At 43.1% G+C, this 288,358-nt stretch overlaps 1 protein-coding gene and 1 pseudogene across 5 annotated transcripts; one reads left to right on the forward strand and one right to left on the reverse strand.

Moving 5' to 3' along the window:
- Positions 1 to 16,313: 16,313 nt before the first annotated feature.
- Positions 16,314 to 21,162, forward strand: LOC128097022 (signal peptidase complex subunit 1-like; annotated as a pseudogene).
- Positions 21,163 to 57,391: 36,229 nt separating this feature from the next.
- Znf462 (zinc finger protein 462) lies at positions 57,392 to 198,248 on the reverse strand. Of its 5 annotated transcripts, none has more exons than XM_052715237.1 (13): positions 197,648 to 198,248; positions 137,133 to 137,385; positions 131,056 to 136,664; positions 130,125 to 130,289; positions 127,895 to 127,998; positions 124,654 to 124,772; positions 121,051 to 121,242; positions 92,693 to 92,963; positions 91,130 to 91,266; positions 81,910 to 82,133; positions 68,081 to 68,213; positions 61,679 to 61,802; positions 57,392 to 60,330 (listed from the first exon to the last, which is right to left on the reverse strand). In XM_052715237.1, exons 2-13 carry the CDS (start codon positions 137,350 to 137,352, stop codon positions 60,123 to 60,125), a joined length of 7,506 nt encoding a protein of 2,501 aa, XP_052571197.1. In that variant the 5' UTR covers positions 137,353 to 137,385; positions 197,648 to 198,248; the 3' UTR covers positions 57,392 to 60,122. The 5 variants fall into 5 exon arrangements, with proteins under 5 accessions (XP_052571197.1, XP_052571194.1, XP_052571198.1 ...); XM_052715234.1 differs by lacking the exon at positions 197,648 to 198,248 and adding an exon at positions 194,607 to 194,820; XM_052715238.1 differs by lacking the exon at positions 197,648 to 198,248 and adding an exon at positions 194,607 to 194,816 and having other exon boundaries at positions 133,645 to 136,664.
- Positions 198,249 to 288,358: the final 90,110 nt, after the last annotated feature.

Consider the following 288,358-nt stretch of genomic DNA (forward strand, 5'->3'; position numbering starts at 1 on the left):
AATTGCATAAATTGATACAAGTAAACAATTATCATGACTGGCATAAATTAAGTGTTTAACAAAGGCCATTCATTTCATGATTCTCCCCTCTGGAATATATATGAGTGTGTGCTTAGTATTAGATGTTTTTACTACATTTGGTGGGAGTCTTGGGGGAAATTCTATATATTTATGCTGGACCATGGAAAAATTGAACTGTACTCCTCTTCTGGTAACAGAATACTTCTTTTCTTTACAGAATCATCATTTCTCATGTATGTGGGTTGAATAGGGATGATCCTACCATCACCTTTGGGGTCCTCCAGCATGGGGCTGGTGACATATTGCACGGACTTGTAATATTAAGTGTGATAATGTAATAAGGTACCAACAATGCTGAACACATAATAATGGATCCAAAGCCTCAGGACTCCCCATTGCTGCTGCTTCTGTAACTGAACCTGGAATTCAACAATGGTAAGAGAACCAAGAGTCAGGGATATATTGTCCCACATCATATACTCCTTGACCTCTGCCTGGCCTTTTATTTCCCAGGACAGCCGCCCCTGGTAAATGTTCTAAAGCACACTTTAAATTCTGGTGTGGGGAGCGGGTAAAGACTGAGGGTTAAGTGGGTCGCTCTGAAGCTAACATAGTCTAATTGCCCACATTCCGGTCTTTTCATTATTTCTACCATGTTCTCCATCTTTCCTCTGGGCCTTTGTTCAATCTGTGCCTCCGCCCACAAGCCCCTCCCTCCTCTCCTTCCCCTGTTCAGAGCTTAATTAATTTGAAGCTGCAAAACCAGCTCTTCCTTCTCTCCTCTTCGACCTTCTTCACCCCACTTTATCATCTCAAATGTACAAATTGTTCTTCCCTCAAATCTCCATAATCAGAATTAGCTGACTATAACCCACTTGGGAAAATCCCGCCTTTCCAACGCGCTTTTGTAAACAAATAAAGTTTTATTGGAATGCAGCCATGCCTGCATTGAGAGTGGCTATGTTGAGGCTTTAGAAGCAGAGTTGAGTAATCACAGCAGAGATTTCATGGTCTACGTTGCCTAAATGTTTACTACCTGGTCCTGCACAGACGATGTTTGCCAGCTCCTACTGAAGAGTGTTGGCACTGCTTAGGACATCGCTCAAAATACAGAGGCCTGGGTCACCTCAGGCCCTGGAACCAGGCTTGGTGGGTTAACAGTCTCAGGTGGCTTCCTGTGCTTCTCTGATTTTTTGCTTAGGGCAAGCAAGGAACCCTGAGTCAGTGCCCAGCGTGGGGTGTAAGTAAGGAACTTCTCTGACAGGAGCTGACTGAAAGTGAAAAGAAAAGGCATTGCCTCCCTAGTGTTTCTCAGAGTGTGGCCCCCAGACCCCACCACATCCACATCTCAAAGGCCCACCATATTAGTTACCTTTGCAAAGCTGTTACCAAATACCTAATGCAAACTCCTTAGGGAAGCAATCATTGATCTTGGTTCATGGTTTCATAGGGTCCAGTCCGTAGTTACTTAGTCCCCTGTTCTGGAACAGGACTCCATGGCAGCAGGAGCCTGTGGCAGAGGGCAACCGTCCGTATCACAAAACCAGGAAGCAGAAGCAAGCTCAGAAGTAGGAGAAGAAACTATGTCCTTTAGGACCTGCTTCCTCTAGGGAGGCCCCATCTCCAAGCTGTCACAATGGCTGGGGACCAAGTGTCCAAACAAGGAATCTGTGGGGCACACTTCAGATTCAAACCATCCAAACCAGCTGCTAGAAACATTGTCATGTGCTCAGCCATTGGCGCTTTAATAAGCCCTTCAGGTGACTCAAACATAGGTGGGGTACAGGTGTCCCACACTCAAAGGTTCTTTGCTTTGTTTTAGGATAAGGGTCTAGTTATCAGCACGTAGACATTTTAACCCTCCATTTCTAGCCAGGATCTGTTTTCGATCCTCTAAATTCAAAGAGTGCTCATTGAGCACACAGTAGACCTAGGCACTGAGCTGGGTCTACTGCCACAGCTCCCTTTATATTTTCACAAATAAGACAAGGTCTCTGCTTCTGAAATGTGCAACACGAATCTTAAAAGGTCCTATTAATAAAATCAAACCTGAGGCCAGGTATTGGGGTGAAAGCTGGAAGATCAAAAAAGCAGAACAAGCCACAGCTACCTCACTTCGCCAGTTCCTCAGCTGATCCTGTTTCCTCAGACTGGAAGCTTCTGTGTCCTCATCCAAATGGATCTCATCTGAACTGCTGCTCAAAAGTCTAAAAGCTTAATGAGAGTCTAGTTCCTGGTTTTCATGCCTTATATACCTTTCTGCTTCCTGTCATCACTTCCTGGGATTAAAGGTGTGTGTGTGTGTGTGTGTGTGACCATGCCTGGCTGTTTCCAGTGTGGCTTTGAACTCACAGAGATCCAGATGGATTTCTGCCTCTGGAATGCTAGGATTAAAGGCGTGTGTGCCACCATTTTCTGGCTTCTATATCTAGTGGCTGTTCTGTCTTCTGACCCTAGATAAGTTTATTAGGATGCACAATATATTAGGGGACACAATATAATCACAGAAATGATCACCAACCAATAGAGTAGCAGTAGTGGGAATCAATGAATTCCAGGCAGGCTAATATCTGCAGTGATGGTAGTAGCCTGGAGCCCAAAGGAAGGTGGTAGATTCATTGAGGAGAGTAGGTAGAGTGCCAGAAGGAAGAACTAGTTGAGCTAAGTCTTTGTTTTTGTGTGTAAGTGTTTTTTTGTGTGTGCACAAATGTGAGCAGGTGTGTGTATGTACATGCTTGTGGAGACCAGAGGTTGGTGCCAGGTGTTTTCTTCAATCACTCTTTACATTGTTTTAACTTTTGCACATTTAGAGATTTCTTTTGTTTTATGTAAATGAGTGTTTTGCCTGCATGCGTGTCTGTTTACCGCATGCATGCCTAGTGCCTGCCGAGGTCCCAAGAGAGCAGGAGAGGACTGGCTCCTCTGGACCTGGAGTTGTGGACAGTTGTGAGCACCATGTGGGTGCTGGGATTCGAACTCGGGACAAAACAAGTGCTCTTAACCACTGAGCCATCTCTCCAGCTCCCACACTGTTTTTTGAGACAGAGTCTCTCATTGGCTTGGAACTCACAGATTTGGCTAGACTGGTTGGCCATCAAGGCCAGGGGTCCTCCTTGCGATGCCTCCCTAGCACTGGGCTATACTCATGACACTACACCCAGCTGTTACATGGGTGCTGGTGACTGAACTTGAGTCCTGATGCTTATACAAGCAAACTCTTTACCAAGAGTCATCTCCCCGGTCTTTTTTTTTTTTTTTTTTTTTTTTTTTTTTTTTTTTTTTTTTTTTTTTTTTAAGATAAAACCTTTGGTTGTATCTCTAGGTGGCCTGGAATTCACTATGTAGACACTATGTGTTTGATGTTGTTGCAATGTTCCTGCCTCCCAAGGGCTGGGATTATAGGTATGTGCCACCCCTACTCAGTGAGCTGAGTCTTGAAGATAAGGAAAATGTTCTGGGGAGGGGGGCATTTCAGGTACTGGGTCAAAGGGCAGACCCAAATGAAACTGCTTCATTGGGAAATTCCAAGATGCTTCATGTAGATGAAATATCAGAATTGAAGTGACGAGTGTGGAATCTGAAACTGGGCAGGTAGCCCCAGGAGATGCCTAGCTCACAGGAAAGGCCTCAAAATGTGTACCTGGTGTTTAGTGCACCAAGTCTTTGTGACAAGTTTGCTCAGTATCTAGTCTTGTCTTCAAACCTAGCGGCCAGATGCAAACACCACTCTGGCCAAAGGAAGAAAAGAACTACTTGGCAGAAATTCATGGAAGTACGGAGCCTCCAAGGTCTGTGAAGGGAAGACAGACTCCATCAACTTGACCATAGAAACTCCACACCCACAGTACACAGACAACTGGATGTCCCCCGTCCCCCTCAAAGTAAGCGGCACTATCCACCCCACCTTGCCGAGAGGTTTCTGCCTCAGTGCTCCGCACAGCCGGGCCATGCTGGCAGAGCTGCTCTGTCTTGCAGCCGGGAGCCGGCACACAGCTGCTAAGTTTCTTCCCCCCTCACGTTAAGCTGGAACATTCTGCACTTTTTTTCTCCAACTCTTTCAAAGCAAGTCATTTTCCTCCTTTGGAAGGACGCCCATTGTTCCTGTGACATTAAAGATAGGTCTTCAGTGTTTTCTTTTAAGGCAGCAGTTGGTGGAGTTAAGCTGTATTATGGGGACTAGTCAGGAGGATACAACATTATACAAAGAAATGATGTGAAACAAAAATTGCTCTCTTCAGCCTTCCCAACCTCTCCCGCATGCAGATTTCAAGGCAGTGTTCTGCCGTGGTGGGACTGGTCTAGGGGAGAAATTGGAAGGGAGGGGTGGAATATGTGAGCCTCTTTGAAGCACCCTTCCAGCCGTTGGGGAAGCTGCATGGTTCTGGAATTGGTGATGGATAGTGTGAGAAGGGAGGGAAGCCTGGGTGGCAGGAGATTAGAGAGGAATGGCTTTCTTGCTTTGTTTTTCTTAGGAATTTCTTAGGAAGAGTTACTTCACACTGGGAATTGTGGGATGATGCCTGGCTAAAGAACTCAAGGCCTCTCCTTTCCCACAAAGATCCACACGTTCATTTCCCAGAGACTTTTCCTGACAATGACATGGTTCAACGTTACTACTGAAATGGGGCCCTATCTAAATTCTGAGCAGAGGCTCTAGACATTGCTTACGAAAGACATCATTTCTTTTCTCATTCATTAGTTCAATTTGGCTATGGCCTCTGGTCCCCACTCTCACTAAGTGAGAGAGCTCAGGAAAATCATTTAAATTACTTCATGCCTCCATTTCCTCTTCTGCAAAATGGGAATATGTGTTGGATGTAGGAATGTGACCTTTTGATATTTGACATGATGTTGTCATCTACATAGTCCATGTTTGAGAGTCACACAATTGAGTTATAAAATAAATTACAAAAATATCTTGTAATGGTTCAATGGGTAAAGAGCTTGCCTGGTGAGCTTGATCCCTGGAACCTGTATGAATGTAGAAGGAGGGAACTGACCCCACAAAGTTGTTTTATGGTCTCTTCATGGAAATCGTGGCATGTGCATGCCCCCCATCATGCACACACGTACATACACAATGATAGTAAATAAAATGTTTAAATCTCACAACTACTGAATATTCATGTGCTTGTGTGTGTGTGTGTGTGTGTTGGTACATACACATTAGTACATTATCAGCAGAGGTCAAAAGAGGGAGTCTTCCTTCCTAGAGCTGGAGTTAGAGGGTCCTTCAGAAAACCACCAGGCAATCTTAACTGTTGTGCCATCTCTCCAGTCCCGAATCTCATAATATTTTAAGTAAATTTACAGATTTGTTTTGGGCTGCATTCGTAGCTCACAGGTATCATGTCACCGCTTGGTACGTGTTAAAGTAGAATTTCCTTATACGGCTGTTGTATGTGTTAAATAATACAATGCCTACACTAACTGTGGTTCTCGGCAGCTCACACTCTCTCTAAACGGTTGGTGTTGCTGCTGCTTTCACCGTCGGCAGTCTATGGACATTCACTAAACACCGCTGCTACTCTCCTGGCCTATGAAGAGAGGATGAGGAACAGAACAGGAAGCTCCCGGTGATCTGGGGAGGGACAGAGCAGGTGTGACAGATTGCTGTTGGGAATGAAAGCTGGGAAGAGATGAGCACTGGCTACTAAGCAGATGAAGGAGGAACAGCCAGGCAAAGCCAGTGAGCAGAGGCGAGGTGGCTCCTCTGCTGAATTGGTAGATGCACCCTGCACAAGAAGATGGTGTTGAGTCCCCAAGTCGGCCGGGGGACTTTTTGCCAGAGGAACGAGCCTGTGCCAAGATATCGAAAGCATGAGGCCAGGGGCAGGGGGTGTGGGGAGGGCTATTCAGTGGGGATTGTAGAGGGTGGAGCTGGAAAGTTCTGGCTAGCCCTTGGGGTGTGTTTCAGAGGTAGGTGAACGGCTGTGCAAAGGTTAACTCCTGTAGATTTAGCTTCCCAAGGAAATGCTGATTTGTTGGTTTGCTTGTTTTTGAGATGGTATCATGTAGTCCAGGCTGGCCTCTAATTCATTATTTAACCAATGATGAGCTTGAAGTTCTGATGCTCTTCTCTCCCCCTCTTGAGGGCTGCAATGATTGGCATGCACACCCCCACCATGCCAAGTTTATTTGTTTTTGCAGTGCTGAGGGCTGAACCCAGGGTTTTGTGCAAGCTGGGTAAGTATGCTACGGACTCAGCTGCATATCCAGCCCTTGTTTTTGGTTGTTTGAAACCTGGTCTCGGGCTGTGTTTCAGTCTTCCAAGCTGGCTTTGAACTTGGAGTTATCCTCCTGCCTCAGCTTCTTGGGTCCTAGGTTTTAAAGGGAGTCCTTAGACATTTTCCTGACTCTAGGGGCTACCTTCGTTAGAAAACCTTTCTCTCCCAAAGGAATGCTATGATAAACAAATCCAGGAGTTGATTGACAGGCAGGTGGTGGGGGATATCCAAAGGCACCAATGGCACAGGCTGTCCCTTCTAAGTCCTTTAACTACGGCCTTTGCGGGTCTAAGTCGGCTAACTCCTCTGTCTCCCTCGTTTTCAAGAGACCCTGATCTGTACCTGCAGAACTTTGCAGATGAAGGCCCTCAGCCCTGCTTGACGAATGAACGACTAACAGATTTCTCCATCTCTCTGTGGCTTTCTTCACTTGTTTCCCAGAAGGAGTTGTGAGTTGCTTTCTCGTCTCCCAGATGTCATTTTTGCCTTGGGAGACTGGCTTCGGTGTCTGCAGTTTACGATGATAGAAAACACGAAGGAGGGAGGAAGAAGGAAAGGAGGAAGCTGTCTTCTCCTCTCCATGCTCACCTGGTCAGATTCTTGGCTGCCCAGAGCAGAGGCTGGATTCTTCTCTGCCCAGCCAAGATGGCCTTCTCAGGCACGGGTTCTACCAAACAGGAGGAAAGCTGGGTCCATGCCTAGGCCTCAAGGTCTCTTCCTTTAGTTTCATTCAGTTCTTTTGACCTCTTGGCTTTTAATATGCAGATTCAAAAGAAGAGCCTCAGGAACAAAAATCTCTCCAGTACCATGTAGATTATTCTGGAATTAGGCCACTGCTGTCAATTTTATTTGGTGATTCCAGTTGGGTCTCCAAACTATACCTGTAATTTGGTGTGCTCCGAGTATCTCAGGCTGTCAGAGAAATCCTGTAATTATTTTTCCAGGTGACAAAAAATTTTAAGGAATAGCTAAATAAATGGAGCTAAATTTAGAGTTCTGCCTCTGTACAATGGAATGTGGCAAGAGGCCGGGAAGAGATCTGTGGCTGGAAGAGAGAGAGTCTCACTTCTATCCAAAAGGTGGCAGCAGAAATTACCTCAATTAACTGAACAAGAAGCCAGGCCTCCTCTGCCAGCTCGCCAGGAGCCCTGGCACACACCTTTTCTTCCCTTTTCTGCCAGAATTCCAGGCCACTCTCACCAAGCTGTCCCCAACTCCATCTGCTGCTCCCGTCTGAGGCTGATCCCCAGGCCCTCGTCACCTCTTGCCTCCTCCTCCAGCTCAGCGGTTCAGAAGGAGCAGGGTCAGGAGTTCACACAGCAGAGAAAGCTCAGCCCAGAGCCACCTACCAGGGAGCTCAGAGAGAAGAGGCCAGGGCCTCTGTCAGCCCCTCACCCACTCCACGGACAACGGGGAAGGCTTTCTGCAAACTCACCATCAGATCTCTGGTGAAACGTAAGATCCAATGCTTACAAGCTCTTCATCCAAGTTTTTTTTTTTATTATTATTTCATTTCATTTATTATTATAAGGCCTCATTATGTAGCCCACGCTACCCTGAACTCACCAAGTAGTCCAGGGTAACCTCATGTTTACAATCCTCCTGCCTCAGCCTTCTATGTGCTGAGACTATGGGTATATGCCACCACACCTGGCTCTTTTTTCTAGCCTTTTTTTAAATGTATTCAGTTAATTTTGATTTTTTTGTTGACTTTTTGTTTCTTTTGTTTGTTTGTTTCCTTTGAGACAGTGTCTCACTGCGTAACCCTGTCTAACATTGTCTCTCTATGTAGTCCTGTCTGACTCACGCTCCTGGCAATCTTCCTGAGTGCTGCGATCATGGACATGCACCACCGTGCCCAGCTTCATCCTAGCTTTTTAATGCTGAGTGCTCTATGCTGGATGTCTGTAAGTGACATGGGTAACTCATTGCTCACTGGGGCCTCTAACTTTCTAGGTTTTAGTTTTACAGCCGTGAGCAGAAGACAAGTCTTGGCTGAATTCTGCTAACCTCCTCGTGGAGGTTAACATGATAAATGGCAGACAAATATGCCTGGTTAGACGGCGAGACATGGAGAAAGATTGGGCACGGTAAAGTACCCGAGTCACAGAAGAGGCTGTCCCAGCTTCCAGGAGGGCAGCCAGGGCCAGTCTGGCTGAGGAAAACATAGGAGTCAGCACCTGAAGGAGCCGAGCCAACAGCCCCGGCCTGCGGAGTAGGGTTGGACTGAGGCAGCAGGATAAGTGAAAAGCCCCTGAAATGGGAACTGCTAAGTGGACTCTCATAGACACAGGGTGAATCCTGGAGGAGTATCACAAGAAGGGAGACACATTTTAAAAAATAATTACTGTTTTAATTTCACTGTGGTTGTTTAGACTGGGGATAAGCAAGCTCTATGTGTTTATATTATAGTCACGAGCTAGGCGTAGTTTTTATGTTTTTAAGTGGTTAGGGGGAAAAAAATCAAAAGAAGTCTATTTTGTGACATGTGAAAACTAAATGAAATTCAAATTTCCAAAGTGCTAAATAAAGTTTTATTGGAACAAAGCCATGCTCATTCATTTATATCGCTCCTGTGGCTCCTTTTGTGCTATCATGGAGGAGTTGAATAGTCAGGATAGAGACCATATGGCTGTGAAGACTAAACTATTTACATTTTGGCATTTGACAGAAAATACTTATTAATTCCTGGTTTATGCACTATAAGGAGGGTGGCTATGCCTTAGTTTTGAGGTCGGGAACCCCTTTGGGTGAGTGGGATGTCCCTCATTTCTAGGGGAGGGGCAGAAGTACCAACCCCCTTCAGAGACTTAGGAGATTTAATGAAATAAAGACTCAGTGACACATAGTGAGTGTTCGGTATTTGCAACCCCTATAACGATTATACCTAGGAAAGTATGAAGGCAGGTGGAAGAATGCAACAGACTGGGGGATGCTGATGTCCCCTGGGAAGTCATATGCTGTGGTGGTATTGGAGCCTTTAGGACCTAATTAGATGTAGATAAGAGCATGAGGGTGGAGCTCTTAGAGTATGTGACCCTAAAAAAAAAAAAGACACTAAAGTGTACCCCCCCCCCCCCCGCCTCGCCCCCAATCAAATGAGGATGGAAAGAATTGACAGCCAGGCAGTCATCTGCAAACTAGGAAGTTAGTCCTCACCAGAACCCCACTGACATCTTCATCTTGGACCTTCATCTTCCAGTACTGTGAGAATTGGGTGTCTGTTGTTTAAATCCCTAATCTATGCTAATTTGTTACTGCGCTCTGAGCTGACTAATACAAGAAAAGAACAATTGTCTTTTCCCGGGAAGTTAGAAAAGTGGTCACTTTTAGAGGAGAAATCAACATTTCCCAGGTGAAAAGAGAGGAAAAGACAAAACTCAATGCTCCCGCCAAGCACTGGTGGTGTGAGCGGGCATGTGGTGATTCCGAACGGAAGGGGGTTCTTGTCAGAGTAGCGATGGAGGCTGGAGAGGAAGGAAGCATTTGGTACCACTGAGACTGGAAATGCATGTAGTGAAAGGCCAGGTACCCTGTTCTCGAAGCGACCTCATGCATCGAGTCTTGCCCATTTGATCTTTGAAGTGTTCCACTTCCTATCCACCAAAGTCATTTCAGAACAGAGGGTGAAAAGCCAGCAAATGAGGACACTTGCTATTCTTTCACGGTCACAGGCTAGCTAGGTAGTTCCCAAGCCCCTTCTCCATGGCCGGCAACCTGCTGATCATGGAGACAGTGGAGAGGAGGAAAGACGTGGCCAGTGATATCAGGCTGTGAAGAGGGCTATGCAAAAGAAGGAGATGTCTTTTCAAAGAAGAACACAAGGCCCGAGAAGACAGTACACTCTGACCTAATAAAGGCTCAGTGGCTTTATGCTGCAGACACTGGGAAGGTTTTGAAGGGCTCTAAATATGACATTAATGTTCTCAGACTTGCCTTTAAAAGGATGCCTCTGACTCCTGCGGTTTGGAGGGAGCTGGACTAGAAGAGGCCGCCACAGTGGTTCATGGAGGACGCAGTAGTAGCTTAGACCAAAGAAGTGATTTTGGAAATGAAGAATTGGACTGAGTGAGAAACAGAGTAGAAAGATGAAGGTAAGGAAGTCAGGAGCCAGATCCGGGTATGGAGTTTGAAGATGGTAGAGGTGACAGGCAGGTTAATTTGTGACATTGTATGGATCGTGAGGCTGTTTACTGCCATGGGCAAGAAGAGAGGGCACAGGTCAGGGAGAGAACCAGTGGGTACTCAGCCTTGGATGAGGGATGCTGAGCTGGGGATATAGTTTTGAAGGATCCAACTAACTAGTCTAAAGTTCCAATTGGAGCTAGAAGTCAGGAAGTCATTAGTAAGTGGGTGGCAACATCAAGACACAGATCATTTTGCCCACATGCTGGCCATATTCATGGAATAAAAGTATGTGTCCTAATCAGGGTTTCTATTGCTGTGATGAAACACCATGACCAAAAATCAAGTTGGGGAGGAATGGGTTTTATTGGACTTGTACTTCTGCATTGTAGCCTGTCACTGAAGGAAGTCAGGACAGGAACTCAAACAGTGCAGGAAACTGGAGGCAGGAGCTGATGCAGAGGCCATGGAGGAGTGCTGCTTACTGGCTTGCTCCGCATGGTTTACTCAGACTGTCTTCTTATAGAACCAGGACCACTAGCCCATGGGAAGGCACCATCCTCAATGGGCTGTGCCCTCCCCCATCAATCATTAATTAAGGAAATACCTTATAGCCAGGTCTTTTGCAGGGGATTGTTTTGAGACAGAGTTTTTCCTATGTAACAGCCTTAGCTGTGCTGGCACTCAATTTGTAGTTCAGGCTGGCCTCAAACTCAGAGATCTGCCTGCCTCTGCTTCCTGAGTGCTGGAATTAAAGGCATGCACCCTAATACCCAGCTTACAGTCAGATCTTATGGAAGCATTTTCTCAATTAAGGTTCCCTCCTTTCAGATAACTCTTACGTGTCAAGTTAACATAAGACTAGCCAGTACAGTGTGCATAATATTCTCCCTTTCAAAACACACACACACACACACACACACACACACACACACACACACACACACACACACGAGTGCTTTAACCCCCTATGACTGGCATGTGTCCTCCCCTGATTGTGCAGTTTTATAGGAAGTTGCCAACACAACGAACCATCTGAAGCCTCTAATGAAGCAATTAAAGAATGTGGAAGAAACGATCAATCAACTGTAAACTCTGCAGTGAGAACTGCGTAGAGATAGAGGGTGGATAACTGGCTTACTGCAGTTAAGTCAATGTAACTTGATTCCTTAGTGGAAGCTGCCTGCCCCTTTCACCAGCACACACAAAGAAAAAAAATGCCTCTTACAGACTACTACTGCCACTCACTAATCAGCTCAGAAGCATCATTCTTCCATCATGAGGGAAATGTTCACGTTGGGGAAGTTATTCATGAAGACCTTTTGACCGCGGTGGGGTCTGCCCAGGTAATAGAATTCAGTACTCCTTTCATTTGGTTCTTGAGACTGAACAGCTCTGCTCAAGAGATGTTCAGTCTCTGGCAGTGATGACTGCGTTAAGACTTCTGTTGTGCTGTGGCAGCCCTATGCATGCCGTGCCTGTAACTCTCACAACAAGCTTGCCCAAGTGGGTATTGTTTAGGTTCAACATATAATAAAGAAAGGGAGACCAATCTAAGTCACGTGGTGGGTACCATAGAACGCTGATGTGGCACAGCTGCTTCAAGCCAGATCTGTCTGACATCACAGTGCATCCAAGTGCGTCTACCAACGTGCCCACACCTTTGTCTGAACTCCCTGAGTTCCTCTGTATTCAGCCTTGATCTTTCTATATTCTCTTTCTTTATATTCTCTTCATCTTTGGGCTATCAGAAGATCCTCACTGATGCCACCGTTCGCTGTCCTGGGCTCACACTCTGTACTTATATATTTTTCTTTTTTCTTTTAACTTTATTTAAATAACTTTTTTTTGTTTGTTTTTTTTGTTTGTTTGTTTGTTTTTCGAGACAGGGTTTCTCTGTGTAGCTTTGCGCCTTTTCTGGAACTCACTCTGTAGCCCAGGCTGGCCTCGAACTCACAAAGATCCACCTGCCCCTGCCTCCCGAGTGCTGGGATTAAAGGTGTGCGCCACCACCGTCTGGTTTAAATAACATTTTTTTTCATTTATTTTACATATGGACTGCAGTTCCCCCTCCCTCCTCTCCTACCCCCCACTCTCCACCCCTACCTCCACCCCCGCCACTTCCCATCTACCCTCTCCCCGTCCACCAATCCTCCATCTCTGGAGTAGCTTATATGAGACCTTGCAGAGAGTGACGCTTGATGAGAGTGACTGTACCGTCTTCCTTACTCTCCCCTCTGCGGCACTCCTTCCTGTTTCTCCAGCCTATGCCAGTGTGACACCCTGACAGGCACCTCTCCTCCCTCGAAGCGTTTTCACTTCTCTAAAAGCTCCTGAGGGCCCCAGTCTCCTGACCACACTCAGAGCGGGGTTGTTTTGAAACCACTTGGTTTGGATCGCCAGACACCAGCATGATGCTACACAGAGAAGTCAGTCACGGATGCCAACATTATTTTATTGCTATTCATGAAGGTAGAAACTGCTCCTCGATGATTTGATCTCTTCAGTGCAGTGTGAGGCGTGAGGGTCTCACAGCCATTAGCACCCCCATGTTCATGCGTACGTACAATGCTTCCCTGTTCTCCACCTGGAACCAGAAGACTTGGCCTGTGTACAGGTTCCTCACGGAGCCTTCACTTGTCTTGTTGGGAAAAGTGTTTTCCCAATCACTTGAAAACAGGAAATCTCATGTTTAACAAAAAATAATTAGATGTATTACTTAGCCCCCTTTTTAAGACACAGTCATAGGAAGTACAGGGGCAATTTATTTTTGAAGAGTTTTCATTTGCTGACAAACTGAAGTCCTTCTCTGGACTTCTTTCTCAAGCATACTCCATTTTATTAAAAAGTGAAGACTGATTAGCCCTTAAGACTCTGACCCATCTTCATATTGACTCATCTGGAAATAACAAAGTTCCTGAGTCTCCTTGTCTGATGCAACCATACAAAGCCAATCACAGAGATACTTCTTCTTAAGGGATTTCTTGGTAAGATATTTCACATGCCTTTTAGAGCACTGTTTCTCAGAAATGACTGATTGTATTCTTCAAGTGTTCAATATGAACGGCATTCCTGACTTCCAGTTTTGCCAGTGACTTACCTTTCTCCAGTAGAAATGACTTAAACTTTCCAAAATCAAAATTCCCTCTCCTGTCAGATGAGCCAAGTCCAAATGAAGCCTCTAGGTTGATCTCTCAGCCTTGACTTTCTGCATCAGCACCTTGACCCAGCGCCTGTGGAAAGATCTAAGGATAGGGTAAGAAGAAAAATGCTTTGTGCCCATTTCCCACTCTCCATGCTGGTGCCTTCTCTAGTCCGAACTTACGATGGTTTCATGCATGCTGCCATCTCTGTGAGTTCTATACATGCACATCAACCCTGTTGTGTCTGGAGAACACTGTCTCCCTGGAGTTGTCCACCACGTTTGGCTCTTGGCTCTTATACTCTTTCTGACCCCTCTTCTACATAGATCACAGTTCTGGGAGGAGTTGGGAAAGGGAAAGATTTTTTACCAAAATATATTGTATGAATTTTTTTTTTTTTTTTGGTTTTGTTTTGAGACAGGGTTTCTCTGTATAGCTTTGGTGCCTGTCCTGGATCTCGCTCTGTAGACCAGGCTGGCCTTGAACTCACAGAGATCCACCTGGCTCTGCCTCCCCAGTGCTGGGATTAAAGGCGTGCAGCACCACTGCCCGGCATATGAATTTTTTGAAAGAAATTTTATATTCCAGAAATGGACACAAAAGTAGGCTAGGTCCCAGGTGTGAAGAGCTTTGGAATATCTGCTTTGATAAAAGGAAGAAGTTGGTAGTGCTTTGAAATATGAGAAGTTAGATAGCCTTTGTTTGCTTGTTCATTTCTGACAGGGTTTCTAGTAGCCCAGCCTGGTCTCAAACAAAACTGGTCTTGAACTCTTGACCCTCCTGTTTCCACCTCCCAGGTTCTAGGGTTCCAGGCTTGTGCCATCACACCTAGCTGTAGGTGGCTAATCCTTAAAGCAGAGGTTCTCAAACGTGCATGTGTATGAATGGCACAGGCTATGTGATTAAAAGATGCAACCATGTCAAGGGGATTAAACAGCCACAAAGAATGTCTTGTTCTTTGGTGGGATGGTGAAGGATGCCAGTTCAAATCCTGTTTTATCTGAACCACTGTGTGTGGCTTCCATGTCACCCAGGATTCTTTGAGTAGTGTATCACCATATGAGTCTAGACCAATAGGGATATAAAAGAAATCTACTTGACTTCCATCATCCAGCTATATATCTGTTAGGGATTATACCTAGGCTATAGAAAGAATTCCAAAAATTAAACATCAAACCCCCCTCATCCAAACCAACAAATGGGCAAATGCATTGAGCAGGTAGTTCTCAAAAGAAGACACAAATGACCACTACATATGTGAAGAAATGCTCTACATCACTAGTACAGTGAGATTCCACCTCACCCCAGCCAGAAGAGCTATCATCCGGAAAATGAGTAACAGCAAGTGCTGGTGAGGATGTGGGAAAGAGGAACCATTATCCACTGATGGGACTGTAAACTGATGCAGCTGCTATAGAAACTAGTGTAAAAGTTCCTCACAAAACAAAAAGAAACTACCATGTGGCCCGGGCATAAGTACTCCTGGCTATCTATGCCAAGGAAGCTATGTCAGCATACCGCAGAGATAACTGCGCTCCCAAGCTTATTGTTGCACTATTCACAACAGCTAAGAATGGAACCAGGGCCTAGAGAGATGGCTCAGTGGTTAAGAGCTCTGGCTGCTCTTCGAGAGAATCTGGTTCGATTCCCAGTACCCTCTTGGCAGCTCACAACCATCTGTAACTCCAATTCCAGGGGATCTGATACTTTTTTCTGGCCGCCTTAGGTATTGCACATGTTATGTACAGACATATACGTGCAGGCAAAAGACCTATATACATAAAATAAAAATAACAAATCTTTGGGGGGAAAAAGAAATAGAACCAACCTAGATATCCACAAATAGATGAATGGATTAAAAAAAATCATAGCAAATGTGCGTGTGCATGCACGTGCACGTGCACACACACACACACACACACACACACACACACACACACACACAACCATAAAGTTTTATTCATCCATAGAAAAGAATGAACTTATATTTGCAGGAGAATGGATGGAACTGCAGATCACCATGTTAAGCAAAATAAGCCAGATTCAGACAAATATTATATCTGATATCATATATGGAATCTAGGGTGTGTGTGTGTGTGTGTGTGTGTGTGTGTGTGTGTGTAACAGAACAGCAGAAGTAAGACTGTGAGGGAGGAGGAGTGGAAAGGGTGAGCAAGAAAGAATAATTGGGAGAGAGAAACTTACATATTTTCTCTCATATGCAGAATCTAGCTATAAAACACCCCGTGTGTGTGTGTGTGTGTGTGTGTGTGTGTGTGTGTGTGTGTGTGTGTTTAAAATATGAAAGCAGAAGAGAGACAATCTGGGTAGCCAAAAGGGGACCAGTGAACAGTGGGTAGAGAGGAGGAGCAGGATAGAATACTGGGTGTAGTGACTATGAGCAATGTATAATAATATCTATGCATAAAATTGTCAGAATGAAACCTATTATTTTGTGCTAAAATTAATTTTTAAAACAAAAATATTTTAAAAGATTTTATAATTCTCAAAGCACTGAAAGTTCTAGAAATCATGTAGCTTATAATTCTGTATGGGAATTCTCTCTCCCCCCTCCCTTCCTCCTACCATAAGCATGAATATGTACACACATTTCTTATGTACTGAGCTTGCTGTCCCCTCCTAGTTCCATTATTCCCTCCTCTGAAACACAGGAAATGTCTTCTTCTCAAGTCCATTATGATGGGCCTCTGGAGTCAAGATTGGGGTCCATTTTTGGCTTCAGTGAGGACACCAATCCCCTTTCTCTTAGTACCCTAGCACATGCTTTCACGGAGAGATGCCCTTTGATCTTTTTCTGGCCATGTCCTGTCTTTTGCATCTGTCACTGAGGTCAGTACGATGGTGTGAGCCGGCAGGTAAGTCCTGACCAGGAGACTTCCTTGGAGAATACTGTGATGGGGCTGGGGATCCCCGCCACACACAATAGGACAAAGCACAGATTTTGTTACCTTTTAACAAACCTGAGGGTTTTTATTTCTCCCTCTCCTGCAGGCCCAGAAACTTCTGAACCTCTCTTCTGCTGTTTGCCACATTTTATTGTATTTTGTATCACAGGCCTCACTTCTTGTTACTTCTCCACCCAAGACAGTGGATTTCCAGGTTTCAGAAATAATGTCACACCTTCCTTTGGGTCCCTAGTGCCTGGCATAAAGACCCAGTCATTGTGGATGGAATAAACAAATGAAAGGGAATATATGAAAGAACCCAGAATGGAGTACTTCATTTCTTCAAACATCAAATAGTAGAGTGCACTGACTTTAAACCTTGCAGGATAAACTCCGAGATGTTTAATTCTCATCCTTTCCAGAATTCTCTCTAATGAATGTAACCAACCACATGAGAATGAGAGATCTGCCACAGCACTAGCCACTTGATTTCAAACTGGAAGCCCTAGGCAGGTTCTCTGGAATGCAATTAGTCGGGTGGCGTGTAGACAAGTTAATCCTAACAGCTCATCTTGATGCTTGCACTGTTCCTAGATTCAGACAAAGGTGTTCTTCCCTTTAATCCTCTGTGGCAGGACAGATGGTACTTACAGCCCAACTCAGCATCTGGGAGATGTTTTCCATGCCCAAAATTAAGATGCATGTCCTCCTCTGTGCCCCTCACTTGCAGCTGTGGGACTTAGGTAGTCTTGCCAGGAGCTTATTCGTTGGATGGCCCTCTTGTCCATCAAGGCTGTTACTACAGATGTAGAAAGCATGCAAAAGCAGGAAGTAAAGTTGCAACTGAGCTGAAAACTTCCTGTTATTCTGATGGGATTCCCTCCTGTCTATGAAGGTTTGGGGTTTTTATTTTGAGACACAGCTATGTATACTAGGCTGTCCTCAACTTGAAATGTAGCTTAGGTTGGCCTTGAACTCATGATTCCCCATCTTGACTCCTCAATGCTGAGATCATAGTCATACAGCACCATGCCTATTCTTTTTATTTTTCTATCTAGCTGGCAATTGCTGTGAACCTACTAAGTGCCAATAGATGCTGGTGGAGAACTAGATGATCAGCCTCTGCCCTTGAGCACCTCACAGTCTGAGAATAAGCAAGCAATTCCAATTCACTATGGAAGCGCCCTAAGGAGGGATGCTCTGAGACTCCGATGAGTGCAGAGAGAAGATGGCTCACTAGTTTAGAAGGAGGCCAAAGTAAAACCTCAGTTTTAGAGAGGCCACAGTGTGACCCTCTAGATTAGTACAAAATAGTAACTTTTTTTTATATAATGCATGGTTTTAATACTTCTGCCTATTTGTCTCATTTTATTCCTCTAACTTTGGTGTAGAAATTGTTCTTCCATGTTTAAAGCTCAAGAAGTTATAAGGCTCAGATAGGCTGAAAGATTTGCTCAAGCTTGACAGGGGAGAGCAGGGCTCAGAACGATGACGTCAGATCTCAGGGCTTATTTTAAACGGATTGTGTTTGGGTGGGGCTTTTAGCTACAAGCAGAAGTTAATAACAACAACAAAATGAAACAAAATGCCTTGGAGCACTAGGTTTAGGGTGACTGTAGACAAGGACTCAACTGTTAGCGTGGGTCCAGCTGTTACCCCAGAAGGGTAAAATGTAGCCCTCCATTGACAGTGATCATAAGCCTTGTGCTGCCAGTTGGACTGCAGTCCCAAATACTTCTGGAAACCCAGCAGAGGTCTGCAGATGCAGCTTAGTTGGAAAGTGCTTGTCTACTGTGTACAATACCCTGGACTTGATCCACAGTACCACATCAAACTGAGTGTGGTGGCTATAATCCCAGTACTGAGAGGTAGGGGCAGAAGGATTAGAAGTCGAAGGTCAACACTCAACTAAGTAATGGGTTCAAGGCAAGTATGAGCTACATAAGACTCTCTTTCTTCAGATCAACAAGGGATTTTTTTTTTAGAAGAAAAAACAAGTCAAATGGAGTTTCCCAGATCATCAGAAGGAAAATTCTTAGATTCTCACTCATTCTTGCCTCTTGTCTTAACATCTGTTGGAGTCTGGAGTTTGTGCAATGATGAACCAAATCTCCATCAGATCCTTAAATGCTGGAAGAGCAAGTTCCTAGCATCCTCAGTTGTGTTTCTGGTCCTTGGGTCCAACTTCACAAATGTGTTGTCTCAGGAGTGAGAAGTTGGAAAAGCCAGGGAACATTTACCTCCTCTTACATTATGACTCAGGAGAGCTGATTTCCCTAACAAAGCCGCTATTCACTCTCCTTGCTCAGTTTCTTTTTGTTGGAACTCTCTGGAACCCAGCACAAATACTCAGAACCACTTACTACCCACCCCTGCATTGGGCAGCCTGACTTGAGCTTTATTCTCACCATCATTTGAGAAACAACTTACTTAATTATTGACCAAACTCACTCATTGAGGTTTGTGGTTCAACTTTTTGCTTCGGATAACAGACCAGCCTAGCTCTAGGGATTGGTCACACTGGTCCAGAGATTCTCACTCCTGACCACTGGTTGGTAAAGGAGAGAGAGTCCTTATCCATCTGTGTGGTGAAAAATGGCTTCCTCCACTGATGCGGGGCAGATGCTGGCTATATTCTGAAAAGGGGCTGTGTAGAGAGCAACTTCCTGTATTGGGTCTGTAGTGCTTTTAGGTCAGTGGTTTTCAAGGTGAGGTCCCCTGAGCAGTACCTGAGGGCTCACCCTGAAGATACTGAATCAGATATCCTGGGAGGAGAGCACACCCAACTGTTTTAACGAGTCTTCTGTGGAATTTGGAGGCTGGTAAAAAGCTTAGGAGTAAGGTTGGCCAGACTACATGTTGGGGAATATTATTTTAAGGTGTGTTAGTTATGCTGCATTTGTTTAACTCTGTGAAGCTGTGCTACTGTGCCTGTCTAAAACACCTGATGGTCTAATAAAGAGCTGAATGGCCAACAGCAAGGCAGGAGAAAAGATAGGTGGGGCTGGCAGGCAGAGAGAATTAATATCGGGGACTATGGGGGTCCAGCCCCTCGAAAGTCCCCTCCCAGGGTCTGGGAAGAATCTACAACCAGCTGATAATTAATCTTTGATGAAAAGAAATGAATCTATGTACACGAAACTCCTTACTTCATACACTTTATTATTCTGTGATAGTTCTCTCTCTACACAGCTTCTATTCTGCTCTCATGTCTAGCTCCTTTCTTGCCTGATTTCTCTCTATATTTATCTACTGTCCCCTCTAGGTTCTATCTTAATTCCTTCATCTAGTTCTGTCCCTTCTAGCTTCTCATCTATCTAGTTCTTTCCCCTATCAGCTGCTCTCCCATCTCCTTCTCTCTCATCTGGCTCTTCCTCATCTTGTTCTTCCCCATCTGGCTCTTCCTCAGCTTCCATCTCGTTCCTCTAGTCCTCTCTTCTAGCCCTTCAATCTAGTTCTTCCCCATCTCAGTTTGTTCCTCTCAAGTTCTTACCCATCTAGTTCTTCCACTCTCTTTTCTCTATTCTCTTTTCTTTGCTCTGTCCTGTGCCCTGGAAGTCCCGGTATACAAAGGGAGGGTCCGAGATAAATTGTGTAAAGCTATTACTTAATGTCTACCTCTCCTAGGCGGTGTCTCCTTGTGGAATTTAAGTCAGGAGACTTGCACATGGGCTATTTTCATTGTTATCCTCGGAAGTTGGGTGCCCACCTGGGTGGTGTTTCCTGTAGTCCTTGAAAGTGGCTAAGGGAGATAATCTGATTCCAGAGAAAGCCTTTCCTGAGGCTGTTCTCCAAATACCTGGAATGTGTATGTCCAGAGAGTGATCAGTCCACACTGTTATCCCTTCTTAGGGAAAAGTCAATTCAGAAAACTATGAAGGCACACATGATTTTCATAACAGAATACAGCTGATATATAACATGCCAAGTAACACCAAAAACTCCTTGGGATTTGGCTTCCTCTGGAGGAATTCCCTGATTCCTCCAGGTAGTGACTTTGCCATAACCGGCAGAGTTCTTATGATATATTCCTGTGGCCCGCAGCAAATTAATAGAAGGAGATACCTGAGAGGAGAAAAAGAAAGAGCAAGAGATAAAGGAGTGAGGAAAGAAGGGGCCAGCACCCAGCTACATAACCAGCAACAGAATAAGAAATAAAGGTATACAAAAATAGAGAAAGGTAAAAGTCCAGAGGCAAAAGACAGGTTAATTTAAAGTTAAGTAAAGCTGGCAAGAAACAAGCCAAGTGAAGGCTGGGCATTTATAATTAAGAAATAAGCCTCTGTGTATGATTTATTTGGGAGCTGGGTGGCAGGCTCCCTAAGAAACAAAGAGTAAGAAAAAACCAACAACAGCTACGTTTGGTGTCCCACCCCACAAGCCACACTCCTTAAGAATCAGATACCCCTATTTTACTGTCGATCTTCTCTGCCAATTATCCTGGAACATCCGAGTTCCTGCCCACTCAGATGGAATACAAGGGGCAGAAGATAACTGAACAGAGGTTTCAGGAAATTATTCTTTTTTGGTAATAATTGGGTTTATATACAAGTACATGGCTATCAGTTTGGGTGGATAGTCTACAGAGTTATGGCTGGCTTTGCTTTCTCATATTTGCTGACACTTTCTCCGTGGCCTGTGTATCAACATCCCCTGAAGTGATCACCTGTTCAAGACTCAGGCACAGAAGGCAAGAAATCAGGGGACAGAAAAATGAAGAGACATGCTAAAAATAATTGATTGGCACTTTCACAATTCAGCACTTGCTTTTGTTTCCTGTAAGATAAGCTGGATTGCTTTCATAACCAAAACATGAGCTTAAACCACCGATACTCTTATGGTGCAGCTGTGTAGAGATCTAGCTGTCCTTGTTTTGTTTCTAATCCAGTCATATTTTAACTTATAACTGTTTTGTACCATCTCTTCATAATCTTGTTATGGAGAACAGAAGTATGCAATGCTTCTTTCGGGTGTACATGATGAATAAATACCTCATAACTGCTAGTGTTTTTTTTTCTTTCTCTCTTTCTAATATAGTTTTACAATAGGTTCTCACTATGTAGACTAGGTTGTCTCCAAGCTCAAATTCCTCCTTCTTCAGCCTCCCAAACTGCTGGGATTACAGGCACAAGCTACCACACCTGGCTTGATAGTCCAATTTGTAACGAACAGATTTTCACAATCCAGTATGAATCATTGAACTGTTTTAATTGTGGGTTTTGGTGGTGGTGGTGGTTGTGGTATTTTTTGTTTGTTTGTTTGTTTGGTTTGGTTTTTTGAGATAAGGTCTGTCTACATAGACAGACTATCCTAGAACTTGCTGTGTAGACTGGGCTGGCCTTGAACTCACAGAATTTCACCTGCCTTCGACTCTGGAGTACTGGTATTAAAGGCATGCCCCACCATACCTAGCCCAAATGGTTTTAATTAAAACTCATGATGAAAAAAAAAAAGCTTAGGATCTAGAAAAAGGAGTTATTTATGACATAGTACCAAGTTTTTCATCCTTCATGGATTCAACCACCTTCCAGTGTTCTTCACTGATCATAGATAGGAGCTGGGGGAACTTTATTTAAAACAATGAGCTTACCTAAACCATTTTAACCGGCTCTCCTTTTCAAAAAACACGTCCCAAAGAAAGCTATGCCAGTTGGACACACCAACAACCTCTACACCAGTTTACATCTATTGTCACACTCTACCCATACTGCAGCCTTGAAAGGAAAGTCATTGCCACAATAAAATAGACTCTGAGAGTTAATTTATCTGCCCAGGCCCGCATAACTAGGAGCTCATGACTAAGCTCCAACAGTGCAATGGCACAAGTGGGCAGAATCTAGCAAGAAATCTCCTATGACCCATCCATAATCATTATATCTCAAAGATTATTATTTCTCATAGAATATCTGCTTCGGCTAATCATATCTCTTGCTAAGGATGTATCTTTTTGACTTGGTGAAATTCTTAAGGATTGTTCTTTCTTGAGTAGTCTTTTTATTAATAAATATAACTTCATATAAATCTTCTATTATCCTTGATGGCTTTGTAATGAATATGACCCAAAACGGATGTGCAAGCTTGGTAGCCCATCCTAGGTGCAGAAGGTAGGAAGTTTGTATCAAGAAGCTGGCCGACCGCCCTTGTCAAGTTCAAACACAAATGAAGCCCTTGACCTTCACCAGTTTTTATGAAACAAGTGGCTATTTTTCAGCTGCTGCTAAGCCTTCTCTTTACATTTGTCATATTGCTTCTGATCCCACATACATTTTGTTCCTATTAAATCACTCCCTATTTTTTCTACCTTCCTAACTTAGCTTGATAGCATGGCTATTTTGTTCATGGCTATTTGGTCCCTCAATCTCCAAGACCCACATACATATAGACTCTACTCTTGCCCTGGGTAAATCCACTATTCTCTTTCCTTCTCTTCTACTGCTGAACCACATTACCCCCAAATCAAAGTGCACAGCAGTGCCATGGACTAACTTTATCTCAAATCCATGCCTTCACCAATGCAGGCCCCTGACCCTCCCTATCAAGATGTTCACACCATACTGATTCTTTCCGTGGCTCCTCTCTGTGCTCCAAAACTTCACACACTCACACTCACACACACACACACACACACACACACACACACACACACACACACACACTCACACACACAGGCCAACCACCGCTCTCAGGTCCTACTCGTCTCATGTCTCTTGTGTTCCATGTCACATTGAAAAGAATGACCTCCAGTCATTTCCTCAGCTCTGCCACTGGTGTCCTGAGTGCTGGTCCAGCTTGCCTTTCTTCCTCCCACAGAGCAAGAGATGGTCTTTTCTTTATGCCATGAATAGTCTTTCTAGATCAGCTTAAGACTTTCCTTAAGTGTGTTCAAGGCTTTGTCTCCTCCTCAAGGTTTTGTCTTCTTAATTCTTGCTCAGTTAAACTCCTTCCTGTTTTATAACAGCCTCTGTGTCCCTGCGATTTCCTTTGTTGTGCCGGTGTCTCGAGACCCCCCCCAACCCAGCAAGACCACCATAGAGCCGGTACAAGCCTTTGTGTTATATGATTGGGTGAGAGTGTGTAACCTTTGAATTTACTGGTTGGGGTTTACAGTATCGTTTTTTGGGGCAGGCCTGGACAAGTCCCAGGCTCTGTCCTTGAGCTGCCATGGAGGCTGGCTGGCCTCACACGTTCACATTGACCCATGCACATAGCTCTAAGTTGGTGAGGGATCCCAGACAGTAAACAACTGGCTGAACCTTGAGCAGTCAGAGTACGTGCAGAAAAGGAGCTACTGCAAGGACTATGTCTTTTGTTCATGGCCCTTCCAGAAACTGCTTGCTCAAGTCTCAGGAAACTGAAATTGAGGCCTGATCTCCGAGAGAAGATGAGCAGCCTGTTATGGCGTCTGCTTGATCCTTTCACCTTAACCTCAAAGTAGAAACATGATCAAGTTCCTCGTGTATAAACCTTTCTTGTTGGGTAGGGACCACAGTGGTTGAGTACCTGCCTAGCATGCACAGGGCCCTGGGTTCACTCCCCAGCAACACAAAAATAACAAGGAAAACAAAGTCCCTTCCTCTTCCATTGTCTGCTACACCTCTAAGGAATCATCCGTGGCCACAGATTCCACTTCTTCTTTTCACTGGAACACAGCTTTCTGGTTCTTTCTTCCATCACTCCTCTGTAACTGTTGACTTTCTACAGGCAAAACCATTGGCTTATCCAGAACCTTCCTAGTTTACTTCTTTGCCACATCAGATCTTTTGGAATCCCTTCTTTTCAACTCTCTCCTTTGATATTCCTCATACTGGTCTTTCTCTGTCTCACTCAACTCTTATATCTGTCTTTCAAAGCTGGTGTCTTCCATGACACCCTTTTCTACGTGTTGTTCTTACGCTCACTTTTTCTGAAGAACTTCACCACACCCAGACTGTGATGTGGAGGGGAGGCTTTGCTACCAGAGAACACAACAGAAGGTCCACTCAACAGAGAAGCCCTGAGATAGTTTTCATTGGCTTAAAAGAGCTGCTATTTTCTCATATCTATTTCTCAACTCTATATCCAAAAACCTGATTTTCTGTCAACACAAAAAAGCAAAATTATCTCTTTTAATGTGAACTTGCATAAACTGAGTTAAAAATTATTTTTTTAAATAATAAATCAATTTATTATTTGTAATAAGTAGATATTAAAAAGTTATGTGTTTTATCTTGGGTAAATCATTGAGAGTGGGATATCTGGGTCATTGATTAAATTTGTGTTTGGCTTTATAATAAAACTATTAAATGTTTTCCAAGTGATGGAGTCATTTACATTTTCACCATCAGGATATGAGAATTCTGGTTCCATATCTGTCTTAGTTAGGGTCACTAATGCTATGATGGAACACCATGACCAAAAGCAAGATGGGGAGGTAAGGGTTTATTTTGCTAATACCTCCACGGCAATGTTCACCATCAAAGGAAGTCAGGACAGAAACTCAAGCAGGGCAGGAACCTGGAGGCAGGAACCTGGAGGCAGGAACCTGGGGGCAGGAACCTGGGGGCAGGAGCCTGGGGGCAGGAGCTGATGCTGAGGCCATGGAAGGGTACCACTTACTGGCTTGCTTCCCATGGCTTGCCCAGCTTGCTTTCGTACAGAACCCAGAATCACCGTTTCAGGAATAGCATCACACACAATGGGCTGAGCCCTCCCCCATGGATCACTAAGAAAATACCCTACAGCCAAATCTTAGGGAGCATTTTCTCAGTTGAAGTTCGAAACCTTTCAGATAACTAGCTTGTGTGCAGCTGGCATAAAACTAGGCAGGACAATTGACCCCTCACCAACTTGACACACAAACACATCACTGTTAAGCCATAGCTTTCCTTTATTGCTCATCTCCAGGAACACAATCCCTTCAACATCACAATACAAAACATTCTACAAACTTACAAGTCCCGAAGTCTTTACAAATTCAAACACTAAAATCCAGTCTCTATTAAAATCTAAAATCTCTTTTAAAAATTCAGTCTCTTAATCTCCCTCCTATAACCAGGCAAGGCTTCCAGTGGAGGGATTGGGACACCAACCCAGCCATATAATCTTCAACCTGTTTGAGTTGTCAAAAAGTTTGTCCTGCCTGCAAGATGTGCTGGGGTAAAGGTGGTGCAGAGATTTTGAGACTGGCCAACCAATGACTGCCAGTTTGAGACCCATACCATGAGAGGAAGCTCATCCGTGACACTGCCTGGAGGACCAGGACCCAGAGGTGGGATAGCCCAGAGACCTAGGATAGAACCAAACACGACAGGCAAAAACAAAAAAACTCAATGAAATGATTTCTAATGATATTCTGCTATATTCATAGATTAGTGCCTAGCCCACTGGTCATTAGAGAGGCTTCACCCAGCAGCTGATGGAAACAGATGTAGAGAGCCATAGCCAAACATAAGGCAGAGTTCAGGAAATCCTGCAAAAGAGGGGGAGGAAGGGTTGTAGGAGCCATAGGGGTCAAGGATATCACACACAAAAAAAAACCCCACAGAATCAACTAACCTGGGTTCATAGGGGCTCACAGAGACTGAACTGACAACCAGGGAGTCTGCATGGGCCTGACCTAAGCCTTCTGCATATATGTTACAGTTGTGTATCTTGGTCTTCTTGGGGGACTCCTAACAGTGAGTGGTAGCAGGGGCTGTCTCTGACTCTTTGCCTGCTTTTGTGACCCTTTCCTCCTACTGGGTTGCCTTGTCCAGCCTTAATATGAGAGGAGGTGCCTAGTTTCACTGTGACTTGATAAAACATGGCTGGTTGTTAACCATGGGAGGCCTGCCTTTTTCTGAGGAGAAATGGAGGAGGAGTGGATGGAGGGAGGGGAGGTGGGAGATTGGGGACGTGGGGGTGGAGCTGGGAGGAGAAGAGAGAGGGGAAACTTTGGTCTGGATGTAAAAACAAGCAAACAAACAAATAAAAATTCAGTCTCTTAACTGTGGGCTCTGTAAAAATAAATAAATAAATAAATAAATAAATAAATAAATAAATAAATAAATAAATAAATAAATAAATAGGTAAAATACATCGTTACTTCAAGAGGGAAGAACCAGAGCACAGTCACAATCAAATCAAAGCAAAATCAAACTCCAAAAATGTCAATAAGCCAATGTCAGAGGTCTGGGAGTCACTCAACATCTTCTGGGCTCCTCCAATTGCCTTGGGTCACTTCTCCAGCTCTGTCCTCTGCAACACACACAGCTTGTCTTCTAGGATCCAGCTGGCTCCATTCCACTGCTGCTGCTGTTCTGTTCTCAGTGGCCGTCTCCTGACACTGACATCTCCAAAATGCTGGGGTCTTCTGCTGCAGCTGGGCTGCACTTTCACCAATAGTCTCTTCTAGGCTCGCTTCATGGTGCCAGTCCTCACCTTCTCTGTATGAGTTCTCCAATCCTGGGCCTTCAACTGCCATTAAGGCTGTACCTTTACCAATGGCCTTTCCTGGTTTTTTACAGTGCCAAGCCTCAGCTGTTCCCCATGACCTCATGCCTTTAAAACCAGTACCACCTGGGTGATGCATTACCAAGTCCATCTGCCAGTATAAGGTACAACCTTGGCCACCTCTGGAACACAGCTTCTGTTTGCTGACTCTCAGGAAACACTTCCAGAAGATTTCACCTCAATGAGGCTGGTCTCTTCTTAATCACTGCTGATTTCTCAGGTCCAGCTGACTAGTGTCAAGTATTCCAGCAAAGCAAAGGTTTTACTTGAGCAGTCTGGCATCTTGTTAATCACAGCTGATTCTTCAGCACCAGCTAACCAGAACTACCGATTCTTCACGCAAAAAGCCCAGTAGAGTCTTTGCTTCCTTCTGGAACATCACAAGCCAGGCCCCCATTGTCTGCACTGCTCTCAACATTCTTATCTTCCAAGCTCCTACAGTAGAGCTCACGGAGCTCTAAATACTCAATGAATCTTCTAGCCCCAAGTTTCAAAGTCCTTCCACAATCCTTCCCAAAACATGGTCAGGTCTGTCACAGCAATACCCCATTCCTGGTACCAGCTTGTCTTAGTTAGGGTTACTATTGCTGTGATGAAACAGCATGACCAAAAGCATCATGGGCTTTCTTATGTCAAGTTGGCATAAAACTAGCCAGGACAATATCCATTGCCTCTTATCCGTTGTATGGATTTTAATTATTTTAGTGAATGTGAAATATTATATTAGGAATTTAATTTAAATTTCTGTGACAATTAGAGTTATTGAATATACCATTTTTGTATTTGTTAGTTATATGTGTTTATCCTCTTACTAGCCCTAAACTTAAAATAACTGGAAAAAAATCCATTGGCCAAGGATCGGTATGTCCATTCTATGAACTACAGTCAGCCATGGGAAGGGATGAGGACCAGGTTACAGAGCAGCAAATAACTTCCACAGACAGTAGGGTGAGGGAATGAAGCCAGACGTGAAAGAGCGTAGACCGCGTATATCCACTTAAAGGGAGTTCAAGGTTAGTCAAAACTTACTCATGGAGTAAGAAATCCAGCAAGCGTTGCTCTGAGGGTGACTGGATTGTTAAGGAAGGAGCACAGAAGAATCTTCTCTGGGCCTAGTGTGACAGGTTCGTTGGTAAAGCACTTGCCTTGCGAGTGTGAGAACTTGAGTTTGATCCTCCAGAACCCATGCTTTAAACAACAAAAAGGCTGGAGCTTGTGTTGCAAAATTGTAATTCCAGTTGTAGGGCAACAGAGACAGGCAGAGTCCTAAGGTTCGCTGGCTACCCAACCTAGCCTGCTTAGTGAGTTCCAGCTTAGATGGAACATTCTCTCAAAAAAAAAAAAAGCCCAAAGTGTTCCTCATTTGAGGAACAATAGTTGAGGTTTGTCCTCTGGCTTAACACACACCTACACCTCTGTAAACCTACATGTACATGAACACACACACACACACACACACACACACACACACACACACACAAACATGAATCTTCTGGTTTATGAAGATCTTTGATACTTTTATTATAGCTGTGGGTTGTAAAGGCCCACTCCTTTTTATCAGAATCCACCTAAATATAAGATCTAAGAATGTTCTATAAGTTGTACCTTTTAACGTACCACAATGAAATTATTTTAGAGTTTTTCTTTTTCTTTTTTCTAACTAGTGTCTCTGTCTCTGCAGTCAGCATTACATGGCAAGGCAGGAACTGGGGGCTCATGGAAAGGTTGGAAGCTTGTTAAGTGAGCCTGCAATTAGCACAGAGGGCATAAGGTGACATGCATGTTTAATGGAGTATACTGAGCTAGCTGTGGTGAATTCATCTCTTAATTGGGAGGGCCTGCCCTGAAGGCTTGAAGTCTATAAGCTACAACCTCTTTTTGTCATCGAAAGCATCATAGACCATTTTAAAAAAAATCTACTAGCTTAAAAGGGAAAATGTTGCTTTGTGTCTCACAAGTCTACAAAATTGGTGGTCTTGGCTGTACAATTCTTTCTCTGGTCTTGCTAGAGACAGCCCTGGAGGCTCCGTAGAGTTGGCTTGTCAGTGAGGGCTGAGGGCCCTGTGAATGCTGGGGTGCCTGGGTCCCTTCCTTTCCCCTATCAGGGCTTCTCTTTGCACATGCCTTTCCACAAAGACTCTCCAGAAGTGCGCCCAGATTCCTGACATGGAGGCCCGGGGCTCCTCAGAGCACAGAATTAGAAGCCACTAAGTCTAAGTTTTGTGCCTAGAATGACTTGCTGTCACTTCCTGTACAGTCTCATACTGAAAGAACAGCTCAGCACCAGTCTAGACTAGAGGGAAATGTCCTGGGTGCATTTCTGTTGCTGTGATAAAATACCCTGACAGAAAACAACAGGGGTTATTTCAGCTTTCAGTTCGAAGCAGGAAATTCAAACAACTGGTCACAGCACATCCACAGTCAGTAGCAGAGAGAAATGAAAGCATACATGCTGCTTGTTCGCTGGTGCTCAGTTGAGTCCCTCTACCTTTGTATAGTCAGGACTCCAGGCCTAGGGAATGGTACTGCCCGTAATGGGCTGGTCTTCCCACACCAGCTAACTTAGTTAAGATCATCCCCCCACAAAGATGCCACAAGCCAACCTAACATAGACAATCCCTCCTTACATTTCTCTTCCCAGGTGGTTGTAGTCTGTGTCTTGTTGGCAATTAAAGCTAACCACCACAGGAAGGGCCTAACAAAGTTTGGTTCATTAAAAGCCAGCACTATAACAGAGTACTAGGTATTTTGTACACGTTGATGTTTACAACAGGGAAGAAGTTTCTTTCCATCTGTTTCTCAGACTCTTTTCTTGATATTGCTGGATATTATATTATTTCTGTCTCCACTATCTAGCTGAATAATGTATTCACTGATATATAACAAAACCCTATCTCCCCCTCCTTACCCCAGTACTTGTGATTTAACCGAAACTATCACATATGCTAAGCAAGTGGTCAACTCATGAATTATATCCCATTCCTCTTTCCAAGTTTCTGTTTGCATTTTCAGTGTGTGTGTGTGTGGGGGGGGTGGAGGTGGGGGAGCACCTCACTAAGTTTCTGGTGTCCACCTCACACTGTAGCCCAGGCAGACCTTGACCTTGAAATCCTCCTGCCTCAGCTTTTGGACTGGTGAGATTTACAGGCCGATGTACTTTTCAAAGTGCTAATCTCTCTCTCATTCAGATGAATTTGCATATCTCTCCCAGGAGAATATTCATTTCCAAGTTCTTGATGTAACATCTTTTAGCTTTCAGGTGTTGGCAATTAAGATTTCCAGCTGGGTGGTGGTGGCACACGCCTTTAATCCCAGAACTCTGGAGGCAGAGGCAGGTGGATCTCTGTGAGTTTGAGGCCAGCCTGGGCTACAGAGTGGGTTCCAGGAAAAGGCACAAAGCTACACAGAGAAACCAACAACAACAACAACAACAAAAAAAAACCCCACCACCAAAAAGCAAATAAAAAAAAACAACAACAAAAAAAAAGATTTTAGAGTTTTCCCCCTTGCTATATCCTTGCCTTCCATGTACGGGTTTCAAAACCAGGACAGATGTAAATTCCAGTTGTTCTCATTGGTGCTTTGACAATTACAGATATCTGCAAGGAAGCTATGGTAAGACTGACTTACAGAGCCTGGTGGGGGTGGAGTTCAGAGGTAGAACATTTGCCTGGTACCTGGGGAGCCCAGTGCAGCTCAAGGCCATATAAATACAGTGTGGTAGCAAATGCTTCCAATCCCTGCACTAGTAGGGTGGAGTCAGAAGGGTAAGAAGTTTAAGATCATTCTTTGCTATAGCAAGTTTGAGGCCAGCTGGCTACATGAGATCATGCTTTTAAAGAAAAAAAGACTTTGAGATAATACAAGCTTTTCTTCTGTCCTCTCACACCGACCTCCACCTTCATGCACTGAAAGAACCCTCCACTTGTCTCAGGCAGCCCTCAATGTTCCAAGCTCATTGTCTCATGAAGGAAGGCCACAGACAGACGCAGGAGAACAAAGGCATCCATTCTCAACCTTGAGTCTCAAAGGCACCTTTTCAAAGGCCAGCGAAGGAATACAGGTTGGTATAAAAAGTTTCTTTCAAAAGCTTTGCTTTTTTTTTATGTGTCCAAAGATTAGGAGACACTGAGTGATGCTATAGGAAAGCCAATGTTTACTCTAGTTTCAAGGACTAGGCTGGGGGAGGGGCTAAGGGAAAGCAAGAGAGTTGTAGTAAGTATTTCTGAGTAGGGGCCCAGAACACCATTCAGATTTTCAGGTGGTATTGCAGGCTGGGGTCTCCATTCTGAAATGATGTTGGGGTGAAAATGCTGACTAGCAGTTAATGCTCCAGAAGGGAAGCAGAAGTAAGCAGACCTGGGCAGGGGGAGAGGCCAAACTGTGATGGGAGCTTGACTAAGTGTTGGGAGAAGGGACTCTGGAGTAAGCATGACTCATCAGAATTGTTCTGTCTTGAACAGAATGACTGGAGCCCCATAACCCCACTTCACTCATCCTTGGACATAAGTTGCCTTATGTCCAAGGATGGGCATTAAGAGGTTTTCTATAATGCAATAATAGGTTCCTCTGCCAACACAGTAAGCCAGATCAAGCCAAACTGAAAAAATAAAAGAACAGGTTTATTTGAGCAAAGCAACTCCTGGGTGAGTCCTCCAGCCCCAGAGACTGTTATTCCCTGTAGACAAGGGGTGACGGTATGTCCTCCACAAGCTGGGTTTGTGCCCGAGTATGGTCAAAAACTGATTGACTTAAGCAGGGACTTGGCCTGCTGGCAACTTCAGGGGAGGAGCTGCTGCAGCTGCCAAGAATGCGGAGCTGGGCTTTTTGGTACCTTTTCTTTGTTGGAGATTCTCTGAGAGGGTGGGGTTTGGAGAGAGAGGAATGGGGCTTTCCGGATCAAGCAGGAGTGAGCTGGAGGTTCCAGGGGAAACAGACATGGCCTTGGGAATTGTCATTTTCTGCATCTGGAAAGACTGACAGCTGGGGACCATCTGCTGTTTGTCCTCTTCTCTGCAGCTGGACAACATCTGCGTGCATAAGGACAAAGTTGGACAGTGTGCTTCCAGCTCTGCCTCTCTCTTCCTCCCCTCACTGTGCCAGGCGAAGTAGCACTCCTCAGTCTGGAAGATAACAGAACACTTAACCAGATATTGGAAGCCTGAAGCAAGGGCCTGTGCTGAACTTCTTAAGGGTAGTGACGGGGAAGCACCCAGTGCTGAAGTAGAGAGGAATAGGGGCAAGATACATAAAAGGCTTGAACTAGGAGACCATCATAGGAGAGTCTGGAAGTTTCCTGTGGTGCCAAGAGGGACCTGGAATAGTAGCCAAAGAATAGAACAAGGGCTATGTCTTAGGGTTTCTAGTGCCATGAAGAAACAACATGTCCACAGGAACTCTTATGAAGGAAAACATTTAATTGGGTGGCTCCCTTACAGTTTCAGAGGTTCAGTCCATTATCATCATGGTGGGGAGCAAGGCGGCATGCAGGTGGACATGGTGCTGGAGAAGTAGCTGATGGTTCTGCATCTTGCAAGCAACAGGAAGTCGACTGAGACACTGGGCAGTATCCCGAGCATAAAAAACTTCAAATCGCACCCCTACAGTGACACACTTCCTCCAACAAGGTCATACCCTCTCCAACAAAGCCACACCTCCACAGGCTATTTGGAGTAATTGGTCCCTGGGTTTGATGGTAGGGCAGAGGTCACGTTAGCTTATAAAAGTGGGACGAATGGAAGACTACCTGGAGCCAAGTTCTTAGGTTCCAGCTAGAAGAGATGATGGTGTAGAAACAGGTCTCGTCTACTTTTTCTGTTCAAGGCTAAGTTCATCAGGTTATGCTGAGGCCCACTGCCTCTATCAATCTAAAGCAAGTCTTCCTTAGCAAAGGAAAGGGGCTAGAAAACCAAAACTGACTGAGTTTAAACTTAAAATGACGGAGAAAACTCTAAGTAACTGATTTATCAAGAATTTCATAGATTTGGGCTAGTGAGATGGCTCAGCAGGTAAATATGCTTGCTGAGCCAACCTAATGGGCTGGGTTTGGGCTCTGGATCCCACAATGAAAGGAGAAATCAACCGCTAAAAGATGTCAAACTTTCACATGTATACTGTGGCACACACACACACACACACACACACACACACACACACACACACACACACCATTAAAAGTAAAAAAGAATGCTAGAATCATGAATATTTGAGTTTTCAATCATTAAGCAACATAGAGGCTCTGGATGAATACTAAGTGAAGTTATGAGAAAAGTATTTTGAAAGTGATGTTTTTATTCATTTGCACCATAGATTGAAAATTCATGCTAGAATATAAATATGAAATGATCAAAGGCGTAATTGTGACTTCAGTTGGTAAGAGGAAAAGCTGTGAACCAACCAAAGCACCCAAGCTTGCTCTAGGCCATGCATGCAGCTTCTGAGAATGCTGTCTTCAACGTCCCACTCCAGACAGGACTGTTCCAGCAAATGGACACAGGCACCTGCATGAACAGGAACCCAGGGTTGTTTATTTACACTCTTTTTACAATTGTACTCTCATGTGTCAGGCCTGAAAACACTAACAAGCTACTACTCTGGCTGCAAAAAGCAGAGAAAGTGAAAAGCAGGGAGCAGAAAAGGTCTTAAAAAATCTTGGACAAGAAATACTGGCCTCTTGCACTTTAGGAGACAGCAATGGAGATGGACACCTTCCATGTGAACCTTACAATCTGTACACCTTCACAATCGTCCAGATTCACCTGGAATGATATGGGGAAGGCTAGCAAAGACTTGGGGCTGGATAAAGTGTGCATGAAAAACAAGGGTATGGCCTCTAATTTGGGTTTTAAGCAGCAGGGCAGATGATGGTAGCATTTATTCATATGGGAAAGCTTGCTGAGGGCTAGCAGACAATTTTGTGAGGAAAGGAGAGAAAGCAAGCAGTGTGTGTGTGTGTGTGTGTGTGTGTGTGTGTGTGTGTGTGTGTGTGTACTGAACTTTTGATAGTATTACACATCTATGTGCTCTGGCTTTGTCTCTTTGACGTCCAGGCTGGAGTCTCTGGTGAGGACATGGCAGGAGAAACTCGTTTGAGAATCATGAGCATAAACTTAGCATTCAGAGCCAAGGACTAGGTAAGATCAGTTGTGGAGTTACTGTATGTAGCTGTAAGCAAGTCCAGTGGAGGACGGATTAGGTCTCCAAGGTTATTGCAGGTGGTTGTTCCTTTCTTTACTGCCTCTATTTTCCAAGGTGTTCACAGTGTAGTGTGAGTATATTACTTTTATAATCAGAAAACAAATAAAACCTTAATAAATCTGCTGGTACTCAGAAACGCATCTCGGCAACTTCCCTGCTCCTTTTTCAGGAAAAAAAAAAGCCATTTCACCTGGAATGAGCCTTAAAAATATTAATGCCCTTATTTAATTGAGCATCTTTGAGGCCCTGCTTGCACGCAAATCAGCAAACCCTTCTCTTCCACGGTGCAAATGAGCCACTCACAACCTAACTCGAGTCGTGCTGCTGATTGAACCTGTGCCTAATTAGGTGCTGCTGCTTGAGTTCTGGAGTGTGTAATAACGCTGTTTATTTGTCAGGATTGACAGTGATGACTAAGTTCTTCCTCCCCCTCCTCCCTCAAGGGAAGAAGGAGAGGAAGTGACTCTGGCTGCCATGCCACTAGCCCCGGGTGGGGTGACACAATTGTCCCTATTTAGTAAAAAGTATGACAGGAGCCCACACATCTCAGGGATATTTTCTCAGAAACCCTAGAGAAAGAGTTTCCATAACTTACCTGGGATGACTTTCAGGCAGTGCTAAAGAGCTTCCTGGCCTGGACATGTCTTCATTCAACCAGAATTCACTAGGTCTCTTTGATGTTCCTGAGCCTACACTGGGCAGAGACACAGGTTAATATGACCTTGTGTGTATTCTCAAGGAATGCGCAGTCTAGCAAATCATTTTGGATTCAGTTTGTTAAGGAGTGGGATAAGACAAGTGGGAGGGAGTATTATACAAACACAGAACCACGGAGGGGCGTTTGGTTCAAGATCAAGGCTCCCCGGAACAGGTAACAATGGCTATTGAACTGCTAGGCATAGATCTTCATGTGGATAAACTTATTTCTTCCAACAGCCCACGGAGTAGGTACTATTATTCTTGGTTTATGGGAGGAAAACCCAGGTTCAGAACTGTTACATGTGAGATATTTAAAGGCAAAAAGGGTCAGGCTGTAGTCCAGCTGGTAGAAAGCTTTCTTAGCAAGTATTCCCAGCACCTCATAAACTATGGATGGTGTTAAACATCCATAATCCCAGCTCTTAGGGGGTGGAGACAGGAGGATCAGAGGTTCAAGGCCACCCTCAGCTACACAGGGAGTTTGAAGCCAGCCTGAGTCAGAGACCTTGTCTCAAAAAGAAAAAGAATAAAAATAAAAGCAAAAGGGAATTAGCTAGGATTGGGGTGGAGCAAGTGTTCCAAGCAGTTAGAACAAGATGTGGAAGGCAGAGAAAACGGAGAGAGGTGAAGAGCAGCTGGGGGAACACAGGCCATGGGGGATGGCGTTGAGTGGCAGTTTGGTTAAGTGGGAATCTGGGGAGAGGACCTAGGGAGTGATGTTGGCGAGGGTCTTGAGATGTTGTGAGTCAGAGAATGGTGCCATCTAGGCTGCTGTGTGTGGTCTGGTTAGACTGGAGGAGACAGAGAGGCAGTGATCAGAGCAGCTTTGATACACGGAGTAAAGCCACAGCATGGAGTGAGTGTGGATACAGGCTGACGGATGTGAGGAGGATCTTGTGAACAGGTGGACCTATTAGAGGTGAGAGGCTAGTGTGAGCGAGGAATCAGTCAAGGCTGAAATCTCTCCTTGGTAACTGGATTAATGGTGGTGTTTCCCTGGGACTTCTGGTCCCGGGGGAGGAGTCAGCCTGGTACGGGCAGATGGTACATGGGGTTTGTTTTTTTCAGTGTCTTGAGACTAAATCTCTAGGGAACAAGGGAAAACAATGGCCAAGCAAACCGACAGAAAGAGAGGAATATCCCGAACAGAGGAACCAACCAAGCAGTCAACCAAACAGTGAGCACCTCTTATTCTGCCCTTCCCCCACCAACAGTCTGGAGCTTCAGCATGTTTTATTGAAAACGTAAGGAGGCGGAGACCTTGAAGATGTTCTTATGAAAACAGGATGGGTAAATAGAAACTAATCGTGTAGCACCAGCCTGCCATGTAGTAAATAAATGACATTTTGTGTCTCAGGAAAAACCGGAGTGGAGAGATGGCTCAGTGGTCAGGAGTGCTTGCTGTTCTTGCCAAGGACCAGGGTTTGATTCCCAGCATCTGTATCAGGCAGCTCGCGAGCGCGCGCGCGTGTGCACACACACACACACACACACACACACACACACACACACACACACACACGTAAAATAAATCTATAAAAAATAAACAAAAACTCTAAAGCATGCATTCCAGAGATCTTCCACACATTTATTGCTGATGTGGCCTCATCCACCCCTTTGCTCTATGGAAGGGTTTGTACTAGTTAAAGCTCTCATGGGTGTGGCCAAGTATCTAGCAAAAGCAACTTAAGAAGGGTGGGATTTGATTTGGTTCAGCGTGTGAAGCTGTGACCCATCATGGTGTGGAAGGCATAGCAGCAGTATGAGGCAGACGGCCACATCACACCTGGTCCAGAAGCAGAGAAATGGGTACTGGTGCCTTCTTCTATTTATTCAGTCTGAGATCTCAGCCCATGGAGCGATGCCACCCACGTTTAGGGTGGATCTTCCTACCTCCATTCATCTAATCTCGAAACTCTTTGCAGTCATGCAAGGCTTGTCTCCTCGAGATTCTAGAACCTTTCAAGTTGACAATTACTACTAACCATTGCAGACCATAATTCTTCACACCCATGTGCTCCTTTTCTAAGGACCGGGGGAAGATTTCCGAAGCCCATTCTTTGAGGAAGGATAGGTAGTGCTTTACCTATGACTACCCTATTATAAGGAACAGAAAAGAATGAGCCACAGCATGGGATGTCTTCACGGCTCCATTTCAAGTCAATAGTGGAGCTGGTGTCCAAAGAGACTCAGAAAAATCCCAAGGGCCCCTACTTTCACCTGCTCTCATCACAACCCTGAGAAGCAGGGTGGATACAGGTTAGGGACCACTACAAGGGCACAAAACACAAAACCTGGGCCCTTAACATGATAGTCCTTAGAGATGCTTTCTACTGTCCTATCCTTATGTTTTTTCAATGACTTTATCAAAATAAAATAAAAACAGGTTAGATCAAAAGATAAGAATGTTTACACATGACAGTATGACCTTGTGACTAAACCAAGCTAAGGCTAGTGGAGCTGGAGATGGCCGCACAAATGAGCTCTCATGGCAGAGTGCTCACGCAGCATTCAGGAAGCACAGCATAAAACCTACTGTGGTGGGACACACTCCTGTGAGGAGAACAGAGCAAGAAGAGTAGTTCAGAGTCATCCTCAGCTGCATAGCAAGTTCAAGGTCAGCCAGAGCTACACGAGACTCTGTCTCAACAAGCAGCAACAACCAGAACTAAGTCCAAATCTTCTTCCATAAGATGTCCGTGGTAAGGCTCCGGGATCAGCTCAGATATCAGACAGGCCGTAACTCTTGATCTTTGCTGATTTAAAAGCCTGAAAGTTTTGGAATCGCACAGCTGGACAATACGTTAGTAGTTTCCCACGGGCTTGGCTAAAGAGGAGACCTCTGCTGTGTGGGTTTTGACAACAGTTGCCTAGTTACTTAGCAGAAACTCGAAAGCTGCTTCTACTGAGAACATGGGCTCTTCTTTGGGACCTGTGGGTGAGCAATGGCTACCTGGAGTGAGAGGAAAGGGCTTGTTGTCTCTGTCTTCACATTCTATCTGTCTCCCTCTGCTGCCTTAATCTTTGCGTCAGATTCCACTTGATTCTTCATGAAGGCATATTGATTAGTTTTTAAAAAATGTTTTGTCCAGGCTACAGAGATGACTCTGTGGGTAAAGATGCTTGCTACCATGCCTGGTGGCCTGTTTGATACCTGGAACCCACATGGAAGAAAGAGATATGATTCCTACATGTTGTCCTCTGAAGGAAGTGGCTCTATCTATCTATCTATCTATCTATCTATCTATCTATCTATCTATCTATCTATCTATCTATCTATTTATGGATTTAGACAAGGTCTCACTATGCAGACCAGGCTGGCCTGCTTCTGCCTCCTGAATGCTGGATTAAAGGCATGTGCCATCACTGCCTGGCTTTCACGTTGTCATCTGACCTCTCTGCTAATACCATAGCACACATGCACACACAAACATACATAAATAAATACAAGACAAATTTTGCCTAAGACTATGACAGAGGATTAACTTAGCCTGTGACCTCTAGGAGCTGATACCTTTTCTCTACCGACCTTTGTGCTTTTTCAGCAGCTGTACCACCAGAGGCCTCTCAGCTTTATCACAGTGTGCAAGTCAGAGGGCAGAGGCAGCCGTGTAAGATGTGGAGACATCTGTGTAAGATGCGGAGGCATCTGTGTAAGATGTGGAGACATCTGTGTAAGATGCTGAGACATCTGTGTAAGATGTGGAGACATCTGTGTAAGATGTGGAGGCATCTGTGTAGAATACAGAGGCATCTGTATAAAATACAGAAACATCTGTGTAAAATACAGAGACAGCTGTGTAAGATGCTGAAACATCTGTGTAAGATGATGGCATCAGGAGCAGGAGGAACTCAGCATCTCAGACTGCTCAGTGTATCTATGACTTACACAAGGAAGAAAAACATCTTCCTAACCCATGGCCAACAGAAATGTACCAAACTTCAGTCTGCCCTGAAAGTAACAAGGGTGTCCACTCCCTTCGGAGAGTAGCTTATAGTCCTTCTCTAGACTAACTTGGGGTGAAGCCCCCCCCCCAAGCCTATTCCTGTACGTTCTTTACACTTGATTTAGTCTCATTTCTGTTATCTCCATGCCACACAACTCCATGTGAAATATTAAGGTTAGACAGACCTTGGAAAAGACATGAGGTTCCTTCATTTTTTTTTTTTCTACACCATCATTTCTGATTCGTAAAAAGAATGAAGTGTTAGGGCTTGGTTTAGTTCATAAGACAAGAGCAGCAGACCTATTAAGCAACATCCCATACAGCCAGGAAATGTTCTAGAAGAGATCCAGTATTGCCGACAAAACCTCTAAAAATGTTTTTGCTGGGCAGGACAGGTTTGACTCTGAGCAACAGTGACTGAGAGAAGGTGGAGATGGGAAATGGCCTTATTCCACTGAAATGGAGGACAGGTGTGGTGATTTGAAAGCAAATGGCCCCTGTAGGGAGTGGCACTATCAGGAGATGTGGCCTTGTTGAAGTAGGTGTGGCCTTGTTGGAGGAAGTGTGTCACTGTAGGGCAGGCTTTGAGGTTTCCTTTGCCCAAGCTTCACTCAGTGTGACATACAGTTTACTTCTGTTGCCTGAAAGTTGTAGGACCCTCAGCTACTTCTCCAGCACCATGTCTGCCTGCACACCACCATGTCCCACCATGATAACAATGGACTAAACCTCTAAACTGCAAGTGAGCCACTGTTCTCCTTTATAAGAGTTGCCATGGTCCTGGTGTTTCTTCACAGCAGTAAAAACCCGAACTAAGACAACAAGCTCCTGAAGTGGAGGACATCCTAAGGCATAGGAAGGCACTCTACATCCCTCACTTATCAGAGGTACTTCCAACATCACAAGAATTCCCAGACACACCAAGCAGTGCTCTCAATTTATAATATTCCTTCACCAAATGATGATTAAGCACCTATATAAGGCCAACTCTAATTGCCTAATTAGCAGCTAGTTAGAATTGCCTAAAAAGCAGCTATTGTCTTTTTTCTTAATTTTTTTTATTACTTTCTTATTTATTTTGTGTGTACAGTGTGTTTATGTGCATGATTTTGAGTGTGCCACTGACAGAGGACAACCTGGAGCAGTTGGTTCCGTCTTTCTACCGGGTGAGCCCAGGGGATTAAACTCAGATTACTGGGCTTGGGGTGTAGCTTGAGTTTTCCTGCCTGGCCCACAGTCAGGACAAATCTCTCTCACTGCCAGTCCCACAGCCACTCAGACCCAACCAAGTAAACACAGAGACTTGTATTGGTTACAAACTGTATGGCCGTGGCAGGCTTCTTGCTAACTGTTCTTACAGCTTAAATTAATCCATTTCCATTAATCTATACCTTGCCACATGGCTCATGGCTTACCGGCATCTTTACATGTTGTTTGTCATCATGGCGGCTGGCAGTGTCTCTCTGACTCAGCCTTCCACTTCCCAGCTCTATTCTCCTCCTTGTCCCGCCTATACTTCCTGCCTGGCCACAGGCCAATCAGTGATTTATTTATTGACCAATCAGCAACACATTTGACATACAGACCATCCCACAGCATTGGGGACAAGTGCTTTTCCTCACTGAGCCTTCTATCTCGTGGGCCAGCTCCTTCTTAATGGAACCTGGCTTTTGCCTCCCTGTCCCATTCCTAGTCCAGCTAGAAATCCCAGCTCACAGGAGACAGGCAGATGATGGTCAGTAGTGCTAGGCGCTGTACCTATAGACTGATCTAAACTGACAGAGGCAGGTTTCAGGGACGGCCCCATAGAGTCTTCTTGGCAGACAGGCATTTTCTCTCTTTTAATGTGAACAGCAAAGTAACTAGGGATTCTGCCAAGACGTCAAGGGGAATCAGCTTTAGGGTGCAGATGACATTACTAGTGACCAGAGAAAAAGATCAGCAGGATCCAAGCCATGGATGACCTCATGAATCATTGACCTTTTTATACAGTGTATATAGACTTCTGTTACTCAAAAAATTACATTTAGATTGTAGCGCCAGAAACCGGACAGCAGCCTCCTCCCCTGCTCCCTCGCCAACCATCCCCTGCGGCACCAGTGACTACCAGAACCATATCCCCCACCTCTCCCTGCACAGACTGGGAAAGGGTAAGCCCTGATCTCCCCACTGGATAGCCTAGTTCTCTAGCCCCTAGGCCCCAGAGGCAGATTCCACGCCCCTCTCTCCCAGCCCCTGCAGCCCCAGAGATGGGATCCTCCCCCTGCTCCCTCACCAACCATCCCCTGAGGCACCAGCGACCACCAGAGCCATATGACCCCCCTGCACTGATTAGAAAGAGAGGGACCCAGAGCTCCATCTGTACAAATTAAAGGAAGAAATGGGTAGACGGTAGTGTAAGAACACATTCAACAACATAAAAATCTATATAGTACCACCAGAACCTAGTAATCCTACAACAGCAAGACCTGAACATTCCAGCGCAGATGATCCAGAAGAAAATGACCTTAAATGCAACTTTATGAAGATGATAGAGGCCCTAAGAGAGGAAATGAAAAATTTCCTTAAAGAAATGGAGGCGGGGGGGGGGGGGGGGATGGAGGAAAAGGCAAAGAAAAAATTGGAGGAAATCAATAAATTCCTTAAAGAAAGCCAAGAAAGCCAAGAAAAAAACAATTAAACAGGTGAAGGAAACAATTCAAGACTTAAAGATTGAAATAGAGGCAATAAAGAAAACACAAACTGAGGAATTCAGAAAAAGAAAAATTTGAGTAAATGGACACGAACTACAGAGGCAAGCATAACCAACAGAATACGAGAGACGGAAGAAAGAATCTCAGGAAGAAAGAATTGAAGATACGATAGAGGAAAGAGATTCATCAGTCGAAGAAAATGTTAATTCCAGCCAATTTTTTAAAGCAAAACATCCAGGAAATCTGGGACACCATAAAAAGACCAAACCTAAGAATAATAGGGATAGAAGAAGAAGAATTTCAGCTCAAAGGCACAGAAAATATATTCAACAAAATCATAGAAGAAAACTTCCCCAACCTAAAGAAAGACATGCCTATGAAGATACAAGAAGCGGACAGAACACCAAATAGACTGGACCACAAAAAAAAGTCCCTTTGCCACATAATAGTCAAAACACTAAACATACAGAATAAAGAAAGAATATTAAGAGCAGCAAAGGAAAGAGGTCAAGTAACATATAAAGACAGACCTATAAGAATTACACCAACTTCTCAATGGCAACTCTGAAAGTCAGAAGGTCACACAGACGTTCTACAGATACTAAGAGACCATGGATGCCAGCCCAGACTACTATACCCAGCAAAGCATTCAATCACCATAGATAGATAAAACAAGATATTCCATGACAAAACCAAATTTTTTTTTTTTTTTTTTTTTTTTGGTTTTTCAAGACAGGGTTTCTCTGTGTAGCTTTGCTCCTTTCCTGGAACTCACTTGGCAGTCCAGGCTGGCCTCGAACTCACAGAGATCCACCTGCCTCTGCCTCCCGAGTGCTGGGATTAAAGGCGTGCGCCACCACCGCCCGGCAACAAAACCAAATTTAAATATTACATATCCACAAATCCAGCCCTACAGAAAGTACTAGAAAGAAAATTCCAACCCAAGGAAGTTAGCTGTAACCACCAAAACACAGGCAATAAATAACCTCACACTAGCAAATCCCAAAGGGAAACACGCACAACACTACCACCACCACCACCAAAACCAAAAATAAAAAGAATTAACAATCACTGGTCATTAATATCTCTTAATATCAATGGACTCAATTCACCTATAAAAAGACACAGACTAACTGGGTGGTAGTGGTGCACACCTTTAATCCCAGCACTTGGGAGGCAGAGACAGGAGGATCCCTGTGAGTATGAGGCCAGCCTAGTGTACAGAGCGAGTTCCAGGACAGGCTTTAAAGCTACAGAGAAACCCTGTCTCAAAAAAAAAAAAAAAAAAAAAAAAAGACACAGATTAACTGTGGTGATATGTTAATTGTGCTGAAATGTGATTTTATTTGTATGTTAATAAATAAAGTTTGCCTGGAGATCAGAGGTCAGCGAGCCATAAACAGAAGTCAAGCAGTGGTAGCCCACGCCCTTAATCTGATCACATCGCAGGCAGAGTCTCTGTGTGGTCAAGGACACAGCCAAGCATGGTGACATGAGCCTTTAATCCCAGTACCAACCATAGAGACCTGAAGGTCTGTATAGACAGGCAGTGATGAGGAAGTCATGTGGCTGGGCTTAGAACCAATGAGAAGGCAGAACAGGAAGGGAATAAAAACACAGGTCAGACAGGAAGAAGCTCTCTCTGGGGGAAGCTACTGTCTGGTGGTAAGCTAAGGCTAGTCGTGGCTCTTCTCTGATCTCTTCGACTGTTACCTCTGTATTTGGCTCTGTGTTTCTTATTTAATAAGACTGTTTAGAAATTTGTCTACAACTAACAGAATTGATAGGAAAACAGGATCCATCTTTCTGCTGCATACAAGAAACACACACAAAGACAGACATTACCTCAGAGTAAAGGGTTGGGAAAAGATTTTTCAACCAAATGGACCTAAGGAACAAGCTGGTGTAGCTATCCTTATATCTAACGAAATAGACTTCAAACTAAAATTAATGAAAAGAAATGGAAAAGGACATTTCATATGTATCACAGAAAAATCCATGAAGATGAAGTCTCAAACATCTGTGCCCCAAATACAAGGGCACCTACTTTTGTAAAAGAAACATTACTAAAGCTAAAGTCACATATCAAACTCCGCACACTAATAGTGGGAGATTTCAACACTCCTCTCTCACCTCTGGACAGGTCTGCCAAATAGAAAAATAAGGGAAATAACAGATGCTATGACTCAAATGGACCTAACCGATATCTATAGAACATTTCACCCAAACACAAAAGAATATACATTCTTCTCAGCACCTCATGGAACCTTCTTCAAAACTGACCACATACTCAGTAACAAAACAAATCTCAACAGATACAAAAAATTGGAATAACCCCCTGTATCTTATCGGACCACCATGGTTTAAAGCTAGAATTCAACAACAACACAAAATGCCAAAATCCTACAAACTCATGGAAAATGACCAGTGCTCAAGTGAATCACTACTGGGTCAAGGGAGAAATAAAGAAGGAAATTAAAGACTTCTTAGAATCCAATGAAAATGAAAGCACAACATACCCAAACTTATGGGCCACCATGAAAGCAGTGCTAAGAGGAAAGTTCATAGCACTAAGCATAAAGAAGTTGAAGAAATTTCACACTAGCAACTTAACAGCATATCTGAAAGCTCTAGAACAAAAAGAAACAAACTCACCTAGGAGGAATAGATGCGAGGAAATAATCAAATCGAGGGATGAAAACAATAAAATAGAAATAAAGAGAACAATACAAAGAATCAATGAAACAAAGAATTGGTTCTTTGAGAAAATCAACAAGATAGACAAACCCTTATTCAAACTAACCACCCCCCTGCCAAAAGAAACAGAGAGAGAATATCCAAATTAACAAAATCAGAAATTAAAAGGGTGGCATAATAACAGACTTCATTAAATCATACTTCAAAAACTTGTACTCCACAAAATTGGAAAATCTAAAAGAAATGGACAATTTTCTGGATAGGTACCACATACCAAAATTTAATCAAGATCAGATAAACAATTTAAATAGACCTATAACCCCTAAGCAGTCATCAAAAGTCTCCCAACCAAAAAAAAAAAAAAAAAAAAGCCCAGGGCCAGATGGTTTCAGCACAGAATTCTATCAGAGTTTCAAAGAAGAGCTAATACCAATACTCCTGAAATTGTTCCAAACAATAGAAACAGAAGAAACATTGCCAAATTCTTTTTATGAGGCTACAGTTACCCTGATACCCAAACCACACAAAGATGTAACAGGAGAATTATAGACTAATCTCCCTCATGAACATTGATGCAAAAAAATACTCAATAAAATACTAGCAAACCAAATCCAAGAACACATTAAAAAAAATCATCCACCATGATCAAGTAGGCTTCATCCCAGAGATGCAGAGATGGTTCAACATATAAAAATCAGCCAATGTAATCCACCATATAAACATACTGAAAGAAAAAAACCCACATGATCATCTCATTAGACGCTGAAAAAGCCTTTGACAAAATTCAACACCCCTTCATGATAAAGGTCTTGGAGAGATCAGAGATACAAGGAACATACATAAACTAAATGGCAAGAAACTCAAAGTGATACCACTAAAATCAGGAACAATACAAGGATGTCCACTCTCTCCATCTCCATATCTATTCAATATAGTACTCAAAATTATAGCTAGAGCAATAAGTCAACAAAAGGAGACCAAGGGGATAGAAATTGGGAAGGAAGAAGTCAAACTTTCGCTATTTGCAGATGACATGATAGTATACATAAGTGACCCCAAAAATTCTGCAGCTGATAAACACCTTCATTAATGTGTCAGGATACAGGATTAACTAAAAAAAATTCAGTAGCCCTCCTATATACAAATGATAAGTGGGCTGAGAAAGAAATTAGAGAAGCATCACCCTTTACAATAGCCACAAATAACATAAAATATCTTGGGGTAATTCTAGCCAAACAAGTGAAAGACCTGTATGACAAGAACTTTAAGTCTCTGAAGAAAGAAATTGAAGAAGATATCAGAAAATTGAAAGATCTCCCATGCTCTTGGATAGGTTGGATCAACATGATAAAAATGTCAATCTTACCAAAAGTGATCTACAGATGCAGTGCAATCCCCATCAGAATCTCAATGCAATTTTACACAGACCTTGAAAGAACAATACTCAACTTCATATGGAAAAACAAAAAACCCAGGATATCTAAAACAATCCTTTACAATAAAGGAACTTCTGGAGGCATCACCATCCCTGACTTCAAGCTCTATTATAGAGCTACAGTAATAAAAACAGCTTGGTATTGGCATAAAAACCAACATGTGGACCAATGGAATAGAATTGAAGACCCTGACATTAATCCACACACTTACAACACCTAATTTTTGACAAAGAAGCCAAAATTATACAATGGAAAAAAAGCATCTTCAACATATGGTACTGGCATAACTGGATGTCAATATGTAGAAGATTGCAAATACATCCATATCTGTCATCATGCACAAAACTCAAGTCCAAATGGACCAAAGACCTGTACATAAATTCAGTTACACCAAACCTCATAGAAAAGAAAGTGGGAAGTAGCCTTGAATGCATTGGCACAGGAGACCACATATAACACCAGTAGCACAGACACTGAGAGCAACAATTAATAAATGGGACCTCCTGAAACTGAGAAGCTTCTGTAAGGTGAAGGACACGATTAATAAGACAAAATGGCAGCCTACAGAATGGGAAAAGATCTTTACCAACCCCACATCTGACAGAGGGCTGACCTCCAAAATATATAAAGAACTCAAGAAACTAGACATCAAAATATCAAATAATCCAATTAAAAAACGGAGTGCAGATCTAAACAGAATTCTCATAGAAAAATCTCAAATGGCTGAAAGACATTTAAGGAAGTGTTGAGCATCCTTTGCCATCAGGGAAATGCAAATCAAAACAACTCTGAGATACCATCTACACCTGCCAGAATAGCTAAGATCAAAAACACTGATCACAGCTTATATTGGAGAGGATGTAAAGAAAGGGGAATGCTCCTCTACTGCTGATGGGAATGCAATCTTGTACAGCCACTCTGGAAATCAGTATCATGGTATCTCAAAAAATTGGGAGTCAACCTACCTCAAGATCCAGCAATACCACTCTTGGGCATATACCCAAAAATGCTCAAACACACCACAAGGACATAGCCTCAACTATGTTCATAGCAGCATTATTTGTAATAGCCAGAACCTGGAAACAAGCTAGATGTCCCTCAACTGAAGAATGGATTTTTTAAAATGTGGTACACGTACACAATGGAGTATTACACAGTGGTTAAAAAAAAGCAAAAAAACAATGTCATCATGAAACTTGTAGGCAAATGGATGGAACTAGAAAATATCATCCTGAGTGAAGTAATCCAGACCCAGAAAGACAAACACAGTATGTACTCACTCATAAGTGAATATTAGAGGCAAAGCAAAGGATAACCAGGCTACAACCCACAACCCCAGAGAAGCTAGGTAAAGAGGAGGACACTAAGAGGGACATGCATGGATCGTCCCAGGAAGGGGAGAGGGTTAAGATCTCCTGGGTAAACTGGGAGTGGGGAATAGAGAGAAAGGAATGGGAGGTGGGAACATGAGGTTTCAAGATGGCTGAGTTGGGAGAGAGATGGAGAAGAAGAGCAATGAAAGAGATCACTTGACAGAGTGAACCATTAAGAGGTTAGAGAGAAATCTGGAACTAGGTAAATCTGCAGGAACTCACAAGGATGTCCCCAGCTAAGACTCATAGCAATGGTGGAGAGAGTGTGTGAACTAGCCTTCCCCTGCACTCAGAGTGGTGTCTACCCTAATTGTCATCATAGAACCTACATCAAGTGACTGATGGAAGCAGATGCAGAGACCCCCAGCCAAGCACTTGGCCAAGATCCTGGAGTTCAGTTGAAGAGAGGGAGGAGGGATTATAGGAGCAAGTGGGGTCAGAATCATGGTGGCAAAACTCACAGAGATAGGTGACCCAAGGTATTGGGAGCTCATGGCCTCTGGACTGACAGCTGGGGAGCCTGCATGGGGCCACACTAGGCCTTCTGAATGTGGGTGACAGTTGTGTGGCTTGATGTGTTTGTGGAGCCCCTGGCAATGGGACCAGGACTTATCCCAGGTATACAAACTGGCTTTTTAGAGCCCATTCCCTGTAGTGCAATGCCTTACTCAGCCGTGATGCAGGGGGGAAGGGGTTTGGTTCTGCCCCAACTTGGTATGCTAGCCTGTGTTGACTACCCAAGGTAGGCCTTACCCACTATGAGGAGGGGATAGGGTTGGGATGGGGGAGAGGTGTAGGGGAATGGGAGAAGGGGAGAGGGGGAACAGGGGTTGGTATGCAAAATGAAAAAAATTTAAATAAAAAAGAGCTACAAAAATTACATTTATGTATTTATTATCGTTGTGGGGGCACATAGCATGTTGTGCTTATGAAAGTCAAAGGACAACTTGGGGGAGTCTGTTCTCTTTTTTTGCTATTGTATCCAGGGACATCAGGCTTCACAAGTCCCCATTTCTTTAAATTATGCATTGCCTCATTCTTTAAGCCACACTGAGTTGGGATTCTCTATACTGCAGGGCATAGCATCTTATACACATTGGTGAGTCCCTTTACCAGACACAGTGACAGGCTTGGGACATGTCAGTGAGACACAGTCTTTGCTTCTGGTGGGATAGGCGCACTGGTTAGCAGAACATATAGTTCCATGAAATCAGGCCAAGGATTTCAGTAAGCCCTGAAGGTTACAGGAGCAGTGAGGGAGACCTCATCCAATCACAGGGTGGAGGAGGGATACTTCCTGGAGGAGACGATACATAAGCTTAACCCTGAATGATCAGTGGTGATTTGCTAGAGAAGAATTTGTTTGATCCTGAGAAAGACAGGCTCATATTTAAATTTCAGGATGATTTCTCTTGTAGACTGTGGCGTAGAGAATGTCTTAACCTCAAATGCACATACATATTGGCACCCTGAGGACTTAGGGTCAGATACCTATAATCAATCCCAGCATTTGAGAGGCTCAGCCAGCAGGGTTGTATGTTCAAGGTTAACCTAATCCATAGTGAATGTCTAGACAACCTGAGATATATAGCTAGATTCTGTCTCAAAAACAATAACAATGAGGGGGGGCATGGCAGAGAGAGACAGAAAGACAGATAGAGACAGAGAGACAAAGTTCTCCACGGATAGAGAAACAAGTGCTCCAAGTCATCAAGGAACTAACCACAAAGGCGATGGGGTGGAAGATCAGTTGAATCAACTGAACATGCTTTGGGAAAGGTGTTATGGCAAAGGCGCTGTGGGAATGGTACTATGCTAAATGCCCCACATTTAATTTAAGTTATATAACATGTACACTTGTCCCTCAGCATCTGTTGGGGATTGGTTCTAAGACATCCCATGGATGCTCCAGTGTCCCATACAAATGGGCCGTGTTTATTTGCCACCCACGCATACATCTCTGTCCAGTTTAAGTTCTCTGTCAGTTGCTTGTAATCCCCAATGCTAAGTGACTAGCTTGACTGTGTTATTAAGGACCTAGTGACAAGTACAAAGTGTCTGTGCATGTTCAGCACAGATGCGCATTTCTGTTAAGTGAATGTTTTACCTCCCTGTGGTCAGTTGAATGTATAGCTGCAGAAGCTAAGTATAAAGAAAGCTGACTGTATATGACTACATACTGCTATGCCAATAATACAGATGAAGCAATTGGGATAAGAAGAAGATCAAGTTAATTGCCCAAAGGCATAGAGTAAGTGGAATAGTAAGGATCTGAGTATTATTCACAGTTCACAGTTGTGACATGGTTTCAAAATTCGGCCACCTTAAGTTCCTGCTTACATGCCTTTTCTCCTATCCCATGGTGCCCAAACACCTGGATTATCATCCAAAAGCCCATCAGAGCTGGAGAGCTGGCTTAGTGATTAAGAGCATGTACTGCTTTGAAAGAGGACCTGAGTTAATTTCCCAGCCCTGACTTCTGATGGCTCACAACTGCCTCCAGCTCCAGGGCATCTGTCACCCTCTTCTGGCCTCCTCTGGAAATGCACCCGTGTGCGGAAACCCCACACAGACACAAACATGTTAAAAAGAAAAAGTAAAACCTCTAAAAGGCTCCTCAGAGTAGAGCCCCTTCCCTGGGCCAGTGATTGCAGCCTGGAACCCACTCACCACCCTAGGGAAAGGTTTTTTTTTTTTTTTTTTTGGTACTTGTGCCTTGATTGCCTCTATACTAATTGCTTTTCTCATTGCTGTGGCAAAATACCTGGCTGTGTTTTCAACAGTCCAAGAGTTCGGCCCATAGAACACTACTGCCCACATTTCAAGGTGGGTTTCCTCACCTCAATTAACCGAATCAGGAAAATCCCTCACAGACACACCCAGAGGTTTATTCTGTATGATTCTAGATCAAGTTGACAATCTGCATTAATTATCACAACCCCTGTCCTTCTTCGGTCCCAAGCAGTACTCCCCTTTCTAAAACACTCAGCAGCCTCTAGGCTGATGCTAGACCTGAAAAGGACAGACAAGAGGCAGGGCCACCAACAGCCCGAGGAATGGGGGCCACGAATGAGCTTGGGCCTGTAACTGTAGTCTGTTCACACAGCCTCCTGGAGTGGGCCCTTTCAGCTCCGGGGAAAGGTCAGAACTTCAATCTGATGTTTTCACACATATTAAATGGATTTCAGAAGGACTGTTGCTGCCTGGCTCCTGTCTTTAAACAATGTGGTTAAGCTGCTGTTGCTGTGAGAGGCTGCATTCCTTCTGCATTGTGATGTGGTTTTTGGAAGTCATGCGTGCAGTCAACTAAACCAAACTTAGCTGTTTTGTTAATGAGAGCAAGCTCAAGAGAGAAATGATGAATAGAGTTTGCTTTCCAAGTCTAACTCAGAAAACCAAATAATTAATTAAGTTGGAGGGGAAAGGAAGTGTCCCTTCAGACTCCTGGGATGACTCTGTCCTTTCTTCATTCAGTGGGTGGTGGGGGTAGTGGTGGTGTGTAGAAGGATGGGGTGCAAGGGAAGTTCCCCCATCTCCTCCCACCAACAAAAATACCTTCTAAGTGCTGTTCATGTTCACATTAAGCATGCTGACACAGTCCATTCATGTGTCTCCACCCCTGTGGCAGCTAATTCTGGCTTCTGCCACCCTTCACTTCCAGTCAGTCATCACTCAAGGCATTACTCTGTCCAGGCTCTGTCCATCTCTGAGAAGAAAAGGATTGGTTAAGGAGCCTGTTAGCAGGAGTGCTGGAGTTCAGTGTTCTGGTGTTTTCTTAGGGAGAGCCTGGAATTGCAGACAAAGACATTTTTCATCTACCGAGCTGCATATTTTTACTTAGATATTTAAAAAAGCAATATCAAGCTCGGAGAGTAAATGTAACATTGATGCCAAATCAGATGAGAACTAACACTTGGTATCAACAGGAATATATTTGAATTTAAAAAGGCTAGCTGCATCTGACAGCAATGTGTCTCCGCTTCTGAAAGTCTGGGTTGAGTGGGGGGAGGGGAGAGCAGAGCGTTCCATCATCCGTCCATCCATCCTTTTCTCCCTGAGACGTTATTGAGTTCTGATACGGGGCCAGGTTCTGAGGATGGCAGCTGAGAGACAGACACAAATGAGACAAGAGACATGGTGGAACCGTAGTGGGAGAAGTACTTGGGCTGCTGTAAACCCTGTGTGAGCTGTGACTCGTCAGCAGCTACTGAACCCTTCACTGAGGACCCTAATCTACGAGAACAAGTCAAGAATAGCAGGCACCTCAGATGTTAAGCTCAGGGTGGGCTGGATAGTGATCTGCCCATCCTAAAGATATATTCATCTGGGATCCACATGATTCATTTGGAAAAGGAGTGCTTTCAGGGTGTTGGGAGGGATCTTGGGATGATGTCATTCCTGATTGGGATGGGTTCTGAATCCAATAACTTGTGTTTTTAGAAGAGAAAAAAAGAAGCTCTGGCTATACAACACTTGCCTTAGCATGCCCACTGCCCTGGGTCCCCATCCCTAAGATCATAAGAGCAGGAGAGAGAGAGAGAGAGAGGGCATAGGAACATAGAGGGAGTGATGTAAAGAAAGAAGCAGAGGCTAGAGTCATACATCCATCAATTACAAAACACATCTCTGCCACCAGAAGCTAAGAGGGGCACTGAGCAGAGTTTCCCCAAAAGTCTACAAGAGAACACCTGAACTTTGGATTTCTGGCCTTCCGAACAATGAGAATATTTATATGTGTGTCAACACTGCTATTGTCTTCACCCACCAAGCTTGTGGTCATCTGTGACAGTGTTGCTGACAAAAATGCATACAAGGGCTGTGAATGACAGAATTCTTGAAGCGTGGAGATCTGCTCCTGGAACGGGACCAGTCTTCGTGGAGTGTTTATTAAAACAGGGAAGAGGTGAACGTGAGGGCGAGGCTCTATGCCCTGTGACGTGTGAGGAGATAGGGAAGGCTTCCCATCTGAAGTGACATTTAGGCTAAGTGTTAAAGAGCAGGTGATTCCAGGAGAAAAAGGAGTTGGCACCAAAGCCACACGCAGTGTGAGTTGCCTGACATTTTCAGAGAATGATGACTACAATCCTTAGAGGTGTCACATGAACTCTGATTGAATGGTGCTCTCTACATACTCTAAGCATATGAGACTAGGGAAACCTTTGACATATATATCTAGTTCCTGTCTTTTCTGCACCTGAGGTCAGTAGACAAGGGGTGGGGTGGCAAAGAGATTCTGTGTGTTTCCCTGCAAGTAGGCCCTGTCATATCCCTTGGTGAGCTCTGACCTTTGGTCAGAGTGACAACTAAAGTTGAAGTCTCTGTTCCAAAGGGCTGCAAGAAACCACCAACTCAGCCTCAATCAACACAGAGAATAGAGTCTTCCATTTTAACTGAGCTTTGGGATCTTTTTACTCATAGGGCTCCGTTAACTAAATGGAAGTGAACTTGCCTTGACTTCAGCTAGATATCACTTTGCAGCAGTTAGAACTGCTTCTGTCTAGAAATATCAAACCATACTAAGTGCCAATAGCTTAAATACACATCCTCTGACTCCCCAGCACCACCCCCAGCACACCCACAATACATTTGTAGACCAGCCTCCTTCCATTTACTGACCCATTGAGCATCATTGAGTGGAAACAAATCACTCATGCTCATGTGGTCTCATGATTGCTGCTGCCATCTATTCCAGGAGAAATTCCAGAAAGAAGGAAAAAAGGAAACAAGTGAAAAGGAGTCGGAGTAAATAAAATAATCTGGAGAAAGAGATGGAATCCATAGCCAGAGAGGAAAATATTCTTAGAAAATTTCCCGAGTCCCTTCTCTTACATTTTACTGGTCAGAATTGTGATTGCTGTGGGTTGTCCTTCTGTACGCTAAATGTATGTTGCTCTCATTGGTTGATAATAAAAGCTGCTTTGGCCTATAGCCAGGCAGAATAAGGCTGGGTGGAAAAGCCAAATGAAGATACAGGGAGAAGGAGGGCAGAGTCAGGACAGACGCCCAATAAACAGGATGCTGGAGGACCAGTAAACCACAGACCATGTGGCAGTAAATAGATTAATAGGAATGGATAAATTTAAATGTAAGAGCTAGTTAATAACAAGCCTGAGCCATTGGCCAAACATGTATAATTAATATAAGCCTCTGTGTGATAATTTGGCAAGTGGCTGCTGGGTATTGGGGAGTTGCTGGTGGGACAGAAACTTCTGCTTATGTGTGATGCTTGTTACATATATCTGCAAAAGAAGCTGAAGAAGCCAGGAGTGGTGGTGCATGCCTTTAATCCCAGCACTTGAGACACAGAGACAGTGAGAGCTCTATGAATTCAAGGCCAGCTTGGTCTACAAAACAAGTTTCAGACCAGTCAGGGCTATGAAAACAAAACAAAGCAAGACAAAGAAAAAGAGAAAAGCTGAAAAATATGTTTTCAAAAGCTGGGCATGTCAGGCATGGTTGCTAAACACCTTTAATTCCAGCTCTTAGGAGGCAAAGGAAGCCAGATCTTTGAGTTCAAGGCTAGCCGAGTCTACATAGTGAGTTCCAGGCCAGTTGAAGCAACATATTAAACCTCTGTCTTAAACAAACAAACAACAACAGGACAGCTGAGCACTTAGCCACTCCATGCTGAATGAAAAATGATGAGGCATAGATACTTGAGATTAATTTGACAAACATACTCTTTCTTAAACTTAAACCTGTCAATACCTTGGTTAAACTTCCTTACTGGGTTTACAGTTTTTATTGGTATCTCTACTTCTTCATATTAAAAATTCCCAGCATGATAGTCAGTGCTTTGGTGAGTTAATTCCATGGCCAACTGGCTTTGGGACTCCTTGAGTGGGTCACCCAACACTACTTGTCACTCAGAATAACAGACAGTATTTTGCCCCTTTGTCTGCCTTCAATGTCCCCTCTGATCTCTCTTTCTTCCTGGTGTGTATCCCATACCCATCATTTAAATCCTTATCAGGGGTTCAGCCTCTTTCCTAAGTTCTTCATCCCTGATCCCTGAGATCTTCCTCTGTATTTATCTTATTTATCTGTTTACTATTGTGGGGGCACATGTTGGGTGTCAGAGGACAACTTGTGGTGTGAGTTCAATCCTTCTATCTTTTACGTGGGTTCCAGGACCAAACTCAGGTCATCCGGCTTGGATGATAAGTATGTACCTGCTGAGCCATGTCACTGGCTCCCTTCTTCCTCCTTTCCGAATCATTCTGTTATACATTGCTTTGCAGGCTTTGGTAACAGGGTTTTCAGTTTGCTCCTGAACGCTATAGAATGGGCAAGAATTCTTCCCTTTCTGATGAAGTAGACTTGTGTTGAAGATTCAACTTCTTAGAGACAGATGAATTTGACCGTCTAGCCTCTTTGTTATGAATAAATTCGCTGCGTTGAAATATGTAGAAAGTTTAAAAGATCAATAAAAGCAAGCAAGATGCATGTTAAATCCTGCGTGTTCATCTTAGAAATAAAGCCAGGAAAGGGGGGGGGGGGTTGGAGGTGTGTGGCTCATGCCTTTAATGCCAGCACTTGGGAAGCAGAGGCAGGCAGCTCTCTGAGTTCAAGGCCAGCCTGGGCTACAAAGCAAGTTTCATGAAAGCCAGGACTGTTGCACAAAGAAACCCTGTCTCAAAAAACCAAACCAAACAGAATAATAATAATAATAATAATAATAATAATAATAATAATAATATAGCAAGGTATATGGGTTTAAGTAACCTGCCCAAGAGATAACACAATAAATGGATTAACTGGGGCTTGAGTGCGGGTGACATGAGTTTAAATCCAGTCCTGACCAGTATCCTCTGTTTTGTGTATTCATGGCCTCTACTTCAGTTCCTGCCCTGACTTCCTCCATGATGGACTGTGGTGTGGAAGTGTAAGTAAAACTAGCCCTTTCTTCCCCAACTTGTTTACGGTCGCGATCTTTTGTCGCAGCCATGGAAACTAATCAAGACAACTCTAACTTTCAACTTGGGCAGGCGAGGAAGCTGCTGACAAATGGTAAGTGCATCATTATGTGAAATGTAAAAATTAGTAAGCTTGAATGTGCAATAACTCCTAGGAACTATAGATCATACTTACCCATTCCTATCATCCAATATGCTAAGCAGTTCGAAAAGTTTCAAATTTTGATGACTGTACAGAAACACGAAAATTATTTACATTATGAAGTGAAAAGAATTTTATAAAACTATTCATCATATTTGTTTACTTATTGATTTATTTGTTTTTTTGAGACTGGGTTTCTCTGTGTAGACCTGGGTGTCTTGGAACTCACTCTGTAGACCAGGCTGGCCTTGAACTCAGAGAGCTGCCTGCCTCTGCCTCCCCAGTGGTGGGATTAAAGGTGTGAACTGCCACCACTGGCTATTCATCATATTTGAACCATGGAAGGAGAGACGAACCATGTAAAGGCTAGAAAACATTCCAGGATATGAGTGTGGGAGGGACTGAAGTGACTTTAGTATCCCCTCCCAGCTGACATTTCTTTAAGAACTATAAAATTCATTTATTTATCTATTTATTTATTTAGAGACAAACTATGATTATATATTGAGATACAGTATCATTATATATCCCTGACCAGGCTAGAACTCAATAGATCTACCTGTCTGTGCCTCCTGAGTGCTGGGGATTAAACATCCATATCACCACACCTAGCTAAAAAGAAATTCTTAAGGTTTTATTAATGCTTAAAGCCCTATTCCCCCCCCCCCCCACCAGCTCACGTGTACAAGGCAGGAGTTACTTAATTTTGTTAACTTTATTCCAAAGAGTGATGAGCTGACAGTGGGCAAAATGAGAAAATGGGGGTGGGGACAAGACATAGCGTACAGCACCCTTTGCTTGAGCACAGGACTGAAGGCTCACTCAATAGATGATGCCATTTGCCTTCCTAAACCCAAGGCACTCACTTAGGTGGAGAGAAGAAAACATATTCACTCTCAAGATCAGTATGTAAAGGGCTAGCTGCATCAACACAGAGGCCCAAAGCTTCCTAAGATGAAATGCAGGCTCCAGTAGAACCCAGCACCTTTGATGGAAGCTCCCTTTCCAAATCTCACATTTCCACCCACCTCATTTGTAAGCTGTCGAAAGACCTGAGCCATGTCAGTCTGTCTGTTTGTTATCCAGCACCAACTACCTGCTAAGAAATGTTGTACCAGCACTTGACTGATGGGACCAGCGTCTTGTGTTTGTGAAGAAGACAAGGTGTCCGTGTCTTCTGTTGTTTTGTTTTTCATTGTGGTAAAAGCTCATAGCTCATATTCTTTCTGGACTCAGCGGTAGCCTGGACCAGATGCTTTCCAGCCCCTATGTGGATAGTTGGAGCTGTGACCAGGTCTAGCCCATGAAGTGTGTGTGCTATCACCTGGTCTCAATGCTGCTCTCACAGTGACCCTTGTTTTATGTGCTGTGATGAAAGCATCATCACATCATCATATGAAAAAGCTAGGGTTACAAGAGTGAAGACCACTCCACAGACCTGAATCAGACCCCTACTAAGCCAGAGGGGTAGAGTTTGCCTTGTGGCCCCTACCATGGCCAAGGAATATGCAAATTCCATTCCCTCTATCTAAAACAGAGCAGAAGCATGGGTTAGACATAAACTCAGTTAAAGACACTGTTCATAATTATTGATGGAAGCCACTGGAGAACAGCAGCTTTGCATCAAGGAGGCCAATTGAACGAGAAACTTAATGTGAAGTCCTACAACTCCCGAGGACTCCTGAGAACTTTCTGGTCTCATTTCCATCACACATACAGCCTTGTGATGTCTGATCATCTCATTTCCTAACTCTCTATTGGTGAAGGGCATATAAAGGATTAAGGAAGGGTGAGGCAACCAGGGTGCTAGTGTGACTAATTCCTCCTTTGGCTTATAACAGGGTGGCTCAGAAAACATTAAGGGAATGGTGATAATGTGTGCCTGATACACAGTAAGGTAACTTGTGGCACAGGGTTTGAGGAGGTAAGGGTGACAATCAGGATGTTCCAGAGGCTGTGACTATCATGGGCTCAGAGTTCCTGGATGACGTTTCAGGATTGGCATTTGTTCCGAAGCTTCACTTTGAACCACAGTTTTGTTTTGTTTTGTTTTGTTTTGTTTTTTTTGCAGGGGGGTGTGCACAGGGGTTGGGGTGGGGTTATTGTAGTAATCCTTCTGCATCAGCTTCCCAAATGCTGAGATTTCAGGTGTGAGAGACCACAACCAACTGATTCTCATTGGGTGGAAAACATTCCCCCCATAAGACTTTCATTGGTGTTGCACATCCTGATGCAGGGATGCTGATATTTGAAAACTCCAGCTCACAGCTCACCCTGCTCATCTCTGTTTTCCACATCTGCATAGATTCAGTACGTAGACTGAAAAGTGGTTCTGTCATTCACTGCCAGCTTTCCTGTCTGTAATCACACCCATAAATGACTTACAACAGATGCACATAGACACATGTGAAAAAAATTCTTTATTAATTTCTCACATTTCATTACAAAATGTATGCTGCAAACAACTTGAATAACCTACTTGTGGTTTTTATTTTTATTTTTTTTTTATTTTTTTTTTGTGTTTAAACCCTTGGCTTCAAGGAGTCAGGATCCCTCTGTCTTTCATCAAGTTTCAGGAAACACTGATTATTGGAGTCAATAGGTTATCATTTTGCTATTTATTTTCTTCTCTCAAGCTCTGAAAAAAAATGTCCTCTGTATAAATTAAACAACAAAAAATGTTGTAAATTCTATGTCATTACAGTCAACAGAAACAGAATGCATCCAAAATGTGCGGCCACAAAATATCAGGTATATGTTCGAAAAAGAAAAAAAAATGACATTCTAGCCTTGTTAAAAGGATAATGGTCCCATATTTTTATTAACAGGTTAGGAAAACAAAATCCAACGGATGACAATATTTACATGTTATTTGAAAAATAAAGTAGTGATAAAAGCATGTCACAATTATATTCTTTTTGTCTTTTTCTTTTTTTCCTTTTTTCTTTTGTTGTTTTGTTTGTTTGTTTGTTTTTGGTAACCATCACAAACATCCAATCCAGGTATGAAACTGTTCAGAACATTTGAAATGAGGCCAATCAAAAACAAATAAGGACACAAAAGAATCTTTGTCTAGATATTTCACACTTTCCCCCTTTTCTGCTTCCATATGATGGCCCCCCATTCCTAAAAAAAAAAAATTAAATTAACATCCTACAAATAAAAATTCTTAATAGCAAAACAAAAACAAAAACAAAACAAAACCAAGAACATGCTTTTCAAGTAAGTACTTCACAAATTTGACATCTTTCCATGGATTTTATTTGAAGCTGTGTGGGACACTGTCATCTCAGTAATCCCTCTTCCCTTCTGGCCCGCCCTCCCAACCCATGAACCCTTCCAAGTTAAAACAAAACAAAACAAAAAAACCCCTCAACATCAACAAAACAAAACAAACAAAAAAAAAGAGACATGATAACCAAAGGACTTACATTCGCCCACACACATTCATCGCACATGTGTACATATGCATATGTACACACACATACGCACACTTAAGCTTCAGGAAAGCTCTTCTCTACTTTTTGGAACGAAACCCCTTGTTCACAATCAGAACATACTATAAATGTAGACTTACGTTTAGTCTAAGCTGCTCTCGGGAAAAAAAAGAAGAGAAAAGAAAAGAAAAGAAAAGAAAAGAAAAGAAAAGAAAAGAAAAGAAAGCTAATGTGGGGAAACAGAACAGCGGGAAACAGAACAGCTAGATGGAAAGAAAAAACCACTTCTCCAGGCTCCCTGTAGGATATACTACCTCTTGCCCATGCTCACGAAAGGGATGGCTCCCACAAGAGATGAGAAAGCCTCATCACACACAAGGCAAACAAAACACAGCGTTCACATCACACATGAAAGCCAGCCCCATCGAACAGAAACTGTTGGTGTGAGATGGATGACGTGTTCGTTTGAGAAGAAAGGAAAGGGTGAGAGGACCTCTTTGTCTGGCCCACATGCTGCATAGCTGTGCCGGGAGTTTGGTTCTTTAGTTAAATTAAAAACAACAACAAAAAGGGCAGTTAACCTCTTTGTTATTTCCATGTCTAAAATTATAAAAATTCCTATGCGCACACACACACACACACACACACACACACACACACACACACACACACACAAATCCTCTAACTCTCCCTTGACCTCAAATGAAAACAACAAACACACAAAGAAGAACGTATATGGAAAAGGACCAACTGAATTTTGTGCTGTGTTTGGAACACTCCAATCGAGAGAAAATAAACACGTGGCCAACGAAACCCCACAATCACCTTAAAATTAGTTCACATGAACCTACCAAATTCTAAATTATAGCTGAACACTAATAAACAGCTTACCTGGAGTACAGGGTGACAATTCACACACAGTTATCTAGTAATTAAAGTCTGTTTCTTTTTTTTTTGTTTTGTTTTTTACTAAAATAATTAAAAAAATCACAGTATTTTAAGAAATAAAACCCACGTGGGGATTTTAAGCACAATTTGTGTTCCTTCTTTAAAACTCTTTTTTTTTTTCCCTCCATTCACCATCCTGTCCAGCAGCTCTCTCTACATTTAACCACAAGGGTGACAGGTAGTACAGACAAATGCAGAGATATCCCTTGGTTAAGTCTGAGGTACTAGGAAACAGGTGACTGTTTTATGCAAAGCAGTTTTTTTTTCTGTTCTGTTATTATTATTATTTTTTCTCCCAAAGCGGCTGCAGTTAGGTCTTGAAAAAGCTTAAGGTATTAAAACTAGAAAAACGCACTGAAAGTCGTGCGCCCAGAAAGTTGTTCCCCTAGGAGAAGTCTTCTACTGTCCCCGAGCTTCGGTTTCCACACACTGTCCGAGAGGGTCACGGAGGAGAGCGCCATGCCCGTGGAAGGTACTTCCCAAACCGCAGCAGATGACAACTTCCGTGGTGAAGATCCGGAAGGATGTAGCGACGGGAAAGGAGCCACATATTCCAACCATTTAAATAACTTTAATTTACATACTCACTCACACAGGTACCAGTGCTTTGAAAATAGATTGTTCAGTCCTAAAAGCAGCTTTGTTCTGTCTTCTCTTCTCTGTCCCCTCCCTTCTCAGCCCACGCCGGCCCTCCCACATTTTCATCACGGTTCAAGTAAGGTTTGATAAGAATTTCACCAAACTCTTATTCGTTTTTGGCCTCTGCATTCTCCAGGAGAGATTTGTCGGCAGCTACTACACAGATGGTTACTGTTTCACTCTTTAGGGAAAAGTCTATCCCGATTGGCTCATCGTCTTCCTTGGCCTCTATGGAGGGCAGCTGCAAGCTATCCTCTGCCATCTCTTTTGTGTGGACTTCATCTCTGCTCACTTGGTTGGTATCATGCAATGCCCTGGAAGAGCAAAACAAGCAACAAAAACATTCATAAGCCAGATGCGGTGGCACATGTCTCTAATTCCAGCACTTAAGTAGTGGAGCCGCGTGCATGGGCTTCCAGAGGCAGGTTCAGGTTCAAGGATCGTTCCCCAGGCATCATCATCTTTTTGCTTTTGTTTTGAGTCGGGGTATTCTCACTGGCTAGGCCAGATACAGTAGTCTGGCCAGCTAGTAAGCACAAAGGATCCTTCTGTCTCTGCGCCCCAGAGCTGGCATTACAAACACACACCACCATGCCCATTTGCTTTGGTTTTTGGAGACAGGGTTTCTCTGTGTAACAGCCCTGGCTGTCCTGGAACTCGCTTTGTAGACCAGGCTGGCCTCGACCTCGGAGGTCCCCCTGCCTCCGCCTCCTACTAGCAGTGCTAGGATAAAAGGTGTGCTCGACTATGCCCAGCCACGTCCAACTTTTAACCTGGATTCTGAGCATAGAGCTGAAATCTTCAAGCATTTTCCGAGCGATGGCCTCAGCTGAGCAATCTCCCTGGCCCCTCCCATGCTTTTCCTAACTAAACTAATAAACTCTATCCTTACTTCTCTGATTCTAAAAAAAAAGCATTGGAATTCTATGTGTATATAACTAAATTACCAGTAATTTTCGATTTCTCGTGTAGACCTTTCTAACAATTTGGATCTGCGCTTTGTTGTACTGTGCTTTGATTATGCCATGTTTTGTTTCCGAATTAATATAATATTTTGATATCATCTCCTTCCCTCAGCTATAGTGGGAAAATAGCAAGAACAGCCTCACGCTCAAACTCGTTAGCTGAACTCCAAAGCTTAGGTACTGGCCAATAACGATGAAGACAAAAATCTAAAAACTTTACAGGCCACTCACACAAACTGCAACTTACTTCTCTCTGTCTGGCGGACTAAGGGTTCCTCGCAAAGAGAACAATTTTATGTTCAAAGTGGTTCTTGGTCAGAACCTGACAGGAATGTTCTCATTTGCCTGAGTGGCAGGTGGAATGGAGCTGCATCTCTGAGGTAAGTCAGGGGCACGATCAAGGCCACTCATGGAACGAGCAACAGGGAAGCCAGAAACCCAGACCCAGGCTCACATTCTCTCAGAGAATGCCCTGTAAATGCCAACTACAAGGACACACTACCCTTGAGTCTGGGGGATTTCCTTCATCTGATTTGTGTTGGAGCGGCCATTTTAAAAAGTAAGAGGAGGAGTCTGGCTCCTCTGTCATCACTACCTGTCCTCCGTGCCTGTAAGGTGGCATGGGGCAGGTCTATGTAGTATCAGCCTCCCTCCCACTCTCTCCTTGGGTCAAAGGTCTTCCCAGGGCCTCACTTACATGCCATGTCTCAACACATGTCTTTCCCACTCAGAGCCCTGTGAGAACGACCGTCCACAGAATTCACACGGAAATCGCTTCTCAGTGTTCACACCAGTCCCTCGGTCGGAAAATCTCATCAGCTCTGCAAACAGAAGGAAAGGGCTAGCGTTACCTGTGTGCTTCCAGAATCAACATTCCCTGGGAAACAGCTCCTGACTTACCTGGGAAGCTACACTGTGGGCCGTCACCAGACTTCTCACTGGCTCAGGGTTTCTCTTAAGCACATTTCCCGAAAAGCTTTCATGAATTGTCCTGAGTTCCAGTCACCGAGGCTCCCCGTTTCTCCCTTACGCAATAGCTTCCATCATCAACAACTTTCCTGCCAGAAACGGCTCTTCAGCCTACTCTAAGGTCCCACAGCATTTATTTTCTAATTAACCCATCCCTTCTGCATGTTCTGGGTGAGGGCTTGACAGCTTGGCAGCAACTCAGTGTCTCTCTGAAACAGGTTTATCTTTTCACTAAGAAGAAAATAGAGCACAGAAAGCACCTGACCTGGGTGTACAGTATAGACCAAAGAACTTTTTACTCATTCCAAGTGAGGCTGATGCTTCACAACACGGGCAATACTTTTGCAGGATGCTTAGGAGCCCTGCAAAGAACTGCCCAAGAACAGAGCTCTAGACAACTGTGAGGTGGGGGTGGGGGCCTGTATAAAAGCGTGTCTGGGACACCGAGATGGCTCAGTGGATTCATGCTGCTTGCCACCAGGCTTGATGATCGGAGTTTGTCCCTAGAGCCCACATAATGTGAGAAGAAAACCAGCAACTCCTCCAAGTTGTCCTGAGACCTCTACATGTGCCAGACTCTCTCCCACATGCAATAAATAAATACATGAAATAATTAAAAAAAAAAAAAACAGAAAACAAAAAAACATGTCCCTAGCCAATGACGGATCCTGGTCAGCTGCCCAATATTTATTCCTTAACCAGTGGTATTCACAAATGCAGGGATACACAGACATTTCTGAATGGGTCTGGTGTACACATCAAATATTGACCTAGCTGTTTTATGTGCTCCTGTGATTCTGGCACATGTTAGGGGTCTAATAAATGTGGATTGTTTAGCTAATTGTTTTTAAGCCACACCTCCTGGCAAACTCAAAGATGAGGGCCTGCACTGCCTTTGTGCTGTCCTGAGTCCTCAGCCCATATGTCTTTCATTCGTCCACCGAGAGCCAAGTCCTCGCATTGGTAAGCCATTCTGCAAAAAGGGTGGAGTTTGGGGAAATTGAATCATCTTCATCCCTGATGACTGTGGGTCCCACGGACTAGATGTCACAGGAAGACGTCTCCTAGTCGAAATGCCCCATATTTCATGAAATCTTCAGGACATTAACTGGGGCTCTGTGACGCCTTCATCCTTTTCACAAAAAGCTATGTGAACAAGGCCAGTTTTCACAAAAGACGAGACGTTTTCTCACAAATTAAGAAGATCACCACACAAGCCATTAAAAATAATTGCACAGACTATCTTCCTTGATTCTTTTCACTGGAAATGAGACAGTACCATCTGCTCTGCACATTAATTCCTTAGCAGGGATTATCTTGGGCAAGAAATCAACAGAATGCCTTCCTGACTCCTCCCCGCTGCATAATGAGAGGGGGCAGGGTGGGCAGTGTTCCGCTTGGGTTCCTTTCAATTTCTTCATGCGTGGCTTCTCTCCGAAATTCCCTCTCAGCTTCCCAGGTCGATCTTGCCGAGTGTCTGTGTGGAGTACACTCCCCAGTTCTCTTGTTTGGAAAGGAACTGGGTAGCAGGAAGGCTGTGGATTGCCCCCCCCCCTCCAACCAACGGAAGGCATCTATATGAAAGCCCAAATTATTCACAAGGAGAATCTTGCTCCTTTGCCCTCAGGAAACATGAAGCCAGTCATCTATTGTCTCAGGGGCACATGCTAAGCTTCATCCTCAAAGAAGAGGACATTCTACCTGTCACATCTCAAATCACTCTCCCTCAGCTTGAGAGCTGAGCTAATACCCCCTCCTGCCCTCTGCCAGAAACCAGGATGTCTGGCAAAAACACCCCAGGCTATTGTTGGCTCTGTCTTCTTGGCAAGAATCCACTGAGATGGTGGAAGATTGATTCTAGATTGTTTCAGAGGAGATGGGACAAAGGAAGCCGTTCTTGCAAGGATGGTGGCAGGAAAGGGAGAGTTTAGGCTTGCAGTTCCCAAGGCGCTCAGGTCAGTCTCCCCTACCAACTTGTCCACCTGAGAAGGACTTTTGCTTCATATGGTTAGGTCTTGTGAATGCAGAAATAATTTCCAATGAGAAGCAGAAGCCTCCCCCCCCCCCGCCCCCCAATTCTCTCTGGTTACTAGAGGTCTCATGCTGAGAGCCCATAAGTAAAGAGGGGGGGATGTGCTTGCAACCCTACACATCTCACCGGTTGTGTTTCCTCATGGCCTAGCCTTGTTTTATCTATTTTGGGGGACATCATTGGGGAAACGGAGGACTCTGGCATGCTGATAGTCTCAGAAATAGCTTGTGCTCAGCCTTAGACATGAAGTCACAATACTCAATAAGGAATCTTTTATCTCCTAAAGAGGGACAGCAAGGCCACAGAGTACCAGGAAGAAGAAGGAGCCTTTGTGCCCTTCAGTGAGAAGCACCTCTCCCTTCCTCTCCTTGAGGACATTCAAACAGTGCAGAGATGTTAAGGATTCGTTGTGAAGAACATATTTGTGAAAAGGGTTTTAAAAAAGAAGAGAAAAAAGCCACACTTCTGGAATCACAAGCGTTTCCCTTAGAAGACATGGCATGACCCACAGGTGAGGCAGTTCCGTTTGTGTAGTTTGTCTTTCAGGCTGGCCACAGGCAAGCAGCTTTTGACTAGTTAGCACACCTTGGCAGTCAGACTCTGTTCTCTTTGTTGATTGGAGATTCAAAGGCCAAACTAGATCCCTTGGTTATCACAGTGGATGGGCATGGGTGAGAAACACACCAAAGAAGAAAATGGCCTACGGAAGACACCTGCTCAGGCCAGCCAGATGTTCTGCCATGGACCCTGAGAGTCTAGCCCCAAGGTCAACTCACCCCCAGATTTCATGACTAGGTTCTCATTTGGAAACATATGCAGTGTGAGAGATCTGCCCTAGAGCCAGAAGACTGAGATTCAATGCCCACTGGGTTTATAATTTAGCTATCTACTTTACTTTAGATAGGTCATAAGTTTGTCAGACCTATTATTTATAGGTCCATGCCTTGGTGGTCATGTCATTTAATTACTATTTTTGGCAGTGATGCCGGGGATGGGGGGGTGGTAATCCAAGGCCTCTTACACTACAGCCAAGTTACATCTATCAGCAAGTTACATCTCCAGCCCTCACTTACCTTTATAATATCAAGGTAAGCACAAACCCCAAAGAGCCACAACAATCTAGAGTGAAGAGGATAAAAAGTTCAAAGTCAGGCAGTGGTAGTACACGCCTTTAACCCTAACATCCAGGAGGCAGAGTCAGATGGATCTCTGTGAGTTCAAGGCCAGCCTGGTCTACAGAGCGAGTTCCAGGACAACCAGAGCTACACAGAGAAATCCTGTCTCTAACAACAACAACAACAACAACAACAACAACAACACTACATTCTGTGACTTTAAGATATATTGAAAAACTAAGGTAATTAAAACAGCATGACACCAACCTAAAAATCACATGCACGGACCAATGGGACAGAGGAGAGAGCCCATAAATAAATCACACAGTCACAGTCAATTCATTTTGGAGCAAGTTGACAATATCACATAATGGAGGAAAAGAGAGTCCTGTAAATAATTACGGGACAATTGGGCATCCCAGGCAGAAGAAAGAAACTAGATCTGATCTCCCAGCAAGTAAAAAAACCAACTCAGAATAAGTAAGAGATTGAAATGTAAGCCCTAAAGCCATAAACCCTGCTGGAAGGAAACACAGCGAAATCTTCATGACACTGGTCTGAAAATAATTTTTGTTATTTTTTTACATGACCTCCAAAGCACAAGCAAAAAAAAAAAAAAAAAAAAAAATAGACAAACGGAAGCTAAATCAAGCTGAAAAGTTCCTGAACCTCGGAGACATCAGAATGAAAAGGCAACCCACAGAAGGGGTGTCGACATCTGCAGACTACACATCTGTCACAGGGTCAACATCCCTGATATATGCAGAATTCAAACAAATCAGTCAATACTTGAGTGAACAGTTTCCCCAATTAAGAAATAGACAAAGGTTCTGTGTAAGCATTTCTCAGAAGATATGCAAAGAGACATCAGCTATATAAAGGCACTCCGAGTCACAAAGAGGAGGGAAGTGCAAATTCAAACCTTAGGTACTGCTCCATAGCAGTTAGAGTGCCTATTACCAAAGAGGGAACGCTAACACGTGTTGGCGAAGCTAAGAAAAGAACAACACTGTACACTAGTAGTAAAGTAGGAATATAAATTAGGGTAGCCATTATGGGACACTGCAAATTCCTCAGCAATCTTACTATTCAGTTGACACACAAAGAAAAGGAAGCGAGTGTACCAAAGAGATGTCTGCCCTCCGGCACTACTCACAACAGCAAAGACACAGAGTCCACCTCAGTGGCCATTTGTGTATGAAAGGACACAGAAAATATGACGCACACACCCGTCGGTATACCGTTTATACCATTTCACTCTAAGACAGGAAATCCTGTCATTTGAGACGACATGGATGAGGATTGCACGTTAAAGGAAATAAACCAGGCACAAACGCAAATACTAAATAGTTCCACTCTGTGTGAAACCTCGGTCAAATTCAGTGATGCAGAGAGTGGAATGGATATTTCCAAAGCCCAGGGGTGAGGAGCTGGGGACACATTTGTCAAGATACCAAATTTCAGGTAGACAGGAAGAATGAGTTTAGGAGATCAATTGTATAGCATGATGACTATAATTAATAATACTATTACAGTTTGAAATTGCTCAGTTGATGAAGTTCTTACTTCCCAAGATAAGTATGTGAGGGAAAACTATGTTAACTAATCCATTTAGCCATTCCACAATGTATACCTATTTTAAAACACCATACATACAGTTTTTTTTACTTGTCAACTAAAACCAAAGAAAATACCAAAGTTCAAAATCTGAAGTTTTTAAGTTAAAAAAATTCTCTATATTGACCACCTTAGGAGACAAACACTATTATTATCACTGTCACCATCACTATTATTTGACAGCTGGTGATCTCACAAAGACATAAAGCAAAGTCCTATAGACTGGGGGCCAAGATCTGATGGGGGAACTGCAGAACCCTTCATGCTACAGGAGACTAACGAAGCTCAGTAATGGACACTAACAGGATTTTCCCGTCACAGCAAGCAATGTGTAGCTACAATGCTTTTTCCTCATATTTACAATATCCACGCATGAACTTTTGCTCAGTCTGTAGTAACTCAAGTGACACAACCCAACCTACGTTCTTTCTTACTAATTTTGAGTATGTGTGTAGGTATGTGCACATGAGTGCTGGTACCCACAGAGGCCAGGAGTCTGATCCCATGAAGCTGGAGCTACAGGTGGCTGTGAGCTGCCAGAAATGGGTGCTAGGAACTTAGGTTCCTTCAAGAGTAGCACGCATTCTTAGCTGCTGAGCCCTCCTCTTCCCAGCCCTCCTTCCCCCATCCCAACACACACACACACACACACACACACACACACACACACACACACACACACACACACACCCATAGTATTCAATGTTTAACCAGTAGACAAGGACAACTCTCCAGAACTCCTCCTAAACATGTTATCTGCACCTAAACACATTTGAGTCTTTTTATCTTAGAATAATGGCAGACTGGCAGGGGTTGGAAAAATAGTTCAAAACTCCCACAAAACCTTTGCTGGTGTTTTCTGCATATACAGGGAAGGGTGAGAGACACTGTTTCTCCCTCTTGACAGAGTGGAAATAGAGAAAGGTCCTGCAGGGGACACTTAGAGAGTTCAAGTTCATTGTAGCCTCTCACTGTGACCCTAGCAGCAATCATTCTAAAGGAGTGTGCAATTCCAAGTTCACTCTTGTTCCTCGATAGCCCTACAGCGTCATTCAGCTTGCTCTTTGGCCATCTTCATTTTGAAGGTTCTTCAGAACAGTTTTCCTTGCTAAGAACCATATTTTCTCCCTCTAGCAAACATATATCTATAATTAGGAAGAAAATGTCTGTTTTCCTTGGAGTTTTTATAGCTGGTAATAGTTTGTAAAGACAGGGCCCCTGATGGCGCCTAAGCCAGTCTGTTCTGCTACTTAACCAAGAGGGATCATTCCTTCTGTTCTTCCCACAGCAGCCTCCTGCCTCCCGTCTGTCTCGCTGTGGACGTTCTGGGTGCCATCTGGGACTCAGAGGGCAGGGTGAGACTAACCTCTGTCTTCAGCCTTGCTGCTCACTTCGTCGTCCTTGTCCTCATCATCGCTGCTGGAACTCTCCATCTTCTCCTTCATCTGTTCCAGCTGATCCAAGTTAACCCGTCCAACCAGCTCAAAGTTACGGCTGACCTGAAAAGGGGCCAAGCAGATGATGGAATAATGAACCACAGACTGCTCGGGCTCGCTCTGGAGGAGATGGTTCCAGCATAATTTCCCCCTCTGTCTCTGCGTCTGCATCCAAGACCAAGCAAGCTAGGAGCCTGAGAGGTCCTTTTCCTCACCCTGGCTCTCAGCAACAGATCTGTCCCGGACTCCCCATTCCACAGGGAACAACACCAGAGTTCCTTACCAAACTTGTGAGACACGGGTACAGAAAACAAAGCCCAAAGCTCACAAAACCTACAGCACAGAGTCGACACTGTGTTAAAAGATATGACTATCTTTAACTAGCCAAGCTTCCAATAGTTCTGCATGCAAAGAGGCTCTTACAGGTCTCCTGACCACCAGCAGTGAGAATCAGAACTTTCTTCCATGATCCTGTCCACCCGTGGTTCCAGCCAGGACCACAAGACTTTTGACTCTTAGCTCTAGTTCAAATGGCTACTAGTTTAGCTGCATGTTTGAAACTGACCACAGCCTATTTATGAGACTAGGGTTACCTGCAAAAAACCACGGCTAACTAACCTTAAGAGCTCACTAAATGTGTTAAGTATGGTTCAGTGGGAAACAGCCTTACTGCTCAAATATGAGGACCTGAGTTCTGATCCCCAGCACCCACGTGAAAGCCTGGGTGAGAAGGTCCAGGTTCAGGAGACCCATCTCAAAGTGGAGAGCATGGACACACACAGTGGGTGGTTTTTATTTACCTAAAATGTGGTTAGAATAAAGCGGGACCTGAGCTCAAAGTATCACTCAAAGGAAGCAATAATCCAGACTATAAAGTCTAACGAGCTTTGCTTGCCAGGTCAACAGTAGCACAAAATTCGCCTTCTCTGTTCATCTCCTCGACCTTTGGCAGCTGCACACAGGGAGCTGTAAGGGATGACAGGGAAGGCCGCTAGAACAAGCCAGAGATTAAGGCTCCGTATGAGGTGGGTGCTCCGATCCCCTTGTTGAAGGCCAAGGGAGGGGGATGCCAAGACAAACATGACTCTGTTCCTGCCTCCAGAGGCTCACAGTAGAGTTGACGGATGAAGGCAGACGTCATTAATTAGGTAGGCCGATTCCACAGCTGCCATGGTAGACAGTGTGGCGAGGGCACAAGAGAGGAAAGAGGGCTTACAAGACAATTCCAAATAGTCTCTGGGGCCAGGCTGGGACAAAGATTTGCTGAGCACCACCAATTCCATATGCCTGGCAGATGGGATCGTCATCATTTGCTGTGACAAATGTGAGGGAACTTGACTCAGTACCAGGGCCAACTCAGGGCTGTGATAAGATTTAATACTGCCCTGGCAACTTGGTGTGGAAGATGGGTACATCTGAGGGGAGGCAGAAAACACTTTCATGATAATACACTGGTCTACCTAGGAAAACGGAACCTGTGAAATCAGTTGATTTTGCTCTCTCCTTGCCAGGTCTGGGGTTCCTCCTCGAAGCCCCTAGTTCTCACAAAGCTCATGGCAACAGAAGGAGATCTGTCATTAAACCAAATGCTCTTTTGTCCCTCTCCTGTTTTCATGGATTTCTGATAAACTAGGCTGGTGTATTTTCCTTCCCTAGAAAACTGTTCATGTTTTGGATTCTGCACAGTTTTAAAACAGTATGTGGCATTTCCATGGTAGACGTTCATCCCGGGACAACCCAGGATTTATCTGTCCTGAAGACGGCTATAATCTTCGCAAGGCAATTAAGACTTAAAACTATTTTTTTTTTTGGCGATGTAATGAGAAGATTTCTAAAATTAAAAAATCTTTATAGTGCAGGGTTATTCTAACATTTAAAATCCCCAAACTAGCCATCTAAATGCTAATCTGAACACAGAAGGAAGATGCCTTTCCCCTGTCCTGCTTAGCCCGCCATCACTTCTCTCTGGATCACTGTAAGCCCCATTCCAGAACTGGTTCCACAGCATCCATTCTCCCCTCTTCCTGTATCTGTTCCCTGGTGTGGTCACATTCATCTTTAAGGAAATGGTAGGAGGCTGGGGAAACAGCAAAGTCGGGAAAAAGCTTCCTGTACAAGAGTGAGGAGCGAAGTTGGGGTCCCCAGGACCCATACAAAAAGTTGGGTGTGGCGGTGCACTCTTCAATGCTAGCTCTGAGGACCTGGAGACAGGAAGGTCTGCCAGGACTGACGGGCCAGCCAATGAAGCTGAATGGGTGAGCTCGAGAATTGGTGAGAGTTCCTGTGGAGAGCGATTGAGGAAGACACTCGGTGGCCACCTCTGGGCTCCATACATAAGCATACATAAGAGCCATCTACATACACACATATGTCACAGACACACACATAGAAGATATTAATCTTCGCCCTGAGGACAAAATTCAATTTTTTTTTTTTTTTGCTGTGGTTTACACAACTTCCCCAAGCTGCCCTTGTTGCCATCACCTTACTGACCGGGCTTCCCAGCACATCCCTTTCCTAACCCTGTACTCCCGCGCCTACTGTATCCCTCATACACGATATCTCCGTCGCCCAGCCCAGCCCCATCCCTTCACCAAGAAAGCCTTCTTGTCATTAACTCTGCTGGTTCTCCCTGTCACAGCACCCATACTGGCTCACCTCCTAGGCAGACACCCCATTCTCTGAACAATCCCTCGGCCTCTCCCCCACCGAGCTGCAAACCCTAAGGATAGATTTTCTGTCCTCTTACTGCTCCATCTCCCTGCTGACGCAGGGTCTACATCAGAGTGGGCACTACTCAGATCGCCTGGCTACTGGCTAGCTTCATTTTAATGTCTCCAGTGTCTTCTGCCCTGCATGACATAGTGTTCTGTGACTGAATGTCATCTGTAATCACCTTATCATATTTCATCAAGGGGATATGATCTTCCAATTCCCCTATGTGTTTAACTGGGGTTATGTTATTCCTGGCTTTCGCTCTATTGTAGCAATAAACCTTATTGTATATAAGCCTTTCTTTCATGTGAAGTTTTCATTTCACAACTGAAATTTCCAGATGTGAAGTTAAAGGGTCCAAGTCAAAGGGGGTAGACTTGATTAAGGTTCCAGTGTGTTTCTCAGTTCACTTCTGAGAGGATCAAAGGTCCTCCCTGGACCTGGTGATTGGTGGATAGCTCACTAATGTCTTGATGCCAAGGGTGAATTGAGGGCAATTCACCTCCTCATGCCCCAGGTCCAGAAGCAACCTATGACTATTCTATTTCCATAAAAGGCGATAGCTAAGGGAGAAAGGGCAGGCCTAGGGGCTTTGCATTTAGAACTTGGGTCCTTCCCAGCTTTTTGAAGGTAAAAGAAGTCACATGTGTTCCTTAAACATGCGTTGTTTAGATTATAAAACTGTATGCTGACCCACAGGTTCTGTGAAAGCCACAAGTGAGTGTCCCTAGTGCCTTAGTGCCCAGAGAATGTAGCTATGTATGGGAAACGTGAGACTTGAGGTCCATGAACTGATTGGCAAACACTGACTCCTGAGCTCTGAAACGATGACCCCATGAAACCCCTTCCCCAGCCAATGGCAACTTTCACAGCCTTTATCTTTCCTTTTTTTTTTTTTTTCCGTTTGTTTTGTTTTTTGAGACAGGATTTCTGTATATAACAGCCCTGGCTGTCCTGGAACTTACTCTGTAGACCAGGCTGGCCTCGAACTCACAGAGATCTGTCTGCCTCTTCCTCCAGAGTGCTGGAATTAAAGTTGTGCACTACCAAACCCAGCTATAATCTTTCTTATTTGTTGGTTTTAAACCATTCAGGAGTTGGGGGAGAGGAGGAGAAAGAGATTTAGATCTGTTCTTAGCATGTATCCACCCCCCCCAACAGATTGATTTAATTATGCAACTTATTAAAATTACCAAGTTGAACACGTATTTTCATACTGAGCCCAGATGGGAGCCCAGCCTTACAGAAAAGACTGATGCAGACATGCTTACTGGAGACAGAAAGGAACTTGCCACCCTCACCTTCAGGTGACATCACAGACATCAAGCAGGGAGACTGTCTTATAAAGCAAGTCCACCTTACATTTCCAGAGCTTCAGGGGCAGAGCTCAGCCTCCTGTCTGCTGCACGTATTTATCCTCACCTGAGATACCCAACCAGCATGCGTGTATTACCTACAATTTGCTATCACCATCAGAACAGCCAGAGGGAACTTCCCATTTTAGAAAAAGTAGCAGTAGAGAACAAGGAACCATGGCCCGTTGCTTACATCAGTAATGCCTGGTGGTCGCTAGCCAACGCTGTGATGCTGAGATTGACATACACACAGGCTGAGAAATTTGTTCTGCAAAGGGCCATGGAAGTGACTTTTGTAAGCTTTCCAGACCACAGAGCCTCTGCCACAATGACTAAACTGCTCAAAAGCCACCAGGAACACTATGTGAAGATGCATGCAGCTGTATGCAAACAAACACCTAATTATAGAAAACAAAATAGGAAATCTGTACTGTTTTACTGGCCAGAAAATAGCTTTTGAGTTTTTCAACTATTTAAAAATTTCAAACACTTTCTTGAGTGTTGGGCCATGCAAACTCAAGTGGTGTGCTGGAGTTAGCCCATGGGCCACCCTTTGCTAATCCCTGACTTAGGCACAGTTGCAAGCAGATCTTTGAAAATCAGATGGGGATACAGGAAGGGTAAAAAACAAAGTATTATCTGTAAGATTGCCCACAGGATGATGGTCAGGGATGTAGATTAAAAATGTTGTTGAAGGATCTGAAGGGATGGTTCAGCAGTTAAGCACACTGGCTGCTCTTCCATAGGACCCAGGTTCAATTCCCGGCACCCACAAAGTGGCTCACAGCATCTGTAACTCCAATCTCAGGGGATGCAACACCCTCTTCTAACTTCTGTGGGCACCACGCATGCATTTGGCGCACAGATACACATGCAGCCAAAACAACAGTTTACATAAAAATAAATAAGATAATAACTTATTAAAAAGTATGTTGCATTCTCAGGTAGCAGCGCCTCTGCTAAGAGTTAAAGCAAACGCTTAAAGAGAGGACATTCAGTGTTCATCCAGGTTGTCCTGAATGGCAGGATTCCTTTCCTTTTCCTGGTTGAATAATATTCCACTGGCGTACACAGCACAATTTTCTTCATTTATTCTCACACCAGTGGATACTTATGTGGTTTCTATGTAAAGAATATAATGAATCAGGAGCTTCAGGGTCTCAGGGAGATACTACATCTTCTTCACTTTACATATTCAGAAGAGGAACTGTTGGATCCTACACTGGTCCAACGGACTTCATTCAGTATGCCTGGCAAGTCTCCCACTAAGCTATATCTCCAGTTCTTTTACTGTTTTCTACTTTTCCTATATGAGACAAGGTCTTACTATCATACTAAGCTATCCAGGCTGACCTTGAACTTCCAGGCATCCTGCTTCAACATTCGGAATAGCTGGGGTCACAGGTCTGAGCCAACAGGTCTGGCTCAATTTTTATCTTCTTGAGGAACCTCCTGATTGTTTTCCAAAGTGGCTGGACCAATTTACATTCTTGCCAACAGTACACAAGGATGCTCTTTCCTCCACGTGGTCCACAGCGCCACACTGTGAACCTCAACAATTGATCACTTTATTTGTCAGATATGCCTCAATTAAGTTGGAAGAAAAATAAAATACCCCAGCCAAGAGAAGCAGCTGGACGGTCTGAAAGTTCTTCAGAGACGGGCTGTGAGCTGTGTTGTGCCCTCTGACTTTATGGCTGCTCCTATCAAGCACGAAGCATGCTGGATCGTGACTCTTGGTTTAAGCTAAGTCCTATCTGCTTAGAAATCGTCTAGGGTAGCAAACATGTCTTACTTTGCTGTGCATGGCCAGTGTGGACTGTTCGGTCAGGCATGTTGTTCACACTCAATGAGTGTTATTTAAATTTATTAGTGATGAGATCACAATGTATGAAGAATGCATAACATTTGCATCCCATAAATTTGCTTGCTGGTGTGAGAATAAAATTGGACATTTTCTAAGAGATTAAAAAAATCCTAGTAAATATCTGCTGTACACTCTAAATGTATGCAGTAGTTTTGACATGCATCCCTTTAGCCTTAGATTGCTGGGTACAGAATGGTACAGTCGTCTTCCACATCAGAAGATGAAGCTACAACAGAAAACAAGCACTAGAGTCATGATGTGGGCTCTCTTCTCTTCAGGAGTCATAGGTCAGGCGTTTTCCATTTTAACAAACCACCGGTGAAAGCGCAAAAGCACTCACAGGATGCAGGAAAAAAATGCCCACTAATCCAGGCCAAAAAAAAAAAAAAAAGGGTTGATAACAATGTTGTGTTGTAAACTCTGATGGGCAAGTGGCATGCCTTGAGATGTTTTCTTCAAAACACAAGTTTTGTTAAGAACAGTTACAGACAACAGAGGATCCTGAAATAGTTAGAGGGGTATGGGGCACAGAAGACAAGAGCCAGGTCCACTTTTTTGAAACACCTCATGTTTTTGACGGACTTAACTTGACCAAAGTCCAGATGAAGTCTACTTCTTGGAAACCCTGGTATCTAACTCCAGACACAAGTTCTGAAGAAAGCCAGAAGGATGGCATCCATAGGCTCTGATCTGGCCAGCTGAGCTGTTGCCAATCTTCTGGACCCAAAACACAAAGGCAAAAGATGCTGGCAAGGCCACCAAGTTTTGATAAGTTGAACAGACAGGCTTCTTCAAATTTCATATTTGAAAAGTGATTTCACAGATTCCTTTAGTTGAGTATCTATAGCAGGAGAGGCACTGTTAGATTGTGGAAGGAAATACAGCAATGTGTCTGAAGAGAAGCAAGCTGAAGTGAGAGCATTAGGTTTTTGACTGGGGAAGACAGTGGATACTTTCAAAGGTTATGAGTAAATAATGTCTTCGTCTTGTGTTGACTCGATAAATATTGTCCAAGGCTCTTGGAGGCACACACCTCTGGAAAACAGTCACATTTCTTCCTTGTCTGATTCTGGTTTCTCTGTCTTCTCAACCCCATGAAAGAGACAGATGTCCAGCTGACACATCATAAAGCCAATAGGAGGGAGAGCAGTGTTGAGATCAAGCAAGCCTCCAGAGAGGTCTAGAACCTGTGGATGTCCTCAGAAGCCATGGGACCATTCACTGGTAGTTAGTTTAGAAATTAAATACAATAAAAAAATGTGGCTAATGGTATGTCTGATGGCTTGGAATGAGGAAAGATGTATGGAACTGAGATTCCTTTTATCATTTTATTAAAGAATAAGGCTCAGGGATAAATATTATGAAGTAAATCTGAGAGATCCACAGAGTGACAGAGACACGATCTCGCCCCTCTCCACTCCTTGGAACGAAAAGGCCACACAACCCCTCGGCCCCTCCTCTTCCTCCTCAATGTGTCCTTCTATCTCCCTCTCAGTCGGCCAGGAAACTCTTTGGTCCACTTGGGCCAGCTGAATGTGAACTCAGCTCTCTGAACCGTTTGGACTCTGTTGGTGGTCTCGGAGCAATCAACACAAACAGATCTCCCGCAACACTATAGTTTAAATTTAAACTCAATTTCTGAAACTTGTACTACTGTATATTTCATGAATTCAGAAAACTGAATTAAGAGCCCAGAGCTGGTTGCTGCTTGCTTCTGTTTCTCTCTCTCTCTCTCTCTCTCTCTCTCTCTCTCTCTCTCTCTCTCTCTCTCTCACACACACACACACACACACACACACACACACACACACACACACAGAGTCAAAAACACACATTTCTTAGAGTTCAGTTGCTTGAGGCTCCATTTGTATAAAAAATTAAAACCACTTCAAAGTAAATTCAATTAGTAAATGTATAATGCCTCAATAGACTATCCTAAATGTAATATACTGAGCATGATAATTTTATGAGAAAACCAAGTTAGAAATAATATATTTTTATGTTCCTTTAAGTAGAAAAAAGACTTCAGAATCATAAAGAACATTAAATTAACAAGGTACTGCATATATTTAAAATTTTCTTTTAAAAAGTGTGCTTTTTCTTTTTTTAAATGTGAGAAGTGTAGGGTTTTTTTGTGTTTTTTTAGCAAGACTTAAAGGTTTCTAGAAGTGTTAAGTGTGTTTCATGGGAACTGTGAAGCAGCATCACTGACTAATACTTCGTTGTGCATGTCGGGGGGTTGGGGGGGAGAGGAGAAGGAGGAGAAAATGACAGAGAATAAAACGTGGCCTTCCAGAGGACCTAGGGAGATGAGAAAAAGACAGGGAGTGAGCGGCTGATAAAAACGAAACAGCTGCACTATTTACTTTAGATCCCAGGAGATTACATGTGATTCCTTGCTTGCTGACAGAGAAAGGTCTAGAAGGACAGGATTCTGTTAGTCACCTCTAAAATGAGGGTCCTGATTGTCACCTTCTCTCTTCTGCACTCTGGCTTCTGAGGACAAACATGGCAGCCTACATCAAGTGCACTTGACATTTTGGTCCTTAAATGCAATGATGTATTTGACTTTAAGGACCCTTTCTGCTATTAGCAGCTTTCCGACCATCAGACACATGATACCAGTATCTTTAAAGATCCTCCTCAGGTTTACAGCCTTGGCAGTGAGAACTCAGATGTCCAAGGTTGGAATGTCCAGCTTTGTTTAATAAAATCCTTTGAAGGAAAAGCACATCTTAGAGTGCCTTATAGTTTCTTTTAGGTTTTCTCCTCCATAAAACATCCCCCAAAGTGATTTGTGACAGAATATAAAAAAACAACACACTCAATAGTGTCTTATTGAAAACACGGCAGAAATCCTCAACTCAGATTTTATTGTTGACAGCTTATGCATTAATCTGGTTCTACTGGTCCAACAAGCAGTTTGATAGGAAATAGTACAGAAGTCTAGCAACTACAGGACTTACTCTGTGCTTGAGTTTGGGGATTGGAGTATAACTCACTGACCATCTAATTTATCTATTTTAACTAACAATTCAAAAAAATTTTTTAAAGTAGATTTACTGTTTGTACGACCCTCACCCAAGTCAGCTTAGGAATATTTTCACCTCTGAGACAATTCCTCATATCCTTTATAATCAAACCTTACTTCCAAGATTCAGCCCCAGGCAACTTCTGAGCTACTATCCTGGTGCTACAGTTATGCATTTTCTAGAAACTCACATAAAACAGAAGTCTGGCTTCTGTCCATTTAACATGATCTGAGATCCATCCATGCTATTAAATGTTCGTAATTCCTTCTTTACTCATGAGTAGTTTTCCATTGGACAGACAGTCTGTATTTCATTTATCCATCTGCTTGAAGCCAGTGTGGTGGTTTGAATAAGAATGGCCCCCACAGGCTCACAGACTTAAATGCTTGGTCATTTGGAATGATGCTACTTGGCAGGGATTAGGAGGTGTCCCCTTGTTGGAGTAGGTGTGGCCTTGTTGGAGGAAGTATGTCACTGTGGGTGGGCTTTGAGGTTTTAAGGTCCCAAGCCAGGCCCAGGGTCTCTCTTCCTGCTGCCTGCAGATTCAGATGTAGACCTCAAAGCTACATCTCCAGCACCATATCTGCCTGTGGACTGTCATGTTTCCGAACATGACAATAATGGACTAAACCTGATTGAAAGCAAGCGCCAATTAAGTGCTCTCTTTATAAGAGTGGTTATGGTGTCTCCTCACAGTAATAGAAAATTTAGTAAGAGAGCCAGAGTTGGATTGCTGGGTCTGATGGTAACACGACGATACTTAACATTTCAACAGCCTGCCAAACTGCTCCAAAGTGTCCATATACTTTTACACTCCTACCAGCACCCCATGATATTTTTCATTTTCTCCATATCCTCAACACCTCAACAACATCTTAGTATTGACAGCTTAGTACTGACGGTCTGGCATCGACCACCTCGGTAGATAGTGAAAACAATGTTTTTTTAATCTCTACTTTGCTAGTGGTAGATTGTGTCAAACATCTTTGAATGGACTCATTTACCCATTTGTTTTATCATTTTTTAGAAAAGTATCTATTCAAATCATTAAGATGAATTGAAACAGTTCTTCGTATGTGCTGGTTTCATGGCCTGGTACATGAATACTTGGGCAAATACCTGCTTCGGGTCTGTTTTTCGGCCTCTTTTCTTAATGCCATCTTTTAAAGAGCAAACATCTAATTTTGATGACATTCAGCTTATATTGTTTTTTTCTCTTTATGTCCACAGCTTTGGTGCCTTATCTAAGTATTATTCTGCCACCCAATGTCTCAGAATTTTTTATTTTACTAATGTTTACAGGTTAGCCCTAATATTATGATCAATTTTAACTGATTTCTGTGTAGAGTTATGTAAGGACCAAGGGTTGAAATTTATATATGCAAATCCAATTGTTCCAGAAATGCCTTTGAAAGAACACCATCTCTCTATTGTATTGACATGCTTGGTGGAAATCAATTGACCACATTCACACGGCAGTCTATTGTTAAGACGTTTTCTTCTGCTTCTTTAATCTGTATCTGTTCCTGTGCCAATGCCACACTCTCTTAATTACTGAAGCTTCACTTTAAGTTTTGGAAACAAGAAGAGTTGAGTCCCCCGACTTCACTGTTTCTCTTCAGTTCCTCATGGTGTGGTGATTCCAACCATAAAATTATTTTGTTACTACTTTATATCTGTAATTCTGCTCTTGTTATGAACCATAGCATAAATATCTGATAAACAGGATATCTGATATGTGATCCCTGTGAAAAGGTCATTCACTCCCCAAAGGGGTCACAAGCCACAGATTGAAAACTACTGGCCTAATCCGCAGTCATTTGCATCACCAAATAAATTTTAGGTTCAGTTTATCAATTTTTTTTGTTTTTGTTTTTGTTTTTGTTTTTCGAGACAGGGTTTCTCCGTGTAGCTTTGCGCCTTTCCTGGAACTCACTTGGTAGCCCAGGCTGGCCTCGAACTCACAGAGATCCGCCTGGCTCTGCCTCCCGAGTGCTGGGATTAAAGGCGTGCGCCACCACCACCCGGCCCAGTTTATCAATTTTTATAAAAAAAAAATACTTCCCAAAAGTTTGGACAGAGATTATATTACATCCATAGATCAGTTTAGGAAAAAATGATCAATGCGGAACTAGTTGCCTATTTCTTGAACATGGTATGTATTACAATAATGTAGGTCTTTCGGTTTTCTCGGTGGGACTTGTAGCTCTCAGTAACTGGGGCTTACAGCGCTTAGGTTAATTTCATCCCAAATTAGATTTTATTCCTTTTGATGTTAATACATGTAATTAATCTTTTACAATTTTTGTTTTTAGCATTTAGGAATTTATTTTTGTGTGCCTGTCTTATACCCTCCTACCTCAATAATCTCCTGAGTATTCTAGTAGCTTTTTTTTTTGTAGTTTCATCAGGATTTTGTAGATACTAAGGTTTGCGAATACAAGTTATATTTCTAATTCTCTCAGGCCTTTAATTCCTAGTTTTTGTCTTACAGTCACTAACTTATACATCTGAATCATCAGTGAGTCTCTTGAGCACACTTACAGCCCCATACCTTTTCCATGAATTCTGACACTTGTATACCGTTCACCCTGATGAACAACCATGCTTTCCTAGTGCACAGCACCATTTCCCCTCATCTGAAAATCATCATTTAGGAGGGGAAAATGAATAGAAAATGGGAAAAAGAAAGCACTGCTATCTAACATGAATCTCATAAACTTAAAGACAAAGATGAACACCACTGGGCATGCTCAAAGTGGCAACTCCTCAGCCTTAGGCAGGTACTCATTAGACTTAACACACTTGTCAACCATAAGAAAGGGCAAAATTTAACAACATATCACGACATGGTAAAAATATAACAAGAATTATCTAAAACACAAGATTTCATTACTGATTTTGTACTTCAGACCTTTGAGAGCAGGGTTGCCTTGATGCTCCCTACAATTCTTGCTATACTGGAACATAATTCAGTTCACCAAGAGTCTAAGGAACATAGACTGAGTGCCAACATTCAGGGAGTACAAGGATTTCATCTCCTCTTACCAGGCTTCTGAGCATGTATAATCATCCCCATTGTTAAACCAGAAAACAACCTTAATATTGAAGCAGCTTCCTAATGCATACACAACAAGCAATGGAGCAAAAGTAATTACTCAGGTTTCATTGTTCTAAAAGTTCTAAAATTGGCCCCTCTTTCTGGAGAACCCCACATCCCAGCCCACATTCCCTAGCTCCAGCCTTTAACATACTGCTCAGGAAGCCTCTGGCTCCATTATTTGGTTCAGTTTCTAACATCCCCTGGATATCCTAGTAGCTTAGAAGGCACTGCAACAACTAGGGAAGAATTCCTCTTCCTGACTTGCTCTGTTCCCAGATACCAGCCTGAAGGCTTGAACGCTATAATAAAAAGACGACTGTGCATAAATGATGCGCCCATGAATGACTACAAGAAGCTTGATCTGAAATACAATTGCCCCCGAGTTAGGATGAGAAATGCCCAGGAAGACAGAAGAAGCTTTAAAGGACATGAAAATTTCCAGGAAGGTAACCTTGGCTTTCGTTCTCAGCTTTTACTTCAGGGGCAGTCATGGGCAACCAGAAGTTGTCATCAACCATGAAATTGTGGACCTGAGACAAAGCTCAGGACCCAGCAGAAAAATTCTAGCCCTTACCAAGAAATGATTCAGACTGAAAAGTCTATCATTGGGTTTGGAAGCCTAAGAAAGAGTGGCTGAGTTTCTGCTGAAGAGGACACAGAATGAGAAGAATGGAAGCAGCATCAAAAGGGCTTTTCATTATGTCTTGAGGAAATGCTTAATAGATGTTTTGGATCAGCTAATTAGAAAGGATTTCAATAGGCTATTTCCAAAAGCAAATACTAATCATAACTCCTCCTGTGCTTTGGGCCATATGCAAAACCTGGGTAATCACCTAGAGCCACAGTAAGCCAAATAAACCCTACAGTGAGTAAGATAGCCATCATGTATGGCTCTAATTCTCAGCAAACCCACAGAAGAGAATTTACCCCACAAATCTCTATCACGTGTCCTTCCTAATCCATTAAAAATATCAGTTTCTTACATTGTTCAGATATACATAGTGATGCCTTTGAAAGTCTGTGTAATTAGCAAAACCCTGGGAAGAACTTGCATGACTGAGAGTCAATAGGTTGGCAACTAAGAGCCCACAGCCTGGCACCTTTTGTTGCATAAAGTTTTATTCAAACACTACTGTGTTCATTCACTGATGCACTGTCTGTGGTTGCTTTCTTGTTATAGTAATTGTGGGTTTGAGCAAATTGCCACTGAAATCATAGACGGCCCACAAAGCCCAAACAGAGCTACTGACTGCCCTTTACAGGAAGTCTGCCAACACTGTGATAACATGTTTAAAATAAGACAGAAAAATTTTGGTCGGGATAAAAAACAAAACAAAACAAAAAAACAGGATAAGATATTTTATATATAGTACAAACAAAATTAGATAAAACAAATGAAAGCAAGTATAGAAAAGATGCCCCAAAGTTTTGGATGGTGGAGGTATGAGTGACTCCTTCACCCTACCTATTTTTTTTTAACAAGTCCTACAATGATCATGTATTTCTTTTATTCTAAGAAAATGAAGGTTGACTGTAATTATTAATTGAATGCATCTCCCTACCTTGCACACAGTAGGTATGACTACAGTGACCTATCTTCCCCACACCCTGACCTGTCTCCCCACTGGGGCCCTCCCCACAGGAGTGCTGAGGTGGTGCGGGGAGGCAGGAAGTCCTGGGCGAGTACCTTATGCTCATCCCGAAGGTGAGTGTCCAGTTCCTCCGTGTGCTTGGTCTCATAGTAGCAGAGCTGGCATTTGTAGGGTTTCAGTTCACTGTGCTTTTCTATGTGTTGCTGGAGGCTCTCGTCACTGGAGCAGGTGAAGGTACACTTATCACAGCGGAAAACTACTCCCTGCAAGTATTTTGACAGTTTGGAACGGCACACTTCAATGGGGACAACTCGCTCTTCTGTGGAAACAAATCGAATGGAGAGATGGGCGTTTTTACTGACGGAAAGCAGATGTTCCTTCTTTGGGATATACGAAATGGACCCGTTCAATTCTGATACTTCTGGTGGGTCTTGGCTGCGAACAACACACACATGCACACCGTCCCTCCCTGCCTTCCCCACACGGCACATAAGCCTCTGGCACAACTGGGTACTTCGAAGACCAAATGCTTCTGTGTACTCAATATCAGGAGTGATGTATAAGCAGACGTGGGGCAGGCGGAAAGGTGTTAGATGATTTCCGAATGGAGGTGATGAAGGCAGGTTGGGCATGGAAGTGGCTGCCATCTTTACCAACATTAATAACCACTGACAAAAACCATCATAATGTCCTTGAACAAGTGCAATGATAGCTGGATGCCTTGTGTCTCTGAGGGAAGGAAAAGGATATTAACTGGGCACCTAAGTACCACCACTGTGTTTCGTCTTCTAATGACATCATGGCTGGAGTTACTCCCATTTTCAGAATAAATAAAAGTATGAAACAGCACCCTACTTACATACTTGGGATCAAAGCCAGGGTCTCATACATGCTAGGCATGTGCTCTATCACTGAGGTACATCTCCAATGAGGAACAATCTTTAAAAATGTCCTAAAGTTCACAGTCACTGCAACCAACGGAGCTAAGATGTGAACCCAGGTTGGCCTCACTGCTACTTCTATTCCTGTGTCCCCTTGAAGATGCTCTTAAAGAAGCCCTTCTCGGTCCTGAAGGCAAGGGGATCTCAAATAGAACAGCAAATCTAGAAACCAACCAACCCGTACATTTAGCTTACAAGTGAAATGGCTGTGGGCAGCACTGAGGGGGAGGGGGTAACCCCTTGGGAACCACTGAAGATTTGTGCCACTCTAGAAAAATCTGTAATCCAATTGCCACAAGAGGAAGAAAACTCAGAGCAGGGAAGAGAGGATGTGAGTGCCTTTCCCACTCACACACCAAATGTTGTAGGGCTGGAAATGCATGCGCTTGTGTATTTTGCTCTCTCTCACCCTTGTGTTTAACTGCTCAAATTAAATTTCACACCAGTCTGCCCAGAGTATTGGCACACGTGCCAGATATCCATAACTGGGATAAAATTAAAATCTGTGCTATATATGCAAGAATCAAATATAGCATGTGTTTTCATGCTGAGTCTGGATTTCAGAAGACTCTGGAAGTTTACAAATGGACGCACACAACATATACTTATATTATTTAGAAACAGCAATGTATTATTAAATCAGAAAAGCATGATTTTATTCCCAGAGACTCTGAGTAGCTAGTCTTTTGCACGCCGATGCGACTGCCTCCTCCAGCTTCCCCTTCGTTACCGGCTGCGTTCGGACCCAGGGGAATTTCTCCCACCCAACATCATGTCTCCATCTCAACCACAACATTCTAACTGTGGGGCACTCACTGCCTTGGAGCCCTTGAATGTAGCGCCTCATCGGCCAGCAAAATGCTGGGCAGAGAAAGCGTGGAGGGTGGTGTCTACAACATACTCCCCCGAGATCTAATGCATATGTTATTTTCCCTATACAAAGAATCAGTTGCTTATTTAGAAATATAAATATTTTTAAACTAAAGTATAGCAGACAGCTAAGAAACACATGATTATAAAGTAATCCACACATTTTCTTAGAATAGCAAATGTGTAACAGTCTTCTAAGCCATTCAGTTCCACGGTTTGGTGTAAACGGAGGAGGGAAATGTCTTGGCATAAACTAGTTGGCCTGAAGAAGTCCATGTTAGTATCTGCTACTCCCGTATTCCTGGGTTCCTTGAGAGAAGCCTAGCTGACATCTGAGGGCTAGACAGTTCTCTGTTGTGGGGCACTGTCCCATGGATTGTAGTACTTAGCAGCTTCTATGGTCTTCATCACCAGATTCTTCTAGTATTCATTCCTGTGACACCCCAAAATGTCTACAGGGTAGTGCACCCTTGGGAGGCTGGAAGGATTGACTGAGAGCCACCACTTTGAGCAGTACCAAGCATGAACTACTGTGGCTCCATGTAACGTGGACCTGACTAAGACCGTAAACTGCGGTGTAGGGCCAGAGGGGCAGCAGCCACACAGAGACGAACAGGCACACTGAGGGTGCACTCACGCAAAGGGCTGCCACGACCATTTCTGGCACTTCCTTGAGGCTACAGGCCTCCTGTTCCCTCTCTACTTGTTCCTGATTTATCTTGTCATCTTTACGGCTTCCTCTTCTATTCTTTGGCTCCAGCCTAGCCCATCTGCCCTAGATCTGTCAACCTCCGTGGAGATGAAGAACAGCTGGGCACACTTTTCCGTGTAACAATGCCTTCAATGCCACGGCGACAGCTATTCGGTCACTCAACAGTCTGTTTCCCACAGTCAATTATTGGTTCTCCCAAATCCCCTTCCGATGGATCCCCCTTTCAATTCCTCTACCACATGGGTTAGCACTCCTTGCAGTTTCTAATTTCACAATGCATCATTAAGAATTTTATCCAAAGGTCGAAGCATTCAAAGCCATGCCCTGGAGTTCAAATGCTAATAACAATAATAACTAATACATGACTTCACAATTGATTAAAAGCCTGCTATGAGACAAGCTCTACTAGGTGTTAGTGTCGTATATGGAAATATCAGGTATTATTAGTGTTATCATTTGAAGATGTCTGCATAATCCCCCCAACAATAAACAAATAAGTAAATGTCATTTTAAAAATTACAAAACTTCCCATTTCCAAACTAAGCTGTAAGTTAAAATGAACCAAATCCCTTACTTATATAAATGTGTATTTTCATTACCTGCCAAGCGAGACTAGAACGTTCCAGGTATGGACTGGCTCCTGCCTTGGCTAGAGGAGCTCATATTTCTTTGAGAACTCATGGTTCTATCTTGACTTCACACCCCTCAAAATTACCCTGGGTAAGAAATGGCCTGAATTGTACCCATCGTGACTCAGCTCCCAGGGGCGGTTGCAGACAACACGGTGATGTCACCAGTTCACCACAAGATGGATGGTCAATTTCATCTCCTCCTACCCAACTGGCACTTACTGCTACAGTGAGACCTGAAACCGGACAGTCTGGCCTCCAGAGTGATGAGACAGCGAAACACCTGTGTCCTGAGGAGTAGCAGGAGCAGAGCTGAGCATGCTGCTACGCTGCCAAGGAGCCCAGCAGAAAAGCTGCAGAAATGCAACCACTGAGGGCCATTTCTTAGAAAGAAGCCGCAGGACTGTGGAGCCCAGAGTCACCAGGTAAGAACTCTTCTGGAAAGAGTTCTGCAACACTCTCGAGTTCCCTTCCAAGAACACCCCAAGTCCTAAATGAGGCAGTGAAAAAGCTGGAATTCCTTTACACCCATAGACTTTGTGGGCAAGGCATCAATCCAGACTGAGCCCAAAGACCCACTCACCACTTCTTGTTCAGCAACCAAGAAACAAAGGCCAAAGACAGGAGAAAACTGGCCAATGTCAGCGCACTTGGGAGATGGAGGCGGGAGAGTTCAGAGCTAGCCTGGGCAAGGTACCAAGTTTCAGGTCAGGTTGGGCTCTCTAAGACCTGTGAGAGGGGTGATGAGGAAGAGGAGAAGGAGGAACGTGAGAAGTTGGAGGGATAGGAAGAGAAAAAGGAAAAGAAAAAGACATCATTTTTTTTTAAGCACTCTAAAATAAAGCCACAAATAGATATACGAGCACAAGCAACCAGCTCCTAGTAAGAGCTATTAGGTTTTGACATTAGCACGTTTCTAGAGAGAGCTAGGAACAGTTAATACCTCTATCACGTAAGGATGCTGATGGGAAGGAACGTATAATTTCACTAAATCAAAATAATATTGTCAGTCTGATTGATTTTCTCTCCTAAAACCAGTGACCTGACCAGTTAGGGGAGATGACTTCCATTCAGCATGGCCACCTTCAAGGCTTAGCTTCAGTCAGCATTCATTTATAAAGCAGGAAACAGAGCCTTGAAGTTAACATGCCAACTCAAGAGCAACCACCGTGATCACACAGCCACATAATCAAAACATAAATATTTGTCAAAATGATTTCAGCCCTACAAATTCAAATCTGTGCCCCAATTTTCAGGTTTGCTATAAAGGTACAAGGGACAGTTGGGCAAGCTGTGTACGGGCACCATACTTACAGTGGTTGGACACTGACAGCCACGCAATCATGAAGCTTCACTTACTGTTTACTATGTCTCTTTGCACTAAAGCTCAACTTCCCTCAGGGAACAACTGTTGCCTGGCTCTTCATGGCTGAATTGCCCTATTTCTTAAAACACCAGTAGGTATGCCACAAATCCACTACTCAAATGAAAATCACCCAGAGTCCTACCAAATGAGTTCATGAAACAAACTTCCAAGTTAAATAAACTTTTCAAATCTCACCAGACGTTGACTGATCTACAGCCATAGCTCTTAAAGAAAGGGATAGGTCTAATGATCCCTTGCTTCAACCTTGGCTAAATTCTTACTTAACAAGCGTCTAACTGGCAATCTGGTTTAAAAAGACCTTTCCTGGCTTCCTATCTGTCTACTAAACAAAGGTCAAACTTCTGTATTTGCCTCTAAAGCCTCCAGAACACACTTTCTTCAAGGTCTCTTATTCTCTTCAGGTACCTGGAATAGCCTGATGCCATGCTGCAGATAGATCTTGCCTCCAGTGGCTTCAGTGGTTTATTAATAAATTACCCCCCTCCAAAGCAGTGGTTGACAGTGTCCCTAAAGTTTATGTCCACTTGGAACTACAGAATATGACTATTGGGATAGAGTTTTGGGGTGTAATTAACACGAGCAAGGTCATATTAGATTAGGGCTGGCCTAAAATCCAATATCTGATGTCTTTATATGAGAAATCACAGAAAGAAACACACTGGGAATGAGGCCCTGAGAAGAAGGAGGCAGAAGCTGGATGGATGCCACTGTAAGCTAAGGATACCAAAGAATGCCAAAGAGCTAGGGCATGACAAGGAATCAAAGCTAGAGTCTCACCCAGGATAGGAAAGAGATCTATCACTGACTTGTGGCCCCCATATGCCATCAAGGATGGTTTTCATCAAGTTTTACATGATGCACAGCCCTGCTGATAATTCTAGCCTCTATAACTAGGAGAGAACACCTATTTAAAGCCACTGAATTGGTAGCCAGATATCTCAATGCAGCCCATCTAAGTCTTCCCTATAAAATGCTACCATGGCTCAGTTCGAAAGCCACCTTTGTCCATGACCTATCTCTTTCCTGGGCATAAATAGGACTCCTAGACAACCATTATTCACTGTCTTGGATATGCTCTGAATGTGTTCATCTGTAGGAGGCCAAGTATGGCTTTTCTATACTCCATCATCCACCAACAGCCACACAGAGTGCAGCAAGTAACCAGCAAACAATGAGCGTTGGCTGAACTCATGAATCAGTAGGATGCTCCCTTTGCCGTGGCCAGTCCACATCCTTGATTAGTTCTCATCCAGACTTCCATGGGATGGATTCCTCTCCCCTCCTCTCTTACTTAAATGCATCACTCTGTCCCAACAAAAAGTGACAGCAACTATCCTCGTCGGTAGCAAGTCTGTCTCAGGGCCAGTTCAGAAGTTGTTTTTCTTGCCTTTCATCCGAAGGTTTTTAATTAACTGAGGCCTCAAAAACATCTCATGTTGTGGACCCTAGAGACCAAAGATGTTTATTCATCCAGAGCAGGCAGTGCACAGGTGCAGAAGCCTCATCTTATTACTCTGGGATCAGCCCGTGTTGATCTGCAAGGCAGACATCTGACCGCATCACTGAGATGCCAAGACCAGGTTCTCTCTGATCTGCCTTCAAGTGAAGACGGACACCAGAGCCAGAAGTCAGCAGGTACAGCTGTCTTGGGGCCCTCTGCCACCTGTGGATTGGGGGCCTCACCTTTGACCTCCAGCCCTACAAAGAGATCTGCCCTTAGACCAGCTTTCCCAGCCTCTAGAACACTGAACAGGTGACATGAGCTTCCCAAGGGTAAGAGCGATGCCTGGGAGTTAAAGCAAGTGCCGTGGGTCAAACACACCTGGGTTCCAATCCCAGCCTGTTACCCAAGAGTCCTTGGGCCGTAGGGAAGTTATCCAGCCTTTCTGAACCTGTTTTTGTTGTTTGTCATCAGGGAAACAGTCATATTGACCATGCTGGGGTTGGTGAGTTTACTGTAAAGCACTCAGCAGGGTGCCCATGGCTGAGTAAACACTCACTAACAGCAGCATGGCTCTTGTCCTCACTCCTGATCCTTAGCTGCACATATCGAGACCACATTCCCACCTTGGTGAGGACAATATTCACATATCCAGAAACTCTCTCCCTAGACAAACAGAAGAGACAGTGCCACCAATGATGGGGAATGGTGTGAGACACAAGAACAGAAGACTGGGGCTGATTCTCTGCCTGCTGGATGAGTGACTCTGGCTCAGTTACTTTAGCTCTCTACGACCCTATCGGATAAATTGATACACCCGAAATCCAAAACTTTGCCAGCACCAAGGGGACTGGATAAAGGATATTCAACTGACATCTTATGTAAATATTCCAAAATCTGAATACTTCAGAACTCAGAAACACTTCTGGTCTCTAGCATTTCATATTGTGGAGCATTCAACGTGCACTGTATGTCTGGGCCCAATACACACTGTTGTACCCCTGTCTGTTCACTGCAGAGATTCCTTCCAGACTTTGGTGTCTAGATTGTGGGAAATTGTTTAATAAACACCCCAAAGCCAGCTTTGTTTCCTTCCCTTTCTTGGTAGGCAAAGATCGCAAGGCCAAATCTGCAGGCGTGGCTCACAAGAGATGGAGCTCTTGCACACTCAGGCATCTCCAGACTGCGGCTGAGGTCACCCCTACAGTCAGCTGCACTTTGTACTGGCCTCACTTTCTTTCACAATTGCCTTCATTTCTTCACTTGTTTTTAATGCAACAGCTCAGCGGGAATGACTCTGGGCTACTCTAAATCCTTTGTGAAATGAAGCACAGCTCCAATAAATACACCGAATTAAAAAAGCAGAGAGGGTAGAGACCAGCAAAACCCCCCACAGACTTTCTCAGCTTTGAGCTTCGTATCTACAACACAGGAGGCCATGTGATGCCTCTGCTGCCTATAGTGCTGCTGATGAGGCAACTGGGTGCCGGGAGCTCTTTGTCAAGTGTTCCTGGCCTCCTCACAGAAGCACTCTGCCTCTGTCTTCCTTAACTCTACGCTCCGACAAGGAAAGTCATTGAGTTTGTCAGCCATCAAAGCTCTGATCCCACCGTGCAGCAATATGGGAAATGATTGCAGCCAGTGAGGATTCACCGCAGCCAGCAAGGACTCCCTGTTGATGTGCTCTGGGCACTGGTTCTACTGATGGCCTCCACCCAAGCCAGGATGGGGCACACACTACCAAAACACATGGGCTGGGGGACCGGAAGCCAGGTGACTGAGGCAAAACACCAGACAGGACGCTGAGGGCCAAGAATCCCTGCCTAAATACTGCTGCGCTGCTTTTGCCTGGCTCACAGGTGGTTGGCCTAGCCAGCTACCATCTCTCATCTCATTAGAATGCAATGGAAGGAAGAAACCCACAGCGCACTGTAGGTGTTGTGTCTTCTACGAGATGTTGGCAGATATAAGCACATCACAAGCATGCAGCCTAAAGGTAGTGGTTCTGGAGAATTGGAAGCTACTTTATAAATGTCTCCACCCTGGCAGCTGAGGGACACCAAGGCAGGAAAGTGGATGACACGTGCTGCCTTGGGCATGTGTGGCAGATACTGGAAAGCTTTTCAAGGTTAGAGGTAAAAGAAAAATGATGAGGAAGAAGAGACAGAAAGGAAGGGTAGGAAGCAAGGGATGCAAAGGTGAGCGGACTGAAGAACAGACAAGATTGGCAATGGGGACTCCTTTCTCCACCCACTCGCAGGAGGATCTTTTGGCCAAAATGCGTTATCAACGTGTTTCCTTCCAATACAAAGGACTCCCATTGGCTAATGGTGGTATTTTTTTGTTTGTTTGTTTGTTTGTTTGTGTTTTGAGACAGGGCTTCTCTGTGTCGCTTTGGGCCTTTCCTGGAACTCAGTCTGTAGACCAGGCTGGCCTTGAACTCATAGAGATCCGCCTGCCTCTGCCTTCCGAGTGCTGGGATTAAAGGAGTGCGCCACCACCGCCCGGCTTGGTTAATGGTGTTTTAATCGGCCAAGAGCAAACTTAAAAAAAAAAAAAAGTCCAAGCGGGCCAGTCCATGTCTGTTTATAATCCCAACAACTCCAGGAAGTTGCTGAGGCAGGTGGATTTCAAGTTTAAAGCCAACTGGGCTCCACTGAGATCCTGTTTCAGAAGTGCAAAACAAAGAGTGAAAGGACCCAGCCCCAGCACTCTCAGAAGGATCCCTGCTGATTAGCGGGAATGCACACTCAAGGACCCCCCACTGTGCAGCCACCAGGGAACCCCACCAGCTACTGTCTCACAGAATGATCATGGCTCACAGAGAAGCTATACAGAGTACATCCAAACTAGGATGATCCAGCATTCAATCCATGGGTTTGCTGCCCAGCAGCCCACTTTCGTGCTTTGGAACTCTTTCTCCCTGTCCATTTCAGAGCAAATTTCACTTGGTGCTTGGGAAAGCATCATTTCTGTCTTCGTTTCTCACGCTTTCCTTCCCCAGGCTGGCTTCACACATAGCTAGAATCCCTTGGTAGCAAAGGATTCAGAATGGGAAATTCCTGACCCCCAGAACCCTGATGGAAAGATTCCTGAGACCCCCCTCTCCCCGCCCCCTTCTCCCCCACCCCCGCCTCCCTCCAGGAAGGAATTCTACCAACAGGAATGTATCTTATCCATGGATATCAGTGGTTGTCACAGTGACTCTTGCTGGGAGGAGCAAAGCTCAGGGAAGAGGGCAATACTGCTGTGGTACCCAGGGAACATCCTCAAAATGCTGCAGCATTACCTCCCACCCAGGACTCGAGAGAGAACTGAGCCCATCTGAAGGTTACCTCGGTGCAGCACTATGTGGTCGATCATGTTGCGTTTGTATTTGGTGTGATAGAGGCAGAGAGGACAGCGGAGGTCTTTGGGGCCTTCCTCTGGGACCGCCGAATGCCCAGCTTCCACGTGCATAGTAAAAGCAGATCTAAGAGAGAAGGGACAGAGACCATGACAAACAGTCACTGATGTGTCTCCTGCGGGCACACCTCTCACAGGTGTCCACATTAGGCTCTGCTGCTTGAGAAGCCTCAACTGAAGCTGTTATGTTTGCTGACCACAATCCCCTTGGCCAGTTAACCAACCCATCAATGAACAGAGATACAGCGGCAGCTACTCAGAACCTTTGCTACTTGGCTGGGATCAAGGTTTCGTGTAAAAAGAAATAAATACCCTAAATACTTCATTCTTGAAAATTAGAAATTGCCTGTTATGCCAAGTCTGGTGGAGCATGTCTCTATAAACGGCAGCTGCTCAAAGGGTTGAGGTTGAAGGATCACAAGTTTGAGGCTAATGTGGGCTAAATAATGAGTTCAAGGCCAGCCTGGATAACTTACTGAGAACCTGGATAGATCGCCCAGCACCACACAGACACACAGAAATTACCTATTAACTAATACAAAAACAAAATCCCTCAGAGGACCAGCTCTGTCTCCCATCGGGTATTGGAAGGACTGCCTTCATGAGTCTTCACACCTTCACATGTAAAGCGTGACAACAGGTTGTTCAGGTGTCAGTCATGGTGACTGCGACTAGGTTCCCTCAACTTAGAAGTGCAGCAGCTTGAAAGTAGAGAGGCCCTGCTGCCTCTTCCTCCACCCAAACTTGACAAAACCTTGAATGTCTCATAACAAATGCACGATGGGCAGATAGGATTGCCCAGAGGTCAAGTCTGCTGCCAGGTCTGATGATCTGAGTTCAACCCCAAGACCCACACGATGTTAGGAGAGAACTGACCCCCACAAATGTGGGACCCCGTGTCCTCCTGCGGTCCCACATGTGCATGGTGACATGGGTGTGTACACACACAGATAAATGGATCAATAAATGGTAAGGGTTCCTTTTAAGGAAGGGAGTGGGCAAAGATTCCCCTTTGGCAATCTTCCTCTAATGAGTTCTTTCTCACATTTCCTTAATATATCTACATTTGCTTCAAAAAAACAAAAAATGAGACCTAGAGTTTAAAACACACACACACACACACACACACACACACACACACACACACACACACACACGCGCGCGCGCGCACACGAAAAGAGGATGTTCTCTGAAAGAAAAAACGTGTTCCATTCCATGCACCGGACCAGGGCAGTCCTTTGATCCAATCCCACATTATTTAGAAGCCCATAGGCTCTGATCACTTGTTCTTAGGTAACTCTTGTCCCCCCTTCCACAGGTCCCAAGCAGTCTTTCTGAAACTAGCTTCCTTCTGTGAAGACTGAACCCAACCTTCATTTCACAGAAGAACCTTCCTGGAGCTGCAGGCGGGGAGGTGTAAGGGAAGAGTGTGGTGAGGGCCGGAGCAGGGGCAGCCACTTGAGGTTTGCACAACGGTTCTTCCCGCCACTTACTTAAAGCCCGTGTAAAAGGAGCAGTCTTTGCACTTGAAAAGCTTCTTCCCTCCGTGCTTGTCCCGGTAATGGCGCCTGATGCTCTGGATGTAGCCAGAGGAGAATTCACAGAATTCACAGTGAAGAACAGCTTCCGCCTTCTGGTCCGTGCCAGCGGCAGCAGTCCCAGAAGAGGGCACAGGGCTCACACGGCTGTTGTTTCTTGCCAGGGCAGCTGACTGGTAGTGATTCAACTGCTGTTGAACATCGGGGGGCTCCGAGTAAGAGGAGTCTGTGGAGAGAAAAGGGACAGTGTGACCTGGGCTGCGGAGGACACTGTGTGGGGTGGTGCTTGCTTAGAAGCCCTTCACCTCAGGGTCTCCCCCACCCCCCGCCACCACCTCTGTTAAGACATCATCAACAAAATAGGGTACACCTATTGGGGCTGGCACGGTTGGCATGAGTGTCATGCCAGCACCTTCACACAGCATAGCAGACCTGTCATCCCAGCACTGGGGAAGCGAGGCAGGAGGGTATCTGGGAGCTACTGGCCAGCTAGTCTAGCCACACCCTACCTCAAAAAATCAACGTAGACAGCCACTGAGGAAGACAAGAGATGTTGGCCACTATCCTACACGCGGTGCACACACTTACACACACAGCTCACACCACGAAACTATTACCACAACTAAGTTCATCAACTCACCGCCTTCCTGCCGTGGCTAGCATTCTCTGGTGTGTGGTGGGCACACTTTAGACCTTAGATGACAAGGGGCATCTTCCAGCATTAACTATGGCACCTGCTGCGCACAGACAGCTCCCTCCCCACAGCTGTCTACCTTTCACCTGAAAGTCTCTTGCGGCCAGCATCATCTGGTCAGTCCTGAGTAGTTCTTTAGGGGGAGTAACAACTCTCACCTTCATTATACTATTCAACCCAGAGCTGGGAAGCACAAGTAGAATGACAGATACTTCTTTTGAGTCTGACTTTGAAAGCTCATGGCATTTAAAAATAAAATTCTGAGGTTAAAAGTTTCAAAGAGAAGGAAGAAAGTTGATTTATTTTATTATTTAAGGAAACTGGAGTGTGACAACGGGCTACCACAGGACACCCATCCTCATTGGTGGGATAAATGAACCAGTGCACACAGGCTTCGACAAGGAAAGAGACTAGACCATTCAACAGCCCCCCCACCCCCGTCCCTTGCAGCCCAGATTTCTTCACACCAGCCACATTATTTTTTTTTTTAAATTTGTCTTTAACAGGAATGCTCAGGCACATGGCACTCCCACAAATACAAAAGTGTTTTATGGCTTTGGAGTCAAGAGATTTAAAATTTAAAATATAAAAATCCGATAGTGTTCTCCTGGAAGAGCCGTTTAAAGCTTAGTCAGCATTAAGATGGAGATTTATTCACAAATCCCATTAAAATGAAATTCCAAACAAGTTTCTCTGAAAGGTATTTTTAAGTTTGCAGCTCTGAGGGAAAATGATGGCAGGAACCTTAGCCCCAGGAGCTTTAATGGCAAGTCCTCGTGAAATGGGATGGGCAGGGGTAGGAGAGACACCTTTTCCCAGTACACTCCTTGGGATTCAGTGGTCCCAATTCAACGACACTGTCTCACACTACCTGCAGCTGCTTGTGAAGACTTGGAGGAAGCCTGTGGGGACCACCTTGAAGAATGGCATGAAAACAAAGAATTCTCTCTTCTTCTTTGTAAGCAAAGAGGGGACAGACAGTATACAAGCCTTCTCCCCATCTGATGGACACCTCATTCTACAAAGTTCCCCCAGGTGGGAAATGGACCAGTCTTGTAAAATCTACTATTTGATCAAACCAAGATCAACTATGGTCCCATTGGCCTCTTGGCCAACCTTGAGGGAGCCGCCTCCCTGACTCCAGGGCAGCACACCACACCCCCCCCCCCCCACGCCCATCAAAACGCTAAGATGCCTTTCACTTCTTGTTGCCTTGTCTGTCCTCCAGTGCACATTCCTTAAGATAGAGAGAAGCCCTTTTGTAAACAAACCCGCCAGGCACAAAAACCTAAAACAAAAGGGGAGCGGAGCAATCTACAAGCCTCCCCGGGTTCACCAGCCTGTGTTCATGGGAGACAAAGGAAGAAAGGAAGGACATAACCGGTGCGTTGTCTCAGTTCCTTTATCTCCACTCCTTTATCCTTCTACCTGCTGCTGATGAACCCACCCAGGACCACAATAATGGACTGGCAACTCCCATTCTTTCCTTCAGTAGCAGGGTCGTTTACCATTTCTCAGATTGTGTCTCTGTTTAAGCCCCAAGACCCAGTTACATCTCAACTCAGTGAAGCACCAAACACTCCACTCTCCTGTGTTCCAGCGTGGGGTGAGCACAAGCAGCCAGTGTCCCCAGAAAGTCCTAACCCTCTTGGTAGAGACAGCCCTCCTCTGTCCCCTCAGCGCTGCAGCATAGCTTTCAGAAAGCAACAGGCCACAGCCCATTCTTGCTGAAGGAGGTCTGTTCCCCAATGACAAATCCACCCAGAGAACAAGGAAATGTCCTAAGGAAAGGGTCCGTTTCTTACGAAGTGGTTGAAGCTTCCTCAAGAAAGGGCACACAGCTAGGGAATGTCACAGGTTAGTGTTCATGCAGAGCACATCCCAGACAGCAGGTACCTGACAGCTTCAATCCCTTCTCAGCAAAGCTATAAAGAAATAAATGGATGGCTCCTAGTCAGGCATTGAGGCAGGCTAACCCCTTTCCTCACCTGCCTCTCACTCAAGCAGACTCATGTACCTATCGCTTAGGTACTCCCCCAGAAGGGAGGCAGTCTCCTTTTAGTAAACACACTGCGTTGTGGCTGCTTCTCGACTCTATTGCACATGATACCATCCATCATAAAACAAAAGCAAAACAACAGCAACAAAAGCCACTCAAATTCTAAAATGCAAATTCATATATTATATGAAACTCAAAGAGAAAGATGCAAGAACTCTTGGCGGGACATTTCAAGAAATGAGACTCAACAATGCAAAAGAAATAGCTGCCGCTATCCATGCTCTGAGAGCCTTTTTCCCCCTCCTGCTTAAAACAAGGACTGGTAAACTCACACATGCAAAAACAAATCCCAGTAGCTGCGACACATCTGTAACAGTTCCCAGGGCGGCAACCCACTCTGTGGGACCTTTCAGAGCTTGGCTTTCTCCCAGGTGCTGGCATCCACCCCTTTGTTTGTAAATAACCTAACACTCTGAGCACTGATGTCAAATGCCTGATCTTGAAAAGGCCAGCTTGTTATGCAATAGAAGGGTCCAGTTTGCTCATGAATTTCAGCCCTGAGGCCCAGAGGAGGCTTGTATGTGGAAGCAAGGACAGGCAGACCTCAGAGTTCAAGACTAGCCTGGTCTACATAATGAGTTCCAGGCTAGCCAAGGCTAGGTAGTGAGATTCTGTCTTATAACAATAATGAGATACTAGAAAGACTGTTCTCACACACCACTTTAAAATTCCTCATGCTGAGAGGAGGCTGGAAAGGTACACATTTGCAAATGGTGGGTTAGCACTTGGGAGGAGGCAGGATTCTAGGACAGCTGGAAATTTCAAAGCAGAAAAAGACTGCATTCCAGAGGTACCTTCCCAGCCCTCTCTGGTTTACTGTGTTCCTTAGAGGGCTACTTGGAGATTTCTTGCTAATTCCAGAACCCCTTGAGTGGCTAGCCAGAACTAGGTGTTAATCCTCTCACTTTTAGTTTTTCTCCATCCTCCGAACATTAGCTATTGCAGAAACAACCACAAGAAATTTGCCTTCACAAGAGCAAAGGCAGAAAGGTGAACTTCGCAAGAACAGTGTGCCTGGAAGAAGGAGCCTTTTGACCGATCCATAGTGCTGAACACACATTTGCTAGCATTGTCTTGGGGCCAGGGTATGTTGCTGGCTCTAGGGACTCAAGGCCAAAGAAGTCATGAATGGTATCTTCTAGCAACTCAGATCTGTTACTAAGTGGTTGCAGCGCCCTAAAGAAATGTCTCAGGGGAGGGAGCTGGTGGTTGACTGTTAGGAAAATTCAGACCTTCTTCACATCTCCAAAACTCATTTCACTCACTGAAGCAATAAAGGAGGCAAAGAAAACAAATGGACAGTCTCAGAGAGCTTGTCCACTTGAGAGATAGAGGCCAGAAGTGTAGGAATCAGTGGTGCAGGGGAGGATGGTCCTCTTGCATGCTGAGTGATACAGAATGGTCAAGTCTCAATTTTCTGCAGCTCCAAAAAGAAGCTGGGAGAGAGAGAGACAAGGGTAGCCAGCAGCCACACTCAATTGTATGTGAACTAAGCTTTTAAGACAGACTTGGGAGACAGGCTCGATGATTAGTAGGAATCAAATACCAGGAAAAATAAAGACAAAAGAATCTTAGGTAAGTCCATTTCTGAGGTGGACAGAAGGCAAAGGATTATTCATCAGCAAATATTTACTGACCATCGAGTAAACAGGAGACCTGTTCCGGGACAGTAAGACTTGATCCCTGTCCTCAAGCAACTCATTGTCTCAGAAAGACATAGAAGTGATTGATTACAATATAATGCAAACAACTGGACATTTTACAGAGACATCTGCACAAAGAAGGGAGAGGAAGAGGGACAATCAGCATCATTTAGTGACTGATCGTGGGAGTGAGGGAGATGAAGCAGGGCTGTCGAGAGAATCCCGAGTATCCATTAATAAATATGTCTGGTATTAATTACTGTGCTAATTAATGAGATCACTGAAGACCTGCAGATACTGAATGTTTCATGCGCCCCAGCTCTAGTTTACATCATACATTTAGAGATGAGTAAAGAGAAATTTAAACAACTTCATTCTTACAACGGAAAAAAAAAAGATGATGGGCATGAGAGATGGCTGGGTGACAAGGAGCATATCTTTGCTATAGTCTGCTACAGCAGAGGACCCAAGCTGCTTCTCAGTACCCACATCTGGGAGCTCAAAAACTCCTATCCCTCTAGCTCCAGGAAATCCAACACCCTCTTTTGGCCTCCTCAGGTACCTGCACTCAATTGCACATAACCACACACACACACACACACACACACACACACACACACACACACACCCCACACACAGAGGGGGGTGTAATTAAAAATAAAAACAAGGGGCTTGAGAGGTAGCTCAGCAGTCACGAGCCCTTGCTGTTCTTGCAGAGGTTCGGGTTCATGTCTCAGAACCCACACTGGTAGATAGGTAGCTGACAACCTCCTATAACTCAAGCTCCAGGGGGTCTGCCCCTCTCTTCTGACCTCTGTAGGCACTCAAGCACATATATACATTTAGATACATGAAGACACAGACATATACAAATAAAATGAAATATTAAAAATGAGTCTTTTTAAAAATGAAGATGGGAACAAGGAGAGTGAATCTAAACAGAAAAGCACAAACAATAGAAAGGAGGTGGTATAGATTGTGTAAACAAACCTTTCAAATCTCCAAGTTCAACAACAGTACAAAAACATCAAAGCAGATAAGCATGCTGATGTGCCCTTGCAATCCCACCATCGCTCCGGAGATAAGCATGCTGATGTGCCCTTGTAATCCCACCATCGCTCCGGAGGCAGAATCATGAGGGTCACGACAAGTTGAAGACCAACCTTGTCTACATGCTAAGTTCCAGGCCAGCCAGGATCATATAGCAAGACCTCATTCTAAAAAACCAAAAGGAAGGTTTAATAATAATACATGAATTATAATTCTCTTCAGAAAAGCAGATAATTCATCAGCTAAAGGTTGGTTAATGTAAACATGTGGAGATATCCACAACAGAATGAGGGATAAAAGGGTAAAACTGAGATAAACAGGAACATGGTCACTACCTCTAGCCAAGAAATGATGGAAATGGAGAAAGACTCGCTGATCACGGAAGGAGAAGAGCTAGAGATGTACTGTAGTTGACAGCAGGGAGCTTCTGGCATGGTAGACAGCTTGTATGATACAACCATTTAGAAACTTTGACAAAAGAGCAAAGCAGTCTGAGTATTTATGTGTATGTCAACAATATCCTAGGAATCTGGAGGGAAAAGAATTCTGTTGCACTGGGAAACATAATGCCCCCTTGGGATGATAACACCAGTCCTTCATCTACAGCTCAGAAAGGGGCTCAGGAGATGCCTCAAAACCACTCAATATGCTAGAAACCAGCTATCTCAAATTCTTCCTCTTGCATTTGGAATGTTAGTGCATGGCTCCTGTATTCACTCACATTAGAGGTGTAACCATGTGCTAGACAAAGATCTCACGACCCCCCATCATTGCTGCTCTTCCTCTCCACCCCATACCTTTATACCCATTGATCTCTTGGGTCCTCACATTCCACAATTACAATTCAGCATCCTACCTGCTCCTACTTCCTCCAAGATCTAGACTGAGCATCATACACTATTGAATGATTATGGTACGAGGATGTATCTGATGTGCACACAGCTCTTGAGTCTGGCCCATCCCATGACTCCAGCCTCACTTTCAGCTAGTTTCTGATTCCTTGAACACGCCAAGTATGTCATTGATCTGGTCCTTGGTCAGGCTAAGTTACTTACTGTTGTACTACAAATTGCCACCTGGCCTTCAAAACTCTGTTGGAAAGTTACCTCTTTTGTGAAGAATTTCCCACCAAACCAATGAACTTTTTGTTCAAGTCAACACATACACATCTGCAATTCTCTCCATTATCTCATTATACCTCGTGCTGCATTAAGTCCTCTTAAGCACTGTCAACATACTAGGCCAGACCAAGGCTGCAGACCACAAAAAATCTGCTACAGCCCCATCTTATGGAGGCATTTTCTCAATTGAGGTTTCCACCTTTCAGATAACCAAGTTTGTATTAAGTTGACTAAAAACTAACCAGCCCATTCATGCAATACTTAAAAGGCCTAGAGATTTACTGCATGGCAACATGTAATGTAGCCAATACGATGCTTAGTATTTAAAATTCGGTAAGAAGTTATAAGTTTTGTGCCATGTTGTTCATTTTTTTTTCCAAGACAGGGTTTTACTGTGTAGCCCTGGCTATCCTGGAACTCACTCTATAGACCAGGTGGACTCAGACTCAGAGATCTGCTTGCCTCTGCCTCTGGAGTGCTGGGATTAAAGGTGTGTACTACCACCACCTGGCTCATGCTGTTGTTTTTACAGTAATGTTTCAGTGTGTTTGGACAAGATCATCGGTTAAGTTTACTAAATTATGGTACTTAAGAAAATATTTGCTGGGTTGATTTTTGTGGACAACTATGGCTATTAAGGCAAATAGGTACTGCTTATGCTTAACTACAATGTGATATAAGCTCCACAGGGTCAAGGTTTCTTGGTTAGCCCTGACTTCCCAGGAAGAATTTCAAGAAATGCCTGGAAAAGTACATAAGAAAATGTTTGATAGGCTGAATTTGTGAAGAAAATATGTATAAATGTACATGTACATATACACATATGTGTTACTGAGTGTGATGGTTTGAATAGGAATGGCCCCCATAGGCTCATACATTTGAATGCTGGGTCATTAGGGAGTGTGCTTCTTGACAGGGATTAGGAGGTGTGGCCTTGTTAGAGGAAGTGTGTCACTGGGGGTTAGTTTCGAGGTTTCAAATGCTCAAGCCAGGCTCAGTGGCTCTCTCTTTCTGCCTGTGGATCTGGATATAAAAACATCAGCTCCTTCTCCAGCACCACCGTGTCTGCCTATGTACCAGCATGCTTCCTATCATGCTGATGGTGTCTCACAGCAATAGAACACTGGCTAAGATACTGAGTATGTAGCACAGAGCTGTCAAGAGGATACACGGACTTCAATAAATCTAAGTATTTAAAAAGATTTCTTGCACTCTATATGAGTTCCTTTGTACCTCAATTCTACTCTCCTTCTCAGGATCCTTCCTGTTCAAGAAAACTGGCATGCAAAATTATAATAAAAACTACAGGTGGTCAATATAACCTTCTAATTACTTCTCTTGAAGCTGTCCTGTTTCTATAGGCCATTGCAAAAGAAAAGTGTGTATGAAATGAAGCTTTCAAACACATGCCATCTTAATTCTGGATAGTGTCTGTGGAGGACCTTGAATCTCTAGAGACAGTTACATTATTTTATTTCCTCCTTTTGATTATGTCTTGAGACTCTCCAGGCCAGGGACCCTGGCACCTCCCTGTCTTCTCTCATCAGTGGAGTTCTCTGGCCTGGGTGCAAAAGATTATGATACAATGGCCAGGGGAACAATGGATGCTGGATGACTATATATAGGAATTCTAGGCTTGGTTGTCATGGAAACGAACGGAAAAACAAACACCTAATCCTCAAAATAAAGTCTGAGGCTAAACTTGAAGGAAACAGACTTTGAAAACTTCCTGTCATTCTGATGAGTAAAAACAAAACCTTGAAATATGATCAGGGAGTAGATGAAGGGGAAAAATCACAAACAATATAAAATCTCCTAGTCCTCAAAACTACAGAAGAAGCCAAAACATGGGCATTCTCTCTTTTTGAGATTTATTTGCCATCACATTTCAGGTCTCTGAAAGGGTCTCTCAGAGGCCTAGCTCTGCAGGAACTTCAGGCTGTCACTTTTGGAATCTGGACCCATCTGAGCTAAGTCATCTGATCACACTAAGAAGTTTACTCGTCTTTCTATATCTTTCCACCCACTGGCATCAGCAACCACCAAGTCAATGAGATCAGATAAACCTGATTAATTCATTTTCCTCTTTTTGTCCAGCATAAGCCAACCACCTGGAAAGCTCTTTACAGTCTACTCATGAATCCACTGTTGCTGCTCATTCACGTTCAGGCCATCATGGTTGTTCACTTCAAGCATTCCTCACAGACCTATGTTTCCACTGTTTTTCCCCCTTAGAGTCCTTTTTATTATAAGACATCCACCCCTTACAAGAAAAAGAAAACATCCTTACCCCAGATCTACATGGTTCCCATACTGTATGTAACACCAAACACAAAAGCTTCTCAGGTATTTCAACATGAAATACTCTAATCAATCAAACAGAACGCAATTCAAATTTGCTATCCCCAAGAAGATTCTCCTAGATACATGCTCACTCGATTCTCCTATGGATTTCTTCTACTAGTACTCCTGATGCCATATTGAGATTAACTTATTTAGCCCATACACTCTTTCTTCCTTCCTTCCTTTTTTTTGTTTTGTTTTATGTTTTTTGTTTGTTTGTTTGTTTGAGACAGGGTTTCTCTGTGTAGTCCTGGCTGTCCTGGAACTCTCTATATAGACCAGGCTGGTCTTCTTCTCAGAGATCTGACTGTTTATGCCTGCCAAGTGCTGGGATCAAAGGCATTCACCATCACCACTAGACTCTAGTCCACACTTTCAAAGTGTCCTATGCATCAGGGCATCAATCTCTCTACTACTTCCTAATTTTTTGTAAGTTGACTTCCCTTGGAACTTTGCTCAGGGACTATATTAAAACAAGAGCCCAGCAAACCTGCTGTAAATATCCAGAGTTCAAACCGAAAACATGGCTCTGCAAAACTGAGATTTAAAAGCAAAATCCAGTTGGCCAAATGCCACTCTCATTTTGGATGCCAGTTTAATAGAGCCTTCCCACTGAAACACTGACCTACTTTCACTGAAACAAGCTTAGATCTTAATTACAAGGACAATGGTTTCTATACACTGGAATTTGAATGGAAAGGAATTCAGAATCCACAGCCATTCTAAGAAGCCAAAGGCACTCATTTCTGGCTGTACCTCTGAATCAGCTGTAAGACACTACTGTGAAATAGAGGGTGCAGGAACATCTGGAAGCCATGTGCAGCACTCTCGTCTTCCTTTTATGCAGCCATTGGTAGACACAGATGTTTGTGCGATGCTCAGCTGTGTATAAGTCATGCACACCCATTGAATGCACCATGATGTTAACGCAGTCAACCAAGGCCACTCATATAACAGGGCACTTTGCAACCGATGACAAACCCGGATTGCCTTCAGGCATTTTCATCTGCAGAATATTTTCCACCATCAGGAATGTGCTTTCACTCTAGATAGGTAATATTCACATTGTTCAACTTACACAAGGGCTTATGGTGGCTCAGAAAAGCTGAGATGGCTTCATGTTAGGCAGACAGTCCATGGAGAAACAGCAGCCTAACCTGGGGCGCCTGTGTGGCCCAGTTTTTAAAAAGTGCCCCCCCCCCCCCCCCGCCACAGTCATTAAGATACATTCTTCACTAGATGTTTTTCATAACTCAAAGACTATTCTTTAAAATCCTCCTTGAAACAGGCTGGGAATTGCAGGGAAGCCAATGAATGCAAGGGGAAGGGGCCTTTTCCTAAAATTTTTTTTTCTTTCTTTAAGGAAAATCTGGGTGGCATCTGCCATTGTTAATTGAGAGGTTCTTACAATACCAAATGCATAATTCACCTGTGACTCTTTTGAATTGTGTGATGAGGAAGTAATGTTTCCTGCTGCTCCTTTAGATCCTATAGATGTCTTTATCACACCGAACTAGCCAACACAAAGCCCAGAGTACAAAGCCTCCTTTCTAGAAATGACTTGTCCTCCTCCACAGAGAGCTCCTGAGTAACCTCAGAAGGTATTTAGAGCTCACAGGCCATGGGTGAAATCATGGTGCTTCCTCAAGACCTGCCTTGAGGGGAGATGCCCACGGACTTCAAGGAGCTGGTCACAGTGTATGGAGGGCTGGCTACGGGCCGAGCTGTGTGAGCCAGACAGGAAACCAATGTGGAGATCGCTTAAAAGATTAATCAGGAAGAAAGTGCATCTGGCCTAAGCACATATATTTAGAGACATGTAGTGCTCTGAGGGATGGTATGGAAATCAGGTGAGAAGGGTGATGCCTGATCAAGAACAGGAATGAGCAGCCACACTTCAAAGCACAAAGCTATTCTAAAACCGGCCCCAAGCTGGAATCTCTGAAGCAGCAAACCCAGTGGGTTTCTTACCCTTTATTCCTTTATTTCCACATGTTCTCACTCAGTGGAAGAAAATTCTCGCTCTGGGTTAAGCTATATTTTTAATCACTGTTAAAGCAGTAGGTTCTTCCGCTAGGGTAGCTCCCCCACCCACTTCAGACTCACCCAGAGGAGCACTGCTCAGAGAAGCTGCCTGGGGGGGTGGGGGGAGCGAGTAATGTAAGTCTCCCTGACGCTGGAGGGCTCAGCTAGCAAGACAGAGATTCACTCAGTACTGGCTTTATGTTTAGTGGCTCTGTCTGGTGTGAGTGATAGTCTTTTACGAATCTTCACCGTGACCTTATAGAATTATTGCTTCCCATTTTATAGATGAGAAAATTGAGGGGAGAATAAGAACCAGGCCACATTCCCTCTTTAGAACGTTCTTTTTAAAAGGCTCTCATAGCCCTGGAGAAACTCTCAACCATGCAGACTTCTGGCTGCCCATTTGTCATAGGGAGATAGATGCTAATGCCCAACTTGATGTGGCAACAGTGTGTGAGGGACAGTACCTATTACACAGGTAATGCTTCCACGACTTCTCAGGTCCATCTCAATTAAAGCCCACATCACACACACTTTGCACTGAAGCAGCGTACCCCGCCATTGTTTTTCATGAGTGAGAGCATCCCATCACCTTAAATGGATCACAGGGTTGAATGGAGTGGCAGCCTCTCACACTGCTGATGCTCATAGCTCCCTTTGGCTGGTTTTCTCTGAGCAAAGCTAAATTCATGGCTGCTGCCAGCTGGGTCGCTATGTTGGAAGTAGATATGGTTAAAGTGGGGAGGGGGTCCACTGTGGGACCTGGGTCTAGATCAGAGGCAAGGCTCAACCTAAGAAATACAGACAGAATGGTCACCCTCATTTTGTTAGGTAACAGTGCACCCAGAATGGACACCTATCAGCTTGTTACAAAGGGCTTGTCGGAGCAAATTTAATTCCCAAATTGCAGTGATTTTCCTGTCAAATAGTCTAAGATTCATTTCCTTCTGCTTTTTTCAGACTGGCTTGCAGTTTGAGCAAGGTTCTTGATGTTCCGTTTACAGGTGTGGCCTGTCCTCCCGTAGGTGGATTCCCAGCCACTTTCACTTGCATCTCCTGCTCCACCATTCTGAATGCCACGTTCTCCCTGACGTCTGTGAGGGACAGTGTCACAGACTTCTAGGCCTGCCTGACTTTGGACTTTGGGTTTTACTGTGTGACTGAGGAGGACATCTTGGATTCCCCGGGAACCTGGCTTAGCCTGCCCCGCTTCCCAGGACTGTCGGTCCATCAAACAAGTGGAAGGTCAAGTAAGTCCAGAAGGCCATACAGAAAGAACAACATGGTCACGGGCTAGAGTGTGAGACCTGAATCAAATAGGCAAGTCATAGGCAGTCTGTAGCTCAGTGTGCAAGACTGAAGATATGATGGAGAGTGACCCAGGGGGAAAATGGGGGCCACAGAAGAACTTTCCACACTGACATGGAACTTATTTTGAAAACAAAGATTGCAGTTGCCAAAGGGCTTGAAATGGGGCAGCCTTACATTTTAATCATTTCCAAGTCTAGAGGTTTTACCATAGCGCTGCCCAAACTGATGAGGAAGGCAGCTTGCTTTAAGTGGACTCCCCTTCCCTACTGATGACATAGTCCCACCACAACCCGACTCCATGCTCTGTTAAGTAGAAAGCACTACTGTTTCTCATCTGGATTTTACTAGTATATTGGAACTGTTCATCTGAAACTCAGTCCCTACTGTTTCTGCCATGCACATCTGGAATGGATTACAGGTCTACCCAGGGAGAGGAAAGAAGGCAACTCAGGGGTCTGCCTTTCCTGCTCCCCACATACCCTTCATGTGCAAACAATAAGCACAAGCAGCTCTGTGGTATATTGGCACCCTACAAACAGCATGTGCTCGGCCGCATCCTAGTGGGCAGTTAATAGCCTGGAATCTTTGAAACATTTCTAGATCACTGAGTCCCAGTAACATCCAAAAGGACCCAAAGCTGCATTTTACTCTTTAGTTTTAACATCCATGTGTCAACTCAAGGACACTTAATACCCATGTCCTGGTTTCATTTTTAATTTCATTGAGTGGTCAAAATGTTATTTTGTCAACTAATACCATATTCTTCTGGATTTATTAGGTCTTTAGAAATGGTTTGCTGACTCATAACAAATAAATTATTCTATATTAGTAATTTTAAAGGGTGAATTTTCTTTAATTATGTATATGAGTGTGTATCCATGTGTAAGTGTATGCATGTGAGTGCAGGTGCCCAAGGAGACCAGAAGAGGATGTTGGAATTCCCTGGAGCTAGAGTTAAGGACTGTTGTGAGCTGTCTGAAATGGGTGCTGGGAACAGAACTCAGGTCTTCTGAAAGAGCTGTTCGCACTCTTAACGGATGAGACGTCTTTCCAGTCCCTACATTAACAACTGATAGAGAAAAAACTAACCAGACATCATATTCCAAGAACTCTTGGGTTAGCACGGGGATCACTATACCACATAAGCAGTGAGAATGAAATGAACAACCTGAGGTTGTTATCTGCTTAGGTGAAAAAGTGTGGAGCTCTGGAGATGCGCGTGTGCACGCGCATACACACACACACACACACACACACACACACACACACACACACACACACACACGAGATTTTAGACTGTGATTCAGTGCTTTAAACTTTTGGAATGTGGGACCCAAATAGCTTTTATTTTGCATTTACAGGACATCTCCTTCAGGAAGAGGTGGTCTTATGCCAGATGTTTAGAACAGGAAGATGACAAAACCATTGCCACCAATGAGTTCCCCTCAGGTAATATAATGGGGATAGCAGAATAGGCTCCAAGGAAGGGCTAAGGAAAGGCACAGCACCATGGGATTGGGGAGGAAGAGAATGGACTCCTATCTGAGGCAATCACAGAAGTGCAGGGATGTGAATGTGTCTTTGAAGGATAAGGGGGGTCTGGAGATGGAGAGAAGCATGAAAGGAGGAAGCACAGACAACTGCAAAAGGGTAGCAGGAACGATGCTCCTTCCAATTTGAGGGAAGCAGGAGAATGAACGGCCACCAGAAGAAAGAAGGCTGGAGATGGAGTGGGTTTGGAGAGCCCTGAGTCCAATAGTTTTTAAACAGGCCATAGAGAGCTCTGAAAGGTTCCTGGATAGAGAATGATAGCAGTCCGTCTTGCTGAGAATATACTGAATGGAGGTGGGATGGCGATAGCTTGGGTAAGAGATGAAATGGAAGCGATAGGACAAGGTAGGCCACCAATTGTCTGGCAGCCTGATCCCAGAGCTCTTTTTCCTTTAAACAAAATAAAGGACCAATAAAATGGTCCTACATGGCCAGAAGATGAATTCTTGATGAGTCCCAGAAGTTCAGGAGCAGTTTGGGAAGTGATTGATGTGCTGCATGGTGGAATTTTTGAGGTGAAAGCTGAGTGAATCCTGCAGATGGAGAAAGAGAAGAACAAACAGCAGAGCCTGGGGCTTACTCTGATTGGTCAGAGCCGTCTAGGCAGTGCTGGCAGGGTGAGAGTTGAGTGCATGAGCTTGTGAAGGGCAAGAGCAGAGGAGAACACAGATGGCAGGCCAAGGTGTAAGTTACGGCAGCAGAAGTAGTTGTGAAAACAAGGTCAAGAGAAGCCATTATCCAAGAGGCCAGAGGAGGCCTAAAAGGGACATCAGGACAAAAACCAGGAAGGAGGATTCGCCGCCTGGAAGAAAGATCAGCAGTTTTAAATACCATAGACCAAAAAAAAAAAAAAAAAAAAAAAAAAGAACGAGGCAAGAGCAGAGACCATAGACTTGTTTGTTGGGATGAGTGTGCAAGCTGCTGAAGGAGAGGAAGGAGCAGCAGATGTTTAACGCAAGAACTCAGGGCTATTTCCAGAGAGAAAGGTGCTGGAGGCGGGCCATAGGAGAGCAGTTCAGAAGAGCAGTTCGATAAAATGCTCAAAGGAGAATACAGACTCTAGCAGTTTTAGGCAAGGAAGACTGAGTGGCAAAGAAGCAAGGGAAGCAGTAGGGGTCCCTTGGAGAGATATGGGCGTGGCAGACACCACAATTGCAAGAAAAGACTTCCAGAAGGCCATATTAAAAAATGGCTTTAGTATCTCAAACACCAAGTGCTTTCCTGGGGCTCCTAGCAGTAGCAGTAGCTTTCCTAGATTCTTTAGGAATTTGAACATCAGCAAATGAGGTTCAAGGGAGATACATGGCGGGGCATGGCGGTAGATGCTTTTAATCCCAGCACTCGGGACCTGGTCAAAAAAGTTCCTGTTTCAAGGAACTGCTGTAGAGAAAAGCAATTCCTACTGTCAGTATGAAGGTAATAGATAACAGTTATTAATCAAAATATGCATTGATAGTTGACCATGATACTGGGAATAGGTAGGTCAGTCAGATTGGGACTTCACATCCCATTGGCCCATTAGGGACACTAAATGCTAAAGAGTTTCTCATAGAGCTGGTTCCCATTAAGGCCCAGAGCTCATGTTTATATTACTTGGGTTGTGGCATCAGGACCACTTTCCAAACACTGAGTTATTCTAGATTAGAAGAAAGCAAAGTAAAGAAACTTTATTTCAGATCCTAAGGCAACACATGGGTTTCAGGGGATTCCCCCCTTTTTGATAATCACTATTCTTTGACTGGTGGTAAATTATCATGAATTGCTAACATATTTACCTCTACTGTACATCCTTAATAATATCTAATAATGATTTTGGATATTAGAGCACATCCATTTGATCCCTGGACTGACCTTAGGAAGTGGGCATCATTATTTTACATATTTTAGGAAGAAAAGACTCAGAGAGGATTTAAGGATAATAATGTGTGATACGGAGCTTGGCAGGATACCCACCTCAGAGCATAAATTTCATTACATTGTGAATGGTATTTCCTGGACCAGAGCCTGCAGCAGCCCTCCACATTCCTCCAACTCAGTTATCTGAAGACTAAGTCAATGTGAACTACATGGAGAACTCACCTCAAAGCAATCATTTGTCTAGTTTTCAGTAGTTCTAGTGGAGTGAAAATGATCCTTGCTGCCATTAGCTCAATTGAAAATGAATCCAGTGACACCCTGCAAGCAGTATATCCCATGCCAGTACTGCTGCATCCCTCCAGAATTCCCCTGAAAAGTAACTGTTCCAAGATGGGGCAGAGGACCCATGGAACATTTGGGCACTTTCCTTGAGAATGCCTGGTTGGCATCACAGAAACCAAGAACAAATGTCTGGGGTGGAACTTGGACAGGCTGATGGAATAATCAGATGTCGCAGATCTGTTGCTGTCAATAACCTTCACCTCCCTTCTAGATCCAGGAAGCTCAGGGGTACAATGCAAGCTGCTCCCCATAGTCTGCAAGTCAGCTCTGGGGCACAGCTGGTCTGAACAGTTGGTTTATGTGACATGACAAGCCCCAGGAGTCACCTCCCAAGACTAAGATGACCGAGGGCAAAAGTAACAACCAAAGCTTCTTTCCTGTGTTCTTTTACCTTCTCTGATTTTCAAAAATGATAAATAAATAAAGAATCACTCTGACCTTGCATAGGATCACTACTTTTCTGGCCAACAGTTTTTAGTCTTCTTTCCTAATAGGTAATACATATGTCATCAGCACACCCCCTAGGTATAGGGGGGTTCTGAGTATACTCCCAGAAATCAAAGAATACAAGAGTAGAGCCATGGAATAATGAAGCTCTTCAAAAACAATAGCTACTTTAAAAGAGAAAAAAATCTTTTATTTTGACTATTGAACTTGATCTCTTAAATAATTAATGTTTTCTAGCTGGACGTGGTGACTTACATCTGTAATCCTAGCACTTGTGAGGTTGAGACAAGATTATCATGAGATTGAGACCAGCACAAATGGGATGTGTGTGTGTGTGTGTGTGTGTGTGTGTGTGTGTGTGTGTGTATACATACACACACACACACACACACACACACACATATATAATTTAAACAGTTCAAGGATGATCTTGGCTATAGAATGAAAATCTATCTCAAAAATTAAAAAAAAATCATTAAGACTAACAACAACAACAAAAAACTATTCTTTTCAGGGATACATTATGGAGGTTATAAACCAAAATGCAAAAAAGAATCCTGCAGATGAATTAGGAAAAACTATCTTATTTTGTTGCCATAACAACATATAGAATTCACTAATTTTAATGTGTCTGTAGGGAATTTCATTTACAATTCAACTATCTGCCTGTGGTTTAGTTATAGTCAACATGCTTCTTCTTGTAGACGTGTTGGTGGCATTAGTCTAGCTTGCACACAAGGTAGACGAGAATTCCTTCATCTTTCTTTCTCCGAATTCCTAATTAAAAATTTACCCTTGGGCAAAATTTTAAAACACTGTAAAATCATAATAATAATAAAATCACAACTTACAAGTACACTAATTTGTGATTGCCATAGCTATTAACTATACAGCTGCTCACTCCATTTTCTCTGGGACAAGAAAGGTAGGCAGCAGCTATTTACAGCTTCATTCACTCTACTCCCATCTCCTTTCCAGAAATTACTGTGGCATACTCATGTATACACTGACATTATATAGAGACGAATCTGAAGAATCTCACATTTATTTTTAAAAGTAAATCGGATTTGTGATTAACAAAGATAACCTGGAAAAACAGATTGGAAAAGATTGAGGTTAGAGCCAGAAAGATGAGCTAACATCAGAGGATGATGTCAGCAATGGAAAGGGTCATTCAGGGTTAATATTTAGCAATTGTACTTGCTAGTTTTATGTCAACTTGACATAAGCTAAAGTCATCAGAGAGAAGGGAGCCTCAGCTGAGAAAATGCCTCTAGAAGATCTATAAGATCAGGCTGTGGACAAGCCTCCAGGTTCCAGCCATGCTTGAGTTCCTGTCCTGCCTTCCTTTCCTTGACAAGTTTCTTTGGACATGGTTATTTATCACAGCAATAGTGAACCTGACCAAGGCAGCAAGTTTAAAGCTGGAGGAAGACAAGGGAGCTAGAGAAGCCAATATGCTGGAAAAGTTTCTCTGAATGGCTGACCTTAGGGTCTGCATCAGGTTTGGGGTGTGTGGTAAAGAAAAGCTCCAAGCAGTAGCTACAGAGAATTGGAGTTTATGATGCTGGATGTGGATGGAGTGTTATGGTCAATCCAGCTGCAGATGGGCAATTGGACACAGGCAGGGGAAAGGTAACTCTCCCTACCTGGGGAGACCAGGTTTTGGTTAAGTTACTCCATGACTATGATCTTTTGGAATTCCAGAGTTTGATGGACACAGCTGGATGAGAAAGGAAGGCTGCGAGCCTAGTACCAAGTTCACAGAGGAAGACAAAAGAACACGCTGGAACATAAGAAAAAATACAAATAAAAAGGGAATACCAAACAAAGAGGCACAAATATTCTTGAGCAAAAAAATAAGAGGAATTAAGTCACCGGAGTTACAGAAAGTGGAAGAGCAGATAGAGAGAGATGGTTCAGCAGGTAAGAGCACTTGCCACGTAAACCTGAGTTCAATCCCTGGGATCCACACAACGGAAGGAGAAAACTCACTCCTCCAAGTTTTCCTCTAACGTACACTGTCTCTCTCTCTCTCTCTCTCACACACACACACACACACACAAGAGCACTTGACATGGAAGCCTGAGTTCAATCCCTGGGATCCACACAATGAAGGAGAAAACTCACTCCTCCAAGTTTTCCTCTAACGTGCACTGTCACACACACACACACACACACACAGACACACACAGACACACACACACACACATGCGCGCACACACGCACGTGCATGCGAACTGAAACATGTATGGTGGTGCCAGCGGGGGCAGGAGTTGTAGAAGTTCATTACCGTGGAGGAAGGTGATTGGAGAGATGTGCAGCACTGGAAACCAGCACCTCCTGGGGTACACACAGCCAGATCTGACCAGTGCTTCCAAATCCTACCCAGTTCATGGCAGGTAGCTTCTGAACACTCCGGGGAACTTGTGAAACTCCCCAGGCCTTTTCAGAAGAGAGCTGTTGCTTCCTTCATTGGCCTTCTTTGTCTGTGATTCTTTTTGTAGCTCTAATTCAAGCCAATTTAAGAAATATTTATTGAATGAACTGCCAAGTGCTAGGCCTCTGGAAAAAATAGGAAGCAGTCCTTGACCTCAGATAGCACGCTGTTTGTAGTCAGAGACAGATATGGTAGCTGATAATTAGAGATATTTGGCAAGTCAAGAAATGGAAGTGACTGCAGGGTCAAAAGCTATCAAACATACTTTGTATTTATCCCCCTGGCAAACTTTCACTTCCATCCCATTACTCTCAACAGTCTAGACAGTCTGTAATCTTGATTTTGTCACTTAACTTATAGACCAATTTGCTAGGCTTTAGAATGCATCAAGTTTCAAGAAAATATCAGAGAGATTGGCCCTACTGAAGTATTGGGGGAGGGGTGAATGAGCAACCCCGAAAATGAAATTAACTTTTGACTAGCAAACTTCAAAGGTCTTATATGGTTCTGAGAATTCTGTTCATATATATATATATATATATATATATATATATATATATATACTACACATGTAAAAACAACATTTCTTGTTAGGAAAGGATGCTTTTGACTTGCTTCTCTTTAGAAGTGGATTCTCCTATTTCAAATGTCTATGTATATGTCTCATCAAATGATGGAACACATCAAGTGAGAACAAAATTTCAAAGGGGAAAATTCATTTGCTATGTATGGTTCCAGTTCTTTAAACAGTGATTAAAATAATAAGTTGCTTTTTGTTCTGTTCTTTTGCCTATTCACAGAACAAATGTGGAGATGGTTCCACAGTGCGCTTATACGCTGGGTAGGGAGGGGCTAGTTCATAGGTGACCCCAACATTTCATGCCATGTGTGGCCATGAAACTGGTCTTTAATCATGAGTAGGTGAAAATGTTGCAAACAGAAGGGGGAAATTTTATGTCGCCAAATCAAAAGGATGATGATGACCCATTACTATTTCTCTTAAGATGAATTTTTTAAATTGTATATGTGGGCATCTGTGTGCACATGTGAGCACAAGTATGCTGTGCCCATAGAGGCCAGAAAAGGGTATGGGATCCCTTGGGGCTGATGTTACATGTGGTTGTGAACTATCTGATATGGATATTGGAATCTGAACTCTGGTCCTCTAGAGGAGGAAGAGAGTGATCTTAACCACTGAGCCATCTCTCCAGCCCCCTCCTGACTATCTTTTAATGCATTCTCATTCCTGAAGAGCCAGAGACAGTCTTAGCATAAGCTCCATCTCTTCCATCATGTCCTCTGTGCGCCAATTCCTTCTCCCTCCCATAGCTACGAGCCATTAAAAGCTTGAAATACAACTTCTCACGTCCTATTTCTTAATACTACCTGCATGTCTAGTCACTTAAGCTCTAAACATCAATGAATAATGATACCACACCTCTGGTTTTCCTCGGAAGATTCCAGAACCCCCAAACATGCAAGAAGAGGTGTGCTATACTAGTTAGTCCATAGCACTGCCTACATGTGTAGCTTTGCTGTTAGACCTTGACGAGGCAAAAAAGTAAAGACAACCACATTTAGGTTTTGTGATTTTTTAACTCATCATCTCAGCCCTCAGGACTTCAGTTTCCTTCTTATAAAATCAAATTAATCATCTGTACCTCACATTCGTGAGACATATTAAGGCAGATGATCAATTTAAGGCAATCAGCAGAGTCAAGTCAATAAAAATGATTATTTTTAATCACTTAGAAAGCAAACCAGGAGACATGCAGGATCCTTATAGAAACCACAATGGATGACTTTCCCTCTGGCGCGAAGGGAGAAAATCACCAGCAATGCGAAAAACTAAGAACTAGATTAAGGGTTTGGAAGGGCTGACGTCTTAGTGGCTTTCGCTGTCGTTGTGGTGGAGAACTTGCAGTGCGTGAAAATAAAACATGATGTAAGGGGATTGGCTTGCGAGAGTCATCTAAGAATATTGTGTGTCTCTGAGGAAGCTGGAGAACCTTGAGGTGGAGCAGACTCCCTGGAGCAGTGTGCTGGGACAGGAAACTTAAACTGGGCTCTGCACTCTGCCAAATACCTCCCTGGGCGGAGCCTCCAACAGGATTAGAGCCCTGAGGCCAGAACTGCTTCCTTCCTGGGCCTCAGCAGCAGGGGACAGAGGCCTGCAGAAAATAATTACATCTTCTACCTGAAACCTCACTTCTCAGGCCACCTTTCCTTTTTCTTATCTCTCTGTCTTTGCTGAACCACCACCATCATCACTGGGATTTTTCTTCAGGGTATGATAAAGGATTCTGAATGACTTAAGAAAATGTACACGTTACTACAACATGTACAACAACATGTTTTCCTAGTCACACTATTAAAACTTAGATAACTGAAAAAAAAAAATAGTAGTGGTTTCCAGAACTATTTTTGGTATCTTGTCAATTGTGCACTTAAAAAAATTCTTTTTACAAGCTAGTCTTTCTCAGGACATATCCTTCGCCCCAGCAATGCTGGCCCATATCTTTCCCCCTGAATCACAGTTTATTCCTACTATTCTTCCCAGATTCCATACCTGAGGCTTGAGTAAAATTCTCTCATTAAACAGTCGTATTTGAAATACGGGGGAAGGGACTTCTGGGTCATGTAAGTCTCAGGACAACTTGAAGGGCTTTTGATTAAATAAAATCAAAGTAAAACATCAAGTTTTAGCTCCCATGACAGAAAACTAAAAGTAGGCAATAATATGAAAAGGGATTTTTTTCCTTCCAAAACAGAATAAATATTATTTGAGATGATTGGAGTAATAACTGAATGTATTTTCTACCTAATTTAAAAAAAAAAGGTTTCTTTTAGACCATTGGTTCTCAACCTGTGGGTCATGACCCTTTCAGGGGGTAGGGGGTGTCCAGTGACTCTTTCACAGTGGTCGCCCAAGACCATCAGAAAACATAGATGTTTACATTATGACTCATAACAGTAGCAAAATTACAGTTATGAAGTAGCCATGAAGATAATTCTATGGTTGGGTGTCACCACAACATGAGGAACTGTATTGAAGGGTCACAGAGTTAGGAAGGTTGAGGACCACTGCACACAGCCATTTCCCTTGCGACTCTCCAGAGACTTCCAAGTCTCTATCAGAAGATAGTCTCCAACCAAGACTACCAAAGACAGATGTGGAATTATGCAGCAAACTCCAGTAAACTCAGTGTGGCTTGGAACTAGTCATGAGTGTGTTTGGTAGCAAGTGATTTATATTTCTGATGACCAAATGTCTCTGTTGGCTTGCGGAGAGGGCGATGGGCTAGTTGACTAGGTTCTCAGGACATGGAAAGTCTACATTTGAAATGTTATCTAATTCTTCACACATACAAATGTGGCTGGCTCAAATGTATGCAAATGTATGAAACGGTCAAACAGTTAAAGAACTTTTAAAATCCCAAACCCCAGGCAGGTGGGTTTCCTTGGAAGGGTCTATTGCACGATCAAGTTCAAGATGAGCATCAAGATGGAGGGTCCGTGTGTGCCACTCATGCCAATGCTTGGAACTTATCCTCTGGGGACTGTGGAGTGCAAACTGGAGTCTTTGATACCACTTTGTTTCTCGGGAGCCAACGACTTTGAAGACTTTACACTAGAACTTTCTTTCTTTATAATAAGCATAAAATAAACTCCAGACTGCAGTTTATGAGGAAATTCTAATGTCAAAGAGGGAAGGTTAGTAATGTCTGGTCAGATAATTCTGAGACCAGCTGAACCTATTAAAAATTATAGTCAAGCCATTAAAATTACGTCTTATATTCCATGTGCTATAAACGATGTAAATCTTTGTATCTTACAGTCATTCACTCAAGAGCCTCCATTTCATAACTGTCATTTTTTAGAGAAACCACCACGTTTTTTTTTTTTGCCACCCCCAAGAGAAATCTGATTGCAATTGGAACCTGTGTGGAAGGTCTGACGCCTTTAGCAACTAATTGGATCCTCTCAAAGGTTGAATTTTATGTCTGACCTATTTAGAGATCTGAAAAGCTTCTCCTCAGAAAGCAGGCCTCCCAGATTTCAGTTTTTAGGTGTCAAGTATCACTGCGGTCAAGGTTAAATGAGTTGATAGTTCGGAGATAGCCTCAACACCATTCTCCTTTTGTGCTTATTCACATGTAACACACACATTAGTGTTTGAGGCTTTCCCCAGTGTCTTGCATTTGACACCTTGGAATATTCCATACATTAACCAAGTTGACACAAATGACTATTTTATAGCCATTACATCGTTTCATATTAGCAGCTTGGTGGGACAATCCTTTGAGGAAAATTAAAAGTTCTACTCACCAACAAGTTCTGTTAGGCTGCTTCATTCTATGCAGGATCTTTGAGTCTGGATTTCATTTTTTCCCCAAAACATTGTATGGTCAGAACACAGAAAATAAACCGTCCACTGGAGGGACAACTGTATACACTGACTCCAAGAGGCAGCTCCATTACCTGGCAACTTTCTAGCAATGCCCATCTCTCTCCAGCTCTAGCACACTTCTACTTTCTTGACACACCCCATCTCAACGCTCAGTTTCCCTCCTACACAGATGGGAGCAATGACAATATTTCAAATGCTGCACAAAGGCAAATCTGCTCACTATGACAGGATAGTTGCATCAGAAACTCTCTGTGAGAACCGTCCCCAAGGCTTCATCTTCAAATTGTTGCCTTTTGAACATCTCTCTTAAATGAATATAAACTTAACACTGTGTCACTTAGCTCTGTGGAGTTTAGGTAAGTCCGGGGTCTCAGTACAGTGGACTGAACTGAAAATTAGGAAGCTTCCAAGAAACCAGTTACAAGAATACTGTATTTCCCAGATACCTACCTGACTGTCCCATTTAGAATAGGGACAGAACCAGGGTATATCTATAAGTGCAAATACAGCCTTCAGGTAAGGTACAGAAGCGATAAAAATCAGGGCAGGGCCCAGAGAGTTTAAAAAACATGCTTCACAGGAAGGAAAAGTCATAAACTCATAGAAAGAAGCAATCAAGGAGAGAATCCTCCAGCACCCCTGCGAAGCTCATTCAACAGGTACAGGCAGGGAGGAAGACGTGAGCAGCTGCAGAGACGGGAGGAGACATCAGGATTGGTTAATGAAGGCATTCTATAGTAGAGAAAGAATGACTGAAGTCAGCTTTGAATGATGCAGAGCACTGTGATTTTCAGATATGAGGTGCCTATGGTTCCTCAGGAAGACATGCTTGGTTTAAAAAAATGTTTGTCAAATGCTCTATAACCTCCAGTTTTAAAAAGGCAACTAAAAAAGTTATGATAACAACAACAAAGTCACAGAACAGCCAGGAACAGTAGCAGATGCCCGTGATTCCAGTACTCAGGAAGCTGAGGCAGTCAGATATTTGTGAGTTTGAGGACAGCCTGAGCTATATAGTGGGTTCAAGACTAGCCGGTCTTAAAAAACAAACCAGACAAAACAAACAAATCACATTGGTCCTTACATTTTTCTGTTACCTTAAAAATGACCCAAATCTAAAAAGTTCACATAGCTCATTATATTTTTTTACTAATAATTCACAAAATCAAAGACTTCTCCATTGGAGGGGTATTATGACTAAGAGTTCTTTGTGTTTTCTCAGGGCTGCTACCTAGGTGTCGGGCTGAAGAGCTCACCTCTCTCTCCTCCCTTTCTCTCTCTCTAGTTCATTTTACACTTAGTCTTAGTGACTACTTTTTGATTTAACAGTCTCATGGTAGCTAATTCCTAAAGCAAGCAATGTCATATAGCAGAACTGGATAGACAGAAGAAATCATTTGTTTGCTTGGTTGGTTAGTTTTGGCCAGGGGAAATTCAAGGAGGAAAGAGGCAGGACATGGCTGAATTTCCAATTACATATCCACTGCTCATGTCTTGTGCAGCTTCTCAGGCCTGAGCAAACCTCATGGCTAACCTCCATTGGCCTACTTTCTTTGTTATTGTATAGCTGTGCCTGGACGCATTTCTCTGGCCTGAAAGCGGAGACTTGGAAACAGCCTGATAAAAGCCAGTCCTATATTTTATAAGGCAGGAGAAGGAACACAGTAAACACATCCCTGCGGAACACTTCCCTTTGTTGACAACCTTACTGCCTCCCCTTAATGCATTGTTTTGAATAGTGAGTGAGTGCCATTTCCCATCATCCAACACACAAAACCAATACCACACAGCCGTCGCTTTTCCTCCCAACAACTGATCATGCAAAGTATTTAGAGGATTCATGAAACATGTCAAGACTGACAGCTCAGAGCCCAAGAGCCCTGTGGAAGCTCAGAACAGGTGTGTGGCCAGGCAGCTGGGGTTGAGAGCTGCCCTCTCTACCTCCTACCTCCCAACTTCACTGTCTCAGCTCCACCTCCCTCCCTTCACTGCATCCCTCTGGGTTAGGATTGAGAAGCGCCTAGACAGAACCTCCCCTCTGGACCGTTTCCCTGTGCCAGAAAGAACTGGCTTGTTCTCAAGATAGCAAGCGCTTGCCCACTGCAAAACAGCAGTGAGCATGTCAACTCATTTTACTGTCATCGCGCACGAGGGATTTAGATAGCCAAGGACATACTGGCCATTTCCCGGGGTTTATGGATCTCCACTCCCCTAGGCCTGCAACACATTTTTGGTTCATGTGTTCACAGTGTCCTGGCATCTGCAAGTGTGGGAAACCCTAAATGAGAGCCAATCGCCCCACAGCTTCTCCCTATTAAAATGTGCAATTGGATTTCACATGTGTGTTTCAAACACCATTCAAAGCATGATTTACAGGCTACTGTCTAGCCCCACAGCTGTTTTTCCATCCTCCAGACGGAGCTGTTTCTAGGAATCCACCACGAGCTCCCTGGCAAACAGTCCTCCTAGCGTTAGCGTGGGCCTCCTAAGTCATTCCTGGCCGTGCTAAACAATGTGAGGTCTAACGCGGGGCTTTAGGAGAACACTTATCGAATGCATAAACTATTACTTACTCTTTCCACACAATTATTCCTTCACAAGAGCAGTCTATTTGATGCCTCCTTTCTGTTCACCCCACGTCCTAATCAACTTTTTTTGTCATCACATTAAACTAATCGTGGCTGGCCCTTGGATATGGGTTATTTATATATGTTAAAAACAGTACAGGTCCAAGGAATTTTGTGTGGGTCTCAGCAAATGGTTACCACCTAGAGCTTTTCACAGCAAATGTGTCCTTTCTCCAGACAGAAAACAAAAAGCACCACTGCATATAGGAAATTATCATCCTGCAGCTGTGTGCTACAGTCACTCAATGTCAGACCGCCCTGTTGCTGAGACACCCACCCCTCTCCACAGTCCAGCTTCTAAGACTCTGACACCCCCCTCTCCTCCAAAAATAAATAAATAAAAAGGTTAGGCTTCAGGCTGGGGGCTGTAGTAAGCTCAGATGCACATGCTGATGTGTTCTAAGCATTTCATTTTTGGTGCCTGCGGGCCAGAACAGCCTTGTGTTTATTTAGGGCTTGTCTGTGCCTAGACCAGCTTGTAGCCAGTACAGGTTCAGAGAGTTGGCAGAGCCCAGCTCTTTTTAGCCTAGGTAGAAAAGAGTGAGTAAGTAGTCTACAGGAACCCCTTATCCTGGGACTGAGACCCGGCTGGTGAGGGAGACAAAGGAAGGTTTGATATTGCGTGAAATGTCCCAGGAAAAAGCTTTACTGGGAATAGTATGTAAGTAGATCGGTTTCACCCAAATGGCTGCAGGAGTATAGCTTCCATTTCAGATTAAAAAGAAAAACAATTAATTAAAATTCACATTAATAAAAACCTTACAATTTAGGTCAAATATGATTTTGTCCTCTGGTCACAATATACTGCAGCCTCCACAGGGCCAGAATCTGAGGGTGAGAAGGGTAATTTCTCTACTCCTCCATGTGGACTCTCAACCACTGTAGTCTGGGGACTCCTACTACAGCCACACATAGCACCGACTTCCTTCTGCAGTGTAAGCTACAGTTGTGTGGCTTGTGTGCTCAGTCCCTCAGAGGCAAAAGAAGCCTCCTTGTTAGTCAGAAGCCCTTAGTTCTCGGTGCTGTCTACACTCAGGGCTTTTTAGTTTCTTTGAATTTTGGTCTCAGGGCTTACCTCTCTGTTCTCTCCTACTCACAGACTTCATGAATAAAGATCCTTAATTACTGTTTTGATAACCTGAGAATTAGTCTATGTTGACAAGTTGGACTATCAGAGTCTCGGGTCACCCTGACCTCTCCATTTAAGCCCTCACGTGAATAAGCCCAAATCCACACTTGCCGTAAATGGAATCAGAGACCACAACTATGATCAAAAGATGAAAATCACAAAAATAAAATGGCCACTCACCGACACTTCCTGACATTATAGCAGCCATTTTTACATGCGCACCTTGTCTCATTAATCTCTCCGGACAAACAGCTGAGGCTTGCATATGTCATTATTCAACCTCACATACAGGAATAGAAAATAGGACTGCCTAGGGAAACATGACTGCCAGAGGGAGACTGTTGAAATGCAGGCCTTTGTTCCACTTTCTACCTGCTCAGCTCCTCCCAAGGATGGAATGGCAGATCCTGGGAGAAAGGCCTCCCGAAGCTGGGAGAACCATAGACCACAGCGTATACTGGCTCAGACACACTCCAGGAGGTATCACGCATCAGAGGAGGAGGGAGAAGCTTCAAGCTCTCATCTACTCTCATTTCTCCACTAAGCATCCCGTCCTACAGACATTCTGGGAAAACTGATTGGTCAATCTAGGTTCCATCAAAACAAGAAGTTGCCCCTTCCCTCCCAATGCCATGCCAACTGACTGGCCCCAAGTCAAGACTGCCACTTTGGTCACAGCGCCAGTGAGCGAGCACATCTCTCTACATCTTCCTGCCTGTCTTTTGAAGCTATGACACAAGAGAAGGCAGTTCTAACCCATTTGCCAATTAATGCTTCCTCGACAAACTTCAGTTATAAGAAAACACTGTCACCCCTAATATATCAGGTGACCCACTCTGATATGAGTACCCCATTCATTCGCTTTTCCCTTCTGTTCTGAGCTTCGGTTAGCTTACACAATTGACACTCCATACACCTCACAGAACATTTTCTTACAAAAGAGGATAGTCATAAAAACAACAGATAGTCCATCTTGTATTCCATTCCTGTCTCACTAGAATCCACCATGGGAGAACCCAGCACTGGTGCATCCTACCCAGCATGATGCTTTTGTTATTATTTAATATCCATGGACATTATTACCAGGGCATCATGCAAATGCAGAGTTTGCACCTCTTCCTACTCCAGTATCTAGAGTTTTCGTATCTTTTCCTTCATTTGAACCATCATATTTTCACGTAAGAATTTCCTCTAGGAAAAAAAAACTAATCCCAGCTCACCCCATGGGACATGGTTGATTCCATCTTAAGAACCCATTCTTACCATTCGAGTCTTCCACTTCTTCAGCTGGGGTAGCCTTTTGAGAGGAGTGGTGGGCGTGTGAGGACAGGAGACTGACAATCCGTGGCCGGGGAAGGGTCAGGGCTTTTCCGTGGACCTTGAGAGAGTGTTCCTTCAACTGGCTGATTGTCATGGTGGAAAATGAGCACCAAGAACACTTGTAGGCATGTTCACCTAGAAGGAGATGGTGGTGAGGTAGAGAGGAAAGGTGGGAGTCAGGAGAAAGAGGGCTAGAAAGCAAAACCACACTGTTAATTGGCTCCCTCTAGAGATGCGTTCTAAGGGTGCTTGGTCTAGAAACCCTCCGGGGTCAACTCCCTGCCCATTCTCACAACCACAGGTCCTATGTTAGAAGCCCTGACAAGCTCCATGGTAAAGACATCTGTCCCGTGTGTCTCCTGTTCTGCCTATAACAGGGCAGCTTTGGGATGGTTCCCACCCACTGTGCTACCTAATTCAGAAAGGGGTTCTGCTGAACCACATACCTCCTCATCTGACACATTCGTAGCCATTTTCTCCCCACATATATTTGGGGCTGAGGTTAAGCTCATCATGAAACCCCATTTCCAATCTAACCAACAGTACAAAAATGGAACATTGCTTTAGGAGGGAGAATTATATGTGTGAAGCATAAGTGAGAAGGGGCCCGTGGATATTGTTTTCAGCATTCAATAAGTAATACATTTAAACTGAAATACAGCACAGAAAGCCATGATCAAATTAAGACAAGAGTATGGCTTACCTTTGCTGTAAACCAACTTTCAAGTTCATTACATTTTAAGAATGAAGGCTGTCAGTGAGTTTGTCTGATATCGGACAGATATACACTAGTCTGATCAATCCGGAAATCAATCTCATTTAGAGTAACAACAAAGCAGTTTGGTCCCCAATCTAATAACCCTACCCCTGAGAGTCTCTATTAAGAAAATAGCTTACAAGCCATAACCCTAGCGTTTGAGCTAAAGCAGGAAGGTTGTGAGTTTGAATACAGCCTGGCTACAACAGCAAGATACTGTCACAAAAAAAACCCAATGAGCAAGGAAGGGAGACAAGGAGAAAGGGAGGGAGGAAAGGAGAAAGGAGGGAGGGATACACCCTTAATACAGAGAAAACTTCATTTGGAGATTAGTATTATTTATAAATTGGCAAGGTGGATCAATGGGTAAGGCAGGTGAGGGCAGGGCTCACGACCCAAGTTACAATCCTGGAACCCACATGGTTGAAAGACCTGACTCCTGTAAGAAGTCTTCTGACTTACACTTACACTTACACTTACACACACACACACACACACACACACACACGAAATGGCATACACACAGAAAATATAAATAAACAAACTGAAAAAAATTACTATTTATGCTGGAAAGATAAGGAACAACCTAGATTTTGAAACAAAAGAAAACAATTAGACAAACATAGGTACATCATCTTGATGAACCACCATTAAAATAAATTCTTGAGAACTTGTAATAAAACAGAAAATTAGGGATGAATTGAAACATAAAACATACGTTATACACATTATAATCACAACTGTGGAAAATGATTATAGAGAAAACAGTTGACAGTATCAAATATTAATAGTAGCCTTTATAGAATAGCATTATGGATGACTGAAGAGAGGCCTTTTGTTTTCAGATTTCCTCCAATAAATATGTACTTTTAAAATGTATTTTCTTAAAGGTGGTATGTTGCTGTGTTCCTGAAGCTTAGCTCAAACTCCTTGACTCGGGGGTCCCCTGCTTCAGTTGCCCAAATACAAGAACTATAAATGTGTCCCACTGTTCCTGGATACTTCTAAGTTTATTTTTAAGATTAAATTTAAAAACCAGAAGACATTACTATCCTCATTAATTTTTTAAAGGTTTATTGTTTATTCTTACTTATTTGTCTCTGTGTGTGCCTACATGCATTTATGTGCACCACATGTATCTAAGTGCCCACTGAGGCCAGAGGGTGTTGAATTCCCTAGAATTGGAATTACAAATGTTTGTGAGCCTTGCTATGGTTACTGAGAACCCAGCTCAGGTCCTCTTGAAGAGCAATAAGTGTTCTTAACCACAAAACCATCTCACTAGTCCCTCACAGTAATGTGAGTTTGGTTACATTACTCTTGCTAGGTAGCTATGAGTTCATCTCACAACCTAAGAGTCAAATCCAGATTATCTGCTTGGTCCATCGTACCACTTAGCTCTAAAGCACAACAGAGTGCCAGGCATGAAAACACACACTTGTAATCCCAGAACTGGTGGCTGAGGAAATAGGGCGATTGCAAGTTTGAGACCAGCCTGGGCTAGACAGTGAGTTTAAGGCCAGCCTGAGCTATATAGCAAGACCCTATATATAGACAGCAATAAAAATAAAACAATCAATGGAGAACAGACAAATTGAGAGACATATAGCAAACATATTGCTTTCTCCAAGCCAAGGATCTCTCAGTGGCTCAGAGCCACATCAGTGCCCAAGCTCCCACAGTGTACTGATAGCAGAATTATATTGCTTTTATTTTCTTCTATTTCTTCTCACAAATTATTGAGCACAAGGAGGCTAGGCAGCTAGATCAGCTCTAAGAACATGCACTCAGCTTAGTGCTTTGAAGTTGCAGTATCTGGATTGTTCAGAGACCTTCACCTGGGCCAAAGCATTCACCTAGCCCCCAACCGGTAAAAATGCTTTTTGACAAGGCAGAAGTCAATGAGAAAAGCTCACCAGGAGTCTGTCCCTGCTGAATAATTTACAATCTACATGGAGTATTAAAAAGTAAGATGAACTCTGAAGCTACTGATTCCTTGGACTTTAGAAGTTTCCCAGAGACATAAAAATACTATCAGAAACAAACCTACAGGATCTCCTTGCTCCAGCTCTGATTCCCACTGGGGGCTAGGAGCAGTTGTGTTGCTTAAGCAGTTTCATGGCACTAAAACAGCTCAACAGGTCCAATGCTCATGAAGCAGAGGAAAGATACTGGATATGAGTGGGTGGTAAAAGTGAAGAAGCAGGCTCTGGGCAGCTTCTGCAAGACTGTTCAGAGTAAAGTGCGACAAAAGGCGGAGAGGGAATCACACACACCTACCCTTTTGGAATGCTGTAGGAATGACTACAAGGATGGCTGTCACAGCTTGGTGCACAGCCTGGGACAAATGCCATGCAGTGATAGAAACAGTACCGCTCCTGGACACTTGTGACTCAAGTGAAAAATCATGGCTTCCCTAAGGGCATCTCCTGGGGAACCTCATGCTTCCTGAGTTTTCTGTTAGCTTACATTCTATCCCAGTTGTTAGTAAGAGTTTTTGTTTTTTGTTTTGTTTGTTTCTTTTTTATAATTCTGTGATCAAGCCAAGATAATTCAGAAATTTCTTTTAAAAACAAAAACAGCATACTCTAAGCTAGTGGTGGCATCAGCCGAACGAAACGTTGATGATTACTTTGGTTTTATGAATAAAATTCAATTTTGCATTCTCTTTGAAAGTGAACATGCAACTACCCCAAGGATAAATTATGCTCATTCAAGGAGACTTTAAGTTTCACTCAAGGCCATGAGATAGCCAACTCAAGAGAAGCAGATCACAAACACCAACTCACCAGCATGGGCTTTAAGGATGTGTGTCTTCAGCCGGCTGTTGTAGGAGGACTTGAAAGAACACAGTTTGCAGCGGAACGGTTTGTGGTGTCCGTGATGGGTCTGCATGTGGCGATCCAAGCTGGAGATGGAAGTAAAGGAAGCCAGGATTAACAACCGCAAACCTTTTCCCACTGCCCTTCTAAGCATCAGACTTCTAAGCTGTTTCAAGTCTTCCCCGTTGTTTTCTAAGGACGATGCACGCCATTACCAAAAAATAAATAAAGAGGCCAAGTTCTGAGAGGAATCATAACAGGAGGAGAATCTGGAGGAAGTGACTAAAGGATGTTTTTAGAAGTCCAATGTGGTTGCACGTAATTATAATCCTGGTACTTGGAAGGTAGAAGCAGGAGTTTCAGGAGTTCAAAACCAGCCTTAGCTATATGGCAAGTTCTAGGATAGCTGCATGAAACTAGAGGGGTGGGGGAGACAGAGAGAGAGACAGACAGACAGAGACAGAGACAGGTCATTTTGGATTGAGAGATTGGATTCATAATAACAGGCATAGCAGATCATGTTTTTTTCTCTTCTCACAGCATGGATCCCTGGAAGATGGTAATCCAAATACAGAAGGTTTTTCTGCCCAGCTAGTGAGAGTGCCTACCTAATTCAGAGAGAGACGGGGGAGGGGGAGGGGAGATAGGGGATAGAGGGAGGTTAGAGGTCAGAGAAATCTAGCAAGGGTTTTCTTTTCTCACATCATTAATTCTACTTTCATCAGGAGCAGGAGGGAAAGAAGAGTTCCAAGTGCATGACCTGCTCACACAAGCTGCCTCGTTCCCAGGATCTACACCAATACAGAGCACAGTGCAAGTGTTTCGAAGAAGCAGGAGTCCAGGAAGGGGCAGGCCGCAAAGCCTTTCTTATCAGTACAACCATGGCTGCCACACATCACTCTTCCAGAAGCAGTTTATGAGGACACGACTTCATTAGAATGAACCCCTAGTACTTCTTAATAATTATTAGTCTGAAAAATAATAAATCTAACCAACAAGGTGTGGGATGTTCTCATTTATACCGTACCCTAGAGATCTACGTTCCATTCTCAATGACTCACGTGGAACTGTTACTGCTTACCACTGAAACACGTAATGTTCTTCTGAGCTCCACAGCTGCACTACCAATTGCCTCTGGACAGCTCCCTCTGGATGTCCGTTAGCTAGCCTGTACTCAAGCCCTCAAGCCGCATAATATACAACCCCAGCACACGTTCCCACAAAACCGATTCTCCTCATTTCTGCAAGTGGCCCTGCCATTCTCTCAGCCAACCAGACCCCAATCTGGATGCCGCGTCTCCTTTGCTGTTTGGCCTTTACTGATTCATTCCCGAAACCAATCCCCTAACTTCTTAAACGAGCTCCTATTATTTCTTTTAAATTGATCTCCCTGGCTGAGCTATACAGTCAGACCGCCTGAGACAGAATTCTAGCTACTTACTTATGAGCTTGTAGCCTCAGGAAAACTATTTAATCTCTTTAGGCCTCACTTTTCCCATCTATAATATGGAGATAATAATGGGGCCATAGCTCACAAGGCTGTTTTGTAAATATAAAGAGGTAATAACTGAAGATACTTAAGATAGAGCCTGCTATATCAGCAGATGCAATAATTATTAGTAATTACGAATATGTTACTCCTTCCAGACTCTTCCTTTTGCCAGTACTGTAATTATAATGCACTAATTCCTGGCATCTAAAGACATCCTAATAGGCTGTCTATTTAGGTAGCCAGGAGGTAACTTCTACTATTCCTTTCACATAAGTTAAGGCTTATTTAAACCAGCAGTTAGGCCTCAGGGAGGTTGACAACTTCTTCGCTTTGGGCCCTCTATTTCTCTCTACCCTGACTCCTCAAACTACACTGATTCCACCTTCCCATGGTATGACTTGACTCAATGTCCGTAATCTATAAAACCCTCCTAACTCTCCCGAGCAGAGGGGGCATTGTCCTTTGTTAAATTCCCCTGAAATCTCTGTTTAAAAAGTGTACCTTATTTTGCCCAGTCACTTTTTTGTTGTTATTCTTTTTCATAAGCTAATCATATCCTGCTCATCTTCATATTTTCCCAAGACATAATGCCAGGCATAAGTTATTTTTTTATTCAAAATAACTTATAGGGGGCCTCTGTGTATTATGCAGTGTGGTTTAATACTTAAGGAACTGAGAAGAATAGCAGTTTTAATGCGGCAGTATAGATTAGATGTTAGGCTCTAGATCAGAATAAAAAGTATGTCATCTATTCTACTCTCCAGAGAAGCGTGGCTTCCTCCTGCCTGCCGTAGTTCCGTCTGTACTTTGTCTCCTTGAAGCAAGCAAACCTCACTCATTTTCAGTCACAACAGAAATAAACAGTAAGCTAGCTACCCTCAATATTCTGCCAGTCTTATGAGGAAGAATATTTATGGGACAAAAAGTTGACTCTTCTCAGAACTACCCAGCCCCTGCTTCTCATCGCTCCAAGTTCCCACTTTCAAAGCTGTGGTGAGCAATGGGACAGGGGACATTGCTGCTTCTTAGCCTTCCCAGATTTTTAGCAATTTTTAAGAGAGAGAGAGAGAGAGAGAGAGAAAGAGAGAGAGAGAGAGAGAGAGATTTAGTCGTGTCCTTGCCAAGGCATGCATAAGGAAGTCAGGCCACCACCTGCACAAGTCAGTTCTCCCAACTTCTCCATGTTGAGTCCTAGGAACTGAACTCAGGTTGCCAGGCTTGGCAGGAGGTGCTTTTCCCCACCCCTCCACCTTGCTGGTCCCCAAGCAACCCCTCAGCATCCATAGCCTCGCTACCTTCCAATGACTCTTTAGTCGTGCGGGTTAACAGGACTCATTTGCCCACTTTAACGCCTCAGCTTTCCAAACAAAACTTGACTTCTTCAAATGATACTTAATTTTCGGCTAAATATTTGGTGGCTCTAGCAGTAAAAACGTCTTCCCTTGGGTAAACCATAACAATTCCACAATTTCTCAATTTTTAAATGCCAACACTGGCCATCTAATGTCATCTCATCACTACGGCTCTTAGTCCCATTTTATAGATGACAAGAGTGAGGGTCAAGGTCTCCCTATATTTGGGGACACCTTAGTGCAGGTGGAAGCCGTGAGCTGAGCTTTCATACTCGTCCGAGTGTCTGTCTCCTGCTGTAGTTTATCTGTCTTCCCTAAAACAACTCCTCCCAATACCAAGGACGAACGACCCAGTGACACTTACTTGTGTCTGAAAGCAGAAACAAAGGAGCAATACTGGCAGCTGTACTTGTCCTCGCGGGTGAACATGGCCAGGGCCAGGTGGCTCCTCTCATGAGAACGCAGCCCCTGCATGGACATCAGGACTCGGTCACATTGACTGCAATGGTATCCCCCCGGCCGGGTTTCATCCTCCAACATTCCATCAAGCAAGCAGTGTCCACCATCCACCCGGCCCACCAGGGTGCCGCTGTCGTCTCCGGCGGCTTCCACTCCATCCAGGAACAAGTGGGAAGGGTCTTCAGCCTCCTGCTAAGAGAACCACACACACACACATGCCCCACCAACAAAATAAATATCCACGGTTACTACCCCAGCTTTCTTCTTTTCCCTTCATGCTCCCAAGCTCGTCAGCATTTCCTGTCAGTGTTCTCTCCCCTGCCTCTCCGGCCACGGTAGAGGAAGGGCAAGCTTGGGTGTCATTTCCTTCACAGTAGTGTTGGTTTGGGGGTGACATAATTTGGGAATAGAGAGCCTGAGACATGTGACATGGGCTTTCCCAGTCTGAAGACAGTTCATTCATTACCAGTCTTAGAAAGAAAATTGAAATTGTGATCTCATCTATTCCAAAATAAAGTTGGATTAGGATTATAGCTCTGATAGAAGGAAGGAGGGGAACTAGACGGAGACAGGTGGGGAGGGGAAGGGAAGGGAGTGGGAAAAGCAAGCTCTAGCTGTGGTGGTTTGAATGAGAAGGGCCTCTGTAGGTTCATATTTTTGCATTCTTAGTCCTAATTGATGAACTATTTTGAGAAGGATCAGGTGTGTCCTTGTTAGAGGAGGTGAGTTGCTAGGGATGGGTTTTGATGTTTCAAAAGCTCATGTCAGGCCTAGTCTCTCTCTCTCTCTCTCTCTCTCTCTCTCTCTCTCTCTGCCTGCTGCCTATGGATCAGGATATAAATCTCTGAGCTACTTCTCCAGCACCATGCCTGATGGTACTCCATCACACTCCCCACACCCACCATGATAATGGACTAACCCTATGAAACTATGAGCAAGTCCCCAGTTAAATGTTTTCATGTATAAAAGTTGCTTTGGTGATGGTGTCTCCTCACAGCAGTAGAACAGAAACTAGGACAATAGCCATCTAAGAACTTTGGGCCATTTGGAAATGAAGCTGAGCAGAGATCTTTGCTCCCTGCCTCTATCTTGCAGATAAAGATGCCACTTCCAAATGAAGGTTAATGTGTGATTAATTCCAAAAGTTAAAGAGCAGTCTGAGTCTTACGTTATCAGTTTTTAAAGTAGCTCTTCGGCTAGGAAGCAAGCCTGGGACACTGCAGTAAAGTACAAGCTATGTCCCTTGTCCCTGGGTTGCCAGTGTTCTCATCAAAGACAACGGTTCAGTGTTCAAGAAAAGATAAGCTTTACCTTCAGAGTAAACAGGACACAAAGGTCAAGAAAGAGCAAATAATAAAAATATATTCCAATATCCAGATGGAAAGGGCAGAAACCTGAATTCATTTCTGTGTTCAGAAGTGGGAGGTACCTAACTGCATTCTAGAAGGAATGGTGGAGAATTAGCTATTGAAACAGTAGCTGCTCTTTGGATTATGATATTCAAAACAGATAGTCAAGTAAAGGTGGGGGCAGAGGAAGACACTGGCTTGTATCATATGGAAAGAAGTGTACAGCAGACAAACCAGGTCTTGAACACTTTTAGTTTTATATTTGATCAATGCCCCTTGCACGCCTCGAAGAACCTAGAAAGAAGAAAAAAGCTGATTCTCCTGAACTGTCACATGCTCAGGCAGATGCCATTAGGAGTGAGGCAGTGGGAGGCCCAGAGGACAGGAGCAGAGCTCACTCAACTCCTCCCACGAGCTCTGACAATTCAGTGACAAGGTAGTGACAGTCAGCATGAATAACGTGACCCCAAGCCTCCTACGTGAGAATGTAGGACCATCTTTGCCCACTAAACTGTCCCCCAGAATCAGAAACCAGATCAAAACCAAACCTGTCCCTGAACAGAATGATGCGGAAGGTCCAACCTGCAAAGAAATCAAAACAAGCCAAAGCAAGCCAAGCATAACTCAAGAATGCCCGCATCCCAAGCCACACTCTGCTCGGCGCTTCAAGTAATGGGTTAATAAATAACTCAGATATGTGCATTCACACGCACACTCACATGCACATGCACACGCACACGATGTGCGCACACACACACACAGGCACTTGGACCTTCCCCTTCTCACCTTCACGGCAGCAGACACAGACGAGACGTTGCCATACTGGACATGCTTCCGGAGGTGGTTGCAGATGGCTCGAAGCGTTGGGTGCACTTCCACGCAGAATTTACACTTGTAGCCCACCACTTTCCTCTCCTTGATCTTTGGCACCTCTTCTAAGTGACCAAAAGGCTGGTAAAATACAGTAGTAGCCATCAGTATACCACACCCTCCCTCAGAGGCAGGCATTTTACTCTTACAGTTTACTGGATATTGTATTTTAAAGAGGATTAGCCAGTTAAAAAACAAAGAAGACAGAGGCAAATATTTACATATATCAACTTCATCAGTCATGACACATTGCCTACTAGACGCAGTCTGTGGAACCCAGTTAGGCTCCGGCTGGTGAGGAGAGATTTCTGTGAAGCCCATAGTCACTGCTCCTAAGTTATCTGGCTTTCAGACTAGTTTTGACTACACAAGTGGAATGTTGCACAGCTATTCCTTTAATGAACTTCTTGACTTAAAAAAAAAAAAATCTATTCCTTGAGATGTTAAGGTTCCTGAAACAAACACTGGAGACCAAGCTGTAGCTGAGAAGGGCTAAGGATACCAAGAAACAGCCCCCAAATGCCTTAGGAAAATCAAGTATTGTCGTCTAACTGGGCTTCAGTATACACTCCTTGGCAAGAAGACATACATAGAAACCACCCCAAACCTCCCCTGGGGAGCCATGGGAGGAGTCAGAGGGAGAAGGGGAGGGGAACAGGACCATGGAGTGGGGTGAGTATAGAATGGGAGATAATCAAGCTCGAAATGCTTAATTGACTTATTGAGCTCTCTGGCAAGCTAAGTCACTAGGAAGCCTGCAGCAGTTTTGGCTGGCAACGAAGGAGTGCGTGTGGGCACCAGTGATGAGAGGCCTCCTGGGGGAAGGGAAATCAAAACATATCCTTACCCTCTCTTGTTTGAAATCTGCAAAAGCACCATCTGCATATTTCTGCTTGCTCAAAAGCTGTTTCCTCCTCTCCTGACGTTTGGCACGCTTCTGGAATTCCTCATTGTGAATGTTCAAGTGTGAGGTCAGCTCGGCTGTGCTTTGCAATTTACTATCACAGTGCTTACACTGGAAGGTGGAGTTCTGGAAGCGGGGGCCGCTGCCGAGAATGATGAAGTCCCTCTTGAGGTCCCGGCTGTGGTGGTCTGTGTAATGCATGCACAGCAACTCTGCCGTGCTGAAGGACAGCTTGAAGCATTTGATGCAGCGGAATGGGAGCCACTCGATGTCCTGAGCTTCGCCCTCCACCTCGGCTCTCTCAAAGTTGCTTCTCTCTTCTTCTTCCATCAATGGGGGCTTCTCATGTTCGTCTGCATAGACAGCTGTGAAGTAGCCCCCCAACTTGCTCGCATGTTGCTTCTTTGGAAACACCCCTGGGTGGCGCTTCATATAATGGGACACGATGCCTTTCTTGCTGAAAGATTGGAAAGAACATAAGGAGCACTTTTTCTTCTCCACAGCCCGCCGTAGCTCCTCGCTCAGCTGAGGGGAGTCATCTTTGGGTGGGGATGGGATGATCACCTTGTTGGGTTTGTCACTGATGGTCCTGGAGGCTGCAAGGCAGTGGGTGTAATACGCATCAATGTCGTGGCGCTTCTGGTAGTGGGCTGCCAGTCCCTTGCGGATGGGGTTGGTGTAGGCACACAGGGCACACTTGAAGAGATTGTTCTTGCCCTCGGGCTGGGCACGGACATTATTGTGCTTGATCCGGTAGTGTCTGGCAATGCCCTTCCTCGTGGAACAGAAGTACTTGCAGAGCTGGCACCGGAACACAGTGTGGGAGACCAGATGCGAGGTAGAGAAGTGAGAAGTAGACATGGGATCCTCTCCCACCTCCTCCTCAGTCACTGAGACCTGGGAGGGGCTCACTTCAGTGGTTATCTCAGGTTCGAGGGTGACTGGCAGCTTCGGGGGAGATGGGGAAAAGACATCAAACTCGGGCTGGTTGTGGTACTTCTCATAGTGGATTTTGAGTTTCTCCAGAGTGCCATGTGTATATGGACACAGCTTGCACCGGTAGGCACCATACCCTTGTTTGAAAATCCTACTTGTCTCCTCCACATCATTCTGGGATATGTCAGCAGACTGCTCCACATCATGCACAAAGTCCTCAGCGGTCACCTTGATGGCCGGGTGTCGCTTCTGGTAGTGTGTCAGAACGCCGTGGATGCGAGTGTTGATGTATGGACAATGCCTGCATTTGTAGACGGCGCCCGGGTTGATGTCAATATCCTGTGCAAAATCAGCAGCCTTCACTTTCATGCCAGGATGCTTCTTCCCGTAATGGGTGAGGAGGCCATGCAAGTTGTTGTACTCAGACTGACACACTGTGCACTGGTATGGGGTGGAAGATATAGCAGGGTTAGCTGAAGCCAGATGAATGCTTTTCTCTGGGGAAAGTCTTACATCCTCTGGGCACTCAGCTTCCTGCTCAGGGAGGGGGGTGGGCATACTGTTTTCACAATTCACAGGGCCTAGCAACTCTTCAGGTGCAAGGATGGCCTTGTCCACACCATCTTTCTCCTTGATGATATCCAGCAACACAGATTCATCACCATTCATGGCCCAGGGGTGGAATGCTTGGTAATGATTGGTGATGTCCCAGATGGAGACAGCTTCAAAAACACAGTCCCTACATCGGTATGTTTTGGCTTCAGCTGGCATGGTGAGAGTGGGAGAGGATGGGTCTGGCCCAGCCCAGAGCTTGGTAGCCATGTAGGTATAATCTACATAATGCTCAGGGTGCCTCCTTTGATAATGCAGGAGCAAACCACTGGGCTCCATGTGGGAGTAGATGCACCACTCACAGTGGTAGCCAGCTTCTATTAAGCCATCTAGAAATGCCCACCGCATGATGGACGTGACCGTGGCCTTCAGGGCAGGGTGGTCTTTCTTGATATGCTTCCTCAGTGCATAGAAATAAGGAGAGGTGTACGAGCACTGCCTGCATTTAAGCGCTCGAAGTTTCGTTTTGTCCCGTTCCATACCGGAAGCGGGGAGAAGCACACAGCCGGTGGGCTTCTGGTTTCGGTCACAGAGGCTTCTGATGGTGGCTGTGTGCTGCCTGATGACATCTGCATTGGCCTTGAAGTCCCGGTGCTTCTTCTGATAATGAATGAGGACCCCTTTGACCGTCCGGTTCCCATAATCACAGTGCTGGCAGAAGAACATCTCAGTCTCCGCAGGAGGGCAATCTGTCTCCGAACTGCTCCGGTTCAGTGGCATGGGGGCAGGAGGCCGAGGGGAATCTTGGAGCCCTTCTGTCCCTCTCATCATGGCAGCTGTGGGAGGAGCCTGTCTGATATATTTGGCAGTGACCTTTATTTCTGGGTGTCTTTTCTGGTAGTGAACAAGCACCCCCACAACTGACCGATTGCTGTAGGAGCAGTGTTTGCAGTAGTAAAGCTCAATACTGAGGTCTGGTGGTGGGGGCTGTGGGGGGGGTGGGGAACCCATGTTGGACATTTTGGGAGACAATGGAGCACCCACCTCAAATGATAATTGGGAAAGGGCAGAGCCTCTGTCCACAGACACCATGCGCATGGTTTTCTGGATCCTAAAGTACGAGGCCTTTTCTTCAGGGTGTTTCTTCTGATAGTGAACCAAGACAGAGTGCATGTTGGGGCTTGCAAACGAGCAAACATCACAATCATAAACGACAACGGTGTTGACTGAAGGGTCCTTCTGGTTTTCACATTCTGGAGTAAAGGTCTTGGGAGGAGTATTTTTGTTAAACGTAGCTGGCATACCACCACCACGAGCCACGGGAGTGGATGTTGCCATACTCTTGGGAGCCGAATTCAGAATCTCCCGCAGGGTCTGAGACTCAGCATTCAGCCCTTCCTGCTGCTCCACAACATAGCTTGAAAATATCATGGCGTTGTTGATTTTCACCGTGGGATGCATTCTTTGGTAATGTGGCATCAGGCTTCTAACATTTGGGCTTGTGTAGGAACAAAACCGACATCGGTAGATCAGGTCTGAATGGTCAAAGTTGAGTACATTCATGGCCTCTGGGTGATGTTCACCGTAATGCTGTTGGAGGTCTTCAAAGTTGGTGTAGTCGATGTAGCATTCCAGGCACCTGTACACTGCGCTGTGGTCATTGGGGTCCAAGATATACCTAAAGCTGAACTTAATGTATGGGTGCATTCGCTGATAGTGTGTGCTAACACTCCGGGCAGACTTATTATTAAAGTCACAGTGTTTACAATAATAAAGCCTTCCAGAGTCACCGAAATCCGTATTTTCGTTATTATGTTCCGTCCCATAGATAGGGGGTTGGGTGTTTAGCAGAGCCGCATTGGACACTTGATGATCTTTCATGCTTGTTGAAGAGCCATAATAATCCTCTTCATCTTCAGAAAGCGTGAGTTCAATCTCGGCCCCATTGGTGGCATTGTAATCATGGGTGATACTTCTGTAGTTGGGCTCTTTCTGGGACTCACTGGTGTCTCTGGCCCAAATCTGTTGGGCTGCAAAGGAAGTGGGAACCTCCATGATGGGTTCTGTTGGCTCTTCTTCCCTGTCCAGCTCAACCTCTATCTCTACTTCATTGTCATCCTCTTCCTCCTCCTCATCCTCAACATTGATGATCGCATCTTCCTGCAGTTTGGTTTGGTTGATTTTGCTCTGCAAATTGCTCGCTATCTCGTCAATCCTTGTTCGCTTCTTCACAGGCGATAAATCAAGAGGAAAGTCATTAGCAAGCTTCCTAGAGGCCTTAGCTACAAAGTTATTCTTGGAGGACAACCCAAGAATTGAGGTCTGACTTTTCTTCACAGTGTTGCTGGAAGAGGGGTGGCTCTCTGTCTCGTTTTCCAGTGGTAGGCTTGAGGGCTGCCCCTCGAATTTTGGCAAGTTGTCGCAGAACGAGTGCTTGTGCTGCTGATGGACTCTTAGCCCTTTGAGAGTCATGGTGGAGTAACTACACATGGTGCACTTGTACGGGTGCAAGGGTGGGACCTGGGTGGGCGGCTGTGACTGCTGCGTTGGTGGTGGCTGCGGCTGGGGTGGCACCTGGTGTGGTGACTGCAGCTGCGGCGGCGGCTGCAGCGGCTGTGATGGTGGTGGTGGCGGCGGCGGTGGTGGAGGTGGCTGTGGTGGCTGCTGCTGCTGCAAGGAATCCAACATGACTCCCGACTTCCTGCCATTGATGCTAGAGCTCTCGTAAGATACCATGCCTTCATTCAAAGAGGAAGAAAGGCTTTCACTCTGAGAGTTCACAGCATCCCAATCTGACGTACCCGTGTGACACTGTTTATGAGCCCCAAGTTTTAAGGAGCTCTTACAAGTAAATGGACACTCGTCACATTTGTAGACAGCTGTCTTTCCAGACAAGTGGATGTTTTCTATGTGGCGGGAAATGCTGCGCCGATGCATGGTGAGGAAAGGACAAAAGGGACACTGGAACCTATTCATGAACCTTCTAAATGGAATCCCCTTGGTCTCTAACAGTTTGTTGCCATCAGAGCCCATCAGCTGCTCTGCAGACAGGCCTGATGCCTGGTGATCCATAACACTTAAACCGTTCTCACTGTCTATCTCATTTAATTCCTCGTCAGAACTAGAGTCATTCAGCATGCTGTTAGTGTCCAGGTCAGCAGGCGAATTAGTCATGTCAGACATTCCATAACGGGACCTTTCTGTCAAGTTCACAAGGCCAGAATTATGAGGTGACTTCGGCTTCATCTGAGGGTAAGACATAGAAGAAAACTTGGAAGCTGAAGAGGAATTGGGTCTCATGATGGAGTTGCCGACGGAGCCCCTGAAATTGGAGACATTAGTGTTGGGCATCTCCCGGCTTGCAGCATTCATGGACAGGTAGGGGGACGTGGACGTGGGGCTGGGTTCGTTATTGTTCTGCACTTCCGGTACATTAGTCCCTTCTTGCTGCTGCCTGATACTAGAAAGGATCTTGACCATACTTCGGTGTTTCTTCATCATGTGATCGCACCAGCGTTCTCGGCGGGGGGTCTGGTAGCTGCACCACTCACAACAGAAGTTGCCTCGAGACTTGGTCAAAGGCTTGACCATGGATTCTAAGATGCTGCGCTCCACAACCTCTGCTGGTAGTTCCTTGCAGGGGTCCTGCAAGGACACAGGTGGAACCACAGGGTCTGGCAGTGGGGCAGGAGCAGGTGGTGGCGCGGTGGTCTCCTTCAAACTGTTTTTGTGGTACATCTTCTGATGTTTAATTATCCTTGCCCTCCGAGGTGATTTGTATGTGCAAAACTGGCAAGAAAAGACCTTTCCAAATCCTTCGTGCATCATGATATTATAATTTAAGGATCCTGGGACAGGAGGTCCTGTTGAACTCCCTTCAGCTTGAGCTCCATGGACCTTCCTAGAATGTTCTATGAGGAGATTTTTTGACCTGAAGTAGCGTACGCAGAACTTGCACTGAAAAAATTTGTTGGTTGGTTTGGGATTAGGGGCAATATGCTGACCGTAATATCCTGGACTGTGGCCATAGTAACTTCCGCTCCCCAATGCAGCTGCACTTTGACCTAAAGAGAATATTTAAGAAGAGTAAACTGAGAAAAGTAGGGCAAAAGAGAATATAAAATGCATCCATACAAATCAGCACAACTGCAGTTATTCTTCGCTAATAAGCATCACATTCAACAGGCACGATGACTCAGGATGCAGTCCAGAAGACTATCCACAGAGCACTGATAACGAAGACGTCATAGATAGCTTTAGGTATAGAGTCAAGACAACTTTCATCAACTGTAGGATTTATTCTAGAGCTTTCCAAGATACTTTGTTTTCAAAATTAAAAGTAGGACACACAGGGACGCTAAAAGGATCATCACCTAAGATAACTAAGAGAAAAATGATATCTAAACAGTAAAAATGACTTTCAGGGAGTAAGAAAAGTACAGAAGCCGCACATAAGAACTATGGTAAAAGTAATAATAATAATGAAAGAGCAATTAAGCTTTATCCGACATGTAAGTTTAGTGTAGAATTACCTGATAAATCTTCCGCAATCACAAACTCATCCTTTATAGAAGAAAACTCCACCTCAGTCTGATTACTTGCATTCATGGACCCGGATGGTGGCTCCTCATCATTGTCCTCTGCAACATCAGTGGGCTGCAAGAATGCTGTATGGACATCCTGGATGTGCGCCTTGAGATCTTCATAAGATGGGGCTCGGAAGTCACAGCCATCACACTGAAGTACCTCCATGATCAGGGACTACTCCCCTCTCACATCAGGAACCTGAGGCAGAAGTCAGAACGAAGCCTCGTGAGGAATGCACTCACCACAAACCTTGAGTGGCTATAGCCGCTAATGGAATAAACCCCAACATCAGTACATTTCTCCTGCTCCTCTTTGCCAACTCAAAACACTGGCCAAAGGAAGGCAATCAGATATAATAGAGACAAAGTCCTTGACTTCCTAACTTCAAAGGAAAGAAAATCCAGATAAATGTTTTCTGGTTTGCTAGATCTTCAAATGCCACTTGTCAAGGAAACATTAATACTTCAAAAGTTTGTGCAGCTTTTTGCGTTTCTCCACCACATTCAGAATTCTAGGTGACTTAATGTTGATTCTGATCTCCCCTTGGACCTTTTCTTTTTGAACTAGAATCTTCTCAGAAAGAAAGAGGACATACCCAGAGAAGGGCAAGGAAATTTCCATTTCTTTTATCCACTTCCATATTATTGCATTAGTGTTTTAACACCAAATGGTAATAGGAGTGATTCTTAGAAACAGCTGTGGCTTTTAGTATTGCTTTTATTATCTTAATAACTTTATTGATACTGGGGTTCACATCTTTCTTCCTTTCCCCAAATAGTGTGGCTCTCCCCCATGAGGTAAGTAGTTATTTGCTCTTTTACTACCTACCAATTAAAACCTAACAGCTTCACCAGTCTAATTAGGTCATAAACTATTTCTCCTGAGATTTCCAAGCAACCAACTTCAGAAGACAATCAAGTCTGGTTGAAGAGTGTACTTTGGCACTTTGGTTTGCATTAAGACCACAGAAACTAGTAGCTCTGAGAAGGGGCTTCTGGGGCCAGGGCTTTCCTTTTCCACTCCTTTCACATTTACAAACAGGAAGTGTATCCTTGGATACAAAACAACAACAACAAAATCAACCTGTGAGCCTGGTGTGGAATAAGGCAAAGCATGGTCCCTTTGCCTTATTCTGTAATTCACCGTGTGACTGAAATCTATGGAAAGCTTCATGCTAGCTCCATGGAGAGTCCCACCATGAAGAAGTCAGCATATTGGGAAGGTGTAGTTAGTCCTTCCTATGTTAGTATATATTCCTGAGTGGAGAGACCCAGTTAATGTCTAAATGAATAAGTTAGTTCATGACGTGCATCACAAACCCAACTAAGTCATTGTAATCTAGAACCAAGTGTCTTAAGAATTCCAGTTGCAGCCAAATCTTTTTATGATACAATTTTCTATACCTCTTATAAAAGTCATGTGATTTCTGCTGGAGGAACAAAGTCCAGTAATAATACGTCAGTGGAGTGCAAGGAGCCATGGCATGAGATTTTCTATGAAAGAATGCTTCGGCCGGTAGCCTGCTAAAATAAGTTCTGGCGAAGTCCAGCTCTGGACCGAGCTTTGCAGAGTGAGACAGAGATATTTTACCTCCTCTTCTTTCACCCAGCAATTTATCCTGTTTCAATAAACATTGAACTGGGCACCAGAGTCCTTTCGGCTAACTAAGTCTCAATATTCCAGATACACAAGCTTTTATGTCTGAGCACCAGCCTAAATTGTGTGGAAGAGGTTGCTATCAGCTCTGGATCAAATTACAGCAGTCACTGAGGCCCCACCCCACTTCTCCTTTCGCACAGTCCATTAGACCTGAAAACAAATTTTTCCATGGTGCAGACGACTCCTGCATTTAGAACACTTCACAGAAAAAAAGCAGATCATCCAATGCGCACTCCCCATCCCCCAAGCTTAGTCCTTTCATCTCAGCCAAGCAAGCCACAGCTCTGCTGAATGTGTTTATCACACTTGCAGGAGATAGGAGCTCCTGCGTCACTGAAGCTCTAAGACTCACTAAGCTGCCCTAGTCCTCTGAGCTGGAGGAGCAGCCATTTTAGCTCAGAGCCTCTCCTCCGTGCACAACATGGCTTCTCTTGGATTCTGCTAGGCTGACAATCACAAGTGAAACGCTACAAGGGCAGGCTGGCCTCCTCCTAAGCTCTACTCTTCCCAACAAAGAATTAACTGTTTTCGTTTCTTCCCCGAAAAGCAGCACCTTTCTCCTCCTCAGATGTCATTCACCAAGATCTCCAAAGGTTCTTTTATTCCATGATTGATAGGCTGGTCCGTTAGTCCCAGCAGAATACTGGTTAGATCAGGACGTCCCTGGACCAGATTTAGGGGTGTCCTGGAGAGGGGACCTCCAGAATGCCTTGGTTTCTTGGGAGTCGTCTTTCCACACACAGAAGACATACCATCCGAGGCTGCTAGCCAGATTCCAAAGTCGAATGACCTTTGTTAATCACCAGCCAGTCTGTCTGCATCAGCAGACCCTGCCAAAAGACACACCCTTCAACACAAAGGCTGTAGCTATTCCTTTTCAAAGAGGTTCTGTGAAGGCTCCATTGTGCAGCTCAGAGGAAAACAAAATCCCTTCCCTTCCAAACTTCAAGCCTTTAGAAATAATGCAACAAAGGGCTTTCTGCTGTGTCTCTTTTGGAGACTTTGAGCCTGGTTTGCGGGAAAACATCCACAAAAATGGCCCATGCTTGCACCAGGAGAGCAGAGCACCTTCAGCATTGAGGCAGTCCAACCTAGAGATGAAGTTCGTCTTTCCACACACTCCTCTAATATCTTGGTGTCTTCTGAAGCTGTTATCTATCAAGGATGCTAACTTCATTGGATGCAAACACTAACAGTCTCCTTGTTCTGCTACAAAGGAAATTAAAGGGTTATGAGATCAGAAGGAAAAAAAAAGAGCCACTGATTTGGAAAAAAGAAGAGATGATGAAAGTGATTTTCTAATGGGTTCTAGCTTTAATGTTGTTGCAGTCTTGACCTCAAAAATAGCTCAGAGCCTTAGAAGAGGTTCATCTCCAGGCAGCTCCTACAACCACCAGCAGGTAGAGCTGAGTGGCCTTCAATCTGCTGTCTGCATCAGTACTGAAATGAGGATGTAGCCTCCTTTGAAAGCCATTTTGTCTTTGTGTACACCGCTCTCCTGAAGATGCTGACAGAAGAAGAAAACAGAAACCGCTGGCATGGCCCAACCAATCCAAGTAACTTGATGTATTTATGAGACTGGAGAAGTACACACAGGCAAAAAAGCATGAACGGGAGAAGTAGGAAAGGCTAGCCACCAAGCAAGCTGGACCTGGGGAGGACCCATCCATCCATCCATCCATCAAGATGTATGTTTCGGGAGCACAGTGTAACCCTCTAAGAAGCCAACAACACAGAACAAAAAAGATGACGCCTTAAAGCCTGTCTATCTGACTGTTTCATCAACTCAGAAGAGCAACAGCTGATAGAGACTAACCTAGGTGTCTGCTATAAAACGGTGATTTAAAGTGAAAAGCCTCACTCTCATATTTACCTCATTTAATAACACCCGTGATTATGAGATGAACAATCTTTTTCTCACTTATCAAATCAGCACAATCAAGAGGAGAAGTGGAAGTTTCTGAACTAACTGAAAAGAAATGCTATTTTTAAAGGTCAGGAGGTCAATATATGAACCAAACAGACATCCCCAACTCCCACTACCTGCCCCTTCCAGGGCCATATCTCCTCCAGGCCCCTCAAGGCCAAATACACTTCCTTCAGATAACTCCATCTCTCTCTCTCTCTCTCTCTCTCTCTCTCTCTCTCTCTCTCTCTCTCTCTTTCTTCCTTCCTTCCTTTTCTTTTCTTGGTTTTTAAGACAGGGTTTCTCTGCTTATCTTTGGCCATCCTGGAACTCACGCTGTAGACCAGGCTGGCCGCAAACTCACAGAGCCTGTCTCTGCTTCCCTAGTGCTGGGATTAAAGGTGTGCACCCCCACGCCTGGCTTGATAGCTCTACTTCTAATGCCACAGGTGATAACACCTGTGAAGTGAGTCGACTTCATTCTAAAACAGCCTCCACCTTCAGTGACCGGTTCTCCATACAGGAAACCTTAAACCATCCGAACTCTTCTTCCTCAAACTAGTTTTAACGAATGGCTTCTTCACTCCATACTAAAAGTCTGAGTTCAAAGTGTGATGTTTGGATGAGAAACTCCCAGGTCCATTGTCTATGTTTAGCAATGGCTTGAAGACATACCTAGGAGTGTCCACAGCATAGCACGCTACAGATCTGGAAAACACACACCGGAATGAGGGAAAGGGTGGTGGGGACACATTCTGCACTTTCTCTATCTCGACACTAATCTGCATTGATCCCGTTGCCCACCCACTGGTGCTGAGAACTTCAGGGTCCACTGTGCCCCCGGTTTCCTCCTGGGGACGAGAAAACAGTCAAACCACAGTGTCCCTGTGTATCCTTCCAAGCTCACGTGTCAGTGGAGACGGGAGATGTCCTTGCCGCTTCACAGAGGCTGACACTTTCAACCCTTGTCCAGGTCAGCTTGGTAAACACTACTCTTCTAGCTTGATCGCCAAGAGCATAAGGTGGTCCTCAAGTCAAGGCCCGACTGTCTCCAGGAAGTGACCAAATGAACACACCCAGGCCCTTCCTATCTAATCCTCTCTCTGACCACAGGACTGTAGATCACAAATGAAGCTGTGAAGCCCCACGGCCATGTGATTAAGTAGCAACTAATTATAACCTTCAAAGCCTTGGAGAAACAGATCCAGATATACCAGAAGGTGCTTTTCCTCTGTCCACTCCAGAAACCTACTTTCATTTATAAGACACCGAACTCCCCAGATCTCCTCAGCGACAAGGCTAATGATGGGCTTGAGTTAATACATGCTATTTGTCCTTGCTTTTCTTACTTTCCTCTGAGTGGAAATGTGAATTATTCAAGGAGAAGATGGGTAATAGAATGAATGCATAAATGTTGTAACAGTTGGACCAGAAATACAGAAAAATCAGCAACCTACCCACCACCCTGAAAAACTGTCTATTTCCAGGTCAGAGGCTATTCATACAACGAGGTCAACAGGTTAGGAGATATATTAGGCTGATATTTCTAGTAACAAGCCCAGAACCAAAGAATAAATCAGAAAAGTCAAATACTAACTGACGAACTTGTAAATTCAGAGTTGTTATTCTTGGCAACGAGAGCTGTTTTGTATCGTTATTAATCATGTGCTCCTGCTGTGGCCAAAGTGAAAGTTCTGCTTCTTTAAAAACCATTTAGAGACTCTTTCTCAATAGTACTTAAATGGGAATATGAGGTGGTATCTCCTTCAGAACAGTAGTGAGAGAATGCAGCTACAAACATAGATATAGACTATCCCATTATATAAGCACATATTTTATATGTATATTATATATGTGAGCATGCATTTGTGAACTAGCTCATTTTGTTGGTTTAACTTGATCTCTGTTAGCAAGACCTAGGACAGTCCTGAATCAGTACAACTGGTGTGTGTGCCATTCCCGTGTTAGTTAAGAAAACGACAACAAAGGATTCCAACACCAGGCTCCTTTCATTGATCCCACAGCATTTGGTAGTAGTATAGATCGGGGCTCAGCATGTGGCGTCTTCAAATGTCCTATCAAATGTTTATACGGTTTGCTACATGATCTAAGCAGTTCTGTGTGCTCTTGGCAATTCACCACATTAACGAAAGGTTTAACTTATCAGGGAGGATAAATAATTAAGGAATTCAGAAGGGAGACACAGCTGTTCTTCAAAAACAAATTTTCAGAAGAGAAAAGACTAATTCGCAGTCACATATATAACCCCAAATATGATACTGAATATAAGCAGTAGCAGGAAATACCATGAGGCCAAATCTTGCCAATGCATGTAGCCTCTGTGGTACATGACCAATCTTGTCCATCTGCAGGACCTTGTACACAAACACGTCTAAAGCAAGCAATCTGCAGATTAATAACCCAGTCATCTTCTGGACAAGGATGGCAGTCTCCAAGTTATCTCTTATTTTAGGATTGCTTTGCTGAATAAAGTTTTCAGCATTATAGAGTATGCCAGAGGAATATTTCACAGTAAATACCTGTGGAGGTCATCATTAGAATGAGATGAGCAAATCAGGAGATGTAATTTAAGTAGCTAAAAAATGTCAGCTATGTAAGCAAGAAGTGATTCTGGCTGAGCAACCTGTTACGAAAGCAGGTAGTGAGTATCTTGTACAGAGAGCTACTACAGACCTTGTGGAGAAGTCACGCATTCCTTTGCAATGATAGAAGGCTAATTGAGGCCAACTAGCCAATAGGCAGTCTGCCAACACTCCTAATCTTAGAAAAGGAAGCCTGTGATTTGAACAAGATGATAAAAAGAGAGAAAAGACAAGAAAAGAAAGGAAGGAAACTGGGTGGTGTCTCAGCAGCTTTAGACTTCATTGTCTATGGAGGCAAAACTGTAGTTCACCAGGTAACTCTTAATTCTGAGAAATGTCTGGGCCATTTTCTTGAGATGTGGCTTAGAAACAAAATGAAGATGCCTCTCCCACACTAAAATTCTCAAAATGCAACCAAGAAAGAAAAAAAAAACAAAAACCAGAGCCTGGCTCATCATGTTCTTTCAAATAACGGGAAAATGTTCTTCGTGTCAAGTAAATAAATTAGAAGTGATAAGGCCCGAAGGATTCCCTGAAATGCCATGGGCTCACAGGGAAGGTCTTTGAAAACTTTGAAGCCCTTCTCCCCTCGAATTTCAAACAAGAGAGAACGGATTCCTCTTTCCCAGAGCCAAATCTCACCCAAATGGCAGAGACAGGAAGTCACAGTGTCCTTTATAGACACTTCAGAACGCTGGCTGGGTTTTCTACAGGCACTTTCCACACGACGAGGACTCTCATTATAGAAATTGTAAAATTAAAGGGAAGTTGCAGACACACTGCTGGGTCTCCATTACAGTGTTGATTAAGACACAAAGTAAGCAGAACCTACAGTGAAAGCCATCTTCTACATTAGGAAAGACCCAAAACGAGAATTTCCTCTTTCCTCATGGGCTCGCCAGTCCAACTGGCGTTGGACATTGGATGTGTCTTCACAGCCAAACTACTCCTGGCTTCTAAGACCTAGCCACACACAGTGACATTAACTCTCCATTCGGGTCTCAATGAATGAACCAGAAACCATTCTAATGTGTATCGATCATAACTCAAAGACAACTATGGGGAGTGGTTGCTAAGCTGTGAAGTATTTAAAAAAGATTTGTCTGAGGAATACCGTTTTTCTGGTGAAGGCCCACACTCCCAACCTAATCTCTTGGGAGATTAGTTCTCTTGCTGTTTTTTGCACACACACACACACACACACGCCCGGTTGTACTGATTCAGGACTGTCCTAGGTCTTACTAAACTATCAGAGATCAAGTTAAACCAACAAAATGAGCTAGTTCACAAATGCATACTCACATACATATTTTACACACACACACACACACACACACACACACACACACACACACATGTAAAATTTGGACAAGCTCATGTGTGACATGGATAGAACAGAAGACTACAAATGATAAAGATCACACTTTCTCTTATATGTGGAAACTAAAGTTCATCACAAAGAGACAGAGCCTGAGAAGGGTATTGGGGCGTGGAGGTGGAGAGAGGATGGTGAACGTGTTGAATAGAGTTGCAAAGATAAAGCTTATTTTTTCTAGTGCTAAGGATCAAACATAGGCTCTCATACATGCTCAACACTACTCTTTGAGCAAATTCCAGGCCCTGGGTGGAATGAATTCTAATCTTCATATAGCACTGTGGGATAACTTTAGCTGACAATTTGTTAATCGAAGATTCTCCAATAACTCCAATAACTCCAATAACTAATAGGGAGGATTCCGAATGTCCCCACACAAAGAAATGGCACAGGGGAAGCAACAGATATGCCATTGACCCCAACTGGATCATCAGGAACGTACTGAAGAATCACACTGCACACCCAATAATATGTACAATCACTATGTGTCAATTAAAAACATTAATTTCTTAATTACAAGAAAAACTATTGAAATTAGTTCCTCTCTTTACATGAGAACTGACCTGAATCTACCTGAAAAGGTTAGGCCATGACACAATTACTCTTTCAGACAGGTTTCTTTTTCCAGACAACACTAAGCATGACAAACCATGGCTGCTCAGAGATGTAGGGATGAAAGTGCTAAGCAGCATGCTTTCTGGAAAGGCAAGCCATGGCTGTGTCTACAGGGCCCTCAAACAAGGTTCAGCCCTTATTTATAAGGCATTCTAATGTAGGAATGTCTGTTTTGTTTATATTGATCTTCTCTTGGCTTCTACCATAGCAGAGCCCTTCAGTAGATTGTGTTTCTTCCTTATCAAATTAAGAGCACTCCCCAAAACCCCCCACACAACATACTGTATATTTACATAAGAGGCTGATGGGTACCTAAAAATTGGGATTTGAAAATTTTTGTCCTGTGGGTTTCTTTCTTTCTTTCTTTTTTTTTTTTTTTTTTTTTTTTGAGGAGTCTCAGGCTGGTCTTAAACTCTCTACAGAGCTGAGGATGTGTTTGAACTTTTGACCCTCCTGCCTCTACCTCTCCAGTGCTAGGATTATACTTGTGTACCACCATGTTTGGTTTATGGAACCCAGGACTTTGTGCATGGCAAACAAGCACTCTAACAGCCATTAGGAGATTGTTTTTGACAGCTAAGGAATATTTATTCTCTTACAATTCTCAATATACTTTCAAGTATATTGAGATATATAGAGATCAAGTCGATCTGTCCTGAGAAACTGCTGCCCACCAAGAACTACAGAGAAACTTAGACATTTGCCTGCCAATGCAGCTGTATGGACTTTATGGCCCTGTGGAAACACTACTGTGCTTAGTTACTTGGCCAAGCCCTACATTCCAAAAATCTTTAATGATAAACCCCACTTCTGTCCAAAGAACTTAGATATGCTGTCTTAGTCACTATTGAGTCATTGAAAAGAAAGAAGAAAGAAAGCAAGCGGGTGAGTGAGTGAGCCTGCAGAAATGCCTGTCCCGCCAATTAAAGAATCTGTTCTCAGGTCGCTAAAACCAAAAAGTGACAGGAGTGTGATGTCTCTGCTGCCATCTTTACCTTGAGCAAGTCTTTTGAGGCTCTTACTTTGATCATGTTGCTAAATGAAGAGATTAGATCATGATATTCAACCTTTTTGTACAAGAGACCATTTTACAAGATTTCTTTCTCATATTTGAAAAGCCACTTTGCTGATCGAGTTCATTTGGTTACTTTTTATCATCTTCCTGTGGCTGTCTTTCCATCATTCAGGTCTGCACTCAAAGATTCTGTCTTCCAAGTGTCGTTTCCTGACAACCCCATCTAACATTAGGAACCACCTTCCCCTGTGAGATGCCCTTCACACATGCTCAGTTTCTCTCACGATTCCTTATTTCCTTCATTTCTGCCTTGATCCCCATCTTTCTGCCTCACTAGAACACACACTAAGAACAGAGCTTTTCAAATGGCTTTCTCCTTAATCAGTGAACCAACTGAGAACAGGTCTAAGTCTATTTTGTACATCTCTCTTGTTCACATAGTTATCATCAGTCCTGGGACAGAGTTACTTAGTACAACCAACAGATACACAGCAAGTATAAGTTGAACTGAAATCATGGAATGAAGAAATGAATCAGAGCTTCCAAAAGACAGGAGTCTAACATACCAGAAAAAGACTGGCCATTAGAGTCTGCAAACTCATGTCACCAGCAGTGACCCCAACCAGAGGTGATTCCGCCCTCATCATCTCCAACTTAAGATATCTGACAGTGTCTGCACATAGTTTTAATTACCACAACCCATGGGGTTGCTGCTACCGGCATCTGGTGGGCAGAGTTCAAGGATGCTGTTAACACACCGCAATTTACAAGACAGCACCCAAAAGAAAGAATGGTCTGATTCTCTCTCTCTCTCTCTTTTTTTTTTTTTTCAGAGCTGAGGACCGAACCCAGGGCCTTGAGCTTGCTAGGCAAGCACTCTACCACTGAGCTAAATCCCCAACCTGAATGGTCTGATTCTCAATGTCAGTGTTGAGAGTGGAAACCATTCCACAAGTTATTTCCAGGTTATTTTTAGTATCCCTGTTCAAGTCCTTCCTGGGGTCATGGCTGGTTAGTCTCCAGCAAAAGTAGCTAACAATTTCTGTCCCTGTTTTAAGAAGTATGTCCCTGTGATTCTAACTGATCTTAGCAGTCCTTATGCTAAATGTTGTCAAATTTAGTTCCTTTTTTTTGATTTTGGTAATTTCACTGAAAATCTTCCAAGAAAAATTCAAGATGGAGGTACATGACTATTCCACCCTTCACTAGTGTTAAGATCCGTGCACTGTTGATGATCTGGTTTTGGTAAGGGCAAAAACTGGCAAGTTCTACACTAAGTAACTTTATGGTCTTCAACCAAGATTCTACAGAAAACACAATACAGATTTTCTTCTGTTTGGTGTGTGAACCACCCTTCCCAGGTGATAGGGCACCAGACTACTGAAAAATCTCTCTTCAAAGGACAAATAATTTGTTCCTTTTTGTTCTTATATCCCCAGGGCCCCAGCACAGGTCTGGCTCTGGTTAGTGTGAAGGAGTGACTGTATATACGCCTACTCTCCAGGAGAAAAGTAATGAGTAGTACAAGTTCAAACTAAGGCCACTATGAATGAATGAATGAAGCTAAAGAGTGCCATAGGACACTCCCCACCCCAGCTAAGAAAGCTAATGAAGCCACATGACAGCCATGTGACACATGACTACTGACATACTAAGAATTCCGAGGCTTCTTCCATGGAGAAGAAATCTCCAGTAGCATTGTTCCATCCATGCAAACGTCACACTGCTAAGCTGTCTGAACAGATAGACACCTGTAGCCACTCTAGAGACCATGCGATCACCTTTCCTCCAGAAAACTACTTTATGCTTATCTACAAAGCAGTCTCTGGAAGCCCGAGTAGCATTTCTCCCCCTTACAAATGGAAACTGTGTTTTCAGAAGAGGAAAGTAGAGCACATTTATGTAGGGACAGTTTCTCCTCCTTAGCTAAAGCAATGTATGACTTGAGCCTTCCTGAAGAATCAACTCTAAAAGCTGATCATCTGTAGACTTGCCACGTTTACTGCATGTTATTCAGTTTAGCAACAACTATTCCCACTTCACGTCCACGTTTGTGCCTTTCCAGGTATTCTCAGTAGTAGGATGAGTTTCTTCACCATTACTCTAGTGTCTCCTCTGCTCTGAATTCAGACTCAGGGGAAGAACAGAAAAGGTACAAAAGCTGTTGAGTATTCAAAGGACGTCTTAGGCATGCGAGAGGCGTGTTCATACTTCTGGAAAGCACACTGGGGAGGCTGAAAGTTGCTGACAAAGGTATGAAGTGAGGAAGGAGAGCTGTGGCACTGAATTATCTTTCTTCAGACTCCAAGTTCATGGAATCAGAGCAAGGTTATGGAGGAGCTTGATGCCTGCCAAATCCATCCTGTGAGAAACATCGTTTTGTTTCTTACAGAAAATGTGCTCTGTCAACAAAGTCACTGGTGAGCTTGGCTGAAAGAGCCTTAGGGACAACTGGAAATATTAGGGTCAGATCCATGTAAGATAGAAACAGGAGAGCAGTCAGAAACACCTGGCAAGGAAGGCAGCCTTCCAGGGGTTTAGCCACTGAGAAATTGAGACCAACATACCAAAGCATTGTTGCCAACTCTTGCAAAGTCAAAGTACATGTTTTCATCGCAAACTCACTGCAACATGGAATTAATTCTTTTTCCTTCCTTCCTCCTTTCTTTCTTTGTTTCTTTCTTTCTTTGTTTCGTTTTGTTTTTTGAGACAGGGTTTCTCTGTGTAGCCTTGGATGTCCTGGAACTAGCTCTGTAAACCAGGCTGGCCTCAAACTCAAGAGATCTGCTTGCCTCTGCCTCCTGAGTGCTGGGATTAAAGGTGTGCACCACCACTGCCAGGCAGAATTATTTTTCTATATTGACTAACATATTAACTTATTTTTATCCTTCTTTTTAGTTTAAGTTTTTGTTGTTACTGTGACAGGGTCTGGCTATATGGAGCTCTGAGTGTCCTGGTACTCACTACATAGCCCACACTGACCTCAAATAATAGAAATGATCATTCTGTCACAGCCTCCCAGGTGCTGGGATTGCAGGTGTATCACCAGCCCCACTTACCATTATCCTTTATTCCTTGATCTATGTATATTAATTATTAGGGGACAATATTTTTCAGATTTTTTAAAACGTTAAATACCTCCAGAAATCTAGGAATGATCTTAAACTACAAAAATAATTTTCCACTGGGTGGTTGTGGCTCAGGCCTTTAATCCTAGCACTCAGGAGGCCATGGCAGGCAGTGAGTGGATCTCTGATCCAGCCAGCCTAGTCTACCAAACAAGTTCCAGGACAGCCAGGGCTACACAAAGAAACCCTGTCTCGAAAAACAAAACAACAACAACAAAAATTCCAAAAAAGTCTTTTACAAAAAGGTCCAGTATCAATGATGAGAAGATGCTGAGAAGCCACGCCTGCTCATGTTTTGCCTCTACACAGAATATTTCCACTGGCATTTTGAGGTCCTAAGTAATTCCCAACCTTCAAGGCAATAGTTCTCAAAGGCTGGTCTCAGGAGCACCTTCAGGGACTGAACTAGTTTGGAATTCAAATTCTCAGGTTGCTACCTAGGCTTGAACCAGAAACTCTGTAGGTGAGGATCAACTTCTTACATCTTCAGGGACACTATAAAGCCCAGTTTTAAGAATAAGTTCCATTTTTCTCAGCAATGTGAGGCCCTGAGACCACCAACTAGACCCCAGAGCAATTCCCTTTTCTGTTGCACAGCAATACTGCTTTAGATGCATTTATGGCATTCCTAGTCCCTCCAGGCATAATATGACCTTGCCATCAAAGAGCAGAGACTTGGGGGCGGGGTGACCTGCAGGAACACCTTGGGTCAGGGAAATCCCTAGCCCCAGGCTACTTATGTTCCCCATCACAATAAATTTAGAGAGACAATATAGCAACAGCTGAGTCTATAGAAATGGGAAAGGTTAACATTCCCACCTGGGAAGGGGATTAGATCAGACCCCTCCCAGAAGACCCTACCTGCCATTTCCCTGTGACCTCAAGCTTCACAGGGTTTTAGGAGGTGCTACAAAGGAGGGAGAAGGCTGGCTAAGGGTGCCATTCCAGTGATTCAGGAGACTGAGTCACTCAAGTTTTTGTAAATATCCTTCAGTAAACACAGTGGTTCACCCAGCTGGACTTCTCACTTTGGTTGGTCAATGTCTTTCCCATCTGGAGCAGACATTTCTTTCCATTATCCCAAGAAAGTCACAAGCCAAATGCAATTGACTAAATGAATATTAATTGTACAGCTTTAAAGATCAGATAAGAGGATGAATGTTGGCGACTACTTCACTTCTTTGCAGATCTAGCATCATAAGGGTCAATGAAGCATCTTTTAAGGACAATTTTTATCCTTAAAAAGAATGAATGATATGATGGATGCAGTTCATGGTCTTTACAAACTTCAGAATGGTTCATGACATGATATCCTTGGCATTTCTAAAGTAGAACATGACGACCCTTGTGGGGGAGGGATCAGAGTATTTTTAAGAGTTGACTAAAGCCTCAGGACACTAGATTCTTCCATAAGGGAAGCTTTTGTGATGAATAGGCTATCTCCACAAGACAAGTGGGTTGATTGTTTTACTAACACTGCAATGCAAAGCTAAACTGTCAGTAAGAAACTCCAGAAAACACCAAGGTGTTCAGAAATTCTTCATAAGAAGGGTCTATGCTTTAATCCAGCCAAGAACTTCCGGGGGAGGGGGGTGTTGCTGCCAACGAAAGCTTGGCTAAGGGCTGAAACTTTTAAATCCGAGTTCAGAGACAAATCATTAGCCATACTCTGCCTGAGAACACAACTGGGATCCCTTAGACTGCTGAAGGACTCCAACAGAAAACAAACCATCTAGTCCCAAACTCACACTTACCTGAGAACAGAGCTGGGCTAAAGGAGATTTTACTACCCAGAAAATTTAGGGGTGGGAGAGGGACCCAAAAAAAGTTCTAATGGTTATATCTCAATCAACAAGTTAGGGGAAAATATACTAAGTGAGGGTACAAGGAAGAATTGGCATGGAAAAGACCAATGAACAATCTCTTCAGAAAGAACAGGACACAGAAGAAAATTATATACAGCAATTAACAGAGAGTCGATGGAGGATGAGATCAAAGATGAAGTGATAAGACTTCGGGATGAGATGAAAGGGAGCTGGCACCTGAAGAAAGAAGCTGATGACACCAATAATACCACTGTAGAACTAATAAATATATTATAGTTAGAAGAGGAACAGTCCGCAAACCAAAAACAAAGTTGATGATATGGAAAACAGTCTTCAAAACACTGCAAGAAAGGGACAAGCAGATGAAAGCAGGAGGAAAAGATGACAGATAAGGGCTGAACACAGAGATCCAACATACAGATGAAAGTATTCGGGTAGGCGACAGCACAGCAAAACAGAACCTGCTCAGATCTGGGATAGAAAATAGTTAAAATGACAGAGTGGCTGATGTTCCTGGAAAAAGTAATACAGACTCGTCACAACTGAGACACATTGTGATCAGGATTTCAAAGTGTAAACAAGGAACTCTAATAACTTTGGGAAATACAGGGGAAATGCTCAGTGGCCTTTGTGTTTTTCACTGAGGCGTTTAGCAATGGCCAACAGTGAGTCAGTGTCTACACAGGTTTGAGAAAAAAAATTAAGACCCGCGCAGTCCGTTCCCAACTTAAGTTCCCACCATGTACAAAATCAAAAACTAAAAAAGAAAACAAGAGCATACTCATTAATAACTCTTTTTCAACATGCTACTCAGGGGACTGGAGAGATGGCTCAGAGGTGAACGAGAGTGTACCTCTTACTCTTGCAGGGGCCAGACCTGGATTCCCAGCACCCACACTGGGCTGCACACAACCACATGCAACTTGGGGACCTGATACCTCTGACCTCCTCAGACACCTGCACTCATGTGCACATACCCACACACAGATATACAATTAGAAATGAAAACCTTAAAAAGTACTCAATGATAAAAGGTACGCCCGACCAAAAGAAAGTTCAAAACTCAAGATCTCAAGAGGGAATTCTCAAATTAGTAGAGGGTGTGAGCAATGAATCCACTTACACTTTCAACTACAATTAAATGATTTATAATACTTGCAAACAAAATATGACCTTTAACTGAATGATTATAATAATAAATGACTCCATTATAGTCCCCAAAGTGTATACAAGGTTAAAAAAATAATAAATCCTCAAATATTTTAATAAAATGGCAAGGAGGAGTGAAGAGGGTAACTACATTTAGGTAAATATTCATAACCCATACAGAGTATTATGTAAGTAGGGTATAGTGACGTTAATAAAACTCCCAAAAGGGGCAGGGCTGTGGCTTGGTTGGTAGAGTACTTGCCTAGTACACATGAAACCTTAGGTTTGGTTCCCCACATTGCATAAAATTATGTAATGGCACATTCCTATAACCTCAGTGCTCGAGAATTGGAAACAAGAGAATCAGAAGTTCAAGTTCATTATCCACTATGTAGCAAGTTTGAGGTCAGCCTAGGACAATGAGGCCCTGGCATTAAAAAAAAAAAAAAGTAAAACAAATAAATACATAATTACATGAAACTTCAAATAAAAGTATAAGTGCACTAATTAAAGTTATTGTTCAATTAATAATAAAATAAAAACAATTACATAATTTTCAATTACTTGAGGGAGGAAATCAAAGACAACATAAATGGTGTTGTAAACGCAGAAGACAAATAAGATCCAGTGGAAATATAAACAAGAATGTAGACGATTAATCAAGTTCAAGTGTATGTGTTCTATCAAAATGTGTGAATTGGATCACCTCTCCTCTGGAAAATATCCCAGAGCAGATGAAAAACTACAATTCTAATTGTGTTTTGCTTATAGAAGATATAGACAAATGATATAAAGTTTGAGAGTGATGATATGTATCAAGAAGACACCAAGCAAAATAAAATAAATAGAGCTCCTCGTCAGTATTATTCACGGCTAAATTCAAGACAGAAGCTTTCTGGGTGAGAAAGACAAACTCTTCATAATGTAAGAGCACAATCCACAATGAAGATTTATAATGAATATTTGTGTCCACCTAACAGCACCAAGTAGACACCAAAATAATGGCAACAGATACAAGAAATAGACATAAGCATTTAAAGGACTAAATGGAGAAAGACAGCTAAGGATATAATTAATATCATTAACAAAGTTGAGTTAAAAGATACATTTCAAATTTTAGATCCTAGAAACAGAAAACATACTTTTGTGTTTTTCGAGGATCTGTGAGATATTTGCAGAGGTTTTCAAGTGCCCATGGAGGTTTCTGAAAGTCCTTAATGCCCAAATTGAGAGATAATAAATTACAAATCGAGAAGAGAGTCTATCATTTCTATTTGCAATGCAATAAAGCTAGAGGGAAAAGGAGGCAGATTTCCAAGCACTTGGGGAATTTTTTAAAATATTCTACTGAATAATTTCTCAGATAATCACAAAATCTGAACAGCAGACGATAACTTTTGGAAGGGCACATATCTAAATGTGGAATTTGGAAAGAAAAAAAAAGAGCTACCTAGAGTACTTTTTGTAGTTATATCAAAATTATAAACTGATAAATAACAGGGCTGGGGGTGTGGCTCAGTTGATAGAGTACATGCCTAGGATGTGTGAAGCCCTGGGTTCAACCCCTGGTACCACATAAATGGATTTGGTGGCCTCCACCTGCGTTCTCAGCACCTAGAAAGTAGAGGCAGAAACATCGGGAGTTCAAGATCATCCTTTGCTACATTAAGACCCTGTCTCAAAACATGTCATGAATAAATAAGTAAGAAAGACAAAAAGAAAAAAAAATTCTTAAAGCAAAACCTATTCAATGATCCATACACTTAGCATGCAAAGGAAAAATGGGAAAATCAGGAGTCCAAACAATAACCAGGCATGGTGGTGTATGCTTTTAATCTCTGCACTTGGGCGGCAGAGGCAGGTGAATCTCCGCAAGTCAGAGGCCAGCCAGGGCTACAGAGTGAGACCCTATCTGAAAAGCAAAACAAAACAACAAAAAACAAACACTAACAGGACACAGTAAATGCATTACTTAAACACACATATACACATATAAAGCTATATAAAATTTAATTAAACCAAAGACTAGCCTAATTAACAATAAAAGGGGGTAGAGCAAAACAGAAATACAGAAGATTAAGTTCAGATGGAAAAGGAAGCACATTGTTGCTTTTCAGTTGCAGTGTTTAATTTATGGCAATTTGTTAAGGAATATAATAAAGAATCGTCTAGAAATTCAGAGATGATCTAAATTCACTGACAAAGGGGCAACCCCTGCCCACCTCCCCCGCCCCCACCCAGTGGAAGACTAGTTACCCAGTGGAAGACTAGTTGAAAGCCTTGTCCAACAGGTTTAAGAAGTTTACAGGAAGCGGTAAAGCAAATTCTTTTCAAACTGCCTTGCCTACTGCACAGGATCCTTACCAAAGTCACTCACAAAACCAGGGTAACAGAGAGGAGCCCTCAAAACACAGCTTCAAGTGACAATGACAGCTTGATTAGGACTAGGTGAGGTGGCCCCAGGCCAGTAATCCCAGCACTCCAGAGCCAGAGGTAGGCAGATTTTAGGAGGCTTGAGGCTAGACTCATCCACAAAGTAAATTTCAGGCAGCCAGGGCTCTATCATCTCAAAAAAACAAAACAAAAAGACTGCCACTGTCTCTTCCAAATATTGAGGCAAACATTCAAAATAAGATCTGGGTACCCATTAAAGGACTGCCAGTCCATGATCGAGTGCAGGGCTGTCATAAAGAGGGTGGCGTTTCAATGCAATCAGTCTATCAGTACTATTTGAAATCAAAGGACAAAAAGCAATTTGTTCAATACAGAAAAGGCTGAGGACACTTGATACATTTTAAGGTAAACTCAGCATCATAATTAATAATTAAAATAGAAAAACTCTGAGCTTAAGAATAAAACTTGAAAAATTCAGGCCAAAACCCAAACAAGTACAGGCTATGGTGGCCTATGGCTATAATCCCAAAACTAAGGAAGCAGAAGCAGGAGGATAGGGGGTTTAAGGTCAGGCTCTTGCTAAACACTGATTTTTGAGGTTATTCAGGGCTCCAGGAGATCCATTCTGCAGCAAACAAAAGTAGATGAAAGACACCAGGTAAGAATACACACTGTGTGCTGTGGAAATCCTGAGCAATACATTTGTACTAGAAAACAGACAGAAAGCTGAGTAGTGGGGGAAAAGATTCACTAGGTTCAGTCCCAGGAAATGAGACTTTCATTCTATGAAAGGAGCCGAGGGATTTACTCTTTACAATAAGTAAAATACATTTACAATCCAGGGTCATTTGGTGAGCAGACTGGCCAACTGGGAATTTCAACTCCTTATTTCCAGTCTCTCCTCCAGACACCTCACATTCCTTTGCTTCCTGGGCCTCCCAGTCTCTAATGACTTCATTATCTCAGATAATCTGTACTGAGATTTTACAGTTTTAGCCTTCAGGTCACAGAGATGATTTTCAGTTGATACCTGTTTAACCTGAGTCTCAATCAACAGGTTGCTACAGTCCCTTTAAAGGCCTTCGGTTTCCACGGAAAGAACAGCTACATTCTAGCTCCATCTTAAAGGGAGTTAAGAAGGTGGAAGGAAAACTGGCCAAAGTTCACAGCCTGTTTGTTTGTCCCTTTGTCTAGAACAATGTAAATGAGAATTCTTCTTCAAATTCTCTTTTCACAGCCTCAAATCGGTGTCTCTGAAAATTCACCAAGCAATCCAGATGTTTGCAGAGCTAAGACTGTCTTCCACTCCACACTGCCTGGTTTTGAAAGAGCTGTCTATTTTCCACGGGTCTTTGTCTGAACCTCCAGACACTCCACCTCTCCCTTGTCCACTTCCTGCCATAATGGAAGGTACACTCCCATTTCCCATCTAAGAGTGGTTACCGGACTTGGGCTCCTGTTTCATTACTGCTTCATCTGGAGTTCCCTGATAGTAGATAGAGTTAGAAACCATGGCTTAGATCTCAACTCCATAGCTTATAAACTACTACAAACTTGAAATTCTCCAAACCTCTACTTCTTCTTTACTTATGTGAAGTGACCCATGTATCACGGGGCTGTTGTATGAAATGATCTCGATAATGAACATAAAGCTTTTTGCATCATTCTCTGGCATAAGCAAAGGCTTAATTATAATTGCCATAATTACTATTAATTTTTTTTCTTTTTAAAACAAACTGCTTTGTGCTCCTCGGATTCCAATTCTCTACAGCTGGCTTTTCTAACTGCCAAGGTCAGGAACAACCTTCTTAGGAAGAATGATAGGAAAGTTTAACTTCAAGCCCTTGCTAAACCACTGTTTATACAGTATGTGCCACGGAAGCCCACAGTTTCCTTTAAAGAACTCCCTTCCCTGGACACCTGTAACTCTCCACTCTCCATACTTAGCAGTCCCCCAGCACCATCAGTTTGCATGTATCCTTCAGACTCAATTTAGAGCGTAGCTTCTCAACCTCAGCACTCCCTTGACAGCAGAAGCCAGATCACTACTTCTTTGGAGGGTTCCCAGGGCACTGAGGACATTTAGCATCATTCCAGAGGCTATCTAACCATTAGATGCCAGGAGCATCTATATCTGAATCAGGAATAATAAGCATAATTACTTCTACTGGTCTCCCCAAAGACACCACAAAATGCCCCCTAATAGGGCAAAATAGTTTCCAGTAGAATACCATTTTTTTTTTTTCTACAAAGCCTTTCCTGATACTCCAAAGCTAGGTTAAGACTGCTCCTAGGTGACCCTGAATCTCACAAGCATTTTCCGCACAGCATCATCTGCCTGTCTTCCCCACATGAGCATTATGAGTTCCCTGAAAGCAGCAACTGGAGGTGTTCAACCCCAGCTCTAGCTGCAGCCTAGGGCCTGCATTGTGTTTCTTCATCACGTGGAAATAAATGGAAGCTATAGTTTGATCACAGGTTTAAGGACAAACTTCACTTTTGTCCATAAACTTTGGTTTCAAGGAAACTTTTTCTAAAAGTGCATAAATGTTGGGCAACGCTCCCTGTGTTTTTGTGTGGTGCAGAGTGGGACATGGTGAAGAAGCACAGCTAAGGTCCCATCTGGCCATGAATCAGAGGCCTGGTGGCTGCAGGCTATTTCAGGGCAGATCAGCAAAGCCCTTCTGAAGCCTTGTTCCCTGTCCTCAAGGACATGTCATCTCCCTCTCTCATCTCAATGCAACCTTTGTCTTAAGACTTGAGACACATTTGGCAGTATGGGACTTAATGATATGTTTCCACCTCTGTCCTCCTTTTCTTTAGCCTTGTGCTCATTACTCTGTTCTTCATACTGCTCCTGCCTCTAGCAATGACATTTCAGACAAAGGGTGTCCTCACAAAATCTAACTTTCACTCATAAAACATGACTGTGTTCCAGAAGACTGGTGTATTTGGAGGATGAGAATCATCAGGGCTGGAAAGAACTAATCCCAGTTTATTTCTGTGGAATCACTCAAAAACATGAAGTCCTTAAAAGATTCACATATTAAGAATGAGGTCACTGATAGACAAGGCTCAATGCAGAGTAGGCAAGGCTTTAGTCACCAGAGCAGAGGACCCCAAATATCTAGCTCCTACATTCCAAAATCTTTACTTCTCCTTAAGGAATTTGTAAGCTGGAAAATATAACACATAGTCTTTTACTATTTAAAATACAATAATATATGCTAGCATATAAAGAATCAGAAGACAGGGGCCCCAAGCCCTGAACAGTGAGGTCTTCAGCATGGACTTGCAAAGCACTTTCACTTTGTCTGAATTCCAGCCTCTTTAATGATTGTAGTTTTTTATTAGTGTGTGGGTTTTACAAGCTGGAAAACGTTTTTAAAGTTTAAGTGTTTTCACTAAGAACTAAGAAAACAAGCTAACTCATCTCTCTAAAAAAAAAAAAAAAACCTCCAGGTCCACAAATGGCTAGCCAGCAAGGGAGCCCACATTTCAGAGAATGTGGGTGTGTGTGATCACTCTGGTGCTTAAATACTTTATGAGTTCACACAATAACAAGGTCATGTGACCAAAATGGCACAGCCAAGACTGACCACAGAACACTAATTGTCTATTAGCAGATGGACCAACCTCAATGCTCTGCTAGCAGGCTCCATAAACTTTAACCCACATCAGCTGTACCTCAGAATAGAGACAGGAGGCTGTAGAAGGAGTCCACATTTGAACTTCCGTTTTAATCAATCAGTGGACTCCAATGATCGACCTTCTAGTGCACACTCAACTTTGCTCCATCGTGCATATGGGGGGAGGGGCACAGACTCTTTTCTTCTGGGACCATATTCTTGACCATCTACCTCAAAACTCATAGAAACACCTTAAATGCCTCTCCAGGAAATCTGAGCAGCAACATTACCCTCTGAAGATATGTGGGACAGCAACTGTGCTCACTTCATCCCACAAATGAGATCCTGAGATCAAGGTGGAAAATATGAGATTCAATGAGGTAAAGTCTGGCTTTGAAGCGTCTTGTCATTGTCAAGGTCCACCCCACCTCACATTTAGAAATGGTGAAGAGGGATCTTTGACCTAGAGGCTCTCTGCCTTCATTTAAAAAAAAAAATTTCTAGTTGAGCCCAAGACAATGATTTATTGATCAGCCACTATGTGCCAACACCATTCCCTTATGGAATATTTGTGTGCCTGCCAGAATGATTCTAAGCACAGAAAATTTTTTTAAAAACAGAAGTATGATGAAGGAGACAAAGATTGGTTTAAGGTGTGCCTTTTCTGATACAGAAATTTAAATATAGTGGAGTCAAGACCAACATCTGAAAATTAGCAAATGGAGAATTCTAAGCACTCTAAAATGAAGTATAGGTTATTATGGGTACAGCTTCCTAATACAAAGGCAGAGAGGAAGTTACTGATCTGGGCAACTGGGAAAAGAAACATCATGATGTATGGTAGGAGGGGTGGGTTCGATACCAAATATTCTTGAGACTGGGTACAATAGTATATACCTATAACACCAACAACGGAAAGATTGGAGGTAGGAGAATCAAGGCCAACCTGGGAGTTGAAGCCAGAGTCTAAAAATAACAACAAAAGTAAAAAACCAAACAATACCACCAGCAGAATGTTTTTAAAAGACAAAGATCCTGCTGGGCAGTGGTGGCACATGCCTTTAATCCCAGCACTGGGGAGGCAGAGGCTAGCAGAGGTCTGTGAGTTCGAGGCCAGCCTGGTCTATAGAGAGTTCCAGGACAGCCAGGGCTATGCAGAGAAAGCCTGTCTTGAAAAACAAAACACACAACAACAACGAAGACAGACGATCCTAGCTGGAAGATTAATGGGACCTCATCCTAACTCCTCCTACTGTCTTGACCTCAGGCAAGACACAGCGCTGCTTCTTCACCTGCAGAACAGGACTGCAGAAGATACCATCTACACAGCCTCAAAAGTCAGTCTCCTCTCCCACCCTGTATTTAGAGAGCAACAGGGAACACTTATCAGGCCGGCCTACCTGGAGGAAAGTACTCAATGGAATCTGTGTGCTGGAGATGAAAGGGCAGCCTTCCAGAGGACTTCTGGGAAAAGGGGAAGTGTGGAGACACAAGCAGCCGAGGCACTTGCTGAGATGGGTGTCCAGGGACAAGGTAAAGTAAGTCTGGGCTGGGAAGACGCACCGGGGGTGAAGGAGAAGGGTCAAGCCTACAGGATATTTAGAAAGGAAAATGGACAGACGCCAACACTCGATGAACTCCATCTAATAACCAGGTCACCACTCTCTGACCTGTCCAGAGTAACTAATGAGATGTGGCCGAGCCTGGTTTTTTTTTTTTTAAAACATACGTCAAGCACAGTATGTTCTTTGTGATAGAAGAAAAATTATGCTTTTAACTGCATTTTAAAAGATGGTTTGAAATAGTTCAGACAGATAGTCGAAAGTGCAGCAGCAGCCTGTGAACACTACATACCTATGTATTTCCTATGTAACTAGAGAGCAGAAGAATTAACTACGCCAGCATTGTAAGGTGCACACACACACACACACACACACACACACACACACACACACACACACACTTTTAAAATTTCTAGGAGCCAGAAACAGGTGTAACTATCCAAAAATATTATTTTATTACTCAATATAAAAACATATAAAAATATTTTCTTTTCTTAGTAAGTTTCAAAATTTAGTGTATTTCAGGCTTAGAACAAACACATCCACTCAAACCCGGCACATTTCAAATGTCCAGCAGACATGTGTGGCTCAGGACCACCATAACGGACGTCATAGACTGACAGCCTCGAAGGATCCCATTGAACAAGGTACTTATCCCAGAGTTTTCATGGGTACTCACCTTGCAGTAGTCACCCCAGGCAGCTAAACATCTGGAGGGATTTAAAATGCTAATCTAATCACATCTGGTGATAGACTGTCAGCCCTGGAAAACCTTTCCATTCTCCTTAAGATGATGAGCAATGAGCTACAGATACTTCTATTAAAAAGTGGTATTTTATTTTACGGACATTGAACTATTACTTTTATGCATCCTCTCTGTAATCCAAAGGTTTTTTTCCAAAGTGCAGTGTGTACTATCATTCCTTTGCCTAGCTGGACATTTTGAGAATGTACCCACCCCTATGTCAGTTCGGTTGAAAACAGTCTGTAGCTAACAAAAGCTGCTTGTGGAACTTAGCACCTGGTTTGACTAGCAGCACTCAATGTGGGAGTCACAAGCACAGGCTGCGAGTCCACCTGCCTGAGTTTGGATCCAGTCTTTCCACATAACAATTGCTTAGACTTGTTATTACTGTTATTTGGAGGCAGAGACGGGGAAGAGATGAGACAAACTCTCACTGTGTAAACCTAGTCTTTCTCTGCCTCCTAAGTGCTGAGACTACAGGCATGAGCCTGAATACCTGTCAAATGTCTTGCCTTGATAAGACAGACAACTGCTGTGTGCTTCCATTTCCTCCCCTCTAAAAAGTGGTAAACAGAGTAGTGTTTCACAGGATTGTCCTAAGGATTAAATGAAGTAATATCTGAAAATTCTTTGGACACACAGTCTCATCAATAATTCTTCACCTTTAATTTCATGGGTGTATTAAATTCTCCAGAAATACCAGTGTCACATGTCTCAATCTCAAGCATGTTTCCAGGCAGCTCCGCACAAAGTGCACAAGGGGCCTGCCTTCACATTCCTGCCTTCACATTCCTATTCTGACCCTTAGCACATCCCCAACCTTGTGCAAGCTACTCAACCACTCTGAGCCTCTGCTTTTCCTCAGGCTCTACAGGAGTAAAAGTTCTCATATGCTAACTAAGAATAACACTACCGTTGGGTTATCTGCGAAATATAGGAAGTATTGCATTAGGCAACCAGGATGACAGATAATCTGACCAGTAGAAAGAGTTTCTGAGCTAGGCATGGAAGACGTCCCATGTCAGTTATCCCAGCATTCAGGTGACAGAGGCAAGAGAATGGCTGCAGGCTTGAATTAGCCTGCTGGGCTACATAGTGAGACCACGTGTCCAAAGGAAGGAACAAAAGAAAGTAGGGAGGAAGGAAGGAAGGAAGGAAGGAAGGAAGGAAGGAAGGAAGGAAAACAGTTCCTATCCTCTCCTAGGTGTCAGTACAGAGTAGTAGTTTCTCTTTCATTTCTCCATCTGGGCCCACTTGTTGCTTTAAACACATCAGTTTGGGGGTGACCTGAAGGATACCTTCTGAGTGGAATAAAGGGACAGGGAAACAGTTATGACACTCCTGGCTGTTTCAGTGAGTAATTGTTACCTTACCGAACTATTATCAAGTTCTTAATCACCACTGCAATCCACATAAGCTACAGTGAGCCATGTCAGCTCCCAGCTCCAAGGACTAAGCTAAGGAGCATGGAGATTTCCTCCCATGATGATACACCCTCACAAGGTTAGAGGATGTCCCCTGAATATCCCCAACTTCCTTTAAAAGGTTAGGAAGCATCTGTCTGTCATTTGGAGGTGAGTCATCCATGGTGTCCTGGAAAGGACTGGTCAGAAGACAAAGGGTGGGTCTCCGTGCTGGCATTCAACCAGCTATGTGACTTTGGGGAAGCTATGTGACTTTGAGAAGCCTTGGTTCATGGGGTTGCTGCAGAGTGTGTATTTACATAACGTGTGTCTTGAGAGGACCTGTTCTCATTTACGATGAGACTTGCAAATCAATGTTAGGTATGGATTCATCTAAACCTCACGTCCCTCCTCTCGTGCTTTGGTAGTATATTTTTAGGATTTGGAAGATATAAAGGAATTCTTGCTCCCTATCACCGGTGTCATCCCCTCTCTTCTCGCCCAGCTCCCAAGTCAGTAACTAGAGATCCAGACCTCTGACTCTGAGCAGGAAGAGGATGAGGCCAAGGCAAGAAGCCTGGGGCCAAGATGACTCATGGCTGTGGAATCCATTAGCGGTGGAATGCTCTCTGCCTTTCTCCTCCATGCTAAGTTTCTGGGTTAGCAAGGTGCAGATGACTGATAAATGAAACAGGAACTTTTCTCTACAGATTTAAATTAATTTGTATCTACACACGTACACACACATGTCTGTGCCTCCAGATCCACAGAACACATTCATCTATTAAGCTGTATGAAAATCGAGAGTTGGCTTGTTTGGAAAGAGGATATGTTTGATAAAGTACAGTATATCGTCCAGTTGTTTTCTCCACTGGAGTTAGGTAAATCAAACCCTACAAATCTTCAGATAGGAGTACAATCTTAAGGAAGAGGAGTCAGGGAAAAGAGGGGACCCTTAGATGAGCTTCTGAAAGTCTGCAGGATGGTCAAGATATTGGGTTGTAGTGCTAATGGAAGAACACAGGAGCCATGCAGATTGCCTGAGGAGGTCAATGGTGCTGGAATGTTTTGTTAAAAAAAATGGTCAAAAGCCTAAAGCTAATAAGGTTGCATTACATGCTCATATAGAAAACCACTTAATCTTCTGTCTGGGTTGCTCTTTAGTTAAATGGATGCCAGGATTACAGAACAAGAGGAAAGGACCTCAAAGGGGACATTCCAAATACCTTGTGCCTGGATTTTCTCACACTGCGGTTCCTATTAAAATTCTATTAAACCAGCTGCTAATAATTTTCAAATGGCTCATTAGTTCTACCCATGACCTTGGGCCACTACCAATTTCAAACCTTGTCTTCAAGACTTAATCAACAATCTTGGATGGAGCCCTCTTCTCGAAACAGCCAATGCATTAAGGGAAGACTATAGGCTACACAGAGGTTCTCTGTCAGGTGGGAATTTTTCTAATATGGAACTCAACCTAAAAACTCCAATATTCCCGAAAGGAAAACCAGGAGTTCCTTCACTAGAAAAGGGTAAAAAAAAAAAAAAACAAAACAAAGCTAAATATGTCTCTCTCTTTCTAAAGGAAAAAAATTCTTTTTTCTTTGTTTAACACCGGAGTGTCTAGATGGGTCTTTCAGGACTTCGGAAAATTCTGTTGAATGTGCTTGATCAACAACGGGAATTCATCCAAAGGGAAAAGACAAAAACTTTCCAGGAAAATATACCCTAAACTCCTTCAGAGGAATCTGAGAAAAACGTCTGCTTTTCTATAATGAAGGGCGTGGAAGGCTGAAAAGCTCACAAAAGTGATTTCATTTTCAGACGTGATTTATTAAAGCAACTGAAGACGACTCAGGAAGAAATAATACCATGAGCCGGAGCGCGCCAAGACCAAAAGGAATGTCCTTTAGCTCGGGCTTGGAAGAGAAAATATTGTTCTCTCTCGTGACCATCTTAACTTCAAAAGCAGAAGCAAGAAATGCCAATCTACTCGGAGCTTCTCTGACTCTATGTTTCCATTTTTTTCCACAGACAAGGGAAAAGGTGGCCCATTGTGTGTCCCCGGCAACAGAAAAAGAAAAGAAAAAAAAAATTACTGTTCCTTAACTTTCAGAGGGCACAGATAACTCAGAGGAAACAAAAAAAGAGATGGTCAGAGATTATTTTGAAATTAAACATCAGATTTTTTTCTTTAGATATCAAGAAAATGGGAGAATTCCAGATATGTTCAGAATTTCCAGTGGTAAAAGCAAAGGCCTCGTGGTTTGTGTCTACGGAAAATGCTCTTTCCTGCCTTGACTCCTCTTGTATCTTTCCAGTATTTTCATTCCAGGAAGAGAGCTCTTCTTCAACATGGTGAAAAAAATATCAATCAATCTTCCCTTTTCTAGAAACCCATCCCCTCACTTCTTCAGCCAAATATATTTTCAGTTCCACCTTTGACTTCTTCTTAACTCTCACCAAATTAGCTAAAACTCTTGAGTTCTTGTACTAGTTGTATTCTTTATTAAAAAGAAAAATTTTTTTCTTCTCTCAACTTCAAGGATATACATTCTAAGGATGCCATTTAGTCTTCAAGAACAAAAGTGAGAAAGTTGCTTGGATCGTCTTTGTTCACAGTGCTGGCGCGTTTCCAGGCAGGAGAAGGCGGTAATCTCAAGATAATTGAACAACATAGTCCCTCACTCGCTCCCTACCATGCAATATTGTTCAGCGTGACAGCATGACGCAAGTGACATGAGCTTTGGTGCAGAGGACAAAGGCAGGGAATGACCTCTAGAATCCCTTACCAGAGCATGTGCCCTCTGACCCAGTCACATTTGGCTACCCTAACACATTCACCAGAGCTCTGAAGATAAGCCTGGGTGCATCATTGCGAGTAGGGATCAATTTATTTTTTCTCATCTTAAATGGACTTTAGCTCAACTGCAGAATGTAAATGTAAAAACCTGGAGTCCAGGCATGGTAATTCATGCCTGTAATCTCAGCACTAAGATGGAGGCAGGGGGATTCTCGTAAATTTGAAGCCAACCTGGGCTACAGAGTGAGTTCCAAGCCAGCCAGCAAGGGCTTCAGAGGGAAAGTGTGGCTGAGAAAGAATGGCAGAGAGATGCAAAGATGCTATACCTTTTGAGTCCTTTCGTGTGGTAACCTGGTGTATACCCCAAAAGAATTCTGCAAGATATTTTGGAAAACTGCAAGCCAAGAGGCTAGGTCACCAGTATTCTTGGAAAGAGTACTGCAGATATTATTGCATTTATGTTTGTGGATTTTTTTTTCCTGTCCACATACACAGCAAAATTGAAGAGGGTACACAGCCTTGTCAAAGCCAAGGATGCCATTTTTATATCTTTCACTACCAAAAGAGTAACTTCTATCACCATAGTTTATAAACTTTGGGGCAAATCCTCATCTAAGAATGCTTGAGTTAATCAGTGAGAAAGTCTAACCTGAGAATATTGAGAGCAAATCAGAAAGGTGATGGGAAAATGAGATCAACATGGGAACTCCTTGCAGCCTCAGACATGAATTGTCAAAAAATATGATCATACCCATTGTTAGTCCAGAGACACCATAGTGATCCTACATTTCAGTTACCTGAGCCAAACAAGTCTGAAAGGATAGCCAGGATGTCCAAGCAACTTTATTTGGGGGAGTTGATCACCAGCAATTAAAGATGAGCTAGAAGCCAAAGAAAATCTACTGCAACATACCACTTCTATATGGGCAGAAGGTTACACATGTGGGTGACATCAGACACAGGAACTAGATTATGGGGGCCTGGAAGGCAGACTGCAGGTTTTTCATTTCTGTAGAGCCAACATTTACCACTAACCTGGAAGGCAGAAAATGCTCAACCACCTTTTGGTGGTTGGGGGGCAGGGCATAGCTCAGTGGCAGAGCATCTGCCTGGCATACATCAGGCCCTAGTTTCCAAGTCTGTCATAGACTAAAAAAATAAGAATAAATGAATGAATGAAAGAAAGGAAGGAAGGAAGGAAAAAAGAAAGTGAAAAACAAGCCAGCCTGATGTCTAGCTTTCAGTAACAGGGAAACAGGGTTGCTCTCTTAAACTAACCAAGCAGAAGACAGAAATCTCGACAGCAGATACAAATCGAAGAGCAAGGCAGGGGGACACACAGCCCGACAAAGAGAGTCCTCCAGACTAGCTCCTTTTTAACCAGTCTTCCCTGTACATACATCGTATACCGTGTCCCATCCCTAGTGCGACTTTCCAATCCAAAAGACTGCAGCATCGACAGCCTGAGCTCATTAACGATCCCCACCCTCTGAACTCCCAGGGCACAGGGGAGCAAAAGAGACGCCAGAGCTTTACAAGGTAAATGGGGAGGCAGCAATTTCACAGCCCCCCCCCATTTAAAAGGGGTGGGAAGGAAGGGTGCGTACATGGGGTGGATGTACTGACTTCCACCTTGGTGCCCCATTAGGCCACTATTTTGCAAAACCAGGTGTGTACAATTTGCTTATTAAAGTTCTCACCCTGGGGCAACTGACAGGGCTCATCAGTCCTGGAAGACAAGTGCTGTGACCCCAAGGCAAGTTAAAGCATATCCCGAATATTTTAAGCTAGAAAGAGAATCTTTTTGTTAAAGTGAACAGGAATCATCCACCGAAAACAACTGACTGAGAGGAAAAAGAATTAAGAGTGGTTTGTTCCAGTGTAGTGTAAAAATTATACCTTTATTTTCCAAAACAGGCTCAGGACTAGCGAGAGGTTCCTGAAGGAATGAGAGAAAAAAAAAATCTGGATTCATGAACCTGCAAGAAATAGTTCATCAGAAGACAAAAGCCCTCCAAGGTCTTAGAGCTAACATGTTGTTGCTATTTTGGTTTTCTGAGATAAGTTCTGATTCTATAGCCCAGCCTGAATTGGAACTCACTATGTAGCTCAGGGTAACCCTGAACTCATGGTGGTTCCCACCTTGGCCCCAGAGTTCTGAGATTGTTGGTGTGAGCCACCACACTTAGCTTGAGCCAAAATGCTTAAGCACCAAGGTTCTCAGAAATCTGGGTTAATGCTCTCCTCCTTGGCTGCATGGAGAATGAGAGACATGAAGCAGCCAGCAGAAACAGACCACCACGGCACTGGCCAGGACAGTGGTTCTCAACCTTCCTAAAGCTGCTATCCTTTAATACGGTTCCTCGTGAATACGGTTCCTCGTGCTGTGGCGACCCCCAACCATAAATTATTTTCATTGCTACTTCATAACTGCAATTTTGCTACTGTTGTGAATCATAATGTAAAGACCTGTTTCCTGATGTCCTTAGGTGACCCCTGTGAAAGGGTTGTTTGACTCCCGAAGGGGTCGCGACTCACACGTTGAGAAACGCCAGGGAAACTGCATGATGCTGAAGACACCAAACAAACCAACCAATAGCCCCAGTTTGGTTGCCCGGCCCACCAAGTGGGACAGATGGGTGCCCCTCAGTGGGAAACAACAGTCACTTTTCTGCTATTATCAGCAGCATTCATCTCAAATTCGACATTAACGGATGGCTCTACCTGTGAAATACAGCTCCCTCCCTGCTAAACACTAACCTTATCCAGGCCGAAGTATTATCAGTTAGGACGTAAGAGGATAAGAGGGACAGTTCGGGGGTAGGTGTCCTGGGGGATAAAGTCTACATCTCCAGAACAATGATCACATACCACACATTGTTCTAGAGAACCACAAATCCACAGCATCCCAGACTGCCAGGCACATTGATCCTCTACATCTGTTCTCACAGCAGTTCTCTTTGGAAGTTGGAAAGGATTCCAAATTTATACTTAACGTCTGAGGGTCTGGTTTCAAGAAAATCTCTGACCAAAGACTTTTCCTCATCTAAATTGACCGAATATGGCATCCTGAGGATAGCCCCCAAAGGCTTTCTCAATCCTGGTTGCATTATTATCTACATACAATTTACAGATTCTAGTATGCTGTAAAGCAATCGTCTTCCCTGTGAACTCCTTGATCAACACTTGACTTGTCTCGTTAAAATAAATTAGAAGAAGAGAGAAAGGAAAGAGTGCACAACGTGGGCTTGACTTTGGTCAACGTCCTGAGAGGGTTTATGCAATTCAACAACTTAGTCACCTTGGGCAAATCTCTTCAATGTTTTTGGATTCAAATTCTCTGGCTATAAAAGGAGATAAAATAACCTTCAAGACTCCTTCTGGTTTCAACACCCTGATAACTGGTAGGGAACCTGAGGAAACACCTTGGTGTCTTAGGCAGTGTCCTATTACTGTGAAGAGACACCATGACCCCCACAACTCTTATAAAGGAAACACGTTTCAACGGGGTGGCTTACATTTTCCGAGGTTCAGTCCATTATCATCATGGCAGGGAGCATGGTAGCATCCAGGCAGACATGGTGCTAGCTACAACTTGATATGCAAGCAACAGGAGGCGGACTGTGACACTAGGAGTGACATGAGCACAGGAGAACTCAAAGCCCACCCCCACAGTGACACTACGCCACACCTACTGTAACGAAGCCACGCCTCCTAATAGTGCCGCTCCCTTTGGAGGCCATTTTTCCTTCAAACCACCATACTTGGTGTAGTGAAGTGATGATGAGGCACCAAGGTCTGAGCTCGGTTATATGTTTCTCTAGAACAGAGGTTCTCAACCTTCCTAAGGCTGGGACCCTTTAATACAGTTCCTCATGCTGTGGTGACCCCCAACCATAAAATTATTTAGTTGCTACTTCATAACTGTAATTTTGCTACTGTTATGAATTATAATGCAAATATCTTTTATGGAGGATATCTGATACGCGACTCCCCCCCCCATGGGGGTCATGACCCCCAGGTTGACGAACACTGCTCTAGATGATTCTGATATTTTGAACTGTCTCTCCCTTCCATCTGCAGGAGAGAATTCAGTATCTGGCCTATGAGATCACTTGGTTCAGAGTGACTGACAAACTGGACAGCGTGTAAGAATGGTCTCGAAGAAGACGGAAAGGCAACAGGGAGTTGGGGAATCCTTCAGCAGCAATGTACAAAGCGCTCTTCCTGTTAGCTGATAAAGCCCAGGTGAAGGCTATTCAAACCCCTACTTACCACCCGTTACTCTGGATAAGTCACAGGGATAAACTATTCCCTTGTCTCTGCTTCCCTGTGAAACATTCGCTTTTTTTCATCTTAAAACATTTGGAAACAGGATGTCTCCAAGAACATCAAATGAGAAAGTGTTTAGGGAGTAAATCTGATTTTAAAAGGGACAGCAACTGTGGGGAAGTGCCACCTCCTGTCATTTACCTTCTCCCGCCCACTGCCACATTCTCTGCTTGATCTCCACTCTTTTCCAACAAGCTCAGACAAGGCACAGAATCCTCAAAACGAAGCTCCAGGCAGTCTCCACCGATCAATCAAAACTGGCATGTGAAATAGAAGCTATCTGCCAACACAGTTAGAGTGGACTAACTGCAGGGATCACCAAGGCAGGAAGCTGCAATTCCATTTCAGGTTTGCCTAGCTGACTTCCCTGCACCTTGGACTTTGCACCAATCACTTAAGCCTCTCCAGAGCTCTGTGCAAACTGAAGGGGCTGGGTAAGATGACTTCACGGGTCCAAATACTGAGTTCACATTCACTACAGATGAGAGTAACTCCTTCCCTTTCAACCCTCTCTTTCCCTTCTGCTTTTCATGGCTGACACTGCTGTATATTTGGGGATCAAGGTTTAGAATGTGCTCACAGTCTATGTCTGGATCCTCAAGGCTGCATCCTGGCATTTTATTTTTAAAACCAGGATCCAGTATCATTGCCAACAGGCAGTGGCTTGAAGCTTGAGAGCTGGATACCCTTGAGTCATTATCAACTTTCGAAATGGGCAACGAATTCACACAGCTGAACAGAAACACTTCAAGCTTTAAATTTGGGGATTTACAAAAACAGTGAAGTCAGGAAAGATAAAGTCTAAAGAGAAGAAGCAACTCCAACCACCTTCTTATCTCCCAACTCTCATCTCTTTTTATTAAATCACTAATGTTGAAGAGTTCTTAGGCAGCCTGCCAACCTAAGACCAACAAACCCACTTCTTGGCTAGGTATTGGCTATTATTTAATAAAACAAATAATTCAAGTTTGTTATTTTATTCAAAATATGCATCACACGGTTTTTAGGCTACTTGGTGCATACTTTACCTTTTTCTGGGGAACACAAAGCCTCCGTCTATTTAGATGAGGAAACTTCCAAAGAGCAAATCATTATGAGAACATGCCTCTCTCTGGCACCCTCTCCTTCTCACCAAGTGGTTTACATGAGGCTAGGGAACTGGAGTCCAGGTGGGAACTGGAAGCTCTCAGGCATCGAGTGGACGTCAAGACACCAAGCAATCAACATCAGTCTGATGTGTAGAATGGCCACTTGAAGTTGTCCTGTTCTCAAGTCCCGAGAGTCTCATGGGCTCTGCACCATATGCCTAAGGCATGACCTCATGCAGATTTCGGCTGGGGAATCTGGAATGGGACAGGATCGTTTGCCACAGTGATCTGAGTCACAGCTCAGGAACATGTCAGGGTTAACAAGATCACATGTTCAGCTGCCACTTAAAGCCTTGGAGGCACTTCAACCTCTTAACTTGGGTAAGCATTAGGAGCCTAGTAGGTAGTGTCCAACTCCTCAAAATAACTTTAAACTATACTCCCTTCTTGGAACTTCTAAGCATGCCAAGGACATGAGCATGAGTTCTTGGGCTATGATTACTACCTTTCTGTTACTAAAAATGACTGGTAATCAGATAAATTTCTTCTATAAAGCTCTTCTCAATTGTTTCTCCTCATTCTAAAGCAACATTCTTCTCATCCCCTATGAAACTTTTAACATTAGAGTAATAAGTAAAAAAGAGTCATTCTTTTGATAACACATAGTCCATGGCCAACTCACTGTAACGTAAGTTTGGTATTTTATAATAGAAGCAGTAATCATTTTAGGGTTAGATAATATGTAAAAAAAACAATAATGCCCCTTATTTTTTCAGGAAGCCACTGTCCAGTCTTGTACCTGAGTGATTTCTCTTTGTGTTGAGATGCACAGTATATTCTAGGGAAATATGTTGGCTCCACCCACTGCTTTGGAGCAGAATCTTCATCTTCCACAGTCACCTCTTACCCTTTGGGGCAAGGTTTACTGAGCTGGTCCAGTAAGTCACTCTTTACACTGACCAGCAGGACTGCATATCAGGCATATTACTGGTCCTACATCAGGCTGATCTTGCAGCCAAGGTCACTGATTCACAAATAGGTCAATTAACAGTGGCTTAATGTTAGAGGCAAGAGCTTCAAAGCAGGCCAGGTCTGAAGCTATATGGAGCAAGTCAACAAGTGTACCTCTGTATTAATAAAAAAAGAGTTTTTACTTGGGTAAATCAGTAGCCATTTCTTTGTATTTAGATATTTAGATATTAACATAATGATTTCTCTTTGTTTCTGCTAAATGAATTAAAATGAAAAACGTGCATCTACTTTAATTGATGAAGGCAGATTTTGCTGACTTTGCCTTCATGGTGAGAGGGATGAAATAGGGCAAAGGAAGAAGATGGAAAAGATGGAGCTTGACAATGAATAGCCTGCCACTACATTTCCCAAATGTAAATCATTCATATTCAGTACCCTTAAGGTGCCCTAAAGGTACTAAATTCCTGGGCAAGAAAATATGTAAGCCTATTCTTCCATGGCGCCAGTGACTACCAGCTACAGTCCTTTGCCTGCTTTCTGCATGCAAGCCACTCAAACACTGGCTGCATCTCTCTTCCTCACTGCACAGTGACAATGCAGTCAAGCCAGTGGGACTCTGGCTCTTACACATTCTCTGCTCTCCAGTGGGACTCTGGCTCCTACACATTCTCTGCTCTCCAGTGGGACTCTGGCTCCTACACATTCTCTGCTCCCTGTCTGTACCCAACAAACCTAAAAGCCCAGTTTCAATAAACCTTTCTAGTTCACAGAATAATTCTGAAGATCAACCAAGCTTAAGGATCATAGTTTCATAGTGACTTTTTTTTTTTTTGGTTTTTCGAGACAGGGTTTCTCTGTTTAGCTTTGCGCCTTTTCCTGGAACTCACTTGGTAGCCCAGGCTGGCCTCGAACTCACAGAGATCCGCCTGGCTCTGCCTCCCGAGTGCTGGGACTAAAGGCGTGCGCCACCACCGCCCGGCCAATCATAGTGACTTTTAAAGGGAGATGCTCACCCTTCCCCTGTGCGTGCACACACACACACACACACACACACACACACACACACACACACACACACACACGATTCCTCAGACATTTCTTCACCAGTAATGAAGAAAGCAGAATGACTTGTCCACTACTGCTCAGATATCCCCAGTTGGCAGCCTAGGCCCACAGATTCCTCACATTCTGAAGTTCTTAAAACAAACAACTGTGTGTCTGGTGTAAAGTTTGCTCACCAGCCCCCACAAGCGCTGAGAGCTCCTCTACCATCTCAAAGAAACTAGGGCTGCTGATTTCAGGTACAGTGATGAACAAAAGTCAAAGGAGCCTCAGACTGAGCTCTGGACTCCAGCCAAACTTCAGACAAAAAGATTTACTAATCCCTTGTATACAATATAAAAATAATAACACAAAAACAAAACCACCTGCCATTAGCCAAATCTAATCTAATCCTTCCTTGCAGTTACAATTCTACTCAGAACACTTCAACACTGAACTTGGTCTTGCTTGCACAATAAATGAACTAATGATGCAGGCTTGGGTCCAAGGTACTCTGGGAAAATACACCTCCTTGCAGTGAATTGGGATGAAAAGTGAGGATTAATTTCAGAACTAGCAAACAAGACCACGAGGAGGAAAATCTTTTCATTTCTATCCATGTACCATTCTGCCTTTCCCAGCCTGCCATCAATGTGGTCCCCTGCTTCAGAAAGGCTTTGACTTTCTGTGACTACCCTAGTCTCACTTTAACACATACTTTGTATTAGAATGCGTTCCAGGAAGCATATGGCAAGAGAACTAGGTCAACCATTAACCAAATAACAGGAAACTGCTCTGCAGCGCATACCCTTCAAAAGCTTGCTTAATGAGCTGGCTCTTCAGAATATGTCCTTCAGTCAGGTTGGAACTAACAGGATCCATGGGTTTCTTTAATGCAGCAAGGTCACCTAAGTCCTAGACGGCTTCTGCACATACTAGACTTTCAACCATCTAAACCATTCCATTGAAATGTTCAGGAACTAAAGTTAAAGGTTCAAAGAAGAATGTTTTCTGAATCCACTTGACTGCCCGCAAAGAACGTCCACTATTATCCCGGCTTCTGTGAGCCATTCTTCCAATTCTGTCAAATTGATAGGAGATGCTACATCCTCATCTCTTCTTTCCAGAACATTTCTCTCTGTGTTGCTTCAGCCATCCATACCACCACATACGCCACAATCCACTTAGACTTAGGTCAAACAAAGTCTTAGTTTCATGACAAACTATAAATGAGTTTCATCTAGAATCAACTATGGCCTTGAACAATTTCATATTCTTGAGTATTAACTCTTCTGCTCCAGTATTTGTGAATCAATGCTAGAAATATCTAATTTACTAATGAGCTGAAGGGATCACGCTTAGTAAACCATCATCCTTAAATCAGTATCCTTCTTCAGCTACCAACAACCAGTCTCTTCTTGGCCTCTTTAACCTAGACTACTAACCACACGTTCTGACTTCTGAAATGTTATGTAACACGGATTTGTAGAGTTAGGTGGTTTCCTCTGATGGAGAACTTACATGTCAAGATAAATCTTCACAAACATTTAAAGCTGTCTGTTCTAGTGGAATTTATGTCAGCAATCATGACTAAGAAGAAATGAAGAGATACTTTATTTTGTTCCAGAAATCTAGTTGTCTTCTGAAATGCTTGGTTTGGTTTACTGACCCAACATACACATTTTGAATACATCTATTCTAGACACCAAGGAAGACATCAGGGAAACATCAGAGGTGACCCTGGGAGATCAGCCTGCCTTCCAGTAACTCCTAGTCCAGACCTTTCAGCAACTGATATGAAACACAACTTAACTGTTGGCCATCCAAGTTTATTTTGTCAAATGTTAACTAACTAATGTAGTTTTCTTTATAAAAAGAGTCATCGAGCCTTCAAGGAACACAATCCTAAGGAACAGTACACTGGGCTAGAGGGCAAAGAAAGGGAGATTCTAAGAGACAATAAGGTTGTTAAGTCTTTTGGATCCTGGATGACCACATCTCCCACGTCTATGCTAATCTTGGCCAGTTTCAAGTTTTATTTAAAGGTATAAGTAGCGTATGTAGCAATAGTTAAAAATACAGAAGCCAATCTAAGGAATTTAGTAAATAACTTATAACAGAATGTTTAAGATAATGGAAGCAGAGGTTAAGTTACTATTCTTTCTCTTTCCAGATTTCTCAAGAGTGCACTGGCTATGAAGTCACTCCAGAATAAAAGGCATTGCTCAGCCCTGAAGCCAAGAAGTTAAATGTTGATCAGTCTCACCACCACAGGCTTCAAGGAGTCCCCTGAAGGGGACTTCATGGGCAACTCAAGGGCATTCTAGCCCCAAAGCAGACAGGCACTGTTTAACCTGCTCTGACTACCATTTTATGAAAATTTAAGGAGAGGAAAGGCAATTGCTGTTTTTTATATGCCCACTATATGTCAAGCTCTGCAATAGAGATTTATATTCATGATCTCATTTCTTTCCCCCATAAGAACCTTACAGAGTAGATTTTCTTTTTCCAGATAAGGAAACTGGGGAACAGATACTGAATCATTCACTCAAGGTCAGTCCACTCCTGGCTGCCTCCGAGGCCTAAGATCTTCTCTGTACTGCCCTGCTGCCAAGGTCCTCACAGGGCTCCAGATGCTGAGAGCAAAGGATTCCCTTCTATGTGGTCTTCCTCATGAGAGGTAGTCAAAAGTTCCTCCCTCAAAAGTGTTTCTCAGAGTACCAAACATGGCTGATGTTGGGTACTGATGGTACAAGGTCTGAACTGTTCCTGAGATATGAAACAAGACGAACCCAGTGGGTCCTCCTGCCAATGGCTGTCTTTACTCATCAGCTGGAAAATGCCAAGACCTGCCTAGAATGACGCAGGAAAGGTCACCATGGTGATTCCATACCCCTCCAGCTTGCCACAAAATAACAGCTCAGTGCTGAGACAGGCTGATCCTTGGAAAGCTGCCAACCTTGTTTCATAGGAATCAAAATTCTTCAACTACTTGGATCCATCAACCTGAGTCAAGCTCAAGAGGTGCAGAAAGAAGCTGAGGGTCTAAAGGTTAAAGGACCAAGAATCCGTGGACCCAGTCTACCTGGAAGACGTCATCTTCACTCTGGCCTCTGGGCATTCCACTGCTAAGGAAACAGAATGCTTTCTTTCCCTCATTAGCCTGAAGTTCTGACTGCAGACATTTAAACCTCTGATAAGGCTCACAGTTATAAAAGATCTAACTTTTGCCATTAATAAAAACAGACCGTGACAGGCACACAACTCCATGGATAGATACCAGAATGGCAGGGCTGCTGAAACGTAGAGCTACCGAACAAAGAAACACCAAGTCCATACTTGGGTTGGGAGATGTGGCTAATTTTAGAGACTGATGTTTGACATCAGAAGGGACAGAGCCGGAACTCCTCATTGGCTTAATGCAGCCTTCACACCTCCGTCTAGCCAGCCCCACCTCAATGTCTTCTCACCTGTGTCAGCGAGTGACCAAGTAGCTGAAAGGAAGAATTGGTCCTGATGTTGAGGTTCCCCACAAACTATCTAACCCGCTCCAGTCTCTGAGCCAAAAGAGCCCCACCATTAGTTAACGGACAAAGATGTTCTCATGTAGGAGTCTAGGACAATAGCTTTTGCAATACTTCTACAATGAGTATCTGAGGCAGATATTTATTCCAAAGGGCTGTGAAAATCCTTCTGAGCAGGCAACAGAAGTTGAGAGTGCTCCTGATTACAGACAAGTCTGTCAGCCCCATTCCTAGAGAAGCTCTAGAATATTTCATGCCTTGAATGCACATAAAATACAGCGTTGGACATTATAGGGCTTGCGGATCAGATAGCATGGTGAGTCCACTATTCCAAGAGTCAGTAAGTTACTCTCTCCCCGTCCCAGACAACTGTGCAGTCCACTCACTGTCCGGCAGTGTGTACTCATTCAGTGTCGAGGTTTCAGGCTGGATGGCCTGATGTACTTGCTTATCAGCTTTTAAGTTTAACGGGGGGAAACAATCTACCCCTCAAATTGTAGAAGCTTTCTTTCCAGAAGAACTAGACAGTCCTGATGGCTCTCTCCAGCTACATAGCAATTATGTAATTGCTATGCTTCTGCAGAATCACAGGAACCATTCCACAGCCTTCTTACGGACTACAGCTGCAGCACAATGTTCAAAGATGATTGCAGCCTTTGAATGGATGGCCAGTCTCAAAGCGGAGCACAAAGGGACCTACAATGGAATCCCATCTCAAGCACAAAGATGTTCCTGTCTAATGAAGCCCTCTCTCCTCCTCCCAGTCTGTGCAGCAAACTCTCCCCTCTGCCCGCCCTCCATGAGTGTGGACTGTGGCTGACTGTTGATGCTGACAGGTTCCAAAAGAGGCAGAGACACTGAGGTTTTGCCATGGACCATCCACAAGATAATCATTGAATTCGGAATGTGAAAGCTCCAGAAGAGGACAAGAAGCAAAGGGGGCGGGAAGCATCTCTCTAGGCCTCCTGCACTGGCATGAAATGACTGCTTCCTTTCCTTCTGCCAGCTCCAATCCTTCATGTTGACATTACACATCCTGTACTGGAGATCCACCCCCATGCTGCCGCTTGCCCGGCTGAATTATCTCCTGCGTCACAGCGGTGGTAACAGAACTGCTGGCTCGGCAGACCTGAGAGCACCATTTCAGTGCTTAATGCATTCAGCAACTGGACACATTACCAGTGCAGTCTGGGCGGCTGGTCTGTGCTCCTCTCAGCAGCCATGCAGTACTTGACCTAACCTTCTGCTAACCAGATGGTCTGTTTGCCTCTTGGGACCAAACCATTAAACTTTACTTTATTAAATTCCATCCAAATGTAGGGACAGTTTACAGCAGCGTGTCTGGTTCATCTCCAACAGGGTTGCTAAGATGAAAATGACCTAAAAATAACTGGAAACTCTACTTCACACCAACAGAGAACAAGATCGTTTGGAGTAAATATTTAAATGATCTGCCAGATTAGGAACCACAGCAGTGCTGACTACATAGTTAGTAAATTGTGTTGTACACACACACACACACACACACACACACACAGAGGTAAAGGTAAAGAAATGAATGAATCCATAGTAGAAGAATCCACTACCCACAACCTAAGTCACCCTGCACCATGCCCCAGGCTCCAGGCTGTTTTAATGTGTCTGAAGACACCATGTCCATCATCATCTCTCAATCACCAAAGAAAAAGCTAAACACAACTCTGCTAGAGAGATCCATATTCCCTGAGCTTGACCATCTAGGCACACTGCAGGTGGGCCTGGTACTCAAAAGAGGCTCAAAAAAGGGAGGGGGGGTTATGAATGAGTATATGAGTAGGCATACATTTCTTTAAATGTAACACCTTCCAACGTAACACATCTCATTGCAATGAAGACATTAAATTCTTTCCAACTCCACCATCAACCCACATTGAGGCATGTAAACCAGGCCTCGGATGAATGGCAAGAAGTAAGTCATCTGCACCAGAGTCATTGGGTGGCCACTAATTCATCATTGCAAATGACCTGCACAAGTGGCCACTTACTGCGCACCTGGCAGGGTGCTGGGTGCTTTACATACGTTATACCTTTTAGCTTTCACCAGAGAGAATGGAATTCTCCAAAGATAAGAAACAAACAAGGAGACTAGGAGCCATTAAGATCCTGACCTAGGTTTACAAAACTAGAAAATAAGTGGTAGATAAGGATGTGAATTTAATTCTTCGTTCAAAGCCAACTGCTTTTCTCTATAGTCACAGGTAAGCAAGAATCCCGTAACAGGTAGTTAACTGAATACACGGGAAGACAGTGGCCCTACCCTAAAGACCAAGGCAAGTAGGAAGCCTTTCCATGCTTAACCTCTTAGGTGTGAGGAGTATTTTGAGTTTGAGCACCTACCTTTCCCTCCCATATTTCTCAGGGAATTGAGGGCAACTACATTAACTACTACCACACCCATGACTATATCTCCACTCTTAGGATTCAGTCCACTAACAATCTTTCATCTGGGGCTGGCCAGACTACTCAGTGAGTATAGGTACTTGCTGCAAAGCCTAATGACTAAGTTTGATCTCCAGACCCACACCGTGGAAGAAGAGAACTAAGGGTACATACATACATGCACAACATTAATACATATAAAATGAACAAATCTAAACAAAGTTTTTAAGAAAAAAACAATTCCCCCAAGGTGTGCCCTGATCTATCTTTACACACACACACACACACACACACACACACACACACACACACACACACACACACACGAATGAATGAATGAATGAATGAATGTAAGGAAAAAAATTTTAGTCTCACATTTACAAGAATCTTGGAGATTTCAAATATCAATAACTAAGAACATGACCGTTTTCTCAAGTTGCTCTGGACACAATGTTTAATGGCAACTATAAAGTTTTTAAATATATTTTTATAACTAAAAAAAATCCCACTGACATTTGTCTTTCTGAAAAATCCCAAAATGTTAAAAAAAAAAAAAAAGAAAAGAAAACTTTATAAGTAATTTGCTTTTAAAATAAAAACAAAAAACAAAAAAAAAAAACCAACTGGGTCTCACATAGCCCAGACTGGCCTTGAACTCCTGATTCCCCTGTTATGATTTCCTATACCCTGAGATTATGGGCATGTACTACAACACCTGTGTTGGGAGATTTGCTTTTAAGTGTGAAAAACCACTATGCAGTTTTACCAAAGAAACATTTAGACATTAGTCATTCTTTATCTTTGTCACCAACACTTCCCACCATCACCACCTTGCCACCAATGAATGTTCTATGACCAAAGCAAAGCAGTTAAAGGAAGCTCTCTCTGCAGGGCCCAACCAACACCTACCAGTGTTTCCGACATTTTGAAACATCACCTACAAGTAAGATTCTCTAAAATTAGCCTCCTTGTGGTTGACATCTCAAAGCATCTGATGTTACAGTACGGGGAGACCAAGTAGACCTAGGCTGCTAGAATAAACATTTGCACACAGAAAAGCCAAGGCATCTCTAACCAAGGTTTTAGGGCAGCGCTCAAACTGGCTTGCATGGGCAATACAACAAAGAGGCAACCAACATTTACATAAAACAGCAAGACTAGTATTCCCCTTGCAGTAAGTACCATCTTCATCGAGGGCAAGACATATTTGTCAGAATGTATCAAATAGGAAGGGTAATAACATCTCAGAAGCTCAAAGAACTTCACATTTACAAGCACTGTACCCTTATACCTCTCCAGGAAATAACTCTACCAGGTGTGAGAGGCAGCCTCTCTACCCTGCAGATTCACTCTTGCCAAGAGGAAATGGCATTATTGTTGGTCAGTTTACACCTTCCTACTGAGGCAGGCTTTGTTTGGTAGCTAATGTCTATTAATTTCAGCATTTAGGAGGCGGAGGCAGGGAAGACTGCCCTGAGTTCTAGGCCAGCTTAGGCTACTCAGTGAGAGACCCCATCCAAAGCAACAACAACAACAACAACAACACCATGCCAACTAGACACTTTCACAAGACCTAGAACTGCTGCTGGGTTTCAGAGCAGCAGACCACACCATAGCTGAGTCTCCCTCTGAACAGATGCCAGCACTGCTCAGCAGGGAAGACCCAGCAAGAAACAGGCAAGCTCAGAAAGCGGAGGCTAAAGACTAGACATGGAGAATAGAGGAATGTGGTAGATCCCTGGTAGGTCACCACCTTGGTTTCTCAATCAGTGAGAAGTAATTATCATCTGTCAGTGCTTGCCATAATCCAGCACTCAGGGATGGGAGAGAAGACTCTGTTAAGAACACTGGATGCTCTTGCAGAGGACCTGAGTTCAGTTTCCAGCACCCACATGAGGAGGCTCATGACTACCTCTAATTCCAGTTCCAGAGGATCCAGTCTTGTCTTTTGACCTCCACAGGCACCAAGCAGGCTTACATTCAGGCACTCACACATACACATAAAAATAAACAAGCAAATAAATAACTAAGTCTTTAAAGAGGGAGAAAGCTTGGAGAAGAGTTCTGCCCTTCTCAAAAAAAAAAAAAAAAATTAAAATTAAATAAGTAAACCAAGACTCTCCTACATATATTTTGGGAGCCCTAATGTCAGTTTGACCATTAACAGTACCCTGGGTAGGAAACCATGGGACAGAGAGGGGTAGTGGCTTAGGCAAGAAGCTACAAGGAAGGGACAAATGTCAGCCAGTACTTACAGTCCAATATGCTTGACACACTACACACCACTTGCTTCATGGAGACCCCTGCACATAGAAGGGAACTTTGTAATGCTGATGTTATAGAAATAAATAGTGACAGATATTCATGTTCTGTGTGTGTGTGTGTGTCTCCTAACATACACACGAACGCATGCACACACACACACACACACACACCAGCCCAGTTGCCCACGGTCATTCTTCAGACAGACGAACTAAGGTCTAGCCATGGTGTACAAATTTCAAGTGTACTGCTTCTCTGCATAACTGCACATCCAGAGAGAAAGGCTGCCAAAAAGACAATCTGGCCCAATGATTCAGTTTCACAGACATACCCACTTCTGATAAAGGTTGTTGTTGGTATTCCTAGAAATCGTTGCCTCTGTTTAGGAGATTAAACAGCAAATAAACCTGGGCATGGGGGCACACGTGTGTAATCTCAACACTCAGGAGGTGGAGGCAGGACGAACAAAAGTTCAAAGTCATCCTTGACTATAGAGTTTAAGGCCAACCAGGGTTACAGGAGACCAGGTCTAAAAAACCAAAACAAAACACGGCATACAGCAAACAATAGTCATAGCAATGAAGCTATGAGTTCTTGCTCTCTCTGTCTCAGTCCCGCTATATAAGAGACATACATGCACACATACATATGCATGTCTCTTATGTAGCTCAGGCTGACCTCAAACTTTCTATGTAGCTGAGGATGACCTTGATCCTTGATCTTCCTGCTTCTCCTTCCTCAGCTCAGGGATTTCCAACAAGGGCCACCACACCCAGTTTATACAGTGTAAGTTGGGATCAAACCAAGAGCATTGTGTGTAACGGGCAAGCACTGTCCTGACTGAGTCCCACCCCTAGCTTGCTGTTCTCCTTATACTACAAATACATTGACAATAAGTTTCACAAATTTGGGGGAAAGGGAGGAGTATCTAAAAGGTTCTAAAAAGTAACTAAAAAGTTCCTGTCTAGTGTTCCTCAGACCTTAATGTTGACATGGCATTATTTACAAACAAATAATGCTCTCACTTTTAGATTCTGCCTTATCAAGCACACCATCCCATCAGATGAAGCACATTAAAGCTACTGACAGACTAATAGGCTAAGGAAAAAATTACCTAGCCAATTTTTAAAATTTTTACACTTCAAGAATCTCACCTGCTGGTGTATTTATGGCTTTCTGTCTCATTTGGTGCTTAAAATCTTAAGAATATACTCTTCTGTAGAAGCCCACACAAGTTAAATAGTGTGTGCAGTTGCAGACAAAATAATACTGTCACAGGCCTTTCTACAGAGGAAGGGAAGCGATCATGGGAAGCTTACAGTGGGGAGACATCAGGGATTCACCACCCAGTGCTGCTCCAGGTAAGATCACAAAGCACTTACCTGTGCTGGGGTCAGTTCTGGTAATTGTAGTTGACGTCTAGAAATGGGGTTATGAATATAATTATCGTGAAGCAGCAATTGGGCAATCACAACCTAATTAAGCCCACTGACTAGATTATCTTGTTTTCTCCCTAATAATCACATAACATTTAACACTTGCTAATTTCTGGACCTATGGGTGATGTTCATTCATGACTAACAAGCTCAGCCACTGGTCAGAAAAGGAACACACCAGTACACAGGGCACCAAGTCAAGCACAGAGCAGAGATGGATTTCATGTCAGCCAACATCTGCTCTTGAACACCTCTTTATTCCCTATCCCCATCAAATTACTAATTGGAGGCATGGGGCTAAGGGACTGACTGAACTTTCAAGAGGCTGGAAGGATAAAACTTTTGCTTTCTTGAAAGCACACTGGCTCATGTAATATACACGGTGTGCTTTTTATTTTTTAATGATACAGTTGATTCTGTCTTTGAAAATGTAATTTTCTCTTCTTTTCCTTGCAAATTAATGGCTGATTCCTCTGCCAGGCCTGCATACATAAACTTTATCCATTTACCCACGTCACACGTGTCTCAAGGCCTCCTCTCTCTTGCAGTACCTCTGATATTGAGCATGCTCACAAATTGAACATCTTATGCCCAATTGCCACAGTACCCAGAGATACATTGAACCAATTCACCTTGCTGTCTTCAAAAGCAGTTCCTGAAGGCAGCCTGGGTGGGCACCTCTCCAAGGAATTAAGAAGATAAAAGAAATAGGTTCATTGAAGACTGGTCTTTGAGGTAGGCTGATGTGGGGAACATGGTTTATACTGTGGCTAAGTGAGTAACAATCCCCGTGAATTAGTAATTCTGCTCAAAGAATCGTATGTTTTGGGACTGGAGAGATGGCTCAGCGGTTAAGAGCACTGGCTGTTCTTCCAAAGGACCTGGGTTCAATTCCCAGCACCCACATGGCAGCTTACAACTGTCTGTAACTAAAGTTCCAGAGGATCTGATACCATCACACCAATGCACATAAAATAAAGTTAAGTAAATTTAAAAAAAAAAATAAGAATCCCACACTTTGCTGTAGCACGAATCTTAGAATCTTATTAATAAAATCAAACCTGGAGCCAGGTATTGGGGTGAACGCTGGAAGATCAGAGAAGCAGAACAAGCCACAGCCACCTCACCTTGCCAATTCCTCAGCTGATCCTGTTTCCTCAAACTGTAAGCCTCTGTGTCCTCATCCAAATGGATCTCAGCTGAACTGCTGCTCAAAAGCCTAAAAGCTTAACCAGCTCTAGTTCCTGGTCCTCACGCCTTATATGTTTCTGCTTTCTGCCATCACTTCCTGGGATTAAAGGCTCTTGTTACCATGCCTGGCTGTTTCCAGTGTAGCCTTGAACTCACAGAGATCCAGGCAGATCTCTGCCTCTGGAATGCTAAGATTAAAGGTGTGTGTGCCACCATTTTCTGGCCTCTGTATCTAGTGGCTGTTCTGTTCTCTGACCCCAGATAAGTTTATTAGGGTGCACAATATTTTGGGGAACATAATATCACCACACTTTGCTCTAGTTTACTCTCTTCCATGAATATCTCTTACATCCCCAAGTTCTTTTCTTTCTTTTCTCTTTTGAGACATAGCCCTGGCTGTCCTGGAACTCACTATGTAGACCAGCCTGACCTTAAACTCATAGAGATCCACTTGCCTCTGCATCTCAAAGTTCTTTATCCAAGCAAACAGTAATTTTAGGGTTGAGAATGTAGCTCTGCGGTAAAGTTCTCTACCAGGTGTAAGACTCAACATAGCTACAAAAAAAAAAAAAAAAAGGAAAGGGAAACAATGGTTTGGGTGAGTCTGATAGGTAATTATCCTAATGAGGTGAAAATGGCCTTTTCTTGTGCACTTTAGAAGCAGGGTGTACGCTTTCCCTTCTACAAAAGTTTTGACTATGTATCTGTCTAGGTACCAGAGTTCAGAGGAACAGAGCTGTGGTGACAATGGGGGCCGATGAGACTGCTCAGCCATCAGCATCCAATGGCTCATCTCACAGAACAGCCATGGTCCTGTACACCTAAGGAGTGTACAGACCTCCTCTATCTCTATGAGGACAGTCACTTACTCTGTGAGGGATATCTGCGGTCACCTATAAACAACGCTTCTTTATTGTACGAGAACAGTCCACAAAGAGGCGAACAAGACTGGAACATTCCTTGTGTCTCTATGGTCTAAGCAGAAGGCATGGCGACCACTGAGCAGTGCTGGGAGCCGTAGTGCCCACTTTAAGAGAATCGGCCCCACTTTCCACAAGTGATCATTCACTAACTTTTAAATGTCTGTCTGTGTAGCTTCTGAAAACATTCTTCAGCCTCCAGTCACTAAAGCCAATACAGGGCATCAAGATTTCAAAAAGAGAGGAACACAGCATGTCTGTCTGCCAGTTCAGATCAGGGCTCTTTTCAAAACTCCATCTGCAAGCCAGGCGGTGGTGGTGCACATCTTTAATCCCAGCACTCGGGAGGCCGAGGCAGGTGGATCTCTGTGAGCTACAAAGTAAGTTCCAGAACGGCCAAGGCTACAGAGAGAAACCCTGTTTCAGAAACTAAAAGAAACTCTAATGAGTTTGATACAATTTAAAAATATGTACTCCTCCAAGTGACTCCTACAAGGTCTCCTTTGTAACTCAGAAGACAAAGAGGGTGCTCTTGGTAAAATACTTTCTCAGTTATTGGAATGGGCTGTCTCTTTCCTCTTAACCAATACATTACAATCAATCAACTTTCCATTATGTGCGGATTCCCTTCCACAGCACAAAGACTCCTGGCTACTGGAGGAGACAGACCATCATGAACATAAGCTATTAGCATATAGGTCAGGTCCTATCAGCAGAGAGCCAGGGCTCTGGAGGAAGGCACCTCTCATGTGAACTCTGGCTCCCCTACTTCTTAGCTCATGACCCTGGGCAAATTATCTCCCTAACCCCTGGTTTCTTCCACCACACGGACAGTCCCTGGCTCATACTAAATGTTAAACAAATGTTACCTGGTATTAATATCAGCTATGAGCCCATCCAGGAGGGAAATAGCATTTTGAAGCTTTCTGTGGTACTCCTATGCTAAAACGGAGTTAGCAGAATTTTTTGATGAAGCAGTCATATTTACTCTCTATTGTTTTCACTCAATATTAGGACAGGAAACATCCAACTGACAGCAGAAAGGGGGGAAGCTTTCTGAACTCTGACATTCAAATGAAAACCCTCTCTTCATACTCTCCCCTTCAAGGTACTACTATTAAATACTAATTAACAGTCGTCAGAGACTATTCAAGATGGAAACACAGAAGAGATTCTGGTGGATAAGTGATTATGAGGAAATCTTTACATGATCTCTAGCTGCGGTCTGCCTCAGGGAAGCTTTAGTCTGTAGCCAAGGGTTCATTTTGCCCCAACTGAAGAACCCCTAGAAGAGGCCCACAGTCACCTGAGTTGAATGTCTGTTGTTAATTGTTCATAACACAAAGGGATGATGTAACCAGGGATGAGAATGGCTAAATATCTTGCACCCCAACAGCCTGGTTCTGGATTTTAAAATGCTGGGAGCAGACTGGTCCACCAGCCTGTGCTGACCTTTGGTTCAGACAAATGGTTTAACCCTAAACTGGACACCATGCAGTGATGTGGTGTCCGCTCACTTCCTCTCTGGAATGAGCAGGTCTCTGTTTTTCATTCCTTCTAACACTCAGAGCATAGGCTGAGAAGCGCTATGGCTAACCTTAGAGAGGACTATCACGTTTTCTGCCCATCAATAATGCAGTTATCTGCTACAGTGCTCTACTCTCGGCATTATCCATTTTCCAGGAAAATCTGCATCAAGCCTGCTCAACCAGCTCCCTCAAGTTTCCATCTGTCCTTTATCAAAAAGGCTGCAGCTGTAACCCAGAAGTTACACGAATCATCTTCCATGTCCAATCCTGGTTTTTCCCAATAGGAGCTGACTAAAGAAAGTGTTTCTTAGCCATTGCTCTTCATATTTCACACGCAATGGGTAGCAAGTTACAAGGTCTTTCTCCGTTCACTCTCTTGTTTTTTTTAAGAGCAATGCCTTCCTTCCCAGTGGACAGACCTCTTCTATTTTGACTTGTCAATTATTCCTCTGCCTCACTTCTTTTCCCTTCCCCATCCAAGCGGGCTCTCTCTTTCCCAGCAAATTTTCACCATATAATTACAGTAATGCTTTAGCCTACTTTTCTGTTAGCTTAACAACCCTGTCTATTTTCTACTTGTGCTGATGCTACTGTTTGCTTTTCTGACGGGCTAATCCATGTATCCTTTCAAGGCCTAACTTCCCCTACCATGATAGCAGCTGGAGCTCTAATTCACAGGTGCCTTCCAAAGCTTTTCATTAGCAATAGAAATGAGATGGTTTAGAAACCCATTTCTTAATCTGCAGGTGAGTATTGGAACCTTTGTGCAGCAAACATCTTTCAAGTGTCCCACATTGTGCCACTACACAATTATTTTTCGAGTAATAAGGTACAATGTGATAGGCACACTTGCAGTGTTAACAGGGAGAATGTGCCCTCTGAGGTAACCAGCTTCCACCCCCTTGCCTCTGGCATTTCCAAGCTCAAGAGAGAAGCACTCAGCAGACATGAGAAAACCGGAAGAATGGCTTTGCCTTCTTGCACCTGCATACGGAAGAGAAGAAGGTAAAATCCCAGGGCCTTAGCTTGTGTTCTGGTCCAACTGGCCAGACGAGGGCTTAAGGAGTGAGTTTGGCCTTCCCCAGCTGGGCTCTGTGGCAGATAAGCCTCTCCACAAATCCTGGGCTTAATTACTTCTGACACAGTTGTCCTGCCTGGGCCTCCAGCTCCTTTTATGCGCTAACCAACATGAATCCAAGGTAAGACCCCGCTTTCCAAACCTTGGGCAATGCTCACTTCCCTTTTAAGTGATCCTAAAACATTTAACCAGGACCCACTGGGTCCTGTGAACAGTTTCTCTCTTTTCCTTTCATGGATCCCATTCAAGTCTCCTCAACCGCCTAGCCAATAACTTTCTGAATTACATAGTCTTGTCTTCAACCTTTTTTTTTTTTTTTTTTTTTTTTTCAAGATAGGGTTTCTCTGTAGCTTTGGAGCCTATCCTGGAACTTTCTCTGTAGACTGGCCTTGAACTCACAAAGATCCTCCTGTCTCTGCCTCTTGAGTGCTGGGATTAAAGGCATGTGCTGCCACTGCCACCGCCACCACCCGGCCTCAAGTATTTTTTTTTTTAAAACAAGTAAGAAACCTACCAATCCCTTCCCCCCTTGAGCAGGTTCCACCCTTTAAGTGAAGTTGGGGGTGAGCGTGGATGGGTAGAGCATTAAGCATCTTACTAATAAACCAGAAGAAAGAGCAGTGATCTGAGTCAGCAAACACACAAAAGCAAGGAAATCAATACCAAAACATCCATGGGCTGCCATGAAAAGGAAGCTTCCCTCCAACCCTCCAAGAACAACTCCAGAAAAAAAAAAATGTGTTCAGCTAGGAGTCACAAAAGAATGCTTTGAAGACCTGAAGCAAGCTGCTCCCCAGGAGGGAGGTAACAGTAGCAGCACCTTCTCCTACCATGCCACTCTACCCACCCAGACACCCCAATAATCAACTTGGCATTGGAGTCACACATCTGAAGACTTCATGAATCTTATGGATGCTCCAACTGCTGAGGACCATGGTTCTTAGCAAGAAGATCAGTTTTATGATGGCATGTCCAAGCAGGAATTGTAAATCCAAGTCACCTCTGTTGGACTTCTCCTTTACCAGTTGTACGGTTCAGGGGACAGAAAATTCAGAAGAACTTCCTAGTAAGCTGCAGATTCCATCTAGATTCATAAAAACCAGCTTCCCTGTGTTTGGAAAGTTCTCCTGGGTCTTATAAATCCAGGAGATAGTTCAACTCTAATTATCTTCCTTCCAGTGCCCCCCCATCTAATCTTTTTCTTCTTCCTTCAGCCCTGGCATGCAAACCATGCCGTTTTAACTTCTTTCCTGTTCTCCCAGTTCTTCTGGAACATTTTATTTTCGACAGTCAACTCATTTGGAGGAGTGCCACACTGAGGTTCAACTGTTTACAACATTAACTATGTTTCTGCCAGAAGTCCTGTATCCAGCACTACCTTCTCCAGGCTGCCTCGTAGATTAAGAATTTATGCATTTGTTTGGAAGAAGCTTAGAAAATGTGGAAACTTCCAAACATCACTCTTCTTTCTTACAAAATTGCTCGTGCTTGTCCAAGAGGACAGACATGGAAACTCATCTCACCCTTTCCAAAGTACTCTCCCCAAGTCATGAATGATGACTGCCTGTTTACTGGGAGGTGGGAAACAGCTGTTGATCTTCAAGAGAGAATTAGGATTCAAAAACATACATAGAAGGAGCGTGGGGTTTTTGTGGGGATTTTTTGTTGTTTTTTTTGTTTTGTTTTGTTTTTTTGAATGAGTAGCGAATACTAGAAAACCACCAATTAAGACTACATTTCACCTCTTGACCATTCATCAATATTACAAAATGGCATGTCTGAAAGCAGCCAATTTGAATTTGCACCATGTTGCAAAACAGATCCTCAGAGTCCAATTGTGGACTCTTTTGCAAGTTGCAATAGACCCAGACAAATTTCCAAAGAAGGGCATTTGAAAAGCACTTCTGAGCCCTGGATGGTAGAACAAGAGAGGAAAACAGAAAACTTAAAAGAAAAATACAGCTACCACCCAGTAGCTAATGGTTCACTAACAAAATGGGTCTCTGCTTCCATGAAGGAAGTATGCATAATACCTCAGCCCTGAGTCCCCACATGTTAAACCCAACTACAAACAACAACAGCCAAATTCATGTTCCTGTCCGACAAGGGTAGGACTACAGAGTTTCTCAGAGAGTTCAGGCCCTGAAGAGGGTAGCTGATGAACAGCTACAAGCACCAAACACTGTGGAGGTAGTGGAAAGGGCATCAGGCTGCAGTCATCCAACCCGACCTGTGTTCTAGGCCTGGCTTTGTTACAGCTGAACTTTCTGACCTTATGCAAGTCACTTCATGTCTGTGTGCCAGTTTCCTCTTGGGTAAAATGAGGGTCATTAAGGATATTTGAAATATATTATCTCTTTAAGGTATATAAAAAAAAATCTAGCTTCTAACCTGAAAGTTTTGTCTAGTGATTATTAACTCCTTATTATTCTTCACTTATAATGTAAACATTTGTCAGTTTTTAGTGACTTGGATGTTAGTTTCTACTTGGGAAATAATGGTTTTGACTATCACCCCCCAAACTTTCAGTTTACTCTCCCTGCAGTTCTTTCCTATTCCATAAAATGCTTCTTTTCCTTTCTTTCTTATTATTTTAAGCATCCTTCCCCAAACTAAGACTTGTGCTATTAAAAGAGCTTAGAACTTCCCATTTCCTTGCTAGGGCTAAAATTAAACTGTCCATTCCTTAGGGCCCCACATAACATCTGCCAGATGTCTTGGCATATTACACAAGGAGAGGAATTTTCTTTTAGCATTATCTATTCTCTTCTCTGTTTTCTCATAATCAATTAATAGGTCACCAACACTCAGATAATGTTTCTCTCAAAGCCGTCAACTTCAGAAGCACAGGACTCTCACAAGCTGCTTTCACAAACACAAACACATGTCACCTGGCAAATGTCTTGCTTACTGAATTTCATCCATATCCTCTCCCTTCTTTTCTTTTCCTCTCCCAACCACAAAAGTTCTGGGGATTAAACTTAGGACTCACTCTACCACTGAGCTACAGCCCCACCTTCCTTTGAATTTCTGGAGTTTCCATATAGTTACAGACATGCAGTCATATTCATGCACAATCTTCTGCGGTTGGGATTAGTTGCTTATACGCTTCTTAATCTGTGACTGTGGAATTATGAAATAGCACTTCGGTTCTCCAGCACCTCAGCTCTCAACTTAAAATACTCAACCCAGACTCATCAATTCTCTATTGGGTAACATGATGAACTATAAATCTGAAAGATGCACATACCACAAGGAAGATGAAGGTTACCTTAACTAAAACTCTCATCATCAGGAATAATTAGAGGAAGACTAGGCCCTATTAAACTCCATCACACTTAAAACAAGACTCATTCTCAAAGCAACTTCATCCTTCCTTCTTTCAAGAAAACAGACCACAAGTACTCTAAAACCCATTAGGAAAGCTGGAATTCCCACCTTCTACTGTCTTCCGGCAGACACATTAGGAAAAATGGACATAGATTTTTCTTTTCACCTAAAAGTTGTCTCCAACACAGGGTAGGGGTAAGAGTGAGATAAGGAGGGTCTTCAGGGGGTGAGGTCAATCAATGTATTATATATAAAATCAGTGAGAGAAATATTAGTGAATATGAAGAACCAACAACTATCTCTTGTATGACAAGAATAAGCATGGACTTGATGTCTCAAACCAAAAAAGATCTCTGAGCTTTGATAGCAAAATAGAATGTTCAAGCTGACTTTATTATTATTTTTTATTCCTTTCATGGTGCTTAATCCAAAGTATTTGTGTCAATTCAAGTGTGTAGGTCTAATGCCTTTAAAAATGTTATTGGACTTCTCAAATTGATTAAGTACAAATCACATGGAAGTGTCTTTTAGATTATCAGCTAAAATATATTCTCAAACTCAAAAATGTCTATTAGGTACCTCATTTCCCCCACTCCAGATTCCTTCAACTCTAATACTATCTGAGAAGACACCAAATCATTTGATTTCCAAGCAAAAGCAGTAGTGAGTCAAGCTGTTAGAGTGATTGGCAGGTTTTCATCACCCCCCAACTTCCCCAACCAACACACTAAAACAAATTAATTACTTGCCCCATATTAACAACCATAAAAAAGATATCATGAAAGTTTGTTTCAAGATCAACATATTTATGTTTACATAAACACACAGTTAATTAGATGCAAAATTATCTGATAATTACTTGCCCAAATAGCTATCTACTGCATTTAAACTTCCAAGCTGAACATGTAGCATCATCCATATATGCATTACCAAACTTAAATATAACATGACAACTTAAAAACCAAAGGGATTCAGTCAAAAGATAACATTATAAAATGAAAAAAATGAAAGGTCTTATTCCAGGCAAGAATTTTTTTCTAAGTGCTCTTGGAGACTTCTAGGTCTTTATTAAAGGGGCAAAGATCTGAACATTGTATTTTTAAATGAGCATACACATCCACTGAAAACCATACATCTTCATCTGTACAAACAGGGTTTTACTTCATTGACCATGGACAATTATCAGCTAAAGAGCCATGTATTTCCCTGTCTCCTTTCACACCCCTCAGAAGAACAATAACCCTCAATTAATGACACAACAGTTTGGTTTGAAAAATGTGGCGTTGTCATATACAGCAGTGTGCATTTACTGAGTGACATTGCTACCAGCTACTCCACAGAACATAATTACATCTGGAATCGAAAACCACTTCAATATGCACAAAAACACTGTAGACAGAAGGAACTTTGCATACAAAAATCTGACACATAATGAGAAGGCAAGGAAAGGGCTGGTGTAAAGTGGCTCACCAATGTGTTCCTTATTTCTGTTGAAGCTGGTACCTTTCTGCATTTCTCCTTGGTTGAGAGCAAGGTCCAGTTAGCCCCCTTAGAATCTGTTCATTGGTTCTGAATCTCCTCCGAGTTTTCATCCCACCGTGGAGCCTTCCTCACCTATCTCAATAGTCCATCTAACATTCTCCCAACATCTTCCCTCATCCTCAAGATGGCTACCTGACCTAATGGCAAAGCAACGTCTTCATGGTTGGCTTTTGTAAATTTCTAAAGCATCTCAGAATTCAGTTCTTTCCTTGGGTCAGTTACACACAATCTCTAGAACTAATCTGTGAAGGGCTCCATAGCAATGTGTGTGTGCTGAGGTAGGACTGGCTCCTGCTTTCAAGCTATCCTCACAAAATGTCTTCCTACAAGATTAATAAATTCCTCCAATTAAAAAGGTTAAGATACCTGGACATAAGGTTTTCTCAACTGACATCATTTGTTTCCATAGTGACATTGTTAAGAAGACATAGTGATAGGATTTCTGAAGACTTACAGTGCTGGAGAACAGAGGGGGAAAAACAGCAGAAGGCAAGGGGGGAGACAAAGGAACTAGGAAGGCCTAACACACAAATGGAGCAGCCTGAAGAGACATGGAGAACCCGGAGAAACAGCCAGTCTGAAAGGGTTCCTCTGAGATCTGGAAGGAACATATTCCATTCTTTCTGGCAGAAATCACCCAAAACCAGACAATAAACTCTTGCAATGCATCCAACTGATGATAACCAAGCCTTCAGAACTCAAAAGAGAAAAGAAAAGAAAGAAAAAAAAAACCAATCTCAGCCTGGGGCCACCAACCCCCCTCACAATGAGGGGATAACATTTCCTGGAGACATTCAGGGGACCTGGAGCAGCTGAAAGTAGTGAGAAGATCTCAGTGGAAATGTTTTAGCTTTTGCCTTGCCTTTCCTGAAGGAGATCACAAACCCTTCAGGTCCACTCCAAAGGAGAAAAAAATTCCAAAAGTTTACTTTAAAATGGAAACAAACATCTCAGTAACTTGTGAAAGCGCTCCTTGGGTAGGAGAAAAATCTGAGGAACCCTTAAAAGCCCTCACCCCCTTGCTTAATGAATAGACAGTGAGGAGCCACCACAAGGTCTCCCTCTGGAGAGGGAGAAGGAGTAGGCAGGCATGCCTCTTCCTCCAGCCATCACCAACAGAGCTTCAAAATGGAGACATCCATAATTTTATAAACACTTCTCATCTCAGCTTTGTCTCCTGGAAGCCCGCGCTCCTCCATTTTCTGGTGGAGTTACAGCATGACAAGGCTGAAGGCTTACCTGACTCAGTTCCCAGCTCTCAACCCAACTAGTCACTTCCTCCCCAAACCTGCAAGCCACCTCCAGAAACAAAACCAAACCACGCCAAACAACCAACCCAGACAGGGAGACACAACCCCCGGGAGCCCCTGGAGAAAGCCCCAACTGGTTGGTCTTTTCCCATCCCAGGCGCGTGCTTAAAAATGAAACTTTTTTCTTTTCTTTCTCTCTTCTTTTTTCTTTTTCTTTTTCTTTTTTTTTTTAAGGTTGGGGAGGAATATAAAAGGAACTCCAGGCAACCTCTTCCCCTCCCTCTCTGTAGGTTAGGAGCCACAATGAAAAGAAAACCAGGGTTCCTTCAGGAATGGTGAACAGCCTGGAGAATGAACGTGAGAAGGAGCTTTGTGTTTTGGAGTCTGGACTGGAACCAAAGCAGACAGCTTGCAAATGGAGGACAGGGAGATAAAGAAAGGGAAAGAGAGGGGCTGCTCCAATGGGGGGCGGCTGCGGCTTCCCCCCGTGCCTGGAGGGAGGGCAGACCCCTGGGAACCGCACCAGGAGTAAGACGCCCCCCCTCCAGGCCCCTGCCTTCCTTTCTCCCAGCCTCAGAGGAGAGCCAAGCGTGTGTAATGGCTTCTCCTCTCCAGAAACCGTTGTCCTCCTCCAACCAGATGCTTCTGAACCTTCAGCCTGGAGACAGCTCCTCAGCTGTCCCTCAACCTGCGCCCCCACCCGGCCCGCAGCCCCCCGCTCGTCGCCTCTCTCCTCCCCAGCAGCGGCGGCGGCAGCCACCCCCTCGACACATCCCGACCCCGCATCCCAACTTCGGAGAGAGAGGAAAGAGAGAGAGAGAGAGAGAGAGAGAGAGAGAGAGAGAGAGAGAGAGAGAGAGAGAGAGAGAGAGAGAGAGAGAGAGAGAGAGAGAGAGAGAGAGAGAGAGAGAGAGGAGAGCCAAATACCTGAGGAAGAGGGGGGTGCCAATCCGCACGGCTTTGCCATCGGGCGGGGGACAGGCAGACAGAGGAGGGGAAAGGAAGCAGGGGACAGAGAAAGAAAGAGGTCAACCCGCTCAGGTCGGGGCCGCTCGCTCCGAGCGCTCCCTCCTCTGACCCCTCGCTCGCTCCCTCTGGCTCGGGCTCAGGTCTCTCCTGGCCTTCAGCCCTCCGCCCCCCTCCTCTGTCCCTACTCTTGTCCCCACACTCGGAGCATCCGTCCTAAGCCTCCAGGTCTCTCCTCTCACTCATCTCATTTTTTTTTCCTCTCTCTCTCTCTCTCTCTTCTCTTCACAGAACTACACGAAATTAATTAAGCCACAGGGCTCACCCCCCCCCCCCTCCCCAAGCAGAAGGCAGAAGGAGCAGCCAGCAGGAAAAGCACAGCCACCTCCACAGCTACCACCACCACCTTCTCCTCTTCCTCCTCCTCTTCCTCCCTAGCTTCTTCTCCTCCTCTTCCTCCTCCCCCTGCTGCTCTCCCTCCTCCCCCCCCTCCTCCTCCTTCTCCTCCTCCTCCTCCTCCTCCTCCTCCTCCTCCTCGGTCTCTCCTCTCTTTAGCTTCTTCTCCTCTCTCCTCATAGCCAGCCCATGCAGGGGACTTCCTCTCCTCCCCGCGCCGCCAGCCCTCCTCGGCCGAATGAATGAGCGCGTTTGTGCCTCCGCCGCCCCGCGCTCTCCTCCCCGGAGCACTCAGACCACCCCGGAGGTGCTGGTTAATTGCAGTAACTTACAGAAGAAGCGTCCCGGCGCCGGGAGGTGCTTCGGGTTCTCCAGCCCCACCGCCTCCTTATCCTCTTTCTCTTTCTCCTCTTCCTGCTCGGGTTATTGTTGTGGAAGTTGTTTGGGAGTCTCATGTGCTTCTGCCGGGTCTCAGCAATGGAGGATCGCCATCTTCCCTGCCTTCCTCGGCTCCTCAGACTCGCTGCAGCTGCAGATGACCTGAGATATCCGTCTCTCTCCCCTCTCCCTCCCTCCCTCTCCTCTCACTCTCTCTCTCTCTCTCTCTCCCCTCTCTCTGCTCTTCTCTCTCCTCTCCTCCCTCTCCCTCGCGCGCGCTCTCTCTCTCCCTCCCTCTGTGTCTCTCTCTGAATAATGAGCAACCAGAGGGAGAGAGAAAGCAAGACAGAAAGAGAGAAGACAATCTTCTCCTGCCACACAAAACGCCGGAGCACCAGGGGGTGCGCGAAGCCTTTCTAATAACAACAACGTGCAGGAGAGAGGAAGGAAAAGAAAGAAAGAAATGAGAAAAGGGCTGGGGGGAAAATAGGAAGAATTCTCCAAGAGCTGGAGAAGCGCAGGAGAAGCTGGAGGAGATGCTGAAGCTGCTGCCCGCCCCCCTCCCGCGCTGAACCCCAGAAGGAGGCAAGGTGGTTGCAAAGTTAAGGCTGGGACATTGTCTTTGTCACTCTGAACAACACAGAGCCAGGCCAGTGAGATGCAAGAGGAGGAGGTGGCGGTGGAGGAGGAGGAGGTGGTGGTGGAGGAGGAGGAGGAAGAGGAGGAGAAGGAGGCAAAGGAGGAGGAGAAGGGGAAGAGAGAGATGAGATGAATAAAGACCTGCGGAAAAGGCGGCGCGAGGAGCGCGACCGCCGGGCCCCAAGCGTGCGCGCTCGCGTCCCGGAGGCGCCCGACCTCCCTGGCCAGAGGAGCAAGCCCCCAGTGAGGACCCTGCTCCGCTCGCACCATCAGCCCTGCCCCAGGCGCCCAACCTGGGTTCCAGAGGGTCCCTCAAATGTATCCATCTAGAGGCCAATCTTTGCAAAGAACAGAGATGAAGAACTGAAGGTTGCAAGTCTAAACCCAGATCAACCACGTGGGGCATTTTAATTCCTTTCCAGCTTGCAGTGTATCTCCAGTGAAGGGCTCAAGTTGTCCATTGCTGGCACTTATTTTTTAAGTCGTCGCCCTCTAAATAAAGGCTCATTGTGCGTTTTATGTCTCTTCTGATATGGAAAGGAGGAGAAGGAACCCATCATTCTGATCTAGAAGCCACCACTTTCTTTTCCGAACTTGTGAAATGTTTTGACGGCGCACCAAAAAGGGGGGGGGGGGGGTGTCGTACTTAAATAACTTTCCACCCTCGCGCCCCACGTTGTTTGCACTTTCCGGCTGATCATCTAAAGGCTTGGAAAGTAACAATCATCGCTCCTAATGATAAGGTGTCATGGTGTTGAAGACAAGAAAGCCGAGCTGCAGCATCACACCTTGAATTTTTATTTAGTGTAATTTCCCCCCAAAATCGCTCTGAACTATCTCTTTTTCAAAGAAATGGGTTTCCACCCCCTCTCTCACCAGGTCAAAGATCTCCTAAGGCTTTAATTTGATTTAGGACGGGTGATGGGGAGGAGGGTACAGTACAAAAAAAAAAAAAAATCAATGCAGCAAGTCAGGAGCAATTGAAGTTCAAGGGCATGGGCTGGTGGTACCATTTCTATTTCTCAGATCCTCTAGTTGGACATCAACAGCCCCAGGAGAGAACAGCACGCAGCGCCGCGCGCGGGGCAGAGACCTTAATTAAAGTTTCTTTTGTCCGCCTCTGAATTAGGGGTTGTTGCTGGATTCCTTCGCATTGAGGAGCGCGCATCCGGTGAAGGCGCGATGCTGAGGATCCTGGGCGAGATTGTCCTCTTTAATACTCGCCTCCTCCCCCCTCCCCCACAGTTGGGGCAGCTAGACCGGTAAACCCATACAATAAAAGCAGAGGAGACGCGCACGGAGTTGGTTCCCATCGGATAGCGGCGTTTCCTAAGCACATCTAAAATCCTCATTTCCCAAGATTTTCCCGATTGTGTATTCCAGGGCAGAATGTCTCACCCTGACGCACGATCTAACCCCCTTCCAGTCAACACTTCCTGCCCTTTTCTCCTCCCACTCACATTGAAAAGCTCGGGAGCCCTAAAAGGGTGTTGATGGCTGGGGGTGATAAATAAATAAATAAATGACACTACGCGTGCGGTGGCGAAGAAAGGAGGGGGAGGAAGGGGGGGGTCAGGGAGAGGAAAGCGAGGAGAAAGGACTCAGGCGAAAGGGAGCCGGGAGTCAAAGAAAGCAGAGGAAGAAAGGAGAGGAAGATCGGTGAGGCTGCTCCACAGCGAAATCCTCCTGGCTTTGTGCAAAGGGGGAGGACTCCCTTCTTTCCAGGTACTAGAGGGACCTGAGCAAGTCTATCTGTCCCGAGCTCTTCTCCACCGGGACCCTAAGGGTGTCTGAGTGCTGACCGCCGCTCCCCATCAATTCCTCGTGGCCACTAGAGGAAGCGCGCCAGGTCTGCGCCGTCCCGACTGATAATTTACCTCTTTGTCTTTAATAAAAAGCTTACTTTTTTTTTTCTTCTGTCAAAAGCTCTGCACCGGGCAAAATAATAATAACAGCAATCGTATTTCAGATTGAAAGCTCCTATCAACTGCTGGCTTTCCGAGGCTGCGATAAATATCTTCCTCGACGTGAAGGTACCTTGTGGGCTGGCGTGGTTCCGAAGTGCGGGGATGGGGACCGTTCCCTCCCCCCCCCCCCCAGGCGAGAGGACCCAGCGGCAAGGAGGGAGGAATGAGTGGAGGTCAGGGGAAACCTGGGGTTTCCAGAGCTTTCGCGGTCGGGGGAAATGAGCCCTGGGGAGGAGCCTTGCGCCAGCGCCAGCGCGCCCCAACACGCCTTCGACCTCGTAAACCCACTTGGCAAAGGCCGGGGAAGCCGCTGGCGGAGCGGCTGCGGTGAACTCCAGAAATGAACCTGCGGCGCGACGCCACGGGCTGCCACCCTGGCCAACACTCACCTCGAGCGACCGACATTGAGAGAGCTCCCGACGCGGCCGCGGGGGCACCTTGCTCCGCCCTCCCGTCCCAGGAGAAGAGGACAAAAAAAGGGGGGGGGGGGAGATGGACTTGGAGATGGCCCCGCCCTTCAAACGCTCCAATCCTTGGAAACCAAACCTCCTCTCCAAGCTTCCACGTCTAGAAGGGACAAAGACTGCCAGGAGATCCAGGCGCTGATGGGGAGGTGACTGCTCCTCGCGCTTCTGGGTTGGGTGCTTTTGCAGGGGTAGGGATCACCGCTAAGTTTCCATCCCAAATAGGTCACCGAGGGATGATCTCTAGGAGGACAAACTGAGTCTTCTGGTAAAGAAGCAAGCTGACTTTTCAAAGCTGTGAAGCAAACAATTGCAAAACTCCGGCACAGCCCTGCTGTGTTGAAGGTGGAAAACTAAAATTTCTATTCCTGATGCCACAGTCCTTTTTGGTTTTCATACTTTTAGAAGTCCCAAGTTCCCTAACTCCCCAACTAAAATAAATGAAAGACATTAAACCTAAGGGGAGTGGGGAGGTTTTCGTGGTTTTTTTGTGTTTTTTTTTTTTTTTGAGGGGGTGCTTTCTCAAATGATAGAAAAGCAGTTGGGTAATGAAGGTGAGACAGTGAAGGGAAGCTCTGTGGCTGGAGGTTTTGGTGAATACCTTAATAAACTTGGTACGGAAGTAACTGTAATTATGTTTTGTCATTAGCAGACAATTTAGATAAGCGGGAGAAAGTTCACACCGCCTGTTATTTCACTCCCTACAAATATTCACAAAGATAACGCAAGCCTGGATTATCTTCTCCTTCAGGAGGGTGGATGCTTGATTTCTTTCTTTTAATACCAAGGGGGGGAAGCTTAGGTTTTACACACAAGCAACAATGTGAAGAAAGTCTCTGACGGACACATTGACTCCCTGAAATTTATTGTTTGATGCAATACCTTATGTCATTATCCCCTGGAGTCAGATGGGATTTCAAGACTTTATTATTGGCCTAGAGCATAAGAATATGTCGAAAGTCTGGACTTTTCTTCTCCTACATCATGAGTGACTGGCACACACACTCTTCATAAAGAGAAATTATGGCTCATCAAAAGAGTGACTTTATGAACATTAATAGAATAATAAATCTTGCAATTTTAGTTCAAGAAGTGGAACTCCTGTAACCAGAGTGACCCATGCAACTAGGACCTACTTACTTGCCTGACACTAGGAGGGTGGGGATAGTCTATAAATCATTTTGCTTACTAAAGACTTGAAAAAGGAAGACACTGAATTCTCTTGAAGAAAAGTGTTTATTGAGGGAAAGGAGGCTCCTATTAATCCTACAGAGGGTCTGAAGGGAAAAAAAAAACAGTTGGGTCACAGGCTTATTAAAAAATTTTCAACAGAAATAATTATGGAAATAATTGTCTAATCTCATCGCTTGAATACTGACATTTTATCATATATATCATATATATATATATATATATATATATATATATATATATATATATATATAAAATCCCCCTTGTTTCCAGAATGCTAAAGTGAAAGAGAACAGAAACTCCAGTTGCTATCTCCACTCTCCAAATTCCAGCTGGAAAATTGTTCAAGATGATGATTTTAGCAAAACAAAGAGCAGATGAATAAAGACCATGACTTTTCAGAAGTCTGAATTACTCAGTCCTTGAACAGTTAACCATTTGGTGCACAGCCTCTTAGCTTGCTGGCCCTTCCATCTATGTAAGACTTCTAGGTGCTGAGTTCATGATTCCCAACACACTGTTTTTAACTCCTAAGGTCTTTACTCTTGTTGTTTTAAAGACACTCTGAGTCTTCAAAAAGGTTTTCTGAAAACGAATTGGATAATTACGAATCTTCTAAATATTGAGACAATGAAGTCACACCTTTCTGTTGTCATAGAAAAGGGTATTTTTATAGCCCAGATTTCAAACATGTACCTGCTTAACTGGTGTCCGTATCTAGGGACTTAAAGAAGATGATCCCTTAGTCTGAACAGCTCTCAGTGGAAGAGGAATTGTAATAACTTATATTAAACTTACTCTCCATGAATCTCTGTATATATATACCTTTAGATACCCAAGAAGATGTTTCAATAGTAATATTCTCAAATGCATAAGGAAGTCTTTCTCACATAGGTAGAAGTTAAATTTACATTTCCATCAAACTTGTTACTATAATATGAAACACCTGCACTATCATTCAACCATTGAATATTTGTTTAGTGTCTACAATGCGTCATAATGGAAGCTGAGTACTAGGATACAAAGATAAATGACAGAAGATGAGTCAAAATGTTGATATATGATGTACTTCCTGAACTGACTGCAGAATTACATTTCTTGATCATAGAAATTTTAATCTTTTTTTTTTCTTTTTTAACATACACAAAAGCAGTATGTGAATTTGGCCAATGAGGAGGATCTGCTTGGTTTAAAATTTTCTACTCCTGCAATGAAGTTATTTGGGAATAATATTTTTGTTAAAATAATTTTCTTGGAGCTCATTTTAAAGACTGTATAATCAACAACTTGAAATTCTTACTTAGATCTTTCTGAAAAGAAGCCGTCAGGAGGTCTAGCTCTGTGGAAGAACCCTTGCCTAGTGTGTACGAGGTATGGGCCTTAATCCCCAGCATTGAAAACAAAAAATGGAAAAGGGAAAGAACGATTTAATAACAATTATTGTTAGGTTAACCAAAATTCTGAAGGAAAGACTCAAGGGAAGAAAATGCCCATTTGTAGAGGCACACCTTCTCACAGAAAGACCAGCATTTTCATGGTTCTGTTTGGACTCAAACTCAAGTCTTGAGAGGGGAAGTGACTTGGTTAGAACACAGAACTAACTGCTCAAAGCCAGTCAGACCCAGAGTCTCTGCGGCACTGTTTAAAGTGGTTCTCATACGACCTTTTTGACATATTTCCATGCTACTTATAAAATATTTTAATCAACTTTTTAAACATTTAAATTCATGTGCTAGGGGCTGTGGCTTAGTGGCAAAGTACAACGTGGGTGGGGAGAATTCATTATAAGTAACAATACCCATGAGACCCCAGGTCTCATCTACTGTGTGTACGCTCCACTTTTCATGAAGACCATAGTTACATAGATTAATATGTTGGAAAAATTTTAAGATTTTTGGGTCATTTTATAATTCAAAAATAGCTTAAGAAAAAAAGGTTATGTGGACTGATAGTAGCTACTTTACAACCAAATTATCTTCTTGGTAGGAATTTTAAAATATCAAATGGTTTTTTTGTTTTGTTTTTGACAAGGTCTCACTATAAAGCCCCAGCTAGCATCAAACTTACAGCTAGGCTGGCCTAGAGCTGCCGATCCTCCTTGCCTCTCCTCTCAACTGTGCTGGGCTTAAAGATAGGGACCACCACACCCAGCCAATTCGTGAGTCAATGTATACATAAAGTCTGAAAATGCTCACACCTTTGTTTCTCTAGTTCCTCCTCTTAGATTCTACCCTGAAGAAACAGCCGGAAAATAATTATGTAAGAAATGATAAAGGGGGCCAGGCAGTGGTGGTGCACACCTTTAATCCCAACTCTGGAGGCAGAGGCAGAGGCAGGCAGATCTCTGTGAGTTCAAGGCCAGCCTGGTCTACAGAGGGAGTTCCAGGACAGCCAAGGCTACACAGAGAAACCTTGTCTTGAAAAACAAACAAACAAGAAAGAAAGAAATGATAAAGGTAAATAAAGAATTAAAAATAAGTGATTAGCCGGGCGGTGGTGGCGCACGCCTTTAATCCCAGCACTCGGGAGGCAGAGGCAGGTGGATCTTTGTAAGTTTGAGGCCAGCCTGGTCTCTAAAGCGAGTTCCAGGAAAGGCACAAAGCTACACAGAGAAACCCTGTCTCAAAAAACCAAATAAATAAATAAATAAATAAATAAATAAAATAAAATAAAAATAAGTGATTAAGGCGAGTATGGGGACTGGAGAGATGGCTCAACAGGGAGGGACATTGTTGGAGAGCACTGTATTTAGTTCTCAGCATCCATGCCAGCACCTCGAGCAGATGGCTCACAACTGCTTGTAACGACAGCTCCAGGGTATCCACCTTCCTCTTTTGGCTTCTTCTGGCAAATTGCATCCCTACCCTATACACACATTACTAAATAGGTTTAAAAATAAATAAAAGGAGGTAGATAGGCTTAAGATGCGTTGCATACATTTAAGAATTTGTTAAAAAGTAAATAAAAGGGGTTTTGTTCTTTGTTGGTTTTGGTTTTTGGTTTTTGGTTTTCAGTTTTGGAGGCAGAGTTTCTCTGTGTAGCTTTGACTGTCCTGGAACTAGCTATGTAGACCAGACTGGCCTACAACTCACAGAGATCCTTCCTCTGCCTCTCCAGTGTGGGATTAAAGGGGTGTGCCACCAATACCGGACATAAAAAGTATTCTTAAAAAGTTAAAGTAAATGATTAAGAAATAAAGACTGTTTGGGTAAATAATGCTTCCCCATTATTATATGTTAGGCAACTTCAAATTGATTATGAGGATTTTATAGTTAAAGAGAAAAATGGCCTGTTGTTAGTTAAAAGAACCTGGGTACAAAATTATGATCATTCTTTTTTCTTTCTACACACCCCAAAAGTCACCTTGAAAGGAAATAAACTAGTGTATTCCTAAATTCACACCATATTTTAAAAAACTTTAGAAAAAGTAGAACTTATATACAAGTTATACAAATTTAATAGTTTTATCATGATACATAAGCCCCATATACTATAGTGTCCAGTGACTTATTTGAACTGAATCACATACAATCCTTTTAAGTACTTAAAAAGTTTTCATATTCAGGGTCAGTACTGGCTTGCTCATAATCACATATGTGTTCCAAATAGCATGTTAATATGGATAATAAAACAGCAATTCAGTAACTGGTTGTCATGTAGATATTTCTACTTGATTCTCACAGGGGAAATAGGACAAAGATTCAAGTGAGTATTTTAACTTATTTTATATAAGAAAAAGACATTTAGGATTAAAGAGATGAAATGACTTACAGTAAAATGTGTTCCAGTTTTAACGGTGGTGAAGACTGAAACCCAGTGCTGGGTATCATGGCACACATCTGGAATCCTAGTCGTTTGGAGGTGGAGGGAGGAACTGGAGTTTCAGATCATTCTTGCTATGTGGGGAGTTCAAGTCCAGCCTGAGCTCCATGAGACCATGTCTCCCTCCACCCTCCCCCCAAAAAAGAAAAAGAGTCAGGGATATAGCTCTAGTGGCAAGGTGGGGGCCTACTATGCATAAAGCCTTGAGTTCATCCCCAGGACTACATAGACAGGGCACAATGGTGTATGCCTACAATCCAGCACTTGTGAGGCAGAGCCAGAAGGATCAGAAGTTCAAGATCATCCTGAGCTACATAGAAAGAGTGAGGCCAACCTGAGATACATGAAAGAAAAGAAAGAAAGAAAGAAAGAAAGAGAGAGAGAGAGAGAGAGAGGGAGGGAGGGAGGGAGGGAGGAAGGAAGGAAGGAAGGAAGGAAGGAAGGAAGGAAGGAAGGAAGGAAGAAAAGGAGGAAGAAAGAGAGAGAGAATATTCAAGTCTCTCAATTCCTACTCATACTTTGGAATTCAAATAAAAATTTTAATTTTTTATGCGGATGAGTGTTTTGCCTACATGTCTGTATGTGCACCTTGTGAGTGCCTGGTGGCCAAGAATGCCAGAACAGGGTGTCCGATCCCCTGGTACTAGAGTCACTGACAATTATGAGCTATTGTGGGTGCTGGGAACCTGAACATAAAGAGGATCCTCTACAAGAGCAGCAAGTTCTCGTAACCACTGAGCCATCTCTATAGCCCTTACATTTTGAAATTTATTAGTCCCAGAAACCCATGTAAAGATAGAAGAAAAGAACTAACTCAACCAAATTGTCCTGTAACCTCCACACAGCCTAGACACACACACACACACACACACACACACACACACACACACACACACACACGATTAATACTTTTAAGTGAATAAAAATATTAATAATTCCATTATAATTTCATAAATGTTACCAAATATTAGTAAAAATAATTACTAATGGCCTATATGTTGGAATTTTTTTGGTTTTTTGGTTTTTGGTTTTGGAGACAGGGTTTCTCTGTGTTGCCTTGGCTGTCCTGAAAATGACTCTATAGATCAGGCTGGCCTAGAACTCACCTGTTTCTGTCTCCCAAGTGCTGGGATTAAAGGCGTGTGCCACCACCACCACCACCACCACCACCACCACCACCACCACCACCACCACCAGGCCAGACCCTACACATTTCTGTTGGTGGGTTCATGGACAGTTTTGATCTTTCTGAATATATTAAAAGTACTTACCTAGGAATCTAATTTTTAGAAATTAAAGAAATATTTCATCAAAATTTTAAATGCAGATTTCCTATGGTGTGAATGTCAAAGACTAAGTACTTGGTTAAGGAAATTGTGTTCATCTCTAATAGAACATTGTATAGCTATCACGTTATTTAGAGAGTGCTTCTCATTTATTTGTTTATTTATTTTACTATTTTTGGTTTCTTGAGACTGGATTTCACATGTCCCAATCTTGAACTCCTAACCCTCCCTCTACTGCATCCATAATGCTTGGATTAGTAGGGAAACTTAAAAGCCCATTGAAGTATTTACACCTTTTTTTTTTTCAATTAAAGAGTTTTACTTCCAAGGCAGCCAAGAATGAAAGTGGAAACCCTTGTCTCAAATCTACCTTCCTGAGAATAGGGTTTAGAGATGTTAATGGGATAAAGGACCTGGGTGACCAGGCCAGGTGGAGTGGTTCCTGCCTGTAATCCCTTGGATTTGAAAGTAAAAGCAGGAGAATTAGGAGTTCAAGATCAGCCACAAGGGCTGTAGTAGGAAAATGCTTGCCTAGCATGTGCAGCTGGGTTTGAGCATCAGTACCACCAGAACAAAAACCCAGTAGTGTGATTCAGTAGTCTGTGCTTGCATAATCAACCTCCATGGCATGGTTCTCCATAAGACTTGTCAGAAACTAAGGGTAGTATTGTCAAGTCTTCTGATATTTAAAAGTCACTCATGGACACCTGCACAAGACCAATAAATAAAAAGCCAGTGTTTTCAGCATAAATGACCTTCAAGTTTTGTTCCAAAGATTTGAGTCCATACCCCTTAGCTCTGCTGAATTCAAACCCATGATAAAACAGAGTGTCATGGCGGCAGGAACATCATGGTGGAAATAGAGGATGCATGCATGAAAAAAGCAGATTTCAAAATAATGTATAAAACACTAAACTGCGTTTGTGACTCTGTGTGTGGCGTGTATATGTATGTGTTTGCATATGAGTTGATGTGGTGAGTGTATATGTGTCTGTGTGAGAGGGGCTGTGGTGTGCACGTGAGTGTGTGTGTATATATATGTGAGTTGGTATGATATGGTTTGCGTATGTGAGTGTGTATGGTGTGTGTATGTCCAGACATCGGAAAATGGTGAAATAATTAGGGAGTGCATTCAGAATATTAGTAGTAGTTTGGGTGTTATAGTTTTCCTAGGTGATGTAATTCTGGGTATAGTACATCAAACATTTAAACATTCCTACAATAAATTTATCTGAAGTTAAAAAAACTTAGAACTTCTAGATGGATTTTACCAACACAAAACTTCCAAGAATTACACATCTGTAATTTCAGCATATAAGAAGATAAATCAGGAGGATTGCTTTGAGTTGAAGATCAGCCTGGGCTACACAGTGTCTTCCAGACAAGCCTGCACTACAGTATAAGAGGCTATTTCAAAATAAACAAAACCCAGCAGGTATAGGCACTCATTGACATACCTGACAACTTGAATTCAATTTCTGGAACTCACATGGTAGAGGGAAAGAACCAATTCCTTAAAGTCATCCTCTGACCTCGGTGCGGCATAACCAAACTAAATAGATGGAAACCAAAACTTCCATACCATAAAGATTGACTACACCAATAGTCTTCAGATTTATAGAAGAAAATTTAACTTTGATATTTTATTAGTCATTAGTTTTAGAAGCACATTGTCTTAGTTATTTTTCTATTGCTGTGATAAAATACCATGACTAAGGCAACTTACATAGGAAAGCATTTAATTGGAATTACTCTTTCAGAGGTTAGAGTCCACAATGGCAGAGCAAAGGTAGGAGTAACTGAGAGCTCAAATCTTGATCCACAAGTAGGAGGCAGAGAGAGAGAGAGAAACAGAGACAGAGAGAGACAGAGAGAGAGACAGACAGAGACAGACAGAGACAGACAGAGAAAGGGAAGGAGGGAGGGAGAGGGAGGAAGGAGGGAGAGAGAGACAGAGAGGCAGAGAGACAGGAGGGAGGGAGGCAGAAAGAGAGAGGAAGAGAGAGAGAGAGAGAGAGAGAGAGAGAGAGAGAGAGAGAGAGAGAGAGAAACACTCACTGGGGATGGTATAGGTCTTTTGAAACCTTGAAGAAGCCCACTCCTAGTGACACACCTCCTCAAACAAGGCCACACCCACTTCAACCAGGCCATGCCTTTCAATTCATCTCCAACAATTCCACTCACTAGTGACAAAACATCTGAGCCTATGGGGGTCGTTCTCATTCAAGCCACCATATAATGCAAAATGAATTTAGTTCAACTTCAAGAATTCCCATATTTTTTCTCCCATAATGCAGCTTGAAAGTTTAAAACCTTTTCAGAGACTCAGAGAGACTCAAGGTAATCTCTTAATTGTAACTCCCTGTAAACTCAAATACTTCCAATGTAAATGGCATAGAATATACATTATTATTCCAAAAGGAAGGAATAGGGATATACCGAACCAAAGAAAGACTGAAACTTAGCAGGACAAAATTCAACCCATATCTTATGTCAAAGGGCTTAGATGGATTCATTCTTCCAGATTTGCTGCCTGCAAAATACACCTCTCCCTCAAACTGTGTGCACCTCTCCTTGGCAGATATATCTCATGGTTTTGTCATCTCTTAACATCTTGGAGTTGCCAAGGCAATCCAGAACTCACTTTCACAGCTTCATGGAATGGCCTCTCACGGTCTTCATGCAGGGACTCCCTTGTCACACACCTGACCTCAGTGGCTCTCTTTAACTACAGAGGAAGATTCCATAATTCCTTTACTTATGTATCCCTTGTGACTCTAAACCCAGAACCAGATGGATGACACTGCCAAGTCTGATCATCAACTTGGGGTGGTGCCTGGCCCCTTTGAATCACGTTTGCAGAACTGTTCCTTTGTTGTTACTTTTAGGAGCAGAAAATCCCTTAAGACTTTTGTTTTCATAAATTGGAAGCCTAGCTCACTGGAGTCTTACCCCAATGCAGATCAGCCATTGCCTTGATCTCTTTATCTCTTTCAGCACAAACCTTGGCTACGTTATATTTCCTACTGTTCTTTTTCTCTTCAACTTGTGTATTTTCTATTTCTTTTTATCCTGCTTGCCCTTTTTCATTGTAGACCCGCATCAGAGCGATTACTAATAACCATGCAACCGAGTCAATATTAAGCTGCCTTGAAATCCCCTCTGCCAAGGAAATTAATGGACTACTTTTCAATTTAGTCTGAGGCAAATTCTTAGGACAGGGTAGAAAACAACCACATTCTTTGCCAAAAGATCACAAGGGTGGCCTCTAGATCAGTTGCCAGTGTAGTACCCCTCTGAAACCTCTTGAGCTGGGCCTCAACAGTCTTCATAGCTCTCAGCACTGCTGTCTCCAGGATCCTACTATGATTACTCATTAAGCTCTGCTTACAGTGTTCAACTACTTTCCTAGTTCAAAGTCCCAAAGTCCTACAAATTCCTCAAAAAACCAGCGTGGTCAGGTCTGTCACTGCCATAACCCATTTCCTGGTACCAACTTATGTATAGTTGCTTTTCAAATGCTGTGACAAAACACCATGACCAAGAAAACTTATAAAAGAAAGCATTTAATTGGGCTTACAGTTTCAGTGGGTTAGAGTCCATGACGGCGGAGCAAAGCCCTAACAGAAGGAACAGCTGAATGCTCACATCTTAAACAGTAGACAGGATAGAGTGAGAAAACACTGGGATGGCAGGAGCTTTTTGAAACCTCAAAACCCACAACCAGTGCCATACCTTCACCAACACAGCCAACTCTTAATCTTTCCCAAACAGTTTCATCCACTGGGGACCACTACTCAAATTGTATGAGCCTATGGGAGGCCATTCTCACTCAAATCACCACACACGCACACACACACACACACACACACACACACACACACACACACACACACAAGAGTGAAGGTGTTGTTTATTTGGTAGAATGTTTGCCTAGCGTTCAGGAGGCCCTGGAATTGATTCTCAGCACAGTCTACACCAGATGTAGTAGTGTGTGCTTCTACTCCCAGGCAGAGACAGGAGGATCGGAAGCTGAAAGTCATCCTTAGCTTCATAGCAAATTTGAGGCCAACTTGGGCTATATGAAGGCAGGTCAAATAAATAAATAAAAACAGAAAGGGGGCAGGGAAGATGGAGGAAGGAAGGAATGAAGGAGAAAGGCAAGTGGACAGGCACATTCATACCTTAAATCCTTGTGCCTCTATTGCTTACATTTCCCAAGCTGCTTTGGCTTAGAGTCAACATATCTAGTAGAGGGTATACTAACACCCAGTTGATTTTCCTTTGCAGCCATAAACCAAGAGCTCATAGCTGATGCCTTGTAGATTTCCCATCAGGTTGCCCTTTCTCCATAGCGTAGAATACACACATACCCTCTCCTGTGTGCTAGGTTGCAGTTTGGTTTCTCAGCAAGGTGTTAGTAACAGCCAGTGCTTTACAAAAGTCCCTGGTTGGTTTTATGTGTCTACGGTACACAAGCGGTGATTTTTTTTTTTTTGCATGTTGACTCTGAACACTGCTCATTCTAAAAACAGGTTTAAAGTGAGCATTTAGAATAAATAGGATAAATAGGAACATTTACAGTAAAGATAGAACTCTAGCAATGAATATCTAGTCAGTTTCTAGTTCTTGATTTTGTTAAAATGGTGACCTTTGACATAGTCTGAATGTATGCTTTAACATCTCCATGCATCACTTTCCTCATCTATGAAAGAGGACTGAATTAAATAACCTACAGAATTGCTATGGGAGAGAGAAGCATAGTAGTGCTTGCCTGTTATCCCAGAACTCAGGAGGCAAAGGCATGAAGATCAGGAGTTCAAAGCCAGCTTCTGCTTCATGGTAAGTGAAGCCAGTCTAGGTTCCATGAGAGTCTCTCAAAACAACACCAACAACACCAGTATTGCTATTCGAGGTTTTTATAACATAGAAGTTTGACAAGGGACATGAAAGGTTGTTTGTTTTGTTTTGTTTTTGTTTATAAATATCTGTGCAGCACAGTGCTTGCCTAGCCTTTGCTCAAGTCCTCCATCTCTCAAAAGCACAGGACTTTTGTAACTGTAAACTAATATGATCTGTGTACTTACACGTCTATTGTGAGGTAGTATGGATGAAGTAAGAGCCATAAATTCGGAGTCAAGAGCAAATTCTCTAGTCCAGGAAATCAAACCCCAGTTATGTATCCATAATTTAAACATTCATCATTCTTTAAACAAAAAGATCAACAACCAGGGCTGGAGAGACAGCCCAGTGGTTAAGAGCACTGGTTGCTCTTGCAGAGGACCTGGGTTTAGGTCCCAACACCTACATGGTGGCTCAAAACTATATATAACTCCAGTTCCAGGGGCTCTGATGCCCTCTATTCACCTCTACAGGTACCAGGCATGCACTTGGTACACATATGTAAATGCAGGTGAAATACTCATACACGTAAAATAAATAAATACACAAAATAAAAATGAGAACATTTATGCTAGGTGTGGTAGTGCACACCTTTAATCCCAGTACAGGAAACAGAAGCGGGTAGCGCTCTCTGAGCTCCAGGCCAGCAAGGACTACATAGTGAACCCTGCACGAGGCAGGAGGGAGTAGTGGCAGAGACACACAGAGAGGACCAGTTGGAGAGATTGCTCAGCTGTCGAGAGCACTTTCTGCTCTTTCAGTGAACTGGAGTTCAGTTCCTAGCATCCAAGTCAGGTTGTTCACAGGTGCCTGTAACTCCAGATCCAGGGGACCTGATGCCCTCTTCTGGCCTCTATAGGCACCTTCACTCATGTGCTTATACCCAAACAGACATACACACAAATAAAATAAAATAAATCTTAAAAAAAAAAACATGATTCACTTGACCTAAGTTCTTCTGTGACTGTTTATTTGCAACTTATTAATTAGCTTTGTCATTTGCTAGCCCTCAGCTGCTAGATGAAAACAGTAGGGCCCAAGTTTCTTAAAAAAGAAAAATGAAAACAAAGAGAAAGAAAAGAAAAAGTTGTAGTCAGGCGGTGGTGGAGTACGCCTTTAATCCCAGCACTGAGGAGGCAGAGATAGGTGGATCTCTGTGAGTTCGAGGCCAGCCTGGTCTACAGAGCAAGTTCCAGGACAGGTTCCAAAGCTACACAGAGAAACCCTGTCTTGAAAAAAATCAATCAATCAAACAAACAAATAAACAAAAAAAAACAAAGAGAGAGAGAGAGAGAAATATTACACAAAACAATAATATTTTCTCAAGAACTTAGAAAAGTTCACAGTATAAAGGAATTGTGAACTTCTTCCTTCTTTTTTTTTGTGTGCACACATAAATTGTTATAATTAGTATTGCTAAAACACACCAAAGACCAATATTTTATCTCAGCTCAACTCTCTGAATTGCAGACCTATTGTTCATCTATCTAGCTTCGGGAGAGCAGAGTTCTGCCGAGGAAGGTTAGAAACCACTGTTCTATTCAAGATAAAATATGTTCTCAATGAAAAGTGATTTTCCCAGGGCTACATACCAAGTTTTGGAAGACGCTCAGATCCAAATTCTCTCCTTTGGCTTTTTCTCCTGCAGCCCGCTCGCCTACCTTAGCGTAGCTAATTTCCCTGAGCAGACAATCATCTTCTCATTTTCCTCTTGTTATGATTGGCTTTAGTTATCAACTTGACACATCTAGGAAGAGAGATGCTCAACTGAAAGATTGCCTCCATCAGATTGGGCTCTGGGCATGTCTAGGGGCATTTTTTTTTTTTTTAAACAAAACAAGCAAAAAAAATTTGGATGTTTGCTTGAAAGGTTCTGTGTACTGCATGCATGCAGTACCCTCAGAGACCAGAAGAGGGTGTCAGATTCCCTGGAGCTGGAGTTAACAGATAGTTGTAAGGCCACACACGGGTGTTGGGAATTGAATCCCAGTCCTCCGGCTAAGCAACCAGTGTTCTTAACCGCTAAGCTAGGCTCTTCTTAATTGTTAATTGATACAGAAGGGTCCAACTCACGGTTGACGAAGCCATCCTAGGCAGGTGGACCTGGGCTGTGTAAGAAAGACAGCCGAGTAAGCCAGAGGATGCAGCAATCCCCCGTTCATCTCTGGACTTTCAGTCTAGACTCTCAGGTTCCTGCCTTTTCTGTAACTTGTGAGCTAAAGAACACCCTTCCCTAAGCCCAAGCTGCTTTATCGACAGAAAGCAAACTAGGTTACCTCTCTTACATCCCATCTCCCTCCTTCGCTTCCTTCGTCCGTCCTGCAATTTCCCAGAGAGGAGATCTTGTCCTTACTTGACCCTTGCTAATTAACAACGTACCCAGCCAACAGGTAAGTTATACGTTTTTCACTGAATTATTTTAACGATGGGTCGGGAGGTGGCGCGGTGGGTCAGAGTGCTGGCTCTTCAAGTCTGACTCCCTGGCTCTGGTCCCCAGACCCCACAGCTGGAGAAGAAAACAGACTCCTGGAAACTGTCCCCTGACCTCCACACGTGTGCCTTCTCCCACACTCTAGTAGTGATCAATTTTAAATTAAATACTTTTTTTTTTGATGATTTTTGGATCATTTCATGTTCCTTTCTAACCTCCCAGGGCCACTGGAAAAGCTAATTGTGTCCTTCATACATCAACATCTTCAGTTCCTTGGGAATGCTTAATATAGCTTCCTTCCACGTTTTTCCTCATCATATCCTCCAAAGTGATTTCTACAGACAGGATGGGAGGGGAAAAGACAAAGGAGGCATAAGGCTTTTCCAGGAGAAAATGGTAATTGTGCTTTTATTTCACATAGAGATGTAAATGGAGAAACAGAGCCTGTTCTGCATACCAGGACAACATAAAAGAAAACTTGATTCTCCTGGTTCTTCTGCGTTTCCTCAGTGTCGGGGATGCTCACAAAGGAATTACTTCTATTATTGAAAAAGGAGGTCGGTGATGTTCCCCTTTGACTTCCTGTGGAGTACAGCATTTGAAACTAGTCAGGACTCTTTTCATGTCATGAACATGAAATTATAGTATGAGCTTGGTAATTAAATTATGTCCGTGGATACCAGAATTGAATGATAAAGCTTTTGGGAAAAGGCCAGTGATGGTGACAGTTATTACAGTGTCATTGACTAGAGCCTGTACCCCAGATCTAGTAAGTAATCCTATTCCAGTCACTGACAAAATGACAAAATTCAAGACACCTCCAGCCAATTGTCAGTGGAATGACCCAGGGACACAACCTGTCATCAGACACAGGGACATGGGGTTTGTGACGAAAGTCCCTGAGTTGGTCTAGCAGCATTTGCTGCAAAGACTAGCAATCTAAATTCCATCCTCAGGACCACAGGGTGGAAGGAGAGAACCAGCTGCTGCAAGTGGTCCTCTGACTTCCGTATGCAAGTCATAGAACACACATGCTCTCCCCATCACACGCACACATACACTTGTGGGTGCATGTGCGCGCACACACATGCACACACTTGCATGCACATTCAATGAATAAGTAAATAACAAGTAAACAAATAAAATATTTTAATGCTCAGAGTCTAGCTGGAGGCTATGAAAAACCCTAATCTACCAGGTCAGTAATAGGAACGTCTGACATCTGTCAATCACCCTACAACTTCTGACATGGGAATGAACTCTGTTTTATATTCTGTAAAACTCAAATGAAAGCAGTTCATTGTCTTGCCTACATATGGTCATTCAACTGGAATTTGAATTCCAAACTTCTTTTCATGTTCTTGAATTTTTAAAAGAGGTTCTTACTATGTAGACCTGACTGACATAGAACTCCCATTATAGAGCAGGCTGGCCTTGAGTTTGTAGAGATCCTCTTGTCTCTGCCTTCCTGCTGTTGGGATGGCAGGCATGTGACAGCATGCCCCGCTGAAGACATCAGACAATACTACCTTTCCTCACCGTCAAGTATTTAAACACAGTATGATGCATTATTATAGTGATACAGTTTGGGACTTACAGGCTTTGTTGCTGTTGGTGCTGGTTTTGTTTTTGAAGATAAGGTCTCACTCTGTTTCCCAGGCTATCCTCACACCCACTGTGATATACCTGCCTCAGCTCCTGAGTGCTGGGGTTGCAGTCGTGAATCACCATGCCCACACCCATCTGCATGGATTTATATTTATACTTTTAAAGGAATATTAGTGGTCGCAGTACAGTAGTCTTTTTGTTTTGTTCAGTGGTGAGCAGCAAACCAAGAGCTTTGGGCATGCTTGGCCACCAATGAACCCCTGAGCTCGGTGTAAAGCCTTAGCTAAGTTTTTTTTTTTTTTGTATTAAACTCATTAGCCATTTCTTAGGTTTACTACCATGTGTGTAACATTGGAGAAGACTTTAAAAACCCTAATGGAAGGGCTAGAGAAATGGCTCAGCACTTAAAAACACTTTTCACTCTTCCAGAGGACTCAGGTTTGGATCACAGCACCCACGTCACATGGTTCACAACTCCCAACAACTCCAGCTCTAAGAAATCAAATGCCCTCTTCAGGCCTCTACACACAGATAACGATAAAATATTTTGCCGGATGTGGTAGAACACATCTTTAATCCCAGCACTCAGGAGGCAGAAGCAAGAGAATCTCTGAGTTTGAGGCCAGCGTGGTCTACAGAGTGAGTTCCAGGACAGTCAGGGGTACACAGAGAAACTCTCTTGTTTGTTTTTCAAGACACGGGTTCTCCATGTAGCTCTGGATGTCCTGGGATTCCTGCTGTAGACTAGGTTGGCTTCGAACTCACAGAGATCCACCTGCCTCTGCCTCCCGAGTGCTAGGATTAAAGGCAGGCGCCACCACCGCCTGGAGAGAAGCCCTATTGTAAAAAAAAATTTTTTTTTCTTTTTAAAAGCCCTACTAGGTGTGGTAGCATATTCCTAGCACTCATGAGACAGAGGCAGGTGGATCTCTGTGAGTTCAAGGCCAGCATAGTCTACATAGTGAGGCCAGCCAAGGGTACATAGTGAGATCATGTCTCAAAAAAAATCTTAATAGGATTATTATTTGTCAACTTGGTTTGGGGTTTTTAGTTTCTTTTTCTTTTTTCTTTCTTTCTTCCTTTCTTTTGTTCTCTCTCTCTCTCTCTCTCTCTCTCTCCTTTCTCTTTTTGAGGTCAGGTCTCATTCACTCTATAGCTCAGCCTGGCCTCAAACTCCTTAACTCTCCCCAAACTCCTCAATTCTCCCAACTCCTCTTGCCTTAGCGTCCCAAGCAGCAGGATGACAGGTATGAGTCACCCCATATCTACCTACAAAGGACTTCTAGAAGTCAGAACATAGTAGCCCATGCCTTTGATCCCAACACTTGGGAGGCCAAAGCAGGCAGAACTCCGTGAGTTCCAGACTAACCTGGTCTACACAGTAAATTCCAGGCCAGTTTGGGCAACACCGTGAGACCCTGCCAAAAACGGGAAAAGTATTTCTAGTTTATCCATTTATCTACCTGAGAAAACTCTATTGTTGGGTTTATTTACTTATTTATAATCAGTTTATTCCATTTATTTATTTGTTTATTTGTTTTTTCGAGACAGAGTTTCTCTGTATGTAACTCTGGCTGTCCTGGAACTCTCTCTGTAGACCAGACTGGCCTTGAATTTAGAGATCTGTCTGCCTCTGCCTCATGTGTGCTGGGATTAAAGGCGTGTATCACTACCACCCGGCCAATTTATTCCTTTCAAATGGAGAGACATAGCAAGCATTTTTAGGTCTTATGAACTATTTAGTCAGTGCTTTCTGGGTGTGAGTGCGGGCTCTTCTCACAAACCTCACTTTTTCTTCCACTAAGGGGCTCTTGCCTGCCTGAGATTCAGACACCAGTGGGTGGCAAATTCAGGCAGAGCTTTGCCACAGCCCTTTCCTTCTCCTTCTCTTCCTCCTCTTGCTTTTATCTTCTTGAGACAAGGTCTCACACTATAACTGTTTAGCCCAGTACATTGAATCAAACTCATAGCCATCTTTCTGCCTCAGACTTACATCAGGTTTTTAATTTTTGAAAACTTTTTACATTTATTTAAGGGTTGGGGTGAGGCGATGTGTGGCATGGCACACGAGAGGTGGTTGGAAGACAACGTGTGGGAATTGGTTCTCTCCTTACTTTTTTTTTTGGTCCTGGGGACCAAACTCAGGGCATTAGGCTGTGTGCCAAGTGTTTTTACCCACCGAGACTTTCCCAGGTCCTGATAAATAATTTTAAAAAATGAATTCTTCAATTTCATGACTCAGGTCAAAGACTCAAGTTACTTTTTAGCAAATTCAGAACTGTTAGGGCGTGTTTTCCTATTCTTTTTGTGATGTTGTGCCCACCCTGCCCTGCACTCTCCCCCCCCCCCCCCCCCCCCCCCCCGCCCTGCACCCACCCCCCCTTTTTGGCCTTTTCCTTTTCTTTCTTTTTATATTTTTGTTTCTTAGGTTTTAAATCATCCTCTGCAGGAGAACGGCTATAATTGTTTCCCCTTCTTTTTTAAATTTTGTTTACCCCTTCTCTTCCTCATTTCTTCTTTTTGCCTGTCGTGCCGACAGCTTGGTGAGCTTTCCAGCCTCTTCATTGGCCTCACTTACTTTTGCTGCGGATATCTAAAATGAAGTCCCTTTGGTTTTTTGTTTGTTTGTTTGTTTGTTATGGAGAAAATCGTGGCATTAAAAAGGCAGATGACCAGAGTAGCCAGCCGACTTGTTGACTTGTTTTGCAGCCTGCTCTGACATTGGGTCGTTGCAACCCGGGAGTGCCACGGGACTGGTAGGAGGGATGCTCCGGAGCCCTTAGCTTTTGAGAATGTGTTTGGTTTCTGTCAGCTGTGTAGGTTACTTATGCGAGAAATCTCTTCTGCCCCTGCTTCTGCAACGTGGGCGCAGCAGCGAAGAGGCCCTGTGAGCGTCTAGGGTACTTCCTTCATCGTTCATATATCTTACCAGAAAATTCTAAGAAATGCCTTATTCACAAAATGTTAGAAGAATTTCCACTAAGGTCAGAGAGTTAGAGGGTGGGAATGCAGCTCAGTGAGAGATCACTTGCCAAGCATGACAGAATGGCTTAGACCCTTGGGGATGTACGCATTGCTGTTCCCAGCAAAATCAGGATTCTGTTAGCAAGACTGAACACCATATACACAAATATATATGTATAAATATATGTATAAGCAGAGAGAGAGAGAGAGAGAGAGAGAAATAAAAGGGATTTTTTTTTTTTTTTGCAATCTCCTAATAAAAGTAAACATGCCATCGAGTTTCTGGCCTTTGAGATAATTCCTGGAATAATGGATAATAAGGGAATGAAGGGTTAGAAAGACAGAGCTCAGGTTCGTTGTGGTGGTGTGAATGGGAACCCTCCCTCGTAGGCTTGGGCGTGTGAACACTTGGTTCCCGGTTGGCGTTGTTCGGGGAGCTTTAGAGGCGTTAGGAGGTTTAGTCTTGCTGGCGGAAGTACATTACTGGGGTGGGCTTTGAGAGTTTATAACCTCACCCCCCTTCCAATGCTTCCTTAGCAGTTGAGGATAAGCGCTCTCAGCCTCCTGTTCCGGCCACCAGCTTGCTGCTGGCTGCCTTGCCTCTGCACTGTACAGGACTTTCGTCCCTCTGGAACCACAGCCCAAATGAGCTCTCTCTTCTCTCAGCCGCCTTTGCTCACAATGTTTTATCGAAGCAACAGAAACATAACTCAAGCACCCACTACCATAATTTGCAAACGCAAAATAAAAATTCTTAAACGGAGCTGGAGAGGTGGCTCAGTGGCTAAGAGCACTTGTTTTCGTGGAGGACCTAGGTTCAGTTCCCAGTACCCACATGGCAGTTCACAACCATCAGTAACTCTAGTTCTAGGGGCTCAGAGTCTTTCTTCTGACCCCTAAAGGCACCACCAAATAAATGAATAAATCTAAAAAAATTTTTTTTAAAAAATTCTTAAACAGTCCTTTAAGAAATGTTAATAGCATTCATTAGACTTCAAAGACATCCGTGCAAGGTAAGCATGCAAAAATTGACAAAGTTTACTTAGACCTGGAGGTGCAGACCTGCAATCTTAGCTACTTTGGAGGCTGAGGAAGGAGGATTGCAAGTTTAAGGCCTGCTTAAGTCACATAGTAAAATCAATGTTAGGCCGGGCAATTAAAAAAGAAAAGCAAAACTATTTTTGAGATTGTCTCTTAATAATAAAAAGAGAACATACCCCTAAACCTAAATCTGGACATGGTGGTGCACAGCTACCAGCACTCAGGAAGCTAAGGCAGAAGGACAGTGCATGGCTCTGTGTCAGTGAGATTGTTTTCCCACCTGCTGGTCAAATCTTCCTAAGTTTGGATGCATTCCATAGCAGTGAGAGAAGCTGAATGAGATTCCACCCTTTTCTTTCAAAGGGCATCTGGGGGATGGCAGCTCACTGAGGCCAGTGACTCCCTCATGCCTTCAAGGACCTCAGGGTTGCGTTTTCCTACCCTAGCCTTATAACTTGTTGACATTTTGTCTACAACCAGACATCACGGCTGCTCATGTCCACCGAAAACAGAGAGAAAGAATGGAGCTAGCAGAAAAGGCTTGTCACTGTATCAAAAATTTCCCAGAGTTTCTCTTATATTTCATAAAGCTAGGTGACCAGTGTGTCATGAAGAATTCATGTAGCACAAAGGCCCAGGCATTTGGACTGACAGAATGGCTTAGACCCTTGGGAACAGACACACTGATGCTCCCAGCAAAATTAGGATTCTGTTAGCAAGAGACGAGTGTCAGAGGGTCACCTGGCCGATGACTCCAAGGATGTGCCACTCTGTGAAGCAAGTGGAGACACGACATGGACCAAAGTATAAAATATAAATATGAAATATAAAAAACCCAAACATGTGCCAATCAAGAAAATACATAATGTATCTAAAGAGTGAAATGTACAAGGTATGGTACTTAAAGATTTTACTGACAGTTTTAATTTTATTGATTGATTGATTTTGAAACAAGATCTTGCTATGTAGCCCTTGGCTTGCCTGGAACCATTATGTATACTAGGCTGGCCTCAAACTTACAAAGATCCACCTGCCTCTGCCTGCAAAGTGTTGGGTAGGACTAAAGATTTGTTCCACCATGTACTATCTGAAAGATTTTAGAAGAAACACACACAAACAAAATTGAGACAGGCACCAGGTGGTGGTGGCGTATGCCTTTAATCCCAGCACTTGAGAGGCAGAGGCAGGTAGATCTCTGCAAATTTGAGATCAGCCTGGTCTATGTAGTGAGTTCCAGGACAGCCAGGGCTACACAATGAGACCCTGTCTTAAAAAAACAAAGCAAAACAAAACAAGAAAACAAAAATCGAGACAGGTCATTTTCCTTTGTGAAAAGTTCCAATATGGTAAGGTGCTGATTTTGTATATTCATAACCTAAAAATCTGTAACAGTCCTATTCAAATTGCCTCTTTCTTGCCTTGAGAACTGATCCTAGGTTTATGGGCAGGAGGAAAGGTACAGCTCATGGACCCATCTGAGACCCTGGCATTGAAAAGAGACAGTGACAAAGACAGTGTGGGAAGCGCAGGGCTTCCTGATCAGAGAATGGCGCATACTACAGTACACAAGACCTGGGAGCAGACTTCAGGCCTGTGAGGATCGGTATGCGACAGAGACAGTACTTTGAGCCCATCAGAAACGACTGTAGTTTCGTTTTGGTTTTGGAGACACGGTCTCATGCAGTCCACCCTGACCTCAAACTCACTGTTACACAGAGGATGACCTTAAGCTTTTGATCTCTGTCTCTACCTCTGGAGTGCTGAGATTTCGTGGTTTAAGTAGTAATGGGGATAGATGTAGGCTTTGTGCATGCTAGGCAAGCGCTCTACTACTTAATCTACCTTTATAGCCCCTTAGTTTTTTTTGATGGGGCGCAGAGTCTCATTCTGCAGCCTAGACTGACCTCAGACTGATAGAAATCTTCCTGCTTCATCCTCTCCTCTGGTGTGCTGAAATTACAGGTGTGGCCCACAAAGTCCAACCTACACTGGATTATTTTCTATTTAATTTTGGACATTTTAATAATATCTTCCCTTAGGAAGAAATGCCTTTCTTAGTTACACAAAGTTCAAAAATAAGTGCCACACAGATTTACATTCTAAACACAGCAAAGCATCAATAGGAGACCGGCTTGGATATGAAAGGAAGATCTAAAATGACATAACATCCCAAGACTGACCACTGAATGTATATAATAAGTTCTGCAGGGAAAGGAAGTTCAAAGACAACCGATAGACTCGGAAAACTTTGTGTAATATGTATAGTAAAGGAAATTCATTCTTTTACTTGCAAAGAATCCCGAAGATTCAATGAGATAAAAGCAATCTGTATTTTAAAATGAGTATAAATGACCCTCAAGCAGCGCAGTGGAAGGCACCCAAACAGCACAACACACACTAAAAAGATACCATCGCTGGTGTCAGACAGATGGCTCTGTGGCTAAGAGCACTTTCTACTCTTCCAGAGCCCCTGAGTTCACCGGCCAGCATCCCTCTCAGGAGGGAGGTTCCCAGTGGTCTATAACTCCTACTCCAGGACATTGGATGCCCTCTTCTGGTCTTTCTGGATACCAGTACACATGTGGCATGCACACACAGACACACAGAAATAATAAATGTGTATAAAATCAAAACAAATGGTGTTCATATTTTCTGATTTTAGAAAGACTTAAGCTGGTTCAGTGTCCAATGTTGTGGAGATATGTTAGAACTTAGAGCATATAGACTCACACTCACTCAAATTTCTATATTTTCATTAATATTAGTTCATTTCTATTGATGGGAAAAATTTTGAGGTATGTCATCAAATAAGAAAAAATTGTCACATGTCTTTTAAATGCTACATTTTATATTACTTTATTGTACATTTATGTTGTATATTGCTCATATATATATATTTAACTTTTAAATTTCACTTATCTATTTATTTATGTATTTGTGTTTATGTGCTGGGGTGTACATGCCGTGCAGTGCTTGTGGCCATCACAGACCTTCTACCATGTGGATCCTGGGATTGAACTCAGGACATCAGGCTTGGCAGCACCTTTACACACTGGAACATTGAAAAGACCCACATTGTTTATTTGTATATTTTAACCATATAATAATGTATAGAACAGTAAAGAGGACCCTTAGAAAGACACAGGGATCGCCCAATGACAGAGAAATAGATGACGAGATCTACATGAGCAAACTGGGGGTGGGTGGGGGTCATGGAGGGTTGGGGGAAAGAGAGCTTAGGGAGGTCCTAGCTGGATCAGGAGCAGTGTGGGAGAATGGAGAGGGAGATACCATGATGAATGAAGACCCCAGGGGAACAGGAAGAAGCAGAGTGCTAGAGAGGTCTCCAGAAATCCACAAAGATACCTCCACTGTAGACTGCTGGCAATGGTTGAGGGAGTGCCTGAGCTGACCTGCTCTGGTGATAGGATGGTCAAACACCCTGGCTGTCATGATAGAACTCTCCAGTGTCTGATGGAAGCGGATGCAGAGATCTACGGCCAAGTCCCAGGTAGAGCTCCAGGAGTCCAATCGGCGAGAGAGAGAAGGGATTGTATGAGCGAGAGATGTTGAGACCATGGTTGGAAGAAGCACAGGGACAAATAGCCAAACTAGTGGAAGTTCTTGAACTGTGAACCAATGGTGGAGGAACCCCCATGGAACTGGACCAGGCACTCTGGATAAGTGGGTCAGTTGATTAGCTTGAACTGTTTGGGAGGCCCCCAGGCAGTGGAGCCAGGACCTGTCCTTGGTGCATGGGCTGGCTTTTTGGCTCCTGGAGCCTATGCTGGGACACTTTGCTCAGCCTTGGTGCAGGGAGGAGGGGACTGGACCTGCCTAGGCTGAGTCTACCAGATTGGGCTGACTCCCCAGGGGAGATCTTGCCTTGGAGGAGGTGGGAATGGGGGATGGATGCGGGGGGGGGGGGGGGGAGGACGGGGGAACATGGCTGATATGTGAAATTAAGTTAATTATAAAATAAAAATATTATAAAATATTCCTACAATAGAGTTAGCATCCTAGGTTTTCAGTGAGTATAAATAGCTTACTGTAATTAATCACAGAGAGGAATTTCTCGAATAGATTTTCATATAAAAGTTGACAAATATTCTTCACGAAACTTCTTTGTTTATAATAAGATTGAAGTTATGTGTTGTAAACATACTTAATATGTAATTCACCATACATAATAAAAATCTTAGAGAAGTAGACTGTGGTCAAAAGAAATCTCTAGTGGCTGGCTACTCTGCTTCTCTGATCTTTCAGCTTTCACCCTCGATATCTGACTCTGGGTTTTTATTGTTAAGACTAATTAGGATTGCACTACATGTTTGCTTCTTTGTAGACAGGGTCTCAGGCCGCCCAGGCTTGTCAAACTTACTATGTAGCTGATGCTGGCCTTGAACTCCTGACCATTCTGCCTCCACTTACCAAGTAGTGGGATTACAAGTATATATATCACCTTATCTAGCTTACATTTTTCTTTAACAATTAAATGAAATATTAATCCACAGATGTATTAACAGATTAAGTGAGACTATTATTTGTGAAAGACCTTTGGCTTCTCTAAAATGTCCCACAAATGTGGGTCTCTTAAATGGCTAGCTTCAGAGGCAAGAAACTATAAAATCTTTTTATTATTATTATTATTATTATTATTATTATTTGCGACAAGGTCTCACTGCAGCCCAGGTTGGCCTGAACTTACTAGATAGTCTTAGCTGGCCTTGAACTTTGGGCCATTCTCCACCTCCCAACTTTAGTCCCTAGATCCTGGGGTTATAGGTGTTATGAATCACCCATGGTTTATAATCTTTTATCATTTACCTTCCTCCTAGAAGTTGAAAGAAAGAAGGTTAGATTAAATAATTTTGATTAAACTTTTTTTTTCCTGAGACAGAGTTTCTCTGTGTAGCTTTGGAGCTTGTCCTAGAACTCACTCTGTAGACCAGGCTGGCCTCGAACTCATAGAGATCCTCCTACCTCTGCCTCCCGAGTGCTGGGATTAAAGGCGTGCGCCACCACCCAGCTTGATCAAACATTTTTACTGGAAATTTTCATTGAAAAATGGCAGATATGGTTCTGTGTTTTCAGACAAATTAAATATTTAGTTTGTATATACAGTGAATAGAGACAGTACTATTCGCCATATGCCAGCCAGTGTGCAAGGCACATGGAGGTGGGAAGATGAACAAAAGGCGGTTCCATTTATTGAGGGTTATTTTGTGAGATAAATGCAATTCTGGAACTATTTATAAAATTCTAAAGACATAGAAAAAAAGTAATGATGAAAAGTCACAAAATCAGAGAATTGTTTTGTTTTTGTTTTTTTTTGAAAAAGGTTTTTGCTACAGAGCTCTAGCTGGCCTCAAAGCCTCCCAAGGGCTGGGATTATAGGTGTGCGGTACCATACCCAGCTCAAATTCTTAGTATCTTTGGATTAGAATGAACTAAAATATTTTGTTCAACTTCCCATCCAGTGCAAAAACTTCCTTCCGTGATTCTTGGAAGACTCAAATAGTTTCCCCCCAAGTGAAACTATTTGCACTTTACTGACGTTGATGATTATTCTTGAAACCTCGCTAGTGATATTTTTATCAAGTTCAGCATAACACAAAGTTGAAAGCTGGTTACCACCATACAGTTAATAGACAGAAGCAGAGATCGAATGTCTGATGTCACATAGCTAGTTCAAAGGATGGTAATTTTAACCTAGATCAGCTTCATCCCAGGGTCCACGTTCTCCATCTGAGCCAACGTACACACTTGGTCTTTGTTTCTGGAAAGTTTCCAATGATAGAAACTCAATGAAGCAAAAGGCATCTGTCTTTCTTATAACCTTCTCCCTTTCCTTCAGGTTTTGTGGTTCTGCACAGACTAAACACAAATGCTCTCTGTCTATCCAGTTTGTTTATGGCAAGCCGCCTGGCACTGAAGTTGGTGACTTTGGTGACCCAGCTTTAAGTTCTTGGGGGGAACATGAATGGCATCACTCCAGTAAGATTTGTTGCCCTTCAGGAGCATTTCCAGCTCTGGCCACCATGCACCAGAAAAGCTTGCAGAAGCTCCTCAGTGACATGTGTTTTATTTTCTTGTAACTTGTTCACAAGCAACGTTGAGTCATCAGGATCTGGCCACTGCAGTCAGTACCTCTGGTTTTCATCCAGTTCTGCCTAATTTTGACATACCCATCTTATTAGTGCTCATTCAACTTCTTAGCTCTGTTTTTAAATGTAATTAATTTAATAACTAATGTATTTATTTAATTGCATTTTGAGATAGGCCTCTTGTGTGCTGTCTTGATGAGTCTTGAACAATTATGTGGCTGATCTTGAACTCCTGGGCCCCTGCTGTCTCCTGTAATCCCAAATGCTGGGATTACAGGCATGCGTCCAGTGATTTTTTTAGGATATAAAATTGAATTAAAAACAAAACAGAAAAAAACAAAAACAGACTTGCAGGGGATAAAGACAGCTCAGTGGTAGACTACCTGCTCAATCTATACAAAGCCCTCGATTAGATGCCCAGAACTGGGGGAAAAAATGTGATAGGGCCTCACTCTGGTGCTCAACTTGGCCTCAAAATCCTGGGCTCAGATAATCCTTTTGCTTGGGAGTCACCAAACCTGGCTGGATTTAAACTTTTAAAAAAAAAATCAAGATTTTATCATTCGTCTCTTAAATACAATTCAAAATTGCTTTTGGTTTATCACTCCAGACTGTCAAACCTTTTCAGTTTGATATTGTTTTCCAATTTATTAGATAACTCTTCAAGTTTTATGAAACCTTCAGTCCCCAGAGCCCGATGCTTCTATGCTCTCTTTTGAGGGATTGAGGGAAAACGAGGGAGTTTGGAATTGTGATAGTAATGACCTCTTTCCAAGTTGGAAGAGGTTCATTAATCAATCCTCTTTTGTTATCATTGATCAGTCAACTCTCTTTTGTTGTCATCGTTCGATAAGGGATGACTTCACCTATTAAGTTGGCATCCCACCTATGGTATTGTGAGAAACAGAAACGTGTCCCTTTTTTCTTTTAGAAAGACAACCTATTTTTATTATATTTTATATTTATTTGTGTGTGCATGTACGCTCACGTTCACACCATGATGTGTGTGTGTGTGTATAGGTCAGAGAACAACTTTCATGAGTTAGCTCTTTCTTTGCATCATGTATCCATGTGTGACCCAGGGATCGAACACAGGTCATCAAGTTTGGCAGTAATCACTTTTACCCACTGAGTCATCCCACCAGCCTAAAATCATATTCCTGAAACTTGAATATATTTTCCTGTCCCTGTTAATTTGACCTGGTTTATTCTTGCTGAACCCACACTGGATCTGAGAGTCATCCCATTCCCTCCTAAAAGCTCACAAACTCTTTTATCTTCCTGCTTGTCCCACTGCACACTGGTCATCTCCCCTTTTTGTTATTGTCTAAGAACTTAGGTAAAATTATAAAACGAAATTCAATTACAAGGGCAGAATTATTCAAATAAATCTTGACAACACACATCCACACAAATGAGTAAAAAAAAAATAGCAGCGGCACACATGGAATTTGCATTCAGGAATGTGTAACATGAATTTTACATGTGTGTTTGGAGTGGGCCAAATGATTCAAACATATCGCTAATGGCATGACATGGTGCTCAGATCAACTGAAACAGATTTCTGTTGGTATCTCTAGGTATTTATGCATTTTTGCATTTATCTATATACATTTATTTTACTTTTGTTTTTGAGACAGGGTCTCCCTATGTAGCGTTGGGTGCCTAGAACTAGCTATGTAGATCAGGCTGGCCGTAAACTCACAGAGATCTGCCTGCCTCTGCCTCTCCAGTGCTGGGGTTACAAACATGTGCCATCACATCCAACTTATTTATTTACTTTTTGAGGCAGGATTTCATGTAGCAGAGGCTGGCCTTAAACTATTGAGATAGCTGATGGTGACCTTGAATTGCTGATCCCTCTCTCCATGTCCAAAGTGCTGGGATTGCATGCCTGTATTATCACAGCCAGCTGATTTGTTTGTTTGCTTGTTTATATTGAATTTAGTTAATTTTTTTTGAGGCAAGATCTCTTGTAGTCCTGGCTGGCCTCAAATTTAGTTTGTAACCAAGATTGACCTTGAACCCTGATCTTCCTGTCCCCACTTCCCAAGTGTTGGATGATACGCATGTACTACCATGTCTGGCTGACTTTGGTTTTTTAAAGGAGGAGGTCAGTACTTCCTGCTGCCCACATATGAGACAGCTAGTCCTGTGGACTCATCTGCCATATAAAATGAAGATGAAATTGCAAAATTTGATGGGAAATAGATGGATCTAGAAATTATTATATTAAAAGAGGTGACTCAGACTCAGAAAGATAAATATCACATGTTTTCTCTAACCTGTACACCCTAACTTTATATACATGAAGGGAAAAGAGCTTTTGAGGAAAGGAGAGAACAAGAAGACATGCTCCATATGTCAGTGAAAGGAAGTTATGGGATGGGTGGAAGGATACAGCAAGGGCACAAGGAAAGCCAGGAAAGAAGGGAGGAAGAAAACCAACAGAAACAAAGTCTGTTTGAAAATGGCACAATAAAAACCAACACTTATTATGCTAATTACAGTTTTAGAATTAAAAATATATAAATGTAAAAGGTTAAGAAAACTTTACTAAAACATATATTTATCATCTAATAAAGACCTATTGGTTATCAGGCAGAGACCAAAGCAGGATTACATTGGGTAAAAGTGTGAATTATTTCCTTCTAATGAGATATCTGTTTGTTCTTAACATTTTTGTTTCTTTGTTTTTGTTTTTCAAGACAGGGCTTCTCTGTGCAAAAGCTGGCCTCAAACTCACAGAGATCCGCCTGCCTCTGCCTCTCGAGTGCTGCGATTAAAGGTGTGTGCTACCACCGCCTGGCTTCTTCTTAACATTTTATTTGTTCTTTGGGCATTTCATACAATGTATCTTGATGATATTCATCCCTCCCCCAGTTCTTCCCAGATCCGACCTCCCTTTCCTACCTACCTTTGAGTCTTCTATTTTGTCCTTTTTTTTTTTTAACTCATCAAGTCCAATTTATGCTGCCCATATACTCTTGCATGTGTGGCCATCCACTGGAGTTTGGTTGACCTACTAGAGTTCACACCCTTAGATAAAACCAACCCTCCTTCTTCCAACAACTATCAGTTGGAAAAAGGACCATAGTAGGAGGTGGTTCAAGAAAGAATGAAGAGAAAGAAAGAATGGCATGCATATAATTGTCCTTCATTTTTTTCTACACAGAAAACTTGAAGATTTTCCAGAAATTTCTAGGTAGATGACTTCAAGCAAGATGTTGTAATTTCTAATATTTGTTATATTTTGTTACTCTGAAACCATTATAAATATTACCTCAGAAAATCTCTCATGTAGTATATATTTTCTCTAATTTATGAATGCTTTAAAAACATTACCCGATCATTTGCCCGAATGAACTATTAGTTTATAGTCCAGACAGTTTCCAATCAGTGGTGAAGAGCCAATGTCGCTAAAATCAGGTCTACATTACCCTCCATCGTAGATACCTACACTACTGAGCCCATCCCTTGGTTCACCTGGAGCTCTGATGGGAAACTCTGGGGCATGCAGATGCCTTCTCGTCTCAAGGATCTGTGTCCTGGTTAGTTTTTCTTGTCAACTTGACACAACCTAGAGTCGAGTGGGAAGAAGGAGTCAACTGAAGAATTGTCTTGATTAGGTTGATCAGTGGCTATATCCGTCTTGATTGATCGTTGATGTAGAAGGACCCAGTCCACTTAGGGTGGCTGTAGCACAAATCTTAAAGGGTCTTACTAATAGCTGGAAGATCAGAGAAGCAGAATAAGCCACAGCCACCTCACCTTGCCAATTCCTCAGCTGATCCTGTTTCCTCAGACTGGAAGCCTCTGAGTCCTCATCCCAATGGATCTCAGCTGAACTGCTGCTAAAAGCTAAAAGCTTAATCAGTACCTAGTTCCTGGTTCTCATGCCTTATATACCTTTCTGCTTCTTGCCATCACTTCCTGGGATTAAAGGCCTGTGTCACCATGCCTGGCTGTTTCCAGTGTGGCTTTGAACTCACAGAGATCCAGACGGATTTCTGCCTTCAGAATGCTAGGATTAAAGGGGTGTGTGTGCCACCATTTTCTGGCCTCTATATCTAGTGGCTGTTCTGTTCTCTGATCCAAGATAAGTTTATTAGGGTGCACAATATTTTGGGGAACACAATATCACCACAGGTGGCAACATCCTTCGACAGGTACAAGACAGCTAGCAAAGCATGAGCAGGACAGTGGGTCAGAAAGGAGTTCCTCTATGGTTCCTGCCTTGAGTCCCTGTCTTGACTTCCCTCAGTGATAGATGTGATCTGGAAGTGTAAGCCAAATAAACTCTTCTCCAAGTTACTTTTGGTCATAGTCTTTATCACAGCAATGGGAAGCTAACTAGAGCTCCGTGCATGTTTGTTTTTCTACCTGGGAACTTGTGTTAGCACCACAGAACATGTATAAGGCAGTGTAGAAATGTGATGTATTTAATGTGCTTGGTAGTAGCTGACAACCAAGGAGTCTGTGACTACCCTACTTTGAACCTTCTTTATGTATGTGTATGGATGTAGTCACGTGTGTGTGTGTGTGTGTGTGTGTGTGTGTGCATGTGTATGGAGGACAAAGGACAACTTTGGGTGATTTTGAGAGCCTCTGTCTGTCTGTCTGTCTGTCTCTCTTTCTCTGACTGGGAGCTCTCTAGGTAAGCTTGGCTCCATTATCTCTCCCCAGCACAGAGATTACCAGCATGCACTACCATACTCAGCTTCTTTTCATATGGGTTCTAGAGATCAAACTTAGTTCTTATTTGGTAAACGCTTTACTGACTGAAGTACCTCAGAAGCCTCCCTCCACCCTTTTGACAGATGTGAAGCATGTTCTACGTGATTTCTCCGATGACCCTCCAGGAAACCTCAGCAGCCCCGGGAGAGTAATATGCTCAGCAATATGTAGTCTTTCTCACAGTCTCATTTCAGAGTCTACTTTTGGAAAAACACAGTTGGGTATTCTCTTTTACCAACCCTACTAAAATTTCAATGCACTTGGTTTGGAATTGACTGCTTGTAGGAAGTCCTGTCTATGGCTCTGGCAACAGGGGGGTAGAGGAGAGGGAAACTGCTGTTGTGGAAAAGTGTGGGACTGAGTCAAACATCTCAAACTTGAGTTAGGTCTCAATTAATTATTTCAATATGTGCTGCAGTTGACCTGAGAAGCTGAGCTCTTATATTGTGATGAGCTATACAGGCAAGGGTCCTCTGTGAGACACTCAGCATTTTCCTAACTTTAATTGTTGGAGAAATCTAAGTTCACTATTCAGATTCTTTATCTTGATACCTAATTCATTTCCTCCATCATCCTGTCATGTACTTTAAGTAACACACACACAAACACCCCTCCACCCCCGCCACACATACGAGAGAGAGAGAGAGAGAGAGAGAGAGAGAGAGAGAGAGAGAGAGAGAGAGAGAGAGAGAGAGGAAGGGAGGGAGTTAGTCCAAACCATGCATCTATAACAGTGGTTCATGACTCTTTAGGGGTCAAACCACCCTTTTACAGGGTCACCTAAGACCATTGGAAAACACAGACATTTACATTATGATTCATAACAATATCAAAATTACAGTTATGAAGCAGCAATGAAATAAGTTTATGGTTGAGGGTCACCACAACATGAGGAACCGTGTTAAAGGGTTGCAACATTAGGAAGGCTGAGAACCAGTGATCTGACTCTCCCCTGTGACCTCCATTGCTATTCACCACCTGTACTTGGATGCCTAATAGGCATCAACTGACCATATCCACACTGGATCCTTGATTTCTTACCCACCCAACCCTCTACCCCTATCTTCTCTGACAGTATGGAATAGTTTCATTTTGTTTTTTTAACCCTCAGTCATCATTAATGCCTCACTGTTTCAATATTCAGTCCATCATTAACTCTTCTCCACCCTGACCCTCATTCCCACCCACACTACACACATGTGAAAGTATACCTTTCTTCTAGAAAATCTTTACTTTTGTATGGTTAATCTGGGCCTGGGCACCATCATCTCTTGACAAGTCTGTTCTAGTACCTAATGACTAATATCTCTATACTTCTACTCTCCATCCCTTAAAATTTATTCTGAGTGACCTTCATAAAAGTATTAGTCAGATGCTGCTGGAGTGTGTGAAGGGACCAGTCCTGCGGAACAGTAATTGCAGAATCTCCATGACTCGGGGCAACAATAGAATATCTGAGAGGAGCTTCGATGAGGGCCCGGTGATGATGGTGTGCCAGAGGCCAGGGCTTTGAATCAGATCAACGACTCATTGCAATGAACATTGTGTGGGTCATGCTGATTGGACAAAAGGTGTATACTCCATGACACACCACAGCTCCTGATGCCCCTTAGATGAATGAAGAGGTGTTGGAAAGATGGGGGAGTGAGATGAGGTTTTTTTTGTTTTGTTTTTAATTAATTTTGGGGGGCATACTGCAGGGGTGAGGGGCAGATATGGAGGGACTGGGAGGTGAGCAGGATTGGGGTGCATAATGTGAAATTTCCAAAGAATCAATAAAGAATTATTATGTTTTAAAAATATTAAGTCAAATGAAGTGGCTGATATGCTATTGTAACTCAATAGAAAAATTCCACTGTATGCTGGATGATCTTAGGCTGTAGCATCTTTCTATGACTTTGTTACTACTTCTCTTCTGCTTGTATCTTCTACTACCTCCATCTTTTCAGATGGTTGTGATTTCACTGGGTTGCTATGTCTTATGGGATTCCTGTACTTGTTCATCCTTCTTCTTGGCATTATCTGCTGTCATATATCCTTAGGGACACTCTCTTTATGAAGGTCTCTCTCAAATATCACTGTATTGAGATGCTTTCCTTTGCCTCTATCATATCAACTTCCCACACAAATACACACTCACATGTAAGCACACATGTATATTAAGCCCCTGTTAGTGCTGCCTGACATAATTTCTTTCTTTTGGATATTCTCTATCTCCACCAACCAAAGCATGACTTCTATGAAATCAGGGACTTTGGTTTATTCTGTGTATATGCCCAACACCTACCACACTTTCTGGTATAAATCAAGCACCCAACAAATATACTATTAATGATGTAATGAACTAATTCTAAATCAAGGAATTTTGGCCTACAAGATCTTTAATCTACCTTTCCCTCAAGAACAACATATTAGTTGACTACAAAAAAATAAAAAATAAGTTATAAGTTGTTTCAGAAAAAGACTTGCCAGGCAGTGGTCATGTACGCCTTTAATCCCAGCACTTGGGAGGCAGAGGCAGGTTGATCTCTATGAGTTCAAGGCCATCCTGGGCTACAGAGTGAGTTCCAAGAAGGCACAAAGCTACATAGAGAAACCCTGTCTCAAAAAAAAACCCCAAAACAAAACAAAGCAAAAAAGACTTACTCTTTTGTTAAAATTTTAAAAATTAAAATTTTATTTTTAGTTATGTGTATGCATGTGTGTCTGCGTGTGAGTATATGCATGAAAGTGCAAGTATTCACAGACCAGAAGAGGGCACTGGATTCCTTGAAGCTGGAGTGACACACTTCTGGGAGCTACCTGATGTGGGTGCTTGCTACCAAACTCAGATTCTCTGAAAGAGCAACTAGTGCTCTTAACCAATGAATTGAGAGCTGGGAGTTGGAGTGAGCCATCTCTCCAGCCTGTGTCTTTCATGATAAATTTTAGTCTTTCAAAGTTGTCTATCAACTCAAATTATTAGTGCATATGTAGGAATGCTTATGTTTAAACATTTTCTTTTGTAGTAAGTTTAATAATACACACTATTTGTACATATTTGTTTAGACCAACTTTATATTTACCTTCTATTTTTTATTTCAATCTTGATGACATTTTACTTGAGTATTCTGCTTTACTCTCGGTACACTGTATTCTAATAGGATTTGGATTTAGGAGCAGAAAAGACAGTAAAAGCACCTTTCCATTACCCATCAGAATATCAAGAGAAAAAGAAGGAACAACTAGACACCAATTTTGTATTTGCACAAATAGCCAAGACATGGAGTCCCACCCTTTCATCTTCTCTACTCAATCAATATGTGCTCGTTGCTATAGACTTTCTCCACTCATCTCAATTAGCCATTGTTTCATTTCTAAGTCAAATTATTTAGCTAATTACAAAATATTTATTTAAAGTTTACAGACACGTGGATGTTCCCTCTTAATTCTTTGAAGCTGATATCAAGTTTTTTTTCCATGTTTACCAAAGTAATGAGGACTGACATTTCTTTGACATCTGTCGAGTAGAAGACTGATTTAAGCTTTTCAAGCATCTCTCTTCAGCCTCAAGTACAAAGCTGCAATTCATGCTCAGCTGCTCAACTGTACATCGTAGTTGCATTCTTTTCCCTGCAATGATTCTGACTTAGTCATTTCATTTGTAAATCTTTCCAAATTCATAAATGACTTCCCTCTCCCCATTTGATGATATTTATGTATTTTGGTGGTTCAGAAGTGTTTTATTATTTTCTGCCCAACAGAACAACACTGATTCTTTCATTTATCAAATATCTCATTGTTAGAATAAAGATATAGTATATATTACAAGCAAATCATCTCTGAACAATGATGATTTTAGTGTTTCTAATCCTGTGAAAATAGGGATTGATTTGTTTTTGGAGGGCCCTACCCTCCATCTCCATCTTAGTGTGAATAGCCACCTACGGAACCTTCTGGAAGGTTTCTGTCATCCTCCAGAATATTTTTTTATCAACAAGATGGAAATGGAAGGGGCAAGTGGAGGAAAGGGTAGACAGTGACAAGACGACTGGGCTCACTGGTTGGTTTGCCAGTGCTCACTAAGCACGTGTCCTGGGCCAGGCAGTGTGCTACAGCTGTACACAAATCCAGCTTCTGGGGGCTGGAGGTCCAGCGGGGTGGAGTGGAAGAGGATGAGGGAGTGGAAAGAGAAGCGAGTCTGCATGGGAACTGTTCCATTGCTGCTGTGAGAGGTGCGAAGGAGGAAAGCGTCACCGTGGTTGAACACCAGCAGAAGCGATGCCTGCCTCCGTAAGAGCATCTGCAAGAAGGTACTTTTTTAGAAAAACCATAATTCCCACAAAAGTAGGCTAGCAGCAGCCTGAAGGAGATGTCTTGTGAGATTACACCATTCAGAGAGGTTACGAAAGGTTTCTTTAGGAAGGACAAGTGGGATCTGAAAAACTAAAAACAAACAAACAAATAAAAAGCCCTAAGTGAAGAAAGTAGGGTGGGTGTGCAAATGAGAATGGACTCAAGGGGCTGGTGTGCAGAAAACACAAGTGCATGGTGCCCTGGAGAAGCTAAAGACAGGATGCTGGATTGGAGGCCAAGAGGAGGAGAAAGCTGAGAGGTGTTTGGAGCCCAACCAGGTGAGCTTAAACTTGCATACTGTGTTCAAGAATGGAGTGTGGCCAGTGAGATGGCACAATGGGTAAAGCTGTCTGCTACCAGTCCTGATGCCTGGAGCTCAATCCCTAGGCCCCACATGTTGGAAGGAGAGAACTGACTTCTGCGAGTTGTCCTCTGACCTCTACACATACATCATGGCACTCACATATGCACACACACACACACACACACACACACACACACACACACACACACACACACACAAATAACTGAATGAATAAATGCGAAAAAAATTTTTGAAGAGAGTAGAAAGTGAGCCAGGCAGTGGTGGCACATGCCTTTAATCCCAACATTCAGGAAGCAGAGGCAGGCAGATCTCTGAGTTTGAGGCCAGCCTGGTCTACAGAGTTCCAGGACAGCCAGAGCTACACAGAGAAACACTGTCTCAAAAAAAACAAAAACAAAAGCAATACAAACAAACGGAACTGTGGAAAATGCTGATGCTGTAATGTGGAGTGTCAAGGGCAGAACAGACAAGTTGGAAGGCGTTGCAGCCATGGGCAGGAGATGTTGAAGACACTGTCTCTGGACACGGCAGTATCTACAGAAACAGCCGATCAAAGCATGTTCAAGACGTGGAGAACATGCTGTTGACCAGAAGCATCACAGAAGAAAACGCTGATGTAAAGAACAGAACTCAGAACCCACGGGAGCCGAGGCATGGCTTCCTGCCTTAAGTGAACAGAGCAGCACAACAGTGGCTCCTTCAGTTCTTGTTCAGGAAAACAAAGTTAAGAGGAGTTATATTAATTTTAATTTTATGTGAATATCCTAGGGTAATGAAATGATTCTATGCTAGTCTTAGATGTGCACTGAATTTAATCTCTGAAAATTGTTGGTGTCAGGACTTATTACCATTCTTTACGTTGTTTGCATAAGTGAGCTATTCAATGTGCCCTAGCAGGAAAATTAACAATCTAATTACTTTAGCAATCTAACATTGTTTAACGGTTCAGTCTCTCCAAACTCTATGTTCTTCCTTCTTTCCTGTCTTCCTTCCTTCCTTCCCACCCCCTTTCTTTCTTTTTCGACGCATAGCCCAGGCTGGTCTTGAATGAGCAGGCCTGTCACATAATCTTTGCTATTTCGACATGTATTATTGCTGTTTTGCTGAGGATCAAACCTAAAGCCTTACTCACTCTAGTAGGCACTGTACCATTGAATTACGTCCTTGGCATTGCTCACTTTTTAAAAAATTCATGTCATTTGTTCATTCACAAACACATCTAGTACAGTCTATGAGTTTAACTCATTTTTCAAAGATATTTCACCACTTAAAGTATCCTTCATATTTATTGCAGAGCTGAATTAAAGTGTCCTTATTTTTTAAGTACTTGGTGCCTGACTATAAAGAAAGGTATAGTTTATGTAGACCCAAAGTGCAAGGTTTGGGACTGGAAGGATGGCTCAGTGGTTAAGAACCTGTTCTTCCAGAGGAACCAAGTCTGCTAGGTCATAACCTCCTGTAATTCCAACTGAAGGGGATATGACACCCTTTGCTGGCCTCCACTGGCACCCGCATACATATGGCACACACTCACACAGACATACACATACATAAAAAACGAAAATAAACCTTAAAAAACAAACAAAAACCAAATTGCAAAGTTATGGTGTAGCTTCTACGAGTTTGCCAGTAGAAATGGCAAATTCTTCCTGGCCCACTCACTAGTGGCTGTGACAGACCACAGAGGTTTGGACACCTCAGATGTTCTCCCCCAAATGGTACTGTTAAAACCTCTGTGAAGGTCACAGACAGAATGGAAAGAATGACCACAACACAACCAAGTCTGATTTGCTCAGTTTTACCTATAGGAGAAAGCTTTTTTTTTCCTGTGGTTTTAAAAACGTTAAGGAATAATTTGCAAGGAAAATTAAATTAAAATTGAGCTGTGCTTTTGCAACTGTCAGCATGAGTGAAACATGAATACTTTACCAGTTCACTTATTCTCTGCCCCATATTTGAATTTGAGTTTTATAGTAATTTATAATTGTGTCTAGAATGATGACTTAGAAGCAGAGGTTTGTTTGGTTTTTATATATATAGTGACGTGGTTGGTTTTAAGATAGAGTCTTGGGTAGCCCAGGCTGGCCTTGAACTCCCTGTGTAGCTAAGGTTGATCTTGAACTTCTGGGATTACAGGTGTATACCAGTGTACCTGGTTAGTGGGAGTTGAGGATGCCTTCCCGTGTGCTCGGCAAGCACTGGAGCTACAGAACTAAAGTTGCAGCCCCTACTGATACAATTGGTTCTCCTGGAGTTGAGGATGTTCTATGACAAAAAAAATTCCCTTCACAGATAATTTCAAACTACCACTGTGAAGTTCTGTAATGGACTCCGGAAAAGTGGTTTTGCAACAATGCAGGATTCTAAAATGTCACCTGAGTCATCAGCCTGGTTAAGTTTGGTTATTTAAGTATTGTCACAAAAAGGTTTCGAGTGTCAAACGAACAAAGAATGTTTGAACAATCAGGAAACCTCAATCACCAAGTGTGCCAACCAAATGAAACTCACGTCTTTTTTTTCTACTTAAATTATCATCATGAGAACTCTAGGAGTCTTTGGATAAAAGAAATGCTGAAATATTTTCATTCAGTTATTTTCTAGCACACCAAATAAAACCCATCATATGAATTTGGGTTGATTCATCTAGCAAAGAAAAAGTTAAGATTTACATCTATAACTTTCAGCTCAGTATTATGGTACTTACCTACCACACATAAGGCCTTGGGTATCTCCGCCTCTCTCTCCAGTTATCTACAAATGCTGAAGGGCTCATGGCTAACCAAAAGCCACGCCCCTCACATACTTCCTACTTCCTTATTTCCAGAAGGTCATGAACAAAGAAAAACCGCACTAGGAATGGGGGCTCTTAAGCTGAACTGAGTAACAGCCTACCAAGTTGCAAAGAATATGTTACACTGTAAGAGTGTTTTTCTTTGCCTGGAAGTCTGTTGAAATCACAGCCTTCTCTCTGTCTGAGGTCATTTTGACGTGACTCTGTCATAGGCCTAATGAGCTTCACTCGTTGACCATATTGCTTTAGCTTGTCATGACAGATGGGGGCGGGGGTGTCTTAGCTTACTGAGCAATGTGTGAGCCTTGAAACCCAAACATTTACAGCGTCACTGAGCAGATGACTGATTACTTTAGGTAAGGGGACATCACAATCCAGGGAGGGAGGACTCAAGATGAGGGGAGGGGACTGGAGAACTCATCTGCTTGCTTGAAAAGATCAGCTTAACTTTGGCTCAAGATTCTCATTTCCCACTGTGTCCTGTCTTCAAAAATAAAGAAGCAGCAGCAGCCAGTAATGAGCACGTGTGTGTCATAAATCACCCTGACGATTGTTAGAAAAAATGAGGAAGGGTTCACAAGAGTCTCAAAGGGCCCTCCCCAGCTCATTTCACTCACCTTGAGAAGAACCTCTTGAGGAAGGACACAAAAGCTATTTCCTTCTCGCTTCCTACACCGGTCATCAGCCGTGTTCTCTTTGGACTCCTGGCATCTGGGCCCAGTTGCTGGGTTACAGGCAAATATAATCAAAACAAACACTAAAAGGTACTCTTTTGGCTCTGAACGTGTTGGAAAGGTCTTCTGCCCTGCAGCTTCTGTGCCACTAGTGACTTTCTCATTAGTTGGTGTTCTTTGCTTTCCTTCCTGCCGTACAACTCTTGATTAGGAACTTGTGAGCAGAAGTGGCTTGTCATGAGACCATTAGACCTTCAGACCTCTGCTCCAACTTCCTGCTGAAGAACGGAACATTTAGCCTGCTCCCAGCGACACTCTTAACAGAATATGCCACCCTACCCCATCTTCTGAGAACTGGGTGCTGCAGTGTGTCCTTTTCACAGTAGCCTTAACCCCTTGCTCCCCATTTTTTTCCACTTACCAAGGACAAATTGCCAAGGAAACAAATGGTATTTTCCATTCAGGACTATGGTGCCAGGTTCAGAGATGCACTTCCTGCCTCTCGGCTCTTGTGGTGTGTTGTTATACTATATTTGAACTTGGACAGGAAAGCTACAGGCATGTTTTGAAGTTTGGGAAATAAGATCTATGACAAAAGTCAATCTATTAGCCAGTTTGTCCAGAGTATTTTATTAAGGTCCACAGGGTGCCAAGCACTTTAATAGAGTCAGGGCATTCCAGAGTGCTCTGCAGAAGTCAAAGAAACCAGGGGTGATTTGTCCTGGAGAAGGGCGAGAGGAACTGTCATAAATCCTCCAACACGTAAACAGGTTTTTTCGTGAAAGGGTAGGAAGTGAGTGGACTCCAGCTCTGCAAAGGAAGAAGCGCGAAGAAACACACTTGGAAACACAGGCTTTCTGTTTATTTCTACCAGTGTGAATGTCTAAATACTTTGATGTCTTCCCTAGAGAGATGGCCACGTATCCTTTCTGCAAACCCAGCCCGAGCGGCTTGAAACGGTCTACTTCTGCATGGCCCTGTGAGTGTGCATGGGTTATCTGAAGGCAGGAGCAGGAATGACTTTTGATGTAGGTGACGTCTAACCATGACTGAACTTTGAAAAGCAAACATTCAGTATGCTTCTAGAAAGGTCACTGGTAAGTGTTTTTATTCCTGTGTTCTGTAAAATTCGAGCCAAAGATGACAGGATATCTTTTCCAGGATCACCAAAAATATGAGTGTTAGAACCAAGCACATATTTTTCAAGTGTGTGTTGTATTTTATTAAAAGTGTACAGGCTCTGAAATGAGTTTTCTCTCGTGGCTTTTCTGGGTTGGCTTACACTGGGTTTTCTCTTTTTCCTCTGTTCCTTTTCCTTCCATCATTGTAACTGCTACTCATTGACTTCTTGCTGTGCCTAGCTTTACGCTCTGAGTATTAGTATAAATTCGTCTTTCAAGCTTCCCATCAGGTAGGCATTGTTTTCATTTACCTCATGACGACACTGAGATGGAGACAAATTCTGCTGAACCTTGTTCAATCAGAGTTACCAAAACTAGGAGGTAATGGAGCCACACCTGAAAGCCCTGTCTCTGGATCCAAGATTCTTTCTCCACCATACTGCTGGTCTACCAGGAAGAACCTGACTCATTAGTGCTGAAAGGATTAAACTATCGTTAATTAAATGTAATTAATTGCTAAAACATGTATATCTGTGTCCACCAGCACATTTGAGAAAAGACTTCTGTGGGGACTGGGGAGATGGCTCAGTTGGTAAAGTGCTTGTCTTGCAAATCCAAAGATCAGAGTTCAGTTCCCAGGACCCATATGAAGAAGCCATGGGAGGAGTTTGTAAATCTAAGCAATGTGGAGGCAGCTGAGGCAGGTGAATTCCTAGCTTAGCCTGTTCTGTGAGCTCAAGGCCAATGAGAGATCCTGCCTCAAAACAGGGTGGATGGCACCTGAGGAAGAGAGGCTGGCCTCTGGCCCCCTGTGCACATACATGAGTGTGCATACCAGAACACTCACACACAATGACCCAAAGCCTGAAAAACACCTAGCAGTGTTCAAAGTAGAAAACTGGTTTTCTTACTATCATCTTTGCTAATGTTTTTTTTTTTTCACAGTGACAATATGGATGTAAGATTGAATTCATTCAGGAGGCATTTCATGAAACACCAGTGTAGCATCAAATTCTGGAAAACTTTACAAATGGTGTTGATATTTTGTCCAACAATTTAATGCTATTTTATAATTGGGCAAAGCATGCCATTGACTCTTGGCCTCTGGAATGTTCCGAATTCCTTTTAGAGATGCCTCTCTATTTGAACCTCCTCAAGCTGGAACCACCCTATTTTTCCTTCTCATGATGAGATTTACCGGTGCTGCAGATAGAACAACCATTGATAGAAAGTGCTAGAATCTGGTGTGATTTTAGACAAGGCTTAAAAAAAAGTTATTTTAAATTCTATTTGTGTGTAGAAGAGGAGGGATGTGCATGTCAGTGTGGGTGCTCACAAAGGCCCGAAGAGGACACCGGATCCCCGAGAGCTGGAGTTACAGATGAAAAGGATGGGAAGCGCTCTTAACTACTGAGCCATGTCTTCAGCCCTAAGCCTTTTTTTAAATATCCCAGTTGAGGCTTTTCATCTGCAAGGTGGTAACAAGGACCCCGAGGTCCCCCGGTTGTTGTGGGGTTTCCAATGAGGAAGTCGGGGAAAAAGTAAGAAAGAAAACTTGGTGAGGTTTGTAACTGGTGGGAGTGTTTGCGGTCCCAGGTGAAAGGGTTCACACCTTGGTGGACACTTCCTCCATTAGTGCTGGGGCTGAGAATTAAGTGTGTCGAGGGCAAGCACTCCACTGTCAAGCTACGCTCAGTCACTATCATAATGAAACCTGAATCTAGAAACTTCCAACAGTGAATTCACTAATTGTTTGTGTCGCCCAACCGTCAGATTCCGATCCTCTCTAGAGAGGAGGCTGCTTTGAGGGAAACATGCTTGTCTCTTCGCTTTGAATTTTCTCTGAGCTGGATCATTATAAAAACAAAACTCACTGATTTCTCTGTAAAATGTGTTTCTCTTCCCACCCTTCCTACCCCTTTTGATGCTATGAGAATTCACTACTACAACCCCGTCTCTCATGTGAAAAATCTCTTTCTGTCTTTGTCTCACCCCCACCCCGTTCACTTCTCTCCTCTCCACCTGGGCTCAAATTCAGCTGATTGGTCACAGGTGTGTTTATTAGCTCATCTTCCACTTGCTGTCACCCCAGCCACTGTTCTAGGCAATGCCCGGTTCATCTTTCACCGGGATTATTGAATTATTTTCTTCTAGGAGAAATGGAAACATGATTTCTATCTACAGCCACTGCCTGTCAATGAGTCCAAGGGAAAGTCTATCAGCAACAGGCTGCCCTTGTGCTGGGTTTTTCCACTGGGCAGAGTTCCTGTTTTCAGCTCCTGTTTTAGGAATTAGGTTGGATGACACTCATGGAGAAGAGCTGCCCCTGTATGAAGCAGCCAAGCTCCTGCTTCAGGTCTCTTTTTTCTAGGGCTGCTTTTGGTTTTCTGTTCATCTTCCTGGGGCCTGGGGTAGGTTGGCAGAGGTGAAGGTAAAGCTGAGGTCTGTATTATCTCAACGACTACACAGACCAAGAAGCATTCCAAGCAAGGAAGGCAGCAGGGTAGTTAATGGAGCAGGGAGGGCCCCTTCAATGCTTCTCCACACGAGATCCTTGTGGAGAGTTATTTCTAAATTCTACCTTGTTTCTACCTTTTTTTTCTTTCCTAGGAAGGGTTAGCTCCTGGTACCATGGTCTAACTCTGAGTTCCTGGACTTCATCTGTTACTAGAGCTTGGCTACCACCAGGAGCAGTGCTGGGGAAAGGGGAGAGAGCTTAGTGTGAAACAGACCCGGGGTGGTGTCATGTTCAAAGTTGTGCTCCACATCAAAAAGAGAGAAAAAAAGTTAAAAAGTAGAAAACACTACGATACACAGAATAGAAAGCATTCACATAGATTTTGTAAGCGAGGCGAGACCCCATCAAGACACTGCTGTTTGAGTTATTTGTGGGAGTATATGTGCATGTACAGTTTTGTGTGAGCATGCACAACTAACGTATGCACTGTAGTTATTACTGAAGGCACCGCTAAATCAAAGAGCATGAGCAATTGCTTCTAGTTTTCTCTAGTTAACTAATCCTGTATCTCACAAATGGACCCATAGGCAGTCTTCCTCCAAATCAGGGTAATCATATAATCCCTCATGAGGAGCTGCACTGTTCGAAGGAATAATTCATGAGCATGGCCTTGAAGGTCACCAGTAATCCAACTCCAGCTTCCTTCCGGTTTCACCGACACTGCACTATACGCTCTCCTCTGTGGCTTCCAAACATGCCCTTTCCACTTGTCTTTTTGCCTTTATTCTTATATTGCTCTCAGTGCTAAAATGGTGTTTTCAACTCTGTTTGATTGCATTCAAGTGACTTAAAAATTGTTCTAAAACAGTGGTTCTCAACCTCCCTAATGCTGTGACCCTTTAATACAGGTCCTCATGTTGGGGTGACCCCCAACCATAAAATTATTTTTGTTGCTGCTTCATAACTGTCATTTTGCTGATGTTATGAATCATAATGTAAATATCTGATAGATGATTCCTGTGAAAGGGTTGTTTGACCTCCAAAGAGGTTGCGACCCACAGGTTGAGAACTGATGTTCTAAAAGAGCTATTCTTCTCTGTTTAAAAATTTGGGATATTTCAAAAGTTAGGAAGGATTCAATAGAATCATATAATCCTTTCACCCAGAAGCAGGGTATCTTTAGATATACTTTTTCATCTTGGCTTCACAGTACATGTACATTTTATATATAGACACATATATATTCAGAGCTCTTATTTCTTACTTAGAATATTATGGAAAATTTGCAAGCCTATTAAATATTTTTAAAAATATAAACACTATGGTTGGGTGTGTTGACTAGCACTTGGAGGTAGAAATCAGGCTGAGGGATTGAAGACCATCCTCAGGTACATAGTGAGTTCAAGGCCAGGTAGGGCTAGATGGGATCTCAAAAAAAGAAACCCAAAATAAATAAATATGCATATTCTACTACACACATTTTTATATATGTTTCTTGTATATATTACTATGAAGATATTATTAAACATTTAAATAATTTATAATATTTTATCTTTATAAATAATCCCTTCATCTATCTCTTCATCATAAGTCTCTTGAGTTTTTTCCCCTTAGAATTAAATATTAGATTTGGATTTCTTGGGTAAAATTGTAGCACTATTTTTAAAGGACATAATAAATACATATTTCTTGATTTCTCATAAAAACTGCACACAATTCTAATTTGTGTCAATACTAGGTATTGTTCTTTAAAAAAATCTGCTAATCTGATAGATAAAAAAATAAATTTGTCATTTACTTTTTTTTTTGCAGTTTTTTTTTTCTGTGTAACAGTCCTGACTGTTCTAGAACTCACTCTGTAGACCTAGACCAGCCTCGCCTTGAGATCTGCTTACCTCTGCCTCCAAAGGTTTAGGATTAAAGATGTGCACCACCACAGCCTGGCCTGTTTACTTTTTTTTTGTCCTGAGACAGGGTTTCTCTGTGTAGCTTTGGAGCCTGTCCTGGAACTCGCTCTGTAGACCAGGATGGCCTCGAACTCACAGAGATCCGCCTGCCTCTGCCTCCCAAGTGCTGGGATTAAAGGCGTGCGCCACCACCACCCAGTTTGTAGTTTACTTTTTTAATTTGAATGTTTTTCAGTTGTAGCAAGGTGAATATACTATGTTTTTAGAAAATTGTCTGCCTATGGCCTTTGTTCAATTTCTTTTCTTTTAATTAGGGAGGTTGTTTTTCCCCTTATTAGATACCCTGCTTACTCTTAAAGTGCTAAACTTAAAACACCTTCCCTGTGGAACTTTCTTTTAGTGTCTTTGCTGAACATTTTCAGTTTTTTCCATCCCATATTATTTGTGCCTGTTTGCAGATCAATTTATTCTGCCATGTTGGTTGTTATCTTCCTCCCTTAAATAGAAGACCCTTGTGATCAGAAAGCTTTTCTTGTCTCTTTCTGAATCTCTTTCTAGGAAAAGACAAGAATCAGGTATTCAGCGATTATTCATGGTCTTTGCTAAGAGATAAAAAGCTTTTCTTTTTAAGGTGAAATGTTTGTTTTTATTTTTACTTACATGTATGTGTGTCTACGTGAGTGTATGTGCACACGTGTGCAGGTACCTTTACAGGCCAGAAGAGGGTGTTGGAGCCCCTGGAGATTCAACAAGCCGCTGTGAGCTTCCTGCTGTGGGTGTTGGGAACCAAACCCGAGTTCTCTGCAAGAGCAGCAAGTGCTCTTAACTGCTGAGCCATCTATCTGGCTCCTTCAGCATGAAATTTGTTGTTGGTTTTCTTGTCTGCTTTTAGAATATTCCGTCTGAGGATGCACTCACATTTGTTCAGGAGGATTTGCCAAGCACAGATCGATATCTTCCTGGGGCATGAGGAAGGGGGAACAAGCATTGCCCTCTCTCGGGTCTGCTTCACTGTGCTTCCTAGATCCCCTGAAAGTCATTTCATCAATGAGAGGCTTTGCACTGAGCTGATGCTGTTTTGCCTTTTCCCCTCTTCTCAACACCCAGGTTTTCTGCTTTAATAGATTTACAGGCCATTTGAGAACACTTAAATGACTCTTGTAAATTGGGCAGAGGTTAGAATCATAAAAAGCAATCGCTAGATGGAACCTCAGAGATTATGGAATCCCAAACCTTTGACTCTTGACCAGTTTCTCCTCTTGAGACTTCCTTCATGTGAGTGAATTTGGCCTTCCACAGAGAGTAAAACTCAGGCCCAGATTAAAAATGTAATTCTCCCTTTCACTGTCCATCTGAAAGCTCATTGGTCTGAGCACATCCCCAGGAGGAGAGTATGGCTTTCACTTTTGGAAGCCTGGACCAGTAGCATGCGTCTTTCTAGGGTCCCCCAGAGTGATGCTCCTGCCTCCCTCTTCAGTGTCCTTCTCCAGGGATGGCATAACCACTGCCCACCAGTTTTTGCTGTCAGTTTGTGGTTGTTTCACATTTCCACATCCTTTAAAAATTATTTTTGAGATTATAATATAATTCCAACATTTCTTCCTCCCTCTCCCTCCCTCTAAGCCCTCCAAGATACCCTTCCCCACTCTTCTCCAAATCATGGCTTCTTATTTCACAAATTGTTTTAACAGGTTTTCTGAAGAAATTGGCAACCAGCCTCTTGTCTGCCATAATGGTCTAAAACCTTTGCAGAATTAAAAAAAAACATTATTTTTTCCCATTGTTCTAATTTTGTGTTTGAAGAATTGAGGTTCACCACAGTTAAGCTCTCAGGGTCACAAAGAACTGGAGCCTACATTTCCCCACACCAGGTTTCAATGTCAAGAAGACAATTTGAATCCTTCACACTCTAAATGAATCTCACGTTTGCTTTCTCCTGCTAAGGCAACTGGCGACTCTTTGGGATGGACGGAGGGTTGTTTTAGGATATATCTATTTCAAAAGTTATTTCTGTGAGTTCAGAATGAACATATATAAGAATAGTATGAAAAAATACAAAGAGAGTAGGTAATCAAAGCTATTCATTGGATGAGGGCTGAGGAGGTGATTTAGTCAGTGAACGTGAAGACCTGAGCTTGGATCCTTAGTACCCAAGCAAAAATTCAGGAGCAGGTCCACACACCTTTAATCTTATCACTGGGTCTGCAGAGATGGGAGGATTCCTACAGCTTGTCAGTTAGCTAGTTTAGTTGAACCGCAAGCTCAAGAGTCACTGAGAGCACCTGCCTTACCAAACAAGATTGGAGAACCTCCCCATGATTGTGCCCACACCTGGGCTTACACATGCAAAACAAAAATTAAAAACTTTATTGAATGACAGAGAAGGATAGAATGAGAGGATTATTTCAATTAAGAATATGTAGGCCAGTGAGATAGTGTAGTGGGTAGCCATTCCAGCTTTGATCTGGAAGTTCCAACACCCATTGAGGCTTCGGCAACTGTCACGCCTACAAGATGGGGACAAGGGAGGACCCTGGAGACCTGAGATCCGGATGGGCCAGTTCTCTCTGTTCCTGGACCCTGGACAGTGGAGGTTGACCGAGCAGAGCTCCAGAGAACACCTCTGGACTGCGATACACCTTCCCCAGACCCCGCGACCTACCTATCCCTTCATTTGTAAGTTACCCACTAAATAAATCTTCCTTTTAACTACGTGGAGTGGCCTTAATAATTTCACCAATAAGATAGTTCACCTGGTGAAGTCACTTGTAGGCCAGTGAGGTAGTTTACCTGGTGACGTCACTTGTGGGCCAGTGAGGTAGTTCACCTGGTGAAGTCACTTGTGGGCCAGTGAGGTAGTTTACCTGGTGAAGTCACTTGGTGTCAAGACTGATGACCGGGGTCTACAGGGTGACAGGAAAGACTCAACTCGCAGGAGGGATGCACTTGTACCCCTCACCCCCAAAGAAGTGTAATAAAAAAACTTTTAAAAAAAAAAGAATATGGAATCAGGCACAATGGTACACACCTTTAATCCCAGCACTTTGGAGGCAGAGGCTGGTGGATCTCTGTGAGTTCGAGGCCAGTCTGGTCTACATAACGAGTTCCAGGATAACCAGGGCTACATAGCAGAGAGACCCTGTCTCAATAAAAAATAAAGAATATGAGTTGGGTGTCATGGTGCCTGCTTTTAATGCCAGCACTTGGGAGGCAGAGGCATGTGGGTTTTTGTAAGTTTGAGACCAGCCTACTCTACATAATAAATTCCAGGCTAACTAGAGCTACACGGTAAGAATATGTCCCAAGGAAAAAGAAAAGAGGAATGTGTTTGACTGATTGAAGAAAGTGAGATACCGGACTCAGGATGCCAGGGGACAAAGTCATGTGTCGTGGCACTTCAAAGGGTGCCTGCAATATCAGATTTACATCATAAAGTTAAATTTGTTTATGTGGGTCAGAGTACCATCATATCTGATGACCTTGGGGTCATTCAAAACTGGATTTAAATCTTAGTTTTGTGGTAAATTCTTCACTTCTCTGTTTTCAAGTTCACTCCATCTGTTATGAGAAGTAATATTCCTTAGATCTTGGGCATTCAACAAGATACCATTCATTTATTCATCTATTCATATTTTTGACAGAAGTATTTTTAGTATTTACCATTTATGTGATACTGAGCAGTAGCCTTGAAAGAACCATATATTATACGCGCTTCCTGCAGTAAGAGAATGCAGCATCTTGCAGTTGAATCTAAAGTGTTTGTCATGGTGTCAGGCACACTCCAAGCAATAAGTGGCAGATGTTGTTATTATTACATTATTATCATTATCAGTGTGCTTTTCTACACCTGCTTGTGATTTTGACATATCTAATATTTGATAATAGGTGGGAGGCCTAGTTAACATTTTCCTGTATTGGCATTTCTAATTAAAGGATAATGTTGTAAGGTAACAAGCAATTACTGTTAACAAAGGAAGTACTGTATAATCAGAACCTTGTTTCAAAAATGGAGGGTTTCTTCTCCACTCCCTACGTGACTGCTGTTCTGCCTTTTCCCACATGAAACACTCAGAACAGGGGCTGGCACCAGGAATAACTATTAGCTGAAAAAAAGAATGTATGAATGAATGAAGGTTGCACAGACTCTAAACACAGTATTTGACTGGTGTCCACTAAGGAAGATGCTAGATCGCATAAGGCTGGTCTCCATGGAGCAAGAGCTCTAAAGTCCCCTTTATAAACTCAAGTGTCTTCACTTGGGGGAGAATCTAAGGTGGGAGACCTTATGCAAGAAAGATATTTTTTGTGTCACTAGTAAACAATGGGGAAAGAAAAAGTGCAAATGCTGTGTGTGCAATAATTATCTTCCAAACATTCCTGAGGGGAGAAAATGCTGAAATAGGTATGTTTCCATGTATCTGCACATTTCACAATGAGCGCCATTAAATGTAACAGTTTGTGTTGGTGGTTGATAATAATTTACTGCATTTGGAGGTTCACATGTTAGGATTTAATGCCCTCTTCAGTAGAAATAACTTTTCCGTGTACTTAGTGTGTATCCTTGAAAGTATTCAGTAATGGAAAGAGCATGTGGTGTGGTGCTTCGAAGGCTTCCTGCCATATCAGGTTCACATTCATAAAGATGAATTTGTTTATGTGGGTCAGATTCCATTTCAACAACTATCAGTTTGCAAAAGATGAAAAAGCCCCAGGTAATAATGTATTCATTTCAGATTATAAGGTCTACTCTTTTATTATTATGTTCATCTACTCATATGAATATTATTTAAGAGGCAGCATAACAAACCCCACATTTTTATTGAATTTCAGATTGTGGAATTTGACCCACATATTATTTAACTCTGATTTAACTGATCAGTTTACTAGACTGTCTGGAGAGCATTTGTGGCTAGAAGCTTCAATGTTTTCACATATAATTCAAACTCATTACCACCTTAGCAAATGAATGTGATCAATGTGAGGATATTTTTAACTTTCAAGACATACTCACTGTAACTTTAATAAGGAGGCCAAATTCTGCTGATAATGAACTCACAGGGAAGTTAAATTTTTCTTTCCATATGCCTACCACCTTCCCCCTCTCAAACATACATCGTTGTAGATAAACATTGTAAGTTACAAATATAAGACTTATTTGCTGACATATTCCAGGAATTAAGATCTGACCCATAAATTCCACTCTACAGCAGTCAACTGTTTTTTTCTCTTCTAAAAGAAATCTGCTTTCATTCTCCATGTGTTGAATGTGAATCAGGGAACCAACGCATCAGGAATGAACAATCTATCCATCCACAAATGCTCATGTATCTTCAGCCATAATAGTATGCATGTGTGTATGATGATCGTGTAGTGTGTAAAAATGCTGTTATGGTGGGTGAGCACTTAGGAAAATAGAAATCAGTCAGTACTAGTTTAATCCAGACAGGGTGTGGGTAGGTAATATAAAAGCATATTTTTTTTCTCTAGACCTCCTAAGTTGTCTACAGCATCTCAATTCCGAACTAAAGCCTTCATTACTATTCCAGTCATAGAATTCAAAGATGGAAAACACCTATTAGGTTACTTAGCTTATCCCCTGAGGGCCAGCATTGAAGATCACTCCGACAGCATATTTGATTTCTTCTTCTCTGTCTTCAGCGCTTGGTCCAGCTTCATTTTAAAATGTCTGTGCTGACGAGGTTTCAGTTTTTTTCCTGAGGTAAGTGTATTTACTTGGACTTCTTTGCATTTCTTCAATATTCAGATATGTTTTGTAGTCTGCAGAAACTATCGTTTGCCTGTAATCAGGTCTAGGCAGGTGACCTTTCCCTCTTTATAGGATTGATCATGTGGCTACGGATCATAGCATCCAAAGCAACGTAGGGGTAATAATAGCAATAACTGCTGCATTATCTTGCCTTCATGCATATTTATGTATATGCATGTTCATCATTGTCAACAATTTCTTTCTCAGATTGCTCATCAACAGAAACTGGAGAAAAGACAAGCAGATCATTTGAGTTATGTAAAACTCTGCATACTGAACTAGCCACCAATCAGATTGCTCCAGATCTTATTATCAGAGCAAACAGTGTATGGTAAGGAGACCTTGACTCAGCTCAACCCAAGACATCTGGAATTTGAGATCGGGAGTTTCAACTGGCTCCAGCAGAATGAACAGTGAGGGGTTGAAGTTGAGTCTGAAATGTTTCTAGGCCTTCACACATGTGAGGCCAATCTTCTGAATAGTGTGTGTGTGTGTGTGTGTGTGTGTGTGTGTGTGTGTGTGTGCATGCTCTAAAAGACCTTTCCTTTACTGAGAAAACTGAGGTACAAAACCACTTGCTCCTTGCAGCAGGACTGGGGAGGGTTCCAGCAGGCTGACCCCAGAGTGCTAGAACCTCTGTGCTGACTGGAGGAGTGAGAGGGGCTGACTGAATATGTGTTTTGAAGTCAAAGGGACCTTGTGTAGAATATTGCTTCTGTCACACAAGTCAGCTGTACCAGTTCCATTGTCTGGTAGTAGGACTGGTAATAGCTTCCTCTTAGATTTTATGAGGAGTAAGCAATTGTGTGTCTAGTTCTTGGACAGTTTGTGGCAGATGGCTGACAGCAAAGGTTAGTTTAGTTTCTCTTTCTTTTCCCTCTCTCCCTCCCTCCCTCCCTCCTCCCTCCCTCCCTCCCTCCCTCCCTCCCTCCCTTTCTTTTCTTTCTTTCTAAATCATTGTCTCATGTAGGCCCAGACTGGCCTCAAACTGGCTATGCAGTGGAGGATGACTGAGACTCCTTATCCTCCTATCTCTACGTCCTAAGTCTTAGGATTAGAGGCATGTGCCACCATGTCCAGTCATGCTTCCTTTTGAAGAGCTTCTTAATGTCACCAAGAGGGGCTAGCCCTCTCACTTTCTTCTTGCCTGCCATTTAAAAGTAAAATATTTCCAAGTGTCTGGTTCTGATTCTGTCCAGGCAGCCATCTGTTTCTGTCATTTCTTACTTTTTTTTGGAGGTCGCTTGCTTACTCTTCCTGCTTACTCAGGTAATATTACTTTTCTTCTCAGGTCTTTGATAGGGTTAAAGACTAGATAGTTACAGTTACAATCCTCTTGTATCTTAGCTAGGGCATGTTAGGAACAAGACTCAGCCTCTTCAGGATAGGACAGGTATTGGAATAATCTTTGTAATTTGCCAATTACCTACGTCCTGGACATTTAGAATGTGTTTCTTGCTTGATGTTTTTCTTGTTGCTTGTAGTTTCATCTTTGCTTATGTTTTTATTACCTTTTCTTTCTTCTGCACAATACTTGATAGTTGTTCTTATTGTATATAGTTTTAGGATTATTATATATAGTTAGGATTAGAGTCTTCTTAATTAAAAAAAAAAGGGGAAAGGTTGTGGGAGTTCAATCCATTCAGCCAATGACTTGGGATGTCTGGGCTGATGGGTGTGGTCTTCTCTGGGTACGTGACTGGTTAAAACTGAGGAGGAGGCATGTGCTTGCTCTCTTGGGTGGCAAGGACCAGATCAGAGTGGCATGGAGCAGCACCAGGTCAGAAGGACAGGACAGTAGCAGTTGGACCAGCAGAATCAGCAGTGGCATCTTTCTTTTTCTGTATCATATTCCGTATCAGTGAGTGTATTATCCCCATTTTATACCTTAATACGTTGTTGAGATCCTTTAGCAGACTCTTGAGCCATCCCATCTATATAAACATACATATATATGTACAAATATATATATATTCAGTATTTAGTAATGCCCATCTCTTTCATTTCATCTTTATGTTTATTATATTCCATTGGTAAATGCTCTGTGAAAACCACCCCTAAAAATAGATTTTTTTTCTGAAAGTTTGTTGTAATATAGAACTTGAAATATTTTTTCTTTTTAATAGGATGCTATATATGATAGTGAGGTCATTATGCCAGCTCATAAATCTTTTTAAATATGCATATATCTAAACTGTCATATATTAGTAGTCTGTAGCAAAGAAAGTAGTTGATTTGCTCACTGTAGATAAATTCTTCTGTTTATCTAGCTTAACTTATTCAACCTAGAACTAGGGCCTGAGAGGAGACACAACTGGGTACCATAGATTCTATTGGCATCTGATAATTGGAGGAACTACAGAACTACAGCTTCACCTACTGGCCTATGGTTAATCAAATGCTTCCCCTAGAACCAAGAATTCAGTGTCAGCACCATACCGTAAAAACACTGGACTCAAGAATGGCTAGAGACAGGGTTCTTATTATGGCCACATTGTATCAGGCAAGAATGACTGAGCTGGCAGGGGTCAGAAGAGGACAGGAAGCAGATTTACAGCAAGAAACCACAGGGCTCAGAGTATCAACTGGAGTGAACGGGTGCTTCCAGGTCATGTGAGGCCTTGTTATATTTTATAGTTGGAACTTGCAAGGTCCTCCTTTTCATATCAATCTGTTCTACTTTGTCTGAACCAGTTTTAATAGGGTTGTTACCAACAGGCTGAAGTTCTTAGAGTGGAGGCCTTCTGAACTCCACTTTTGGCCGTTTCTAGTGATCTAGCTAGGTTGTGATCACATGTGATGGCATTAATGGAGGGAGAGGGGACCCAGGGTTGGGAGGGGAAGACAGTGGCCACCCTGGTCTTGATAGCAGTAGGTTTTTATTAACTCAGTTCGCAGTGTGTCACTGTCATCTTCTCTGTGTCTTGCCTGCCACACATCACCACTTTTCTTTTCTTTCTTTCTTCTTCTGATTCACACTGTTCATATCTTGAATGCCCTTTTGTTCCTTTCCGCTTATACAAAGTTTACTTTGCCTTCATTATATCTCAAGATGAGTCATGGAGAGTTATAGAATTTTATGACAGGAAGGAGACAAAGCCATGTAGTTCAAAGGCTCCAAGAGGTTGTCAAGGTCATTCTACTAGAAAGTAACACTGCCCGAACTTGAACTTAGGTTCTGATTTCTGTATGCTTTCCATAGACAGTGTTTTATCCTCTCTTAGTATGGGAGGATGGCCATCACACAATGTGACATGTAATTCTGGGTTCTCCTGACATATACTTGGCTCTTGTGTTTGTCTTTAACGGACTGCAAGCTTGTTGAAAGTAGAAGTGGTACTTTCTTTTATTGTATTTCTCCTAGCACATCAAATGATGTCTGGCTTTACAGTGACCAATAATACCTTTGTCTGTTTCTTAGATGTCACATGAAGTAAATAAGGAGCTGCAGAAGATTCCAGAATTGTCACATACATAAGATGATGTATGTTCCAAGAATAGACAAGTCCCATCAATTATTTTTTTAAAACATCTTTTAAAAATTTTATATGCTCTGGTGTTTTGTCACAGTGTTGTATCCCCTGGAACTGGAGTTACAGTGATTGTGAGCTGCCATGTGGATGCTGGGAATTGAACTGGGTCCTCTGGAAGAGCATTCAGTGCTCTTAACCACTGACCCATCTCTCCAGTTCCTGGATTATTATTATTTTTAAATACCCACTGATGGCAGAGATTTTGTAGTGAGGTAAAAGGTTTGGTGCTTTACATCCTCTGAATGGAGCTGGATTCCCAAGGCTGGAAGTTGTATTAATTGCTTGGTAGTGGCACTAGCCCGAGAGATGGGGCATTTGTAGCAATGTCCCCATCCAGGGATGTGGATGGTATGATAAACCCAGTTGGGCTAGGTGAGACCTCCCAAGGATTAGCTGTTTCTAGTGATAATCATGTTCCCTTTCCAGTGTTGTTGCAAATGGCCCTTCTCTACAAATTTATTCTCCATAGGCAACATGGATATGAGGAAATGTTAACCTCTACTTTTGCTGGTCTTGAAAGCATCATCTTGCCTTTTGATTTTCCTACTGACCAACTATCTTCATGATCCCAGACTTCATTGTTCATATACCTTGGTCATATATTTTGGGAGATATGAATATAACATTCAGCTTAAATCATACTAACCAGTAAGTAGTAGTTAAAGCTTTTGGGGTCTGAGATTCACAAAGCAAGTCTTCTTCACTAGGGGCAGAACTGTTACTTTCCTATTAGATTGAGTCTCAAAGTGACTGTATCATTCATTTTGAGAAAAACAATTGGGATTCTTGAATTCAAGAGGGACTAGCAACTTCCATATGTTCTCAACATTAAGATAATCTTCACTCTAGCTGGCTCAAAGTACCGTTATTAGATACTACTTGCTCCAAATAGTGAGACAGTGGAAGGCCTGTAACCCTAGCACTCCCACTCTGTGGGTGGGCTAACATGCAGTGCTTTACATAGTCCAGACAGTCTGTTTGCCTCATGTTCCACCTCTGTTGATGAGCAGCCTGAGAAACAAACTGGTGACGTACAAGGTACGTATATACATGTGTATATGCACAGAAGTAACAATTAAAAAGGCATTAATAAAATACTGAGAGGTGACTGGCCTAAGGTGTGCTTTCTCCCCCAATTTTATAAAATAAGCATTTATTACTTTATAGTCAAAAAAGCAAAGAATACTCTTTCTTCTCCCCCCACAGCATGGTTTCTCTGTTTAGCCCTGGCTGTCCTAGAATTCACTCTGTAGACCAGACTGGCCTCTAACTCACAGATATCCACCTGCCTTTGCCTCCTGAGTGCTGGAATTAAAGGCGTGTGGCACTGCTGCCCAGCAACAATGAATACTCTTAAGTATTACAAAAATTAACAGTCTTGAAATTTAGAAAGCTGTCTTCATCCACGTCTTGGATGCACTTTAAGTGTTCCTAATTTTTGTTTTGTGATACAAAGAGAAAGTTTGGGGGCTATGAGCTGAAATGAAGAAATAAAATCTTTCCTCATTTTTGATTTCCTGAGTTACGTGCTATATTCACTGACATCAAAGTAAATATGCTTGTTAATTTCCCTACAACCTTCAGGTTATGAGATGCTTAAGGGGAGATGCTGGCATTCTGAGGGAAAATTTTAGCTGAAATTTGCTACGTGATTTTCAGCAAGACAATAAATCTTTCTGAAGTTCAGTTTTATTTGATTGGAACAGGGTCTCAAATAGCTTAGGCTGGCTTGAACTTGCTATGTGCTCCGAGATGACCTTAAGCTTCTGATCCTCTTGCCTCCATCTCTTAAGTGCTTGGGTTACAGACCTGTTTTATAGGGTACTAGGGATCAAATCTTGGGCTCCGTGCTTGCTAAGCAAGCACTCTACCAATTGAACTACTTCAAAAGTCAATTTTCTTATCAATGTAGCACCAATAACAAAGAGAATTGTTATAAATACCAACTTCAATAATATGTTCAAATTTTCTTTGTGTTGGATGTATAACTCAGTGGTAAAATTCTTACCTAGAATATGCAAAACCCTGTGTTCAGTCCCTAGCAACACAAAAATAAAACAATGAAATATGAGATGCTGATATGTAATGATAGTAATAATTATTCCACCCTGGGTTCATAGGCATCCTTATAAGCTTAACTTCTCAATGTGTAGCACAGGCTGACTATGAATTTCCTTTTATGCAATGCTCAGCTTCACTGGCCATTCTTCTTACCTGTGACCATGACAAGAAATATCACCATGCTGTCTCCATGTTATCACCTCTACCTGAATTCTCTCTGCCCTGTTCCTTTCAACCTTCCTTTCATGGCCTAGCTTAGAAGTTCCTATTCCTATGATACCCTCTCTGGTCATCCTTCTGGAAGAATTTGTTGTTCTTCCTCTGAGCTGATTCTTTCTAGAATTTCCTGAAATTAGTTGTTTATAAATATGTGTCTAGCTAGATGAGTTTATTGATGGCTATGTTGAGATTGGTAGATACACTATAATCCTTCCTTGATGTCTACCAGAACCTGATGAAAATGTGATACTTACCTTTGCTACAGTTCACTTCATGCATTTATCACAGTAATTTATGCCCAGAGAGGTTGAATTGAACAAGTTGTACAATGTGGAGTGTTAGTTACTAAGAGGAGGGATATTAATTTTCAGCCACAGGACTATAATAAATAAAGGCTGAATTTTTACACAAAACTCCAGTGGCCCACAATTCTACCTCAACAAAAACAGGGTTTTCTGAGTGGTGGAGGAAACAGAAACCCTTCAAATACATGGTTACATTTTTAGTATTTACAAATAAAATCTGATATAGCAGTGCATACCTGTAATCTTATCATTCAGATGGTAGAGGCAGGAGGTTATGTTACAAGTTTGAGGCTAGCCTGGGTTATATAGAGAGGCCCTGTATCAAATGAAAAGGTTAGATTATAAGCATAAGAAGAATTGGGCATCACCATCTTTCAACATCTTCAGTGGTTAAGTTCTCCAAGGGCATATATCAATATTTGAATGAAAAATAGTATATAGAAGTCAGTTAATAGACATAAAGAGTTAATGCATGAAGTCATATATCTTGAGTCTGGTGTTTTCCTAACATAAGGTAAAGAGGTTTTTTTTTCCCCCTACGGCCAGTGGCCAACTATTTATAGAAACATAACAAAATGAGCCCTTTTCATTTTATGGTTAAATATCTTGGGCTTTGAAATCAGAGAGTTCTGTGCCCAGATCCTGATTTTCAAGGTGTGATTGTGCAACATCTCCAAACCTCTGTTTTCTGTGTATAAATGAGCAACAGGGAATGAATCAGGATGAGTGTGGCTATAGGTAACCGCCATTTTGTTCTGTTGAGAAGAGTTGCCTGATCAGGAAGTTCAAAGGCACAGTGGAAATGCTCTCTCATCTTTCAACATGATCATCATCAGGACTGACTTTCCAAGGGACAGTAGAGACCACACAGTCCTTCCAATGTTTCTGGCTTAGGGGGTAAAGGGAGTTTAATCTGGAGATCCTTGGGTTAGTGGCTTATTCCTAAAGTGATGACTGATAATGAAGAGAGAATTATCCTGAAGGGCACAGGCCAATCACTTCAGCAAGAACAAGCACTAGGAAGTCAGCCACAGCCTCTACAGAGTCTTTTCTTTTTATTAATTTTTGAGAATTTTATATGTGAGTACTGCAAGTATATCATTTCCACCATTGTATTTCCTTTTTCTTCCCCAACTCTTCCTGTGTGTCCCTCCACTTCCTCTCAAATTCTCTTCTTTAATTATTGTTACATATATAAACACAGATACTAACGCGCGCGCGCACACGCATGTGCAAGTAACCTATGATCTGTTTAATGTTGTTCATGTAGACACGTGTTTAGGGCTTATCACTTGGGATTAGATAATTTATCAGGGGCACGTCCCTGGAGAAGACTGATACTTCCTCTCTCAGCAGCCGATGACTGCCTGTAGCTCTTTATCTTGGGATGTGTCTTGGGAAATTTCTCCCCCGCTTGTTGGCATGTCAACTGGTGGTGTCATTCTGCAGGTCGTCTTTAGGCAACCACATTGTTACGATTTCATGGGTACAGTTTTCTTGTCATGTCTAGAAGACACTGTCTCTCAGCACTCTGAGCAGGTATCATTGTCTTCTGCTCCTTTTCCATACAGAGTCAACTTTCAATTTAGGCGAAAAGAAAAAAAATGTACAATTTTCAGCTTATTGTTTCACATGTGGTAAGCCCAGGACAAGCTTCTTCTTCTTTATTATCTATCTATCTATCTATCTATCTATCTATCTATCTATCTATCTATCTATTTATATCAACCAACCATTAGTTCATACCTAAAATGTTCAAATGTTCATCTCAAATTTGGGATATGTAACAATCTGTCTTGTACTATTCTTCTCTCTCTCTCTCTCTCTCTCTCTCTCTCTCTCTCTCTCTCTCTCTCTGTCTGTCTCTCTGTATATACCTGCATGTGGAAGAGGCCAGACGACAACCTCAGGTGCCATTCTTCAGGCCCTTTTTCTTGAGACAAGGTCTCTCCATGGCTTGGAGCTTGGCAAGTTGAATGGGTTGGCTTGCCAGTGAATCCCCGCGAGCTCTGTCTGTCTTGTGTTGAGATTGTGAGCACATGCCATCCTGGACTTCTTAGTTAAGTTCTATGGAGTGAACCAAACCCTTCACCACCTGAAACTTCTCTCCATTCCCACCTTCTTTCTTTTACTTACAAAAATCATTCTTCACTTGAGCTTAGGTGTAAATAGTCAAATAATATTTCATAGTACAAAGCAAGAACAAGTCTTCCTTGCTTCCTCTTCTGCAGAGGCTGTTTCCTAAGAGTTAAGGAGATTTTAAACTCTCAGAGTTTCTGCCTTAATTCTGTCCTAATGGTTCACCTAGAAATTTGGGCATTGTATACCATCTTGTCTCTGTAGTTTTTCCAAGGAACTACGAGTTTTAGCTAAAATATCATTAGAAGGGATGCCTCTGGGACTCTCAATAAGAAATCAATAAATTAATTATGCAAAACACCTTTTTTGTAGTTTTTTTTTTCTTCATATTTTGCCAGCTCCTGAATCTGACTGTGAGGATCTCGATGCTTTGATGACTGCCAGTCCTTCTCAGGTGCTGTACTTTGGAAATGGTCTGAAAAGCATGGATTTTGTTGTGGGCTTCGTCTTGTGTTAGGAATGAAGTAATTCCCTGTGTAGTCCAGTGCTTTTGTATGAGGTGTGAATGAAGAAGACCTGGCCCACTCTTGTTCCTTCTACTCAGCAGTTGGGTCAACTCGTGTAGACCATTTCTTGTGGGTCTTAGTTGTCTCTGCTGAAGAATAGAGATGATGGGAATGAAGATCATCACCATAGAAAAGCTCTCTGTGTATTTTAGCCCTGTGTCAAAGCTGATTAATTTTCTTTCATGATAGCTTTCCTAATGTAACATAGTAGTCAATGGGCAAGACCATGTAAGAGGAAGGTGGGAAATAAATAGTGCAGTGATTTGTTCCAGGTGGGATCTGTTATGCTTAAAGAAAGCATTCTTTTAGATCCTTCTCTACCCTTGACATTTCCAGTCACCTCAATGGAGCCTCTAGTGCTTAGGAAAAAAGTATTCTACTGAAGAAAAGGTTCTTTCTCTACCTCTCTCTCTCTCTCTTTCTCTTTCTTCCTTGCACTCTCTTTCTCTTTCTTTTGTAGGGAGAGTTTCCCATCTCACCAATGTAAAGTAGTATCATGTGGTTAGGTCTGGTGATGCACACCTGTAATGTCAGCACCCAGGATGCAGAAGATCTCTGAGAATTTGAGGTCATCCTTTTCTATATAGTGAGTTCTAGGTCAGCCAGGCCTACATAGTGAGAACTTGTCTCAGATCCAAGCAAAAACATGGTATCATCTGTTTTTCTGTGTCCTGAGGACAAAAATGCCATGCTATGCACATACTCATGAAATCAGTAAAATGTACTTAAGATTGAATGTCAACTTTTTTCTTTTGGGGGGACAGGATTTCATGCAGCCTAAGATGACTTCAAACTCACTATATTGTCAAGACCTGTCTGAATTCCTGATCTCCTGCCTTTGCCTTCCTAGTTCTGGGATTACAACCATGGGCCATCCTGCCCAGTTTGAATACTAATTTCTGTACGGTTCTTTTCTGTCATTCAAGAATGAACCAAAATTATCTTTGAAAGACTAAGACCTACTGTGTCAAATAAAGTGTCTCTTAGGGATGTTCCTTGACTTCATCTTAATGGAAACAGATACTTCACATGCCTTTAGCTATAGCTTTAAACTTGAACATGGAAAGAACCACTAGCTCAACAGTTTTCAAGATGGCAGAAGCTATTTGATGTTGTCCTGGCAAAGGCCCCCTGCCAACTCAACTTCTCTAGCCTAGGGAGTTCAACCCTGGTGCCAACACATCTCCTACCACCATGCCTTTTCTGCAACAGAACAGGGCTACCTGGTGGTCTTCACTCCATCCACAAACCAACTGGGTACATGCCGTTCCTTTCTCTACTTCATCCTCATATTTCCTTTTCTTCTCTTCTTCCATCCCATTATTTTACTGTTTTTTTTTTCTTCATAGCTGTAAGATGGTAATTAGGTCATGGCTGTCTGATGGGGAAACCACTAACCACATGGGCTCATGTAATTTCAGTCAATTAGAGTTGGAGAAAATGAAGATTCCAGTTTGCCTTCAGTCCTACCACCCATTATTCAAGTGCTCCATAGCCACTGACTGGCCACGATAGTGAGTGCACAGTGAAGATCTGGGAGCACATCATCTCAGGAGGGTGTCTCTGTCCCCCCATTTTTAGCTTGAAAATACTTCTCTCTCTCTCTCTCTCTCTCTTAAAAATTACAATCATTTATTTATTGTGCATGCTGTGGTGGTGGGGCACATGGGTGTCACAGTGTAAGTATGAAGGTCAGAGGACAACTTGTAGAAGGAGGCTTTCTCATTCCACTGTGTGGGTCCTGGGGATTGAACTCAGGTTGTCAGGCTTGCTGGCAAACACTCTAACTGCCAAGTTATTCACGGAGCTTAACTGCCAGCTGGCAGCCTTTAACAAACCAACCAAACCAAACCAAACCAAAACATGTATTTATCTATTTACTTAGTGTGTGTGTGTGTGTGTGTGTGTGTGTGTGTGTGTGTGTGTGCGTGCGCGCGCGCGCACATGCCACAGTACACATGCAGAGATCAGAGTTCATGTTGTGGGTGGTCAGCCATCCATGAAAAGATTGAACAAAAATTCTCTTTCAATGATATTTGTTTTACATCTATTTAGGATATACAATTTATGTCTATTCTTCCTTCAAGGTACTGACCTTTCTGTTTTCTTTATTCCTTTCTTTACCTCGCTTAAAACAGTTCTGCTTGAGAAGTTTAAAATTGGGGCTGGAGAGATGGCTTAGTGGTTAAGAGCACTGGCTGCTCTTCCAGAAGTTCTGAGTTCAATTCCCAGCAACCACATGGTGCCTCAAAACCATCTATAGTGGGATCTGATGCCCTCTTCTGTCATGCAGGCATACATACAAGCAGAGCACTCATATGCATAAATAAATAATTTTTTTTCAAGACAGGGTTTCTCTGTGTAGTTTTGGTGCCTGTCCTAGATCTCTCTCTGTAGACCAGGCTGGCCTTGAACGCACAGAGATCCACCTGGCCCTGCCTCCCGAGTGCTGGGATTAAAGGCGTGTGCCACCACCACCCGGCTATAAATAAATCTTTAAAAAAAAAGAGTTTAAAAATTTTCTCATTTCAACAGTGATTACTGGTTGCAGACTTGGTCACCAAATGGGAGTCCCTTAGCAGAAAGCAGTGTGTCCAGCTTCCAATTTTATTTTTCTGCCATCTTGTTTTCCAGTCCTTGTGGGCTCTGACTTATTCCTCGTATGGCTCTGCCCTGCACCCTTCCATGCCCCACACCCCACCCCCACCCTGCTGCCATTAGAGCTGGTGTCTTCTTCACGGCATCAAACGTGATGTCAGTCTCTCCTCGACTTCACTCTGTGCTGATCTTACTAACTTTGAGGACTCATCTACACTGCGGCTGTCCTCCCTTCCACCTACAACATGCTGTTTCTTTCATAATTAGAGAGCACACTTAAGACCTTCAGGAGACCACCACTGCTCTATTTGCACACCCCAGCTCTAACTTTCATTTGTCTGGAAAGTCTGAAATGAAAGTTTTTTTTGTTCATCTTCCTTCTTCTTCCTGCTGTTTTTTTTTTTCCTACCAGCAAAGAGTTTGCTGATGGAGAGTAACAGAGCTCATCAGGATATCAGACAAGAAGACTCACAAAGACCTCAACAAGCAGTGTGAGTTCAAGAGCCATTAGAGTCAAGGTAAGAGTTTGAATGAAGTTTATGCAATATTTAGAGCATCCGGGGGAGGACTTCTCAAGAGGACACAAAGCAGGAGGTGAGAATCACCTAGGACCCATCTTTCCTTCCTATTATTATTCATATCTGCTGAGCATTTTGTCCATATCTGGACCCAGGTGTCCCCATCCTTCATGCTGATGGTTCACTTTCATTTCTCTTTAATTTTCAGCCACAGAATAAGAAGTCTTTTGCCCTGCAAATTGTAGTCAGTCATTCTGAGAATTAGGTGCAAGTCCGTCCACCCATCCATCCATTCATCCATCCACCCACCCACCCACCCACCCATCCATCCATCCATCCAGAAAAGGTCTCAAACTCCTTACATTTCTGAGGAGGATGACCTTGAATTTCTGATGACCTTGCTTTTATCTCCTGAGCACTGAGGTTCTAGATATGTACCACCACGCTCATGTCTTCTTGCTCCTGTTGCTCTTGGGCAGTAGACTGATGTCGAGGCTCTGCAAGCCTCACTTCTTAGGTGGGGAATCGGTATTGAGAGACAATGAGCTGAGGATGATTACTCCTGTAGGGCCTAAGGATGCTCTTCTTGCTTGTGTCTCTGTGGCTTGTTGCTCATTGCCACTCTCACAGAAGAGCAGTGTGTACTGCAGGGTAGGAGCAGAGCTCAGCTATGCTGACTGTGCAGAGCTCTGTCTTTGCACAGAGATCTCAGGTTCTTCTGCTTCTTCAAAAGTATCTAACCCAGGCTGGGGGAGATGGCCCAGCAGTTAAGAGCACTTGTTTTTGCAAGAGAAGTGGGTTTGATTCTCAGCTCCCCTCTGACAGCTCACAGCTGTCCCTAGCTACAGTTCCAGGAGATCTAGTGCCTACTTTTGGTCCCTGAGGGCACCAGGCATTCATAGACATACATGGAAGCAAAACACTCTTAAACATAAAATAAAATAAAGACAATTTTCAAAAGAAAAAAGTGTGCAATGTTTATGATTGCATTCTCTCTGGAGTTTTGCATTAAATCCACTCCTGGTTATATAGGCTTTATTGTATATAGTTTCATAATGCTTTCATCCATGAAAGTATGGAACAAAAATTCTCTTTCAACGATATATTTATATATCTATTCCTTTTTCAAGGTGCTGGCATTTTTGTCTTCTTTGTTCTTTTTTCTACTTCAGTAAAAATCTCTGCTTGTGCCTGGTGGGGCACATGTCTATAATGCCAGGACTCAGGAGGCAGAGGCAGGCAGATCGAGGCCAGCCTGGTGTATAAAGATAGTTCCAGGACAGCCAGGGCTACCCAAAGAAACCCTGTCTTGAAAAACAAAACAAAAACCACTGCTTGTAAAATTTTAATATTTTATTAAATTAAAAATATTTCTGGGTAGGGTGACACACATCTTTGACCCTAGCATTCAGAAGGTAGAAGCAGGCAGACCTCTGTGAGTTTGAGGTCAGTCTGCTCTACATAGTGAGTTCCAGAACAGCCAGGGCTCTGTAGAGAAAGCCTGTCTCAAAACAAAACAAAATAACAACAACAACAACAATAAGAAACAAAAAATTGGTATTGAACTTTTTTTTTTTTTTAAACAGTCTCACGTATCCCAGACTGGACTTGAACTTACAATATAGAGGAGGATGATCTTGAATGTGTGATCATCTTGCCTCCTCTATCTCCTGAATGCTGAGATTACATTGGGAATATCAAGATAAGAAAAGAGGAGAACCCATGAAGTTCATACCAACACCTGTGGAGCCTCTACGGGACTGGACTAGGTCCTCTGCATAAGCGAGACAGTTGTGTAGCTTGATCTGCTTGAGGGGCCCCTGGCAGTAAGATCACGATCCATCCCTAGTGCATGAGCTGGCTTTTTGGAGTCCATTACCTATGGTGGGACACCTTGCACAGCCTTGAGGCAGGGGGAGGGGCCTGGACCTGCCTCTATTGAATGTACCAGGCTCTGCTGACTCCCCATGGGAGGCCTTACCTTCTTGTAGGAGGGAATGGGGGGTGGGTGGGTGAGAGAAGGCTAGAGGGGTGGGAGGAGAGAAGAGGGGGATCTATGATTGGTATTTAAAATGAATAAAAAATTTCTTAATTAAAAAAAAGGAAAGAGGAGAACCTAGGTTTATGTGGTACTGGGGATTGAACTGAGGGCTTCATGAATGCCAACTGACCTACACCACCACCTTCATGTGGAACGTCTTCAGGAAACGGTCTCCTATTCATTTGTTTACAAGTTCAGTTCAGACCTTGTTACCTGGTACATGGTAGGCACCACTTGGTCAGTGAACAGTGAGAGTCCATGTGTCTAGTGTATGCAGCCTGTACTCCACACAAATGCGCTGGGATACCCTCCCACAGGTTCGGAATGTTTTATTCCTCATTATTATGTTCCTTAACCTTCTTGAGAGGCTGCTCTCTGAGCTCTTGGACAGGCTTTCCTCAGAGTTTCCAGGAGCTAGGTGGTTCACATCCGTTGGGAGCACCCTGGAGCCGGTGGTTTACCATATAGGCTCTTTAATGGGGGAAAGATGACTCAGCTTTCTTTAGTCAGTACTTTATGAACATAGATGCTTCTAGGAGGTGCAGTTCTTTTTTCTTACTTTGTAATCATCCTGAATTTTCAGTTCACAAAGTGCAGCAATATGAAACCCCAGCTCATTTGCCCCAAAGCAGACTGAATGACAGCATTCTTCATCCTCTACAGATGCAGGCTGAGGCTGAATGCAGCCTAATCTTTCACCACACTTGCTTCTTCCTCTTTTCCTATCCTGATTTCCCAACTCTCCCAGTTTCTCTAAAGAACCCTTATCATTCATGTAAGAATCCTCTTTGCAGGTCCTGCTTTGGGGGAACACAAACTAACAACCTGTGTTGGTGCCGGAAGCAGGAATCATATTGCAAGGTATTATTTTTCTTGATATTTATATTGAAATAATGAAAATGTTCTAAACATGCAGGTAATATCAGAAAGTGTTCAAGATAAGGCTCTTGTAATGATTCTCCAGTTTCATTTTGTATGATATAAAAATACATCTTTTGGAAAAGTATACACACTGGGTATAAATATTGATAGGGAGAATTGCTAATTTTTCAACAAAAAATGTATATTTCTTCTCTCTCTCTCTCTCTCTCTCTCTCTCTCTCTCTGTATGAATGTGTGTGTGCATGTGTGTACTTACATGCATGTGTGTCTGTGCATGTATGTATGTACATATACATGTTTGTGTGTGGGTGCCTGAATAAGCTTGTGTGTGTGTCTGGAGTATCAGATCCAGAGTTTTATACATACTGAGTAAGTGTCCCATCCCTGGGCTGTAACTCTAGTCTTCAAGCTTGTGTGAAGAAGAAGGGGAAGAAGAAGAAACAGAAGAAGGAAGAGGAGGAGAAGAAGAAGAAGAAGAAAAGAAAATGGGTAAAAAACCAAAACAACAAAAACAGAGCACCCCCCCCCCCCCGCCCAAAAAAAAAGAAAACCCTGGGAAGTTGACATCGATGGCAAATGAGACTACCCACAGATTTGAGCTGAAGAGATGGGACCCTAAGGCATGAGTCACAGAGAAAACACAGCTGGTATGAGCAGAGCATTCCAGCACATTCAGGAATTTCACTAATTCATTTTTGAGTACTTGGGGAAATGTAGTCAACTGTGTCACACATACCTCTCTGCTTACTATTCCCCATCTCACCTAGGGCTAGCTCCACTACTACATCTCCCCAGATCTGTTTCTCTCGCTGTCTCAAAATAGCCAGTCAAGTTTCGCCCCTTCTCCTGATGACTCTAGCCACAGCAGGACCCGAAATGCCAACAGAAAGCAACAACTGAACAATGTGGCTTTCTTAATGCTTGCGTCTATTTTCCTAGAGGAGATCACTGGCATTTTAAAGGGATCGTAAATATACCATTAAGGAAAGTGTAAACTATCATTTCAGCAGCCAGACTAGTGTCAGGAGTTGACACCATTCTGAGAGGAAGGAAGAGCAACTAAATAAAATTATCCGAGTCCAGATAGCTCCCCTCTGCACAGGCATTGGGTGACTGACACTCAGAGAAACACACACATCAATATCTTTGAAGTGCAAACTCTCCCTTAAACTCTTGGGCTGATGACAACTTGACACACAGAACACATAACTCTGTAGAGGCTATTTAACCTAAGATAGATGATTGTCCATTTCCCCCAGTTTTATTTTATTTCTTTTTTGTCACTGTTAATAGTTCATAAACATGGATGTTCCTATTATGTGCACTTTTTCTGTATTTGAAATCACCCTTAAATTGCTCCCTAAAAACATTACAGTGACCACAGACCTCTCTGTACACTAACTGTATAATCTTGCCCTCTCTCCCTTGGGCTTTGCATGCTTATCTGCCAGTCCTGTGGCTCTGAGTGTGTAATCAGTCCCCGTCTCCTGCTGAGCACCATCAGGAAAATGGCAGCTCTTGCTGAGAGACAGCAGAGCCCTTCCCAGTCATGGAGATGGGGAAACATGACAGATATGACAGACATTTCCAAAGCTGTGTGAAGCATTAATCTTAATGTATGCTGTGTGTCCCTACTTAGTAAATATTTATTTGACTGTGAAAGATAGGAGCAGCAATCACTGCTTTCTCTCGAATAGAGTTTCTGGTTGAGCCCCAACCCCCTTACCTTGAGGGAGGCTCAAGACTCCATCCAGGAATTTTAATACAAAACATGAGGGAAGAAAAGATTCAAGAGGCAAGATTTCCATTCTGGAGTCAACTTGAACATTCTCCTCTATTATGTCTGAAGTATTTCCTTTGTCAAATGGGCACAACATTCCCTGGCTCAGCAGCTAACAAGAATCACATTTATCTAGAAAATAATTTCTAGGCTATCTGGCTTGCCAATGAGATCCTATCTAAACTGTCAACTGAGCTGACATAATCTGTTCCAGCTTCCTTGCCTGAATTCTCTATTGTGGTCTTCTGAGATTCTGTCCAGTCTTCTCAGAGCATCTGTCTGGGGCCACCATCATGTACAGAAAGCTATTTTCCTCATTAAATCATTAAATGGATGGAGAAACTGGAAGGCGGCAGACTGGGTCATAACAAAAATGCTACCCACAGAGAGGTATCTCTTTTCACATGTGCTATCTCAGTTAATCCAAACACTTCACTGTGATGCCAGTACCATTGTTTCTACTTCACTAAAGAGGAGGAAGAAAAAACTGAGATGTCGGAGGAAGGCATTCTTTCCCCAGGGTCACAAAACTGGGACAGTAATCTGAAATTTTCAAATCTGGTCTGGTGTTCTGTGCAGTCCACTAACGGAGCATTGCATACATAAAGGCACCCTGTAAAGCTTAAATCTTTATAAAAACGTTACTTACTGCTACTGCAGATAGTGAAACATGTGCTTGTTAGTTTTGTCTGGGTGGTCAGCCATCCAGGACATTTCTAATGAGGCAATGAACCCAACCAGGGTGAAGGGATGAGCTGCCAAGCTTTTCACATCAACTTTGTGTGCACTAATTAAAAATCATGCCTGGATAAATGGCCCAGGATGGCAAAGTCCACAGCTTCTCACAGATGGCTACAGGAAGCCGCATGGTAGGCTGGAGAGGATTTGGTCATAAGATATAACCTCAAACCTCCTCCTTCAGCTCTGTGTGATCAGGTATATTAATATTTCTTTGTATAATTAGCAAGTTGTGGTGTGAATGTCAGGTGACTCCAGACATCAGTTTCCCTTTGGTGCATACATGCTAATAGTGTGCTAATTTTATTATATATAAATATTATAAACAAATGTTATGAATATTATATATGGTATATATTATAATAAATATTACATATTTAGTATATCACACAAGGAGAGTGGCATATACTGGACCATAAGACCGAGTTCTAAAATATTAATCCATTATTAGTTTTTTTTTTTTTTTTTTTACCCTTTCAGTCTACACTATTTATCTTGGCTAGATCTCTTAAATATCCTTTGACCTTTTGCTGACATTTTATTTACCCAGTTTTCTCTTTTCAATTCTTTGTATTAAGTAGAACTTCCTTGGAATGTTCCCTTGATAAAAATGTGTATTAATTTTCTTAGGGAGTAGATATGTTTGAAAATTTTGTAAAATATTTCTCATCCTGAACAGGCATATATTTGCTGATGATAAATATGAAAATAGATCATGTGTGTTCTACAAGTAATATGATTCAGTATCTATGACTTCAATTGTAGTCTTCCACTATGTAACTAGAGAAAAGGTTGAACACTTGGCGCAAACAGACTTATAATCTTAGATCGCAAACTCGATGTCAGACTTCGTATTAGTACTGATTTTGGAGACAAGTTTTTATTTGGCACCATACTGAATGTTTTCGCATATGTTGTCCCATTAATGATTAAACAAGCTTGTGAAGGAATGCCATGTTTAGTGTTTATAAACATGGATAATGAACTTGTGGGAGATTTGGTTATTTGCTCAAGTTCTGAGCTGGAGTGTGTATAGAATTGATATTTTGCTTGCTCTCTTCCTTTCTTTCTTTTTAAGTATTTTATGTGCATTAGTGTTTTGTCATGGGTTTTGGGTCCCCTGGAACTGGAGTTACAGACAGTTGGGAGCTGCCATGTGGGTGCTGGGAATTGAACCCAGGTCCTCTGGAAGAGCAGCCAGTGCTCTTAACTGCTAAGCCGTCTCTCCAGTGCCCACTCTCTCCCTTTCTTTCAGGTAGAATCTCAACTCTGTAGCCTATGCTGACTCTTCAGACTTATGGTAATGCCCTTGCTACAGCCTCCCAAGTGTCGGGATTGTAGTCCTGAGCTGCCACACCCAGCCTAAACCCAGAGTTTATAAACTGCAATTCTATGATCAAGTGGTGATTAGGTATAACCAGCTCCTATTGTTAACCAGACACAGGAAATTGGACAAGGAAGAAGGCAGCAAGCTGTCCTTGTTTATCTTGTCCACCAGTCATCTTGAAAGAACTGTTTGTAGTCCAAAGTCCTTTTTTTGCTCAACACTTAGCTTGAGAGAGACAAGTTAATGAAGTTCCTGCTCATAAATTCTTTACACCTGGGTTAGTTACTTTGCTCACGGCTGGGACAAAATAACTTCAAAGTAACTTCAAAGTAACTTCCAGAAACACTTATTTTGGCTCACAGTTTAGGTTACGATCCATCGTAACAGAAGTCACAACAGCAGAAGCCAAAGGCAGCTGGTCACATGGCATCTACTGTCAGAAAACAGAGAGGTGAGTGCTGGCGCTCAGCTACTTTCTTCTTCTTATTCAGTCCAGGACCCCAGCTCTTGGAATGGTGCCATTCTTATTCAGCTTTTTCAATTAATTAATCTACAACCTCTCTCAGAGATATGCTCAGGTGTGTTTGTCCTGGGTGATTCTGGAGTCTGTATTTTGATGATCAGTCTTAGCCATCAGAGCACTCTACCAAGGTATAGAAATGGTGACTGTATTAGTTAGAGTTCTCTAGAGTAACAGAAATGACAGCACTGATATGTATATATATGAATATAAAGGGGATTTATTAGAATGTTTTACAGGATGTGGTGCAGCGAGTCCAATAATGGCTATTTACCAACAGAAGGTCTGATATTCCAGTCATTGTCCAGTACATGAGGCTGGATGTCTCAGCTGGTCTTCAGTATATGCTGGAATCCTGAAGAAGTAGGCTGCAATGCCAGGAGAGGAATGAACTTGCTAACAAAAGCAAAAGCAAGCAGACAAAGAGCAAAAGCTTCCTTCTTTCATGTCCTTTACGTAGGCTGCTCCAGAAGATGTGGCCTACATTAAAGGTGGATCTTCCCACCTCAAAAGATCCAGATTGCAAGTGGCCTTCCTATTTCAAACGATTTAATGAAGAAAATAAAATTCCTCACAGGTGTACCATACCACTTGGGTTTTAGTTAATTCTAGATACAGTCAAGCTGAGAACCAAGAGTAGCTATCACAACACCTACTATGAAAAACGATGATGCCTGGTCATTCGTTTGTTTCAAACGATAGGCTTGGGGGTTGGTGCTTGAGGCAGAAGGAGGTTCATCACCAACCCTTTGGAGAGATAACTTTGTAATCTAGATTCCTTGTTCTAGAATAGTCACAGAAATCATTACAGGTTTAATATAGGGTAAATGATGTAGCCTTACTCATTTATGGAAACTAATCTTTGACTTGAAAGGAAGACAAATTGGGAAAAGTAAGAAGGATGGTCAAACTTTGGTTTCTTCTTTTTTTAAAAAAAATAAAATTTTCTTTGAAATTTTTATTTATTTGTTGAACTTTGATTTCCACAATGAAAGGATGAGGTTTTTTGGCCAATTTGCACACATCTGTGTTCTGAAGATGCATTTTTTTTAGGTCATAAAGAGTAGTAGTTTATACCTCCAACATCTGGGCCTAAGTCAAGTCGAGGCAAAATTTGCATAGTAAGAGTCCATGATTTCTGTCAGGAGGTAGCAAATCCCTCCAAATCCAAGGAAGGTTTTTCTCTTGATGAATTCAATGCTATGTGACAATTTATCTGCATTGGACAGTGAAGTGGCTTAACTGTGGTTGTATTTTGTGTAATAAAACCATTGTGAAAGTTAAATAGTTCTAGGATGGCTTGAAAACATTGCTTTTGAAGACCTGGTGACATAGAGTATGTCTCACTTAATCTCAGAAGAGTGAACACAACAGAAAGCAATGTAGCCAACCACGGTTCAGCTTTTCTTCCTGGAACTTTCCCCATAGCTTACTTGAGACTATCTGATGACTCCTCAATTTATGCCTGTGACTTAGAGCACTGCAATCAGTGCACACCAGGCTAGTTCCCAACATCCTGCTCAACAGTTTCACTAGAGCACCTTGCACACAAACACTGATCATCTAACTAATAAAGTGGAATCAGTCTCTGTTCTTCTTGTCTTTCTCAATTTCAATGAGGGAGCCGGGCGGTGGTGGCGCACGCCTTTAATCCCAGCACTTGGGAGGCAGAGGCAGGGGAATCTCTGTGAGTTCGAGGCCAGCCTGGTCTATAGAGCGAGATCCAGGACAGGCACCAAACTACACAGAGAAACCCTGTCTCAAAAAACAAAACAAATTCCAGTGAGGGTCACTGTTAAGCTTCTCGTCTCTTGTCCCTCATTTCCGGTCAATCATCTTGTTCTGTTAGCCCTGCCATAGCACCATCCTCCAACTCCATAGTGTTTTTCTGTATCATTGCCACTACCTTCAATTTTTCTTGCCAACATTATTGTAGACATTTTCTACAACCTCTGCTTCTGGATTTGCCCCTCTTGAACTCATTTTACACTCTGTTGCTAGGATTTTCTTCCTAACAGTTCCATAATGTTGCTTCTCTGTTTAAAGACCATTGTCTCTCCTTGTCTGCAGGATAAAGTTCAAACTTGTTCAAATGGTTTATAAGACTTTTCAAAATCTGAACCGAGTTTCTCTCTTCAATCTCAGTACTTGCTCCTCCCAGCAACGACACATTCTACAAAAGGAACAATTTGCACTCTCTTAGGATAGGTTTTCTTAATTCTGCTCATTTCTATAAGTGTTTCCCTCTGCCTGGAGTCCCATTCTCTACTTTCCTGCTCTAATGTTCCTGCTCATCTTTAAATACTTGACACCATGACTCATAACATATGCATTCATTGAATTTCAGGCACTATTATAAATATTTCACACATATCAACCCAGTCAATTAAAAAATTCCAAGATAAGAGCACTAACCATGTTTTGGAGAGAAAGCAATTACTATTCAGAGGGCTTGGGTAGGAGTTGGAGAGGTGGTTCAGTGGTTAAGAGCATGTACCACTCTTGCGAGGATTCCCATTTATTTCATAGCATCCATGTAAGGTGGCTCATAACAGCTTATGACTCCAGTTCCAGGGGATGCAGTGCTTTCTTCTGGTTTCAATGAGTACCTATATTCAAATGCATATTTCCCACACCAAGATATACACATAAGTAAAAAATAATAAAAAATAAATCTTTACAGTGCTTGAATAATTGTCAATTTTATAGGATATTAAGGGGAGTAACTCTAGAGCTATACACTGGCTTCTACAGCATAGTGCTTGGACATTTAAGTAGAAAAAGTAAAACTGAAAACAGTACTGGGGAGCCTGAAAGGCAACCATAATCCAGCTTTGTTCTTTCCCTTCAGGGTAGTAGCTACCAGGCTTCGCCCACTTAGAACTGTAAATTGATCTTGAAGGAACCTCTCAAAGACTCCTGTGACTGTCACCATAACCTGTCTAGGTAAGATGACTATGACTTACCACAGTCTTCCTATAGATCCATGCCAGCATCTCTGCTTGTGGGCCTACGATGCTGGTAGATCGACTTAATATTGGTTGGATGTTTGTCTCTTCGCTAAACAATAGATGCCTAAATAATCAAGAATAGTCGTGTTTCCCTGTGTAATTGCCATGGTACCCAACATGGTGTTTGGCACAGAGTAGGACTCGGGTGTACATGTCGAAGGTAATCTAAAACCCTTGCTTTTGGTGAGGACTAGCTGTATGAGATTTATGATGATGCATAAGTGTTTCTCTTATATCATCACTCAGTGGAAAACCAGAGTGAATGTGAGGAGGAAACTATGATGTTTGGTTGTTATGTCTGGATGTAATCATGTGACTCTTCCTGTGAGAACATCCTGCTATCCAATTCTGTGTCTAGAGGTCAAGACAGTATCTATAGTTTTATGCAACAGAGCCACTACACACACACGTTACTGACTTTCTCTAGTGCTTCACCAAAGCATCTGTGTTCTGTCCTAACACTAGAGGAACAACTGGGCTTGTTGGCCTTCTAGCATCATTGAAGCATTGTATTACACAAAACTTCAAAATGTGTTAAAGGATTTTCAACAGTAATTTTTTTCCATGCATAGCTTTATGCCACAAACAAACAAACAGAACCAAACAAAACACGAGAAATTAAAAATTTCAAGACGGACTGTAATGTTAAATAGTAGAGGTGAGTTAAAATAGTGCTGTTACATACTAAAATTTTGACTTTGAAATTTTCACCTGTGATTTATAATTTGTGAAAATTATATGAGGCAACAAAAAGCTTTTCGTGAACTGACCTGCTTGTTCTTGGTTGCATGATAGGCTGTTGTTGATAGACTGGCACAAACTGCCTAGGTCAAGATAGACCTACTGAGCCAATACTGCTAACTGTATTGGGGTGGGGGGGCTGTCAAGGCTATGGAGTGTGTGTAGAATGGATGTGCTAGCATATACATTATGGTTTAGATGTAAAATGTCCTTCTAAGTCTCATATGTTGAAAGATGTCATCCCTAACACGGTAATGTCAGGCATGGGGTTTGGAGAAGTGGTTAGATCATGGGAACACTAACTTCATCAGTGATAGACTCACAATTTGATGGTGTTATTGAGAGGCCAAGGACATTATAGGGGCTGGAATCCAGTTATAGGAAGGACGTTACTGGAGACATGCTGTGGAAGGGCGTATATTCTTTGTTTGATGTAATCTTTAGTTTTATATTTGTCTGTCTGTCTATCTATCATTTATTATCCATTTATTTTGTGTGTATGTGTGTGTATGTCACGGCATATATGTGGAGATCAGAGAACAGCTTGCATGAGTCAGATTTTTACTTTCACCATAGGGGTTCTTGGGATTGAACTCAGCTCATCAGGCTTTGTGGTAAGTGCTTTTACCCACTGAGTTGCCTTGCAGGCTCTGGAAGGGTATGTCTTACGTCCAGTGCCCCTATCTCATTCTCTTTACTTCCTGGCTGCTATGAGGTGAGCAACTTTGATCTGTAATGTGCTCCCTGACACAATGTTCTGTTTCACCATAGGACCTTAGCGATGGAGCCTATTGCTCTTGGACTGAAGCCAGGCGTTCATATAGCATCTTTTCTCTTTTAAGTAGCTTTGCCGCAGATATTTTCCACAGAGATAGAAAACTGTCTGCTACACTGAAAGGAAGAGGAAAAGTGATAACGATGGTTAGGGACGGTGGTCAGGGTAGCAGAAGAGCGGTTCCAGATGACTCAAGTGAAGGCTAGAATCTAGGTTTGGATATGGGATAGGAGAGGACCCCAGATCAACACTGGCAGGACAAAGTCAATATACAAAATATGTGAAGCTTGCTGAAGACCTATCCAGTTTAGAATGAGGTCCTAACTGATTAGTTAAATAAATATAGGTGAGTCATCTTGAGATCTGTCCCTTCCAGGTGACACCAACTTACTTTATCACCCATCTATCCAAAACTCATAAGCCCCCTTTCTATTTTCAATTCATTCTCTGATTCTCTCTCAGCCTCTGACCTCTTCCCCTCGAGCTTCTTTCCCTCAGTCTAGACAATGCTCCTATTTTCCTGCTCTGGGGACAGTCCTCCTGCTCTTCGACCCAGACAAGGATTCTAGTGAGCATAAGTTGTCTATCTCTCTGAGGATGACTACATTAACACTCTTTTGTAAAGATTCCACTTCTTAGTGGAGTCTTAGCTTCATCTTTTTTTTTTTTTTTTTTTTTGGTTTTTTTCAAGACAGGGTTTCTCTGTGTAGCTTTGCGCCTTTCCTGGAACTCGCTTTGGAGACCAGGCTGGCCTCGAACTCACAGAGATCCACCTGCCTCTGCCTCCCGAGTGCTGGGATTAAAGGCATGTGCCACCACCGTCCGGCCCATCTTTTTTTTAAAAATGTATTTTAATTTAAAATTTTATTTTATGTGTATAAGTGTTTTACCTGCGTGTGTACCTTTGTACCCACTGTGTGCCTGGTACCCATGGAAACCAGAAGAAGGCATCGGATCCCTTAGGACTGGAGTCATAGATGATTATGAGTCACCATGTAGGTTCTGGGAATCGAACCCAGATTCTCTGCAAGAGTAGCCAGTGCTCTTAACCACCGAGCCAGCTCTCCAGCCCAGCTACATCTCTTTTAAGATTTATTGTTCTGACACAGAGGTATTTTAAGAGGAAGGAACTTCAAACAGAAGGCCTGTATCCTCAAATAGCCTTTCACAAGTGACGGTTGCTTCATCAAAGATTATCTGTTGAGCAACTTGGACAGGCGAAGCTTTGCAAAGTCCCCAGCTCCAAGGAGAACATCTAGAGCCAAATGCTCTAAGCATACTGTCCATGGATGCTGCTTGTGAGTTTGTGGTTATGATGACATTCTTGACAGTGCTTAGTTAAAAGAGAAAGAACGGTCATGGCTAAAGGGGCTGTGGTGGTTTCAAGACATTTCAATTATCTTCATAAAACTACACACTGTTTTCTTTGAGATAGGATCTCATGTAGCCCAGCACAGCTTTGAACTCACTAGGTACCCTAGAATGACTTTGAATTTCTTATCCTCCTTCTTCTATTTCTTGAGTTCTAGGATGACAGATGTGTGCCTCTATATCTGTTTTATTTGGTGCTGGATATTGAACATGCTTCTTACATGCTAGGTAAGTGCCCTACCAATTAAGCTACATCCCTACTTTTATTTATTATTATTTACATGTACGTGTGTATACCTATGAGAATGCATGCTGCACATGTTTAGGCACCTGCAGAGGCCAGAAGAGGGTATTAGGTACCCTGAACTTACAGGTGGTCATGAACTTGCTGACATGGGTGCTGGGAACGAAGCTTGGCTCCTCTGGAAGAGGACGAAGCATTCCTGACTGCAGAACCACCTCTCCACTGCAGTGTGTGCTGGTTAGTTTGAGAGGGTATCTTGGTATGCAGTCCGGAATGATCTCACACTCCGGACCCTGTGGCTGCACTCCCCCAGCACTGCCATGATGTGTGTGTGCTACCACTCTCAGCTGGCTGGACTTTGTGAACGCCAAGATCATTTGTACCGGGAGCAGGAACTTGTAATATGGTTACGTTCAGAATCCCTGACCCAGGCCCAGGACGTTCACAGAGGCCTCTGCCAGTGTGCTAAGAGGGGGACAGTCGAACAATATCAATCATATCACAAGTATGAAGTACACACCCTCTGAAAAATAATTTGACAATATCAAGGGTCTGAAAGGGATCATTAGTTCAGTTTCTGGGTCCTCTCAGTGTCTGTCCAAGGAAAGCAACTTATTAAAAGAAGCGTTATGTGTGAAGACCCATTGCCATGCTCTTTTGGTGAAGGCCAATTGGAAAATGTGAAAGGATTATTATCCTGAGAAAAATAAGAATTATGATAACAATGTCCAATAGAGTATTAGCCTCAAGTGACACAGTCTTAATTATGGCATGTTTTAATGCTCAAGAAAAAAATGTATATAGTATTGTGACAACTTGGCAAAAAAATGTACAAAACATATAAAACTACTCATTTTTAAGGTTTTATTTTTATTTATTTTTAAAATTGTGTGTGTGGGGGGGGGGCGGGGGAGGGCGCGCGCGCGCGCGTGCACAAGTGCCTGAAAAAGCCTTAAGGCATTGGATGCCCTGGAGCTGGAGTTACAGGCAGCTGTGAGCCGCTCCATGTGGGTTCTTGGAACCAAACTGGAATCCTCTTCAAGAGCTGCACACACTCTTAACTGCTGGGCCATCTCTCCAGTCCCTTGCTTATTTTTTGAGATAGTATTTTGCTATTCACTTTTTAAAAAGGAAGCATATATATCAAAATGTTGTAGTTGACGTGGAACAGTGAAGTTACGTATTCCCCTTCCTGGCTTCTTCATAATATTTGACAACTGTCTATAAAGATCAGGCATATTCTTTTATAATAATAATGGCAGTCAAGATCAGCAAAAATATTAAATACCACCCCAAGTAGGAAAATGGCCCTGAGCACTGAAGCCTACTGTTGTGAAGTTAGACTGCCATCCCCCCCACCCTACCCCCAGTCCCTGCCCTATACCTTTGGATTCACTCTTCTTGCAGTGACACCTCAGAGCACAGTCTCTAACATCATCAGCTGTGAGATGGCTGTAATCTCAAGGAATGCATGCTGGTCTTAACAACCATGGCAACAGACTTTAAAAACGTCAAATGGAATGTATCTGATTAAGGATCTACAGCAACTCAGTTCTATTTGGGTCTTGTTCTCCCAGTACAGATGGAGTTCTGTGGCTAAGTCTCCGGGAGGTGCTGTTGGGAGAACCCTGGCATTTCCTGTGAAAGCTTTGCTGTCACTGGTTTTCGTGCCCCTCCCCCATCCCCCCAGTTTTCGTTCTTTCAAACAAGAGTAGAAATAACTCCATCAGGGAGGCTGACTAGAGCAAAGGAGGCAGCTAATACACAAGAGTGCATGCGAACAGCAGTGAACCGTTCATTCAGTGCTCAGCGAAAAGCTCCAGGGAAGGCAGTGTTGGGGAAACCTGCCTTTGATTCCTGCTTTAGCCGGTTACACTTTCAGAGGGTGGCCCAGTGCTTCTGATTCTTAGTTGCACCATTTATAAATTATGGTAATTATAATATTCATGTTGCCAAGTTATTATGAGAACAAGAGGTAATGTTTGTTTAAAATGTTTTGTCAAAGCACTTAGAATTGTAACCTTTATTATTTATTGGAAACAGCTTTACCTTGCATTCTCTGGATATGTTCCTATTCTCGACACTATATTAGAATAGTCAAGAACTCCTCATGACATGTGATGAACACTAGTAGTGAGCCTCTGAATTCCAGTCTAGTAAGTGTGCTCTCCCAGTAATATCCCATGATCCTTCCCTTTGGGGAACTTGCAATCCACATTACTAGTTGGTGGGCCTCTGCAGCTCGCTGGCGTTTGCCCTCCTTGAAGTTAATTACAAAGATTCTAGAATTGATGCTTTCCTTGGTCTGATGAGCCAGTTTTAAAACTCTGTAGAAAACACTTCTCATGGACTCTGTGCCCTTTGGCTTCTTTCCACCCACATGGCCCCTCCCAATTTAAAAATTAATTCTTTGAGAACTTTGTATGCCATGTTTTGATCATATTTACTCCCCTCCTCCAACCTCCAAGTCTTCCCAAATCTACTCCCTACCCCCTATTCCTAACCCACCCAATTTTGTCTCCTACTTTCTAGAACCTGTCAAAGACAGTTTGTACTGTCCATATACTCTTGGATGTATGGCTTTCCACTAAAGCAGTGAGTCTCAACCTTCCTAATGCTGAGACCCTTTAACATAGTTCCTCATGTTGTAGTGACCCCCAACTATAAAATATTTTGCTGCTACTTCATAACTGTAATTCTGCTAACTGTTATGAATCGTAAAATAAATGATCTGAAGGTAGAATGTCTGATATGTGACCCCTGTAGGGGTCGCTACCCACATGTTGAGAACCACTGCACTAAAGCCTGGTGAACCTACCAAGGATCACATTAAAGAAAACCAACTTTCCCCTTGTCAGCGACTGTCAATTTCCAATTGCTCCTCAGCTAGGATGGGACTTAGTGCATGCCTGTCCCCTCCAGGCTGAGATTTTGTCTGTCTCGAGTGTGCACAGTTCTTATACATGTTATCACAGCTACCGTGAATTCCCACGTGCAGCAAACAGCCTTGGTATGTCCAGGAAGCATTGTTTCCTTGCAGTGATTTATCAGCTCTGGATCTTACACTTTTTCCACCTCCTTGTCCACAGTGATAGTCCCTGAGCCTTGGGAGCAAAGGGTTTCATGGAAATAATGCATTTAGGACTGAGCATTCATGTCTCTCTGAGTTTTTGAGAAAGGCTCTTGGATCATGCCATTCCCAATGCATCCCTCTACTGCCCTGGTGATGAAATTATAGGTGTGCTCTTCCAAGCCAGGCTATATCTTTGATTTCTGAGATACTTAATCACGTAGCCTTGTTGACAATGTTAATATTTTTCCATGGTCATTACAAATGACCACATTATTTCAGTTAGGCAGACCCTTACAGGAGTTGGTTTGGGGTGATCTTTTCAAACAGAATAATCTTTAAATATGCATGTTAATAACCCTCCAAATTTGCAGACTTAAAGCAGAAGGGACACGTCTGTGATTCAAACAGCTCTGCAGTCACCTGGATGTTAAATTTATTTGTAAAATGTCAAACTCTCAATAAGGACTAATGGTTCAAAGAGAAATTCTGCTTTTGTAAGTTCTTCATTTAACTTCATACTCTCAATTTGAGTAAGATAGAATCTTTGAGAATTCTTCCCACATCATGAGGTCATCACAGCCTTCCTGGAAGTTCTCTATCTGGTTAAGGAGGATTGAATGAAGACATCCCAGAACATGAGTTCTGTGAAGGATGCCTGATAAGAGCTCTTCAGGAGAATCCAAAACAGCGATTTGAATGGGGGATGTTCTCAGGTTCAGGGGAATGCCTTTTGTTTATGAAGAAAAGAGAGCAAAGACTTTGCAATGCATTTTATCCATTTTCTCATTTTAATAGGAACACTTATTTCACCTCAGAGTGGAAGATTCAGGGACTGGAGAGATGGCTCAGCAGTTAAGAAATCTTGCTGCATAAGCTTATAAAGACCAGTGTTCAGAACTTAGAATTCACATAACAAGCAGAGTGTGGCTCCAACATGTCTGTAACCTCAGCACTGAGTGGTGGTGAGTGGAGACAGGATTGCTGGGGATTATTGTTTGCCAGTATAACCAAAAATTGAAAGCTGTTGGTTCATGGAGCAGGAGCAAGGCAGGGAGGCACAGATGAGTGTACAGTTGTCCTCTGCATGTGTACACAGGCGCACAACACCATAGACATATACCTCCCCACCCACGGGGCAGGAGACAGGGGAGCTGTATTAAGAGTCTCTGATTATGATTCCAGCACAGAGATATGTTACAATTAAGAACTGCATAACCATTTCTTTTTGTCTGTAACATACAAACAGACAACCACTCACATTTCCTCTGGATCATCTCCTCCTCATCTAATATACACCAGAACTGGCATTGATGGGTTCCCAATATAAAGGTTCTCAGATAACTGAAAACAAATGCCCCATTTTGAAGCTTGGATGGGGAGTTAGTTATTGGTGTGAAAATGTGAATGAAAGAAGAATGACATCAGCATTCTTAATGAGCAAGCAGGACGTCTAAGGTGGCAGAGGCTGTGCCAGGCATAGCCCTCATTCACAGCACTGTTAAGTCACAGTTCTTGTCTTTTCATTATACACACTAGGAGAACCTCTACCATCCAGCACATTTACGCCATAACAACAACTGATCTTTGGGTAAATAAATTAGTGTTTGATGCATACTGAGTTCTTAGCAAATACCATTATTATTAATATCATAATGTCAGTATTCCTCATGGTAGTGTCATCCCTACTTCTTATTGTATACATGGATATCATTTCAAGATATGCCACTCCACTGATTCCTACATGAAAAACATGGATAATAGAGATGTTAATGGGAAAGTGAAATCAGAGCAAGGCCTGAGCAGTGTTGGCTAGGAGAGTCAGACAGGTTCAAGTTTAGGGTCTGCTTGAGAGGTGTAGACATGATCTGATTGCACTTGGAAACATCTTAATGATGGTGGTGGTGGTGGTGGTGGTGATGATGTTCCATAACTCTTTAAGTACTTACATCTCAAGTCCCTAGAGTGGTTCGGAAACTTCCTGAGTACCAGGGACACAGCAGTAAGAAAAATGTGCAAAGTCTTCCTCTCGTGGACTCAGGGAGGATATAAATATTTGCTATGGCACACAAAAGTTGGGGTGTAAGGAGCTATAGTTTTATATATGATGAACAGGGTAGGGCTCAGAGATATTTTAACAGAAACATGTAAGAGACCATTCCAGAGGAAATAAGTATAAGCATGCTCTGCAGTCAGGAACATACAGCTCAGCTAAGGCAGCCAGGGAGAAGAGAAAGAGACCGAGTGGGAGGGTAGCAGGTGGGCACACCGGGCAGTGTTTTCCCCGTAAGGCATCCTGGCATCTTGATCCTGAATGAGAAAGGATAATGCAGCATACTTGAGTGTGCTTCTTTAACCTGTAGACAAGTTCTTACAGACAGGTCCAAGCCAGAACTCACTGTTCAGACTGAGTTTTGGAACATTTAGAAGGAATATGGGGATGTAGCTAAAGAGTGCTTATCTCACAAGCTTGAAGCCCCAGGTTTTATCCCCAGCACTGTATTAAATGGGGCACGGTGGTACATACCTCTAGTCTCTGGATTTATGAGGTGAAGGCAGAAGGATCGGAAGTTCAAAGTCATTCTCCACTATATACTAAACTTGAGACAAACCTGTGGGCTACATGAGGCCCTATCACAAAATTTTATACTAAATAAAATAAGAAATTTGATGATACCGATTATAAGCATGCAATCATATTCACCCAGAATTGATGTGGATGCTGGGGATCTGAGTCCTGTCTGAACACTTACACATCAAGCGTTTTACCTGCTGAGCATCTCTGCAGCATTGATGTGGATGCTGGGGACCTGCATCCTGTCTGAACTCTTACACATCAAGCACTTTACCCACTGAGCATCTCTGCAACTCCACCTAAGTCACTTTAAAGTGATGATGACATTGATAACCACTAAGCTTGGTCCCAAGAATAGACAATTGATGACTGCAAAGAAAAAGAGGGAGACAATAAAGTATCCTGCCATTGTGCCACAAAACTGAAATAACGTTTCCACCACAGCTATATGAAGTTCTTTAGAAATCTCCTCTACCAAGCCCTAGACACAGTTTATTTTTTGACTCTTGGTAGTAAATACACTTCCATGCATGCCTCTCTCTTGCAAGCAAGATGTCATGCTTTACTGTTTAGTCCATATAAAGTGACACGGAACTTTACAGCTGGGCCCGTGTTTTGTTGGCTGGCGTGGTACTGTGCCAGGCCTTTGACTCTGTGGTTGTTAATTTATGTCCACAATAACCCTATTAGAGAGGTGTTATCACTCCCACTTTGTAGATAATATAATACGACTCAGAAAGATAATTCTCCCCCACATCAAAGAATTCTTTGTGCTGTCCTATCCCATGTCTTTACATGTTAAAAAGAGAACAGTAGTGTGCTGTGGTTGGGATGTGAAATGCCACCCCATAGACGCATGTATGTGAACACTTCATCCCCAACTGGAGGGGCTGTTTGGAACATCGTGGAATCTTTATGATGAGTAGCTGTGTTGGAGAATGTGGGTCGATGGGGCAGGCCTTGGGGTCATATAGCATGGCTCCATTTCCCGTTAGCTCTCTCCTTCTTGACTACAGATGCCATGTGACCAGCCCCCTTAGGCTCCTGCAGCTCTGCCTTCCCTGACATGATAGACTGAACCCTTAAACTGTGAGTCAGAATCCCAAAAGCTAAAACCCAGAACACCTCTTTTGAGTTCTGTCCTGTCAGGGGTTTGGTCCCAGTGACGAAAGCACCGAAGACACAGTAGATCCCCGGATGAGTGCTGGTTGATTAGGAATAAGCCCTGGACCTGAGACTCAGATCACGAAAAGTTTCAGGAAGCATTTAGTCCCCAAGCGAGTGGTTTCCAAGTTTCCTAGGGGCTATCTAATGTAACCTTATATTGTCTTGAAGTAACTAAACTGTATGAATTTGTGATGGCTGTCTACCCCTTGAAAATACACATTAAATCTGGACACGATAGCACACAATCAGTCACAGCACTTGGTGGGGGCAAGGAGGAGAAGGCAGGAGAATGAAGAGTCAAAAGTCATGTTCCACTATACAGTGAATTCAAAGGTGCCTGAGCTACCTGAGATCTTATCTAAAACAAAAACCAGAAAAGCCCCAACAAAATAATAAAATAATTTATATTCAGAGATTGGGTTGTCTCAATGGGTCCTGTTAGTAGTTTTCACACATCTGGTAACAGAATACATGTGTTCAGAAAGACCATATGTGTAGAGGCACAGGAATGGCCTGCAAATACCAATTTTCATGCCAAAGCCTGAAAACAGTACAAGCCTAGGGTGGGGCTTAAGTCCAAGTTCTCAGAATCTCAGAAACCTTGTTTTTTTTCAATCTCTTGTATTTTGCATGCGCCTCCTTCATTCAAGCCCATTGGCTTGTTGCTGGGCTGTAGATCAGTGGTTGGAGGGATGACCTAGCAAACGGGAGGCCTGAGTTTGATCCCAGTATCACCTAAAATGGAACGGTGGCAACAAACTCAAGTGCACTGATTTGTACTTCATGGATGTAAGACCAGATGTCAACATTTCAGCTTTCAAACCAGAGAAATTACCTCATAAAAACTTGCTCACTCCAACTCACTAAAGGACATGACACATATTCTTAGAGAATGTTCATTTGTGGATGATAGGTTTTGTTGTCTATCTTAGATTCCATTTAACCCTGTTTCTGAGGCTCTTTGGACTAGGAGGTTGAAGAGGACTCCCAGGAATCTCTTTGGACATGGTGGGCCCATATATGGTTCTAGCCATTTGTCATGTTTTCAAATGACGCTGGGATAGAGCTCTTTCTGTTCTGTGCCCGTGTTAGAAACTGGCTGAGGCTGGTTCCACTTGAAGATAGACTCAGTATTTTGGAAGTGTTCTTCTGGTATCTTTCTGATCTGGCTAACTCCTCCAGCTTTCTCATCTAGCCCAGGACTGGAGCTGGGTGAGAATTCCTTTGGGAGAGTATCTGTATTCTTGATATCTGTTGAGAGCACGTGAGACAGGAGCACATGATATTCTGGGGTGCTTACCTGTTACCAGGTTGACCTGTAGGTCCATATATGGTGATACTGCAGTTCTTAAGGACTCAGGTCAGTTCAATGTAGGTCCCAAGCTTCCAGGCTCAGTGACATCCATTCACAGAGCTAGCCTTGAACAGGCTTGGCTCCTTTGTTAAGGGTTCTTTGTTGCTAGAGTTTTCCTGCCTGGCCCACAGTCAGGACAAATTTCTCTCACCTGCCAGTCCCACAGCCGTCAGACCCGACCAAGTAAACACAGAGACTTATATTGGTTACAAACTGTGTGGCCGTGGAAGGCTTCTTACTAACTGTTCTTACAGCTTAAATTAATCCATTTCCATTAATCTATACCTTGCCACATGACTCGTGGCTTACCGGCATCTTCACATGCTGTTTGTCATCATGGTGGCTGGCAGTGTCTCTCTGACTCAGCCTTCCACTTCCCAGCTTTATTCTCCTCCTTGTCCCGCCTACACTTCCTGCCTAGCCAATGGCCAATCAGCGTTTTATTTATTGACTAATCAGCAACACATTTGCCATACAGAACATCCCACAGCAGTTCTTCCACACTAGGGAGTGAGCATGTGATCTATTGTCATTGTTATCTGCATTCATGAGACCCATGTGAGACCATCTTGGTTTCCTGACTATATTCTTCTCCTAACTACGTGAGTTGTGTCCTGGTCTTTGTGTTGCTATAACAAAATACCCAAGACTGGGTAACTTTATAAAAACAAAATTTACTTCTCGTGGGTCTGGGAACTGAAAGCCCAAGATCAAGGTACCATTTAGTGAGGGCTGCTCTCTGCCAGATGGAATCTTGACTACTTCATAGTCTGGAAGGAACAAAAGCTATGGCTTCATAGAGTAGAAGGCAGAAGGGAAACAGGGCTCAATGCTATGTGAAGTCTATGAAGTCAATAGGAGGTGTTCATGTCAGAAGGACTCTTCTGTGATTGGTGGAATCCATGGTTGCAGAATACATGAACATGAAGAGCTAGCTATTTTATCATTTTACCAAGTAAGTAATATAAAAGAGACAGTTAGGATAGTTTGCTCTTTTCTTCCTCATACTAACTCTTGGAAACTTAAAGTGGAATTTACACTCTGTATCTCAACATACACCAGCGTGGTAGCAATATGTATGTAGCTAGTAGCTGCCCTGCTGAATGATGCAGGCCCTGACCCCACACTAGTCAGTATGGGCATAATTACACCTGGAAGAACCCAGATATGGGAGATGGAATTCTCTGTGAGTGAGGACATCTCTGATCAGGAGAACATTGTCTACCAGCTCAGCCTCTGTCCTCTCTTAGGGACAGAAATCAACCCACAGAGAACATTAGTTACAGTTTATCATGAGCCAGACTCTGTCCTGAGAGTTTCATCAATGTCATGCATTCTGTACTTAGATATTTTGAAGGTTTTTGTTTTGTTTTGTTTTGTTTTTCGAGACAGGGTTTCTCTGTGTAGCTTTAGTGTCTTTCCTGGAACTCACTCTGTAGCCCAGGCTGGCCTCAAACTCACAGAGATCTGTCTGCCTCTGCCTTCCACTGCCCTGGAGGTTTTTTTTATAACCTCTTGGAAATAAGAAGTTCTGGAAGTTGTCCAAGGACAGATATCGAGTAAGTGGCAATTGCAGGATTCGAAACAAGTTCTTTCTAATTCCAACTCTTACTCACTGTGCCATGAGTCCTTTCTCTTGCTCCTTGGACATTGGGACTTTGATGTCTGCCTGTGGCGATATATTATGTATTAAATAAAGCTTGCCTGAAGATCAGAGGACAGATCAAGCCACTAGATTAAACATAGAAGCCAGGCAGTGGTGGCCCACACCTTTAATCCTAGCATTCAGGAGGCAGAGATCTGTCTGGATCTCTATGAGTTCAAAGCCACCCTGGACTACATGAGATTGACTCAGTCTAGGAGAGAAACAGAGTCAGGCAGTGGTGGCACACACACCTTTAATCCCAGCACTTGAGATCTCATGCCTTTGCTTGGGAAGTCCCACGCCTTTAATCCCAGCACTAAGAAGGAAGTGATATGGTGGGCAGAGAAAGGTATATAAGGTGTGAGGAGACAGGAACTAAAGCTTTTCAGCCGAGGAAGCTCATTTGGCTAGAGGCCTATCGGCTGAGCTCTTCCAGGCTGAGGAGCTGGTGAGGTAAGAGGTGGTGGCTGTGGCTCGCTCTGCTTCTTTGATCTTTCAGCTTTCACCCCAATTTCTGGCTATGGGTTTTTACAATAAGACCTTTAGAAATTTGTGTACATCGGTCTTTTCCCTTGTCAGATACTTTCTCCCAGCCATGCCTGCTCCTACTACCTCACCCCTCTTGGCTGACTCTGCAAAGGAGACTGTATAGCTAAGTCTCCATGATTGTTGAGGGGATGAGCTTCTGCGACATGTGGTCTTTGGGAAGGCAGACTTAAGAGAAGCACTTTCCTCCTCTGTTTCTAGAAGCTGGTGCTTGGAGGCTCTGGCAAACCGGCAACTAATGAACACTGGACTATGGGACTAGAAAGCACCTCCACAACTGACTGCTTGGCTAATGGAGACCTGTTACACATCTCAGGAGCTTGCCCCAGGTCTCTGGGGACAGGGATCCTCTCCTGTTAAACAGCTGGTTTAGCACATTGCCTGCCCTCTGAGGGGTGCAGTGGAAAGCCCTTAGGAGAATCCTTAGGGACTGGAAGGATGCTGGCTGTGGGATGGAGTTTTATTGGTGCAAACACTCTTCAGCTGGTTTGTTTTTCTCCTGGGATGGAAGAAAGGTTGGAGGAAGGCACCTTGAAGACGCTGAGTTATGAGTGAGCTCAAGGACTTTTGGAAGCCCTGTGGGCAATTCACTGTGACAGAACATTTCTCCAGACTCTAGCAGCATTTGTACCACAGTAGTAAATACAATCCCCAGCTTCATCTACCTCGCTGGAGACCAGAGGAGGCAGAAGTGTAGGACAGTCATGAGGCTTTGAAGGCTGGAAGTTTATGCCCTGTGTGTGATGAGAACAGGCAGAGCAGACTCTGTGTCTTCTTGGTAGAGTCACTTAACTGTGAGTTGCCGTTTGTCTGTTTCTAGAGTCAGGATCCCCTTTGCAAGATGTAATGAGGAGGGTGAGGTTAGGGTCAATGAAGTTGTAAACTGAAGAATAGAGAGAAAGCAGTAACTAATCTGGACAGAGACTTTGAGAAAGGCTCTCTAGAGGGGCAGTCTAGGGACATGACCTGCAAACGAGGAACTAGATTGTGAAGAGCTCAGGCGTTACTGATGCATGCCTATGCAAAGACAAAGGGAAGCTGTTCTCTTCCAAGTGACTTCACTTAAGCACTCATCAACTCCTCATCTTCCTGGATTCTGAACGAGACTCTCTTGACTCTAATTTGGATTAGGTCTCAACTCATGTGCTCGTATCAGTCCCACATGTCCCCATATGGCATTTGTTGAATTTATCTAATATATTTGTACTGGCTTGAATGGTGTACAGACCCCCCAGCTCCATAATTCCAGTTCATCAGGGAACTCTGAGTGTGGTATTTGAAAACAGGACTCTGCTGATATCATTTGTGAAGAAAGGGTCATATTGGATCAGGATGGACTCCATCCAATGACTGGGGTTCTTATAAGAAGGCCAAGTGAGGACACAGAGAGGAGATGAGGAGACACACAGGAAAAAATGCCCTATGGAGAGGTAGGCAGAGATTCCAGGGTTATTGCTGCAGGAAGCACCAGAAATTGCATGTAGCCACCAGAGGCTAAGGCAAGGCAGGAGGAGAGAGAGAGAGAGAGAGAGAGAGAGAGAGAGAGAGAGAGAGAGAGAGCCTATTAATGCCTTCATTTTGGACTTTTGATGTTCCAGAACAGTGGGAGAGTATGTTTATTGATTTTAGCCATCTACCTTGTGGTAATTTGTTATGATAGCCCAAGCACATGAATGCCATGAGAATCTTTACTTCCTTTTGAGACTCTGGCTTTCTTTGTCCTCTATGTGACTTGCTCTTTTTTTGCCTATAGAGTTTCTAATTCAGAAAAGATACTATATTTCTACTGTGGAATATATGAATGAAGGTCATTTGGCCGTTTAAGAGATGACCACCAAGGTTGGTCATCACAACCGCTGTGCAAATGGGTGTCCAGGTCCTTGTCAGCATGTCCTCATTGTGTTGTCTTTGTCTTGCATAGCAATCTATCTATGGCTTGTGTTTCTTTCCTGATTGATCTTGCTTCTTGTGTTTTGTTGTGCAGAGGGTTGAACCCATGGACTGTTGAATGTTAGGCAAACACTCTACCAACTGAGCCACACCTCAACGTTTGCTTTTTGCCTCTGTCTCATTTTGTGTAGCCCAGGGTTTTAACCCATGATCCTCCTGCCTCAGCCTCCTCTGAGTGCTGTCATTACAGGTGTGCCCCAGTACACCTAGCTGTGATTTCTGTGTCATTCTCCTGCCAGGATTCCTTGAGGGTGCATTAGGGCCATATGACTGAATGCAGTGTTTTGTCCTGGGCCATGGTCCAGCCTGTGCTGGTCATAATTCCACAGCTTCAGAGTGTGCTCTGGAGAAGTAGATGAGCTTTGGTGTGGAAAGATACTGTTTCCTACCCAGAATTCTTCTGAGAACTATGTAAGGAAAGGAGCATGAGGGTTTCTAATGCTTGTTAGTCAGGAGATAATGGTATGATGGTGTGAGTCAAATCTACACTCTCTATAAGATCCCAAAATGACTGGTTCTACCTGCAAGCCCTGCATGTGAGGAAAGTCATCTTCTTCCATAGTATCTGCTGTTCAGAATTGTCCCCTAGACCAGCAGCTGTTTTGAAGATTCACGTTGAAGTGCTGAAGACAAAGGTAGCTGTAACCAAGCATAAACACTACCTCATTACAGATGTCATAATAATACTTCCAGTTGCAGTTCCGGGACTTGCCCTCACTTCTGCTTAGGGATGGGATGACTTCAGCCTGTGAACATTGTGGAAACTAACTACTGCTCCAGCAACCCCAGGACGGTAGTGTGCCAGCTGCACCCATGGAAGGTATTCGAGCTACTTCAACATGAGTTCCAGCAACAGCGCTGGTCACCTTTCACGGCTCTGAAAGTGGTAGGCACTATGGGGGCATTTTTTTGAGGGGGGGGTCAGTACAGAAAGTCCAAGGTGAATGGTAGAAAAAGACCCTATGGAGAAGTTAAATACAGGTAAGATACATTCTTTTCTTTGGGTGAAGTGGGATGGTTACCCCAGAGTCCTAAGTATTAGTAAAATTAATAGAGTCACACCATTTAGTGAGGAGCCATTTACATTCTGAAGCTGGTTTGACTTAGGAGCACACAGCCCATGCTGCTCATAGGGAGCCAGGCAACTGTATTTCTCGTGAGGTTTGTTTTTTGTTTTTTTGTTTTTTTTTTAAAGAGTGAGTGTTGGAGCAAAAAGGATCCTATAGAAGAAATTTTGAGCACATGATTTGAAATAAGAGGGATAGCATTTTGCCTGGCAATCAGTAGGTTTCTTTGGTCAGCCCCAGAGTACCTAAGAAAAGACTACTTTCTCACTTGTGGTAGAACTCTGAAGGGTTTTCCCTCCTCTTGAATTAGGAGAGTAATCTATGAAAGTGTCATGGTTAACCTTGACTGTCAATGTGACTGGGTTTAGAATCACCATGGAAACACATCTCTGGGTGTGTCTATGAGGGTGTTTCTAGAAAGGTTTGACTGAGCAGGGAAGACCCATGGTTTCATGGATTGGGGACCACTCTGGGCATGGGTGACACCACTCTTGGGCTAGGCTTTTGCTCTCATTGAAAGGAGCTGAGCATCAGCATTCAGGCGTCCCTGCTTCCTGACTGTGGATGTAATGGGACCTGCTGCCTCCCATGCCTCCTGCTAGGCCTTCCCTGCCATGGTGGATTGCATCATCAAACTATGAGGCAAAAGAATCCTTTCCCTCTTGTTCACTGGGAATTATGTCACAACAATTTAAAAAGTAACTAATTAAAAAAAAACTCCACTTCTTGTTCAGTTTGTTGATAACAATGACTTGTGTGGACAAGAGGCTGAAGTTATACTTGAGGGCACTTCCATATTGGAAACCTGGACGCCAGTTCCCAGGTAGATGTGGCAGCCCTTAATCTACTTAAGGCATGTTATATTGTGTTTAAAACGTGTTTATTTATTTTAACTGACACATAGTAGTTGTCCATATTTCTGGCATACACTGTGATAGCTAATGCAGTACACATGTACATATGATGATCAGATCAGGCTAATTAGCATTTCAATTTTAAAACATGTTTGTATGTGAGTTGTGAACCTTCTCTTTTCTAGTTCCTAATAGAATATATAATAGGTTTTTATGTATTCTCATCACAATACACAGAACATTGGAACTGTTTTTTCTACATAATTGCATACAGCGTCTCTATATCCTCCTTCCTCCTTGCGCCTTTAGTGATCATTGTTATATTTTCCAATTCCAGGAAATCAGTTCCGTAAGCTTCTGCATCTGGAAGAGAATGCATGGTGTTTTCTGTTCTCTGCTTATTCCACTAAACATAGTGTTCCTTCCAAATGACAGGGTTTCATTCTTTTATACTGCTGAGTAATATTCCATTGCATATGTATACCAGAATTTCTTTACCCATTCATCCATTTACAGACTCCTTTGTTAATTCTGTATATTGGCCATGACTGATAGTCTGATAGTGTAAACATGGGAGTTCAGATAATTTTTAGTATATAGATTTAATTTCTTTTCAATATATACCCAGTATTGAATCATATAGGAGTTTTCTTCCCTTTTCATTAAATATTTTTAGTCAGCATACAAGTAATGAATATTTTATACAAACACATCATTGCATTCTTTTTTTTTTTTTGCTTTTGAGGAAACTTTATGCTATTCTCCATCATGTATGTGCTAATTTACATTTCACAAAGATCTCAATACCCTGAATAGTACAGGGGATCTTTGGTAGGTTCAAAGGATGACAATTTTAGGCTCTGCCTTTGGTTTTCAGTGTCTCAGAATGTCCATTATTACTCCTACAGAGGGCAGGAGCATTCCTGAGAGACTATGCTGACCCCCATTGAGCCCCCAGAGCCAGAAGACCACACCACTCACACATCCTTCAGCATAACTCCCTGGTACTGAGGGCAAATGAAATGCCATTGACTTTTATACTCTTCTTCCTTGAGCAGAATTGAGGGGATAGAACTGGGATGATGTCAACTTCCTGCATCCGAGGTCAACAGTGAACAGATGATGTACTTTTGCTATTGGGAGTTGAGAAGGACTCAAGTCATAATTGTCTCCAACAAAAGCAATCCTCCTAAAAGTGGTGGGGAGATGGCTCACAGGGTAAAGGCACTTGCCTCCTAACCTGATGACTTGAGTTCCACCCCTGGGGCCCAGATGGAAGGAGAGAATGGATGCCTACAAGTTGCCCTCTGACCTCCACATGTGGGCCACACACTCCTCTTCCCAGAAATGAATAAAAATTTAACTTAAAAAAATAAAACCAGTGTTACCACTTTGGATATAGCAATCAGTTTAAATTCACTTTTTATAAATACAGCAAATGGCATACATCTGTGGAGATGTTGCATTGTGTGGCTAGTTTCTCTTGGAAGCGTGTCTGAAAGTTGGTTCAAACTTGTGATAGCTGTCACACCTCTCTGTGTGCTTGCGCTCCTGTGTGTATATGCACACATGACTAACAGGAACATTACATTATGCTCATGTTATATAATTGTTTAGAATATTATCACTACC

This window comes from Peromyscus californicus, unplaced genomic scaffold (genome assembly GCF_007827085.1).
Source record: "Peromyscus californicus insignis strain IS unplaced genomic scaffold, ASM782708v3 Scaffold_5__1_contigs__length_169319896, whole genome shotgun sequence".
Classification (NCBI taxonomy): domain Eukaryota; kingdom Metazoa; phylum Chordata; class Mammalia; order Rodentia; family Cricetidae; genus Peromyscus; species Peromyscus californicus.

What these genes read in the sequence shown, in the direction of transcription:
- Znf462 (XM_052715237.1), bottom strand. Translation starts at nt 137,352, where the DNA reads ATGGAGGTACTTCAGTGTGATGGCTGTGACTTCCGAGCCCCATCTTAT. An exon ending in CTGTGTCTGCTGCCGTGAAG is followed by an intron (nt 127,999 to 130,124) that starts GTGAGAAGGGGA and finishes ATGTCCATGCAG; the next exon opens with GGGCTGCGTTCTCATGAGAG. An exon ending in ACCTTCGGGATGAGCATAAG is followed by an intron (nt 68,214 to 81,909) that starts GTACTCGCCCAG and finishes GCCCCTTTTCAG; the next exon opens with GTCAGCCGTAACTTTGAGCT.